The 288,358-nt window shown below is 38.3% G+C and overlaps 1 long non-coding RNA gene and 1 other non-coding gene across 3 annotated transcripts; one reads left to right on the top strand and one right to left on the bottom strand.

Annotated features, from left to right (window-relative positions):
- The first annotated feature begins 79,877 nt into the window (after positions 1–79,877).
- Positions 79,878–214,117, top strand: LOC136794338 (uncharacterized). 2 transcript variants are annotated; one of them, XR_010840948.1, is made up of 7 exons: positions 79,878–79,933; positions 154,033–154,095; positions 189,623–189,796; positions 192,053–192,153; positions 196,193–196,405; positions 201,206–201,283; positions 207,792–214,117. It is a non-coding gene; the product is annotated as an uncharacterized lncRNA (long non-coding RNA). The 2 variants fall into 2 exon arrangements; XR_010840949.1 differs by having other exon boundaries at positions 201,203–201,283.
- LOC131759056 (U6 spliceosomal RNA) lies at positions 177,745–177,851 on the bottom strand. Its single transcript, XR_009336385.1, has one exon. It is a non-coding gene; the product is annotated as a U6 spliceosomal RNA (small nuclear RNA).
- Positions 214,118–288,358: the final 74,241 nt, after the last annotated feature.

The raw sequence follows: 288,358 nt of genomic DNA, 5'->3' as shown, positions 1-288,358 counted from the left end.
TACCAGCCACCTACACCGTGTAGACAAGCATTCTATGGGAAAACTGCGAGACAGCAGCTTATTACAGTTATAAAGTAGGGAGACTTAAGGTGTCTTTTCAACTTAAGAACGACTTGAATATTTCAAGTTTAGGTGATTTGGAAGACAAAGATGTCTTTGAAAAAGCAAATGAAGAGAACAGTAGAAAGAAACAAGTTTGGGAATGAAAATTAAGATCGATTTCAAGCCATTTATTTAATTCATACTAAGTATCAAATACCATTGTACACACCAGGCTTATTAACTCACTTAATCCTCATAAAATTCCTACAGAGTACGTACTATTGTTATCTTTATTTTATGGTTGAGGAACTGCAGTTAAGATGAAGTTGGAGAGCAGAGTTCCACAAGGATGGGCGGCGTTTGGGTGATTAGAAAGGGTGGGTGGCTCAATATATACTAAGAAGGTTAATTTTAGTTTTCGCCCATAAGCATATTTAAAAATCACTTTTATTTCAGACAACGTACTGTTTAGGGTACTTTTGAAATGTTTGGAACAATTACTATTATGAAAAATTTCCTAATGTGTAGAACATTTTAACAGTGTTATAGAGATACTGATGCAAAGTACTAGCTCTGACCCATCTTCCAAAGTTTCTCCATGCAAATCATGAATTTTGCCAACAGTGGTTCAAAAACATCAAACCATTGTGAATTTAGGACAGCCAGCCAGGAGAGTCAGTAAATAACATTCTAAAATTTGTGTAGTTAGAGAATATTCTTAGACTTAAGAGAATACCCTGGTATTAAAGAGTTTGACTTTAAATATTTTAATATAGTTATTTACTTATTTTGTTTTTCACCGTCCTCACCTCATGAACGAACTGAGATCATCATACTTTAAATTATCTCATTTTTCTTTCACTTTAAACTCAACCTATAATCTTTTCTAGAAAATGCATTAGACTGTACGATTCTTCATTAAGAAAAGATATGCTATTAATAGGGCAGGTATGACTTTGGCTTTTTAATTTGACTTGTGTTGTTGCGAGTATATAGAAATATTTAGTGCAAAATATTATATATTATGTTGACCATGTACCCTGGTGCTTATTGTTTGAATTGCCACTTGTATTAATTATATTTAAAGAAAATTAATTGATTAGTTTATTTCACAACTTAATTTGAAGACAGTTTTACTAACAAAGCTAAAGATTTATAGCACCCACTGCAACCAAATTAGAGGAAGGAAGGAAGGAGGGACGGAAGGGAGGGGGGAAAGAGAAGCTGCTTAGGAAGCGAGCAAAGCAGAGCAAGCAGTTAGGAGGAAAACAGGAGGCCCAGAGGCCTCAGTGCCAGTGGAGAAGGGAGTGCATTTCACTAACATTGTGTTTGGAGAGACACTCACAGTAATTCAGTCTGGTCCCAGTCTGGTCCCAGTCTGGTCCCAGTCCGGTCCCAAGCAGTTTATCTTCAGGATGAGTGTAAAGGAACTGGAGATAACATGATAAAGAAATGGTTGAGTCAGGATTTCTTTTTCCCCAACATACTTAAAATCTGTGGAAATTCACTCAAACCCAATCATGTGTCATCAAGACCAGAAATTAAAGAAGCCTTGATTTATTATCTAATCTCAAAATACACAGTAGCTTCCAGATGAAAAGAAAGGCCTATTCATCAGTTGCAGAAGGCTAACTCAACATTTTGGGTAACAGGGCTTGGCAGGAAACTGTTGTGTTATCAGATCTGTGCAATTATCTGAACAGTTTGCAGATGCTATAGAAAATATTATTTTTTTCTGAATTGTCAAATAGGAAGAAAGTGAAAACTTTTTTTCTTGAATGTTTTTTATTGAAGTATCGGTTGATTTATGCAAGTGACAATTCTTAAGATATTTTCAAAATTCTTTACCCTCTACAAGTGTCAATCAACTGACATATCTGAGGATAGAACTTGACACTGGAAACACAAATGAAATTAAATTCAGTTGGGCTACTTTGATCTTCTTGTAATGATTTATCATTCCTTTCTATTTTTAATATAGGAATATGTATAAAGCATGGAAGAGAAATTAGACATTTAAAAATCTCACATTCAAGGCTTCCCTGGTGGCACAGTGGTTGAGAGTCCGCCTGCCGATGCAGGGGACACGGGTTCGTGCCCCGGTCCGGGAAGATACCACATGCCGCGGAGCGGCTGGGCCCGTGAGCCGTGGCCGCTGAGCCTGCGCTCCGCAACGGGAGAGGCCACAGCAGTGAGAGGCCCGCGTACCGCAAAAAAAAAAAAAAAATATTTATCCCTAACACGTGTTTGGTCTGTACAGCTGTTTACTTAGTTCTCATTTCACATTACAATCCCTGTTAGAATAAGTGAAGGAGCACTGCCCATTGAAAATTTAAAATGATTCCTCGGCAGTGCAAAAAATGAAAATCTCATTACCTTAGAAATAGTGAATACAAGGAGTAGCCAAGTTAAATAAATCCCAAGCAAAATAAAGAAACACTGAAAGGATGCATAGGAAACTGAGAGCAGTAGTTACCCAGTAGAGTGCAGGGAAGGGAACCAGACAGAAAGGTGAAAAGCTGGCAGTGATTTTTCACCACCTACCTGAATATACTATTCAAAATATTGCAAAGAAATAAAGCAAAGCGCAGACTGTCAGACAAGACATGGCCTTCTCTTTCATTATCCTGCTGTCTCTTTGAACTGCAGTATTGTGGAAACATGGGGGTGGCAGCTTCTGTGTGTTGATCAGGGCTGGAACTGCTCTAAGTCATAGCCTTAGTTACACCAGAAAAGGGTCAATTTTCCCTACAACCAGGAATAGATGTTGAATGGTCAGATGTAGCAGCCTCAAGTCAGGGCATTAACGATAATAAGTGAACAGAATAAAGAAAGTCTGTTTAATGGCTGCACATTCTAGAGAGAGTAGGGAAACAAGAAAGCTTCGTCTAATGACATTCACAGAAGTTTCTAGGACTTGCATCTTAAACGCTGGATTCCCGACAAGCTCCCACAAGGCACTAACACTCCCACTCTGTCTCCAATGCTTTAAACAAGTCTGTGCTTAATGGGCCACATCTGGCTTGCCAACTTTTTTAAAATAAATAAACATTTATCCTAACACAGCCAAGCTCACTTGTTTACCGATTATCTGTGGTTACTTTTGCACCAAAAGGTAGACTTGAGTAACTGTAATGAGACCACATGGTCTGCAAAGCCTAAAATATTTACTACCTGTCCCTTTACAGTAAAAAGTTTGCCCAACCCCTGCTAAGTTGTTTGTTTTTTTTTTTTTCCCCTAGCATAGTATCACTGAGCAGTAGATACTCATTGCTGGACATGGATGAAATATTTCCCAGTAGCGTCTAGACCACTCCTCCTGGTCTAGAGATGTTGTCCTGCACACAAGGAGGAAGGAACAAAGAAAGGAAAGAGCAGAGGGAGGGAGAAGGGAGAGATGCAGGAAGACAGGACAGAAGAGCATTGTGTTGGTCCAGGTTACCCAGGAAACAGCCTCTGAGATGGAGATGCAGTTTCAGGCCGTTCACTGAGGATGGGTCTCAGCAACACCAGTGAGGGGGTAAGAGGACCAAGGCTGGGGGGCAGGTAGAAGGTGAGCTGCAATGCACAGCTTCCATCCCCACCACCATGGCCACTCCATGAGGTGCCCACTGGGCCGGCACTGGAACTGTCATGATGCCGGCAAGGTGATGTGCACTGGCCTGGTCGTTCCGTCTCCGTGGTTGTTTCATACTGCAGTGCTGGATGCCCTCTGGGCGGTGATGCAAGGTCTTCACAGGTCCAGATCTTCATGCGTCTTCCTCACTTTTCCTTTCCTCAGTATCCTCATCTCCTCCGAGGCCCCTGTCTGATTAGTCAAGCCATTAACCACCACCTCTGAGTCAATGTATGTTTCCTGCAGTCAATGTATGTTTTTCCTGTCTACAAAGTGGAGGACGAGGTGAAACGATAAAAACCCCTTTGGTGGGTTTCTCCTCACTCTTGTCTTTCACGGCCATCGTGCAGCCACAATCCATTTCTGATTTTTACTCACATACCGAGCCAACTCATTCTCTGATCCAGCTCAGACTTTTAGGTCCCATCCTGTGGCTATAAGGATACCTACGTGGGTGAGCCGAGGGAGAAGCACTGGGGCAGTGAGTGATGGCGGAGGAAAGGGTTTGGACCAATTGCTCCTGCAGGTTCGTGTGCTTTCTAGCTCTGCCTGGCCCTTATGTACAAGTTCTATCTTCTGACAAGTGCTGCTGAGTCTGCCTGGCCTTAAAACGTTGCAGGTGTCACAGAACCCAGATCCTTGGGGCGCTGCTGGCTGCACAGTCTCTTGATGTCTCATGATCGGTTGCTCTGTTTCCATCAAGACCCAGAAGCAGGCCAAGAGCTGATTTTTAAATGATGTAAAATCCTCTGCTGTAGCTCCCTGGGCTTGCTAAAGAATCCTAAGTATCTAATTGTGATTCTCCTCGGCTCTGACCTCTACATGACATCTTTTTCCCTCACAGGCACCTGAAACCATATTTTCTTCCAGGTCCTCTGGCCAAGCAGGAGGTCAGGTGCCCCACAGCCAGGTCAAGTGAAGGGCCCCTTCTTGTTCTGAGTTCACTAAAGGACAACGGGCTTCCCTGTCACTCAGGAAATGGGTCACAAGCTGAAGATGACCACCCGGTACTGTACTTTATTTTTCAAGGTAGAAGTAGGATATGCGGTGACTGGTCCTTTACTTTGCAGTGGATGTCTGGGTGTGTCCAGACTACTGGACCCATAAAACTGCACTGATGTGTAGGTCTTTGCATCATTATATGTTTTATCTTCCATCAAGACCTTTTACCTTTGGCTACTTCTTGCTCATGCACTCTGATTGGCATGATGTCATTCATGTATCGTATGCCAATATAATGTAAGTATAGTGGATATATATGGACCATTGTATAATGGACCAATGCAGTATGTTGAAGAATGCCCAGATACATGGCAAAATCTGTATCCATATGTAGTTTTTTCACTCAGATGTTTTTATTTTTAACTTGCAAAACAGGTAAGAAATTATAAAAATGATATTTTTATAATATTTAAAAAATGTTTTAGCTTAATTTCATTAAAATAGAAAAATATTTTACATAGAGCCTATTGAATCCAATAGGAACTGTAGTTAGACAGAGACATCCTTTGACCCTGTAAGAAGGCCTCTCCCTGGGCCCCACATCTCAGACGCTCACTGGCCCCCAGAGGACTCTGCATGGTCCTGGGCTGTGCCCACACAGGTAGCCCCTTCCCCCCACCCACCAGATCCCGACTCCAGCATCTGAGATCTTGGAATTTCCTACCCCAACAGCCCGAGCACATATTCTCAGACACTGGGGCTCCTTCCCTGGATGTGTCTTCCTAGGCCTCACTCTCCTTTGTCCCTTGAAAGGATTAAAAATTAGGTATTTTTAAGAGGACCTTCAAGATGGTGGAGGAGTAAGACGTGATCACCTTCCTCCCCACAAATACATCAGAAATACATCTACACGTGGAACTGCTCCTATAGAACAACCACCGAACGCTGGCAGAAGACCTCGGACTTCCCGAAAGGCAACAAACTCCCCGCATACCTGGCGAGGGCAAAAGAAAAAAGAAAAAACAGAGACAAAAGAATAGGGACGGTACCTGCACCAGCGGGAGGGAGCCGTGAAGGAGGAAAGGTGTCCACACACTAGGAGCCCCTTCGCGGGCGGAGACTGCGGGTGGCGGAGGGGGAAGCTCCGGAGCCGCGGAGGAGAGCGCAGCAACAGGGGTGCGGAGGGAAAAGCGGAGAGATTCCCTCACAGAGGATCGGTGCCGACCGGCACTCACCAGGCCGAGAGGCTCGTCTGCTCACCCGCCAGGGCGGGCGGGGCTGGGAGCTGAGGCTCGGGCTACGGAAGCCGGGAGAGGACTGGGGTTGCCGGCGTGAACACAGCCTGAAGGGGTTAGCGCGCCACGGCTGGCCGGGAGGGAGTCCGGGAGAAGTCTGGAGCTGCCGAACAGGTAAGAGACTATTCCTCGCCTCTCTGTTTCCTGGGGTGCGAGAAGAGGGGATTCAGAGCGCCGCTTAAAGGAGCTCCAGAGACAGGCTCGAGCCGCAGCTATCAGCGCGGACCCCGGAGACGGGCTTGAGACGCTGAGGCCTCTGCTGCCGCCACCAAGAAGCCTGTGTGCGAGCACAGGTCACTAGCTGCACCTCCCCTCCCCGGAGCCCGTGCAACCCGCCACCGCCAGGGTCCCGGGATCCAGGGACAACTTCCCCTGGAGAACGCGCCGCGCGCCTCAGGCTGGTACAACGTCACGCCAGCCTCTGCCCTGCAGGCTCGCCACACATCCATGCCTCTCCCTCCCCCCGGCCTGAGTGAGCCAGAGCCCCCGAATCAGCTGCTTCTTTACCCCGTCCTGTCTGAGCGAAGAACAGATGCCCTCCGGTGACCTACACGCGGAGGTGGGGCCAAATCCAAAGCTGAACCCCGGGAGTTGTGCGAACAAAGGAGGGAAAGGGAAATCTCTCCCAGAAGCCTCAGGAGCAGTGGAATAAATCTCCACCATCAACTTGATGTACCTGCATCTGTGGAATACCTGAATAGACAGCGAATCCGCCCCAATTGAGGAGATGGACTTTGGGAGCAACTGTAGACTTGGGGTTTGTTGTCTGCAGCTGACTAGTTTCTTATTTTTATGTTTATCTTACTATACTTTTTAGCAGTTATTATCAAAGGTGCACTTGTTTATTGGTTTGGTTGCTCTCTTCTTTTTAAAATTATTTTTTAATTTTAATATTTTTAAATTTTTATTTTAAAAACGTTATTTATTTTATTTTATTATTGATTTCCTATTTTTCTCCCTTTTATTCTGAGCCATGGGGCTGAGAATGTCTTGGTACTCCAGCCAGGTGTCAGGCCTGAGGCTCTGAAGTGGGAGAGCCGAGTTCAGGACACTGGTCCACCAGAGACCTCCCAGCCCCATGTAATATCAATTCGCAAGAGCTCTCCCAGAGATCTCCATCTCAACACTAAGACCCAGCTCCACTCAATGACCAGGAAGCTCCAGTGCTGGACATCCCATGCCAAACAACTAGCAAGACAGAACCACAGCCCCACCCATTAGCAGAGAGGCTGCCTAAAATCATAATAAGGTCACAGAAACCCCCAAACAAACCACCAGATGTGGTCCTGCCCACCAGAAAGACAAGATCCTGCCTCATCCAACAGAAAACAAGCACCAGTCCCCTCCACCAGGAACCCGACACAGCCCACTGAACCAAACTTTCCCACTGGGGGCAGACACCAAAAACAACGGGAACTATGAACCTGCAGCCTGCAAAAAGGAGACCCAAACACAGTATGTTAAGCAAAATGAGAAGACAGAGTAATACATAGCAGATAAAGGAACAAAGTAATAACCCACCAGACCAAACAAATGAAGAGGAAATAGGCAGTCTACCTGAAAAAGAATTCAGAGTAATGATACTAAAGATGATACAAAATCTTGGAAATAGAATGGAGAGAATACAAGAAACATTTAACAAGGAATTAGAAGAACATAAGAGCAAACAAACAATGATGAACAACACAATAAATAAAATTAAAATGCTCTAGAAGGAATCAATAGCAGGATAACCAAGTCAGAAGAACAGATAAGTGACCTGGAAGATAAATTAGTGGAAATAACTACCACAGAGCAGAATACAGAAAAAAGAATGAAGAGAATTGAGGACAGTCTCAGAGACTTCTGGGACAACATTAAATGCACCAAAATTCGAATTATAGGGGTCCCAGAAGAAGAAGAGAAAAAGAAAGGGACTTAGAAAATATGTGAAGAGATTATAGTTGAAAACTTCACTACTATGAGAAAGGAAATAGTCATTCAAGTTCAGGAAACGCAGCGAGTCCCATACAGGATAAATCCAAGGAGAAATATGCCAAGACACATATTAATCAAACTATTCAAAAATTAAATACAAAGAAAAAACACTAAAAGCAGCAAGGGAAAAGCAAGAAATGACACACAAGGGAATCCCCATAAGGTGAACAGCTGATCTTTCAGCAGAAACTCTGCAAGCCAGAAGGGAGTGGCAGGACATATTTAAAGTGATGAAAAGGAAAAACCTAAAACTAAGATTACTCTACCTAGCAAGGATCTCATTCAGATTCAATGGAGAAATTAAAATCTTTACAGACAAGCAAAAGCTAAGAGAATTTAGCAGAACCAAACCAGCTTTACAACAAATGCTAAAGGAACTTCTCTAGGCAGGAAACACAAGAGAAGGAAAAGACCTACAAGAACAAACCTAAAACAATTAAGGAAATGGTAATAAAAACATACATATTGATAATCACCTTAAATGTAAATGGATTAAATGCTCCAAACAAAAGACATAGAGTGGCTGAACAGATACAAAAATAAGACCCATATATATGCTGTCTACAAGAGACCAATTTCAGACCTAGGGATACATACAGACTGAAAGTGAGGGGTTGGAAAAAGATATTCCATACAAATGGAAATCAAAAAAAGCTGCAGTAGCTATTCTCATATCAGACAAAATAGACTTTAAAACAAAGACTATTACAAGAGACAAAGAAAGACACTAACTAATGATCCAGAGATCAATCCAAGAAGAAGATATAACAATGGTAAATATTTATGCACCCAATATAGGAGCACCTCAATACATAAGGCAAATGCTAACAGCCAAAAAAGGGGAAATCAACAGTAACACAATAATGGTAGGGGACGTTAACACCCAACTTTCACCAATAGACAGATCATCCAAAATGAAATAAATAAGGAAACACAAGCTTTAAATGACACATTAAACAAGATGGACTTAATTGATATTTATAGGATATTCCATCAAAAACAACAGAATACACATTCTTCTCAAGTGCTCATGGAACATACTGTAGGATACATCCCATCATGGGTCACAAATCAAGTCTTGGTAAATTTTAAGAAAATAGAAATCATATCAAGTATCTTTTCTGACCATGATGCTATGAGACTAGATATCAATTACAGGAAAAAAAACTGTAAAAAATACAAACACATGGAGGCTAACAATACACTACTAAATAACTAAAAGATCACTCAAGTAATCAAAGAGGAAATTTTAAAAATACCTAGAAACAAATGACAATGAAAACATGACAACCCAAACCTATGGTATGTAGCAAAAACAGTTCTAATAGGGAAGTTTATAGCAATGCAATCATACCTCAAGAAACAAGAAACAGCTCAAATTAACAACCTAACAGTACAACTAAAGCAATTAGAGAAAGAAGAAAAAAAAAAAAAAACCACAGTTAGGAGAAGGAAAGAAATAATAAAGATCAGATCAGAAATAAATGAAAAAGAAATGAAGGAAACATGAGCAAGGATCAATAAAACTAAAAGGTGGTTCTTTGAGAAGATAAACAAAATTGATTATCAATTAGCCAGACTCATCAAGAAGAAAAGTGAGAAGACTCAAATCAATAGAATTAGAAAGGAAAAAGGAGAAGTAACAACTGGCACTGCAGAAATACGAAGGATCATGAGAGATTACTACAAGAAACTATATACCAATAAAATTGGACAACCTGGAAGAAATGGACAAATTCTTAGAAAAGCACAACCTTCTGAGACTGAACAAGAAAGAAATAGAAAATATAAACTGACCAATCACAAGCACTGAAATTGAAACTGTGATTAAAAATCTTCCAACAAACAAAAGCCCAGGACCAGATGGCTTCACAGGCGAATTCTATCAAACATTTAGAAAAGAGCTAACACCTATCCTTCTCAAACTCTTCCAAATATAGCAGACGGAGGAACACTCGCAAACCCATTCTACAAGGCCACCATCAGCCTGATACCAAAATCAGACAAAGATGTCACAAAAAAGAAAACTACAGGCCAATATCACTGATGAACATAGATGCAAAAATCTTCAACAAAATACTAGCAAACAGAATCCAACAGCACATTAAAAGGATCATACACCATGAGCAAGTGGGGTTTATCCCAGGAATGCAAGGATTCCTCAATATACTGAAATCAATCAATGTGATAAACCATATTAACAAACTGAAGAATAAAAATCATATGATAATCTCAATAGATGCAGAAAAAGCTTTTGACAAAATTCAACACTCATTTATGATTAAAACCCTCTAGAAAGTAGGCATTGAGGGAACTTACCTCAACATAATAAAGGCTGTATATGACAAACCCACAGCCAGCATTGTTATCGATGGTGAAAAACAAACCATTTCCACTAAGATCAGGAACAAGACAAGGTTGCCCACTCTCCCCATTATTATTCAACATAGTTTTGGAAGTTTTAGTCACAGCACTAAGAGAAGATAAGGAAATAAAATGGATACAAATTGAAAAGAAGATGTAAAACTGTCACTGTTTGCAGATGACATGATACTATACAGAGAGAATCCTAAAGATGCTACCAGAAAACTACTAGAGCTAATCAATGAATTTGGTAAAGTTGCAGGATACAAATTAATGCACACAAGTCTCTTGCATTCCTATACACTAATGATGAAAACTCTGAAAGAAAAATTAAGGACACACTCCCGTTTACCATTGCAACAAAAAGAATGAAATACCTAGGAATAAACCTACCTAAGGAGACCAAAGACCTGTATGCAGAGAACTATAAGACACTGATGAAAGAAATTAAAGATGATACCAACAGATTGAGAGATATACCATGTTCTTAGATTGGAAGACTCAACATTGTGAAAATGACTATACTACCCAAAGCAATTTACAGATTCAATGCAATCCCTATCAAACTACCAATGGAATTTTTCACAGAACTAGAACAAAAAATTTCACAATTTGTATGGAAACACAAAAGACCCCAAATAGCCAAAGCAATCTTGAGAAAGAAAAACAGAGCTAGAGGAATCAGGCTCCCTGACTTCAGACTATACTACAAAACTACAGTAATCAAGACAGGATGGTACTGGCACAAAAACAGAAATATACATCAAAGGAAGAGGACAGAAAGCCCAGAGATAAACCCACACACCTATGGTTACCTTATCTTTGATAAAAGAGGCAAGAATATACAATGGAGAAAAGACAGTCTCTTCAATAAGTGGTGCTGTGATAACTGGACAGCTAGATGTAAAAGAATGAAATTAGAACACTCCCTAATACCATACACAAAAATAAGCTCAAAATGGATTAAGAACTAAATGTAAGGCCAGACATGATAAGACTCTTAGAGAAAAACATAGGCAGAACACTCTATGACATAAATCACAGCAAAATCCTTTTTGACCCACCTCCTAGAGAATTGGAAATAAAAACAAAAATAAACAAATGAGACCTAATGAAACGTAATAGCTTTTGCACAGCAAAGGAAACCATAAAGCAGACGAAAAGACAATCATCAGAATGGGAGAAAATATTTACAAACAAAGTAACTGAGAAAGGAAAATCTTCAAAATATACAAGCAACTCATGCAGCTCAATATCAAAAAAAACAAACAACCCAATCCATAAATGGGCAGAAGACCTAAATAGACATTTATCCTTAGAAGATATACAGATTGCCAACAAACACATGAAAGGATGCTCAACATCATCAATCATTAGAGAAATGAAAATCAAAACTACAATGAGGTATCACCTCACATCGGTCAGAATGGCCATCATTGAAAAATCTACAAACAATAAATGCTGGAGAGGGTGTGGAGAAAAGGGAACCCTCTTGCACTGTTGGTGGGAATGTAAGTTGATACAGCCACTATGGAGAACAGTATGGATGTTCCTTACAAAACAAAAATAGAACTACCATACGACCCAGCAATCCCACTACTGGCCATATACCCTGAGAAAACCATTATTCAAAAAGAGTTATGTATCACAGTGTTCACTGCCCACTCTTTACAATAGCCAGGACATGGAAGCAACCTAAGTGTCCATCAGCAGATGAATGGATAAAGAAGATGTGGCACATATATACAACAGAATATTTCTCAGCCATAAAAAGAAGTGAAATTGAGCTGTTTATAGTGAGGTGGATGGACTTAGAGTCTGTCCTACAGAGTGAAGTAAGCCAGAAAGAAGAAAACAAATACCATATGCTAACACATATATATGGAATCTAAAAAAAAAAAAAAAAGGTTCTAATGAATCTAGGGGCAGGACAGGAATAAAAACGCAGATGTAGAGAATGGACTTGAGGACACAGGGAGGGGAAATGGTAAGCTGGGACGAAGTGAGAGAGTAACATTTATATATATACACTATCAGCTGTAAAATAGCTAGTGGAAAGCAGCCGAATCGCATGGGAGATCAGCTCGGTGCTTTGTGACCACCTAGAGGGGTGGGATAGGGAGGGTGGGAGGGAGACGCAAGAGGGAGGAGATATGGGGATATATGTATACGTATAGCTGATTCACTTTGTTATATAGAAGAAACTAACACAATATTGTAAAGCAATTATACTCTAATGAAGATGTTTTTTTTAAAAAAAGGTATTTTCTTTATAATAGAATTGTTTAAAACAGACCAAAAAATACTTAAGGGGATTTGTATTTGATTTCCAGCTGTGAAGAGAGAGATGTTTATATGAAACTGTATTGGAGAAGCCCATTCCAATTTTTCAGTTTCAGGAAAAGTTTCCCTTCTCCTTTTTGGGAGCAGAATGTCATTTACTGCTTGACTGAACATCTGGGTTCCAGACGCCCCTGCAAACGCCTCAGTGTTTTCCCAGAGAATGTAGATACCTATTCTGACCCTGTCCCTATGAAATAGACACAAAAATAGGAGAGCCAATGTGTGTTGACTGGAATGGATAATTTGCATATATATAATATATAATATGCATTATATACATATATTCTATAATTTATATATAAATTATGGTTCTTTAGAAATTTAAACATTAATTTTTATAATTGTATGGTGCTTTTTAAACACAGAAAACTCCTTTTTGGGTTGCTTTGAGTAGTTTCTCTCATAGAAACATGCACAAGGATTTTTATAGATATGCTTCAATGTTGACCATGACGATGCTGATTGCAGATGACTTGCTTCTGTGTTGTTTTTTTTTTTTTACCCAATATGATTTATTCTCTACTATACTTTGTTAAAGAGTTCAGTGATTTGCACTCAGACGTTATATAGCCAAGAGGCAACCAAGTATAATACAAAGAATTGGTGTAAAGTCTTTGCACTGAGGGCCATACAAAGTCTCTTGCTTCAGGGAAATAAGAATGAAAATAAACAAAAAAGAACAAATACCTCCCTAGGCTCCAGAATCTCAATAAAAAATAATATCAACAGTTAGTGAAATTATAGGTGTTAACAGATCTTGTGCAAATATTAAAATTAACAGCCAAGACATTTGTATAGATGATTTCTATTATGAACAATAAAATATATGTAATGTCTCAACTACAAACCTTTCATGTTGAAAGGGTCTCTAACATGAGTTGCTTTAATATCATGAAGCGAAAAAGTTTAAGAATCTCACAGTGGAAACAATCCAACACCGATGAACTCTAGTGATCAAAGACATTCTCTTTTAGCTAATGTAGAGCAAGGACAATTCGAAATTGCAGAGAGAATGTCCTAGCTGTGGGTATGAGGAGACAAGCCAACCTTCCAGACCAAAAGGCACTCACGGCTAGGGATGAAACGAACTCCCAACCAAAGCAGCCAAGGTGGGCTGGTTCCTTGAAAGCAGTGGTTACTGTTCAGCTTGAGCAGCCCAGGGACAAAGGAAGCACCGAGCAGAAAAACATTCCCTTCTCTTTAAACCCACCACTCCCCCTACGTGTACTGGCCACCTCATCACTGCTGTGGGCAAGCACGTGGAAGGCAGGTCAGTTCCAGTTCGGAGCTGTCATCTCCCTACGCGACACTGCCACGTGGATGATCCAGACTGAGTATTTTTCCTGAGAGCCACCTGCCGTACATCTTCAGGAGGTGACCTTGACCGTATACTTCCAGACCACTTGCTGACTAGGCTCCGTTCGGGACAGACACCGACAGTGCCATTCCTCGCGGGGCCAAACAGTTTTCCTCGGTCGGCTCCTGCATCCCCTCGCCAAGGGAAGAGGACCTCGAGCATCTCCACTGCTGGACTTGGATGGGAGTGTGAGGGAATGTGCAGGGAGTCAGGCTTCTTCACTCCAGGAACTACGGGGCCCACGTCAGTGGGGCGCTGGGCTTCATGAGCCCAGTTGGATTTTCTGGCACTCTTCCTGCATTGAGTCTCCCGGTGTTGAACAGAGCGCCGTGGTGCAGCCTGCAGAGCAATGGCCTGGGATGCCTGCGGGAGGTCCTGATGGCATCGCTGCGTGCCGTGTCGAGGGAGAGACCTCTTCCTTACCACTCCTCTGCTGGTGGCAGTGCCTAGAGCTGGATCTAGGTTCTCAGCGGGCAGAGATGTTCAGACAAGCACTTGAGTTGGGCTCTAGAAGGACACGTCAGCATAGGGGAGAATCCAGGGTCTCTAAGCTGTTTTTCTCTTCAGGCAAACATCCTGAGGGACTTTTAAGCAGAGGAGTTCCTCCTTCTAGTTTGCCTGGAGAAGTGGGAAAACTGTTGCTGCTACAGTCCTTACAGGACTTTAGAACAAAGCTGTGTCATTAAGCAAGGTGAATTCTTATCTTGCCTGACATGCCGGGAATCTGCACCCCACCATGGCAGGCTTCCAAATAGCTCATTTTATTCTAGGTCATGCATACTTCCATGTGGCATATTTCCCTTTCCCGTTGTTGCTGATTCCAAATACCTGTCAGCAAGTTTCTCCTCCTTCTTGCCTATTCTTCACTCATATGGTGGCAAAGTTCATAGAAGTTGGGGACTTGGAAGATGCTTTGAAAACATTGTCACAGAGGCACTGCTGAAATGATTCACAGGAAGAGGTGGCCACTTGGAAGAAAGGACCTTACGGGTGACACACTGGTTTTCAACAACATGTTTAGAGAACTCTTGACATGGATTGGGTGTCAACCCAGTGAACACAAAGTTTTGATTTAATTTAATTTTAGAGTTTATGCTTCAGTATTTTTTGCACCACTCTTCTAGAAGGTGTAATTATAGGAGACAAAGAGCTCTATTTGAAAGAATGTGATATATTCCTTACAACTTGAAAGAAAACTATGTAATTCTCAGTTAGTTAAATTTAAGGATTTGTTCCCTTGAAGCCTGAGGACCCATCTGTGCCTGAGTTGCATTTCCCTGATGTTAAATGCTGTAGCACTCAATATTGGCAACTTTGCAACTGCACAAGTTATATTCAAATTATAGCAGTTTGCATTAGCTGGAAACTTAAAGCCATCTTTACATTCCTTGGGTTTTCCTAAGCTTGGCTCCTAAATCTCACATGTGCATCCAACAAACTCACCTTGTCTGTTTTGTGAGATGGCCTATCCCCTGAGTAGTCTTGATTCCTGAGATCTAATTCCTAAAATCACCTGGAGACCAGTTCGTATGTGTCCTGAGCAGGAGGTAAACAACATCAAGATGTGATATGACAGCCATACTTGATTCATGTTCTTCATGTCAGAACAATTCTTAATATCTGGACAAAACCAAAACAAATCAAACAAAAAAATCCCAAACAGAGAAATCCTACCCGCACTCTAAGGCAACTCAGGACAGATGATTTTCGTAATGGAAACCAAGCTCTTAATTCTTCCTCTTGTCTGTTCTTTGAAGATTATCTGTCAGTAAGTTGGAGTTTAGCTACTGGTCCAAATATGTGGCTATCTGGTGGCCCAAGTGTGGTCATGGGGACAAATAAGAATGATCAACCTATGCTGCTTTTAGTTTTCTTCCTTTTCCCTATTCCTGGTATGCAAAAATATATTTTTCTATTATTGTTTGGAAAGAAAATAGCAACTACTTCACCTAGATGCTTGTAATTTCTCAAGCAAGATGTCCCATTTCCTCCTTATTCTCTTCCAGCTTTATATAATGAGATTTTTAGAATATGTTGTTGACTGGAAAAAAATGCACAACCTTAAAGTTGAGACATATTTTATTTGACCTGCAAAACTGAGGACTTAAGCCCAGGATGCAGCCTCTCAGAATAGCTCCGAGGGACCCCTCTGAAGAGGTCAGGGAGGATCCAGGATATATAGGAGTTTTTGCAACAAAGACCAGCTAGTCAGAACATCAAAAGATGACTGTTTAAAGAAAACCAGACATCTCAAGTTAAGGAACTTAGTGCTTTTCTACGTATGGGAAGATGCAAGGGTCTGGGCTCACTGAAATCATTTCTTTGATGTGCATCTCAGCTGCCTGGGGCCAGTGTCCTGTGCTTTCTCATCCTGAGTCTCCTCAGGGTGCACCCTGTGTGTGTTTGGGGGGGGGTACTTTAGTGGCTGACGGCTTGATGGTGGGCATCCTGTTACCGTCCTGAGTTCCTTCAGGGCTCACTGTGGGAGTGACTGTAATGTGATGGCTTGATGGCTGCCAACATCCTTTGTTTACTGGTATATGGCAGCAACATTTTTTCATCGACAATATTCACTTCTTACATCTCCCCTCCCTGCCTTTTCTCCTGAGATCTTTGGAAAGTTAATATATCCACTTGCATCAACTCCAGTCTTTTATTTTCTTAAATGATTCAATACTCCCAGCTCGATAATGTTATTAGGGTTTTTACTATACTATATTTCACCTGTTTCTAGGAATTTATCTATTTTCTGTTTTCTATTCCAAGATAGTCTATTTATTTTTCCTTTTAAGATTGAATTATTTGTGTTTATTCATTGTGAGAATTGTGCAAGACTTTGCAAGGTGGCAGGGGCCCAGATGAGCTCTTCCATTTGCATTGTGTCTGTTTTTATCTCTGAGTGGGCTACTTTATAACTACAGAGAGATGTTAATTTGTAGAAAACCGAGAGTAATGCAAATAATCCCTGTCCATTGAAATGCAAATGGTGTCAGATGGAATGCAAATAGTTATTGCCCTGAGAATATTGACTAGTTCTGCCAGTTGCTCATCCCTTTGTAAATTCATTTCCACATTCCTTATCTGATTATAAATGTGAGCTACTTTATCAGTTCTCTTTTTCCTTATCTGATTATAAATATGGGCTACTTTATCAGTTCTCTTTTTAACCATGTGGCAGTTTTCTATTTTCTGTATTGTTTAATTAAACAACAACAATTACTCAATGAAATTTTAGACACATGTTAAATTTTTTTTTGGTTTGAGGAAAAAAGATTTATTTTGTATTTCAAACAAATTATACTTGCTAATTTATGAAGTAAAAATTTTCCCAACAATTTAAGGTTTCTCACTTTTTATTTCTGTAGAAAACTTTATAGTTTTAGAACCACTTTCCCAGATATTTTTACATTTTAGTCTCATAGCAACCCTTGGCATAGAGAACTAGGCTGGAGTTATATTGTACTTATTTTACAATAGAGGAAACAGGGGCATTTAGAAAGTTTAAGAAAATTGCCTTGGGATGTAGAACTCTGGACTAAACCCTGAACTAGAATCCAGGGCAATTTTTTTTTTTTTTCTTTACAAAGTGGAATGTGACACATGTTAATTTTAAATTTGTATGAGATTCATGATTTTGCCTTTCTTGGAGAATTATTCCTTACGATCCTTTTCCAAGGCTTCAAGCTGGTTCTTTAGACACTTACCTAGCTCATTTGGACAAAACTCTTTCAGTCCTCCCTGCTGGAGTCCACCAGAGGCCACATCTCCTCCTGTGCTCAGCTGCTCACAGGTCCCAGGAGCAGCTTTAACCGGAGGTGGCGGATGGCTTGGAGCTGGGAGTGATGAGAAGTGAGCTGTCTTCAGGTTGCCTGTATCTCAGAACCCTTTCCTCCTTTACTGAGTTTAACAGGCTCTCCTGGGTGCTAGACTATATTTCAAAAGCAGATGACTAATAACCCCCCAAAAAAGTGTACAGTATCTGAATAATGTATAACATTATAATGTCTAATAGTTTTACAACAATAAAAACTATTGTCTAATCCTTAATTTTAAAAGAAAGTTGCATCAGTTGTGAGGCTGGGGTACTTGTGCATAGAACACAAAGCTGAAAAGACTCTTAAGAGAAGATTATAGGGTCAGATTCCATGTCTGGATATATTTCCATGTCTTGGGTGGAATGATTAAAAGTCATCATTTAAACACATCTTGTTCACTCTTTGTTTGTTTGTTTGTTTGTTTTTTGTTTTAAGGTTTAATTAAATATCACCTATTTCTGTGATAGCAACATCTATATAAATAACATGAGGCCAATAAAATTGAATAAGATTCTGAAAGTCAAACTAGTCTCCATCTCCCTGGTCTTGTCACAAAACTAAGAAGCCGAAAGGAGAAGAAACATGGTATCAGGAACAATTTGTTTTGTACATCTCACATTGTACAGTTTGTAATAGGTTTATGGAAAAGTCAGGTTGTCCTTTTTTTTGGGGGGGGGACACATTTATTTTCTTTTATCAACATAGATGTCAGTTTCTTTTTCCTTTTCTTTATACAGCAGGTTCTTATTTGTCATCAATCTTATAGACATCGGTGTATACATGTCAATCCCAATCTCCCAGTTCATCCCACCACCCTCCCACTGCTTTCCCCCCTTGGTGTCCATACGTTCATTCTCTACATCTGTGTCTCAATTTCTGCCCTGCAAACTGGTTCCTCTGTACCATTTTTCTAGGTTCCTCATATATGCGTTAATATATGATACTTGTTTGTCTCTTTCTGACTTACTTTACTCTGTGTGACAGTCTCTACATCCATCCACGTCTCAACTAATGACCTAATTTCGTTCCTTTTTATGGCTGAGTGATATTCCATTGTATATACATACCACATCTTCTTTATCCATTCATCGATTGATGGGCATTTAGGTTGCTTCCATCACCTGACTATTGTAAATAGCGCTGCAAGGAACATTGGGGTGCATGTGTCTTTTTGAATTACAGTTTTCTCTGGGTATATGTCCAGTAGTGGGATTGCTGGATCATATGGTAATTTTATTTTTAGTTTTTTAAGGAACCTCCATATTGTTTTCCATAGTGGCTGTATCAATTTACATTCCCACCAGCAATGCAAGAGGGTTCCCTTTTCTCCACACCCTCTCCAGCATTTGTTGTTTGTAGATTTTCTGATGATTGCCCATTCTAACTGGTGTGAGGTGATACCTCATTGTAGTTTTGATTTGCATTTCTCTAATAATTAGTGATGCTGAGCAGCTTTTCATGTGCTTCTTGGACATCTGTATGTCTTCTTTGGAGAAATGTCTATTTAGGTCTTCTGCCCGTTTGGGGATTGGGTTGTTTGTTTTTTTAATATTGAGCTGCATAAGCTGTTTATATATTTTGGAGATTAATCCTTTGTTGATTCGTTTGCAAATATTTTCTCCCATTCTGAGGGTTGTCTTTTCGTCTTGTTTATGGTTTGCTTTGCTGTGCAAAAGATTTTAAGTTTCATTAGGTCCCAATTGTTTATTTTTGTTTTTATTTCCATTACTCTAGGAGGTGGATCAAAAAAGATCTTGCTGTGATTTATGTCAGAGTGTTCTTCCTATGTTTTCCTCTAAGTGTTTTATAGTGTCTGGTCTTACTTTTAGGTCTTTAATCCATTTTGAGTTTATTTTTGTGTACGGTGTTAGGGAGTGTGCTAATTTCATTCTTTTACGTGTAGCTGTCCAGTTTTCCCAGAACAACTTATTGAAGAGACTGTCTCTTCTCCATTGTATATCCTTGCCTCCTTTGTCATAGATTAGTTGACCATAGGTGTGTGGGTTTATCTCTGGGCTTTCTGTCTTGTTCCATTGATCATGTTTCTGTTTTTCTGCCAGTACCATATTGTCTTGATTACTGTAGGTTTATAGTATAGTCTGAAGTCAGGGAGTCTGATTCCTCCAGCTCCGTTTTTTCCCCTTAAGACTGCTTTGGCCTTTTGGGGTCTTTTGTGTCTCCATACACATTTTAGGATGATTTGTTCTAGTTCCATAAAAAATGCCATTGGTAGTTTGATAGGGATTGCATTGAATCTGTAGATTGTTTTGGGTAGTATAGTCATTTTCACAATACTGATTCTTCCAATCCAAGAACATGGTATATATCTCCGTCTGTTGGTATCATCTTTAATTTCTTTCATCAGTGTCTTATAGTTTTCTGCATACCGGTCTTTTGTCTCCCTAGGTAGGTTTATTCTTAGGTATTTCATTCTTTTTGTTGCAATGGTAAATGGGAGTGTTTCCTTAATTTCTCTTTCAAATTTTTCATCATTAGTGTATAGGAATGCAAGAGATTTCTGTGCATTAATTTTGTATCCTGCAACTTTACCAAATTCATTGATTAGCTCTAATAGTTTTCTGGTGGCATCTTTAGGATTCTCTATGTATAGTATCATGTCACCTGCAAACAGTGACAATTTTACTTCTTTTCCAATTTGGATTCCTTTTTATTTCTTTTTCTTCTCTGATTGCCATGGCTAGGACTTCCAAAACTATGTTAAGTAAGAGTGGTGAGAGTGGACGTCCTTGTCTTGTTCCTGATCTTAGAGGATATGCTTTATGTTTTCACCATTGAGAATGACGTTTGCTGTGGGTTTGTCTTATATGGCCTTTATTATGTTGAGGTAGGTTCCCTCTATGCCCACTTTCTGGAGAGTTTTTTCATCATAAATGGGTGTTGAATTTTGTCAGAAGCTTTTTCTGCATCTATTGAGATGATCATATGGTTTTTATTCTTCAATTTGTTAATATGGTGTATCACATTGATTGATTTGCATATATTGAAGAATCCTTGCATCCCTGGGATAAATCCCACTTGATCATGGTGTATGGTCCTTTTAATGTGTTATTGGATTCTGTTTGCCAGTATTTTGTTGAGGATTTTTGCATCTATATTCATCAGTGATATTGGCCTGTTATTTTCTTTTTTTGTAGTGTCTTTGTCTGGTTTTGGTATCAGGGTGATGGTGACGTCATAGAATGAGTTTGGGAATGTTCCTTACCCTGCAGTTTTTTGGAAGAGTTTGAGAAGGATTGGTGTTAGCTGTTCTCTAAACGTTTGATAGAATTCACCTGTGGAGCCATCTGGTCCTGGACTTTTGTTTGTTGGAAGATTTTTAATCACAGTTTCAATTTCATTACTTGTGATTGGTCTGTTCATATTTTCTATTTCTTCCTGGTTCAGTCTTGGAAGGTTATACCTTTCTAAGAATTTGTCCATTTCTTCCAGTTTGTCCATTTTATTGGCATAGAGTTGCTTGTAGTAGTCTCTTAGGAGGCTTTGTATTTCTGCAGTGTTTGTTGTAACTTCTCCTTTTTCATTTCTAATTTTATTGATTTGAGTCCTCTCCCTCTTTTTCTTGATGAGTCTGGCTAATGGTTTATCAATTTTGTTTATCTTCTCAAAGAACCAGCTTTTAGTTTTATTGATATTTGCTATTGTTTTCTTTGTTTCTATTCATTTATTTCTGCTCTGATCTTTATGATTTCTTTCCTTCTGCTAACTTTGGGATTTGTTTGTTCTTTTTTCTCTAGTTCCTTTAGGTGTAAGGTTAGATTGTTTATTTGAGATTTTTCTTGTTTCTTGAGGTAGGCTTGTATAGCTATAAACTTCCTTCTTAGAACTTCTTTTGCTGCCTCCCATAGGTTTTGGATCGTCTTGTTTTCATTGTCATTTGTCTCCAGGTATTTTTTGATTTCCTCTTTGATTTCTTCAGTGATCACTCTGTTATTTAGTAACGTATTGTTTAGGCTCCACTTGTTCGTGTTTTTTACTTTTTTTCCCCCCTGTATTTCGTTTCTAATCTCATAGTGTTGTGGACAGAAAAGATGCTTGATATGATTTCAATTTTCTTAAAGTTACTGAGGCTTGATTTGTGACTCAAGATGTGATCTATCCTGGACAATATTCCGTGTGTACTTGAGAAGAAAGTGTAATCTGCTGTTTTTGGATGGAACGTCATATAAATATCAATTAAATCTATCTGGTCTATTGTGTCATTTAAACCTTGGGTTTCCTTCTTAATTTTCTGTTTGTATGATCTGTCCATTGGTGTAAGTGAGCTGTCAAAATCCCCCACGATTATTGTGTTACTGTTGATTTCCTCTTTTATAGCTGTTAGTAGTTGCCTTATGTATTGAGGTGCTCCTATGTTGGGTACGTATACATTTATAATTGAAACATCTTCTTCTTGGATTGATCCCTTGATCATTATGTAGTGTCCTTCCTTGTCTCTTGTAACATTCTTTATTTTAAAGTCTACTTTATCTGATATGAGTGTTGCTACTCCAGCTTTCTTTTGATTTCCATTTGCATGGAATATCTTTTTCCATCTCCTCACTTTCAATCTGTATGTGTCCCTAGGTCTGAAGTGGGTCTCTTGTAGACAGCATATATATGGGTCTTGTTTTTGTATACATTCAGCGAGTCTGTGTCTTTTGGTTGGAGCATTTATTCCATTCACGTTTAAGGTAATTATCAATATGTGTGTTCCTATGACCATTTTTTAAATTGTTTTGGGGTTTTTTTTTTTGGTAGGTCCTTTTCTTCTCTTGTGTTTCCCACTTAGAGAAGTTCCTTTATCATTTGTTGTAGAGCTGGTTTGGTGGTGCTGAATTCTCTTAGCTTTTGCTTGTCTCTAAAGCTTTTGATTTCTCCATCGAATCTGAATGGGATCCTTGCTGGGTAGAGTAATCTTGGTTGTAGGTTGTTCCCTGTCATCACTTTAAGTATATCATGCCACTCCCTTCTGGCTTGTAGAGTTTCTGCTGAGAAATCAGCTGTTCACCTTATGGGAGTTCCCTTGTATGTTATTTTTCATTTTGCCCTTGCTGCTTTCAGTAATTTTTCTTTGCCTTTAATTTTTGCCAGTTTGATTACTATGTATCTCAGCTTGTTTCTCCTTAAGTTTATGCTGTATGGGACTCTCTGCGCTTCCTGCACTTGGGTGGCTATTTCCTTTCCCATGTTAGGGAAATTTTTGACTATAATCTCTTCAAGTATTTTCTCAGGTCCTTTCTCTCTCTCTTCTCCATCTAGGACCTCTATAATGCAAATATTGTTGCATTTAATGTTGTCCCAGAGATCTCTTAGGCTGTCTTCATTTCTTTTCATTCCTTTTTCTTTATTCTGTTCCACAACCATGAATTCCACCATTCTGTCTTTCAGGTCACTTATCCGTTCTTCTGCCTCAGTTATTCTGCTATTGAATCCTTCTAGTGTAGTTTTCATTTCAGTTATTGTATTGTTCATCTCTGTTTGTTTGTTCTTTAATTCTTCTAAGTGTTTGTTTTTAATTCTTCTAGTTGTTTGTTAAACATTTCTTGCATCTTTTCCATCTTTGCCTCCATTCTTTTTCTGAGGTCCTGGATAATCTTCACTATCATTATTCTGAATTCTTTTTCTGGAAGGTTGCCTATCTCCACTTCATTTAGTTGTTTTTCTGGGGTTTTATCTTGTTCCTTCATCTGGCACATAGCCCTCTGCCTTTTCATCTTGTCTATCTTTCTGTGAATGTGGTTTTTATTCCATAGGCTGCAGGATTGTAGTTCTTCTTGTTTCTGCTGTGTGCCCTCTGGTGGATGAGGCTATCTAAGAGGCTTGTGCAAGTTTCCTGATGCGAGGGACTGGTGATGGGTCGAGCTGGGTGTTGCTCTGGTGGACAGAGCTCAATAAAACTTTAATCTGCTTGACTGCTGATGGGTGGGGTTGAGTTCCCGCCCTGTTGGTTGTTTGGATTGAGGCAACCAAACACTGGAGCCTACCTGGGCTCATTGGTGGGGCTAATGGCAGACTCTGGGAGGGCTCATGCCAAGCAGTACTTCCCAGAATTTCTGCTGCATGTGTCCTTGTCCTCACGGTGAGCCACTGCCACCCCCTGCCTCTGCAGGAGACCCTCCAACACTAGCAGGTAGGTCTGGTTCAGTCTCCCCGGGGGTCACTGCTCCTTTCCCTGGGTCCCAATGCACACACTACTTTCCGTGTGCCCTCCAAGATTGAAGTCTCTGTTTCCCCCAGTCCTGTCAGAGTTCTTGCAATCAAATCCTGCTAGCCTTCAACATCTGAATCTCTAGGAATTCCTCCTCCCATTGCCGGACCCCCAGGTCAGAAAGCCTGAAGTGGGGCTCAGAACCTTCACTCCAGTGGGTGGACTTCTGTGGTATAAGTGTTCTTCAGTTTGTGAGTCACCCACCCAGCAGTTATGGGATTTGATTTTACTGTGATTGTGCGCCTCCTACCGTCTCATTGCGGCATCTCCTTTGTCTTTGGATGTGGGGTATCTTTTTTGGTGAGTTCCAGGGTCTTCCTTTTGATGATTGTTTAGCAGTTAGTTGTGATTCTGGTGTTCTTGTAAGAGGGAGTGAGAACACATCCTTCTACTCCACCATCTTGGTTCAGGGTTCTCTTGTTCAGTCTTGATTTTAAACTTTCTTTGCTAGATCTCTTTTTTCTCTCATTTATTTTCTTTTTATAGACCTATATTTTTCTTTATTCCTTTAAAATGTTTGGTCATGCAGATTTAATTATTGAGTCAAACAACCCCATGAAGTTACAAACTTTCAGAAACAATAGGCTTTTAAAAACGGATTTTCAGAAATAGTATTCATTATACATGTGAGTTATCTAAAAGAAAGCCCCCTATCATCTAATGCTTATTATCATATTTTATTTTTTTATTCACTTATAAATGCTCCATATGAGATTTCTTTTGAAAACCTAAGATTACAGTAGGTTTGTATGGTCCACACTACTAGCTACATAAGCAATATCCCTTTGCCCTTACTTAGTAATAGAAACCTGATTTTGTTCAGTGTAGTAATATGTGGTGTTTAAAAAGTTTTAAAAAGCCATTTTCACTAAATATCAGTAATATGTTGCTAAAACAAAATGTTCTGTGAGCAAAGGCTATCAAATAGGACAAATTTAAATGTTTACATTTTAAAACCCAACCAGTATCTTAATGTAATTAAGACTCAGTAAAATGCCTGCATATACATAAGTATATATGAGTGTGTGAGTGTAATGAACTGTCATGTTAGGATGTAAAATGTTGGGACTATCACATGCTACTCAAAAGTTAGTGCTGTTAAGAAACACCTTTTAAAAATGTATTAACGTGGGATCTTTAGGATCAGTGATATGGGAGATACAATTTTTAGATTCTGGGATCCCTTTATTAATTTTCAGGGTGCTTATTAAAATGTCTACACATGACTCCAATGGTCCTCAAGTTGTATCTGGAACTAACTCAAAATTATTCCTACACTTTTTTGGTATATAACTTGCTTAAAAATGTAATTTAGTTTAAAGAATATATTGAGAGATGCATACATCCAGTGAAGCTTGAATATTAAAATCCAGCTTCTTAGGAGCTTTGGACTGGAAGTGTTACATGTGGAGATGTCCCTGAGCAGACATTCTGTAGTTACTTCTTTGGTCTCTGTTGCAGCTGGAGGAGCCCCATGACTCAGCCCTGCCTAATAGGGTATAAGCCGAAGCTTACCAAGTAAGTTTCCAGAAAAGTTACTTCTGTCATCTTAATAAAGGCAGAGAATCGCCTTTGCCTTTCTTTGCCCTTGTCTCTAGAATGCTTGTATCTCTGTATGTGGAGCAATCACGTGACAGTCACAAGACAAGACGGTAGAGCAGGTGGAGGGATGGCGTTTTGGTCTTCGAAGACCTCCTAGAAGAGCTGAGTTATTTGGACACATAGTTCTGAATGTCCTGATACACAAATTAATGACTGCTTTGTCTATGGGATTATGTTTTGGTTTCTGTTACGTAGAGTCCAGTGAAATTCTAGTTAACAAGGATTGCTTTCTACCATCCCAAACTATTATTTCATGTGCTTTGTAGCCTTGGAGGCTCTGACAGGGGCACTTAACTCTATATTCTTCACCAGTGACACCTTTCCCTTCTGAGAAAACATCTTCAACAGAGGAGGTTTGTGGAGGGAAAGTGTGGGGTAGTGAGCCTGCAGCAGGAGGCCTGTCTACCTTGGCAGACAGAGTAGCAAATCAATTCTATAAATTACCTGGTGACAGGGAGAGACAGTGAGTCTCTCACTGCACTGAGGAGCATCCTTCAGATGACCGCTCTTCCTAGATAGAAAACAGACACCATGTCTTGAAGTTTGCAAGTACTGTGATAAGACTGGATTACTTAGGGTAACCCTAGCTGCTGTAACAAAGAGCTTCAGACTGGGATAGGAACAATAGTGCTTTCCAGCTTGAACAAAAGAGGGATTTATTTATTGCTCACTTAACAGTCTCAAGGAGGTGTTCCTAGTTAGCAGGTGACTCTCTTCCACTTAGTGATTTACAGAGAGATGCTTCCCTCATCTCATGACCTCACTCCTCCCCAGATCTTTGATGTCATTTGCGCCCAGTGAAGAAGAGAAAGAGCATGAAGAAAGAACACTCTTTCCCAGCTTTGGACAGGAAGTGGTACTGATCGCTCCCCCTCACATTCCATGGGCAACAAGCCACGTGTGAGGATACACAGGAGCAAGGGTGCTGGGAAGTGGGGCTCCTGGCTTGACAACCAATTTCCCAGTGCACCTCGTTTTGTCATGGTTCTTTTTATTCCACTTTGCAGATACTGCATTTTTCACAAATTGAAGGTTGATGGCAACATTGACCCAAGCAAGTCTGTGGGCGCCATTTTTCCAACAGCATTTGCTCACTTCGTGTCTCTGTGTCACATTTTGGTACTTTTCACAAGATTTCAAACTTTTTCACTATTATTATATTTGTGATGGTGATCTGTGTTCAGTGGTCTTTGCTGTTACTACTCCAACTTGCTGAAGGGTCAGATGATGGTTAACGTTTTTTAGCAATAAATTATTTTTTAATTGAGGTATGTACATTGTTTTCTTAGACATAATGAGATTGCACACTTAATAGACTACAGTGTAGTGTAAACATAACTTTTATATACCTTGGGAAACCAAAAATTTTGTGTGACTTGCTTTGTTGCTTTATTGTGGTCTGGAACTGAACCCATAATATCTCCAAGGTATGTCTGTACCTTAGAAGGGAAAGAATAGGTGTTGATAAACAACTAGCAGACTGTAACTCAGTCAGAATTAACTGTGGTCAATAATACTGGACCAAAATTTTGTTGTTGTTGTTGTTTTTCTGCATACAGCAACAAGTGTTTGTTGCACCTATATCAAAGGTTAGCTCAGGGTAAGCTAGGGAGATCTTCTAATCTTACCTGAAATTGCTCAGGTGTGTAGCGTCAGCTGGTGGTTGGATGAACTAAGATGGTCCTAGCTTTACATGTCTCGACTCTGCATGTGTTTCTTCTATCAGGCTGGATCAACCATGTTCTGGTGGCAAAGACAGAGACACAAGAGAAAGGACAGAAATACTCAAGGTCTCTTTAGCCAGCGCCCAGAACTGGCACGCTTTCACTCCCACCTCATCCCGGAGAGCACGCATAATTAAGGGAAAGGGAAAATGTACCCCATTGCTTCTGTGAGAGTAACTGCTAAGTTCCATGGCAAAGGGCATGGATACAGGGAAGGTTAAGATGCTGGGGCCATCAAAGCATTTTCCACCCTCACCAAGGCTGTGGGGGAAGGAACTTAGCAAAAGGGATCCAAAGTGCCAAAAGGAGATTTAAGTTAATTCTAAGAAGCCAACAATAAAGTAAATTTTATACAAAATATAGCATGCATGTGTGTGTTTGGAAGACCAAAATCATCTTTTATAGCAGTCTTTTAAATTATGGTTATCCAGTTTTCATGTAAAATAAACACTGACAATGAGAATAGCTTCCATGTATATGACATGACTTTCTACTATAACTTTAAGTTCATAATAAATTATTGATCTACAGAATAATTATTTTCATTTGTCAATGCATGAGTGTTTTTCTCATAGCTTTTAAGCTGCAGAAACACTAAAGTTCACAGTCAAACTGATGAATAAATGACAATCAGTAAATTGACCCATTCTCTAATTAATTTTAAACATAAATGACTTTAATTTTATTCTGGGGGTGGCTGGGTATATAGATCTAAAGGCAGACTCAAACCCCAGATTCATTTTATAAAATGAAGCTTTTTCAGTAGATGTTAAGAAGACCCTAAAGGTGGAAATACTGAATGTTTGTCAATTTCTATTGATGTTGTTTTTCATGGTCAAATAAATGCCCTGCAAATATCATGATGTGAGCATATTTTACAATGTCACCTGAAGAATATCATGGGTTAATTTCAGGCAATTTTTGCATGAATGAAGTTTTGATTTTGTTAGTTCACATATTTCTTCTTTATGGAATAGCCCTTCCCAGTCCCACAGAGGATATATCTTCTTACATGTCAATTCTTCCGACCTTGATGGGATTTTAAAATGCTTGGGAAATTAAAAATTGTATTTGGAACAAACATATTTATTTTAACGCTCTAAAACTAAATAAGGAGAACATACTTCCTCTTTTTTCTCCCTAATTTCCCCTGTGATCTTTCTCTTTTGAATATTTTAAATCCATTATTTAGTTCTACTTTGCATTCTCATAAATGTTATGGTAATATTCTATATTTAGGTGCTCATCTACTTATGTTACTGTGGTGTCAATGAATTGATCGCAAGAATCCAATAGGGAAGTGCATTATTTACATATGAGAAATCAAAAGCAATCTTGATTTTTTAACACAGTTTTACATTTCTCTTATTTATGGGATCATCTTCCTATTCATCTCTAATTATAGAAGAATCCTTTTCGGCTAACAGAGATATTTTGTTGTTCTAGTAAAGGACATGCTTATGTTATGATTATTGAACTTGTGTCAAACAATAAAATGAAAATACATACAACTGAGATTTTGAAGCAGTGGAGGATTTACAGAATGCTATCCTTTGAGCATTGCTGAATTTAAGGACCCAGTGTTTACACATAAAGAGGGATGAAAACAGAGTAATCCTCAAAATATTTCATTCTCCGTGAAATCTTTATGTGGGGAAATAAAAAGCAACAACAGAAAGGTTGTATGAATGCTTTTGATGCCCTCGACATTTTGCCAAATATCAAGAGGCTCAAGAACGTTAGGACCAAGGCTGTTCTTGTTTTCAGAGTTTGAACAATACGATCGAAGCAGTAGTGTTACTCTGAAGTCTGGAAAAAAACATTTTTTTTTTTTTTTTTCCCAAATGAACTCTTCATTAGAAGGATTTACCATATAGGGCCATAACTTCTGTGGGAATTCCCTCCCACCGTGAGTCACCAAACATTGCCTTAGGCCTCTTTAACCCTAAGAAAAATATACAGCCTTGAGTTGAAACAATAGTTTTGGTCAAATACAGTAAAGGCAATATATTGGCAAGGTATATGAAACATCGACTTCACAGTGTGCTCTGTGAGAGGACAGGAGGCTTTTCCAAAATTACAGATCATTTGAAATATGCATAGAATATCAACCCAGGTTTCCTCTCCACGGGAGAATCCTTGACCTTCTAGCATCTTGTGTGGTACGAGCTTAAAAAGGTATTTAAAGTACGGGGATACTTTTTTGTTTATTCTCTAAATGAGAGATCTTTTATTAGCCTCTCTTTTTCAAATGAGAGAATGTAGGCAGGGGAGATCTTGGTCAATTGTGAAAGGTGACAGATCCTCAGGTATGACTCTATCCAAAGCCGGGGTCCTATTTGCCTCTTTGAGGTGAAGCTCTGTGTTTTAATACTTGAAAGGTTAGTTCTGGGAGCACAGGAACTGAGCAGCACTCTCTTTTCTACCCATGGTGCCAATTAAAAATTAATTTCTTTTATTGACTCCATATAAAAATGCGGATCACCTTCTCAACTTATATTTTGGAAATTGGTGCTTCAAGTGTGAATGACTTGAATCTTTGGTCATAGAGTCTTAGGGATGAATATCTTTTATCCAGAATTTTTAAAAATTTTTATTGGAGTAGAGCTGATTTACAATTGTGTTAGTTTCAGGTGTGCAGCAATGTGAATCAGTTATACATATATATATCCATTCTTTTTTCGATTCTTTTCCCATATAGGTCATTACAGAGTATTGAGTAGAGTTCCCTGGTGTTTATAGTGGGTCCTTATTAGTTTTCTATTGTCATACTGAGTGAAGTAAGTCAGACAGAGAAAGACAAATATCATATGATTTGCTTATATATGGAATCTTCCAGAAATTTTGACCATACCAAGTAGCCCTTTCTGGTCTCATTTTAGATAACAATCCCTTTCCTTGAGCTAATTTTGTTTTCTTATAAACTCTCTTGAGTTTTTATTTTTAGGTAAATCAATGAATTGTGTTATTTAAAGAACAAAGTTTTTCAGTCAGATGGCCTTGGACTCTCTTCCTAGCTTTCAAACTACTTGCGTAAAATTTCAATTAATATTTGTAAGAACAAGTCGTCCAAATGGCCCTCCTTCAAGGAGTTTGGACTGCGGATGACCAGTCATCTTTCCCACACCTCATCCATGGTCACTCTGGGGTCATCATTTTACCAGCCATTAGACATTTAGAAGATAACGGTCATAAAAGGGCACATGTGAGTCATTTATATTGGCCGTGCCTGAAAGTGAAGTGTGACACTTTCAGTAAAAGTTTATTGGCTGGAAGTTCGTCATATGGCTACACTGAATGACAGAAGAGGCTGGGAAATAAAATCTAGATGTGTGAACAAAAAGGAAGATAAAAACCCAGAATTTGGTAGTCAGCTAGCAATATCTACCATAAAGAAATATGCTTGCTTTTTCTTTTTTCTAAAACATGTCTAGTTATAAAATTAACACAAAAATATAGTCTCATGAATAATCCAAATAGTACAGATAAATGTTAAAGCTCTCTTTGATCACTCCTAAACTTTCTTCTAGTTCTCCTCCAGGCATAACTGCAGTAAAAAGTTTAATTGTCAATTCTTGCAGATTCAATTCTCTTTAATATAACAGACAGAAAGGGAATCTAGGTCAAATCATGTATGGAGAAGCTGGTGTAAAAACAGCAATCACACAATGCTCACTACCTGCATCCCCTCTTCCAAGAGCTCGGTACCTATTAACTAATTAAATCATAACAGACCATCTATTAGTAAGTATCATTGTTATCATCCTTGTTTTACAAATGAACAAAGGGAGACACAGGAAGCTTAACCCACTATTCCGGCTCAGGGATTAGTGCCCTGTAGACTGACATTGAACTGTGTGCCATTTTCCTTCAGAGTCTGTGTGCTTTACCATACACCTCACTGCCTCTGCCCGAAATGATGCAGGATGAACTCCAGTCATGAGGGGGTAATAAAGACTGGAATTACCCTCCCATTGTCAACAAATACAAAATTAGACAAAATGTGGAATAATTGTTTGCAGACCTGGGACAGTAGGCAGTGCAGGCCTGTGATCCTTCAGAGAAGAGAAATAAAGTAAGTCTTAAAACCACCTCAGGGGGCTTCCCTGGTGGCGCAGTGGTTGAGAATCCGCCTGCCGATGCAGGGGATGCGGGTTCGTGCCCCAGTCCGGGAAGATCCCACGTGCCTCAGAGCAGCTGGGCCCGTGAGCCATGGCCGCTGAGCCTGCGCTCCGCAACAGGAGAGGCCACAACAGTGAGAGGCCCGTATACCAGAAAAAAAAAAAAAAAACAAACCACCTTAGGTTACTGGCTGGAGACATTTTTGTACTGACACAGACCAGGGGGTCCAAACAGAGCGCACTGTTTTCAGGACCTCTATGAAACATAGATCAGAGTTCAGGGAGGCTGAAATAGTTAGAATCTGTGGGGCAGAGTATCAGGAAGAGGAAAGCTACTAACAGGAAGATTTCCAGAAATCTACATTAAAAAGTTCTGTTGAGTCTTTGAGTCTACACATGTGTACAGTACAACCTCAAAAAATAGTTCCAGAGAGAGAACAGTTACAGAGACCATTAAAGAGAAAATTGTCCCAACTCTCACAGGAGCAAGAATCATTCCTGTTTCCACCAGCCAGAGTGGAAAGACATTTTGGATATATGGAGGCTTTAGCACAGACCCCCCAAAAAACCTGCCTTACTGAGGCTAAAGAAGCCAAAAAGAATACTGGAGGTCTACCTCTTAAAAACACTTTTAAAAAGTGATTCAAAGAGAAAACGAATACTAACATGTGGAATAGAAGCCCGACAATATCAGGTCTTACATTAAATCTGAGTAGAATAAATACTCCAATTAAAAGAAAAAACAAACAACAACAAAAAGTAAACTTCTAAGAGACAATAGAGCTGTAAGACACTTTATCACTTGTGAGAGCAAAGTCCAAAACTCTTTAAAAGAACAAAAAAAAAATCTAGCACTCAGTAGCATAACATTTACAGGGTCAAACAGGCAATCCAAAAATTTCTAGACTGGAGGAAAATGTGACCTGTAATTATGAGAAAATATTCATTCTATAGCAACAGAAGTAGAGATGGCAGAGATGATGTAATTTGTGATGAAGAACATGAAACCTGTTGTTGTAAATGTACTCAATATGCTCAAAGACTTCCAGGAAAAAACAAGCAGTGAGAAGAAAAGGGATAAATATATAAAAAAAGAAACAGAATTTTTGAGTTGAAAGTCATCATCTGAAATAAAAATCTGACTGGATGAAATTAACAGCTAATTGAATACTGCAGGAGAAAATATTCTTAAACTTGAAGACAGCCTTAAAAACCATCCAAAATGAAGAGGCCAGGGAAAAATAAAGACTGGAAGTAGATTAACAGAGCCTCAGCACCTTCTGGGAAATATAAAACTATCTAATAAAAATGTAATTTGAGGCCCAGAAGGAAAAGTTGTGGGAAAAATTAGTTGAAGAAATAATAAATAAATGATTTCCAAATTTGATGAAAACTATAAAGCTACTAAGGCAAAAATGTAAGGAATTACAAGCAGTAGAAATACAAATCAAACAATACCAAGGAATATTAAAATCAGCTTGCCGAGTACAAATGATATAGAGAAATCTTAAAAGCCAAAGAAAAATGATATATTACTATAGAGGGATACACATAAACATAACAGATTTCCCATCAGGAGCTATGCAACCCAGAAAACAGGGAGATGGATTTTTAAAGCACTGAAAAAGAAAACCCTCAAAAAGCTGTCAATTTATATATATGCAGTGAAAATATCTTTCCCAAAATTAAGGAGAAATAAAGACTATTTCAGAGAAAATTTTCAGAAATATAAAAGCGAAGAGAATTTATTATTAACATATCTTCACTACAAGGAATGTGAAAGCAAATTCTTCAGTGACAAAGACTATGGTGCCAGATGGACATTTAGATCTACAAGAAGAAATGTAGAGGCCCAAAAATAGTTAAAGGGAAGATGAATATAAAGGGTGTTTTTTATTATCTTTATATGCTCAGGAAGATCATTGATCTTCAAAAGCAAAAATAGTAGCCATGCATTTTGAGGTTAAAACATAGATAAAAGTTAAATTTATAACTAAAATAATATAAAGTGCAAATTAAACCACATTGTCATACTATTTCACACTGATGGGAATGGTAACATTCTAAAATAGTGATATGAAAATACATCAAAGATGACGGAATATATGGGCTTCCCTATACAGGATTACAGAGTTATATTATAGAAGCTTGTAGTGCCCCCAAACCAGTCAAAGCCACGCCTGGACTTCTGACTTACAGAAACTACAAGAAAATAAATGTATGCTGCTTCAGGCTGCTAACTTTGTAGTCATATTATTACACAGTGATGGGTAACTGGTGCAGACTCGGGACCAGGTCACCAATCATGTCTGCACTCCCCTGGAGCGGTCAGACCTTGCTGGTGAGAATGCAAAATTGTACAACCATTTTGGGAAACACTCTACTCTGAGTCGTTTTCTCAAGATAAGTGAAAAAATACACCACACAATGTCTTGCACACAACCAAATGTCCATTGGCAGCTGAATGACGGTTAGACAAACCACGGCGTATCTTGTGAAATGCAACTCAGTGATAAAATGGAGCAGAGGGTCAGCACATGTAATGAAAGCGTTAGGCTGAGTGAAAGAAGCCAGTCACAAAATGCATGATTCCATTTACAGAAAGTTCTAGAATAAAGATCAGTCTTTTATACTGGAAAACAATTCGGTGGTTGCCTGGAGTCTGGAGTGGAGCGTGTAGTCTAGCAATGAACAAAAGAAAACATTCTGAGGTGATAAAATATTCTATTATCTTGATGGCTGTGGTGGTGAAACCACTGTGTCCACTTGTCAAAATATATCAAACTGTGCTCTAAAGGTAGATGTAGTTTATAGTGGAAATTATACATAAGCAAATTGAATATGAAAAAGGAGAAACTAGGTAAAAGTCAGAAGTCTTCCGTGATAGTTTTTGTGTTGCCACGTCCTCTTAGAATAACCTGGGGAAATGTCTCAACCACTAAGACTCAGTTCCCTAGACGGAGAGTAGTAAGAACTTTCTTGCCCAGAACATAGGGTTAATTAATATGCATCATCTGAGGTAACTTAAATTGTAAATTCTTGTAAAAAGACAGTTTTTAATGATTTCTTCCTCCATTTTCCTGGCCCTCAAGTCACTCTTAACAACTTCTGAACTGAGTCAAGAATGTATTCTTGGGGCTTCCCTGGTGGCGCAGTGGTTGAGAGTCCGCCTGCCGATGCAGGGGACGCGGGTTCGTGCCCCGGTCCGGGAAGATCCCACGTGCCGCAGAGCGGCTGGGCCCGTGAGCCATGGCTGCTGAGCCTGCGCGCCCGGAACCTATGCTCCAAAAAGGGAGAGGCCACAGCAGTGAGAGGCCCGTGTACCGCAAAAAAAAGAATGTATTCTATTAGAGAAAAAGTGAATTTAGATTCTCTGTATTTATTGCCAACCTCCGAGACAGTGTTACGTATACACACAAACCTGTGAGATTTGAGATTCACAATAATCAAATATATGTTTTGAGAATCAGACAAATGGACTTTGAAGTCGACTGATTTATTCAGCTTTTGAACTCTAGCATTTATACGCACAGTGATTCACAATGGCTTTAGCAGAAAGAGAATTTTTAACAGTACACTTGAGTGTTTTCCTCTTTTACTATACAATATAAGAATGGATCATCAATCATTCCAAAAAATAAGATATAAACAACGTGTTCAGATTTGCTACAATAAAAAAGTAAACATGGGGCCACCGCTGACACAATGCAAAATGTGATCAGAGGTAAACATGAACCTGCTTCTATTTCTTCACTCTGTTTTGTTCTAGGTTTGGGACCTGTGCCCTGCGCTGGTCACGAGGTGAAGCTGAGGAAGGAAGCGTCGGCAAGGCTCTGTGGGAAGAGGTGAGCACATCTACAGAAAGGGCTGGGCTCCCCTGCGAACAGTCCTGATTGTTCTGTTGCCAAAGGTTAGCCTAATACATCATTCAGAAAGGGTCACGATAGCCTTCTTACAGTTAAGGAGGGTCACGTTTGGTCAAAGGCCTCTAGGACTTCTATTAAGTTTCCACATGTCTTGGCAATAGCTTTGGCATAATGCCTATTGTAGCTAACGGTAACCCAATTTTATGAGTCTAGACATTGGGATGAAATAGCATCCACAGACTCTCTGAACTGCTTCCTCTGTCCTATCAGGTATGAGTGCACTTTCTCGGCCAGGTTTGCGTTTGATGGTTTCTAGGAACCACCCTCTAAGAGTGAGATCATCCCTGAAACAGCCACTGTCAGAGTAAGGTGGGAGACTTGTGGTGGCCTGACAATTATTCTTTGCAATTCTACGTTAGGAGATTACACAGGGCATGTCTGCATCTCTAAATATTTGTCTAGTGAAAGGAAGTTCATGAACCTCTTCTCGTTCCTCAAATGACCCATAATTAGGGTTTTGTCAGAAATCAATAAAGCCAAAAATAAATATAGAACTCAATGCATTGCATTACCCATATTAAGAGAAAGTTATTACTGCAAAGAAATTGTGAGTATAGAGATAAGAGAAGTAAAATTTGTAATATAGGGTTCAAAGTAATGGATGTTTAATGGCATTTCCTGAGACCAACAGAGCTTAAAAAGCTCATATAGTCTGTGGGACTTGGTAGCTTTCACTTTACCTACTGCTCTCTTAATATTGCACACATCAAGTCTGCTTGATAGAAAAAAGTCATGATAGAGAACAATTACAGGTTTATTATAGAGGAAGCAAACAAGAAAAATGTGTGGGGAAATACCTTGAAAGTTAGGGACGGAGATGAGTGAGCAGCATAGCGTAGTAAAAACAAAAACCTAGAGCAGAGGGGAAAATATGGCTTCTAGTTTTACGTATATGTTAACTAGCTTGTTGACATTTGGTTTGGGTTGACGTCTCCCCTACGAGATATAGGGATCATATGTAACAGCTTTGCAGCCTCTATCATAGGGGTTTGTATGTAACAAAACACATCTGTAACTCTATCTTGAAGGTATACACATATTTATATATCTCAAGGGCCCCTAGAGATAAATATTCAAAAACACCTTGCCCCATCTATGACTTATTAATACCTCTTTGCTGAATAACTGTCTCCGTCTAGTCATCTACCCAAAAATATGGGAATCCTACATAATCCCTTATCCACTTTAACACGCACTTAAATGTACTTTGACAGAGCCACAGCGCGAATCTGACGGGCCAGCATGTGCGGTTAGGCAGCAGTGTCTTCCTTTGAGGTTCTCAAGCTATTCTAGACCAACTAGTCTTTTAAGTGTTGTAGCTTATTAACCCCAATATTCATTGCAACACTATTTACAATAGCCAAGACATGGAAGCAACCTAAAAGTCCATCCACAGATGAATGGATAAAGATGATATGATACACACACACACACACACACACACACACACACACACACACACACACACTAGAATACTCCTCAGCCATAAAAATAAATGAAATCATGCCATTTGCAGCAACATGGGTGGACCTAGAGGTTATCACACTAAGTGAAGTAAGTCAGACAGAGGAAGACAAATATTATATGATATCACTTATATATGGCATCTAAAAAATAATACAAATGAACTTATTTGCCAAACAGAAACAGATGGCAGCACAGGGATATGGTGCCCCTCCCTGCCCTGCCCCAGAGCTCACCTACAGGGGGCTATAGGATCCTCTTAGTGGCAACTCAGACCCATCCTATTAATTTCTCATGTTGTATAAAATGAAAGTTAAAAGACAACCTAAGGACTAGGAGAAAATATTTGCAAATGATGCTACTGACAAGGGATTAATTTCTAAAACATACAAACAGCTCATACAGTTTAATATCTAAAAAACAAACAACCCAATCAAAAATGGGCAGAAGACCTAAATAGACATTTCTCCAAAGAAAACATACAGATGGCCAAGAGGCACATGAAAAGATGCTCAACATCACTAATTGTTAGAGAAATGCAAATCAAAACTACAATGAGGTATCACCTCACACTGGTCAGAATGGCCATCATCAAAAAATCTGGAAACAATAAATGCTGGAGAGGCTGTGGAGAAAAGGGAACCCTCTTGCACTGTTGGTGGGAATGTAAATTGATACAGCCTCTATGGAGAACAGTAATGGGGTTCCTTAAGAAACGAAAAATAGAACTACCATACGACCCAGCAATCCCACTACTGGGCATGTATCCAGGCAAAACTCTAATTTGGAAAGATACATGCACCCCAGTGTTCACTGCAGCACTATTTACAATAGCCAAGACATGAAAACAACCTAAATGTCCATTGACAGAGGAATGGATATAGAAGATGTGGTCCATATATACAATAGAATATTACTCAGCCATGAAAAGAATGAAGTAATGCCATTTGCAGCAACATGGATGGACCTAGAGATGATCATACTCAGTGAAGTAAGTCATATGGAGGAAGACCAATATTATATGATATCACTTACATGTGGCATCTAAAAAATAATACAACTGAACTTGTTTACAAAACAGAAATGGACCCACAAACATAGAAAACAAACTTATGGTTACCAAAGGGGAAAGGAGGGAAGAGAGATAATTTAGGAATTTGGGATTAACAGATTTACATGACTATATATAAAATAGATAACCAGCAAGGACCTACTGTACAGCACAGGGAACTCTACTCAATATCTTGTAATAACCTATAATGGAAAAGAATTTGAAAAAGTTATCTATGTATGTATAACTGAGTCACTCTGCTGTACACCTGACACTGACACAACATTGCAAATCGACTGTACTTCAATTAAGAAAAAGAGTAAATTACAAGCTGAGCCCATTCATGAATGCATCTGGGACTCAGAGCCTACCGCAGAAGGATCAGAATATGGTACACTTGGGATTTCAGACGCATTTGATTGACGGGGGCGCCTAATGGAAGCTGAACTGAAGGGAGAAAGAAGAGGATGGGTGAAAGTTAACTCGAATAAGTGAAAATCTTGATGATGTGTGTCATAGTGAGAGGTGGGACCAGAAGGTTCCAAGGAGTTTTGGTCCCAGATTTAATACACTCGTGGCCCAGCCAACCTGCCCACTCCTGCAGGGGGCAGAGTGTGGGCTGAGCGGGACCTCGGTGACCCACAGGGGCTGAGGCAGGGGCAGCAAAAGACAGGAGCTGCGATCTCACTGGGATGCTCTCATCTTTGAGTCTCACAAGGGAAGGGCCCTCCTTCAGACTCTAGGTTGACAGGCTCCATTGAATTCACGTATTTAATCACCATTTGTTCTCCTGATGAACCTCCGGATTAGGGTTGGCTGCACTTGGGGACACAACTTACTTCCTTTGAGCGGACAGAACCGCACACCTTGGTGCTTCCTGGCAAGTGAGGACTAGGGAACAGCAACTGCACTTCAGCGTCTCTTGAGTACTGGCTCTCAGTTTTATTTCTACCGACTCAGCAGTTTAGACCCTTAACTCAAATGGATTGTTTTCACAAGACCTCTAACGGATATAATGTCCTTCAGTGTTGCCCGGTCCAAACCATTCTCAACTCTGCTGCCAGAGTGCTTTATAACCGGAAAATCTCATCACTTTACTTCCGTGCTTTAATTTCTTTAATGGCACTCCCAGACTTATGAAATACAATGAAATCTCTTTCCAAAAGCCATAGAACCTGTCTAGCAATGACTCTTGCAATTCTTTTTCATAAATTTAATATATTTATACTTGAATATGTATATACATGTATGTAGGTGTATATATATGAATACATATACAGTATTATACATAAAGAGTCAAATATATATACACATAAATACATAGTCATTTTACAAATACATTCTGAGTAGCTATTGTATTTTTCATTAAAGAAACTTACATTTCCAAGGGCAAGAATGAATAATAAACAAACCATTCCCTACAAAATAGCAAATGAATAAAATAAATAGTGTATGTTCTGAGGAAAATTAAAGGGGGTACGGAATAGAGTGACTGAAGTGTGGAGAGGGAATAAGGGCTGCTTCAGGTAGGGCGGTGAGGGGGCACCTTCCAGATGAAGTGATATCTGAGCTAAGACTTGAATGGATCAATTTACACAAACAGCTGGGGTAAGAGAAGTCCCAGCAGACAAGAACAAGTGTAAAGACTGCGCCTCCTTCTCAAGACAGCAAAGGCCAGAGTAGCCGGAACATTGCTGGGAGTGAGTAGAGAGGACTGGTTTAAGGTAAAATTTAAAAAGTCAACAGAGACAGAGTGTATAATAACAACTATTCTATTAGCAAGAAGGGCTATAACATAATAATAACATATAACACACACAATGGACCAAACATTCTTTCAAGCAAACATTAACTAGTTTATTTCTAATCCTATGTCTATGACAAAGGTACTATTATTAATCACTATTTTGCAAATTAGGACACTGAACAAGGAGAAAATAAATGGCTCAGCCAAGATCATATAGAAAAATGTATAGCTGGTAAGTGGCGGAATCTGTTACCAACACAAGTGGTCTGGCTTTAGAATCTAATCACCATTACTATTATATATGGAGGAATCTGTCAGATTGAATAAGTATTTTAATTGCTTCTAAGTGCAATGAGGAGATAACACAGAGTACTAAGTAAGGGAGGTAAGATTTACCCTTTAAAAAGATTCCTCTAGACACTTGTGGGTTTTTTTGAAAGGCAGTACTTACAGCAAAAGAGGCAAAAAAGATCAGTTAAAGTACAAATGCAGTCATCTGGCCAAGACATTATCGTGATTTGGGCAAAGTGGTAGCAGATGAGCTAATAAGAATTCCACCAGTTCCAATGGATCTTAAAGATGGAGGCAAAAGATTTATTGATCAATAACAAGTAGAGATTATGAAACAAGGCTCTCAAGGAAGACTTAACTTTGGCTCATTGACTGTGTGGATGGTGATTCCGTTGATGTCAGATGGGAGGGAAGTAAGATGGGAAGAGTAGGATATAGAGGATTTTTCTCGGGAAATGTTAAGTGTAGCTTGAGTATTGGGTATCCAAGTGGAGATTTAAGGAGACAGCTGAAAATAAGTATTGGGTGATCAGGGCGAGGTTGGAGCCGAAGGTGTAAATCTGGGCATCATCAGTATATGGGTAACACATAAAGCTAAGGGGCCAAATGAGTTCATTGCCTTGAAAAAGAACACGGTCGGCATTCTGGTTTATTTGTTATATCCCGACATTCCTTGACCTCTCAAGGCTTTGGTCCTTTCTAGGCAGTTAGGTAATAATTTTCTCGGAAAAAAATACATCTCGGGCTTCTCTGGTGGCGCAGTGGTTGAGAATCTGCCTGCCAAAGCAGGGGACACGGGTTCGAGCCCTGGTCTGGGAAGATCCCACATGCCGCGGAGCAACTAGGCCCGTGAACCACAACTACTGAGCCCGCGCGTCTGGAGCCTGTGCTCCGCAACAAGAGAGGCCGCGATAGTGAGAGGCCCGCGCACCGCGATGAAGAGTGGCCCCCGCTCGCCACAACTAGAGAAAGCCCTCGCACAGAAACAACGACCCAACACAGCCAAAATCAATAAAATAAATTAATAAACTCCTACCCCCAACATCTAAAAAAAATACATCTCATCTCAAGTCCTCGATCTCTAGTACAGCTTTCTTCTGATTATGTACAGACTACTGATTATTTAGGGACTACTGGAAATGTTTATTCCTTCTTTTCTTCCATCCATCCATCCATCCATCCATCCATCCATCCATCCATCCATCCATCCAACAGGCTTATGTTGGGTTTTGTTAGCTCACCTGTGCTATGGAGTTTGAAAAGCATTTGGGGCTGCATAGTAAATACAAAGTACTAGGTCCCTGTCCTTTGGAATTTTGTTGTCTGCATACACTGTTTAAGGCCATATTTTTCCAGCTTTGATCTGAAACATAGTGGATCATTAAAACAATTTAATAGATCGGCATGAAAAAAGTAACAGGAAAAAATAAAATAGAAAATATCAGAGTGTATCATGCATAACAATAATTACTGCTCTGTGAATCATTTCCCCCTCAATGTATGTGTCTACTAGGTTGAAAAATAATGTGTATTTTTTTATTATGGAGAATTTAAAACATTCTTTCAAATATTTGAAAGCCACTGCATATGTGTCTCTCCCCGCTCGACTTAACTGTGGAGGGGGGAACCAGATCTTTCATGAATCTGTTTACCTGTGAATCATCAGAACGCAGCTCCTGATGCGGGCTGAGCAATAATATCTGTGAGAAAGGCAGTAGGAGGGAGATAAGTCACAGAAAGGGGGCATCTGAAGGAGGCAGCACAAATGCTTCGGTGGAAGTGGGTTTCTGCTGTCACGAGTGGTTAGCCAAGCCCTGGGATTCCCTGCATTTCACTGGGAAGACAAGTGCCGAGTGACTCCAGAAGCAGCTGTGTCATAGTCACTAGTTGAACCCCAGAATGAAGGAACAGCAGGGTCTCAATTTAAAGGAAAGGCGTTTTAATGTCCTGTCCTGTGTTCGTTGTTATCAAAGACTGAATTTTTGATTAACACCAATTCCCCTTCTGCATTGAAAAATAAATAAATATTAAATGGTTGTGCCTTGGTTTATCTCTAAGGAATTGATGTGAAATTTTCTCCTCTGGACCAATGTGCACCTCCGATCTCTCTGATCTGTAGATATCTTCTACACCCTTGGTAATAATTCATATTCTTAGGAGAAAGAAGTCTACCTGTGAATGGAATGCTTGATCTCAGAAAATGGAAAAGAATTCAAGCTCTGGTTAGTTTATGATAAGGACATTCCTTTGCTGGGAAGAATGGTAAAAGCTTTTATCTTGATTCAGTCCTTGCTTTCCATTCTTTCATTAAATCCAAATTTCAAGTAAGAGGCCATAAATATGCATTTTTAAAATTTAATCTTTTTCTGCATACAATATTTCCTAGGTCTTTTGAACTGGAACGGCGTTTGTTCACATGCACTTAAATTTAAAACACCAAATTGAAGATGCAGAAAAATATGTGGAACTGCTTTGTTTTGCCTAGTGACTATTTTCTAAAGAACTTTTATGGCAAAATGTACTTATTATTTTCACAGTGTTTATAGAAAAGAAGGCTAGAGGGGAAAAAATTCTGAATATATGAGTGTGTTGACAATGTTTTGTTTGAAGGAGGGAAGGAGGAAAGAAGGAGAGGGAGGAAGAGAGTGTGAGAGAAGAGGAGTTAGTGTGAGAGCTATGAAGGAGGCTTCTAACATCTATGTGTTGCCATGGGAACAGCATCCCACTTCTTCCAAAGCAGCAGCAATAATGATGAAGTTTACCTCGAAACAGAAATAGAAAGCCCCCTAAAGAAGCTTGGTCCTACTTCAGCACAATATATTCCTGGAAGAGTATTCATAGTAACTTCCAGAATTTAAAATACTTTTTATCTAATTAGAGAAAAACATAATTTTTCATTAAAAATCGAATTATCAGCTTCCGCAAGCACAGCAGCAGTGACGACGCGGCATATGCACGCAGTGGGGAAGAAACCGTATTTCCAGAGATTCTTTCCCAGAAGAAGAAATATTTTCTTTGGGCTAAAAATCCATAGGGCAGGAGGAGGACTCGGTGAACTGCACGTCTGAGATGAAGTAGGGGTGGGAGGTTTCAGATACACAGAAATTAAAGTGAACGCCCCTACCCTCCTTGCCCGCCCGCACGTGGTTCCTGTGTGGTTAGGTCACATGCCTGGCATCGAGGCAGCGCGCAATAAGTGTTAGGTGCTATGTTGAATGGACTGAAATGGATACCCTGGAGCAACAGCCTAGAAGGGGACGCAGGGGTGTGCTGGGCACAGAGAAGAGCTCCCAAAGACATCCACATCCTCATCCCAGGACCCAGGATAGGCTTCGTTGTACATCAAAGGGGGATTCAGGTTTGTCATGGGATTACGTTGCTAATCAGCTGATTTTAAAATAGAGACATTAGGGCTTCCCTGGTGGCGCAGTGGTTGAGAGTCCGCCTGCCGATGCAGGGGACGCGGGTTCGCGCCCCGGTCCGGGAGGATCCCACGTGCCGCGGAGCGGCTGGGCCCGTGAGCCGTGGCCGCTGCGCCTGAGCGTCCGGAGCCTGTGCTCCGCAACGGGAGAGGCCACAACAGTGAGGCCCGCATACCACAAAAAAAATAAATAAATAAATAAAATAATTAAAAAAATAAAATAAAAAATAAAATAGAGACATTACCCTGGGTTAATTTGGGCGCCCAGTACTTCATCCCAAGGCTCCTTAAAACCAGAGGAAGAGTTAGGGGAGGGAGTTAGTGGTGCGGTGTGACAGTGCACCGTTACTCACTTTTTAGGTGGAGGAAGGACCAGGAGTGGTCCAGGGCCAGCAGACTCTCTCAGAGTCTCCAGAAAATGACACAGCTCAGTGACATATTGATTTTAGCCCAGTGAGACCTGCTTCAGACTTTTGACCTACAGAACTGTAAGATAACACACTTTGTGTGCATCTAAGACAGTAAAGCTGTGGTGAATTGTTATAGCAAAATAGAAAACTATTAGTGAGTAAGATTATAGAAATCTGCAGAAATGATTTTGCTAGTGATGTTCAGGCAAAATTTAAACAGATCTCGGGACTGGAGACACCTCACCGAAAATTTCTCATTCTTAAAGGTACAGGAAAACTTTAAAAATTCAGGTCATATGTGTTCATTTACTGTCAGGGTTAAAAATCTGTATTTAAATCAGTGCACCCTGTCATCAGCTCCTACTCTGTCCCCTCCTCCACTGTCTGTCCTCACTGCCACCCCACAGCTATGTGTGCATATGCACATGTGTGTACTTCATCACACACATGCACACACACACACATTTATGGCATTTCAATTGTATGTCTGTTAGGCACTTTTCAATTTTTTCATACTTGACGATACTTGTGACACATCACAGCACTAAAAAATTATTTATTTCTTGAAATTCCCTGTTTCCTTCACATCCAAAATACCATGCTTTCCATTTTTCTCTTTCTCTCTCAGCACTCCTTCTTATTTTTTCTTTCATCTTCCTTAACATTTTTATTGTTGCAGGGAATAGAGACTCTCAGTAATTCAAGCGCTAGTGACAGGGTAAGCTTTAAATATATGAGAAGCAATAAGAGAAGTTGGAAAGCATAGAGATCTTAGCAACCAAGGTAGGAACTTCAGGCCTGATAGACCCTCACACTGAAAGATATAGGACCTTAGAAGGAAGAGTTTGTGGGTCTTCATTTTACGGTTCCTCCATTTACAAGGCCCGGTACGTCAGTCTCTGAATCTTTTGGTGTATCTTCTAACTTCTCTCATGACCACATGTTTAAAAATAGACTTTATTTTTAGAGCAGTTTGAGATTCTCAGCAAACTTGACCAGAAGGTACAGAGATTTCCATATTCCCCTTCCCCTCGCAAGGATAACCTCCCCTGTTATCAGTATCTCCCATCAGAGTGGGACGGCTTGTTACAAGGGATGAACCTACATATACATCATTATTACTCAGAGACTGTAGTTGACAGCTGAATTCAGTCTCGGTGTTCTACACGTCTCGGGTTTGGAAAATTCATAACGGCCTGTACCCACCATTGTAGTAGAATACAGTGTCTTTCCCAGAGCAGAAATGTTTAATTTCTGTTTAAAATGAAGATCCTGAGTAGTGATGTGTCCCCAGGTGGCTGACTGCTTGACCTGGGGCTCCTGGAACTGCTGCTGACTGGCTGGCAGGCAGGTGAGCCCATGATGCCGTTGGGCTAGAGGGATGACTCCAGAATGGCACTTTCCAGCACTGGTGTCCTTGTGGTAGGTCAAGATCCCCGGATAGGCTGTCATAAATGGCTATTCCCCAGGGGGAGCCCCCGTCGCATCCTGCCTCTTTGGGAGGCTCTCCAAGATCACCAGATGGGTCTGACCCAGGTTCCTGTCAGATTACTGCCTCTGCACTGGGGCTTGGCACCTGTGAGAGCTTGTGTGTGCCTTTTAGACAGGGGCTCTCTTCCCTGCAGCCTGCTTGTCCTCTTGTGTTCAAGCCCTACCCTCAACCAGACATGCTGGCAGCTCATCTTCCCACTGCAGGATCCTCTTGCGAGTCCAACGTGGGGCTTGGGCCCTTTGCTCCTTGGGGAGAATTTCTGCAATTGTGATTATCCTCCCATCTGTGGGTCACCTACCTGGGGGTATGGGTCTTGACTCTACCATGTCTTTTTGTCCCTCCTATCCATCTCATTGTGGTTCCTTCTTTGTATCTTTAGTTGTGAACAATCTTTTCTGCTAGTCTTTAGGTCACTCTCATCAATAGTTTCTCCATAATAGCTGTAATTTGGGTGCGCCCTTGGGAGGAGGTTAGCTCAGGGTCTTCCTAATCTGTCATCTTGGCCACTCCCCTTCATACAAACTTTAGAATTGGTTTGTTGATATTCACAAACTATCTTGCTGGGATTTTGATTGGGATGGCATTGAATCTATAGATCATTTTGGGAAGAACTGATATCTTGAAAATACGGACTCTTTCTATTCCAGAACATGGAATATCTCTCCATTTATTTAGTTTTTCTTTATCTTTGTTCATCAGAGTTCTGGAGTTTTATTCATATAAATTCAATACATACTTTGTTAGATTTATACCTAAATATTTCATTTTTGATGGTGTTAATGTATACAGTGCTGTGTATGAATTTCAATTTCCACTTGTTCACTACTGGTATATAGAAATATGATTGACTTTTGTATATTAACACTGGAACTTGTAATCGTACTATAATCATTTATTAGTTCCAGGAGATTATTTTGTTAATTCTTTTAGATTTTCTACATAGATGATCATGCCATCTGCATACGAAGACAGTTTTATTTCTTCCTTCCCTATATATATGCCCTTTATTTCTGTTTCTTGTCTTATTACATTAGCTAGGACTTCCAGCACTGCTTTCACTGCATCCCAATAATTTGATATGTTATGTTTTTATATTCATTAAGTTCAAAATATTTGTTATTTCTCTTGAGATTTCTTCTTTCACCCATGTGTTATTTAGAAGTATGTTTTTTAATATCCAACTATTTGGGGATTTTTCCAGCTATTGTTCTGATACCAATTTTACCTTAATTGCATGGTTGACTGAGAACAGACATTGTTTGATTTCTATTCTTTTAAGTTTGTTAAGGTAACTCTGTGGCCCAGAATGTGGTACACCCTGGTGAATGTTCCATGTGAGCCTGAGACAAGTGTGCTTTTTGCTGTTACTGAATAAACTAGTCTATAGATGTCCCTTATATCCAGTTGATTGTACATATGTCCAGTTGAACGTATATCCCATCAATTTTAATGTTCTATTTGCTTAGTAGTTGTCTGCTTGCTCTCCAAATGGATCTATCCATTTCTGATAAAGAGGGGTGTTGAAGTCTCCAACTACAGTAGTGGATACATCTATTTCAACTTGCATTTCTATCAGCTTTTGTCTTATGTCTTTTGATGCTCTGTCGTGAGTCGCATACATGTCAAGCATCATTAAGACTTCTTGGAGAACTGACCCCTTTATCATTTATGCAATACCTCTCTTTATCCCTGATACCTTTCCTTGGTCTGAAGTCTGTTCTATCAGAAATTAACATAGCTACTCTGCTTTCTTTTGATGGATGTTATTATAATTTATCTTTCTGCATCCATTTACTTTTAATATTTATGTGTGTTTATATTTAAAGAAGATTTCTTGTAGACAATATATAGTTGGGTCCTGTTTTTTAATCTACTCTGACAATATTTTTAAACTGATATGTTTAGACCGTTGAGTTCACTGTGATTGTTGATATATTAAAATCTGTCAGATTTGTTATAGTTTTCTATTTGTTGCCTTTGTTCTTTAATTCTGTTTTTGCCTTCCACTTATTTTCTGCTTTTTTTGTGGTTTTTATTGAGCATTTTATATAATTCACTTCTCTTTCTTATACATTACTTTTTTTGGTTTTGTTTTGTTTTTTAATTTTTTATTGGCTGCCCTAGAGTTTGCAGTGTACAACTAATCCAAGTCCACTTTCAAATAACACTGTACTACATCACGGGTTGTGTGAGGACCTTATAATAACAAAATAATGCTAATTCGTTCCTCCCATCCCTTGTACCATTGCTGTAACTCATTTCACTTGTACATAAGCATACATATATACAAGCATATATAATTGAACATATTGTTGTTATTATTATTTTGAACACATTTTTATCTGTTGGTTCAATTAAGAAATCAAAAAAGGAGAGGAGTCAAGATGGCGGAATAGGATGCAGAATTTGTCACTCCCCACAAGTTCATCAAAAACACATCTACAAATGGATCAATTCCCACAGAGCACCTGCTCAGCATTAACGGTACACTTCAGACACCTAAAAGAATGAAAGAAAGAAGAAAAAAGGAAAAAAGAAAAGAGGAATCAAAAAAGAGACCAGCGACCCTGGTGGGAAACGAAGGTGCAGAGAGATCCCCACATTAAGAAAGACTCCCTCACGGAGGGGAAATCAGCTGGGACAGAAAAGGAACTTCAGGGCCTCAAGGGAGAATGCAGCAGATGGTCTGTGGAAGGCACAGGACCGAGTAAGAACCGCATGCGTGATTTACACTGCAGCTCTGCACATTCCAGCTTGAATCGTGAGTCGCCCGTTGTGAAGGGGAGCTGGGGGTTGGAAAGAGGGGTTTGGAGTGCAGACCCAGGGAGAGGACAGCTCTTGGCTGTGAAAAGACAGCCTGAAGGGACAGGAGCAAGGGGTGCCACAACCTGTGGAAAAAGCCTGAGACACCATAGCTAGGCATCATTGTTGAGCAGTGTACAAGGGGCGGAGCCACTATTATAACCCCCTTCCCCATACACCAGCTTCTTTTGCCTCTGCAGGCATTGGGAGGGGCTCCTACCTAAGCGAGCCCACCCGGCCCTTGAGCCGGGGTCTCCTCCACCTGCATAGGCTCCAGGGGCCTGAGTGCTGCCCACTGCAAAACCTCCTTGGGAATCAGCCCTGGGTGCCCCTGCCTGGGAGGAGAGTCTGCCGAAGCTGGCAGGGTTGGAAGGCCAAAACATAGGGTTGGAAGAAGAGACCCGGGGAGAGAAACACAGTTGGCTGCACAGATACAGTAGAAGGGATGGGAGTGAGGGGACGCATGGAATGCCCCTAGAGGAAGCAGAGTCTGCCTGGAAAGCAAGGCACCATCGTTGAGAGGTGTGCAGTTGGCGGGGCCATCGATGCTCCCGTATGCCAGCTTCCGCCACTGCAGGTACTGGGAGTACCCGAGTGTACTCCGAGCAGCTGCTGCTTTTGCTCCCGCTCACCTGGGCAAGGACCAGATGGCTGAGGGCGGCACACATGCAGAGGTGGGGTTAAAACCAAAACTGAACCTGAGGGGCAGTGCAATTAAGGAAGAGAAAGGCAAATCTTTCCACGTAGCAGCACAAGCTGTGAATCAAATCCCCAAGATCAGCTGGGTAAACCCTGCATTTGTGGAATACCTGAATAGACAATGAGTGTTTCAACATCTGAGACCAGTCTGGCCGCCGCAACACTGGACTTTGTGGGCAAGTACACACGGGAATCAGACCAGGTCAGAGTCTGAGCTGGGCCCACAGTGTCCACAGCAGGTCTAGAGGCCTCCCTAGAGGTACTGGAAGGCCTCCTGGGGAGGCGGCCCCAGGAAAATATTCTTACTACTATTATTCTTTGTTGGTTTGTTTCGTTTTGTTCAGTTGTTGGTGGTGTTGCTTTTATTATTTTTTATCTTTTATTTTCTACTTTTATTTAAAAATTTTTTAATCTTATGTTATTTTCTTTATACATGTAATTTTTTATTTTTATATTTTTCCTTTACTTTTTTGTTGCTTTGTGGTTTTTGTCTTGTCTTGTTCTTCATTTTATATATATATATATATATATATATATATATATATATATATTTCCTTTTATCTTTTTTAAAAAATTGTTTTTATGTGTCTATTTTATCTTTTATTTGCTTTTTTGTTGTTGCTGTTGGTGTTGATGTTGTTTGCTCGTCCCTGTTTCTATGCTGTCTCTATGCTCAGGCATAGAGAAAGGGAAGGGTGCTTTAGGAATCTATGAATACAAACTAGAGGTTGTGCTGGGATTGTCTCCTCTGGCCTGTGATCTGAGTGGGGAAGGAGTCAGGAGAACTCTGCCTATCTTAAAGTATTTGGGGAAACAGTATCTGCTGAGAAGTGAGAACTAGATTTCCCTCATTCAAGTTTATCTATTAATAGATCTTCTCCCTCTACCTTTATTCTCAGAGGTTCTTTGCTTGAGGACAGGTGGGTTTACTTCTTTTTTGTATGACAACCCTGTCTTCCCTCTGCCTCAAGGTATATATTTTGAATTTTCACGTGCATTTGACTTCATTTTCATTGGGGTTAAATGCTTTTTTATACCGTAACTCCAGTTATCAATGTAACATTCTGTTGCACCTGTATTACTTCAATCTCTAGCTATGATATTTTTGACCCAGAAAACATTTTTCTTTTAATAGTAGAAAATGTCCCTCACTACTTTTGTAAAGTACATAGGGTATTATAACAGAGTGCCATGGCATACAGTATGCTCAGTTGCAAAGAAAATTCCAATTAACTTTAAGGAAATTCTGTTTAGGTTTTTTCCCCCCAGAAGATGTCTTTTATTCATTTATAAGATTGAGGAACTGGTAGACCCTCTCCATCATGTAGTTGGAGTAAAAATTCACAGTAATTTTAAAGGTTATTTTTCTTTAGGAAAATTTCAAACTCAAGATGTGTCTTTCTGAGAACTTCTAGACAGGCTAATTTTTTAAAAATATATTTTGTTGAAGTATAGTTGATTTACAATGTTGTGCTAATTTCTGTTGTACAGCAAAGTGATTCAGTTACACATGTATATATTCTTTTTCATATTCTTTTCCATCATGGTTTATCACAAGATATTGAATATAGTTCCCTGTGCTATAGAGTAGGATCTTGTTGTTTATCCATTCTCTATATAATAGTTTACATCTGCTAATCCCAAACTCCCAATCATACCCTCCCCTGCCCTTGGCAACCACAAGTCTGTTCTCTATGTCTGTGACTCTGTTTCAGTTTCTTAGATAAGTTCATTTGTGTCATATTTTAGATTCCACATATAAGTGATATCATAAGGTATTCGTTTCTCTCTTTCTGACTTACTTCACTTAGTATGACAATCTCTAGATTCAGCCATGTTGCTGCAAAAGATATTATTTCATTCTTTTTTATGGCTGAGTAATATTCTATTGTATATATGTACCACATCTTCTTTATCCATTCCTCTTCTTTTTTTTTTTTTTTTTTTTTTTTGCGGTACGTGAGTCTCTCACTGTTGCGGCCTCTCCCGTTGCGGAGCACAGGCTCCGGACGTGCAGGCTCAGTGGCCATGGCTCACGGGCCCAGCCTCTCTGCAGCATGTGGGATCCTCCCAGACCGGGGCATGAACCCATGTCCCCTGCATCGGCAGGCGGACTCTCAACCACTGCGCCACCAGGGAAGCCCCCATTCCTCTTCCTGATGGACATTTAGGTTGTTTCCATGTGTTGGCTATTGTAAAAATAGTGCTGCAATGAACATTGGGGTGCATGTATCTTTTCAAATTATAGTTTTCTCCAGATATATGCCCAGGAGTGGGATGGCAGGATCATATGGTAGCTCTATTTTTAGTTTTTGGAGGAACCTCCATACTGTTTTCCACAGTAGCTGCACCAACTTACATTCCCGGAGAGGTTAATGTTAATAACATACTTTATGATATTTTGCATTATAAAATATAGAACTCTAAAACTTAACAAATAGCCCCAGGAACCATTTCCCTCATATTTAGCAGGAGGAATTTTCCAACTTCCTCCTCACATGCACTGGCAGAAGACGAAACTGAAAGTGATTTAACTACAGGGGCATATATTTGGCCTAAAATCTCTTGCTTTGAACATGACAGAATCTAGCAAAACCTAGCACTAATGTAATTGTGTGTCTGGAATTTTGAATGCTATTCTTTCAAATAAAAATTATATAATGAAAACTGAGCCAGGAATCTTTAAAAACCCATGTCAGCTTCTACAATTCCATGTAGAGCTTTCTGAAGCCTGCATGACACCTTTTTTTTTTTGGTGATACACAGGTAAAATTATGCTATTTGGAGCCTGAAAAGATTATATCAGAAGATAACTGCAGAGAGTCAGCAGTTTGAGATAGGTAGGAGATTAATTGTATTCAGAAAGAAAAGCTTGGTAGAGATTTTTTGCAGTGTTGTATAGAACTGTTTCAGAGAAATATTATCTTTTGTTTGCTATTAAGATTTGTCAGACCTGAATCCACAAGGCATATTGCTTTGTTGTCAGTAAATTGCATATGCTGGATGGATCTGTTTATACGACTATTGTATGAAGCTTATTTCATTCTGCTTGCTTGGGGCTCAGAAAAGAAGCTCAGATTTACCACATCACTGTTAGCAAGTAATTCCTTCATCCATTTTGAATTTGATTCCTACAGGACAGAGGAAATTATCTCATAAATATGGCCCCCGACTTTAGCAATTTTGCTGTGATATACCCTGAAAATTATTTTCTTTCTTAACTTCCACTACTGATGCTTACCTGTTTGAGTACACTCTTCGATCTGTCTTAGGAGATGAGATATGGGTCATGTTTAATTTCTTAGCTGCTAATTTTACTTTCTTTACACTGTATTTGATTATCTAAAAGGCCCAGAATAGAAGCTACACATGGTATCTCTGCAGTAATGGCTGAACATCTGCAACAGCTCATGCGGTATTTCACATGTACCGAGTAAATTGCTTCCGTAAGTAGGATAATGTATCGTTTTCCCATTAGGTTGAGTTGATTATTTATGCTTTTGTATTATAAGTTGCACAGCATGTTCTGTGGTATGGGAAACAAGAAGAGCAAGAGGATGACAAAAATGTTTTCTTGAGTTTTGACCTCGGATGGAAATACTGACAGGGAAATCAGGGTACTTATTACAGAGGAAAAGAAGTGCTCCAGTGGAGAGAGAAAGAGAGGAAAAAGAAATTCAGGGATGCAACCCTGAGTCTGCAGAAGTGTGTACCTACTAGGAGGGCAGCAACAGTGCTTTCTTTCCCTCTTCTTCTTCCTTCTCCTCCTCCACCTCCTCCACAGAGGACAGAAGGTTACTTTGAGCATTTTCTTGGGTAATTAGTCATATGTGCTCACATATGTCTATTCAATTCAGGAATTGCATTTACATATGAATAGCTTACCTGGAATTGTATGGCTTTCCCTTATTTCACTCATTGTGAATTTCTCCAAGGACCTGAGTTCTTCAGTAAGACCTAGATGTCTAAAATTCTCCTTTGTAACAAGGTATCCAACTCTGATTGATTCTCCTCATGGACAATATGAAATTCTTCTGAACCATTTTTTCCTCATCAAAATTTTCTTATGACTTCTTTTACAGATAACATGAATTCTGATAGGTAATACACTCAAATACAATCCCAAACTATTTTGCTCACACTCTGTGTTTGAGAGTTTTGGGGCTGCCAAATGTCCCTTTTAAAAAATGATGGCATCATTAAGCCAGTTCTTCTGAGCTATCTCCCGTGGAATAATTTTTATTCTACCTATCTGGCTTACATCCCTGCAAATAATAAGTATTGAAATTTTTTGTCAAATAGATATTAAATTTGTTAGTTTTTCTTTTGCTTTAAAAACTTCTTTGAGATTTACATCTTATTCACAGAGGGCCTTCCTATGTGCTAGGCTCTGTTCTAGGCAGTGGAATATAGAAATGGACGAAATCTGAACTCTTTAACTTTCTCTGTGTGTGTGTGTGTGTGTGTGTGTGTGTGTGTGTGTGTACTCAGTGGGAGGGCAGGCAGTACTAAGTCAACGAATCAAAAATAAGATAGTTTCCAAGAATGCTAAGTGTCAAGAAAGAAAGCTGGGCAATTTCCCAGAGCATGACTGGGTTGGAGGAAGGTTAATTCAATGGGGACAGTCAAGGAAGGCTTGTTTGAGGAGCTATTACCTGAGCTAAGACCTGACTGATACAAAGGAGTTGGGGATGTGAATATCTGTGGGAGGATCATTCATGTTGAATGAAGGGCAAGTGCAGGAACCCTACAGAAGGAGGATGAAGAGGCCAGTGTGCAGAGTGGCAGGAAGTGGGTTATATGGCACACGGGCCAGCGTGCTCACTGGTTATCTCATACTCATTGTGAATTTTCTGATTCTGATGTTTTTCATTGTTGCTATTCTCCCAACTTAGAAACATTATAGTAGAATGTTCAAGAGAACTCTGCAGCATGACACCCAGAAGTGGCTCTGAGGTTCCCCAGTTACTGTCTACCTGATCTAGGATGCATTAAAAGTCTGCAGTTCTCATCTGTGATGGGAAGACCAGATTCCATGGGGATAAGAAGATAATATTTATTCCTTGGGGCTGTGGTGAGAACGAAGTGAGAGCCTGTTTATAAATACTTGACCCACGCTGCAGATACTCAGTAGATGATAACTTATTATTAGTATGGTTCATCTTTCCCTTCCATTTCCAAGTGCAAAAAATTCAGCCTTCAAGAAAGAAATCCGTCCTTCAAGGACAAGCTCAGGAAGCTTCTTGCAGGGCAGGGCTCCTCAGCCTACTCAAGGCCGTCATGGAAAGCAATGCGTACAAAGATTTATTGAGCAAAGGGTATCCTGAATATCCAAAGCACAAACCACAGAGTCAGCTCCCGGAGGCTGGGACCAGGTCTAAGCGGATTCCTCTGTAGCTCCATCGACTGAGGTCTGAAAGCTCGTTCCCACTCCCCTCTGCATCTGAGCCACTTTCCTAGCTTCTCCGTGCTTACGCAAGTCCTGTGCTCACGGAGGATATCCCTGCGCCCCAGAACTTGTGACTGCATATGCCCCTGGCTTGTTCTGATTTATGACCACCCTAGCTCCACAGGAGTTTGTAGGTCACATGAATTGTGACCCTTAATTTGTACCTCTTCAACTTAATTTAAATTCTCTAGAACGAGAATGTTTGGCCTAACCTTTATGATTTCCCTCGGGTTGGCTGTCCAGAGGCAGCCGGGATGCAAAATGAGGCTGCTTAGTATATTAGGCTTGCACCTTCCTGGAAGTTAGAGGCAGGACAATTTAAGCTAGAAGGGTTTGGGGGCACAGCGAGCAAAGTAATTTGTTGTCCAGGGTACTTTATACGGAGGAGAAGGCCAGTGAAGCTAACTCAGGTAGTAAGGGATTTAACTGAAAGGATACGAAGGAAACATAAAGGTGCAGGCCATAAAATACTGGGTCACATAGGAGCTGGAAAACCATCAGGCCAATCTCATCGCTGTCTCAAGCTGATTCTGCAGGTCTCTGTTTTCCTCTCCGCAGGCTGGTTTATTTACACATTCAAGAATATGAACTGCTCACTCAACAACATAGGCAGATATGTCATCCACGGGGCTGTGCTAGGTTTTCTCTGCTTATGCAAGGGATCAGGTGTCCATAATGTTGTCTGTCCTCGGTTTCTCTCCACTGACTTGACATCGTGACACGGCAGTTTTCTCACGTCTCCTGATCCCACCATACTCGTTGCCCTGGTGACCTCACCCAGCCCGGGTATGTTCTGACATCTCTCAGCTTATATCTCCTATGGGCCCCAGGCCATAAACTCAGTGGCCTACTTGATGTCTTGACTTGAGTTTCGTTTTTATTCTTCTTTCTTCAGTAAAGTGGGTAAACTTGTACATATACATATTTTTTGTTTCTTTTTAATTTTTATAGACTTGTAAAGGTGACTTTCCATTTATGGCTATGACAAAATACCGGCTCTATTCCCGGTGCTGTACAATACACCCCTGAGCCCATCTTACACCCAATAGTTTGTGCCTCTCCCTCCCCGACCTCGTTATTACCCCTCCGCCCTCCTCACGGATGACCATCAGTTCGTTCTCTATATCTGTGAGTCCCCCCGTCTTTTGTTGTGTCCACTAGTTTGTTGTATTTGTTTAGATTCCACATGTAAGTGATATCAGACAGTATTTGTCTTTCTCCAAGTCCATCTATGTTGCTTCAGATGATAAAATTTCATTCTTTCTTATAGCTGGGTAATATTCCATTGTATATATGTGCCTTACCTTCTTTATCCATTCCTCTGATTTGGGGCAGTTAGGTTGCTTCCATGTCTTGACTATCATAAATAGTGCTGCTATGAACATTGGGGTGCATTATCTTTTCAAATTCGTGTTTTTGTTTCTTCAGTTATATGCCCAGGAGGGAATTGCTGGGTCATATGGTAGCTATATTTTTAGTGTTTTGAGGAATCTCCACACTGTTTTCCACAGTGGCTGCACCAGTTCACATTCCCACCTACAGTGTATTGACTTGGATTGTAATTCTCAACTCAAACTGGACACGTCTCAAATGTTAGTCCTGATCTCACCTCCCTTTCCAAACCTCTTCTGACCACAGTCTGTCTAGTCTCAGTTGATAGCAACTTTTTTTTCTACTTCCTCAGGCCAGAAGACTTGACGCTACCTTCCAGTCCTTCCTCTGCCTCATACCTTGTGAGAGACATAAACACTTGTCACCTCACCGTTAAAATATGTCCAGGATCCGATTACCTCTCCCCCAGCAGACCATCTCATTTTCAGCAGAGTTACTTCACCCGACTTCTCACTAGTGTTCCAGCTTCATCTCTGGATCCTCTATAATCTCCCGTCAGTAGATTTTCCAGAGTGGTCCTGTAACACATCACTCAGACTGCAAAACCCTCTGCTCAAAAGCCTCCTTCGGCTTCTCCTGCAAAATAGAAGCAAAGTCTTTACAATCTTCTGTAAGAATCACAAGCCAGCCCTCTGTCCTTTACCTCCGAATTTCTGTCTTACTGTTCACCCTCCTTTCTTCTTGCTCTTCTCTCTTTTTTTTAAACATCTTTATTGGAGTATAATTGCTTTACAATGGTGTGTTAGTTTCTGCTTTACAACAAAGTGAATCAGCTATACATGTACAGATGTTCCCATATCCCCTCCCTCTTACATCTCCCTCCCACTCTCCCTATCCCACCCCTCTAGATGGTCACAAAACACCGAGCTGATCTCCTTGTGCTATGCGCCACTTGCCACTAGTTGTCTATTTTACGTTTGGTAGTGTATATATGTCATTACCACTCTCCCACTTCGTCCCAGCTTACCCTTCTGCCTCCCCGTGTCCTCAAGTCCATGCTCTAGTAGGTCTGCGTTTTATTCCCATCCTACCCCTAGGCTCTTCATGACATTTTTTTTCTTACATTCCATATATATGTGTTAGCATACTGTATTTGTTTTTCTCTTTCTGACTTACTTCACTCTGTATGACAGACTCCAAGTCCATCCACCTCACTACAAATAACTCATTTTTGTTTCTTTTTATGGCTGAGTAATATTCCATTGTATACATGGGCCACATCTTTATCCATTCATCTGTAGATGGACAGTTAGGTTGCTTTCATGTCCTGGCTATTGTAAATAGAGCTGCAATGAATATTGTGTTACATGACTTTTTTTGAATTTTGGTTTTCTCAGGGTATATGGCCAGTAGTGGGATTGCTGGGTTATATGGTAGTTCTATTTGTAGTTTTTTAAGGAACCTCCATACTGTTCTCCATAGTGGCTGTATCAATTTACATTCCCACCAACAGTGCAAGAGGGTTCCCTTTTCTCCACCCCTTCTCCAGCATTTATTGTTTGTAGATTTTTGATGATGGCCATTCTGACTGGTGTGAGATGATATCTCATTGTAGTTTTGATTTGCATTTCTCTAATGATTAATGATGTTGAGTATTCTTTCATGTGTTTGTTGGCAATTTGTATATCCTCTTTGGAGAAATGTCTATTTAGGTCTTCTGCCCATTTTTGGATTGGGTTGTTTGTTTTTTTGTTATTGAGCTGCATGAGTTGCTTATAAATTTTGGAGATTAATCCTTTGTCAGTTGCTTCATTTGCAAATATTTTCTCCCATTCTGAGGGTTGTCTTTTGGTCTTGTTTATGGTATCCTTTGCTGTACAAAAGCTTTTAAGTTTCATTAGATCCCATTTGTATATTTTTGTTTTTATTTCCATTTCTCTAGGAGATGGGTCAAAAAGGATCTTGCTGTGATTTATGTCATAGAGTGTTCTGCCTATGTTTTCCTCTAAGAGTTTGATAGTGTCTGGATTTATATTTAGGTATTTAATCCATTTGGAGTTTATTTTTGTATACGGTGTTAGGGAGTGTTCTAATTTCATACTTTTACATGTAGCTGTCCAGTTTTCCAAATACTATGTTGAATAAGAGTGGTGAGAGTGGACAACCTTGTCTTGTTCCTGATCTTAGTGGAAATGGTTTCAGTTTTTCACCATTGAGGACGATGTTGGCTGTGGGTTTGTCATATATGGCCTTTATTATGTTGAGGAAAGTTCCCTCCATGCCTACTTTCTGCAGGTTTTATTAATCATAAATGGGTGTTGAATTTTGTCAAAAGCTTTCTCTGCATCTATTGAGATGATCATATGGTTTTTCTCCTTCATTTTGTTGATATGGTGTATTACGTTGATTGATTTGCATATATTGATGAATCCTTGCATTCCTGGGATAAACCCCACTTGATCATGGTGTATGATCCTTTCCATGTGCTGCTGGATTCTGTTTGCTAGTATTTTGTTGACGATTTTTGCATCTATGTTCATCAGTGATATTGGCCTGTAGTTTTCTTTCTTTTTGATGTTAGCAGAGGGAGGAACACTCCCAAACTCATTCTATGAGGCCACCATCACCCTGATACCAAAACCAGACAAAGACATCTTGCTCTTCTCTTGTCTTACTGGCCTCTTTGCTGTCCTCTGACAAGCGGGACAAGACCTCGCCTCAGGGCATCTGCATTCACTCTTCCTTCTGCCTGAAAGTTCCTTTCCCACAATATCTACATCCTTCTCCGTTCAATCTTTTACTGAAGGTCACCCTCTCAGCCTGCACCCACTCCCTACTTTATTATATTCCAAAGCACTTATCAGGGTTTCACATGCTATGTGTCATTCTTATTGATTGATTGATTCTGCCCCCTTCAGTAGAAGGTAAACTCAACAGAGGCAGGTTTCCGATTGATCCATTCATCACCATGTCCTCAACACCTAGAAAAACGCCTGGTAGTTGGTAGGCACTGGATAACATATGCGGAGTATGTTATAAGATAACATAAGTGAATGCATTTATGAACGAAGGGGGAGGGGGGAAATTCATCATGTTCTTGTTTGGTTGTTCTATGGGGTGTTCATGGAAGAGAATCTTTCTCATGCACCTGGAATATGTGAAGCATTTTGTATTTTCTGATTATTTTGCATCATCTGCTCCATGTTGTACATGATATTCTCCCCATCTTCTCAATAAGGACACTGGAATTCAGAGAGTGAAAGGAACACACCCAACGTAGGCTTGCTTGTGACATGCACCCTGCTGCTGGCATTAGGATTTCTGTCTACAGCCTTAGAGAGAACATTTCTGTTTCTCAGGAATAACCAGCACTTCCCTCCGCTTGTCCTTGCAAAAACAGCAGCAGGACAAATACCTATGGAATTTACTTCCTTTTGCAGTAAACAATTGAAAATAAACATTCTCACAATAGATAATAGATTTGAAGTAGAGAATCCCCTGCTGCTATTGCATTCTTTCTCTAAGGGCCATTTGTGGCCTTTTACCCTTTTCTCTAAATATTTCTCATCAGGCCCTGCCAATCTCTTCTCTCCAAGCCTGCCTCTCTTCCTGGACTAGCCATTTCCTGCATAAAACTCCATCTATTCTTGGGTTCTTAGGCCACAAAAACAATATTTTTCTCTAATGTTTCTGAGAATATTAATGTAGGTTTTCTCAAAATTTCTTCTGCCCCGCACCGTACACTGTTTCTCTTTCCTCTGAGATTGTTCCTTTTTCTTTCCTGTTTGGTTTCTATCTTTAATGTCACCAAGTTTTCTTGGTTCTTCACTGGCTGTACCTTCATGTTACAGAGTAAATAGCTCTGGGGGCATGAGTGGGGCTTAACGGAGAAGCACACCAAAGGACGACCCACTTCCACCTGTGGATGGGTCTTTCCTCTGATCCCTCCATTCTCCCTGAAGCCTTCTGCCTGGTGGGGGCACTGGGCAAACAAGAGCGTGGAGGAGACTGGGGCTCTTGTCCTACAGTTTGTAGACTTCCCTTAATCCCTGGTTGTTGGCTCATCACCTTAGCCCTCCTTGGCCTGTGCCCCTAGGTCTGCAGGAGTAATTGCTTGCCGTACAGACAGGGCTGTGGTCCTGACCAACCCTCCAGCCTCCAGCTTGCCCCAAACTTCAACTTCACGAACTCCTCTCCTCACCCTTTTCAAAAGTACATCTCCAAGGTCTGAGTCTTTCTGAGGTTCTGTGGCCCAAATCAGGTTAAATTCTTGCAGCTTTCTTCCCAGGTAGGAAAAGGGCAGAATGTTCTGTATTCTCCCAATCCATTTACCTTGGGTAAATTCTTCAACCTTTCAGGGCCTTCTTCCCTGTAACTTGTGGATAATATAGTATCTATTGCATGGGGCTATTACAACAATGAAGGCATTGATGAAAGCACCTGGCATATGATGGATGCTAGATCAATGTTCGGGTTCATTATGTACGTTCCATCTTTCCAAAATCTGCTGGTATCTGCCAGCTACTGTCCTCCCCTCTTCCATTCTTTTGGCCTTATGGATTTAAATATTTGTCCTTACTCCTTATAAACAATTTGATAATGTTTTGAAAGCAAGTTGATATAAATGCACATGTTTAATAATTTATAATTAACTCAATCTCACCAATGGAACCTCCTAAATCTCTACCCCTTTTACCTATGACACTGAATCCCTGTTCTGATGCTCTGCCTGCTACTCGCCAGCCTCTGGGATGTGGCGTGCTCTCAGTCCCCTTCCTAGGGACCAGGGTCCTGTTACTGAACCCCAGCCAGACTCTACTGGTGGAGTTGCGTCTCTGATCGCAGCCACTTGCTTCTTAGACTCTGCAAGTCCCCTGTGCTTCAGGTCACCTTCTCTGTGTCCAACCGAAAGAGACACCTCTACTTTTACATGGAATTTTCAGCACTCGGGGGTCCTCCTCAGATCTACTAATCACTACAGTGTTGCTTGTTTTAGCACCTTTTGGATCCTTCCCAGTTTTGGAGTCAGCCATGCCTAGGTGTGACCTAAGATATGATACCCCTTCCTCTGTGACCTTTCCTTTCTTCATATTTATGCATTCTCACTTCCCATTTTCACTTTTCTACTTTTTCTCTTATTCATTTTCTTCTCAGAAATTTGAAATAGCACTTTTAATAACTTTTAAAAATACGACTTGATAGCATAGGTTGACAGATGTATTTATATTATATGCACTAGAAATAACTTTGAGTGGCTAAGTACACAGGAAATAATCAGCAGTGCATTATTGTTGAGGGAGATGTGAATGTTTTCTCATTACTATAAGAAGAGACATTTTAACTTTTTATTGTCTATTAGCAAAACACTCCTATTTCACCCTAGCTGCACATTAAGCTTCTATTCCAGACAGCGAAACAGTAATAGGATTTTATTCATAGTTTACTACGACGAAAGTGAGTCTGTGAAAATGTCATTTTCATAATTACTCTCTCCCCTACTGCCATGAGTGTTAAATTAAGAAATACACAAATATTTATTTAAAAATCTTGTGAATATGAGGACTTTAAGATTGTACTATATTTGCTCTTCCCTCCTATGGGCTTTTGGGAAACATGGCCATTTTGAAATGGTCAAAAACGACCTGAAATTTACTAAATGCACATAAAATATTTAGTAATGTAAGCTCCTGAGTGCTAGAGAGGAGCAGAAATTAGCTTGTGCTGATATTAACCATGGAGCCTACTAGGTCTGCAATGGGAAGGCCACTTGCTAAACTGTCTTCTACTAATTAGAATACAGTGGCGGTCGTTTTTTGGCTGTTCACGCTTGCTTACACGAGTGTATACAATTGTGCAGGTTCTGCTGTCTGTGGTGGGCAAGGTAGCTTGGTCACCGTGCAGAGGTCAACAGGCTTTCCTTTGCAGAGCTTGGATAAAGCAGAAACCAACTTCTAAGAACATATGTCATGGGGAGGGAAGAAGTGACGGAAGGAAGAAGGAAAGAAGGAAGGGAGGGAGGGAGGGAGGGAAATTTGCCAGAACTAGTTCTCATGCCAACCTCTGCTCCCACCTCAAGCACTGAGTTCTGCTGAGTGCAAACAGTCAGTTTGCTAACATCATGTCTACTCATGCAGACTACGGAGGTAAAGACTGCCATCTAAACGTGACGATCATGTAGGAAGTCAAATAGATCAAGCACTGCTTCTAATTTGAGTTTATACTAATCATTGGCCTTGTACATGCATGCACCATCAAAATGACAGGAATAGTTTGTAGCGATTTAGTATTTTCTAATAATTTAAACTTAAATCGTTTTTAGAGATTTAGTATTTTATAATACTTTAAATGTAATTTAAAATGTAAAAGACATATTAAAATGAAGGTAGGGACCCATTATGCTCTAATTTTATTATCTGCCTGATCTTGGAGAGACAGATACATTTTATCATGTCTAACCCAGTTACCTTTTGAATTCACATATTATACTCCATTCTACTATAGCAACTCAACAGTTTTATAAATTCATTGCTATATTAATCATTTTTTTGAGAAAACTAAGTGCTCAAGAGTATAAAATTCAAATATTCTTATTTTTTTCTCCTATATATTTTTGTTTGCTGCTTCAGGAACTCTTCTTTTTCTGCTCTAGAGAAAAATATAACTTCTTTAATAAATAATTCTTTGCAAAGCATTTGATAGGAGACCATTTTGAGTTAGTGAACCCTGTAAAAGTACAGGTTTATGGATGTTTTCCATCCTGTTAATGAAATTCAAGGCTCCTTGAAAAATGACACTTTTCAAAATTAAAAAATAAATCTTACATCAAAATATTCTATCAGTCTCTCTCTTTCAAACACGCCAGGTTTAGGAGTCGTACAGCTCAAGGTAAAGATGCCGCTCTGTGAGCCAGTTAGAGATTACAGGGAAGTGAGTTAGTTCTGGCATTTCGTCAAAATGACTATAGCTTCCCTGCAAATGTGTAAAGTGTGGTCGATGGAAAGAGACACATTTAATTTGTTTTTATCCTCTAAGACTCAGAAGAGACAAGCCAAAAAGCCATAAACGCTTTTCCTATTTTGAAGATTGATTTGAATGCCGTAAAATATGTAGAGTTCAGAGCTGTTTAGAGCACGGTGACGTTGGAGGCAAGTGAGGCTCTGAGACCCATCCCTAGATGAGGGTTATTGTTTTGCTCTTTGAAACTGTGCACCCAACGGTACCCTAAACTCTAGCTCAGTTTGCCAATCGGTGGTCCACAGGTGAGCTCTCACTTTTAGATGTGTCTCTTTGGGTCCACATTTTAAAATATGTATTGTTGCTCACATGCAACAGAAAAGTCTCAATTTTTAATTTTTCTTAAAAAAAAATCAGAAGCTCTGTCTGAACACAGATGCATGTGCCCCACCTGGACTAACTGGCTGGAGCGGAGGAGGGCTGCTGCCTTTGGATGCTCTTCATGCAAAGTTTTGTTTCCATTACCCTGCCTGGGCCCGTTGCCATTTAAGTTTTCAAAACTTGCTTTGGATCTGCGGCAGCTGCTACGCTATGCAGCACCAGATTATGATGTAGGAGAGGTGATTCCTTATGGAGAGCATAAACTGGATTTCAGTCTCCTCTCGTCCCATCAGCCGAATGGCCTTGTGCAGTAGCCAAGCTGCCCAAGCTTCTCCGGAATATACACACAGAGCCAGCGGTATCGAGATAAAATGGGAGTTCTGCACTGATTTGGAGGTTGAGTGAGCAAAAGAGCATAGCTGGATCAGCACAAGTCAATCATCATTATTTGGAAGAAAAGATAAAGAAACAAGACCTGGGAGGCCACTGCTTTGCTTTAAAGGGACAGCAGCATAGCTGACCCATACAAGGCACCTCTGATTCCTGTCTTATAAGTGAAGCTTTCATAGATTCTCCTCAATGTTACCTTTGTCAAAAGCTCAAATCCAGGAGCTTCCCTGGTGGCTCAGTGGTTAAGAATCCTCCTGCCAATGCAGGGGACACGGGTTCCAGCCCCTGTCTGGGAAGATCCCACATGCCGCGGAGCAACTAAGACCGTGCGCCACAACTACTGAGCCCGCTTGCCACAACTACTGAGCCCACGCGTCACAACTACTGAAGCCCGCGCGCCTAGAGCCCGTGCTCCGCAACAAGAGAAGCCACTGCAGCGAGAAGCCCACGCACGGCAACAAAGAGTAGCCCCAGCTTGGCACAACTAGAGAAAGCCTGCGTGCAGCAACGAAGACTCAGTGCAGCCAAAAATAAAAAATAAAATAAATTTATATATATTTTAAAAAGCTCAAATCCGGTTCCTTAATTTACAATTTGAATCTTTTTATGAGTGCTTGAGCCTCACGATGCCGGGAGTGGCGTGCTGATGGATTATGCTCCGTTTTTAAAGCCAGCGCTGAGTGGAGACATTTGAAAACCAAATTCAAAAAACAAAGTTCATCTCGGCATGTGTAGGCATTTATAAATGTCATAGCTAGGGAAGGAGAGGACAGGCCTTTCCTTTTGCGATTGTGAGGCGCAGCTGAGGAGTCCCCCCCGTGTGATGGCATCGTGGTGAAACCTCACAGCCTTCCCAGCTCTTCCCTAGTGGCTGCTTTCATGGAGAGCTTTGAGACGGGCTTGCAGGAGCAAACTTTGCCTGTGCTTTGCTTACTGACTGCGCTACACAAAAGCCTGGCATTGATCTAGCAAACGAAGGGGCCCCTGTAAATGTGGAGATGATGTCCTGTGAAGGATAAACTGGCAGGGTTATTTAGGAAGAAAAAAAAGAATTAAGCTGAGTTTTCTATGGTGACTAATCCATAAATGCTTTTAGAGAGAAAAGCTTAGTATTCAGGTGCCTGTAGAGAGGCACTGGGCAAAGTTCCTCATGTTCTACAGGCAGGGGATCTAGGCCAGTTATTTACAAGAACCTTTAGCTTGTCAGCTACAGAGCGTGAGAAATGTTTGTAAGCCAGAGTTCCTCTTGCAGCAGACACGCAAGACTGGGCGGAAGGAGCGGTCTGCATTTTGCTGAGGGTGTGTTATTCTCAGTAACCCTGGGTTGGCTTTGCCTAAGATCATTGGCAAGGAGAAGGGAGAAAATGTAGGCAGAAGACAATCCGTCAGGTCTATGACGGTTCTGAACTGAGCCCAAGGTCAGAGAATCAGAGAGATGAATGCCGTTCAAATGTTTGCCGTTGTTGGTTTTCCGTAGTGTTATTACCCCCAGACTACTCGGAAGTAAAGCCAACAAACTGGCAGTGCAGCCACCCAGGCCGGCCTCCCAGTGAGCCGTGCCAGGGGCTTGCTGAGACTCTGGGATGCAGGATGCAGCCTGGGGAAGATGGACTGCATCGTTTTCCATTTTAACACCCCTCCTCCACCCCCCGTCCAAGATTTCATGGATGGGGTTGAGAAGCACAGTTGTCTGAAGAAGGCAGTCAGATAGTCACCGAGCATCTATCGAGGTGATAACTCCCTTATAGGAGTTTTTGGGAAAAGAATATTTCAAACGTGACATTGAACAACACTGTTGGTTTCAGCCTGTCTACCATCTTCCGCGTCGCAGAGGCCAGGATCCAAATGCTATGCCATATGCTAAAATCCCACAGATACAAGAGAGAATTGAGATGCATGTGACACTGTTGGAGCTCCCTCTTCAAACAGTCCTGGACGTCGCAGGCAGGGGAAAAGAGAGCTCATTTGCTGTTAAATCAAGCATCCTCATCGAACCATCTTGACCTACATTGCGTCAACGTGTCAGGAGTGATGGAGCGTTCTGCAATAGTCAGGAGATACGTAACTACCCAGGGAAAACTCACCGCTTGGTGTCTGCCTGCCATGTAACATTTTTCCATTTTAAGCATTTCCTGAGTTTGGCTATGTTTGGATGCTAACTTATGGTTAGAATATATCTTTTAAAAACGTACCTTTCCCCCTAGTGAAAATAATGGCTATTCCTGGAGAAGTAAATAGGTACATCACTCCTACAGAGGGTGAAGCTATGAATTAAATGTGTTTCTTGGTTCTCATGCACCCTTAATGTAACTTACATTCAGTAGGGAGCATCCTCTTTCTCTGCTCTCACATCATATCAGGAGGGAAATTCTGAGGTTCAGCATCAAAACAATAGGTATCTCAGTGTCTCCATCTTGGTCCTCTCCCTTTGCTTGATTCATGTAGTTTTAGCACCATCCTTGTTAGGATTTCCCCAATCCATTTTTTGCCTCTTGACTATCAAAGTCTTTACTCTCCTGTAATATATCCTGTAACTTTACCTGCATGATTTTTTCATACACTTCTCTTTTCTATGACTTCATTCAGCTTCTGTGAACTCACGATTGGATTACTCAGCTTTGTCTTTTTAAAATTTTTATTGAAATACAATTGGTTTACAATGTTGTGTTAGTTTCAGGTATACAGCAAAGTGTTCAGTTACATATAATTGTGTGTATATTATATATGTTCTTTTTTTACATTATCTTCCCTTATAGGTTATTACAAGATCTTGAGTAGAGTTCCCTGTGCTGTACAGTAGGTCCTGTTGGTTATCTATTTTATATATAGTAGTGTGTATATTTTAATCCCAAACTCCTAATTCATTCCTCCACCCCCTTCCCTTTGGTAACCGTAAGTTTGTTTTTTATGTCTGTGAGTCTATTTCTATTTTGTAAATAAGTTCATCTGTATCATTTTTCTAGATTCCACATATATGATATCATATGGTATTTGTCTTTCTCTGTCTGACTTACTTCACTTAGTATGATAATCTCTAGGTCCACCCATGTTGCTATAAATGGCATTGTTTCATTCCTTTTTATGGCTGTGTAATATTCCATTGTATATATATGTGCCCCATCTTCTTTATCCATTCATCTGTCCATGGACATTTAGGTTCCTTCCATGTCTTGGCTATCGTGAATAGAGCTGCTACGAACATTAGGGTGCATGTCTCTTTTCAAATTATGGCTTTCTCCAGATATGTGCCCAGGAGTGGGATTGTTGGATAATGTGGTAGCTCTAATTTTAGTGTTTTAAGGAACCTCCATACTGTTCTCCATAGTGGCTGCATCAACTTACATTCCCACCAACAGTGTAGGAGGGTTCCCTTTTCTCCACACCCTCTCCAGCATTTGTTGTTTGTAGATTTTTTGATGATGGCCATTCTGACCAGTGTGAGGTGGTCATGGCATTTTGATTTGCATTTCTCTAATGATTAGTGCTGTGGAGCAGATTTCCATCTTTTCATGTGCCCGTTGGCCATCTGTATGTCTTCTTTGGAAAAATACCTGTTTAGATCGTCTGCCCATTTTTGATTGGGTTGTTTGGGTTTTTTTGATACTGAGTTGTATGAGCAGTTTGTATATTTTATAGATTAAACCTTTGTTGGTCACATTGTTTGCAGATATTTTCTCCCATTCTGTGTGTTGTCCTTTTGTTTTGTTTATGGTCAGCTCTTTTAAAGGTATTCTTTACGTTCAAGGTTTTTACCTTTACTAGTCTATTTTTATTGGAGCCTAAGGTGTACAACCGCTGTACTGATTCAAGGTACCATAGCACTTGACTATTGGACACTTGTCATTGATCAGATCAATTAGAAATGCCTATTTGCAGACATCAAGTCATTTTAGCTTACTACTTTACTTTCTAGCTCCATGTGTTAGCTTTTGTATTGGTTGTCAGGATGTCCCCTTCAGGAAAGCCAACACTTCTGTTTTTTTCATGTGCCACTCCTGCTGATACTACACTCAAGTTTTCTTTTGTGTCTCAGAAAGCCTAGGAACTATTTCTGTTCTTCCATTTTTCTATCTCTCATTCTCCTTCCTTCCCTCTCCCACCAGCTCTCTCAATGCATATTTAAAGGTGGTGCTTTACAAAGAAATCATTAAGGACAAGCTTGCAGTGGGTGAATAAAGAAAGGTCTCAAGAAGCTTATGTACCAAAACACTTTGAGGCTACCTCTTGTCAGAAAGTGTGCGATCTGCACTTGGATCCCTCCACACCATCTGCCACAGTAGACTCCGTTTGCTAATTTAAGATTTCACTCTTTTGTAGTTTCTTTTAAGAATCCATGGTCAAAACAAGGTTCTCGATTCAAAATCAAGCTGTTATTACAGTGGATGACGTAGTTTCAGAAAATGGCACCACATACCTAATCATTTTTAGTGGAAAGATAATTAAAGGAAGATGGTGTTTTAGGATAGAAGTTGAAAGATTGATATTTCATATAATTTCTCTGGGTCGGTGAACGGAGAGAGACCCAGCTGCCGCCTGAATGGGAGTAACTTCCAGCTGAGGGGTGCCTGTGTATTTGGGGACAGGGTTAGAATTCAGGCAATATTCAGGGGGGTTATCCAGAGGCACATGCGAAGAATGCATTTGCAAGGGATGCATGAAAAAACCAGGAGGGAACACGCACCTCAAAGGATTCAGAGGGGACCTGGGAGGGGGGCGTGTGCTGTGCTTAAGGGGATACTTGGTCAGGTGGGGTGGTGGGCTTTTCCAGGAAGCGAGTGGTGCATATGAAGCATAGGAACAGGGACAAGTGGGGGAGGGCATTTGGGAACTGCATGAGACAGGATGTCAGGACCAATGATTTTAAGGAGGACAGTGACTTGATCAGACTAGAGTTTCAGAAAAATCAATCTGGCAGCAGAGTAGACTGGATTAGTGAGTCTCTGACTATGTACCTGAAGAATATAGTGTAATCGAAGCTGCTCAAACCAAATAACAGTGGTTTCCTTAGTGGGAAAATTGGTAGTTTTCTCAACTATAAGATTTTCTTCCATATTTTCTCCTCTTTTCAAAATAGAGCAAAAAACTCTATTTTTTCTTGCCTACAAAACCCACAGATAACAAAAATGAGTAGGACAAGTGGTATTGATTTGACAAAAATAAATAACTATATTAACTGAAACATCCATTTATGCTCAGTTTTAACTTAAGTTTTTACAAACATACTGTCAGTTTTTAAAAATTTTATTTATTTGCTTGTTTAATGGAAAGCAATTTTATTTTAAATAGTGTTTTTTTTAATTGAGGTATAATTGACATATAACATTATACTATATAATATAATGTACAGGTGTACAACATAATGATTCAGTATTTGTATCTATTGCCAAGTGATCTGTTGTTGTGTTTTCATATTTTATGCGTTAAAATAGTATACTTTTTGTTATAAAAAATTTCCTAGTTTATATGCTGAAATAAATCTCTGTTTCATGAGATCCATGAAATAAGAAATAGCATCCAATGTTGTGTTAATTTCTGCTGCACAGCAAAGTGATTCAGTTATGCATATATATATTATTTTTCATAGGCTTTTCCATGATGGTTTATCACAGGATGTTGAATATAGTTCCCTGTCTGTACAGTCAGACCTTGGTGGCTATCCATCCTATACGTACTAGTCTGCAGAATCCCAAACTCTCAATCCTTCCCTCCCCCACCCCTCCCCCTTGGCAGCCACAAGTCTGTTCTCTATGTCTGTGAGTCTGTTTCTGTTTCGTAGATAAGTTCCTTTGTGTCCTGTTTTAGATTCCACCTATAAGTGATATCATATGGTATTTGTCTTTCAACTCTACTTCAATGAAATCTATTAGAAATGGAAACAAAAGCGCCTCCAGATTCCCTCGGCCCAGATGAGGTTCTCCTGGTCTCTCGGCGTCTCCCTCACTTTGCTCCCAGCTCCCGTTCCAGGAGGTGGAGTCTTCAAGTCACCTCGCACGTGTCTCAGCTCCAAGCTCACGTGTCCCCTGCCTTGCCCCTCTTGGAGGCACCAGCGCAGATAAGAGCAGCGCTCAGGAAGAGGAAGGCGTGGAGTGAGTCTGCTTCCTACCCACTCGGAGGGTTGGAGGCCGAGGGCGCCGGCGGCTTCCACGGCGGGTCCCGGGTGGATCCAGCACTCCCCTTAATAACTCTGCATGGCTCTGACCCTCCTGCCCTCACTCCTGCTCCCCAATAAACTACCTGAACACAAATTTTGTCTCAGCCTCCACTCGTGAGGGTAAACCCTCTCCCTTAAGGATGATCTCTCTTCTTCACTGAGTATGAGAACCCTTGGGAGAAGGAAACAGTCCTAGCCGGGCCAGGCGACCTTTCAGGAGGAGGTTGCCATGATCAGGACACGTATGACGAGGGTACTGGTCTTACCTAACGTAACGCCAGCTGGGATGGAGGACATGCACTGGTCACAGCAAGACCAATACTGTCATGTTTGTGCTTTTTCATATTCACGCATCGTGAACATTTTAGGGTTTTTGTTGTTGCTGTTGTTTGACAATTCTCTCTCTTTTTTCTTTGTCTATGATTCCATTTTTTAATGTCTAAAACACATCAAAGTAAGTTCTGGTGTTGGCATTCTGGTTATCGGTGACCTTTAGTGAGCAGTGGGTGGTTTAGTGATGGGAGGAGGCAGGACCCCAATCGCATTTTAATATCTCTGTATTTACGCAAAGTAAGGAGGGCGGGGATTCTTTTCATCTTAGATGTGAGGAAACTGAGACATGCAAAGTGTGAGTGGTTTTTTAAGGTCAAATAGCAAGCCAGGGGTAGACCCGACAAAGACTTTGCCACAGATCCTAAAAAAGAAATATATATTTTTCTATGAACCTACCCAAACTAAGCTACTTTCTAATTGCTTAGCTGAAGTTTGTGTGTGGTAGACTCTGAAAGAGGTCACTAAATAATACCAGCTTCCCTGCTGGAGTTCTGAACCAAATAAGAACCACAGATGTAGAGAATGGACTTGAGGACACGGCGAGGGGGAAGGGTAAGCTGGGATGAAGTGAGAGAGTGACATGGACATATAAACACTACCAAATGTAAAATAGATAGCTAGTCGGAAGCAGCCGTATAGCACAGGGAGATCAGCTCGGTGCTCTGTGACCACCTAGAGGGGTGGGATAGGGAGGGTGGGAGGGAGACGCAAGAGGGAGGGGATATGGGGATATATGTATACGTATAGCTGGCTCACTTTGTTATACAGCAGAAACCAGCACAACAATGTAAAGCAATGATACTCCATGTTACAAAGAAAAAAGGAAAAGAAATAGGCTAGAGAATTGGAAGATGCAAGCCAGAATATCTCTATTTCTGATGAAGCTGAAATTCATAAGTGTAGGTTTATTCATTTAACTCCAGAAGTAGAAAGACCTGCCCACGTAATAGCCCTAGCTGAACGCCAGCTGGTCCGTGTGGAAAAGAAAGAGGTAGGGTCTGAGCATCACACCCCAAGATTCTCTTTCAAAGCTCATTAATAAGATTAAGACAGAATGTTTCCTGCCCCCTACTACTGGCTAGATTCTTAGAAAGTAAAGTATTTCTTATATAAAATCTAGTATTTTTCATTTTTTGATAAATCATAATATATGATGGTAAAGTGTGAATCATCTAATAGGAAAGAATTAAAAACTTCAGGCTGTGAGTTGCATGAAGGTGTATATGTGCTGCTTTTTATTGCCTTATGCTATTAGAAGAGGTAATCTAATATCTGGCTCTAATATCAGATAACCTAATATCTGTGTGACTCTCTCTTTTGCCTACACAGAAATATTTACCTCCTACTTCAAACCTCTGCATTCCTACAATTCCTGTTTCCAAGAGGAGCAGATATCTCTCTTATCGTAACCTGAATCTCATTCTCTCCCAGTGGTAGAAGCCTTGTTCATCAATTGTTGGTTTTTGACAAAAAGACACATTTAAAGTTTTCCCATCTTAAATAAACAAGCAACACACACACACACACACACACACACACACACAATTATTCACCAACATGCTTATCTATCCATCCTCTTTCTTGTTTCGTTTGCGGGAAAGCTGCTAAAAAGACAGGTCAGTCTAAAGTTACACATTCCTACTTAATTCTGGCTTTTTTCACTACCCAACAAGTACACACTTTACTTCTTAATCTAACCCCTGCCTGTTCTCCTTATTGTTTCTTAGCTTTGCTTCACAGCTCCGAGTAAGGACTGACTTCCCAGATGTTCCTTGCTGGGTCAGGCCTTCGTACTTTTGCACATGGAGGTCCTTCTCTGCCTAGTGTAGGCTCACCTTTTAAAAAAAGAGTCAGCCTAAGCTTCACATACTGGTTTACATTCCTTTCTCAGCCAAGTAACTGACTCATATGTGTGCCCCTTTAGAGCTCTCTCTGTGATTTCTATACTTTTACATTTGTTGATTCTGCCTTGTTGAATCTGCCACGTGAACTTGGGGAAAATGTGTATTCTGCTGTCCTGGAATGAAGCAGTCCATGCATGTCCAGTTGATGGATGGTGCTGCTGAGGTCAGCTGTGTCCTCACTATTTTCTCCCTGCTGAATCTGTCCATTGCTGACAGAGGGGTGCTGGAAATTCTTCAACTATATAGTGGATTCATCTATTTCAGCCTGCATTTCTATCAGTTTTTGCTTCATGTATTTTGATGCTCTGTTGTGAGGCACATGTACGTTAAGGATTTTTATGTCCTGTTGGAGAACTAACCCCTTTATCGCTACCTAATGCCACTCTTTACCCCTGACAACTTTCCGTGCTTTGAAGCCTCTTCAGTTTTCTTTTGATTAATATTATCATGGTATATTTTCCTCCAGCCATTTACTTTTAGTCTCTATGTGTCTTTATATATAAATCGGTTTCTTAGAGCAACTTAAAGTTGGTTCTCACGTTTTGACTCTGATAATCTCTGTCTTTTAACTGGTTCATTTAGACCACTGACATTCAAAGTGATTATTGTTATAGTTGGATTTACACCTACCATATTTGTTGCTGCTTTCTATTTGTTGCCCTTATTCTTTGTTTCTACTTTTGTCTACCTTGTTTTCTTCTTTTTGAGCATTTTATATGACTACATTTTCTCTTCTTTCTTATAGTTCTTATAAAAAGAACTTATAGTTCTCTTTCAGTGGTTGCCCTAGAGTGCAATATACATTTATAACTAATCCAAGTCCATTTTTAAATAACACTGTATCAAGTGTTGCTATGAATAACACTATGCTAAGTTCTCTGTAGTCTGAAAATTGCATGTCCAGGTATAGTTTTGTTTTGATATTTGTCCTGTTTGGCATTCTCTGAGCTTCCTGGATCTGCGGTTTGGTTCCTGACTTTATTTTGGGGAAAATCTGTCATTATTTTTCAAACATTTCTTCACTTCCTTTCTCTCTTCTTTTGGAAGATCCTTTATGCTTATGATATACCTTTTGTACTTGTCCCATAGTTCTCAGACATTCTGGGTTTTTTTTTTTTTTTTTTTTTTGAGTCATTTTTCTCTTTGTTAGTTTTGAGGATTCCTTTGACATATCTTCGAGCTCAGAGATTCTTTCCTCAGCCATGCCCAGTGTCCTAATGAGCCCATTGGAGGCATTGAACATTTTTGTCACAGTGTTTTTGATCTCTAGAATTTCTTACTGGTTCCTTCTTAGTATTTCCATCTCTCTCCCTACAGCACGTGTATCTTCTTGCATGCTGTCTACTTTACCCATTAGCATCTTTAGCATATTAATCGCTGTTATTTTAATGACCTGGTCCAATAATTCCAACATCCCTGCCATATCTGAGTCTGGTTCTGATGCTTACTCTTCAAAAATGGATTTGAAAAAACTGGGTAAATTTGACGTATGTAAAGAGATATGGTTTAAGGGATAAAGAAAATTATGAAGCAAGGGGGAAAATGTCTTAGGGTCTCTATTAAAATGATGAAGTGCTGATGGAATGTTATGATTGTCTTGTGGGAAAATGAAGAAAAATAAACACACAGTTTTCTACAATAACTTCATCAGTTTGATAAGCAAACATTTTTTCCCATAATATAGTTAAGAATTCTCTTCTAAAAATATTTTGAAGATTTTTTTGAGAGATACTTTGCTATAGGGAAATGAACACAGATTTTTGAGGAGACTTTCATTCAGCCCCATCACTTACTAATTGTATCAGTTCGGGCAAACTATATTTTTCTCCCTAGACTTCAGTTATTATATATTCAAGGAAGATAGTTCCTACCTTGAAAAGTGATTTCTAGATGTAGCAATACATGTGTTAGTTGGTAATCAGTAAATTGCAGTTACTTTAGAACATTGTATACTACAAGTACTCATGATAGCATTAACACACACACACACACACAGACACACACACACACACACACACACACACACACACTTCTGAATGCTTCCCATTTGTGTCTCCAGCTTGTTCCTCTCCCTGAGGTCCAAGACTATAGTACCAACTCCCTAACGATTCCAGTCATCAGGAAATGAGCATGCCTAGAGGCAAACTCTGTTGCCCTCTGCAATTTGAAGCATCAAGTTCATAGCTGGATACATTTTATCAGTGAATCAGGTCTGAGCATCTGTGAGTTTGAGACTAAAAACTAGCACGAAAATAGAGGACCAGCATTGTGTGAACAATGAATAATGCAGGTGTAAGTCGAGCTGGAGAACGAAGGTGTCGAATTTTTGGCTGTGGAAGAGTTGGGAGAGTCGACACTTGCATGTGACGTGTGCGTTGGCAAGTTAGCCGAAGCACACGCACGGTGACAACCGTTAGCTGAAGCCTGGCTTTTACTAACCCGAGGTGCTATGTAAGCAAATTACTGTTTGCAGTGCTCTTTATTTAAGAACATCTTAATATCAAGCATTAAGTGTTTTGAGTGTTAGTATAAAAGGAACACCGGGTAACCCTCTGTGGACCACTCTTGCTTGTGTCAGTTGGCTGGCTGGGTCTCAGTGCAATGGTGATTGGGGTGATGATAGTAGCGTTCTTGTCCTACTTCTTATTCAAAAGGGAGTAGTTTTAATATCAACATTTAGAAGATATTTATTGCAGTGATTTTTTATGTGTCTATTACCTTTATCAAGTCAACCATTATCTTTGTAAAAAACTACTTATTTATCAAAAATTCACCTACCTACAGTGGAAAAATGTAGCAGATAAAGCAATTATTTTCAATAACACAAGTTTTTTTCAATAACAGAAAATGGAATGAATATTTTTCTTATTGAAACACTTATGTAATCATTGCCTGAGAGACTAAAATGAGATGAATTCATGATTCATCTGCAACACAGAAACTAGTAAGAAAAATGCCTTTGGTTTAAAAAGGCTGAACATTTTTGATGAGAAAAGGCATAAGCCCCTGAAATAAAATATTTTGCAATTTTAATTCGAGTCCTATCACAGTAAATCTTTTAGTTGCCATTTTCATAATTGCATATATACTTCAGGCTTATGAATATATGCAGAATAATCCCACAAGGAATCTTACAGTCTGAATAAGGCTTTCATATTTGCAACCCCAAATTACTTAAATATTAATTAACCTTAAGATTAAATATAGCAACATTATACTGTTATTCTTGACAAAACACTAAATTCAGTTAAATTCAAGTTTATGTTGTTAATTCGTCTGAAATTTATCCTCCCTCTTAGAAAAACTTTATATTATACAAATATAATTTAGTTTTTAATTTATTTAAATTATTTACATAACTAAAGTAATTTAAAGTATTTTAAATTTAAATTGAGATTTAATAGTATCATAAGAAAATTAAAACGAATATATCTGACACTTCTTTACTCTGTCACCTTGGATAAATTAATTGACCTCTTTGTGCTTCAGTTTTCTTTTCTGTAAAATGGAGATAATAATGCCCCACTCAAGGAAAGGTATTATGAGGATTTTAAAGTGTTAGTATAGCAGAAAGTCCTGGAACCACGCAAGGCATATGGCAGACACTCTGTACACCTTGATTCTCATAGCTGTCATCATCGTTGCCATAATGTCTTGAAATAGGTAATAAATCATGATTTTTCTAGTATCTCAACTATAGTTTCTCTTAAAGTTTTAATGAAACATCATATACGGTTGTCATAGAAACAACAATTTGAATTTGTTGCCTTCAATGAGGAAAATTTCAAGCATTATTATTATGTATTACAGTTAAAAATAAAACAAGGGAGCCCCATGGGACAAGAGATTTCCTAACAAGACTAGAATGGCATCTGGTGTCTTTACCAGCCGTGACTCCATAGTACCTAAGGTAGGCACACTCGCGTTCCTAAATGCTTCATGACTGGCAGCCCCGTTATTCATCCTGTGCTGGTCTTCTTGTGGGAAAAATGCTCAAGTTCTCATTGCCATAACAACGGGCTAGTCTCCCTAAAACAAGATATGCTCTGAGTCAAAGTAAAATTGTTTCCATGGTAACTGCTACATATTTAAGTATATGGCAGCCTGGTTTTTAATCAGTAAAATTGTCCTTTGTCAAAGAGCAAGCACATATTGTTACTAAAATAATTACATATATTTTGGGGGGGTATGGTTAATGAATAAAGTAAACTAGATTCTCTCAAAAATAAAAAACAAAATTGATTAACCCTTTTCAATAGTTACAGTTCTTGTTCATGAAATAAAAATCTGTACCATATATACATGAGCCAATCCATAGTATATCTGTATATCGAATATAAAATGCTTCTATTTCTTACATTTTGAGCACATTTAAATAAAATAAAATCCTCATCACTGAAAACGAAAACATCCATGATCCAAATCTGTTTCATCCTTTACTTCTCTTTCATAAATATTAATGCCCAATCAAGTTAAATATGCCTTAAGTCTCATACTGATTTCTTTTATCCTATTTTGTTTCAGATAATTTCTTAATCCAGTAATGGAAATAATTATTACTTTCCCATCAAATAAAGCAGATCCACTGGTTATTCCCTTCATTCTCATGTACTTCCTTTCCTTTTCTTTCTTCCTTCCTTCCTTCCTTCCTTCCTTTCTTTCTTTCCCTTTCTTCTTTCCTCCCTTCCCTCCTCCCTTCCTTCCCCACTTCCTTCTTTGCTTCCTTCCCCCTTTCCTCCTTCCTCCCTTCCCTCCTTCCTTCCTTCCTTCCTTCTTTCCCTCCCTCCCTCCTTTCCTTCCTCTCTCCCTTCCTTCCCTCCCTCCCTTCTTCCCTTCCTTCCTCCCTCCTTCCCTCCCTTCCTTCCTTCCTTCCTCTCCTTTTTCTTTATTTCTTTCTTCCCTCTCCCTCCCCGCTCCCTCTTTTTCTTCTTCTTCTTCATCTTCTCCTTCACTTGCTTTCTGATGGTTCTTAATGTGGGAGTGGAAAGGGTGAAGCTGTGGTTAACCTTCTGGGAATTGAGATTGGGGGTGGTTGCCGTAGTTACATCATCTGTCAGGTAGAAAACAAATGGAAGACAGTTTCATTTAAATGATCTTCTAGAGAACTCTAATTTCTCGTGTATCATTGTGGCCATGGCCAGATTCTTTGTATTTAGATAGACTGGATTAAAATCTTGCTCTGTGGTTTTTTAGCTGTGTGATTTGGGGCTTAAATTTCTTCATTCCTAAAATGAAGTTAAAATGCTTGCATCATGGGTTATTGCAGGAATTAGATGCAACAGTGCATGCAGAAGCCTTAACACACACACCACGCCAAGTGCGTAGAATGCACTGCATTGCTAATAGCAGCTGTTATTTTTATCATTATCTTCAGTCTGACCCAAATACTAACAGAGAGTGGAAAAGGTACCAGTATTAGCATATGTACAGCTTCTCAACAGTAAGTTTTGTTTCATGTTTTAATATTATTTTAAAAATATAAAGATTTATATAACATATAATTATATAATATACATTCTATGGTAATATAATAAAAACATTTCAGCAGTCTGAGATCAGAATTAAAATACTCGATGTAATTTAAGTTTATCTTAATGACTCATGCTTTTTCATTTTAAGACAAACTGAGTCCACATTTAACTTTTCTTTCACAACACCAAAGGCACCCAGAAGCTCAGGTACCTTCAGACTGAGATATGTCTCAGGGTTTCTAGGGCAGCCTTGAATTTAAACATCCTGTCTCATTGTTCCCATAGGTACAGCTGTACCTGTCAGGCAGTGTGTCCTGATTTGGGGGTAAAATATATTGTCAGTATAAATGCAAGACTTGAACTCTCCCTGACTTTGACAGGTAATCGCAGTCAAGATTCCAGGGCTCAGAGAGCAGACGGCATCTCAGCAGGGTCACTGTGCTGCCACAGAACCCACTGGCATAGTCCCATGACGCCCGCTTAGCTGAGAAGAAGCTTCAGAGGACAGCGGGAGACTCTGTTCACCTTTTCGTTAGTTTCTATGAAAAGGGCAACAAGGTAGGTCACCAATAACTTAAGGAATTGGAAGCCCAACCTCGGTTATATGGTTCAGTATTTTTAAATTACATTAAGTATAGTTGGAGAATAGTTGATTCACAATGTTGTGTTAGTTTCAGGTGTACAGCAAAGTGATTCAGATATATATATATATGTGCATGTGTTCGTGTGTGTATTCTTTTCAGATTTTTTTCCATGTAGTGGTTATTACATTAAAAGATTATACAAGATATTGAATATAGTTCCCTGTGTTATACAGTAGGTCCTTGTTGTTTATCTATTTTATATTATATATAGTAGTGTGTGTTTAACACACACTGTATGTGTATGGTTCAATTTTAACACCTACTCTTAGGTCTGGAATTGCAAATCATTTCAGCGATTGCAGTATAAAATAGCGTAAAGGATGGCCCTCTCTCTGTGATTTGCTGCCTATCCTGAGAGAAGAATGAAAAATCAGAACCATCAGTCCTTTGTGATCTACTGGTTGAAATCCAAATCTCTCATTTCACTGCCCGTGTAAGAAATATGCCAAGGAGAGATGAGACCACATTCCTCCTTCTTCTGGAATCCTGAGCTTCTCACTTTCAAGGAGTCTTCCATTTCTCACCTCTCTTCCAACTCTGTTTTTGGAAAATTATTTGAGATTTATCTGTATGTCAAGGTTTTCAAGAGGTTTGCAGGACGACGAGGTAAAGAACAGATAAGATCAAAGGTGCTTGACATTTTAGCATAGAAAAGAAAGCATTTGGACAGAGAAAGACTTTGTGACCTGGAAGGAAAGTCAGAGTTCTTGGGTATGCATAGATAGATTACAGGAGACCATGTGAAATAAGTCTTCAGTCAGTAAAACCAGTTACCTGGTGTATTCGTTTAGGGCCGCAGTAACAGCTTACCACAAACTTCAAGGCTTAAAACAATAGAAATCTACCATCTCACAGTGCTGGAAGCTAAAATTCTGAAATCGAGGCAGTCGCAGGACCACGCCCTCTATGAAGCTTCTATGGGAGGACCTTTCCTGGCCTCCTCTTAGCCTCTGATGATGATGGTGATGCTTGGCCTTTTCCTGGCTTGAGGAGACATCATTCCAGTCTCTGCCTGTGTGTTCATATGGACTTGTCTGTGCTTCTCCTTTTCTTATAAGGACACCGAGCGCATTGGATTAGGGCCACCATAATCCAGTCTGACTTCATCTAAATTAGTTACCTCTGCAAACAGCCCTATTTCCAAATGAGGTTGCATTCTGAGGTTCTGGGACGGTAAAGAATTTTGTGCGGGGGAGCTATACAGCTCAGGATATCTGATTTTCTTTTCCCTATCCCCACATCTTACCCCCATGGTAAAATTTTGCGAAGACCTGGAGATACTTGCAGAGTACAAGTCGAAGACCGGGGCTTGGCCTGCATCAGAGAGCGACGTGCAGAGAGGAGGACAGCTCCCATTGTTTTCTTACTCTTTTAAGATGAATTTGGACTGCAAACATATATAACCACGGCGTGATTGTGTAACTGTGGACTGGCTGTCAGACTTGGAAGGTGATCAGAAATAAATACGGTTACCTCCAATAAGCTCGATTCTATTTCACAAGACACGGCAGCACGGGCTTGAAGTAGAGACTCAGCTTAGGGTTCTGGTTGGCAAGTTGCTTGTCTAAGAATCTTCACGGATAAATAAGGGTAAGATTTACCTCATTTAATTATTGTGAATATGAAATAGATAATATTCAGGCAAGGCATCCAGTCCAGCAATCTTTTCCCCTTCTTTTTATATGAGTGAATTGATGCACTGGTGGGGTCCAATGTCCGAGTCTCTGCCTCTTGCTAAGTAGGCTTTTACATGAATTCAGTCCAGCTCAGAACCTAGACCTGCCTCTTCTAACCACGTGGGAAGACTGGGAGAGAAAGAATCTACCTTATACTCTTTCATGCTCTTTTTCTTCATAGAAACAGCTCTTCATTTAGAAAAGAAAAATGTATAAACTACGCTTTTAAGATTAATTTGGACTCAACTGGCTTGATCAAGCCTGAATCGAACGTGTTATACCAACCAAGTAGCTCCCTGCCTTGTAAGGCTCTAAATAGCTGTTCTGCTAGATTGAGCAGAGAGTGTTCTTTACATCTGCTTGTATATGAGCAAGTGTTTCTACTGAGGGTCTGCCCCAAGCCTTAGCATTTAGCTGCATTAAAGTGCAGCTTCTTCACCTATCCTTTGTGTCCTGTTACTCACACTGAATTCCAGAAGCCAAGGGTGGAACAGCTCTGCTATAATCACGCTGCTTAGTGGGAGGCTAAAGCAGTACATGTAAGTAAATCTGGTAAACAGTGTTTAAAATTAGTATGTGACAACTCCCATTGTTTTCTTTTTCGTGGCGTCCCTTAGGCATCAATTAAATACAGCATTTTCCAGCATTTTCTCTTGCAGAATCACTTCCTCCTCTGTATTAAAATATTCAGACTGTGAATGCAACAGACTGCAATATTAAATTCTAATGACTATTTCTGACATAGCAGGGAGTTGGGTCAAACACAGTCTGTAATAGAAGCTGGCAAAATGGAAATATTTTTCCATTAACATGCAGATGAGTTAAGTTTGTGGGAAAGTTTCTTTTTCCCAAATGAGGAGTTAAATTAGGGTGTGTTGCTACTACCCCTGGAAATTTCTTTTTTCTCTCTTTCCTTCCTTCCTTCCTTCTTTCCTTCCTTCCTTTTTTCTTCCTCTCTCCCTTTCCTTTCCTTTCTTTCTTTCTTTTTTCTTTTCTTTTCTTTGATTTCTTTCACCCTTTCCACCCTCCCTCCTTTCCCCTCTCTCTGTTCTTGAATGGAAATAGTTGAGTTCTGCAGCTATGTTCATGGTTTGTGCCTTATCCTTCTATCATGTATAGAATAAATAGCAATAGCTAAAATTATCTAATGCATATTAGACTGGGAATGAAAAGTCTGCCTCATTTTTGTTACTATAAAGAACATTTTGTTTTATAAAAAGACACTGTTATTAATAGAAACAACGAACTATTTCTATGGATTGATTTTCAAATCTGCCTGAAAATGTTGGTTAATTAATGTTTACTTCACGAGTCACATTTTTTATGTGAACAACTTTTATGGCAGTCAGTCCTTGACCTAAAATCTCTCTGAGACCCTTCTGTCTAGAAATAATTACTAAATGGTTGGTTTTACCTATTCATCCACTTATTCTTTTAGAAAATATTTTCTGTCTGCCATGCGAGAAACACCCTGACACGCTGCTTCATGCTGTAGAGGCTGCAAAGACAGCTCCTTGTTTTCATGGATTTTAAATCGTCTAGTGGAAAGAATGTGCTAGCATATACGCTCTATAATTCAGATATGAAAGCGTCCACGATTAGAAGATGTGAACACATTAGCAGCTTTAAAAAGTGCAGAGGAGGCTTCTAAAATACGAGTATTTACAAATATTAAATATTAATTAATCTAGGATACAAATATTAAGAAAGGGAACTTTTGAAAAAAATCTATAAGGCAAATTATAGATTTGTAGCAATAAAAAGAGCCACAAATCTGCGTGACCTCAACATAGAGAAATATTAGTAGACTGAGTTTCAATTGAATGGCTGGCTGCGTGTGTATTGCCTGTACCTCTGCGTTGTTCTGGGCAGTGGAAACAGGTACCGGGTTACTGAAGTATGTTCTTTCACACTGATTATGAATTTATCTTTCGAAAAGAAATGAAGTGGGACTGAAACCGAAATAGTGTTTAGTCCGTCATAGTAGTTTAGTCTACCACTCTAAAGAGATTTATTCGCCAGATAATAACTCTCTCAGCAAGAATCCATTTAACTAAAAAAAAAAACCACTCTTCCTTCCGGTGTCATTCCTGTGTCTGTAGGAAATTGGTTCTGGTAACCAGAGTTGTCTAGTATAGAAAGTGTTCCAAAAACCTAGAGGGTACTCTGACTGTCTTGGGATCCACACTGGAGTATAATTCTAACGATTCTACGTGGACCAAGATGAAGTGACACCTCTCCGGAAAGAGTCACGCACAAACCCACCAACTCCTAGAGCCACCAACAAATCAGGACTGGTGATTTCTTATGCTATGAGAATTGCAGGTGAAAAATATTAATAACTTTTCTATCCTATCCCTTTCCTGTTACCATCCTCACATATGCCTTTCTTGAACCATATTTGTCCTCCTGGAGGGGACACTCACTGATGCCATGTTCCATATGTTGGCTATAATAAAAGCAGTCCCTAGAGTGAGAAGGAATCCTTAGTTTAAGCATAGCTGGACCGTGTTACCTTTAGTAATGATATGAGGTGATAATAGTGGCAACGTAAGTTTAAAGAGTGGTTTGCTATTGATAGATATTTGCTCACTGAATTCTCTTAGCCATAAGATGTGGGTTAGGAGCATTGTTTTGATGTATCACACCTGTAAAGACAGGAAAACAAGGTCTTGTATAAGCTGCCCAGTCATCAAACCAGTAATAGAACTGGATTTGAAAGAAGATCTCACCTCTCCGAGTACTGAACTTTCTCCATGACACTCTTAGGTATGCTTTTCTTCTGACCCATGACATACTGTAATTATATTTTTAAATATTTTTAAATGTTTTGAGTCAGTACAAGAATTAGACCAATACAGATGAATAAAAAGTAACTTAGATTTTTTTAAGGACCCTCCATACTGCTCTCCATAGTGGCTGTATCAATTTACATTCCTACCACCAGTGCCAGAGAGTTCCCTTCTCTCCACACCCTCTCCAGCATTTATTGTTTGTAGATTTTTTTTGATGATGGCCATTCTGACCGGTGTGAGGTGATACCTCATTGTAGTTTTTTTTTTTTTTTTTTTTTTTTTTTTTTTTTTTTTTTTTTTTTTTTGCGGTATTCGGGCCTCTCACTGTTGTGGCCTCTCCCACCGCGGAGCACAGGCTCCGGACGCGCAGGCGCAGCGGCCATGGCTCACGAGCCTAGCTGCTCCGCGGCATGTGGGATCCTCCCGGACCGGGGCACGAACCCGTGTCTCCTGCATCGGCAGGCGGACTCCCAACCACTGCGCCACCAGGGAAGCCCCCTCATTGTAGTTTTGATTCACGTTTCTCTAATAATTAGTGATGTTGAGCATCTGTTCAGTGGTGACCTAAATGGGAAGGAAATCCAAAAAGAAGGGGATATATGTATATATATAGCTGATTCACTTTGCTGTGCAGCAGAAACTAACACGACATTGTAAAACAACTATACTCCAATAAAAATTAATTTAAAAAAATAACCAAAATAAGAGCAGTAACAAAAAAAGCAACTTAGAGCTACAATTATCTCATTGGAAAAGCTGCATTGTTCTTTTGGTTATAAAATAGTGATATTTCAGAAAGAAGAGGAAAAAATTTCCTTAACCTTTTCCTGATTGCAAGGCTGTAGCTGGATACATATAGTTCTTGCTCTGTGCTCTCATGCTCTTTGCACAGGGGGACTTTATATCGTGTACTTTTCTATTCCTCACAGCACTTATACAAGGACATTTATAAGTGCACAATATATACTCGTTAAATGAAATGGGACCCGTTTATTTCTATGTTATGTGTGCTGAACACTCGACATGGCCTCAATTTCTCCCATTTTTCCTGTCTGTCTCATTATTAGGCATAATTTTCATAATTTTGGATGCTTTTGTTAAAAAAGGTGATATTTCTGTTATTGATGAAAATCATATGGTGGTTTTATTTTGCGTAGTCTTAGCATTCATTTCCAACAGTCGTGACCAGACTTAACACCTGCTTCTTCTGCACAATGTATACTTTCGAAAGCTTTCCCATTTTACAGCTATGTTCCAGTAATAAAGCTTGAGAAATTAACTAGTGTTAGGTGACTTGTCCAAGCTTATTCTACATGTAAGATATGATTTTAAAAAGCACTGGAGCTTCTACTACATTACATAAGTCCCGGGACCATATAACATTTCTCTGATGCTTAATTCTTTAACTGGTCAAAGAGCTGTGCTTTAGAATGAAAGATCATGCTGTTTTGTGAGGCTCGGCATTTGTAGTTAATGCACATATTGTCGCCAGCATATCTTTGGATAAACATTATTTTAATTGGATCAAGGTGAACAATTACACCTTGATTTTACTAAGGGCTGGGTATACACTGGCTGTTTAAAAGTTAATGTAAAAAGAAATCACCAGTACTGTAGTTTCTAATTTTCCACATGAATAGTTATAATATTTTGAACTAAGCTACTTGGCAAAATATTTCATTGGAAACATTTCTTCTTCTTAATCATGATATGAAGGCAGATTATGTTCTTAGTGAGAAACAGGTTGATATGTTTGGATGACATTCACTAAACTATATAATTTAGACAATCTTACCTTGTATGATCTACTTAAACATTAGAAGAAATTTTATGCTATGTTACAGGACTCAATATAATAAAAAGCTTCCGGATGCCAATTACTTGCAGCATCTTGTAAATGTGTTAGGATCATTAAGTATAAATATATTTGCTTGAGTAGCATCTGGATTTATTTTATTTCAATTAAAAAGACATCTCTAATTAATTTTTTAGTACAAGAGAAAAAATTGTGGTGGGGGATTCATTTCAAGCATACAACTATTATTTAATGTGTTCTATACAAAAAATAGTATGTATATTTTTTCTTCTAACATGTGAAAACTGTAATGTTTGACTGGCCCATTTTCTCCTAAATATCAGTAAATATTTCTCAGGTATATCCAGGAAATATTTAATCCACATCATCTCACTTTCAGTGGATAATCAACAAATAAAAAGTATCACTATTTTTTAATGAAATGTCATGGAAAAAAAAGGACTGACATTCTTGAAAAGCATAACTATCTGAATCTTACTGGGGGCATTCCTGGGAATCTGGGTGGACCACAATGCTTTTTGTCTTAGACTCAGGGCACAGTCTTGGAGAAGGAAAATGAATAAAGGTCAAGGAGAAGGAAAATGAGTAAAGGTCAAGGAGTTTAAGTCAGACTTAAAGTGCAAAACTGGAAATATACCACGGTGAAAATCACATTGAAATCTCCCAAGATGTGCAGCATAATAATCAAAATTATGAATCAAGATCTATTTAAATTTTTTTAAACTTCTGTTAGCCCCTGTAATTGCCTTACATGTGTTAGCATGGAAATATTAACCAAGGTTTGGTTCCTGGAGAATTCCCAGTGTGATATGAATATATATTGGGAAACAATGGGCAGGGCGTAATGCCTGTAGTTGTGTCAGAGTTTTACTTATATAAGTAAAGACCCGAATAAGCATCAGAGAATAAATGTTCATTATATTAAATAGAAAATCTATCACCTTGGAGGCCACTATCTCTGGTTTGGTTGTAATTAAATATATTCTTGAACTGGGCTTAACAACTCTTGCTGAGTTTTCTAATCAATCCAAACAATAGATTAAACAAATGCATAGGGAAAAAGCCTAATTTGTTTCTAGCATTTAATGAACAAGGATATGGGTGATTAAATAAATTTCTCACATTTTAGTGAGTTGCTTGGTTACATTCTGATGCCCTTTCCATGTCCTAAATATTATCGTGGGCCAATCACAGATGAGCAGGTCTATACCTTCTGGTTCCACACAGGGCATCTTACAGCCCATAGAAAAGAGTTTCCTTTGTATGTGTGTATACAGTTGCTCATAAAAGAGTGACTCTTTTAAGAAATTATGGAATTACTATTTCAAAGGATTCCTAAAACCAATTTATTGACAACCTGCTACATGAAAGACAATGTGGTAGATCCTGGGTTCTATGGAAACAAATGAGATAAATACAGTTTTTACCTTTAAAGAGTTTTCAATATATTTAAAAGGATGAACAGTGAAGAAGTATAGGAAACTCAGGATAGGGTCCTATGAGATTATATAGCAACTAAAAATAGACCTTATTCTTGGTTGGGAAATCAGGAAATAATTCTACAAATTGACACTTGGAAGATGACTAGGAAATTACTATGGGAAATATGGGAAAAGATTTCTAAGCAGAGAGAAAAACAAGATGCATAGTGTGATGTGAATTCCAAGCATTAAATAGGCGAGTGTGATTGGTTGGTACCAAGAATGAGGGATAGAACGAAATGAAGAGCTAAGATGTTTACAATGTAAAGAAAATAGAGTGAAAGAAAATGCAGTAACTGAGGATTTCTTATACATCATAGGATGAATATGTAATAAATAACAAACATAGATATACTAGTTGACTACAATGGTTATGCATTATTATTTAATTGACACTTTGAAATATGAGACTACCAGTAACTTAAAGTGTTAGATCTCAGATCTTCATGGTTTCAATTCCTAGTCCCTACAACTGAAAACAATCCTTTACTGAAAAGAATTTACTTTGATCATATTTTCTAATATCCTTCCAGCTATTTCCATCCAGTCAGAATTTCTGTTGCACGTTTTGAAAGTGTAACTGAAAACTTCAACAAGTAGCTAAATAAATATGTAGTGATGCAGCGAGCGGGGAAGAAATACATGGAAGCCACTTTCACCCATCCAGTCACCCACTGGAATATGAATTATAGGTAGAAAAGCAGAAGAAATATAGGTTGCACCATTGGGTGTTAAAAAAGAAATATGGGGCTTCCCTGGTGGCGCAGTGGTTGAGAGTCCGCCTGCCGATGCAGGGGACACGGGTTCGTGCCCCGGTCCGGGAGGATCCCACGTGCCGCGGAGCGGCTGGGCCCGTGAGCCATGGCCGCTGCGCCTGCGCGTCCGGAGCCTGTGCTCCGCAACGGGAGAGGCCACGACAGTGAGAGGCCCGCATACCGAAAAAAAAAAAGAAAAAAGAAAAAGAAATATGAAGGCAACAGAATAACTGGTCTTAGGACTCTTTTATAACGGCTGCGTTTCCTCTTCCAATTTTTCCCTTTCCTTCTCCCTGTCAATCCTGCAGGGCAACCACATTACAGTCACAAATAAACACGTAACCAAAGGCAGGCTAAGTAGAATTGCAGGTAAGATCAAGGAGTAATACATTATGTAAGTTCCAGAAAGGCATTATCCCCCCTTATCTCAGGGGCCAACCGTTTTCCTTTGGAATAATTATAAGTTAGAGTTCGTCATCATGCGCACTGTTTGCGGGGGCAGCACCCTTATTCTGTGGACCAGGAGAGGTAGCAGAGTGTAAATGAGGCAGAAGAGGCCACTTTGGGGAGGGAGGGACCATGGGGATTAGAGCTGAAAGAAGATTACAGTGGAAAGCAGAATCTTTTTCACTCAAGTGGGGTGACAGGTCTGGGACAAACTGCTAAATGTGAGACAACGGAATTGTATGATTTATAAGTGCTTTGGAAAAGTGTGTTGAACTAACTATCACCAAGGAAAGTATTATAGTTACGCTTCCACAGTCAGCAACTGTAAAACTTGATAACATTTATGAAGCACCTTCTTTTAAGCATTAGAAACTGACTGGTATACAGATCATATCGTAAGGATATGGTCTTTCAGAGAAGGAAAATATAAAAGGTGTGTGCTCTACAGTCACCCCAGCTTTTTGCCTGGAGTACTTTTCAAAGGTTGACACAGTGAAGTGGAGCTGGAACAGAGAGCAGCAGACTTTCTGGGAAGAGGAAGCAGGGATCAGATGTCAGGGTTGCTGAGGTGTTTGGGTTTATGGGACAAGGTACTGAAGTTGAGCTAGCTCTGCAAGAAAAAGCCTGGGAGTCTGCAAAGGTGTTTCCTTGAGTCTTTGGCCAAATACTAAGCTGTATATACGGAGAGTGAGACTCCATGAGGCCTGGAAGGAAGAAAACAAAAATCAAAAGCCCACAAGAACTCTTCAGACGGCTCTGAGCTGAATAAAGAGTTCATAAGACAAACCATGCTGGGAAGCCAGAATGGAGAGATCTTGGGGAACATTTCAAATATTCAAATGAGATTCCAGAAAGACCGTATTTTGTGAGTAGGCTACTTCAGTCTTAGGGTAAGAGTTACTTTAGACTTGCCCTTACAAGGCTTAAAACAAAAGCCTGTTTGTTTAAAAATTATCTATAAGACAATTTTATCTTGACAAAAAAGTTATAAATAGTTTGCATATATTTCTCACTAGATAAATCACGTTACAGTTAATTAGCTAATGTAGATAGTCCTTTCCTGTATGATTTCACTAAAAAACAAAATAAATGCCTTATTTTCAATAGATAAAAGGCAATTTATATCACATCATAGACAACCATCTTAGTAAAAATGAAAATCAATCACATCTTTTGTTGAGCTCTTCAACAAAATTATCCTTCAATCCTGATTTCTCTATATGATTAAATAATACATGTTCAATTTTTTCAGTTTCCATATAAACCATTAAAAAGTCATCAGTAAATATATTAACTGCTAGATTAAAACTCAACATTCTCTAATAGGAGAAACAGACTCTCAACAAAGTAGCATCCACAAGTCAATCATATGATGAAAAATAACAGACATACAAAGAAGCAAGAAAATGTGATCTATAGCTAAAAGAAAAATACAGTTGATAGAAACAAACACAGAGATGACAAAGATGTTGAAATAGCTATTATAACAATTTCAATAATTTAAAGGAAATTATGTACATAATGGACAAAGAATTGGGGGATGCCGTTAGACATATAGACACAATAACAAAGAACGAAATGCAAATTTTAAAACGACAAGCAATGTATGAATTCAAAAATTACTATGTAGGCTTAACAGAAGTTTGGACATTGAAGAAGGAAAGATCAGGAAACTTGAAGACTGATCAATAGACACTACTGAAATTGCAACACTGAGTGACATTAAAAAGAAAAACTTCAGTAACTTGTGAAACAATGTCAAGTAGTGGTCCACCATTATGTAACTGGAGTCCCAGAAGGAGATGAGAGGGAAGTTGAGAAACAAAAATTATGTGAAGATATGATTTCCAAAATGTCTCCAAACTTAATGAAAAATATGCTCAATATCTCCTGAACAGGATTGAAGAAAAAAGAGCACTCTTGTGCATCAAAATCAAATTGCTGGAGATCAGAAGTAAAGGGAATTGCTTCAAAAATAATAAAATATCTAGGATACATTTAACCAAGGAGGTGAAAGATCTGTACATGGACAACTATAAAATACTGATGAAAGAGATTGAAGACAAACATAAATGGAAAGATAGACCATGTTTATGAATTGGAGGAACTCATATTATTAAAATGTTTATACTACTGAAAGTAATCTACAAATGCAATGCAATCCCTATGAAAATTCCAGTGACAGTTTTCACAGAAATACAACAAACAATCCTAAAATTCATAAAGAACCACAAAAGATCTGAAAAGCTAAAGTAATTCTGAGCAAAAAGCAGAAAGCTGGAGGCAACATGCTCTCTGATTTCAATTTATATTACAAAGCAATAGTAATCAAAATAGTATGGTACTGGCATAAAAACAGACACATAGGTCAATGGAACAGAATAGACAGCCCAGAAAAGGACACATACATATATATGGTCAGTTAACTTACAATGAAGGAGTCAAGAATATATAATGGGGAAAGGACATACTCTTCAGTAAATAGTGTTGGGAAAACTGGACGGCCACATGCAAAAGAGTAAAAATGTACTACTGTCTTACACCATACACAAAAATCAACTCAAAATGTGTTAAGGACTTGAATATAAAACCTGAAACCATAAAACTCCTAGAAGGAAACATAGGGAAAAAAACTCCTTGACATTGGTCTTGGTGATTTCTTTGTTTTTGATTTGACAACACAAGCAAAAGCAACAAAAACAAAAATAAACAAGTGGGACTACATCAAAGCAAAAGGTTTCTGCAAAAGAAACCATCAACCAAATGCAAAGACAACCTACAGAATGTGAGGCAATTTGAAAATTATATATCTGGTTAGCGACTACTATCCAAAATACATAAACTCATACAACTCAATAGCACAAGGCGTAATAACTTCATTAAAACATGGTTAAAAAACGCAAGTGCACATTTTTCCAAAGAAGACATGCAAATGACCAACAGGTACATGAAAAGGTGCTCAGCATCACTAATCATCAGGGAAATGCAAATCAAAACCATACTGAGATATCACCTCATACCTGTTATGATGGCTTTTAGCCTAAAGTCAGACTGTAACAAAGATATGGAAAAAATGGAACACTTGCATGGTTGATGTGAATTGGTAAGTTGGTGCAGCCATTATGGAAGACAGTATGGAGGTTCCTCAAATAGTTAAAAATGAAACAATTACGTGGTCCAACAATCTCACATCTGAAATGAAATGAAAGAAATGAAATCTGGATCTTAAAGAGATATATCTGCACTCCCATGTTTATTGCAGCATTATTTACAATATCCAATCTATGGAAACAATCTAAATAGTTATCACAAATGAATGAAGAAAATGTGGTGTATGTGTAGAATGGAATACTATTCAGCCATACAAAAGAAGGGAATTTTGCCACTTACCACAACAGAGGTGAACCTGGAAGAAATTGTGCTAGGTGAAATAAGCCAGAAACAGAAGTACTGCATGATTTTAGTTGTATTTGGAATCTAAAAGAATTGAACTTATAATAATGAGAAGAGTAGAATGGTGTTATCAGGAGCTGAACCATGGGAGAAATGGGGAGATATTGGCCAAAGAGTACAAACTTTCTGTTATAAGACAAATTGTTCTGTTGACCTAGTGTACAGATGATGGCTATAGTCAACAGCAATTTATTATATACTTGAAGTTTAATAAGAGAGTAGACGTAATATGTTCTCACCAGAAACACAAACAAAGGTAACTATGTGAGGTGATGAATATGCTAATTAAATTGATTGTGATAATCATCTCACATTTAATATGTGTACCAAAACATCACCTTGTACATGTTAAATATATACAATTTTCCTTTGTCAATCATACCACAATAAAGCTGGAAGACATTACATATAAAGACACTGATTAAAAATAAAAGGATGGAAAAGATACATAACATGTACCCTAGTAATAAAACAACTGGAGTAGCTTTAGTAATATCAGATAAAATCGAGTTCAAGAAAATAACTATTACCAGATACAAAGAGTGACATTGTATAGAGGTAAAATTTTATTATGAAGTCATAAAGTACATCGAAGAGAGGCTAAGAAGTACTTCAATGATACAAGAGAAAATAGAACATTTTGTTTCTTTTTTTATTTCAGTAACCACAATCATTTCTTAAAGTGCCTATATCTATAATTGCATATCAGCTGTAGTAACTACCGTGGCTTTCTTCTGGATTTTTATGATTATGGCAAGCATCTTGGTTATCTGCATAAAATCATTCTCTGTTCTTCCTTGCTTCAGAACTCTGATTTTGTTTGCAGAGTAATATGGCTCATCCCAGAGGACAGATTACGATTAGTCTGTGTCAATCACAGCAATACCTTTCCATTTTTCTCACGATGGGAAGAGATATGGGCGTTGTGTTTAATGTGATTAATGAAATCACCTCAGTGTCTACACATATATCATAGTTTATTTTTATGAAGTAAACACAGAAAACAAATTAAAGCAGTTATAATTTATAAGTTAGTAAGTTAATTTACTTGTTAGTTATTTAGTAAGTTATTTCAGCTGGTAATTTAAATGCTGTAAAATAGATATATGCCTGTGTTATAGTAACACTGAGGAGAGGCATCTGATTTAGTCTGTCTGAGACTGAGGGGGGAAATCTTTAAAGTATTGTTTCCAGTGACACTTTATCAATACCGTCATTTTGTAGAAAATTATTTAGTGGAAAATGGCCAAAATTTGCACTGGATCGTTACTATCCCATAGAACAGTGTCTGTGATGATGAAAATGTTCTACATTTACACACGAGGCTAATAAGCATTTTAATTGTGGCTAGTGTGACTGAAAAACTAAAATTTGAACTCGAATTAATGTAATTTATATAGCAGTGTGAGGCTAGTAACGTCCATGCTAACGGTGAGGCTCTAGAAGAGGAAAAAAGCATGGAAAAGGACATAGAAGCTTGAACTTTATTGATCTAAATGTATGCAATAAGATGCTTTGGGAAAAGAGGGTCATTCTTCAAGTTATAGAAGATCATAAAGCTAAGCAAGAGTTTGAACTTTCAAATTCGAAAGGCAATTGGCTCATCAAAGTCTTCTGAGAAAGGAAGGCTAAAGGCTATTTTACATTTCAAAAACCATTATGACAGCAGATGTGACAGGGATTGAAGGGAGGACCAGAGACAGTCACCACTTAGAAGGTTGACCCATGTGATGCCTTAGGAGGGTGGAGACCAAAGCAGAGGTAGAGAAAGAGAGATGGAGAGACGGAAACATATCCCCCGCTGCACACACACATGGAAAGAAAGAGAGAGAGAGAGAGAGAGAGAGAGAGAGAGAGAGAGAGAGAGAGAGGGAGAGAGGAGGATCAGCATATATTCAGTTGTGTGAAAGGCAAAATTGATCAGAGTACGAAAGATACTGAACGTGATTTGTCATGGAGGACATTATTCAGCGTGACCTGGTTTGGTTCAGAGGAAGATGCGTTTAATTTTGCCTAGTTGAGGTTGGGATGGATCTGAGCGGTGAAAGAGCTGGCCTCTTACAACATTGATGAGCACGGCTCGGTCTTCTTGGCTCCGAGAAGGGCTGGAGCACCCTAGGCTTATTCTCACTCTTCTCCCCACACTTTCCAATCTGCGATCTTAGCTCCCTCATGGCTTCGCAGGTTACCTCCATCCTGATAACTCCACTGATCTTCAAACTCACATGTTTGCTGCCTACTTGACATTCTAACTGGATGTATAATATGCTATCTTCTTGCTGATACATGCAAATTCCAAGAAACATCAGGTCTTTTTTCTTTTTCTCCAAATTTATTTTATTGACATTTAGCTGATTTACAATGTTGTGTTGATTTCCACTGTACAGCAAAGCAATTCAGTTATACTTGTATATATATTCTTTTTCATATCCTTTTCCATTACGGTTTATCACAAGACATTTAATATAGTTTCCCTGTGCTATACAGTGGGTCCTTGTTTTTTTAAATCTATTTTATATACAGTAGTGTGCATCTGCTAATCCCAAACTCCTAATTTATATCTCCCCCTTTCCCCTTTAATAGCCATAAGTTTGGTCTCTGTGTCTGTCTATTTCTGATTTGTAGATAAGTTCATTTGTATCATGTTTTAGATTCCACATATAAGTGATATCATGGGATATTTGTCTTTGACTTACTTCACTTAGCATGATCATCTCTAGGTCCACTCATGTTGCTGCAAATGGCATTATTTCATTCCTTTGTATGGCTGAGTAATATTCCATTATATATATGTATCACATCTTCTTTATCCATTCCTCTGTCGATGGACATTTAGGTGGCTTCCATGTCTTGGCGATTGTAAATAGTGCTGCAGTGAACATTGAGATGCACGTATCATTTTGAATTAGAGTTTTCTCCAGATATATGCCCAGGAGTGGGATTACTGAATCATATGGTAACTCTATTTTTAGTTTTTTAAGGAACCTCCATGCTGTTCTCCATAGTGGCTGTACAAATTTACATTCCCACCTACAGTGTAGGAGAGTACCCTTTTCTCCACACCCTCTCCAGCATTTGTTATTTGTAGACCTTTTGATGATGGCCATTCTGACCAGTGTGAGGTGGTATCTCACTGTAATTTTACATTTCTCTAATAATTAGTGAGAAACATCAGTTCGTAATGAACTGTCATCATATCCTCCTACCTGGACGTCTAGCTCTTATTCTTGCCTGTATACATTCTGTTCTTCAGGAAGCAGGCAGTGTGTTACTGTCAAAACAAATCTAACCATGGACCTTTACATGGACTAAAATTGCAACTTCCTTCAGCTTCCCATGACATACGCAGAATGAGCTCCCATCTTTACATAGTTCACCGACCCCTCTCCTGCCTTTATCTACCAGCTGCAGCTTCTTTAGCTTTCTCTGTTTCTCAACATGTCAAGTTCACTGATCCCTTAGGCCCTTGTACTTGCTGATCCCTTCACCTGGAATGCTTTGCCTCCCATTATTTCCTTGGTCAGCAACTACTTACCGTCAAAGTATCAGCTCAGTGTGGCCTTGGCTGATAGAGTAACTAGTCAGCTCTAGTTACTGTAACATAATTGTGTGTCGCTTTATTTACTTCACAGCACTTATACTATGAAGTCATCATATTTATTTATTTACTCTCTCCTCACACTAACAGGTAATAGCTGTGCGATAAAGGACCTTGTCTCTCTTGTTTACCACTATTTCCAGCAGGCAGAATAATTCCTGGTACCTGATGAATGTGGAATAAGAAATTTCTGAGTGAAATAATGAAGTCCTGTATAACGAGTGAGAAGAAAAGACACACAGAGCCATAACACAAGGGTATTTCAACACTGAAGTAGAGACTAGAGAAAAGTCAAGAGAAGGCAAAAGAAAGACAATCCGTCTTTATGTCCCAATATGTGTAGCAGGATTTGGCACATGGTATGATGCATTTATGAGCGCATATATAGAAAGGAGTTCAGCACAATAGCATTTGGTGTCGGGTGCCACTATTCGAGTGTCATACCTCCACAACAACCTATGAGGAAAGCAAGCTCAGAAATGTAAGTTACTTTCTCAAAGCTGTATACCTAATGAGGGGCAGAACCAGAATTTTCACCTAAGTTCACTGACTTGAAAGGCTTTAATCTTTTCACTATTGGCCCTTTCTGACATTTTCCGTAAAGTTAAGGACTTACTAATAGACTTCAGATTTGATGATTGTGAGGTGTAGGTGTCTTCAGAGAAGGTGGTTTTTTTTTTTTTTTTTTTTTTTTTTTGAGCTGGTGGTAACATCTTCCTTATTATGGTTGATTGAGAAGTGAAGAAGGATCAGCTGGGAAAAGCTAGCCATGAAGGATGGAACCCCAGCGCTGTCACCAGGGAGGTAGGCAAGTTGTTATAATTGTTGATTTTATTTGGTTTTTTTTTTTTTGAGATCAGAAGAACATGGCATGTTAATTCTAAGGAAGATGTCAGAATGAAGGGGAAGGAGGGAAAGTTTAAAAGTACACAAGAGGGGAGACAACAGGTGGATCATGGTCATATACGTGTATAGAGGGGACATTAATAAGAGAGGTGGATAATTTGTCTTTGGTGGAAAGAAAGACGCAAGAGAAGGATGTAAGGATAGGTGTAGTGCAGTCAACAACTCATTGAAACCTGAAGATAATGAGGTCAAAGTCAAGACAAAAAAGTGATGGAGGTGATGCTTTGCGAGGAAGAGATAACAGTGGGGAAAACGTCTAGGAGTCTCAGAGGTAGATTAATGATTGGAGTAATCAAATTCTCCAAGGGCTGGAAACCACAGAGGCCAGTACAGTGAGGGAACTTTAGGAAGAAAATGAGTTTAGTGAATATGAATATGAGTTTAGTGTAGTGAGATGGGTTCAGATAAAGATTTTTGCCTTTTTGGATTGAAATAATCTGAAGTTATTTCCAGGAAAATTCTAGCTGGTTCTTGTGATCAATAATTCAGTAGTATGATTTTGATAAATTTTCAAAATTTATGGCTTTGGCCTTCTAGGTATAGAAACTGGTCTTTATCAATATAACCAAAGACGATAAGCCAACTATGGGGCATCAGTACAGAGGGAGGTACCTTTCTTACACCCGGAATGCTCATATATATTATCTTTCTCAGAGCCAAATTTGTAGGTATCTGGAAAACCATTATGGTAATTAGATTTTTTAATGAACATGGAATTAGAACAAATGAGGTCCAAAGTCTTCAGTATCATTTCATACAGATCATAGCGATGTACATGCAAGCACTCCACCCTATAAGAGAAAAGATAACTGCGGTAATTAGTACTCATATACCAAGATGCTGCCTCTCTTTTCACTGGTCATGACCCAAAATGGCAATTGTGTTTCTCTGAACTGTGTTCCCATGTATTGTCAATGTTCCCTTCTTTCAAATATATTTATTTATTTATTTTTGGCTGCGTTGGGTCTTTGTTCCAGCTCGCGGGCTTTCGCTAGTTGCAGCGAGCAGGGGCTACTCTGTTGTGGTGCACGGGTTTCTCATTGCGGAGCACAGGCTCTAGGCGCGCAGGCTTCAGTAGTTGTGGCTCGCGGGCTCTAGAGCGCAGGCTCAGTAGTTGTGGCGCACGGACTTAGTTGCTCCGCGGCATGTGGGATCTTCCCGGACCGGGGCTCGAACCCGTGTCCCCTGCATCGGCAGGCGGATTCTTAACCACTGCGCCACCAGGGAAGCCCCTCAATGTTCCCTTCTTCATCATCTTTCTTTTAAATATCATTACATTAGGTGGTAGTGATCTTTCAAGTACCTATTTTTCTGTTCCAGGAAATAGCAAGTCTTGTCCCAGTGTAAATCAGAGCAACTAATTTAGCTCTTGGAGGTCAGTCCTCTTTCCCTTGTTTTAAAGTCTTAAGGAAGCTTTACTATCAACTCTATGAGCTACAAATACTGATCTAGAGGGCCATTGAAGAGATAGATTTGGAATTCAGGACAGGGAAGTAATGAAAAGAAGGCTTTGGGAATTATTGATATACCTAGGTCAGTTGGTCCCAAACTTGTGCCATTACCAGAATCATCTGAGTAGTTTTTAAAAATATAAAGATCCCAGAATCCTTTCACCAGATACTGTAATTCGGTGGATCTGGGTCAGGAACTGAGAATTTATATTTTTATGTAATCCATAGGGGTTTCTAATAAAATAATACAGGTGTGGAAACCATTTTTAGTCATGGTATTGGAACTCGTGAACGTGTACTGAGTGAGGACCGAATTCAGAATCGTGTAGAATTCAAATATTTGTCAGAAGATGAATCAATGTTGTCCAAATGTGCAGACCTGGGTGTGAAGGCAAAGAGAGAAAATTGACGGTGGACAAAGCGATATTTCAACATCCAGGGACAGCCGGCTCTTATTATTTACGACTGGGAGGGGGATGTTTACACATTAAGGGGATTTGGGTCTGGAGAGAGAGAGAGAGAGAGCAGGGGAGAGAGATTCACTGGACAGGAGAAAGAATGAACAGTTGATACAAAAGTCTGGAGGTAGTTGAAGACTAACTGAGGCATAACTGTATTTAGTCAGGGGCTACCATGTGGCAGCAAATATAGATGCTACTATTTTCCTTTACAGAAACTCTGCAACGTGTTATTATTCCCATTAACTAACGAGAAGCTGGATATTTTAAATCCTTAAATAAATTACCCATGTTCAAGCAACTAATCAATAGTATGGATAGGAATTAGATGTGGATTTGCCTCACTTTTCCTTTTCCTGCCCTTTCACTGCTGAACAATGTTTAGGATTAAGAGCATGAGGGCAGTTAATGAAAATTTAGGAAGAGGGACACTTCTTCAGAAACTCAAGAGAAAGAAGAATGCATAAGAATGAGGAAAACTCTACGGGGTAGGGTCAGGGAGGTTGAGGATTTAAGGAAAACAGCGAAGCTTTTGCATAGCCGCCAGGGAGAAATGAGCAAGAGACTTGGCCAAATGTAAGTAAAGGCATAGTTTGTCAGTATTTTGAGGCACATTTCTAGGAAAACCCTCCAAATTTTGAATGATTTTTCAAGTACTTCTGGAGTTGAATATGAATACACATTTCTAAATGCAATTAGTCCCATCTTTTCCATTATTTGAAAATACAGTCCTTGAACAGTAAGCCCAAAGAGACACACATCATCTTAAAAAGTAGATTCTTGCCTTAAAATGGAATAAATTTAAGTAAGCCAAATCATGCTTTACAATCATTGGAGAAGCTGGTTATGTAGCAATATTTTCTTGAGCATCACTTCGTAAAGCAAAAGAAAAAATGTCTTATAATCTAAACAATCACCATTTTATGCATTTTTATAAATATGGATTTTTCTATAGTGAGCATGTATTTTTTTTTAAGCAGGTCATACCTGCCATGGAAAATGTTACCTAAAAGGAAGCTTTTTAACTATAGATTATTGAGTGTGTTTACATATTGATTTTTCATTCATATTTGTAGCATACAGAAGCAAAGAAAATAATATAAATTATATATGTATATATTTGACCTCTGAAATGTCATGAAAAATGGCATTTTTGATAGAAAAATTGCAGCACATATTTTTGGATATAATTTTCATTCAACCACATGAAAGCTGTAGAAATCTATTCCACTTGAAAATTAATTATTCTTGTCTTCAATATTGCTTTTGACAAGGTAAGAAACAGTTGGATTCATTCTAATTTGCTTCAAGTAGTGATAATTAGAGAGGGTGTGAGGAACAGCTCTCCATTTAATTCTCTCCAATTACTATTAGGCATATAATAAACCTCTTAGAAAAGCAAATTCTCTGAGTTCATTAACCCTATCCCCCTCTGGACCTATAATGTAACATGTTTCTCTCTCTGTCTCTCTCTCTCTCTCTCTCTTCCAGTTTCATTTAAAGAGAAATATATTACTGAGGAGCCATTACAGATTTTCATGGGAGACCATTTTTGAAGGATTTTTAAGGTTAAAATGTGGAGCTAACTAGAATTCTCCGAAGATTTTCACAAGTTTTGTTATCATGCATATCTACCACATCTTGTGTTATTAGAGTGGCATTCTGTAAACATATTCATTCTTGAGGAACTTAATTTGGTTTCTGTTCAGTGGTCAAGCCTATTGAGATGAGCTTGAACTGGATTATTCTCCCTACCACTTTGGTGCCCAGTTTTGAGCTGTGTGCATATGTGAGGGGTGTGTCTTGAACACCTACTTCCTCTTCACCACACCTGCCCAGGAGCAGTCCAAGCTCTGTGATGCTTTACTAGACTTCTCCAAACGCTGACCAGGTGTCAGTAGCCAATCCTTACTGAGTTTTAGTTTCACATTACAGCAGTGTGATGGTTCACTATTTTATCCAAACTTAGGTGTTAGGAGAGTCACAGTGTGTTTCCACAGTCTTCTTGTGGCTAACTAATCTCTAGAATTGGCAAAAGTCCACAAGTAAGAACTGAAGAGGCAGAGAATAGGGCTGGGTTTTGGAGAGGCTGGGAACCAGGCTTCAGACTCCAATATGTATGATCTTACACAACAGTAGAGTTTTGGAAGGGCTCTTACATTCCTTTCTGTAATCAGATAATCATAGTTGGCAGAATAGCGGTCTCCAAAGATGTCGGTGCCCTAGTTCCTGGTACCTGGGAGTATGTTAACTTACACAGCAAAAGGGAATTTGAAGATGTAATTAAAGTTGTGTACCTTAAAGCACGGAAATTAACCTGGATTATTGGCATGGGCTCAATCTAATCACACGAGCCTTTAAAAGCAGAGGACACTCTTCAGCTGGCAGAAGAAGGCAAAGGAGAGATACAGCAGAGAGGGGTTCTAAGCATAAAAGGGATTATTTGTTTATGTATTTGTTTATTTATTTAGGCTGCACCGAGTTTTAGTTGTGGCAGGCAGGATCCTTTAGTTGTGGCATGTGGGATCTAGTTCTCTGACCAGGGATCGAACCTAGGTCTGCTACTTTGGGAGTGCAGAGTCTTACTCACTGGACCACCAGGGAAGTCCCATTTTTTTTTCTTTTTTAAAAAAATTTTATTGAAGTACAGTTGGCTTACAATGTTGCGTTAGTTTCAATTGTATAGCAAAGTTAATCAGTTATACATATACATATATAAACTCTTTTTCTTTTTTAGATTCTTTTCCCATATAGGCCATTACAGAGTATTGAGTAGAGTTCCCTGTGCTATACAGTAGGTCCTTATTAGTTATCTATTTTATATACAGTAGTGTGTATATGTCAATTCCAATCTCCCAATTTATCCCTCCCCCCCATATCCCCTGATAACCGTAAGTTTGTTTTCTACATCTGTGACTCTACTTCTATTTCATAAATAAGTTCATTTGTACCCTTTTCTTTAGATTACACATATGAGCAATATCATATGATATTTGTACTTCTGTGTTTGACTTTACTCAGTATGACAATCTCTAGGTCCATCCATGTTGCTGCAAATGACATTATTTTGTTCTTTTTTATGGCTGAGTAATATTACATTGTATATATGTACCACATCTTCTTTATCCATCCTCTGTTGATGGACATTTAGGTTGCTTCCATGTCCTAGCTCTTGTAAATAGTACTGCTATGAACATTGGGGTGCATGTATATTTTCAAATTATGGTTTTCTCTGGATATATGCCCAGGAGTGGGTTTATTGGATTATATGGTAGCTCTATTTTTAGTTTTTTAAGGAACCTCCATACTGTTCTCTATAGTGGCTGCACCAACTTACATTCCCACCAACGGTGTAGGAGGGTTCCCTTTTCTCCACACCCTCTTCAGCATTTATTGTTTGTAGATTTTTTGATGATGGCCATTCTGACTGGTCTGAGGTGTACCTCACTGTAGTTTTGATTTGCATTCCTCTAATAATTAGTGATGTTGAGCATGTTTTCACATGCTTTCTGGCCATCTGTATGTCTTCTTTGGAAAAAAATGTCTATTTAGAGTTTCTGCCCATTTTTTATTGGGTTCTTGTTTTTTTGATATTGAGTTGTGTGAGCTGTTTGTATATTTTGGAGATTAATCCCTTGTCGATTGCTTCATTTGTAAATATTTTCTACCATTCTGAGGGGTGTCTTTTTGTTTTGTTTATGGTTTCCATTGCTGTGCAAAAGCTTTTAAGTTTAATTACATCCCATTTGTTTATTTTTGTTTTTATTTTCATTACTCTAGGAGGTGGATCAAAAAATATCTTGATGCAATTTATGTCAAAGAGTGTTCTGCCTATGTATTTGACACATTGTTGCTGGCTCACTTGTGGGAAAAGATGGGGGGAGAAGTGTCTTCCAGGAGCTGAGGCGGGCCTTGAACTGAAAGTCAGAAATAAACTAGGACCTCAGTCCCACAACCACAAGAATTGGATTTTGCCAACAACCTGAAGGATCCAGGGAAGGGATTCTCCTGTGAAGCCTCTCCATAAGAACCCAGCTGGAAAACACTCTGATTCTAGACTGGTGAACCCAAAGCAGGGGAACCCACTGAGACAACCTAGACCCTGACCTACACGTTGTGAGAAAATCAACGTGTGGTGTTTAAAGCTACTTAATCAGTGCAATCTGTGTAGCAAAAATAGAAAATTAATACAGTAGTTAATATCCTTAATAATTTTGAAGTCAAGTTTGGCTGATTTTATATAAACAAAATGATGATAGTGATTCCTTGAAGCAAAACTTTCCATTAACCACATCAAAATTTGATTTTGATTTTCTGTTACATGTTTACTAAACTCATCTAAATGTTTACCTGTGATCAACGTTAGCTATGAGCTACATCTGCCAGTCTTCAGTTTATGGGGAAGTAATCTCACTTGTATTATGTCAAGTTGTTATAGAAATTGAGGAATGGGGATGGAGTACCTTGCTTTCTCATGATCAGAACAGGTTTCATAACTAAATACCAAAATGTGGTTAAACGTGTACTTTGTTTAATGTTGGGACATCTGGGTTCTTCAGTGACTGACTCACAACAGCTAGTGTCCTTGAGCAAATTCCTGATCTCTCAGGATGTCAGTGGCATTATCTGTAAAAGAGATTGAGAATTCATGAAAACGCTCTGCATGACCTTTGCCAGCCCTGAGAGTCCATGGTTTGTTCTGGGAACAAGGGAATGAGGGACAGCTGGGGGCTGGCAATGGGACATGGAAAGGGGGTGACTGTCCCGAACTCACCTTTCTCAGAGAGCTATCAAAGGATGAAAAGAATAACGAGTGTTTTCCCCTTCTACCTCCAGGTGTTTTCTATCTGGGATTAAGTTTTACTTCCCTTGGACTAGCCAGGTACTCATCAACTATCCCGTCGTCTGTCCTGGACTACACATCCCTCCATATGCTGTTTATTCCACCTTTGTGATTTGAAAAATGCTTAACATTTGCTTAAAAGAACCAAAGCAGATGCAAGTTTGGTATTTTCTTCTGTTAGTCATACTTTATTCCCAAATCAGTGAAATTTGTCCTTTATTTTTCTATCTCAACATTGTTTTTAAAATCTTTGGAACATTTTTACATTTCTAAAAACTTCTTTGTTTTACTCTGGGGATAACCTAGCCAAACCAGGCACAGTAGTCAATCATATTTTTAAAAATTGAACTGTAATTGGTTTACAATATTTCAGGTATACAGCAAAGTGATTCAGATTCTTATTCAGATTCTTTTCCATTATAGGTAATTACAAGATATTGAGTATAGTTCCCTTTACTATACAGTAGATCCTGTTGGTTATATATTTTATATATAATACTGTGTATCTTTTAATCCCCAAATCTTAATTTATCCCTCCCCTCCCCCCACTCTCCCCCTTGGCAACCACAAGTCTGTTCTCTATGTCTGTGAGTCTGTTTCTGTTTCATAGATAAGTTCATTTGTGTCATATTTTAGATTCCACATATAAGTGATATCATATGATATTTGTCTTTCTCTGTCTGACTTACTTCACTTAATATGATAATCTCTAGGTCCATCCTTGTTGCTGCAAATGGCATTATTTCGTTCTTTTTTATGGTTGAGTAATATTCCATTGTATATATGTACCACATCTTCTTTATCCATTCATGTTTCAATGGACGTTCAGGTTGCTTCCATGTCTTTGCTATTGTGAATAGTGCTGCTATGAACATTGGGGTGCATGTATTTTTTCAAATTAGAGTTTTCATCTTTTCCCAATATATATCCAGAAGTGGGATTGCTGGATCATATGGTAACTCTATTTTTAGTTTTAAGGAACCTCCATACTGTTGTGCTGTGGGGTATGGGGAGGACCTTCTCCGTGTTTCAGAAGGAGCAGCTTACAGGACACCAGGCTGCAGTGAGGTTCCCAGGACTGCATACACCTCCTTGATCATTCTTGGCAGCTGACCTGGACTTTTTATTTGACATAACCTTCCTTAACTTCCTGCTAGCAAACCTTACATGAGCAGTAAAAACTCTTATCTGTGTGAGGAAAGCATCCCTTCAACACATAGCAAATCCTCCCACCTTCTCCCCTCTCACACCCTCTCAATAATAATTCTCTACCCCTTGCCCAGGTTTTCCCTTTCAAGGTCTCATCTGGATTTTTTTCAGACGTTTAAACATGCTCAGATTTCTCACATCTTGAACAGTTCTTTCACTCCAGCTATATTCTGTTTCCTCCTCATACCCCCAAATTCCCCCAATCGCTCAGCGTGTGCAGTTTCTAATTCCCCATATCCTACCACCTCCTCGACCCACTTCCTTATGACATCCACTTCCTTATGAAGTCCCGATATCCTACCAGTTCCTTATGATGTACTTTTAAGAGGCTGGAAGCAATGAAAATTTTCCAGAACTTATTTTATCTGACCTCTCAGTGGCATGGGACATCTTGACTGCTCATTGCTATTGAAAATCTCTTTATCTCTAACGCTATATTCTCTGATTTTCCTTCCATCCAAGGGCTGCTTTGTCTCCTTTGATAGTAATCAAATAGTGGTATGTCTGGTAATTTGATGGTAATCCAAGCTAGTAATCAAATATTGGGATTTCTCAAGGCTGTGTTCTAAACTCTCTGTTCTCTTCTTCCTGTGTACCCTCTCCACCTAAAACTTCAGCGAAGTTTACAGGATGTCCACATGGGTGCTTTAGAGGTATGACACACCTGACCTGTCCACGACCAGAACCATAATTTTCCCTCCCAGGGTCTGGGGCTTGACTGTGGTTTTCTACCTCAGATCATCACAATACAAGCCATCCAGTTAGGCATGCCATAAACAGGAATTATTTTTGGTATATAACTTTGTCCCACCCCCTCACACCTCTCCTGTGCAAATCTATCACCAATCCTGTGTTTTTCTCTCTCCTAAATATTTTTTTTGAACCTGCCACTTTCTATATTTCTACACAATGTAACCTGGTCCAATCTCTATCCTCTACCTCCTGGACAACTACTACTGCAGATGCCCCTGCATCCCTCCTGCCCACCTCCCAATTCTTTGGCACGTTTCCGCCAAGGGCACATTTTCAAAATACACACCTTTGCCACCTTAGATTGTAAAGCCCTTGAATCACTCTTCACTGCAGGGTAAAAAAACCCAAACAATTTTATATGTAGTTAAAAACAAAACAACACATCTCTGTATGGCCTGGCCGTTGCTTACTTTTGAGGTCTTAGCTCACAGGGTCCTACTTACTCCTTCTCTTGGCACCATTTCTACTGTCCATCACTGAATGTGAAAACGCCAACTTTTGTCTACAATCCCAACAGTATTTCTGAGCACATTGTTTTCTCTGACTGTTGCCTTCTTTCCTGTGATAGGTAACTCCTACTTGCCCTTCAGCTCTGGGGTCAAAATATCGTCCTCATTATGCTTCTATAGAACAATACTTTTTGTACTTTTGTGTTTTTCCCCTCATTTGGTGTGGTACCTATCTCGGTTTGTACTCATATATTTATTAATTTGATACTGGAATAACTTCCCCATCCTGCTGGATTGACAAGGCCATAACTGTTGGAAATATATCAATTTTTACTTTTAACTGAATCTGTTGTTCCTAGGTGCTCTGTGTTTCTTTTATATTGAATGGATGATTCTTGTCATCCTTAAGCTACAACCAAAATGCAAGCTTCTCCACACCTGTGCAGGACTCTCCTTTACATTTCTAAACTTTCTTACTCACCATACTTCCAGCACCAGCCCTCATATTCACTGTTGTCGATTCTCCCTCATTATTCTGCATTTCCAGTAAATATTCCAGTACTCACCTTCTTTGACAACAGTTATTTTACCTATTTGCCTGATTGCTACTTCTCCTGTTTCTAAGGCTGACATCTGCTAAGATAATTTTCGTAGAGTTAAGATAGTCAGTTCTAGTGTTGATTTTCAAGGCCTCTGTAGAATTCTCTGGTCTTTTGATTAAAGATTACCAGCTCCATCACCTTCTGTCCTTCCCATTGCTGTCTTCTGTTGCTTCCAGGTCACTCACTCCCCAACACCTTCCAAAGAATTTGTATCCCATTAATTTATACATTCATTTAAAATAATAATGAGTTCTAGGAATTCCCTGGTGGTCCAGTGGTTAGGACTCAGTGCTTTCACTGCCAAGACCTTGGGTTCAATCCCTGGTCAGGGAACTAAGATCCCTCAAGCTGCACCCGTGGCCAAAAAATAATTATAATAATAAAATAAAATAAAAATAAAGGACTGGGGGAGTCACTATTCATGACACTGCAGCATAAATTAATGAACAACAGAAGAAGAGAGTAACCTGTCTTCCAAGAAATGTTGAACCAATGGATAATCAGACTGAAATCTTAAAACAATAAAATATGTCCATGGGGGTTTATAGTGAACTCCTTAAAAATGGCTAATATTGGAGAAGAGGACTAAGAACTGCTTTGGTATTCTGTTGTATTAAATAAAATCTGTTTTGAAATAAAGTAAAATAAAATACGCAGGAAGTTCTTACTATGCCCGGACTCTGTGAAGCATGGGAGAGGGAACCAAATGGTCAAAAAGCAAAAAAAAAAAAATCAATGCATGGGAGATTTTCAGATAGTCAAAGAGACTAAGGGGAAAATAATGCAAGGCGATTTGGCAGAGACTGAGAGAGGGACGTTGTAGAGACTCTTTGACTGGTCTGAGAAGTCCTGTGAAGAGGTGCCTGCCTGTGGGCAGAATATCCCGGAGGCTAACAACTTTCCCGAGCTGTTCCTGGAGGTGGTGAGGTGTGAAAGCCTGAGGCTCCAGATAACTTGAAAGAATAGGACCAGGGCTATGCCAAGGACCCCTCAAGACACACAGCTTCTGGTGGAACCCGTTTGTCCCGTATTTCTTGGAAATGATCGAACCCAGGGGAAGAGTCGACCAGGAGGAAGGTTCAGATGCTCTTCTATTCTAAGCTCTAGAGTCCCAGGACAGACTGGAGGAATGTGGGACTCTGGAAACCTTTCCCTAACTATCTCCCTTCCAGCATGCCTGACTTTCTTCTGTTTCTGGTGCCGCGTTGGCCTCCCGTACACAACAGCAACACCGCCATCTTCTACGTCCTCAAGACTTTTGTATCATTTAGTGTGTGTGTGTGTTGGCGGGGGTGTGTGTGTGTGGAGGGGGTGGGTGTGGGTATGTGTTGTGTATGTGTACACAGGAGAGAAAGAAAGAGAGAGAGCTCTCTGGTCAATTACTCCTTGTTTCGTTTCTCTGACGTCACTAGGACTGACTCAGAGTGGAATCTACCAGCTGGCATCTAGGTCACGTTCTACTTGTGGAAGATAGTCCACTAGTTACCTAATTGCAAATGGGAAAAGCTCAGTTCTCCTTTCACGTGACCTCTGTGTAAGGTTTGCTGCTATTGACCCCTCAGGCTACCACTTAGAACACTCCCTTTGTACAGATCCTGCTGCACCGTTATCCTCTGACCCATCTCTGACCAAGAGTCCTTCCTATGTGTCTCAAGATAAAATTCAGTGCCTCAACTATAGTGCACGGGACCCTATTGGCCCCTCTTCACCAGGGTGAACTCACCACTCACCACTGCACTGGTACCCCTGGTGCAGCCCTGCCCAAGTCATCAGTCACCCCTAGGTGCCTGTGTCAGACTCTCGGTGTCTATTTGCTTATACACATGCTGTTCACTCTGCTTGGAAGATCCCTTTTCCCCACCTTCCTCTCCCTTTCAATCCCCTCAGGACATTCCTTTCTCTTCTAAAAATAAAGAGAAAAAAAAGAAAGGAAAAAGAGCAAACAAAAGAGCATTTGCATTTACTGGCCCCTCCAGCATGCCGGAACCCCTCATCCTTTTTCATGCTGCTCAAGTGTTCCTTTGACATCTGTCCTCCTGTCTCCATGACTAAACTGTGAGCTCATTGTGTGGCAAAGGCTTTTCCTTCAACAATTTGGGGTATACACTAGTTAGTTAAATATTCATTACATACCTAAATGTGAAACCCAGTAAATATTTGCAATAAACAAGGTTCTCATAAAAACACACAATTGGTATATTGACAACATAATTTTCATAGAAAAATCAACGTGGTTTCTTTCTTTCTTTCTTTTTTTTTTTTGTTGAAGTTCCACTTTGTAGACAACAATATTGCCAGCTTTCTACTGGATTGGAGCAATAAATTGGGATTTTCCAAAGGCATAGATCAAGAAAATTATGTATCATTGCAGACCATTTATTTGTATGGAAAATATTCACTACACACATGGATTTTATATTAGTATATTTTAGCTACTACTTGAGTAGTTTGAAATTAGATGAAGATTGAGCATATTTGTATAACTGGATGAAACAGAAGAAGCAAGATAAAAATGAACACATCTGAAATTCACCTACCTCTTATCCTCTGTGAAATCTCAAAAGTCATTTAGAGGAAGATAATCAGGATGTCCATGACACCACAAAGGAGATCATCCATTTCAACACAATCAAACTACTCTTTGTGTTTGAAAAATAGAGTTGATGAAAAGAAAGGCTTTCCTGCAAGTAAACTATAAAACCAGAATGAGCCTTCTCCCACTTCCAAGGTCAATGAGATACTACAGCTGTAGGGGACTATAAAGAGACTTAAAGTCAAAACAATCAAAAGAATGGCTTATGGTTAATTTAATTCCTTTCCCTGTAGCTACTTGGCATAATAATATTTTTCATATTTTTCTTAAAATGTGTGAAATGTTTTTGCCTAACAGTATCATTCTTATGAGGCTCTGCACACTTTTCTTTTTAATAAGGAGCAATTTCCCTTTAATTTGTGCTAAGAAGAATTACCAACATTTTAGAATTGATTCATGATGAATCAGTCATATTTTCTAAAGACTTTTATTTTAATTAAAAGGTAAAAAAAAAGTATGAAGCTCAGATAAGTCCAACTTCATCTGATATGCACGCTCATCAAGTTAGTGAACCTAGCTCTTTTGAATCCATAAAACTACTCCCACTTCAGATTCTATTACTTTTCTGCATATGTGACAATCAGTACCTTTTTTTAATGGCTACCTACTGCTGAACTAATTTTCTCGCCAATTATGTTTGTCAATTTCCTTCTATTTCTATCCCACTGGAGAGTGACTCGTTGGTCTGCCATTTCGCAAGCTTCATGTCCTTCAGCGCAGCCCCAGCGTGGCTATGTGAACACCGATACAAAAGCACACCCATCTTAAATCTGTATCGTGTTGCAAAGCAATGGTTATTTCTAGAATTTTGAAAGTTTGTCACTTTCAAATGCTTGCCCCAGGTGGATTTTGAACGACTAGGCATATTACTAAAAAGGTTGTAGTTTTTGCATTAGAAATGAAGTCTCCCTATTTGTCTAATTTATCTGTGGTCCTTTTCTGCTCAGCTTCAGTTAATATCGTTATATTCTTATATAATTATAATGCAAGCAATCTGACTGCCAGAACTGTGTCAGCATTTTCATTATAAACATTTAGTCTCAAAGGCATGTAATAAATCAACCAAAAAATGAGATTCAGTGATATACCTTAGAATGCAAATTCTCACACCTAAAGAAAGTTGCCTGGCTATTCATATACAGAAATATAAATAGCCCTTTACTATGGGTGTTTTAAATACCTCAGGTAAGCTTATGTTTAAAAAAGACAATGACTTTTTTTTTTTTTTTTTTTTTTTTTGGTGGTACGCGGGCCTCTCACCGTTGTGGCCTCTCCCGTTGCGGAGCGCAGGCTCCGGACGCACAGGCTCAGCGGCCATGGCTCACGGGCCCAGCCACTCCGCGGCATGTGGGATCTTCCCGGACCGGGGCACGAACCCGTATCCCCTGCATCGGCAGGCGGATTCTCAACCACTGCGCCACCAGGGAAGCCCAAGACAATGACTTTTATACTGAGTGTTTCTCATAGGAGACTGTTTTCTTTTTTATTTCTAAAAGGCATCATCAGGTATTTTTGTTATCATAATATATAACTTTCTTTATGGGGGGCACCCTGAGTCCCATTCATAGCTTTCATGTCTTTTCAATAGAAATTCACTTGCAAATATTTGGGGAGCATTCTAACTGTAATATATAAAACTACAACTAAAATGTGCTGTAAACCAAAAGTGCAGGTTTGTTTTATGAACTGGGCTTCATGTCACTCATGCAAAAGTTTGAACAGATTGTGAGTGATATAAATTGCCCCCATTTAAACTTCATATGAAATGTTTAAAATTCTCTGATTTTTTTTTTTTTTTTTGCGGTACGCGGGCCTCTCACTGTTGCGGCCTCTCCCGTTGCGGAGCACAGGCTCCGGACGCGCAGGCGCAGCGGCCACGGCTCACGGGCCCAGACGCATGTGGGATCTTCCCGGAGCGGGGCGCGAACCCACGTCCCCTGCATCGGCAGGCGGAATCCCGACCGCTGCGCCACCAGGGAAGCCCTCCAGTAAATTTTTTAAATTGAAAATATTGTATTTCATCTCTAGTGTTGGTATTTTTGCTATGCCTCTTTGTATTAGTTTCTCGTGATTGCTCTAGTACACAATCTAAAGACTTTATACAATTCCATTTACTTTGCCAGCTAACAGCCCCGTGTTAATGTCGGCATATATTTTACTACTGTATATGCTAAAATTCCACAACTGTTATTTTTATTTTTGTTAGAATAGTCAATAGTCTCAACTGTTTTTAAAGACATCTAAGAGAAAAGTATCATACAAATATATATACATATACATGATATATGTATATATAATATATCTATATTTATGCATATATATTTGTATGTGTATATAAAACCTTTACATTTACTCTATTTGATATAGTTTTTGACACTGTTAGTTGACTTTTAACAACTTTATTAAAATAATAAACATTTGTTTGGGGTAAAAGCTTTTAAGAGAGGGTTGTTTAACACTAACCTGCTTTTCAAAGATTAAAAATGGCGGCATCTTTATAAACAAATACACTTGTGAGCATCTCTACTTTCATTTTTATTGCGTAATCATCTGTGACTCCATGTGGTGTTCTGCCTGTGCTGTGCTTGTGAGGCCATTGTTGTTGGTTGGGTGTTTCAATATGCACTCGAAACCCCTTCAACCTAAGTCCCAAACCCTCTTCCTGCAGAGACTGGAAAGCTTAAAATTGCGTTTCTTAGGCCCCCTTGCAGCTAGAATTCCCACTGAGACTTAGATTCTGCTACTGGAATCCAAGGTACACTTGGGTTTGGAACCGAGTCATGTGTGGAGAGACGCCGGGTGTGAGGAACTAGTTTGCTGCTGGGAAACAGTAGAAGTGTTACTGTTCTGGACTAGACAAGCATAAAGCCAGCTTCCAAATTTAGCAAGCAGCTTCCTGATCCAGTGGTTCTGAAGCCAATAGTTTCTTAATTCAATAGCTGTCACAGGTGGCTGCTTTCTTGGCAGCAAACTTTGACATTGCAAATTACTCTTGATAAATCATTTTAGTGTCTATAATATCTTTAGCCCTTCTAAAGAATCTGTGACATTTTACTATTTTTAAAAATAAGCAGAATGGATTCTATTCTATTTAACAAGGTCCTGACCATTCTGGCAGTTTAGAATTTCTTTTCTATGCAACCAGTTAGTACTTAAATAATACTAACAAAATTATACTGAACTAGAATGCTTTGGAGACATTTCTAAAATGCTGACCAGGAGAGGAATAAAAGTGAAAAAGAAAATGAGGGATCTTAAGTTTCATGGAAATGATATGAATTCAACACATTGGTTTGTATATCAATAGATTTATATAGCATTCTATAACAAAGGTAGGAAAAATAGGAAAAGTCAGGAAAGGTGAAATACTACCCTGTTTTAATTGATGAAACATCTTCCCTTCATTGGGTATCTGAAACAGCTATTGTATGCCTGAGAGACAAAATAACATATTTTACCTGCTAAAATGATACAGAATAAAAACAGAAGGGAGATGTTAAAAGTTAAGGAACTCAAACACAGTTATGGACCAAACAAGCCTGAAGACCAGGCCTGCTGAGTGATTCTCCTGGGAAACTGATGTTCTTTTTACCCAGCATGACTGTAAACCCCAGAAATGTGCTACGGTTATTTTTCACGTTTGTTTGCTGGTAGAATCTAGGGCACTAAGAGATGCACAGATTGTTAGAAAATGGGAAGCCGTTCCTCTGTGTTTCCTCTTACTTTGTGGAATACTCTCCATGAATTGCCATGTCCCGTGTATGTTGCTCTCTTTTCACCACTCGTGTTACTATCTCATTATGTCAGCCCAGCAGATGGATATACAGTAAGTCCCCTACATACAAACAAGTTCTATTCCGAGGGCGTGCTCGTAAGTCCAATTTGTTTGAAGTCCAACCAAGTTAGCCTAGCTACCCAACTAACACAATCAGCTATATAGTACTGTGCTGTAATAGGTTTATAACACTTTTCACACAAAAAATACATGACAAACACAAAAATAACACATTTTTAATCTTACAGTACAGCACCTTGAAAAGTACAGTAGTCCAGCACAACAGCTGGCACACAGGGGCTGGCATGGAGTGAGCAGGTAGGAAGAGCTACTGACTGGAGGAGGAGAGGAGGTAAGAGATGGTAGAGCTGAAGGGTCGTCAGCAACAGGAGACGGAGGGCAGGCTGCAACTTCACTCATACCTTAAGTGATCGGACGTGTGAACTCACGTTCGCATCTTTGAAATTTCACAACTTGAATGTTCGCACGTAGGGGAATCACTGACTTCAAATGGGCAAACTATTAAAATTCTTTCCCAGTTGTAAGATAACAAATTTGAATTTGATATTTCTCAAAATTTATCAGTGTTCTCTATGGACTGCCATATTTTCTATATTATTAACTTCTATTAAATATCAGCATTCTATTTGCACTTTCTGCTTCCTTCTTTGAATAAATTTGTACTCAACCTAAATCATGTTTTGTTGGGGTCATTAACATTTATGATTACCTTTAATGTTCTAGATTTCTATATAGTCTACAGTTTCTTGAGCTGGCCTCGGTATTTTGCATTTTTCTGTACAACCTCTATGAATTTTTTAAATCTCCAATTCATTGTATTGAGACTATTCAGAATAATCTCATGATATTTAAATTCTCTACAATTGAGTGTCATTGTGCATACCTTATTTTATTTATCACTTTGTCTTTTTTTCCTTAACAGTTTTGGTTTTATATTTGTCTTTTAAATAAACTTTATTGATCTCTTCTATTGATCTCTGTTACATAATGGATCCTTGATGATCTCTATTCTCAGGAATAGATTCTATAGGGGAGGAAGCTTTGTTGTATTAGGGGTAAAACCACATAACCCACAATTCTTTTAAGGAGGCAAGTCATTGATAACTTGCCCTATTTCCTTTGTAATTATTAGACTTCAGTTTCCCACAGCTGTGGTTTGGGTCACTGATTCATTTTCAAAAAAAAAAAATTAGAATTTTATATCTATTAACTATAATTATGAACATTATTAACTTATTATAAAGTCCTCTGTATTGTTATAGTCCCATTCTCATTTCCAATTTTGTTTATATTTTTATTGTGTATCCTAGAGAGTTGTCTGTGCTTCTGGTTTTCAAAATTTAGTTCTAGGGCTTCCCTGGTGGCGCAGTGGTTGAGAGTCCGCCTGCCGATGCGGGGGACGCGGGTTCGTGCCCCGGTCCGGGAAGATCCCACATGCCAGAGAGTGGCTGGGCCCGTGAGCCGTGGCAGCTGCGCCTGCGCGTCCGGAGCCTGTGCTCCGCAATGGGAGGGGCCACAGCAGTGAGAGGCCTGCATACCACAAAAAAAAAAAAAAAAAAAAAATTAGTTCTAGCTTTTATTTACACATTATATTATTTTTTGAATACCCCCTCATTAGTTTTTGAGTTAGTTTATAACCTTTTATTTCTCTTTTGTCCTGTTTGTTATTATTATTGTTGTCATTATTATCATATAACCCATTCAAAGATTGTTTGAAACATTTCCAAAGTATTTAGATGTTTAGAAGAGTTTAGACTTTAGCAGAGGAATGGGAGGATTTTCCATGGATTCTCTCAGAAAGGTAAGTTTTCATCATGTCCTTTCTTCAGTAGCTATTTAAATGGCTTTTACGGAATGTTTGGGTACTACTTCTGTAAACACACTCCTCTATATGTCTCTGATGAGATAAAAATCCTGTGATTTTACCAAAAGATCTGCCTGGAGGACAGATTGCAATCATATTCAATTACTGATGAATGTGTTAGATGCATTGGGTCCCTGACCCTATGAGAGATGATAGGGAATCACAATCTTGCAGGGAAACCCTGAGTATTTTATCACATTTCCCCAGGTGATTTGGATACACAGCCAGACACCCTTCCCACTGCCTTGAAACAGCAAAGTGTTTTGCTTATAATGTGTAGACATTTTTGTGGGATGAATGGAGCTTAACTACTTGCTAATCATATGCAAAATTGAGTTTTGAAAAAAGTTTCATTGCTAATCTAAGGCATTGGATGAAGCCCCAAAATGTTCAGAGTTTTGCTTCATTACATCTTCTGGTAACAAGGATCTGGTGAGTCCTTGTCTAATCACAGAAGGAAAAAATGGAGGCTGCGATTAATGCATACACACTACTATATAAAAAATAGTCAACAAGGACCTACTGTATAACAAAGGGAACTCTACTCGATACTCTGTAATAAGCAATATGGGAAAAGAACCCGAAGAAGAATACATATATGTATATGTACAACTGAATCACCTTGCTCTACACCTGAAACTAACACAATATTGTAAATCAACTCTACTCCAATACAAAATAAAAATTAAAAAAACAAAACAACAGTGCGGCAAGGAACACGTTTGTAACTAAAAAAGAATTATAATAATAAACAAATAAATAAGAAAAATGGGTTTTGAACATGTTAGCCTGAAAACAAAATGCATTTTAAATTTGTGAAGAGAACACTCTTTCTTTATGTGTTGAATTTTAAATGTCTCCACTTTCAAGTCCTTTTTTAGAAATGATTTTGGCTTTGTTAGCAGTGCGGCGGTTGTAACTATAGGAGTTTAAGATTTGAAAGACATTTGAGAGAATCATTCATTTTCTGCCAAACTCTTAATAACCCGTGCTATTTTCAGCGGTAGTGATCTCCATCTGAGTCCTAGGGAAGTGATGGGTTTATTCTTGAGGGATGGGTGCCACTTTCTGTTGATGTTACTGATGAGATTTGACCCAGTGGCCAGTGGCCCTGCTCCTGCTGGCAGAAGTGACACTGCTGATTAAATGTCCTTCAGAGGCAGCCGTGAATTAAGCCACATTCTGGGACCGCTGATCATTGCAACTCTCCTTCTTTCACACTGCATCTGCGATGCTAGGGAGCTCAAACGCATTTTGTAGTTTTCAATTTCTTTGATGCAGAATTTGGGGAAGTGTATGAGAATCATATATAACACCAATCATACTCACATTTAAAAATCTCCGCTTTCCTCTGTGATCTGGTGGGCATTTATCACATGTTCGATGAGCTGGCGCCTTTTGAACACCCTTCCGATGGGACACCATGAGTCCTGCGCCCCCAAGTCAGAAGGTAGAATACTCTCTCCCAGCCTTCCTGTGGCCAGCGTGACCTGGGCTCTGTCCATCACAAGTGCCGTGAGACTTTCAATTTGGAAGTAAGTGGTAGGGGGAGGTGGGTACCTCCCGTGTAGAATCTATCCTTTGGTGGGGATCGTAGTAGAGTTTGGGGAACACTGTACTCGTCTCAAAGGCGTGAGCTGCAATACTTGTGCTCAGCAGCAGTGGAGGGGATGATGCTTTCCCTGAAGCAACCCTCACCCTGTGGGTGGTTTGCTGGTCGACAGCTGGGCTTGACTCTCAGCCTCCTTCCTGATACCCTTCAGTCACTTATTAAATGTTATTTGGGATGGATTCTCATCTCTGCAGCAAAGGACTCTGAACTTGCACCTTCTCTCACACTTGCTGACCACATTCCAGATATTTTGGTTTTCTTTCTGTCATTTCAAAAACCACCATTTTGTCCCCATCTCAGGCTCTTCATTTTATGTTCCTTCTGACTCAAATATGGATATGCTCTCAGAGTCAGCTCTTCCCGTCCTTAGGACTCTGATCTAACACCAACCTTTCAAAGACGTCAGCCTCACCACTCTTTCTTCTCCCATCCTGTGATTCCCATTACCTTGTTTGTTTGTATTTTTAAAACCTCCCTTGTTTAGCTGGTTGGTTTGTGGGTGTTTTTTTCATGTCTTCCTCGCAGCTTGAGGACAAGACCCTTTTCAGTTTTGTTTACTGAAGTATTTTCAGAATCTGGAGTAGAGCTTGGCAAAGAGTTGACATTCACTCGTTATGAACAAATGAATGAATGAATGAATGAATGAATGACTATGCCTAATGTATTATTTCACTTTCAAGAGCTTGTTGAGGACAGTATTAAGAATCCTAGATTTGTATTTTGGCCTGGTAGAAGAAAGAATTGAGAAACTCAAGGAGAATTGAGCTGGAGGTAGGAAGAGAGAATATCGGGTATACATTCCTAGTTGCTATGTACTCAGAGCCTCGTAAGGAACTGCAAGGGATAAAAGAAAAATCTAAGAAATTTAAGATATTCCTGCCATTTTAATGTTCTGGAATAGTTAGGGAAAAGGGGTTTGTGGAAATGGAAAAGGAAAAGAGAGAATAATGTGAGTGATGTCATCCTGAAGTGGCTGGAAATAAGTTTCCCTAAGAGCTTACACTGCTCTGAGTGAAAAATTTGAAACCATTCTTTGGGGATAACTTCTTCATGAAGTGAAGAAATAATGGTTTAGGATTTATGTTCTAAAGTTCATTCCTCTCAAACAGGTGATGAAACACTAATCTTTTTTGAGAGACTATTGGTCGCTGTAAGCTTTAATGTGTAAGAACAGACTCCTAGTTAATTCCTAATACTGACCAACTTCCAAATTATACCTCTTCAGTCACTTTTCTAATTAGTGAGTAGACACCGGGCAGCACATGATCATCCAGATTTTAATTGTCAGGCAGTGCTCTCTCCGCTTCCTCCATATGTTCAAACCAAAAAAAAAAAAAAGAGCAATTATGCCAAGATAGCAACTATAGTTTTGACGATTGAGGCTAATTGGGTAACTGAGCATGATTCAGTTCTATTGCTTATCCAGTCGGAACATAATTAGGGTTACATTTTCCACTATCCCATAAGCATATTTATTTCTCTTCTCTCCAAAAAATTGTAGTGCGTAATGTAAATAAGTAAATAAAAGAATAAGTAAACAAAGTTTCTCTCCCCCAGGGATGCACAGATGACATTTTAATTCCCTGAAAAGATAGTCAGAAACTATTATGACATGCTGAGTGAATAAGTACTCGTATACATACATAATAGGATACATACAGGATCTCATCATAATAACAAGGGGCATTTATTGAGCTCGTATGACACTCAGGGAACTCTTACCAGGGCTTTACATGTACAAACACACTTAATCCTCACAGCTATCTTATGAGAATACCTTCATTATTATTCCCATGTTATTTGTGAGAAAAGTAATTTTTTGGAAGGTCAAATGAGTTGCTCAAGTTTAAACAATGAATAAGTAACAGGGCCAGGATTTTCACCCAGAAATACCGCCACCAAGTCTGTGTCCTTAACCACTGGGAGATACTGCCTTGACAGTGGGAAAAGTGGGTATTTTGAGTTTGTCCCATTCCGATTTGGGACTTGGAGAATATTCCTCAACCTCTCTCAATTTAAAATCTTCATCCATAATAAATAAGTAAAAAATAAATCAGTAAATAAACGCCAATCACAAAACCAGTCCGTGATAATACCTACTGAAAAGGGTTGTCATGTTGTTTGAGAGTATCAATAATATAGCATGTCAAAGCACCCAGCATCCTGATCAGGACATACTGTACCCCAGTCCTCGGTCCCTGCTCATCTTCCTGGGTTAGAAAAATTTATGCCTAAACCAGGGGTACCTTGTCTTGCTCTTTTCCCCATTTTGCAGCTTGAACGGGGAGGCTTCTGTGGGGCACATCCCACCCCCCCTGTTCCCGACACACCCCAGAGTGGGTGTGATTGCTGGGCCAGCACAAGCAGTGGGAACTGCTTCCTCCTAGTCTAGAAACCTTCACCGCATCACTGCCAACGTTGTGCTTGGCCTCTGTTACCGTGAATGTTGCCTTCTTTTCCCATTGGCTGATTTCTAAGTGTAATATTTTTAAAAAGAACTCCTCCTGCCTGGTGTAGCTGCTTCTTAATGTTATTGGATGGAATTATCTGTCTCCAAAAGGCCAAGTTTGGGTCTTTCCTTCTTTTTTTCCCCCTCCCCCATCCTCCCTCCTCCTTTTCTTCCTTCTTTCCTTCCTTCCTTCTTTCCTTCTCTCCTTTTTCTTTCTTTTATTTTTTTCTTGGTGCACAATTTTCTTTTAACTTTTCAGTTTCGGGCTTTTAAATGATAATGCATTTCAAGTATAAAAGCAGACTTCTTAAAGTACTATCATTTTATAATTTTCATGAATGTACAAAAAGCCTTCCCTTGAAGGTCCCTTTAGTTTAACAAATAAAATCATCTGAAACCTCCCCATAGGGATCTTTTTCCTCTTTGATTCATATTATTGGAAGCAATCTGCAGAACTGAAAATATTTCTCCAAATCAAGGTTCATAATATTCTGAGAAGTGATTCCAAAGCATTTGATTAGAAAACCCTGTAGTCTTGGATTATCATTCTTTCCCAGTTATTGGAATTACTACTGATCGCTGTGACTTACTCCCATTCTTAATACTTAAGTTTAGATCACGTCATTAAAAGTACTATTAATAGCTGACCACACCAAGTTACCGGGGAGACCAGAAACTGAGGCCATTTCAATAAACCTAACACTGATAAAGACTGGCCGGTATGGGTTCTAGTGGGAGATAAAGTAGTGTGTCTCCTATCTGCGATCATTTCTGGTGAGATGTCTGAGGCTTGAATTGTCTAGAAAGAGCAAATTTTTTGTATACAGGTGGAGCCAGCGTGACCAAAGCCACTAATATTATGTTTATGTTTTGGTCTTTTGGCCGCCAGGCATGTGGCCTCCTAGCTCCCCTACAAGGGATCAAAGCCCCATCCCCAGCATTGGAAGGCCAAGTCTTAACCACTGGACCACCAGGGAAGTCCCCAATACCGTCTCCTTAACCAACCGAGACAAATATACTTGGATTAATAAATACATTTTAGATCTCCAAATGGGATTAAATAAGTTACTAGTCGAAGATGGCATGCCGTGGGTTATTTTGTCGAGAAAACATTATTTCTTAGTAGAAGGCTGACAACGTATACTCTAGTGAGGAGTGACATTAGAAGCAAGTGAAGCTTTTGGAGCCAAGATACGTACTATGAGAGGAGACGGCAGAAACAGAAGAGTACAGGTGGTACTGGGGTACCGAAGACGCAGTGGGGCAGCAAGAGGTAGGGGAATGTGTTAAAAGGAGAATTAGTTACATCGATGTCGGAGGTTATTCCTGGACCATCTATGCTCTTTCATACTTTTATTTTTGTAGCCTTTGGCCAATATCACACTATCGGAAGACTGTAGGGTAAAATAAGTACTGAAATGAGGTAATTCAAGTCCTCTAACATATCTATCTTGTCATTTGTCTGGTCAAATGTTTTGACTGGTCCTTTGTCTTTTTGCTGTTGATTTGTGTACATATTCTGGAAAACAATATTTTGTTACACACATTACAAATATTTCATTCTTACCCTTGACCTGCCTATTCATTTTTTAAATGACACCTTCAGAGAAGGAGAATATTTACCTTTGAGAAAGTCCAGTTTATCAATTTTGTTCTTTTCTGGTTCTTTTGTTTTTAAAATTATTTTTTACAGTTGGTCCTTTTGGGTTATCCATTTTAAATACAGCAGTGTGTACATGTCAATCCCAAACTCCCTGACTATCCCTCCCCCCAACCCTTCCCCCCACCGGAACCATACGTTCATTCTCTAAGGCTGTGAGTTTGTTTCTGTTTTGTAAATAAGTTCTTTTATATCTTTTTTTTTTTTTTAGATTCCACATATATGCAATGTCATATGATATTTGCCTTTGTGTGGCTTACTTCACTTAGTGTGATAATCTCTAGGTCCATCCATGTTGCTGCAAATGGCATTATTTTGTTCTTTTTCTATGCCTGGGTAATATTCCATTGTATATATGTACCACATCTTCTTTATCCATTCGTCTGTCGATGGGCATTTAGGTTGCTTCCATGTCCTGGCTATTGTAAATAGTGCTGCAATGAACATTGGGGTGCACGTATCTTTTTGAATTATGATTTTCTCCAGATATATACCCAGTAGTGGGATTGCTGGGTCATATGGTGGCTCTATTTTTATTTTTTTAAGGACCCTCCACACTGTTCTCCATAGTGGCTGCACCAATTTACATAGTGGCCATAAAGTTCGTTCGGGCTTTTGCATAACATCTTATGGAAAAACTCGAACAGACTTTTTGGCCAGCCCAATACATTCCCACCAACAGTGTAGGAGGGTTCTCTTTTCTGGTTCTTTGGTGCTTTTTGTGTCTACCTAAGAAATCTTTGCTTCCCTTAATGGCTTAAATATACTCTCTGTGACGTCTTTTTGACATTTTTTAGTTTTAGCTTTTGCATTTAAGCCCACAATCCAAACTGAATCAGGTACTTACTGAAGAAATAAGAAACCATATGTCAACATAACGCTTTTTACAAGAATATGCATCGCAACCTTATTCATAATGACCCTACAATGGAAATGAAATTACTATGAAAAGAAATGGATAGACAAATCATATTAGATTCACACAATACAATTCTACCAGGCAATAAAAAACAATAAACTCCTCACAACTGGGATGAATCTCATAACCATTGTCTTGCATGAAAGGAGCAAAAGAATACATTTCTATGATTCCATGGGTATGAAGCCCAAGAACAAACAGAATCATTGTACGGTAATAGAAATGACAACATGGTTAACTCTGATCTTGCGGTGGTGATAGTCAGGTTTCTACTGGCTCGTAATGAGCAGGAGTTATATCTTGTTTTGGATGGTGGTTACATGGTGCACATAATTGTGAAAACCCATCAAAATGACGCTTGAAGTCTGTACATTTCATTTTACCTACCTGTACATCAATAATTATTAAAAATAGTTAGAAGGATGTTCAAAGGGATCGTGGAATTTTATCTTTCATAAATAATGTGGCTGTGCCCCTCAGAGTCGGATTGTCTGCAAACTGTAGCTACGTTCAGTAGCCATAGCAACCTACATACAAATCACTGGAGCAGCGCTACCTTAACTTGAACTAACACACAAGTAACCACTTAACAACCACCAATATTGCTTGTTTTGTTTAATACACTTTTCAGATATTATTTCAATTAACTGATCATTAGAGGTGAGCAGTAATTTTCATTATCCAGCAAGCATGCTGCTTTTTTTCCCACCTCTGGCTAATGAGGTCAGTAATGTGAATCTATGAGTTTAAAAAGGTGAAAATTCATCAAAGTTGATATGTGTATGGAGAGATGGTAAAAGAGAAAAATATCTCTAAACTAGTAAAATGTTAACACTAGATTGTTGTAATGCCCAAGACTAGCTCTAGGCGAAAGTTTTAATGAAGGAGTTTATCTTTGGCATCCCATGAATACTTCTTATTATTTTTCTTAATAGAAATCACATCACTTTCACTGTTGTCTGAAACACTGCGTTTCACCACATGGGACTGACTCTCCCTGAAGCTCCTTGAGTCTCCTTCTGTGTCCAGCTAGCTTACTGTGTTTTTACGCACGTTACTTGCACTAAATCATTTCTTCATTTAACGTCAGAGGGGCTGAGATACAGATGCTTATTAACTTCTCTGAAACCAGACAGTTTATAAAGAAAAGATTCAGCTTTAGAGTCAATGCACTGCGGTGCCCTAGCCTACCCCCTTGTGAAACCGCACAGCTCAGATTGGGATTCAAACCCACTGGTTTTTAATGGAGATCCTACACCCGGTCTCAGGACTAACTGAAGCTCAGGTTCTCGATGTCTCATAGCAGAAGGAATTCAGCAAGAGGTAAAGTGATAGGTAAGAAATGGGTGTATTTCAAGAGATACACATTCCATAGACAGAATGTGGGCTGTCACAAAAGGCAAGAGCAGCCCTGGGAGAAACACACTCCACAGTCATAGTGTGGGTCACCTCAGAAAGTGAGAGGCCCAGAAATATAGCGTGGCTCGTTGTTATGGGCTGGGTATTTTCACGGGCTAGTGAGTGGGACGGTTATTCTCACTATTTTGGAGAAGGGGAGGAGATTTCCAGGAATTGGGCCACTGCCCTCTTTTTGTGCTTTTATGGTCAGAACTGTCCTGGCACCTGTGGACGTGTCATTTAACTAATGTATTACAGTGAACGTATAGTGAGGCTCAAAGACCACTGGAAATTCAATCTTCCACCATATTGGACCTAGGAGGTTGTAGCCAGTTTATGTCTTATCCTCAAAAACTATGTCATTCTTTTAAAGGTTGTGCCCAGCCTTCTTCCATCCTGTTTCACTTGGTCACAACACCCTGTGCCTTTTCCTTACCTCCCTTGGTTGCTATATTTTTTGCCTCTACAACGTAGGGACTTAATATGTAAATTGGTCCTTATTACACTTGCATTTCTACCAAAGTGTGCTCTATCTTAACAGGAATCCGATGTGACACTGAAACACCAACCAGCTGGCAGAGAAGGTGGTTTTATTCATCATCCATGCTCTTTAATACAAATTCATAGCCAACCTTTTTCCCTAACCATTCACTCGACAAGTTTACTAAGCACATACTCTAGACTTGAAACCCAGGTTGACCCTGTCTGTGAGTTGAGATCCTACAGAAGGACACACCTGTAAAATAGTCCCAAATTTCAGACATCTCAGGAGGGGTACGATTCTCTAATGTCCCTTTGGTAGTATTGCAGCTCTCCCAAAATATCTCGGTCTTGTTCTCTTAAATATTGGTGCAGTCAGCTCTATTCTCCACAAATTAGAATTCCAAGCCATGAAGATTAAAACACAGAGTCACCTATGGATCAGAATAGGATGTGAAATAAAAGTGCCAAAGTACTTTCTGCATCTATTCTTATGTGTACTGGTTTCAGCCATAAGCTGCTGTAACAAGCTACCGCAAAATTACTGGCTTAAAAAAAATTATTATCATACAGTTTTGGAGAGCCAAAATCTGAAACGGGTTTCACTAAGTGAAAACACAGGCGTTGGCAGAACTGCCTTCTTTCTGGAGGCGCTAGGGGAGAATTGATACCTCACATTCTCCAGCTTCTGGAAGCTGCCTGCACTCTGGGCTCATGGGCTCTTCTCCATTTAAAAGCCAGTAGAACAGAGCATCTTCAGACTCCTCTCTGACTCTGAGCCTCTGCGTCACTGACTTCATTGGGCCCACGTGGATAATTCAGAATTATCTTTCCATTTTCAGATCCTTCATTGAATCACATCTGCAGAGTCCTTTTTGCCATGGAAGGTAACAGTCCTAGGGTCTAGGGATTAGGACATGGCCATCTTGAAAGGGTAGACACTTCCTGGTGACCACATAGGAAAATGTTCTTACAGTTTTGCATTCCATAAATCTGTACTGGAAACGTAGCTCTCCATAAAACTGTGTATTCAATAGCCAAGATATGTGTTAGTTTCTGAAGTCAGTTACTTTTAGACTCCCCAGAATGTCTTAGGAGGAAAAAAACATTCTTAGCTGGCACAGAAATCACTCCCCAGAATGTCTAGATAATAGATACATATTTTTAATAGTCTCTTAGTGTCTTCTTTCCCTCTTTCCCGCTCCCTTTCCAGCCCTTGTTTTCCTCTCTTTTCCAATCCCATGTCTCTTTCACACATGCATGCACACATAGCTAAATCTTCTCTACTTATTATTGCCAGCAAATGCACAATGATAAAGAAAAAAATCTAGTTCAGAAATATATTTCACGTGGCCTTAAATAGAAAGCACTCAAACAAGAAGAAAAACTATTTAAAATGCCCAAGGGATTGTTTGAGGGGTGTGAAACCTTCCCAGGAGAAATAATCTCATGGTTGAAGCTAAATTTATGGCAGGAATTTGATGGGTTGGCCCATTCTTCCACTGCCTTTGGGGCAAAATTCGATGTGCTGGACTTGGCAGGTGACTCATAAGGCAGGAATTCACATGGAACTTGCTCCTGAGAGGGGAGAAAAAAACCTCTCATTAACTGGTGCTTTGGAAAGTTTCCTTGAGCTATAAACTTGGTAGATGTTGCATTTAGGATCATTAACTACCTAAGGTAAACACAGTCCATGCCAGGTACCGGTTTCCTCCATATGTGGGTTGCAAATGAACTAGCTGTTTACAATGGCTGCATTTGCATGAGAACAAAGTTACGTAGTGATGAGTCAACTATGGAAGCCTCTTTCTCTAAAAGTTCAGGACAATTAGAATAACATCAATTTCCAAATTTGAAAATCGCTCAAAATATACATTTATCTAATGCAACAAATTTCCAGGTGTATTATTTAGAAGGATTAGCAGACAAAATGATAAATTTAAATTTCCAAACTTAATCCTTAGAAGCTATGTGACTTTGCTTAATAAGTTATTTAACCTCACTGCATTTCGGTTTCTTTACTTTTCAAATGGGGATAAAAACTGCCTAGCCTATATTTCAGTGACGTAATGAGGATTACTATAACCTGTAAGCATACCTTGCAAAGCACCTGGTATCAACTCAGTAATAAAATTCTATATCAGCTTTATTAAATATTCATACTTGTGAAGTGTTTTTCACCATGCCTGGCACACGTTTGTTAATTATTACCAAATATTTATACAAGATATGAAATTGTAACAAACGCAGCTGCAGATTTTTAGTCTTTTTTGTCAACTTTGGAATAATCAATATCCATTTACAGTGGACCATTCAATGAGTTATGCCTCTTAGCAGAGATTATTTTGAAAGTTTAGAATTTTATATATATGAAACTGGAAAGTATATATTCTCTTGTATCCAGCTCCTTTTACTCAGCATCATATTTCTGACTTTTTTCATCCAGCAGAATGTTGATGATGTTTCATTAGTTTGTCCCTTTTTATAGCTGAGTAGTATTCCATTGCGTCACATTTATATTATGCTTACCCACTTCCCTGTTGATCAACATTTGACTTTCTTTCAGTTTTTAGCTATTATAAATAAAGTTGCTATGAGCATTTGTATATAAGTCTTTGTGTGGCCACAAGTTTTCCTTTCTCTTGGATAAATACCTAGGAGTGAAATTTATGTGTCATACACAAATGTATGTTTACATCTATGAGAAACTGCCCAATTGTTTTGTAAAGTGGCTGTATCATATTTCCCCACCGGAAATGTAGGTGTTCTGTATAATTGACAACTTTCGTACTCTCAATTTTTAATTGTAGCCATCTGTGTAAGTGTACAATTGTATTTCATTGAAGGTTTATCTTACTTTTCCAACTAAGGATGTTAAACATCTTTTCTATGATTATTGACATTTCATGTATCTTAAGAAGTGTCCTTAAAAGTTTACTAATTTTTTAAATTGCATTACTCATTATTATTGAATTGTGAACATTCTTTTTATATTCTAGATACAAGTGCTTTCTCATATGTACATATATAAATATATATATATTCTATTTTGTGGTTTGCATTTTTATTTCATTAATCATGTCTTTAGAAGGTTTTTTTTTTTTTATAAAGTTCTGTTTATTTATTTATTTTCTCCTGTTTTGGTTCATACTTCTCGTATCACATCTAAGAAATCTTTAGTTACCTATTGCTTAATTTTTTTTTCATTTTTTTCTAGAGATTTCATAAGTTTAACTTTTACACTTAGTTCTACGGCTTATTTCAAGAAAATTTTCAGGCATGATATGAATGAACATTAGGTTTATATTTTCAGTAGAGATATCCTGTTGTTGAAGCCTCATTTCTTGAAACAATTTCCCTTTCCCTTTGAATTATCTTGATCCACTAGTCAGAATTCAACTGGCCATATTTATGTTTATTAATGAACTTTCAGTTCTGTTGATCTATATGTCTCTTTGTCAAATTTATACCCATCAGGGAATGATGGGGTCATAAACTCAGTTGACCAACATATGGGAGGGCTTAATATCAGAGTTCACAGAAAGGAGTTACTATGGATTTCTAAGCTTTCTCTGGAGCGGTGCTTCATGTTTGCCTTCTTTTTATTTGTAATGAACACTTAGAAAGTCATTTTTATCTTTTTAAGTGTAGTGTATTAACACATTCCATATTCAGGTAAAAGTGATATTTTAAAAAATGTCAGGACTTTTGATTACACCTGTATCTTCTGTGGCATGAATAATTTATTTGCAAGTGATGCCTAGAATAAGTTCCCACCCTCAGGACGAGTCTATTAGACTATGTGGAAAGTGGAGCATTGTACTTTTCAATCCATTAGTGTGACTTCTCAAGGGAAAATAAAATACTGCAGTAAAAATGGCTGTTATGTTTCTGTTTCTTAATCCGTTACTTGCCTTCAGCACTGTCACCTAGATTCTAATTAGGTCTTTGTGGAGGGTACTGTTCCTTCGAGACAGATCATTTTATTTTCTCTGGCCTGTTAACTATCACCAAGCAGACATGAAGCATGACTTTGTCCTCCTTCTCTCAGACCTACTTTCCTTTCACATCTTAGAAAATAATATTTTTGTTTTTGTCATTTGTTATCTGGTACTGCTGGTAGTCATAGGCCTTGGGAGGCCTGTGTTATTAATGGGTGTGGTTCACCCTGCTTTCTCACTGTATCCTGTTAACATCACAAATTATTCCTTTAAAAAGAGGAAAGCAATTTCTCCTGTCATGCAGTTTTCTCAGAGTGGCTGGTTTGAGTGTACAGTACTGAAAAAGAGAAATAAATATACATTAATGTAAAAGTTTGTGGGTCTGTTTGAGCAGGTGAAATTGTACACTGAGGCAGAAGTTCATGCAACCATGACCAGTGTTTTCAGAGGTGGTGATATGTAAGTGTAATATTGTTGACTCTAGTCCTAGCTCAAACCACTTACTCGATTTCCAAGAGTAACTAAAAAGCTATTTATACAGCTTTATGCAACTGTATTAAATATAATAATACCTAAGGTAATGAATAATACTGAGTTCAACTTTCATACTCAAAGTACACTTGGTTGTAAAGAAGAAAACCTATAGATTTGAAAGATAAATAACAAAAAAAAATTCACTTGGGTAATTTTATCCGTCATCAATAACATGTGTAGTATGAAAAAACTAGGTTTATACTGCCCAGCTACGTTCCCTTACCTCCACCATAACCAAATCAGAATAAAGGATGTTATTACACTTAAAATATTTTATGACATTTTTTATATCATAAAAGGTGAGGCACATTTTCAAATGGGGAAGTTTCCAGTGAGAGAGTCTTGCAGACTTCCTCTAATATTAATACTTATCAATACTTGTTTTTAGAAATGATACATGTTTCTTGATAAATAATCATCTCACTGGGTTTCTGAGGTTACCACTTGCTACGTTTGACTTAGGCTACAATTTACTGTATAGGCTCCCTTTATGTTAAGCCACATGGAACTGGTAGCTATAATTAAAATTTATTCTGGACGCATCGTCACATAGCAGGCCAGAGCAGTGGATGTTGTAGAGTCTGCTGCTATCTCTTTTGCCTCTAGGACTTCTGGACCCTAATGTTTTGTCATGGTCGATACGGAATGTTGTTTTCCAAAGTCAAGCCCTGGGAAAAATAATTTTACTTCCACTTTCTTTCTTTTTTTTTTCCTGCTTGCCTTTCTGGATTGAGATCCCCTTTGCAAACTATTTTTATAACTTTCAAAACATGCAGTCCCCTGTGCTGTCAAAATTTTCAAAACCTGGGATGATAATTTGTATAGTCTTCAGAAATCTCTGAAACGTTCCCTGAGAAATATGTCACTTGCTCAATCCTGAAACAAAACTCATCTCAAAACAAGTCCCTTGTTAGAGGAATTTGAAAATAAAAGTGATTCACTCCCCTTGACTATCCACAGCTCTTCCATCCTACAAAATGCCTCAAAAATGTTAAAATTTTAAAAATATGTTAAGATTGGAGCCTCCTTAAAAGTAAGATATTGAAAACTGAATGGAAATTATGTATGTCAGATTATAATGTACTTTCTCAGTATGAATTTGAGTAATTTTTAAAAATATTAATTAAATAGTTTATGTCATTTTCCTCTGAAAAAATGTTCCAATCAATCAATCAATTGAATGTTGTTTCATTTTAAGGAGACAGGATCCTATGACTCACAGGTATTTTATTCTGTCTATCCAGAATGTTAAATATATCCTTAGTCTATATTGGAATGAAACGCTTCTAGTTTATCTATTTGTTTCTATGACTGAGTCAAAGCAAGAACATTTCTGGTAAGATGAGTGCCAGTCTGCTCCCACAAGCTTCAAAATTTCCACAGCTAGCATCCAATTACAGGAAAGTTCCAGTGAAAAAGAAAAGTGACCCACTCTAAGGGGTAGGAAATACTCTTGGTCACTGACACTTTCTTTCTTAAACTTAAAATTAAAATAACACTGTCTTGCACAGAAAATAAAAATTTTAAAATTTACTAAAAGGCAAAAAAGGGAGTGTCATTCCATTTCACGTAGAACAGAAATAATATCCTGCTGATTCATTTCATACACTACCTAACCCAATGAAACATGCAAGTTGCTGACACTTTATTGATCTTGGCAATGGTATTCTAACAATTAAACCTTTTTCCATTAGTTGAAAATATTTGCATTTTGTTTCTCTCTGAGAAAATGCTATTGCATCACGGCAGTAATGAAAAGAGGGGAGCACTGGTTATCATTAGAAATAGCTATGCGCCCATTTAGCTATAAATTTTTAGTTCAAGTAGCTAAGAGATAAATGACTAAGTGCCTCAGACAAGTGATCCTGACAAGCCAATGACCAGGGCAGCCTGTGACTTAGGCCGTCTCTGAGATCCACCCCTTTAGGTAGGACATTTCCCAAGACTGAGATATTTTAGTGGCAGGTTAAGGCTAAGCATCTCCCTAATCTGAACCGGAGAATCACTAACAGTGAAATACTAACTTCGTAATATTGCAAATCCAGTATTCCTCCTTGGGGTGTATTAGCTTGAACAAAACACATCCTGTGCTTCTATTTCACCTCCTCCCATTTTTCTTTAAGAATAAGTGGATTGTGAACCCAGAGAGCTGAGCTTTTTTTGTGTGTGTGATTCTACTACTAGAAAAATGATAGTTGATAATAGTATTAAATAAATACCTATCAGGGGCTAGCCACTGTGCTAAGTTATTTAAATACACTGTTATATTTAATCCCCCAAACCATCCTGGTGTGTCCTCGGTGCCCAGAACAGTGCCTGTCATGAGGTAGGGACTCAATAAACGCTCAGTGATGAGCATGCAACTGTGTGAAGCAGAGATGATCACCCTAGTGTACAGATGAAGGCACTGGGTTGAGAAAATGGAGTGACTTGCCCAGTATCACCAGTATCACCAGCAAGAAGCGGAGGCAGACTATGGCAAACAGTATGGAGGCTCCTCAAAAAACTAAAAATGGCATTGCCATATGATCCGGCAATTCCGCTCTTGGGTAGATGTCCAGAGAAAACTATAATTCAAAGATACATGCACCCCAGTGTTCACTGCAGCACTATTCACAGTGGCCAAGACATGGAAGCAACATAAGTGTCCATCAGTAGATGAATGGATAAAGATGTGGTGTATATATACAATGGAATATTACTCAGCCATAAAAAGAATGAAATATGCCATTTGCAGAAACATGGATGGACCTGGAGATTCATCATACAGAGTGAAGTAAATCAGACAAAGACCAATACTATATGATATCACTGACAGGTAGAATCTAAAATATGACACAAACGAACTTATCTACGAAACAGAAACAGACTCACAGACATAGAGAACAGACTTGCGGTTGCCAAGGGGGAGGGTTGGGGGGGATGGAGTGGGAGTCTGGGGTCAGCAGACGCAAACTATTCTATAAAGAATGGATAAACAACAAGGTCCTACTGTACAGCACAGGGAACTATATGCAATATCCCGTGATAAAGCATCATGGAAAAGAATATGAAAAGGGATATATACGTAAAGTGAATCACTTTGCTGGATAGCAGAAATGAACACAACATTGTAAATCAACTCTACTTCCATAAAATGAAAAAAAAAAGAAACAAGCAGAGGCAGGGTTGGAAGGCAGGTCTATCTGATTGACTCCAGAGTTCCTATTCTGGTCCCCCATACACATATCTTGACCTCAGTTCTCGGAACCTCAGTTTATTATTAGGAAAATAAAAATAACTACACAGTGACCTTTAAGGTCCTTTCCAAATTAAATGTAAACATATTTAAGAAATCCATGACTAACCTTTGAAAATGTAACATCAAACACAGCCTTGAGAAGTAGAAACAGAGACTGAGAGTTGATCTGATGCTTTTCACCTTGAAAGGTTGGCAGTTCTGCTGGATTTAGGGCTGTGTGTGACAAGGGAGCCTCGGGTATTTCCTGCCATCGATTTATATACTCTCTTATCTGCACTGCTGATATCTAAGCAGTCTGAAAACCAGAACTTCTTAAACCCATTGGGCTGCGAATTCTGGCCGGACGTGAACTGATTTGGCCGGGGGTACTAACCTGAACGGATGTGAGACGGTGTCTGGTGTTTATTTGCCACAGTTGTGGACATTCACTTGCTTCGGTGCCAAAATATGAATGTATTTGGCCATGAGGTGCTGCTCCTGTTCCTTGAGGTGAAGGGAGACTAAGACATTAGCACCTTATACCACTTATGCAACGTATGCTTGTCATGTCTGGACAAGAGGTTTGGGAAGGAGGGACGGTGAGCTTGTTCACGCCCCAGCCACTAAAGCTGTGCTCTGTAAGGGAAGAGAGAGCCGGCGACAAGCACGGTTTAAGTTTTAAGAAGGTTCTGGTTTTAGGACATCAAGGCACCCCCAGTAGAAATGGGCGTCCTTATGTGTGTAAAGAAAGACCATGAGAAATCACAGAATACTTCAGACAGAAGTACTACCAGACGCCCTTCGTGATAAAGTCTGGCATTTTGGAGGCAGAGTTCACAGTGGAATCCTGGGAGGGACAAGGTCATGTACCACCTGCTACAACAGTGCACCTGTAGCGACCCAGACCATTCCATACATGCCCAGCTTCTCTTTGACATGGCTACATTCTGTTTCTAACTTCTATCTGTAGGTTTCCCCATTCCTGTCCCAGTTTTAGAGCGATAGGAACATTTCAAGGTAGCAGAAGAAGAAGAGAGAGAAAAACCACAACCTTGAACCTATATGCGATCTCCTGGTTTTAACAGTTTTCTTCCTGACATTATCCTATTGAGTGTTCACAGAGAAGAAAGGAGAGAAGGAGGGAAAGGGGTTCCCATGGCTCCATTTAACAGATGGCAAGACCTATGGTCCCAGAGGCTAAGTGACTGGTCACTGTCACACAGCTGTTTAGGGAAAGTTGACAGAGTAGACTCCAGGTTCTTAGCAAAGTCAATTTTCCACTGATATGACAATGCCTCTGCAGTTTATCTTTCGTCATTTGACTAAGCTACCCCTAGGATATTTTTCTTTTCTAATAGATGTTATATAAACACCATGCCCAGTGTTCCACAAATATCATGGCAACAAATAAGAGAAAATTATATAAAACATTGCCGTATGACTCACAAGATTTCCTGATTGCATCTCCAAATGTTTTCCCTAGTCTATTCAAGATACAAGACAAAGTTCCTAAAATGACACTTAAAATTCCTATATATCTTTGAGAATTTGGAGACTGGCCAGACATTCATTTTTATATGGCTGGAACCAATGCTGGCCTTGTAAAGTGGGTCACAGCATGCTCCTGAGATGTCTTAAAGACGCTGTGGACTTTGACGTCCGTGAGCCGAGCTGGTTCCTGTACAGTGGCTGACTTCAGCGGGCCCTTGCCAGCCTTTGCTGGCGGATTCGCACGGCAGTCCAGAGTCTTAGGCAAGTACTTGCCTATGCTTCAGGGGCCCTCATGGTTAGCTCCTTTTAATCTTCCTTTATAAATCATTATCCTTCCTCCTTGTTTGTCTTTAACTGACAATACAGAAATGCAGCAATTTCTGTATCTTTTTGATCAAGAATTATGTCCTCCCCAAATTCCTGTGTTGAAACCCCTAACCCCCAATGTGATGGCGTTTGGAGATGGGTCTTCTGGTAGGTAATTAGGTTTGCATGGGGTTATGGGGGAGGGGGTCTTCATGATGGGCTTAATGACCCAAGAAGAAGCAGCACTACAGAGCTTGCTGTCTTTTTTCTCTGCACCATGTGAGGACACAGCAGGAGGGTGGCTGTCTACAAGCCGGGAAGAGGTCTTCCCCAGAGACCAACAATGCTGTCACCCTGATCTTGGACTCCCAGCCGCCAGAACTGTGAGAAAGGAATTGTCTGTTGTTTAAGCTGCCCATTCTGTGGCATTTTATTATAGCAGCTCAAGCTCACTGAGACAGGATAGTTACAGCATTGTAACTCCCATCTCACTGGAGACATCGGCCATAATTAATGCCTCTATATGCTTCAAAACTGGAGATATGTTAGACTAAGTTATTTGTTAAGCACTTAACTCTAGTTTAATAGCATGCATTTCCTAGATATAAGAAAACAATAACACGTGGTGGGTGGAAAATGAGCATATTACCGAGTTGGACATGCAAGAGATTTAGCTAAGAGTCCACAGTCTTTAGTGAGTGTCAAGTTGTAGAAGGAAAACTAGCTTTCCTCTAAAAATGTTTTGGATGTTTCCAAGTTATGTGTTCTCTCTTGGGATAGATGTTCAGTCAGTTAAAGTCCAACTTCCTCTCCAGCTGTTTTCCTCCTCCTGTGCTTCCTAAGATGGCATCTGAACCTGGGTAGCTTGCTATATCTCATTGCCATTGAGGGAGAGGGTCCTTCAGGCTGCTTCGGAGGAGGTGTATGCCCTGGTTTTGCGTCATCACTGAGTGCCTTGTGTACCTTTGTTGCTGATGTCTCGGCAGGTGGACTGTTGCCTCTACTCTGAGCACAGTCAGGGTCTGTCGGTGAGTCCTTCCTGACTTTGTCCCTCTTCAGTTTTCCCTGAGGCTTTACCACCTGCATCGTGGCCCATGGCCCTCACAGACAATCCCACTACAGGCATCTGTCTCTCAATTCCACAAAAGTCCTCCTAGAGGGCATAGGCTAAGCTTGCCTTCATTCTGCTTGGTGTGATGGGATACTGATTAAACCCTTGCAAAGAAGTACGAAGAAAGGGGAGACAGTCTGAAATGGTGTGGCTACGAATATTGAAAACACAGTTCGATGATAGCCACACGTAGTTTTCATGATGCTGAAATGCACAATGTAGACTCTAGTGCAATGAAGTAAATAGTATGTAAAACTTAGGACTTTCCTTGTGGGTGCGTGTTTTATTAGATATTAATGAATATTTTCCTTTTACCAAATGACTGTTACAACAAACCTCAAAACTAAAATAGCATCAGAAACATATGTTTTGGTGTCCCCTTGTCAACTGTGTTTCATAAGCCCTAAGCAATTCTAAGGAGGCTCAAACAATCCTTGTCTTTAAAACATCATAAGCTGAAGGCTTTCATTTTGAGTTATATTGTTCCACTGGATCTACTTTGCCCTGAAAATTATAAATAAAAATGTCTAGTCTTAAAATAATTCTTTATTTAGGAGTTTTCCCTAAATATGAAAATAATGATTATAATTGAAATGATATCTACTCTGTTAACATGAGGCCACTGTCTTCAGTTGTGCTTGTGTTCTGATTTTCTTCATTTTCTTTTCTTGGTTTCCAGTTCCTTAGATAAACATTACATAAGTTCCTTATCCTAATTATATTTTAAGAGTAATCTTCATTTTTCCTATATCTTTTAATCTGATTTTGATCAATATGATACCCATTAAAAGTATCTGTTTTTAATAACGACAACAGGAGCAGCAAAAAACTTTGCCTCAACAGGAAAATACTAGAGCTGAGGCACAACTCCTGAGACTCTCCTGTCAATCTTTGGAGATGAGCAAGCTACCACTCTGAGATATTAAGTGAACGATCCATTGTCAATCAGATACTAGAAGAAATGGGATTCTTAATTCTAGGTTTCGTAACTCTTGGCCCAGTTCTGTTGCTTTATAATCCTAAGATCAATTTTAAATGTAAACTTAGAGATATTAATAAATCCTTTTCAGAAGGATAGTGCAATGTTTCTAGACTTGGAAATTCTTATACATTACAATGAATCCCATTCATTGTGTGTTGAGTATGTGTTGTATGTCAGGACCTGTGCAAAGCACTTGTCATAGAAGAGCTCATTTATTTCTAAGAGCAACCTGGTAATAGTATCATTGCTGTTATGATCTCTATTCGATAAACAAGAGGAGGCTCAGATAGGTAAAGTCACGTGTCCACAGTTGCATTGTTGGTGAGTGACAGGGCAGAATTTGAGCCCAGACTGCTGGCTTCCGGAGCACAGGGACTAGTGAATTTCCCTTGGGAGAGGCTGAAATTAGCCACAGCTGGCCCACTTGTTTGTTTGGATGCTAGAAAACGGGGAACTTTGTCATTTACCCCGTTCCTTTTCTATACTGCTTATTAAATAAACAGCGCCATAATTGTGACTCATCTCTACCAAATCAAATGATTTTCTGGAATGATTTTTCCATGCCAAACTTCGGCTCTATACTGCTTTCCTGCTTTTACTTTCACTGCCTCCTTTTTCTACCATTCTCTTGTTTTAATATATTTTATCTTGTGCTATATGTATCGTTACACACATTTTTATGTGTTCATATATATGTACCGTATGCACCCTTGCAAATCTCCTTATACCCTTTTGTGAAACAAAGTAGGGCACAAACAAATAGAAAACATAAATAAATGACTCAACCTCAAATCGCTTTACTGAAAAGCTAGAATAAATGCAGGCTAATTTTTCATGAATGTGGGGCAAACTGTGAGCAATCCAGAAGCAAATATTGGAAGAGCCCCAGTATATCCCGTCACAAGCTCTGCAAGATGGAAAGTGTAAGCAGGGTTTATTGGAACAGGAACTGGGCAGTCCAGGGGCACTCCAGCAGGATGAGCTGCATAATTACTGTCTCACAACAGCATACATTAGTTAGACATGACTTTTTGATGACTTCTCTGTTTTTTCTTTCATATCATTCCAATAAGAAGTTTATGTTTTTAATTGAAGTATAGATAATTTACAATGTTGTGTTAGTTTCAAGTGTACAGCAAAGCGATTTGGTTTTATCCCTTTTCAGACTCTTTTCCATCATTGGTTATTATAAGATACTGAGTCTAATTCCCTCTGCTATACAGTAGGTCTTTGTTGGTTATCTATTATATATATAGTAGTGTGTATGTGTTAATCCCAAACTTCTAATTTATTTCCCCCTGCTCCCCTGTTTTTTGGACTACAGCAAGTTTTATATCAGAAACCCAGATAAAAAACACTGGTTGACTCAAGTAAAAAAATGCATTTAAACTGTTCACTGTGTCGTATACAAAGAACTATGCCCAATAAACATTGCATTTTCTTGTTGTGAGAGATCTTGTGTGGGCACTGTCTCAATTTCTGATCTTAATAATTTGGAACCACTGGCAAATATCCTTATAAATATAGCATGGCAGATTAAATTATTACATGGGTGTAGCTATGCCAGAATCATAAAAACACATCCCATGTTTTATTATAAAGAAACAGCCCATGAAATCTATTTTACTGCCACCTGCAGATGTTTAAGAAGAAAATACTTTCCAATATTTTATTTACCAAATGATGCTACAAATGGATTTCATAAACTGTATTATTCTATTTAATTTTTTTCTTGCTAAGATCCTATCTAAAACAACAAGGTGAATAATAAACTCTTCATGGTGAAATTAACCTCTCTAGGTTCCCATGATGAGATATCCAAACGTAATTTTATTCTTCATCTGAATAATTGATATATTTTTAGAACATCTGGGTAAATTTGGAAATTCAGCGGTATTCATTAGGCTAAACTACTTTATTGCTGTTTGTTTCTTAACTTCTCTAAACCAAAAAGCAAATTTAAGCCCTACCATCCTAGGTTTCTGTGTAGAAATTGCTTTAGTTCAAATTCTATTAAAAATATGTATAAAGGATGATTTTATAACTTTGAAAACATATATTTCAGTTTGACAATGACCTGCTAATTAAATTGAAATTGACTAAGTCAGACAACATTGTATATTTGCTAGGACTTCGATTTTTGTCAGGAGAAGAATGAATACGCTTTATTATTCAAATGCCTCCACCATGTTTAAACCCATCGCTGTGGAAAGAGAAACAACCAAAGCAGTTGTCTGTTCCCTCTAAATTTAGCAGAGAATTCAGTAACTTCCAGAGTAGGCAGGATTAGATACTCATTGTCAAATGAGTTGCCCAAAATCTGTAACACAATTGCCCAATTCTGTGCTACAGATTTTTTTAAATGTTCTACTTCAGAATACTAAAATGCAGAAATATATAAAGTATGCAAACATTTTCATTTGCAAGTCACAGTAAGAACATAGGAGATAAACAGATTCTATTTAATATTGTAGCATTACCAGTTGAACTCAACACACTAAAGACACAATCTTTAATCAGTGAGAAAATTTTGCTAACCTTTTCTCCTTTACTAATTGGACACTCTGCCTTCTCATTTAGATTATGCCAAAAGACCCCACTAGTCGGTGAGTAAAAACCAATTCTGCAGTTAAACCTTTAGCAGTGCTGGGCCAGGAGCATGCTTTAAAAAAATATTGCATTAGAACTATCTTGACAGTCATAACTTCAGGGCAATTTAGGAACTACCTTCAGCTCAGCTCCAATCTGAAAATTAGGCTTCTTGCCAAAAAGTTAAATTTTAGAAATGTTACCCACCAGCAGAAAATGGGTCAGAAAATGGAGGCAACAGAGAGACAAAACACGTATCCACACAAAAGGGAGGTTCCTATAGGCTGTTGACTACAGCCCGATACAAATACCCTTTGCAAATATCATGACACACAGAGTGTGATTTTTTTTCCTGACACTCATCACTCTTTTCTTTACTCATTTTTAAAGGGACACAAAACAAAATTTTAAAGTACTATAAAATGCCTAATTTTGAATCTTTCCAGTCAAAATATGTGAAATATATTTTGAGAAGCCTTAACGAATATAGCTTGGTGGGTCTGAATTAACTCTGTACTTTTTAGAACTTTTTGCCCGGGATTAGCCTGAGTTCTAGTTAGGGGAAGAAGTTGTAAATATGCCATTTTTATTCTTTAATCAGTTTCTTAGTAGTAACTATCCCTCCTCCTGCATATGCAGTAGGCTGTATTTGTGCAGACACCACACCTGCATCTAGAGGGGCAGTAGCCTTGTGCGGTGAGCAGGTGGAAATCAGAGTAAGTAGATGGTCTCCTGGAATGGATGTTCATTTGCAGAAACAGAGGGAACATGTCTATCCTCTCCTCACAGCCTCGGGAGGGAACGAGGGGAAAGAGGGCAGTAAATGTGCCCCTGGACACAAGGGCAAGGAGCAAATAAATGCGAAAGGAACTTGTACTCTTCTTGCTTAATTAGTTTCAAATCCCTAGGACATTGATCACATCCCTCGCCATGTGATAAATATAGGACAGTAAAAAGAAAATGCTGGAAAGTTTAGCAGAGCACAGCATCAGCTATTATTAATCTGATGAACTTTTCACTTGTAACCTTTGAAAGTACAGTTACCATAAAGTGAAGCATTCATGGGAAAAAAATTCCTGTAGAAGACATTTCTAGGATTTTAAAATGTATAAGGTTGGGCAACATTAAGCAAAAATTTAAAGCCCTATTAAATTTTTCATGGTTAAGAATTGTTAATGAACTGGATAACAGTTAGACTGACACACATCGGGTCACTTTTTAAAACACATCAAATATGTGCTCCAGAACATGTTTTGAAAGTTATATTTTCAGGATACTTTGCTACATTGAGGAACTCTATAGAAATCACTTTTTTAAGGTACTGGTATTCCTATTCACTTAGTTTCTTTTCAATCTCTAACTCTAATTTTATTATTTGTTTACATAAGGTAAGTGCTTATAACATTTGTATGAGCAAAATATATTCTAACTATCTTAGTGTTTACGGAAAAATAAAACTTGTTAAAAATCCCTGGAAGATTTCTGCTTCTGGATGAGGCGAAGTATTTGGGACCAGATTTGCCATTCTCCCATGAATAGGTACAAAAATAAACATGATAGACGACACATCTGTGCCCAAATAATGCACAACAGACAGCATAACTGTGACCCCTGAGATAAGGGACACAAACGAGGCAGGGCTAGAGTTGCCCCAGCTTTCTTCCTGGACCACAGGCCGGAGGAGAAAGCAAAGTGCAACGTAATGGTCTCACTGAGCGAAAGAGACAGAGGACGGAGCTCAGGGAGGGTGATGTGGCTGTAATTGGAGGACATCGTCTCAGAGAGATTGGAGCTCTGCAGAGATAGAGATCCCCCAAATCTGTGCAAGGGTCCCCTTGAGCTAGTTGCTAAATACCAAGCAAAACTGTGGGAGCTCAGGTAGAGTGTTCGGGGAACTGTAAAGTGAACAGTTCCCAGAGCTCGTTCAGGTCTGTGAGATGCTCAAGTCTGACACAGACTTTGGAGTCCTAATCAAACATCAGGGACGTTCTGAGTACACCTAACAAGAGTTACCCCTTACTAGCGTGGGAATCCCACTCTTCTAAGAGGCCCCCAATGGTCCGCACCTCCTGGGACTCAGGCTCTCTTCTCCTTAAGTGTGAGCAGACCATAGTGACTTGCTTATAATTAGTAAAATACAGCAAAAGTGATGAGCTCTAATGTCTGAGATTAGATTAAAAGAAGATACTGGTTTACGTCTTAATGCCTTCTCTCTTGACGGCTTGCACTGGTGGAAGCCAGCTGACATTGTGAGCTGCACTATGGACAGGACCGTGTGGCAAGGAACTAGGGACATCTCCAGCCTGCAGCTCATGAACCACTAAGCCTTGTGAACAACCACGCAAGTGTTCCAGGAAGAGAGTCAGCATTGCAGTGACTGCAAACCTGGGTGACACCTGATTACAGCCTCAGGAGAGACTAGGGGAACTCATGCCCGGATTGCTGTCCAACAGACACTGTGGGATACTAGATGCATGTTTTGTTTTTGTTTTTAACTTTTGTGCTTTGGGATAATTTGTTATATAGCATTAGATAACTACCTGGAAGTGGGAAGCGACCATAATAAATATCTGCATAAAGATAATTAACACAAGGGCTAAACTAGCCTTAGAGTAAAAGCTATTACAGACTGTTAGCAGAGCTTAAAACAAGCCTTCAAAATCTCAAGCTGATTAGCAATAATGTATACGTTAGCAGATTAAAGTCCAACTTTCTAAAAGGAAGGCAACGGAAGGTGGCATTCAACAATGTAAAATTCACAGTATCCAACTTCCAATGAAGAATTACTATTGATATATGAGAACAAAGGAAACTGTGGCTTGTTAAAGGGCGAAACAGATCCCTAAATAATAACGATGGAATTAATAGACCGGACTTTAAAACAACTATGACAAATATTCTTAAGGATTTAAAGGAAAACATGAACACCCTGAGAGAAATTAAATCTATGTATGAAAGAACTAAATAGAACATTTAGAGCTTTACGTAGTTCATGCACTATATAAACTTAAAATTTTACTGAATGCTTTTAACAGCAGATTGGTTACTGTAGAAAAGCTCTATGAATCTGAAGACACGGAAATAAGATTCTTCTGTGACTATACTAAGGAAAAATATAGAAAGGCTAAAAAACTATATAAATAGTGCCTCTGAGACCTGTGATCCTTCCTCAATGTTTTAATTAGGTGTCAGCAAAACAAAAATAGTCTCACATCTGTGTAATTCGAGTCCCAGAAAGGGTAGATAAAAGTTAAATAAATAATGGCCAAAATTTTTCCAAATTTGATAAATACTAAATATATTCACTTCCCAAAACTCAATGAGTCCCAACTGGCTAAACATCAATAAAATAAAAATATCTAGGCACATCATAACCAAATTGTTAAATAACAGCAATGAATGAAAAACCTCTTATACAAGTCAGAGCAAAAGGTAAATTATTTAGAGAGAGACAAAGGTAACACAAGCTGAAAATAATGGAATATCATTGTCAAAATGCAAAAAGAAAAATCTACCATCCTAAAATTCTATACTCAGCAAACATGTGTATTAAAAATAAAGGCAAAATACAGATTTTTCAAACAAACCAAAGCAGAGAGAATTTGTCACCAGCTGACTTGCACTACGGGCCGTATTAAAGAAAGTCCTTCAGTTGGCAGGACAGTGGTACCAGATGGAAACTTGGATTTCCTGAAAGTAATGGTGTCGGGAATGGTAAATAGGTGAGTAAATATAAGGCTGCATCAACGCAATTCTCTCATTTTTAATTTCTATAAAAGATAAATAACAGAAAATGTACTGTGGAGCTGGTAACATATGTTATAAATCCTATATATGAAAACCAAAGCACAAAGGATTGGTGGGGAATGCAATTCTATTGTTGTTAAGATGGTTTTTTACATTTTACCTGAAGTGACATAACATTAACTGAAGGCAGAGTGTGATAAGATGCATACAGAAAACCTTAGAACAACCATTAAAAATGAAATATAAAGCTACTGCTGTAAGACAATAGAGAAAATAGGAGGAAAAAAAAAACAATAAGAAGTCAAGGAAAGAAGAAAAGAGGCAAAATAGCAGAGGTACAAATGCAAAATGAATAATGAAGGAATAGATTTTAACTCAATGATATTCTTAATTAAATTAAAGGAAATGAAATAAAGACTGTAATTAAAAGGGAGATATTCTTCCACTGAACAAAACAGGTAGACCCAATTACATGACCTACAAGAAATGCATTTCAAATGTTAACACAGGTAGGTGTCATAATAAATACAAAATAAATATAAATACGTTTTCTTACATAATATACCACCGCTAATAAGAAAATAGGCGTAACTACATAAATATTGGAGAAAGTAAACTTTAGGAAATGGAATTATACTTGAAAAAAAGATTACAAAATAATAAAGTGGAAAATTCATTAAGAAGATGTTACAGCCTCAAATGTATATGCCCATAGTAACAAAAGCTCAAGCTGCAGGAAGCAGCTGCTAACCGAACTAAAAAGCAAATAGAAAAATCCACAATCATACGTGGACAATTCAACACTTCTCTCACAGTAGTTGATAAAGACTTGATCAAGAGTATTAAGCAATATAAGTTACTTGACATTTGTGAAATTTTTTATTCAGCACCGGCAGAATAAACATTCTTCCCACTAGCATATGGACCATTCACCAAAGCAGACCTTATGCTGGGTTATAAGTCATGTCTTAATATATTAAAAGGACTGAAACTATAAAGACTGTAATTTGCATGTAACAGAACTAAATTTTAAATTGACAGCAGAAATGCATCTAGAAAATTTCCAGATACTTGAATATTAATCAGAACATTTCTACAAAACCATGATCAAGGAAAATTCACAAAGCTTTAAAAAATATTCCTATTTGAATAAAAATAACTATAATGTGTCAAAATTTGTGAGATACAGCTCATACAATGCGTAGAAATTTAAGGCTTTAAATAATTATATTAGAACAAAGAAAGATCTAAAGTAATTTGTATTAACACCTAAAGAAGTGAGGAAAAGAAAAGAAAACACATTCAAGGCTAATAGAACACAAGTAAATAATAAGAGAAATCAATATAATCAAAGGATTTTCCCAAAGGTCAGGAAATAATAAACTTCTGTCTAGACTGATAGAAAACAAGAGTGAAGACACAAATTATCAAAAGGAGGAATGAAAGAGAGAGCTCCAGATTTTACAGCTATTAAGACAATAAGGGGATACTACGAACAATTTTGTGCCCATAAATTTGACAATTACATAAAATTTAAAAATTATTAGAAAGACACAAATTACCAGAAATGATTCATCTCTAAATACAAGGTAATTAATATATTGTGTATTATATTGCACCACGGAAAAATAGTGAAAAAATAGTGGAAATCGTTTTTGGTATCAGTATCTATGGTTGATTACCATACCCCTGAGTTAATATTTTTTTTTTTATTTTATTTATTTTTTTTTTTTGTGATATGCGGGCCTCTCACTGTTGTGGCCTCTCCCGTCGCGGGGCACAGGCTCCGGACGCGCAGGCTCAGCGGCCACGGCTCACGGGCCCAGCCGCTCCGCAGCATGTGGGATCTTCCCGGACCGGGGCACGAACCCGTGTCCCCTGCATCGGCAGGCGGATTCTCAACCACTGCGCCACCAGGGAAGCCCCTGAGTTAATATTTTAAGACTGTATTTATTACTAACTTTCTAGGAAGAATAATGGGTATGCTGTTGTGTGCACAGCTGGTGCTTAACATCGTTACTGATTAGGGATAATAGGATACAACCATTATGGGGTTCCAATACACGGCCAGTAGAATGGTGCCAATGAGAAGCCTACATGCCATGCGCTGGAATTCCAGGCAGGGAAGAACTGCAGCTCCCACACGTAGCTGGTGGAAGGTGCGAGCACAGCCACTCTGGAAAACACCGGGCAACATACGCTCACCACACAAGCCAGCCACTCCACCCCTAGGTATTTACCCAGTTGAAATGACACACATGCGCTTGCACATATGTTGCAGCCCAGAATTGGAAACCAGCAGGTGAATAGATGAACTGTTTTATTCATATTAACCCCCAAATGGAAACAAGCCACGTACCCATGAGTCATGCACGGGTAAACAAACTATGGTACACGCAGAGGGATACTGCTCCTGCATAAAAAGAAGATAAACTACTGATACACACAGCAAGCACAAACCTCAAAAACATGCTGAGACGCAGCAGGATGACACAAAAGAGGCGTAAGTGTGTTTATGTGAAATTCTACCACATGTAAAACTAATCGACAGTGACAGAAAGAAGGTCATGCTTACCCGGAGCCAGGGTGGCGGGGCAGGGGGGGGACATTTACTACCTAAAGGCGTGAGGGAAGTGATTTGCATCTTGATTGTGGTGTATCTAGTGTCAAAACCTGTAAATCTGTACACTCAAAATACACGCATTTTATAAAGATTTCCTCAATGGAATGGAGTAAAACAGTTTTTTTAAAAAAGAAACACACTCGGCTTCCCTGGTGGCGCAGTGGTTGAGAGTCCGCCCGCCGATGCAGGGGACGCGGGTTCGCGCCCCGGTCCGGGAGGATCCCACGTGCCGCGGAGCAACTAAGCCCGTGAGCCGTGGCCGCTGAGCCTGCGCGTCCGGAGCCTGTGCTCTGCAACGGGAGGGGCCGCAGCAGTGAGAGGCCCGCATACCGCAAAAAAAAAAAAAAAAAAAAGAAACACACTCTTGGAAGATTTTTCTCAGTATTCAAATGTTTTGATATAACAAAAAAATAAGTTATAAGCTTTAATACTATGAAATGTACACTCTAGAACTAAATTCCCCAAACCGAAATCCACTGGAGTTTACACTATATCAGAGGCCAGGGCCAGTATGTTTCCTTCGCCACAGTCAAACATCATACAGAAAATTGCCATTTTGATAAATACGCACTTCTGCCCAAAAAGAAGCAAGGAAAAAGAGAGGGAAAGGAGTGAGAGAAAAGGAGCGAAGAAAAGAAATAAAGTTGTATTATATGGTTACAGTATCTGCCGTAGATAATACACTGCTCAAACATTCCCGAACTGAGAGATAAGAAAAGAGATCATTGCGCAGGTCAGTGGCCTGAAGGAAAATATTGATTTTCAGACTGCCTGGGACCCATACTTGAAAATACCTGTATCGGGCTCATATATCCCTTTGGGGTAGAGTCTGCAAAGATAGAATCGCTTACTCAGAGGGAGAGGAAGTCACACATAGCATACTTATTCAGCCTAATAGGGAAATTTGGAGCAGAGCTCTCCAAGTGGCTTACACATGTGAGGCAGAGATGGAGGTGATCCACGGAGATTTGAAAATAAATAAGGAAACTTCTGTTTCTGTTGTTTTACTGAAATTTTTGAGTTAAGCTTTTTAACAATTAACATGTTGATTGGAGATTCTCATTTTTCCCAATTTCAGTACGACTGCTGTTAAGTGGGTCGCCATGGTAACCACCACTTCCAGAAGGATTATACTTTCCTGTTTCTTGTTTTTTTTTTTTTTTTTTTTTTTTTTCCAGCCTGGGCTCTGTAAGCACTTACCTTTCACTGTGGGGAAACAGTCAATGATGCTGCCATTGCATTATGAGGGGGATAGTTTTTCTAGCCTTAAAAAAAAAAGGAAGGGGATTTTTTTTTCAGATGCAAAGATTTTCCTTAATACAGCACATCCTCAAAAGTCAAACACAGCCCTTTGAGCCAGTATGCCAGATGCAGGCACACACACACGGTGGTGATTGTTTGGTGGAAGTGCCTCCCCCCACCCCCCACCCCCGGTGATTTCTAAGTATTTCCCCGGGGCTTGCTCTGTCCTTTGGCATCCCAGTGAGGGACTCTATCTTTTCACCCCCGATGAACAAGGAATGGCCTGTACAGGGACTTACTGCACAAGAAAAGAAGAATGAACTCATTCTAAAGAATTACTAACTTTTCAGCAAGTCCAAATCTATTTTTTAAATGGCAGTGAATTATTAGGTTATTACCTGTACAAATCTCCACAAAATTCCACTTGCTACCTTTGTTTACTTTGAATAGCAATTAGAGCTCTTCAGTGTGTCAGCACACTGACTTTGGAGTTTCTAGAAAGAAATCAGTTAGTAGAATCAGAAACGCACATTTTTGTGTTCCATAGCTGTTTACATAAATGCACATTGCAGTTTTCAGAAGTGTTTTTACCCTCATTGCCTGTATTTGCATAATGTTTATTGCCAAAAAGCTTATTCAAGAGTCACGAGAGTTTGAAGTTTGGAGTGTGTGCTTTAATCAAAGCTGTGGTTTCTACATCTGGAATTATGTGGTTATTCTGAAAAGTCTAATTTGGTGTATGGTTTTCTATAACTTTTTACCAGTAAGTTATTTCCCCCAAAAATAAAGAACACAGGTTGTGGAATAACACTACTTTCAATTTGTAGTGTATATGCATTCAGGGACTATTTGTTTATCTGAACTGATGTATCCAATTATGTATATGATGATTACATAATTGGGATATGATTTTCTGCAGAAGGCTGATGTCATCTTTTCAAGCAGAGGAAGTAAGATATTTGGAACTATGAATAAAAGACATTTTATTCCTGGCTCTGCATTTATTCTTTGGAAATTCTTAGACTCACATACTGTTTCCATTTCCATCTGTAATCTAAAATGCTGGTAGAGCAGTCAGATCTGAAAGAGGTTTATCTCACATTATTTTGAATCTCTGAAAATGAAAACACCATTCAGGGTTTTAAATACCCCCTTCTGATTTCCAACCCATCTATTCTTACATATATAGAGAACTCAACTGTTGTTTCCTTTTAAAATATTTTCATTTAAAAAGATACAAATTTTACATTACAGTGTATTGATAATCAATGTATAAAATGAGAATTATATACATTTGCCTAAATATACGTCATCGTTTTCTTCCTGAATCTGGAGAATGGAGCAATGCACTCCACGGTTCTCACAATTTTTCATCAAATTCTCTCCTCTCCACAAGGGAATGGATCTTCTGTTGGTTATGCAGCATTTGAGCTGGCGCCAGGTCTGCACAGTCTGTCAGAAAGAAAGCTGATTGACCATATTTTAAGAAGAAATTTTCCTTTTTATAAATGATGCAAAGATTAGTGATTGTAAGTAACAATTTTAACCTTTATTTTTACTTTTAGAATCCTCAGGTCAATATCTGGTAAATTTTCTTTACTTTCCCTGTTGACTATAGCCCTAAGGAAATATTTCAGTGGAGCTCGTAGTCATATTCTATGAGGTTTTCATTCTGTATCTGTTTACTTTGTTCAAAATGACCTGGAAAATTAAAAGAAAATTATCATCTATATGATTTCTTACTTCCAAAAGTAATAACTATTTTTGAATCCAAAATCCATGAAAACACACACAAACACACAGTTTCCACAATTTTTTTCTCATATGGAATTATATTCTGGAGTTACCAAGCCATCCCAAATTTCAACTGCCATATAATGTCCTTCTCATTCTTCATCTAAATCAGTCAATCACCAAATATTTATTCTGTGCACATATATATTCAAAGTTTTAAGCTAGGCTTTGAGAATATACTTAGTTTGACTTTAAGTGAACAAATACAAATTTCTACCAATATATACTTTTCTGTAAAAAATGTAATCTCAAAGCAGCAAGTAAAGAGTCTAGGGTGGGAGATTCCTAAAAGATATCTGTAAATTACAGTAATTTTATTTTCTTTTGGAAAAGAGACCAAATCAGAAACTCAACTTTGCAATGACTAGATGCAGTATAAATACAGTTTTTACTTAAATTTTACAATAAGAGGTAAGGAGATATTTCTAACCTCTCTTTACAAATAGAGGATAATGGCAACTTTAATGCTTTGCAGTCACTACCGACAACTTTTTTTTAACCTAAATGCTCTCATTCATTACGTTTGCAAATTGAAGCCCATGTTTTTAATTAAAGTATTAACTAAAGTTTTATTCATCTATTTTTTTTTTAATTTCCAAAATTATCCTCGATGGGTAGAAAGGGTTTTGATAAGCAGATAATGGAGGACAATAATCTGTCGAACAAACATACCGCTCTGAACCCTAACACCTTCTCCCAACTTGCCCTTCATGTTTGCTGCTAATTCTCATGGCTCTCTAGGTGCTCAGTCCTCTTCAATCGTGACGCTAAAACAGCTGTTTTATATAAAATAAACAGGAAAACTGCTTCACAGAACCCGAGAGAGGGTGTGGCTGGTAGTAGGCGTCGTACAGCAGTGACAGCAGTTATCGGCAAGTACGGTTATTGTTCGAATATCAGCTCCACACTTAACGCGTACCTTCCCTTCCCTTCTGCTAATGCCCTGTGCGAAACCCAGTTCTTGGGACCAAACTCCCTCTGTTTCTTTCTCAAGAGTGATTTTCCTCTTGGGACCCACATTCTCTGCCATTGTCACCTAGTGATTCCCAGGTTTTCAGGCACATCTGTGGAAACGTGAGGCCCTGATGAGGATAGAATTCATTGATTTTGTCTGGGATGGTCTTTTGCTTCATTGTTTTAAAAATTACTAGGGCTTTATCTTCCTGTTTTTAGTAGTGACATGTGTTTTCATTAGCGGCTCCAGTCGTCTTTGGCATATTCTTAGGTAATAGATTACAGTCTTATCTTACAAGGCTTATCTTGACTCTGAAATATATCTGAACTTCATCTTATTACCATCATTTACGAAATAAATCATCTGCCCCAGAATCACCTGGGGAGCTTTTAAAGCTACTGATGCCCTGGCCCCCGCTGGAGTTAGGGCTGGATATTTTTTACGTTTCCCAGGGGATCCCAATATAAAGCCAGCATCAACTGCCATTGAACTAATACACTCACTAGTCAGTCTGTCGTGGGCAACATGCCAATCCCTGGTCTGACATTCACCTTCCTTAGAGCAATCACTTAAGGTCAATAAATCCATATCACATTGATTGGTCATTCACCAAATTGGAATCCCTGTGCTGACTGAAGAGCCAAAGATAAACAAGGCATGGCTTTTAGCGACAAGAAGAATATTCTCTGTTTCCGCAGGAATAAAGGGTTCTGCTGTCATCCCCACCCCCCAAATATACACTCTCACCCAAATTTATTTTTCTGTATTTAATTTTGTGCCTTCTAAGGGCAAGCAACATCATTTCAGATGATTTGTTTATCATTCGCTGCTTTAATAATACTGTTTGCATACGAACTATTTTATGGCTGACAAATACAGTTTAAAGGTTTGGGAGGATGAAACCCAGATACCACTGGACTCTGGCCCCATGTGTACTGATTAGATGGTGAAAGCAACTATAGTTGACGGCAGCCTCTTTCCAGAGATAATGTCAGAAATCATTTCTCTAACAGATGAGTAATAAAACAGAGAGCTTCGATTAGATTCTCTGCCAAATGTTTGCAACACTAAAGCTCTGTGAGTCTAATTTAAGTCAAATGCAGTCCAGACCTGACTGTCCCGTGTGGCCGTCGCTAGCCACATGTCGATGTTTACGTCAATTAAAATTAAATGTAACTTAAAAACTCATTTCTCAGTTGCAATTGCCAGACTTCAAAGGCTCATTAGGCACGTGTGGCTGGTGGCCCAATATTGGACTATGCAGAATTACAAAACTTTATAAAACTTTTCCGTCATTATAAAACGCTCTATGAGACAGTGCTCGTCTAGATAGCTTTTTTAAAGCGCTAAGTAAAATGAGTAGGAGAGCAAGAGGAAGGTTCACGCGGAAGACCCGATCATCCATTTCACGTTACACTACGTGCAAGAAATATGGAGGCCGTGGTGATTCCTGACCTTTTTAATGGCAGTCACTCATATTCCTTCTGATGGAATTTCCTAGAACATATCTGCTACATGTACTGCATTTAACCATGAAAGAATCACTGAAAAATAGCAAAATCTGCTAATAGGAAGGAGGTACATACCTTTTAAATTGACCTGTGTTATCTACAACTTACTGTTGTTGATTTCAATATTGTTAAAATCATCTGCTCTCAAGTTGGCAGAAGGCATAACTCAGGAGGTGACAAACCACTTCTGCCAGATCTGACTCATAAGGAAGAGGCGACAGTAAACATTTCAAATCTATTTACATTGTGCCTGAGTGTCCAATTAGTCTGTGTGAAGGCATTTGAAATATGGCTGCTCTTTGCACAGAAGCAGCACCATTGTCTACAAAGTTGCTCACAGCCGGACGCTGGTCAGGGCTTGGACAGTGGTAAATAGCAGGGCAGTCTGATAAAGACTGAGCAATGACTGTCCAATTAGAGCTTCAATAAGTCACTTCCCATACACCTAAGTGGCTGCCCATGAGAGATTCATGGTTGTTTATCTTGTTTTTTAACAAATTTCAACCAAAACAAAATCCATGGACATAGGCTGAGCCAGAGGAGACTGAATTTAAAGTAAGATGACAGTGACGTCTATCAGGTAATCCTTCCAAGTAAAGCACATGCCCACCCTTAGGTCTGTAGGTAGCAGAGGGTTTTGGCTTGCCTCTCCCTTTTTATTCAACCACCTTGTTGGGAAGCTGCTGACTGGCGTTGCAAAAATGTACTAAATGCAAAAGCAATGGATCATTTTCACCCCTAACTTCTGTGATTCTACCAGCCCACTGAAAAGTCCAAGAGACTAAACACTAGATGAGTCACTCTTTCGTCTTTGCTCTACAATCAAAGAATGCAGGCAGCAGTGGGCCTCAGTACCATTTTAAAGAAAGGAGGGTGAATGCGAGGCTCATAGCTCATGAGGGTGAAGCAGTCTTCGGAGCTGCACCTGTCAACAGAATCCGTTTTGAACTGTACCTGCAGACACTATATAGGTGGTGTAGCCAGTACCAAGGGAGGTGTGATTAACAGGGGGTGATGGAAAATCATCTCTAAAAAGTACCAATTCTTCTCTTTGATTTGCATTTTGTGCAGGATCCAGCCAGAGTGGGCATTTTATAATTGTCATGCACTCATTAATTAATTATGTTGTGTATTTACGGAGTTTACCAAAGGACTTTAGGATGTATTCAGAAAATAGAACTCCCTAACACCATACACAAAGATGAACTCAAAATAGATTAAATACCTAAATGTAAGGCCAGAGACTATCAAACTCTTAGAGGAAGACATAGGCAGAACACTCTATGACATAAATCACAGCAAGATCCTTTTTGACCCACCTCCTAGAGAGATGGAAATAAAAACAAACAAACAAAATAATGGGACCTAATGAAACTTAAAAGCTTTTGCACAGCAAAGGAAACCATAAACAAGACGAAAGACAACCCATAGAATGGGAGGAAATATTTGCAAATGAAGCAAGTGACAAAGGATTAATCTCCAAAAATTACAAGCAGCTCATGCAGCTCAATATCAAAAAAACAAACAATCCAATACAAAAATGGGCAGAAGACCTAAATAGACATTTCTCCAAAGAAGATCTACAGATTGCCTACAAACACATGAAAGGATGCTCAACATCACTGACCGTTAGAGAAATGCAAATCAAAACTCCAATGCGGGGGCTTCCCTGGTGGCGCAGTGGTTGAGAGTCTGCCTGCCGATGCAGGAGACACGGGTTCGTGCCCTGGTCCGGGAAGATCCCACATGCCGCGGGGCGGCTGGGCCCGTGAGCCATGGCCGCTGAGCCTGTGCGTCCGGAGCCTGTGCTCCGCAACGGGAGAGGCCACAACAGTGAGAGGCCCGCATACCGAAAAAAAAAAAAAAAAAAAACTCCAATGCGATATCATCTCTCAGCAGTCAGAATGGCCATCATCAAAAAATGTACAAACAATAAATGCTGGAGAGGGTGTGGAGAAAAGGGAACCCTCTTGCAATGTTGGTGGGAATGTAAATTGATACAGCCACTATGGAGAACAGTATGGAGGTTCCTTAAAAAAGTACAGATAGAACTACCATACGACCCAGCAATCCCACTACTGGGCATATACCCTGAGAAAACCGTAATTTAAAAAGAGTCATGTACCAAAATGTTCATTGCAGCTCTATTTACAATAGCCAGGACATGGAAGCAATCTAAGTGTTCATCAATAAATGAATGGGTAAAGAAGATGTGGCACATATATAAAATGGAGTATTACTCAGCCATGAAAGGAAACGAGATTGTGTTATTTGTACTGAGGTGGATGGACCTATAGTCTGTCATACAGAGTGAATTAAGTCAGAAAGAGAAAAACAAATACCGTATGCTAACACATATATGGAATCTAAAAAAAAAAAAAAAAAAAGGTTATGAAGAACCTACGAGCAAGATGGGAATAAAGACGCAGACCTACTAGAGAATGAGCTTGAAGACATGGGGAGGGGGAAGGGTCAGCTGGGACGAAGTGAGAGAGTGGCACGGACATATATACACTACCAAACGTAAAATAGCTAGCTAGCGGGAAGCAGCCACATAGCACAGGGAGATCAGCTCGGTGCTCTGTGACCAGCTAGAAGGGTGGGATAGGGAGGGTGGGAGGGAGGGAGACGCAAGAGGGAAGAGATATGGGGATATATGTATATGTATAACTGATTTACTTTGTTATACAGCAGAAACTAACACACCATTGTAAAGCAGTTATACTCCAATAAAGATGTTTAAAAAAATAAAGTTCTGGCGATATCAATGGCATGTAACAGTGAACACCTAGTTGCATGTACATCACTGTCTGGGGTCATTGTTCGGTGTCACCATCACCTGAAACCCACGCTGGCTGAACAGCGCCGTGGGGAGACACTGCTAGGCTGAAGGAAAGGGTAACTGAGCACGGGGGACCACGTGATGGCTTGTAAATCTCCCGTTTGGAAACATGTCAGTTTCTATCACCCGTTTGCCGCAGTCTGTCTTGTGACCAAGCCTGAGGGCAGTGAGGTTGGCAAGTCTTCACAGCAAGGGGCCCTGTAAGAGAGCAGAGGTATTTGAACAGATAACATCACACTGGTCAGGGCACAGCTGCTGGAGCCAGACAAACTCGAATTCAAATCCCGGATCAGCAGCTTGCTGTGGGAGAGTACGTGGAGCTCTCTGCATCTCAGTTTTTATTCTGTTTATGGTACTTATTTCATAGTCATTATAATATTTAAACAAGACAATGCCTGTAAGATACTTAGCACAGCGTCCGACACTTTATACACACTCAGAATTAGCCATTTCTACAGTCAAGTTCTGTTTAAAGGTGTTTTAGCGATTTTGGTTTCTGTAGCATTGTAATAGAAGTCTTTAATATATTTGAAAAACAATTCCCTACTGGCTAATGGAAACTAATAGAAGCTATTCATTTCAAATTCTCAATAGCAATTCACATAATACTTTGCTCTTCATATTTTAGCAGAGACAAAGGAACCGGTTTGGAAAGAGATACTATGCAATGTCATTTTTTAAAACAAAATCAAGAGATAAAGTCTAATTAATTAATTGTAATAAATTCTAATTCTAAAGTAACTGTGGTCACACAACTTTATTTCAAACCTCTGTAAGAATTTTGTGATTAAGGCTCCTCTTTCTATTCATCTATTCCTACAAATTTGCGATAACATTGTTTTAAATCTAGATTTTAGTTCCCAATTCATATTCAGTCCGTATAGCACCATATTAATAGTTCTGACTTTTAATAAAACAATATTGAAAAAAATAATTCCAAAAGAGAGCATATAATAAAAGAATACAGAGCGCACCTAGATGTTTTATTCAAAATCATAGAAGTAGTTCTAGAAATTACTTCAGTTTTGGCAAATGGTAAATTTTCATGATCAATATTCATAAGGTCTCTGACTTTAACTAATTCAAACAACTGAAAAGTCTTTGTCTGAAATATTAAAGTTTAGAATAATAATAAAGACAATGGAGAATGAGCTATTTTTAAAATCCAAAGAACATTATTCTCACATTTAAAATTCATAAGCAAAATTTTCATAAAACCTGGCATTTCTTTCTGCTGACATTTGAGTTGGAATTTGGTCTCATGTCAAGATTACTGGCTAAATGTTTACTGTGAACAAAACTTTATGGGTCACAATAAGGCATATACAAAGCTAATGAATAAAACGATCTTTCTTAAAACAAGTTTCGATGTCCCTTGAACCTTTTTGCAAACAAAATAGCAATCAAACAGAAAAGAAAGTTTTAGCTTACCTCTTAGAAAAGCAGAACTTTCAAAACAGAGCTAATTAGTGCACAGAAACTAACCGACAAAAACCAATGTGACAGTCTTATTCGAACCAAGGCCATTCAGTCACTCAAGCTTTGAGAAAGATATACAAAACTTTACACCTCTTGCTTGGTATTTAGGGTGTTGTGAAGTATCCCTCTTCTCTATGGCAACATGTCTCTCTTCAATTCTTTCCAGCGCCTCAGTTTGGATGTGATCACCTTCCAGAGTTCACTTCTGACGCTGATTTTCTCGCATCAACACAGTTGTGTGATGCAGACCCCTATGCAAATGTCCCACAGACTAGGTTTTCCTGCTCCTATGCCCTGTACTTCCTTCTCTTTACCTTTCTCCTGACTTCATCCCTGTTCTGTTTTTCCCTCTTCTTTTTTTTTTTTTTTTTTTTTGCGGTATGCGGGCCTCTCACTGCTGTGGCCTCTCCCGTTGCGGAGCACAGGCTCCGGACACGCAGGCTCAGCGGCCACGGCTCACGGGCCCAGCCGCTCCGCGGCACGTGGGATCCTCCCGGACCAGGGCACGAACCCGCGTCCCCTGCATCGGCAGGCGGATTCTCAACCACTGCGCCACCAGGGAAGCCCCTTCCCTCTTCTTCTTAACTGCATGTCTCTTTTCTATTTATTTTTGATATGAGAAATGGAGTGAAGGCAGAAAGGCCTATTGGGAGAGGAATAGTGAGATGGGAGAATTAACTGAAACAGTCACAGGAACACGTGGGAAGAAAGAATAAAATGATCTTTTCACCCAGCAGACTGTGTAATCAGCACAGCACCGTTTACTCATTACTTTATTCAGCTTTCCTATACCTCATGGTGGTGGGGAATCTCTAACATTTACTTTTTAATGTTACTTTCTCCCCCGCAAGGTAAAAATAAACAAAATCACAAAAGAGGGTTCAAACATCCATGTGTCTGAGTTATTGACTATCAAGTTCTATGGTAGGATCTGGCCACACAAATGTGAATAAAGTAAAGCCTATAAGAGACCTCTTATTAGCACAAGATAGGTAAATAGGAACACAGCTACTGTAATGAAAGCATTGACTGTTATAAGGGGGACACAGAAAAGATAATGAGAACACAGAATAGGAATGACTCATTCATTTCTGGAGTATTTATATGGCTTTTTGTAATAGTAGATGCAAGGCTTATTGTGCCCTTCTTTGGATGATCTGGTCTTGAAAGCCATTCATTAGTTGTAAAAGTAGTTTTCAATTCAGAAATAGAATGATTTCTATCCTCATAGATCCAATATTTTAGTGGAAAAATACAGTCAATAAGACAGAGAACTACTTAGATATACAGCAAACTAGTTGGTGCTAAGTGCTACAGAGAAAAATAAAACCAGGAGAGTGGCTAAGGAAGCATATGTGTGTACAAGGGGGATTCCACTCCAAGCAGAGGAAAGAGCAAGCCTGACCTAGACCAGAGCAGCAAGGCCGGGTACCTGGAGCAGAGCTGATGACAGCAGAGCAGTAAGAGACGAGGTCAGAGAGCTCATGGGAACCAGACTGGAAAGAGCTTTGGTGGCCATGGTGAAGAATTTGGCTCTCCCTTTAAGCAAGATGGAAAGTCATGAGAGCATTTGAGCATAGGTTGACATAATCTGACAACTCTCAACAGGATACTTCAGTTTGCTCTGTGGAGGACAGGCTGAAGGGTGGTCCATGGAGGGAGCACGCAGAGAGCCAGAGGTCACTGCAATAATCCTGATAGGAGATGATGGAGTTACAAGAGGTAGGTTCTTGTCTCCTCCCAGAAAGAAGTCAGAGATGAGATACGGAGGCCAAGAAAGCAAAGTGAGGATTTATTAAGCAATAGTACCCTCTCAGGAGGGAGAGTGGGCAACTACCCAGGGTTCCTTTGGGGAGCTGGTTATGTGGGGTATGAAAATGATTGGGGGGAATCTGCATTGAGGAGGGAGGGGTTTGAGGTTGCATTTCCTGATTTTCATCCCAGCTCCACCTTCCCAAGGGGAGGAGGGGTCTTTGCTCTTGTTTGGTCTTGATGGGAAGTGTCATGGCATCCGTGCTTGATGGGTACTTCTTTTTTGCAAGGCTGATTTTATTGTAATGAGGGCGTGAGCAAAAGGTTACATTTGGATGCTGGAGATTCCCGCCTTTTGCTGCCTTTCTTTGTCTTCCCTGAGGACCACTGTTGTCTCAAGATGTATGGTTTCCTACCACCTGACCCATGCCTCCCTCCTCTGCTTCTATCTAGCTACCTGCCTGCTCGAACAGTGGTGTCTGGGATCATGGTGGAAACAGTGCAAGTGCTGAGCAGATCATGTGTTCTGAATATACACTAAAGCAATTGATGTTCAATTAAATTACTATTTTGATGATATATTTTTTTCTGTTTGACACATAAATGTAGTGATAGTTGATCTAATTAAGTCAATAAACACCGTCAATTTTAGCATTTAGATATTTGAATATTTTTAATGACCAAGCTGGACAGATAATATCTTATAAATCAACCCTATTTGATCTATTCTAGGTATTCATAGGAAGACTGTAATATTCTGACCTCAGAGAGCAGGCACGAGTAGCCAGTAGAGAGGTGAGTGTATCTCATGAGAATTAAATCATCTATACTTATAACAGATTGCAGTCTACTTTTCTTTTTCAACTTTACTATTTGACTGTATCTTTGTATAGGCTGCCTGCACTTGCCACTATTTTCATCAACATGACTGCTCTTCCAGAAAATAATTGCCCAGGAAAATAAATGTTGCACAAACAGACAACATCAAGCTATTTGTTCACCAAGACTCTCCATAAAACTCCTCCCTTAAATTTTCATCTGGCTATGCTTACCAATCCTACACTGTTACATCATGATCCTTGCCATTCTAATTAAATGCCCACATTCAAAGACCTACTTTAAACACAAAAGCCTCATCAATATCCCAGTTTTTTTCACATCTTCCTGAGATACAATATATCTCAATTGTATCCTCTGAATACAATGTTCTACCTTATTGCAAGAAGCAATAATATCCACTTTGCCTTACTAACAAGTTATTTTGGTGGTACTTTCAGGGGGCCAGCATTCAATAATGTTTTCTCTGGTTTTAGTGGGAGTGGTACAAAGAAAATCTTTTGAACTTTTTGATTTTCTGACAGACTTTTACAAATAAAACCCATTGTAAAATTTTTTTTAAAGATGAGAACAGCACTGAGCTAGTTGGGCCATGGGTGTCATATAATCTAATAGCTTTCTATAGGGTCACCTTAGCTGCTCTTTGGAGAGTAGACTGAAGGATGGCATGTAGAAGAAAGAGACTAACAGTAAGATGTGTGTGGTCTAATCAAGTGGAAGAAAGGAGTTGCCACACACTAAGATGGGGAAGGGGGAAGATGGGCAGGTTTGGGGGAAATAGTGGAAGCTCCATCTTAGACCTGTGACACATAAGACACTGACTTGACACCCAAGTGGAGAAGCTGAGTAGGCAGCTGGATATTGGCATCTGAGGAAAGATACTGGGGTGAATCCAAGCTTTGATGTTTTGAGCATTTGGTGCTGCTGCTTCTTTTTCTTTTCCTTTCCCCCCCCAGTATTTAGATGACTTTATTTTCTTAATTTTTTCCCTCTATTTTATACCTATTATACTTGCTTATTATACACCCCAATGTTCATAGCAGCAATATTCATAATAGCCAAGACATGGAAGCAACCTAAGTGCTCACTGACAGATGAATGGATAAAGAAGATGTGGTATATACACAATGGAATACTACGCAGCCATAAAGAAGAGTGAAATAATGCCATTTGCAGCCACATGGATGGACCTGGGGATTATCATGCTAAGTGAAGTAAGTCAGACAGAGAAAGACAAATACCATGTGATATCATTTATATGTGGAAACTAAAAAAATGACACCAATGAGCTTATTCACAAAGCAAAAATAGACTCACAGACATAGAAAACAAACATGGTTATCAAACGGGAAACTGGGGTGGGGGGAATAAATTAGGAGTTTGGGATTAACATATACACACTACTATGTATAAAATAAACAACAAGGACTTACTGTATAGCACAGGGAACTATATTCAATATTTTGTAATCACTATAGCAGAAAAGAAACTGAAAAAGGATATATATGTATATAAATAAAGTTGAATCACTTTGCTGCACACCTGAAACTATCACAAGGTGGTAAATCAATTATACTTCTATAAAAATTAAATTAATTAAAAAATTAAAAATACTCATCCTTAAAAAATAAGAATGCTATTTCTACAATAAAAACATATGACTTGGGACTTCACTTGTGGTGCCATGGTTAAGAATCCACCTGCCAATGCAGATGACACGGGTTTGAGCCCCGGTCTGGGAAGATCCCACATGCCGCAGAGCAACTAAGCCCCTGGACCACAACTACTGAGCCTGAGCTCTAGAGCCCATGAGCCACAACTACCGAGCCCACGTGCCACAACTACTGAAGCCTGTGTGCCTAAAGCCCGTGCTCCACAACAAGAGAAGCCACCACAATGAGGAGCCCATGCACTACAACGAAGAGTAGCCCCTGCTCGCCGCAAATAGAGAAAGCCCATGCGCAGCAATGAAGACCCAATGCAGCCAAAAATAAATAAATAAATGTATATATTAAAAAATATGACTTTTTATTTTGAAAAAGACTTGAAATAAATACTGCAAAAATTATAAATAATTATTGTTAGGTTGGTGGGATTACATGAATTGTTTCCTCTTTTCCTTGTTTCCTAAATATTCTGTAATAATGCTACATATATGGATGCTCTTTAGTAGATGACATCATCAAGTTACTACGAATTTGTAGAAAACAGAAGAGAGAATTCTAAGGAACTCCAATGTTTAAGAGCCAGATAGGCGATAACAAAGGAGAAAAAGAAAAATGACCAGGAGGAAGAAGGAAAACCAGAAGAGTGTGTCTCCTGGGAAGTACAGAAAGTTTCATAAGGATAGGGTAATCAATTAGGACAGAGTTTCTTACAGATCAAGGGAAATGAGGTCTGGAGAACTGAACACTGGATTTGGCAGTAGAAAGGTCATTGGTCACGTTGATAACAGTTTCCTAGTGGAAGTAGAAGTAAAACACTGATTGAGTGTGTTCAAAGGGAATGGATGGATTCAGCAAATAAAGACAAACATCTGGGGAAATCTTCCCTTGAAGCCTGAGGAAATCAAATGGTGGAGTTGGAGGGCAAAGTGGACTCACTTTTTAAGGCGAGAGAAATCAGACATGGTTAGTATGCTAATGAGGAGGTGAACTGCAGAGGGAAACTTTGATGATGTGGGAGAGATAATGGATCATCCTGAGAGCTAACTCTTTGAGCAGATGAGACAAGTGATGATCTAGTTCAGGTAAAGAGTTGACCTAGGCCATTGATTCCCAGCAGCAGTAGCAAAGGAGGTCATAGATTCAGGAACGGGAGTAGATGCACCGATTAGAACTTGTTCTGAAGAGTTTTTCTGATTGCTTCAGGAAATAGAAAGCAAGAGCATCTGCTGTGAGCAAGAATAAACCAAAAGGTTTTGGAGGTGGACGAAAATGAAACTACAAAATCGTCATAAGGGAAAGTAGGAGAATGAAAGGACCAAGGAAATGTATCATAGTCTATTTGAGATCAGTGTCACTGAATGCAATGTGAGGTCAGCCACCTGGGCGACTAGCTCCTCTTAGCCATGTTCAGTTATGCAGGTTAAGCTGGGTTTATCCAAGACCTATTTACACCAAGTGAAAATGGAAAAAGAAGAGAAAACTACCGTAAAACACAAGGATTGACTCCAAAGAACAGGCAAAATAATTGGGGTGGCAACATATATGCTTATAAAAAATAGCAAATATGAAAATATACAAATGTGAAATTAAGGACCTTAAAGAGTAACTACATAATGAGTTTTGAGAGGAATTCAGTGAAGGGAAAAACTTTGCAATTCAGGTTCAGAAAGTCTTCCTAGTGGAGGACAGACTTGATTTGGATCTTGGTTTTACTAGTACCCCAAAGCGTTTTTCCCCTTATTTGAAATTATGTCTCCGTTCACAAGATTGACTTATTACAGCTGTAAAAGCAGGAATATCTTGCTTTAAGAAGTTTTCATTAGGAAATTTCAAATATGCACAAAAAGAGAAAATAGCAAAGTAAAACTCCAAGTATAGACGCAACAGCTACAAATTCAGGACTACTCATTTTTCTTTAACTCTCCTTCACTAAAGCTGATATTTCCAAAATATTTGGATCCCGTTTCCCTGACAATTAAAATAAAAATGAATGCCTGCAAATATAGGTAAATATAAATGCATAATATATTTATATAATAACACTATTTACAGAATATAATTACATGTAAATCATGAATACACAGTCATATTTATTACATTATTACATAACATATAAATATATTCTTTATATTTTATATATATTTTTAAAATATGTCTTTAAAAGAATATATAATATCCATAAAATAAGCTATCTTATGTAATTATATAATTCATTAATAAATCAGATACCTGTACTACTTGAGTAATATATTTATATGTTTTATAGTCTATGTAAATGAGAAAAAGTTAAGAATAAGGTGAAAATAAATAAATAACATTTAACAATTAAAATTATCACATTTATTTTTATTAGTCTTACCTAAACTTCTTTGATCTTACTAAATATTATTGAAAATGGTTCAGTATATTGAAAAATAAAGTTTAACCCTTTGTTTTTAATAATATTTTGAAGTTGTGGTTCTAAGTTCAGTGTATTTTAATATTTCACTTTGAAGGGAGGCTGACTTGGTGAGGAAAGATATGTAGATCTGGCTGTCAAAGTTCAAAATTGGCCATGTTTGTTGATTATGATATGTATTTTTCTATTTTAATTATGAAAGATGTTGAGATTAGCTATAAATTTTCTATCCTAACTGATCTTGAAAGATTATTCTTGAATTGTTTAGAAGGCACTGCATTTTTATATTTTAAGCAAATGGCTCAAAGGTCATTAAGACTCTCCATTTGGAGAATTTGGAACCGATTGGGGACTTTTCTTTTTTGTCTGCACCCCGTGGCATGTGGGATCTTAGCTCCCCAACTGTTGCAGGAAGGGGGACCCCTTCCAGGGGCCAAGAGTGAGCTCTTGTCTAACACTCAGAAATGAATGATCCGAGGAGACACACGTGCTGACAAAGCAAGAGACTTTCCTGGGAAGGGGCGCCCGGGTGGACGGTAAGGGAAGCCAGGAGAACTGCTCTGCCACGTGGCTCGCGGTCTCGGCTCATATACTGATGGGGTTCGTTTGGGGGTTATCTCTGGCCAATCGTTCTGACTCGGGGTCCTTCCTGGTGGTGCACGCATCACTCAGCCAAGCTGGATTCCAGCAAAGGTTATTCTGCGAGGTTGTTAGGATATGTGGACTGGTGTCTTCTCTCTCCTTTTGACCTTTCCCGAATTCTACTGGGTGGCAGCTGGTTAGTTCTGCATTCCTTACCAGGACCTCCTGTTGTAAGATAACTCATGCAAGTGGTTACTATCGGGCCTGGCCAGGGTGGACGGTTTCAGTCAGCGGTTCCCCTAAAATGACCACATGTGGAATCTTAGTTCCCCAACCAGGGATCGAACCCACAGCCCCTGCACTGAGAGCACAGAGTCTTAACCACTGGGCCACCAGGGAATTCCCTGATTAGGTATTTCTGTTTTCATGTTTTAATGTAAAATATTAAAGTTTATATAAATGACAGATTTTTGCAATAAAATCTCATATCGAGAGAAACTATAACAAATACCCAAATTCATGGAGTTTCTTTCAAAATGAAGTTACTTTCTCTTGTACTATTAAAACACCATTTTTATCTTAAGCGCACAGGAAAGGTCGCATTTAAAAGAAAGTCTGCTAGCTAGTAACACCGCTGACAACAACTTCTTATCAATAAAACTTCAGTATATTTGGAACACTTACCTCTTTAAAAGAAACTGCTAACTTATCTTTCGACAGCTCTCTTAAGTACTTTGCCTTGACATAAACCGTGAACCTCTGAAGGGTACAAAAGTCATTTCCCTTCTCAGGTCATTGTCTTGTAAACTTTCAGCATTCAGGCTGTTATTTAAACTGACCGAACAAGGTACACAAGCTATTATCATTTAATTTTGCTAAAAGTAAAGCTGAAAATACCACTGTGAGCCACTCTACCTTATAAAACTGCCACTCTCCCCTCAGCATCCCTGGCCCTTGAGGACTATAGCCTGCAGGCTGCTGAGGACACAGATGTTATTCTGCATATTAAATATGAACATAGCCTGAGCTTTAAATCAGTGAAAAGTATTTTGATAGGAAATAAATATCCCAGTATTTTTTCCACACTAACTAGTCATCTTATGCACCCTCTGGGGCGTGCAGCCGACTTTGGAGACCATTGCTTTAAGTATATGAGGCTTGCTGCTATTCCAAGAAAGAGAAATGTTGAAGGCTTAGCATATTAGTGATGGCCCCACTGTTTTTCATTTAAAGAAATCAAATTTAGGTATCATAAAATAACTTATTAGAGAAGATATCCTAGTGGCTCATAGAAATCATGGAAAAGTTTTCAAATAAAAGCTCAAGAAGGATGGGGCCCAGGATGGGTGATTATGGACCTTCTTTTGTCACAGTCCGATTAACGTGACTCCACTAGCCACACGATCTAGTCCCAATAACTCTGGTCAGAAATCCAACTTCCTGAGAATAGGAGTGTGACTGCCCAGCTTGGATCTTGTACGTGAGCCTGGCCCAGTCTTTTATGGACGGAGAAGAGCATCGTATAGAAGAAATGCAACTGTTACTAGTTTCATAGGGGATGGGACAGCAGGTCTCAGAGACAAGCGGCTGGTTGGTAACACCAGATTACATCCTCTGTATCAAAGAATGGACATGGGAATGCGTGGGACACGTGAGGGAAAGAGTGAGGGGTGTGGGCTGACCAGAGACTGGTGTTCCTGGAGCTCAACAATAGAACATAACCAAGACGGATAGATTAGGGCAAATTAGTGGGGTTGAACATCAGATCTGGAAAAGTGGAATTTATGTTAAAGGCATAAGAAGACATTTGGAAGGGCCTGTTTGGGAAGTAGCGTGATTCGAGCAGTTAGAATCTTAGTAGGATACAACTGAAGGAATAATTGAAGAGAGGGGAGTGAAGAGACTATTTATAAAAGCGTGATCAAGAGTAAGGGACCTGGGCTTCCCTGGTGGCGCAGCGGTTGAGAGTCCGCCTGCCGATGCAGGGGACGCGGGTTCGTGCCCCGGTCCGGGAGGATCCCACGTGCCGCGGAGCAACCAAGCCCGTGAGCCGTGGCCGCTGAGCCTGCGCGTCCGGAGCCTGCGCTCCGCAACGGGAGAGGCCACAACAGCAGTGAGAGGCCCGCGTACCGCAAAAAAAAAGAAGAAGAAGATAATGCTTTAACCCTGACTAAGGAGCACTGCAGAAGAGAAATTCCAGTTGGAGAGAAATTAAGTATTAAGGTTGACCCGCCCCATCGTGCTCAAGGACTAGAAAGCATAAGGTTAATGGGGCTTTGTGTTGATGCTGTACATTTAGAGTAGAGCTGAGCTGTGTAAGCAGTGCCTTACAGGTTCTCCAGTGATTTTAAAGTGTTCACGAGCTTACAACAGGGCTTAAGGAGAAAGGGTCTAATCTGGATAGAAGTATTACCCCTGAGGAGAATGTGCTTTTTATATTCAAACTTTTCATGCTATCAATCATTAACTGTGGTTAGTCCACAGAAATGATCCCTCCGGATTTCCCAAGGTGGAGCCAACCAATCCAGCTTCAAGTTGTCCGTGACCCCTAAAGGGATGTCCAGGATGTAAGAAAGTACTGGGTTTGGGGAGACTGGGTGTCTCGGGTGCTCTGCTAGGAGTGTGGCACATTCTTTCATTTAGACTCACATAAACATTCTAATTTTGTGATTCTCAGCCCTGCCTGCATGGGCATCAAAATCATATGGTTAGCTTGTTTTAAAATTGCAAATATCTGGATCTCGTTCTTTGAGATTCAGCAGGTCCAGGTATCTGTGACATTGGTATAATAGTTTGTATTCTATTGATGAAAAAAATAATGCTCATAAAGGTGCATTGAGGTGTTTAAGCCACATGACTAGGGAAAGAGTTATAATTCATCCCAAGCCTGCACGGTTCCAAAGCCCACGTGGGCCCATTACACACTGTTTCTCTCCTCTGCTACCAACTTCTTCTGACCTGTGCAAGTTCAAGGGAAGTTCAACTGGCTTTGGATCAGAGGTCTAAGTTTAAAAGGTACATCGATTTTAAATAATGATTGTAAATAAGTGTATGGCTTTTTAAATTGCACATTTCCAAGTTAACAGCATCCGCATGCCTCCACGGCCACCCCAGCAGTAGTGACGACCAAGCCGCCAGCAGTAGTCAGCGCTAAGGAGAACCTTCGTTAAGGGCCCCCTACTTCTGGGCACTCTTCCAGGTTCTCTACCTGTTTTACTGCTACCGAACTGAGGCTCGGCTACTCGCTGTTCCAAAGCCAATATTCGAGAGGCAAGTGTGGTAGGCGCGGAAAGGTTGAGGACACGGGAGGGGGAAGGGTAAGCTGGGACGAAGGGAGAGAGCGGCGTGGACATATATGCACTACAAAATGTACAATAGGTAGCTAGTGCGAAGCAACTGCACAGCACAGGGAGGTCAGCTGGGTGCTTTGTGACCACCTAGAGGGGTGGGATAGGGAGGGTGGGAGGGAGACGCAAGAGGGAGGGGATATGGGGACATATGTATACGTATAGCTGATTCACTTTGTTACACAGCAGAAACTAACACACCATTGTAAAGCAATTATACTCCAATAAAGATGTTAAAAAAAAGAAAGAAAGAAAGCCAGCATCCTGGGGAGTAAGGCTAACTCACGTCCCCAAACCAACTCTGAAGAATCTGCTCAGCCATGAAAGTTTTTAAAGGGAAAAAGGGGAAGTAATCTCAGTTAATCAATCATGGAGATAGGGGGTCCGATTCATCGCTATCTCCCACTGCATATAAAGGCTTGTTGACTCCTCATGATTTTTCTTTCGATGTTGTCCTGTTCACACCATTTGTTCACAAGATGACTGAAGGGGAAGCTGGGGAAAATGTCTAGTCATCTATCTGTTCATTACTTATTCTTCATTTCTATTTCTTTGATCTAAGGAAAGAACCAAGAGGTTAGGCAAAGTACTTTGTGATCAAAAGATTTGAAAGGTGTGCTTGGGCCAAAGGTTAGTTTAAATATAGCTCTGCTAAAGCTACGAGACAAAAGAGCCTCCTGCAGAGAGCTCTTTTCCTGCAAAAAGCTGCTTACATTACATATTAACTTTTTGCAGCCACCCTGTGAGGTAGTCTAGTAGGGGCAGAGCCAGCATTCAAAGCCAATCTGTCTTGTTCTGGAGCTTATCTCGGGTACCACAAAGATTGGCAAACTTTCTGTGGAGGACCATACAGTGAATATCTTAGGCTTTGTCAGCATATGGGCTCCGTCACAGCCAGCTAACTCTGCCATTACAGTGCAGAATCAGAGACAACGTGTAAATGAATTAGCGTCGTGGTGTTCCAATAGCACACTGAATGACACACCTATGGACACTGACATTTGATCTTCATATAATTTACATGTCACAAGATACTATTCTTATTTTGATTTTTGAAAGTTAAACTGTGATAACCATTGCTAGCTTGCAGGCTATACAGACAGGAGGCAGGTAAGATTTGATTTGTGGGCAGTAGTTTGTGAACGCCTTGACTAGACTACACGCCACTTCCCATCAGTAGAGTGTGTGGAAAAGAACACTCATCTCTGCTTTTCCTTTGTTTAACACTCAATTTATTAAACTTTAAACGATTAGGCAAATTACCTATACATTTACATAATACTTACATTTCTAAAGAGTATAAATACACACATTTATAAATCCAATATTCTAGCAATTTAAAAGTTGATTAAAACCAAGGTGAGTTCTGAATGTCAACAAAACTAAGAATCTAATCTAAGGGATCTTTTAAATGATTCCACCTCTTAAAATAAATCAAATATACACAAAAAGGCTCCGTGATTACAAATCTTATTGTGATACTGACACTTAAGCCATTTCAATGATTCTGAGACTCTGGATTTGAAGGGTTAAAACATTCACATTTGTATTCATCCTCTTGGATAGTATAATTGACCTCTGAGCGGTGGCTTGAAGCGAGATCTTAATTCCCTGCCCAGGAAATGAACTTGGGTAACCTGTGTGAAAACTAGGAATCCTAGCCACTAGATCACCGGGGGCGAGAGGCTAGAAGCAAAGTTCCCCTGGCTCTTGCCCTGTTTGAAAGCAAGAATGTTTCAAGGAGACAATAACTGTAAAAACAGGTACAAAGTTTACTATTAGAGGCACAGCACGAGTTGAAGAGCTCCCAGAGAAACAGTTTGTTTATTTAAGACAGAAGCAAGTCAGAGATACACACCTGGGGAGAAAGTGTGTTGGTGTCCTCCCTAATGAGAAGGAGTGCAGAAAAGAAGCAATGTCACTTATATAACAGGGCAGTTCTTCCAGGCCTTTGTTTACTTTTGGCCAATCATCTCACTTCTTTTTCCACACCGGACCTGTCCTAGGTCCCTCCCCTGTGTGCGTGTGCATCTTTTAGCCAAGATGGACTCCAAAGCGGAGGCCTGTGGGAGGTTTGGAATCACCCATTATGGGGTGGTGCCCTCTCATTTTGACCCCCAAGGAGCCTTTCTGCGCATGTGTAGTCAGGGAGGTCTACTTGACCTCGAGAATGAGAAACATGTGGTCTCTTTACCTCTTATCTGGGCAAGGCTCAGCTCCGCCTTCTTCCTGTATTGTCTGCATCTTGGAGTCTCTGTCCACAGGGGACAGATTCCAGCCGCTCAGCCTGGGGCCCATCTATCTCCTGCCTCATAATCTTATAGAACTCCCTAGATCACAGTGTTCTCTCAAGCCAAGATATCAAGTTCCAGTTTATAAATTAATTTATTCTTGGTCTGAAGGTAAGACCTGGTTTTCCCCTGGGGGTAAAATTCAATTCCAAGGCTACCTTAGTGGGTGTGGCTCCTTCTTCTGTTGCAGGTTCATATGTTACTTTATAAGACTTGCTAAACCCATTTCTTCCTAGTGATTTACATTATGCCTTGTTAATACCTCATTGTAATAGTAGAGTCATACAGAAATGTCCCCTCCTAGGGCGGCTGATTCTGTACAGTCAAATCCCTCTTATGGACGTATGGTTAAAGTACTGACTTGGGCTTCCCTGGTGGCGCAGTGGTTGGGAGTCCGCCTGCCGATGCAGGGGACGCGGGTTCGTGCCCCGGTCCGGGAGGATCCCACGTGCCGCGGAGCTGCTGGGCCCGTGAGCCGTGGCCGCTGCGCCTGCGCGTCCGGAGCCTGCGCTCCGCAACGGGAGAGGCCACGGCAGTGAGAGGCCCGCGTACCACAAAAAAAATAAAAAATAAAAAAATAAAAATAAAGTACTGACTTGCGATCCATCATTAAAAGCTGTTTCTACCTGACTTTTCAGTGTGACCATTTCTGCTGCCCACTCCTCTTGTTTGCAATGCAGCCCTTGGTTTCCGGGCTCAGCGTGACTCACTCATGACTCTCCTGTCTCTCCTTCCCAGTCATGCAGCTAAGACACAATAAATATCTATTGTTGTGCATATTCTTTTTTTTTTTTTTTTTTTTTTTTTTTTTTTGCGGTACGCGGGCCTCTCACTGTCGTGGCCTCTCCCGTTGCGGAGCACAGGCTCCGGACGCGCAGGCGCAGCGGCCACGGCTCACGGGCCCAGCCGCTCCGCGGCACGTGGGATCCTCCCGGACCGGGGCACGAACCCGTGTCCCCTGCATCGGCAGGCGGATTCCCAACCACTGCGCCACCAGGGAAGCCCTGTGCATATTCTTAATAAAAACAAGAAGACCTTGAGAGTAGCATACTCATATTTGCAAATCCACTCACACATTAAAACTAATTTTAAAACATGCATCGGACTTAAACTTCTTTTGTGTGCAACTCCCTGTCTTTACATTTATGTTGCCTTTCCCCTTCGAAGCGTGTTTATGGACTGAATTTGATCCCTTTGATCAGGGTTTCTCGATCGCAGCACTAATGACATTTTGGACTTTAAGTTCTTTTTTGTCGGGGGCTGTTCTGTGCTCTGTAGAAGGTTTAGCAGCACCCCTGGCTTCTACCCATTAGACGCCAGTAGCACAGCTTCCAGCTGTGACAACCAAAAAATGTCTTCAGACATTCCCAATCTCTCCTGGGGTAAATTCGCCATTGGTTAAGAACCGTTAGAATTGATTATCATTTTTTTTTCTGATGCTCTCTATGTTAGAAAATGGCCAATAGTAGTCCTTTTATTTGGTCCCATGGTTCTTTTACTCCTATGGCAGGCATTTTTGAAATTGTACCTGCTTTATGGAAACAAGATATTCCACCCTCATATTTCCCCTCTCCCTTAGTGAGTCTCACATCTGAGTGCCAAAGTGCATGTCACATTTTCGGAAGGAGGAGATTGACCCTACTGACAGCAAGGTCATTTGGATGACCGAGCTGGAAAATATGTTTAAAATCATCACTGCATACCGATGTTTACAAAATAAGCTTAAAAATCAGTACATCCTTTAGCGTTTTATTACAACAAAATTTCTAATTTACTTTTCTTCTGTGTACGCAGCTATATTTAACCCCTCCCAAAGCATAATTTTCTCATACGCTTCCATTCTTCACGCACCCGGCAGACAGCAAGAGTAGCTGGTTACCAGATGGTCTACCGTCCAACTATGAAGCACACCGTGAACGTAGCAAGGTTTCTTAACCCTGACTCTATTTCGGGAGGGCAGGTGGTAGAAGCACAGGCTTCTGTATTTAAAATATGACGCCAGTCTCTCGACCAAAGTTATTTCTGAATTGCAAATAACCAGTAACTTATTTAGCACGAGTTGCCTTTGGAACCAAACTTGCTGATTGATGTTCTGCATAACCTTATCACCTTCAGCTTCAGTGTAAGTAAAATATAGAAAAAAATAACTGTCTACAGGCAAGGTTTTCAATCTGGCTCATAATTGTGAGCATATCATTCTTTTATAAAAAAAAAAAAATCTTTCGTGATACCACATTGCTCATTGCAGTTGAGCCAAACTTGTTTGTGTATAAATATTAGATGGAATGCTTTTAAAATATACATATTTGCCTGGGTCCCCACCTTCAAAAATTCAAACTGAGCTGATTTGGAGAGTAAGTGTCTGGTAAATGCTTCAGGCATATTTAATGTAGGAAGTCTGAGAAACACAGAAAAATAGAAACCCTGACTTACAGAATGACATAAATAACTTAACTTGGCATTTGAAAAGCTCCACAATCTGCATCCTGCCTGTCTGTCTAATTCCATCAGAAACAAATGACAGGTTGACTGAGGTCTTCCTGTATCTGTAAGCTCTAGAAGCAAGGTGACAGCCTTCCCTTAAAAAAAGATGGTGATATTAAATGGAAAAACCATACCTAGCATGTCAGAACCCAGGAATAACTAGTATCATTGTTTTCTTTCTTTAGTTAACATTTAAAGCATGCAAATGTTAACATGTAAAGAGAAAAGTGCACAGAAAATCAATGTGTGACACAATGAATTATCACCAGGGAAATACCAGTGTGACATCTGGTCAGTTCAAGATGTTGACATATGACATCACCTTGCCCACACCTCTCAATCAGCGCTGTGCCCCTTCCCCTCAAACGTAACCTCTACTCCTGCTGTCATATGCGTGTCCTTGTTGTTCTGTATGGTTTTACCACATAATCATGCATCCCTAGGTACTGTAGTTTAGTTTCTTTATTTTTTTTTTGAAGTTCACATAAATCAAGTTACACAGTATATATGTGTTCAGGCTTTTCTCAACATTATGTTCATAAGATTCATTTATATCTTTGCTATAGTTCATTTATTTTTAATGCTATATGGTATTCTGTGATACAAATATTCCACAATTCACTTATGCCTCTTATTGATAATGAACAATAGATTTGGGGGTATTAGCAATAAAAGTGCCGTGGACATTCCTATACGTGTGTCTTGCTGTACAACTGCACGTGTTTCTTGAGGTGGAAATGCTGAATCATGATTTCCAACATCAGTAGATAATTTCAAACTATTTTTAAGAGGTTTTACTAACATACACTCCTACTAGCAGTTCATTAGATTTTTCCATCGCTCTGAATCCTCACTAAATTTCATGCTGAGAGCCATAGTTTATTTTCGTCACCCTGGGTTCTGATTTGCCTCTCCTTCATGACTAATGAACTTGAGGGTCTTTCATACATTTGTGGCCGTTTGAATATGGCCCTGATCCAAGAGTATTATAATATGAGAGATATTCTTTTGCCCATTTTTCTTGGGTTTTGGTCTTCATATCATTTGAATTTCAGCACTTTGTGAGTTGTATGTTATAACCATTTTTGTCTAGTTACCTTTTCACTCACTTAATGATGTCATTTGAAAAATGGAGTTTCTTAACTGTAATGGAGTCCCTTTCGGCACCATTTTCTTCCTTTATGGCTAATGCTTTTTGTGCCTTGTTTAACACATCTTTCCCTGTACCAGATCATGAATATATTGCCCTACAATAGCTTCCAGAAGCTTTATCATCTTGTCTTTCAAATTTAAATTCATAATATATCTGGAATTCCTTTGCATATGGCGTATGTCATTTCCATGTTTTTCCTAATGGATTTCCACTTACCCCACCACCATTTCTGTACTTTTTTCAGTCATATCTTTCCTTAAATCAGTGTCCCTAAATATGTGTTTCTTTTTCTGGACTCTTCCATCCATTGGCCTAATTTTTTTTCATCCTTGCACCAACACTGACCTTCCTTTATTACAGTAGTTTTAGGATAAGACTTTATTTCCAAGGGAGCAAGTTATTAAAAGTTTTCTCCATTAAAAGTCTCTTGACTATTCTCTATAATTTTGGATAAATTTTAGAGCCTGCTTATTAATTTTTACCAATAACAATTGCTGAGATTTTGATTGGTATTACATAGAATCATAGATCAGTGATGGGAAAATTGAAACCTTTATAATTTTGTCTTCCAACTGACGAACATGGAATACTTGTGAATTTACTTAGGTCTTTCTTTAATTTATCTCAATAATGCCTTATTGTTTTCTATGTAGAGATCTTCCATATCATCCATAGCGTTTTTGTTTGTTTCTTTGGTTTTTGGCATTTAATAATTTTGAGGTTAATTTTTAAATATTTTAAGATTACATTTATTTCTAAAAGTATAATATATTTAATTTTTGCTTCTCTAATATAGAAATAAAACTGACTTTTGCATTGTAAGATGATAGCTAGTGAATTTGCTAATAAATTCACTTATTGTAATCACTTATATGGATTTTATTTTTGTTTTTCTTAAAAGCAGTTATATCAGTGAATCATGAGAATTTTCTTTGTTTATGATTCTTACATTTTTATTTCTTTTTCTTGTGATATCACAAAGGAATGCAGGATAGAAGTAATGAGAGCAGGTATCCTTTCTCCTGTCTTATTGCAGATGGAGAGTTTTCAATATCACCATTAAGTATGAAGAATGTAGCAGGTTTTGTGGCAGAAACCTCCAATGAGATAAACAGATTTACCTTCTCCTCCTGGTTTACAAAACCTTATCATGGATGAATGCCAGCGGTCAACTTAGTTCCTTCTTCTTTAAGATTCCCCTTTTGAAATCTACAATTCTTTTATCTTGCCCCTCATTATTTATACCTATGTATTTATCTATATTTTCTATCTTATTCTCCTGTTTAAAGTGTGTAAGTCCTCTCTCACTATTAAACATTCAAGTGTTTTAACACTTGAAATCATGTCTTATTTTTTAAGAGTACACTGAATCTTTTAGCAGAGAGTTTAATATGTATCAGGTACCCATTAATTACTGATAGAATCCCCTAAAGTAGCTTTTAATATATTCTAAGTTAATGACTGAAATTCCGTATATTTATTTTAGATAGTCCCCATTTTAAAGTGGTAAACAAGCAATATAAACATAGTTCTGATTCCATATTACTTGCTTCAACAATATGAATATTTTTTCTTCCAGATTGCTGTTATCAGGGTAGAAATGACAATTTTATAAAACATGTTTCTCTAAATTGGAAGGTATATTGCTGTCATAATCAAAGGTTTTGGACAGACTCAGTCTTGTTTGATAACCTGTGGGTCTTTTAAAGAAGCCAAGGAGAGACAACGGGACTCCTGCGGTTACAGACACCAGGGAAGAAGCAGAATTCTGGGCAGATGGGGTTAGGACAAGTACGACGCTCAGGTCTTAGGGGAGTTGATGGCTCCTGGCACAGGAGCACGAGGTGGGGTTTATCCTTAACCCCTGAAACTGTGTTTTCCAAAAGCCCGATTAGCAAAATCTCCTGAGAGGCTCTACTTTGAGGAGATAGTTGTGTTCTAGAAGATGAATCGGGTCGTTAACATCTCAGCAGCTCTATCTGGGGAGCCCCAAACAGTCTTGAGAAGCAGAACCGATTTATCTTCGGCCAGAGATGGGGAAACTTATCGGCGAGCTGCAGATGTGCACGTGGTAACCACAGGCAGGGAAGAGAGGCCCCCGGCACTCAGACATCGGCTGTGACTATAGAGAGACGAGAGCTCCCTTCCCTTCAGGGACTTCTGGAGGGGGAACAGGGGTGTGCCTCAAAGGGAAACCCGGCTCTGCGCTGATTAGTCAGGTGGGTCAGAGCACTGGAGTCTGAAGCACTCTGCGAAAGAGACACACATAGGAAATGCAGAGGAATCTTCACTTAGCCCTAGTACATGCTGTAGAGCATTTTTATCGTTACTACCCTGTTTGATTTTCTCCACTAACTGGAGAAACAGGAAGGGACACACAGTGTTATTCCCATTTTACAGGTGAGGAAACAAGCCCAGAAACTTAATTAGCTTTCTTTAGGTAACACAGCTATCTTGAATGAGAATCTAGGTTTTGTTGATTCTTAGGATAGTGTTTTTTCCCTTTGTTTAAATGGTCTGCCTTCTTGGAGAATTACTTTGCAACTCTGTGCTTTAATTTCTATTTGGTATTACGGGCATTACAGTAATACTTGGATGGTGAAAAAAATCAAATGAGATTTTATGTATATAGATGTGTGTTTGTGTGAGTGTACGATGGCTCATCTTGAATCAGTTGTAATAACTATCACATAATAATAAAAAAAACTGATCCTTTGAGAGAACAGAGAAAAATGAATCTTTATTAAAGCCAGGTGCCCAAATAATAGTCAACATTTACTGAGGGTTTAAAATATGTCAGAGATTTTTTTCTAAGAACTTCATATTTAGAGCAAACTTCGAAGTTATCACTATTTCAGTATTCACAGTACAGTTGAGGAAATGAGGTAGAGAGTAGCTTAGTCAAGGTTGCTTGCCCTAGGTCAGGGGTGAAGCTGGGGGTCACCCCAGGCAGGCTACTTCCAAAGTCTGTGCACTTGACCTGTTCTGTCCCTTCTTGTTTGATATGAGCAGGTATACATGATTTTTAACTAATGTATGCAGCTTAAAACAATTAGATAAACAATTTTATTTGTTTATATTTTGATGGACTATAGCTCAACGTTTTATGTATATTTTAGAGCTATAAATCTCTAAATGATAAAAATTCTGAGGACTATCATTTACAAGCATAATATTCAAGACTTCCTTAGAGTGAATAATCAAGTATCAGTATGATATCTACTTACTACGTTTTACATCTTGGTCAAAGCTACCTTAAATATGTGACAATACATGGCAAGTTATTATCCCGTCTCATTGTATCATAAAACCTGGTCAAGCTCTAGGTCTGTGATTCTCGGGTACATTGCATTGTGATCTAGGTATTTGTCCACTTTACTCAACACTTTTACAAGCTAATATCAGGTTTAAACATACAGCAGGAACCTACTGGATTAGGAAAATTAATCACTAAAGGGTAACTTAAAATTTAAGGGCTAGCCATAGAGAATACTTTTTAAAAAATGTGTGACTATATAAATAGTGATGATTAAAATGATAATGTTTCCATAGGACACCCATGAAAATAGATACCGTTGTTTTAATTCTCTTATATTGTTGCACCAGCTGTTAGAACCCCTATGTGTCTCTCCTGATTGGGAGAATTACAGAACACTCTCAAAACACCAGGGCTGAGACAGAGGTCCACTTAGCCCTAGCACAGGAAGAGCTGTGTTCTACCTCTTCTGACCTGGTGGAAGCAGCCTTCAATCTCTCTTCCCTTTGCTTGTTTTTAAAAACCCCATGACTCACTAAGAAAGTCTAAAAGAGGAAGTCCATCTCCCCCAGGGGACAAGGGTCCATCTATAGTTTGCAGTTTATCAGATTTTCCCTGGAGGCAGCAGAGAGGAATAACCGGATGGGAGTGTAGACATATGGTGCCGAGCTTGTGGAAATGGTCCAGTTACCCTGTGGCTTGTGTAGTTTATGTTTTAAATGCTGATGATGAAAAGAAAAGGGAGTAGGAGAAAGTACAGAGACATGTTTGAGATGACGATTGAATTTAGACTCCTTATTAACTGGAAATGTTTAAGGATCTATTCCCCTAACATGCTAAATTTAATTTAGAAGCATGAAGCCATATATAAACTTTGCAACTATCAGAGTAGTTGTTACACCTGAAGATTTGAAATGAGGTATGAATAATGCCTTCACGTCTGGCAACCCAGCAAACAGTATAGTGCTTAGAACATGATAAGTAATGTCAATTCATATTGTGAGGAAAAGAAAACTCCTTTCTCTGAATTCAACTGATAGTTCAGCTATAAGATTCCATGCATCTAAAACTGGCTGCCAGAGTCTTCTACCACATCCTCTAGATGAAACCATTTCTATATCGGGTGACAAAACATGTTTCAGTGATGGGCTTCCTCACAGCCTGGTCTCCCTTTTCTGAGTCCTTACAGGTGAGCAAAGCTCTTTCTACTCTGCACTTATCTATCTAAGTGATCTAAATCTCCCATTCCACTATCCCATTCCATCCTCGAGAGAACAGCATCTCTAGATCAATCAGGAATTAGTTTCTGTCTACAAAAGATGCACTGTGAGGTAGAAATACAAGATGCATGTGGTATTTTATGGTGACATTTGGAAAACTTGTAAAGATGTTAACTTTTACCATAGTCCTCTGAACCTGGAAAACAGCGAAGAGTAAGAAATCCCTCCAGCTCTCCATGCTCTAGGGAACTGCTTCCTGCAAAGAACAGTTCTTCCCCATATAACTCAGATAAAACTCATGGATGGCCCTTGTCTACCTCAGACCCTCCAATTTCCCATTTCTTGCCTTGTATGTAATTAGAAGAACTGCTGCCCCACTGACCCTTTGGAACAAATACTTATTGATCAAACAAACCTAACAACCAGGCTTTCTTCCCTCCTGCCCACACCCTGCTCCCTCTACCTTACTCTTTCTTCTCTGTAAGAGAAGAACACTTTGGATAAACCCTGAGATGTTTGCTGAACTTACGTTCAAGCTTTCTCTCTACTGCAATAGTCATCCTGTGTTTCAATAGCCCTTTTCCCCTGCCTTGGTAATTGTCCTTTCAAATACAATCTCCTCTTATTAAGTCCAGATTTGTTCTTTATTTGATATATGCTTAGTTCCCAGGACTATGGTTAGAGGCTGGCCCTTTCTTTCTTTCTTTCTTTCTTTCTTTCTTCCTTTCTTTCTTCCTTCCTTTCTTTCTTTCTTTCTTTCTTTCTTCCTTCCTTCCTTCCTTCTTTCCTTCCTTCCTTCCTTCCTCTCTTTCTTCCTTTCTTTCTTTCTTCCTTTCTTTCTCTTTCTTTCTTTCTTCCTTCCTTTCTTTCTTTCTTTCTTTCTTTCTTTCTTTCTTTCTTTCTTTCTTTCTTTCTTTCTTTCTTTCTTTCTTTCTCTCTTTCTCTCTTTCTCTCTTTCTCTCTTTCTCTCTTTCTCTCTTTCTCTCTTTCTTTCTTTTTCTTTCTTGTCCTAATTCACCACATCTTCTTATAAAGGGCTGTCTGAGAACCTTTCTTGTTTGTTAAATCTCTCATTTTTCCACCTGGTAGTAGATTTAACAAGTAAATTCGATTAATTTTCTATTGTGTTATAGTTTTTCCCTTAGCTTTTAGTAATGCCCTCATCTGGACAAGATAAATATTTTCATTTATTATCAGTAATAATTAGAAATAGATCCAGTTTTGTCATGGCCCCTGAAAATTCTCCAGGATACTTCATTGACAGTAATGGAATAAAGAAATTTAAAAGTAATGGCTTTGATTCCATAGTGACTTGGTGGTTTTTAGGGTTACTTTATTATTATTTTTTATTGAGCTATAGTGATTTACAATATTGTGTTAGTTTCAGGTGTACAGCAAAGTGACTCAGTTACATATATATATATAAAGCTGTAACTTCTCCTGCCTTCTTGTTTCCCCATACACATCTCTTTGATATGAGTTTGTTCAGGCTCCTGTTAACTCATGATTGGATTACTCAGCTGCTTTTTAAAAAATTTTATTAAAGTATAGTTGGTTTACAATGTTGTGTTAGTTTAAGGTGTACAACAAAGTGATTCATTTATGTGTATATATATATATATATATATATATATTTTTTTTTTTTTTTTTTTTTTTTTTTAGTTTTCTAAGGACCCTGCATACTGTTCTCCATAGTGGCTGCACCAACTTACATTCCCACCCACAGTGCAGGAGGGCTCCCTTTTCTCCACACCCTCACCAGCATCTATAATTTGTAGACTTTTGATGACAGTCATTCTGACCGATGTTAGGTGATACCTCTCGAGTTATTTTAATGTATAAATCCCTGTAGAATTAAAAGCAATGCAGAAAAATTGTCCCTTTGTAAGAAAAAAGTTAGGTGCAGTTTAGTGTAAAACAAAGGAATAGAGCTAGCACAAACACTTTAAATCCACGGGGGTAGGGTTGTGTGTGTGTGTGGAACTCAAATCCTATTTTAGCTAATGGTGTCTCTCTCCTATGTATTTAACCTTTTATCAGACATTCTGCACTGACTTGATGCTACTCAGTTGAGCTTCACCTCCATTCCTTTCCCTGATGGGAAAGCACAGAAAGCAGGGTGAACAGTACTGGGACTCAGCATATCCACAGAGAAAACTTAAGAGGCTTGGATTCTCAGGAAACTAGTGATGCTAATCAACACAGACTACGGAATCACATTCTGTTTCATCATTCTAGAGAGCTCTGGACAACTTTTTGGTTAACGCATCTTTAATTATGATGGGCCCAGTGGCATAAGCAGTGTTTCTTGTATAGACTTGACCCCAGCCCCAGTGAGCTCGTGTGTTCCGATGACCCATATTTTAAACAGCCTTCATAGATTATGCACTCAATTTCGTAAACCACTGGCCAGCCATCACAGCATTACTAGACTGTTAGAGAGGCAAATGAACACTCAGTATGCTTTGCCTAGAATCTGATGAAATTTATTGATCCCCTCTCAGAACAATGAACACAGGAACACGTACATAATTTTTCATAAAATTCTGGGACATTCAGAGATCTCATCAAGTCTGGAGCCCACCTATGGTTTCTTAACGAGAGATTCACTGTCTCCACTGAAAGAGCTTATTTTAGTCAATCTTACATTCATTTTATAGATGAAGAAACTGTAGCCTTAATATTTTGATTAAGATCACACATACAGGGAATTCCCTGGTGGTCCAGTGGCTAAGACTCTGTGCTTTCACTGCTCGAGGATCTGGGTTCAATCCCCGGTTGGGTAACTAAGATCCCACAAGCCACAGAGCACAGCCAAAAAAAAAAAAAAAGAAGAAGAAATCACACATACAGACCACACATCCTTTCAGTTTTCAACAATTTAAAGGTCAAATTGAACTAATTTTGACTAATTTTTAACTAAATTTAACTGATTTTCAAGTAATTTATTCTAAGATAATTTTTTCTCTAATGCAAACATTAAAATCACAGTCAATAAATTCAGTTTGTGAATTCAATTTGAGGATAAATTAACTTTTCCCTAGAAATTATTGTTATTTATGGAGCTACTTACTCCTGACTTTGAAGACATTGAATTAATGCTGGTAGTTACATGCCATTTTAGTATCAATGTAAAATGCATTGACTCATACTGATGAAAATTTTATTTTGTATTCTGGGTATGAGAGGTGGTAACCTGTATCATGCTAACTTAAGTTGTCTGGTATTAGAAAGCAAAAATGGGAATTATAATTCGAGGCATTTTTGTAAGCATACTTTTTGCCCTATCATCTTCAAAGAACGATTCCTCTTATTTTTCTCTCTTTACAGAATTCATTTTATTAAAAGCATCTTCACTTTGAGAAATGTATTGGTGAATATCCTCTTTAGTCACGTTAATGAAACTTGGTTCTAGAAATCCAGGAGGAAGAACAAATGTAATGACTTCTGTAAATGAGGAGATCGTGTGGACAGATATGGAATCGTTTCAGAGAAGAAGGGCCAGTGAGTCTCGGAAAGCACTGGGTAGTTTCTAATGGGAAGAAGGAAATGGAGGAGAGAGAGAGAGACAGAGAGAGACAGACAGAGAGAGAGAGAAGGGGCAGAGAAAAGGCAAACTGGACGAAGAGAACACAGCACAAAGCAGAGGTTTCCACCTCAAACTGCAGTCAGTTTCTTCCATCATTATTTGGTTGGGAAATACTCACATGCCTGAATTTCCCCATACATTACCTTAAATTATGTTCCAAATTTAAATTATGCTAAATATTGGTGACAGCTGTGTACACCTGTGCTTCCCTGTTGGATGTTCCTGCTCGGATGTACTTTATGAGCATTTACAGCTTTAATGAGGCTGTTTATTTGTAATTGATCCCTATAGGAACCCACTGCTGCATTGCATGCAATCTGAGTTATTTTCAGTCATCTCTGAAGATGTCATTTGAAATAAAATTTGTGAAGTTGCTTACGATCTGGGAGACAGATAGAAGACATTTTAGAAGGACAATCGATGACCACCACACTCTCACCCTGCCTTCAAGATTTCACACTTACTGTTTCCCACACGAGTGATCTTTCTTTTAATTGGCCATCACCTATGCATGTTCCAGAACAAAAGCGGGAGTGTGGGCTCAAGTCAAGAACATCTACGTTATTGCCTTCTCTCCTCAACTTCCTTGACGTTTGGTCTCGGTCAAGTCAATTTCTCTGTGCTCACTTTAGTTCACTATTAAACAGGGAAAAGTTAGACCTTCTAACATCACCTTCTAAGTGACTATTCTGAGGGTGCAAAGAGATAAGAGAGGCTAAAGAAGCTTTGTATTTTAAAAATGGACACACATATTCTGAACTCCAAGCATACTTTGGGTCTTCAAAGGTGTTCAGTGTAAAACATTAATAAACAGAAAGCTCAGTTAAAGAGAGTTAGGAGACCAGAAGGGAAGTTTTCATGCCCTGTGATAATGGCAGAGCCCAGCAAGAAGAAGAAAATCCCCTCTTCTTTTTTAAAAAAATTAATTAATTATTTTTTGGCTGCATTGGGTCTTCATTGCTACGCACGGGCTTTCTCTAGAGCAGGGCTACTCTTCGTTGCGGCGCGCGGGCTTCTCATTGCAGTGGCTTCTCTTGTTGTGGAGTGTGGACTCTAGGCACGTGGGCTTCAGCAGTTGTGGCATGTGGGCTCAGTAGTTGTGGCACATGGGCTCAGTAGTTGTGGCTCGCGGGCCTGGAGCGCAGGCTCAGTAGTTGTGGCACACGGGCTTAGTTGCTCTGCGGCATGTGGGCTCTTCCAGGACCAGGGTTTGAACCTGTGTCCTCTGCGTTGGCAGGTGGATTCCTAACCACTGCGCCACCAGGAAAGTCCCCCCTCTTCCTTTTTTGACAAAGACTCAGCCACCGAACGGCCATGGACTCTTCGTTTACTGTAACCCTCCGAACTTACTTTTTCTCTGTATAAAAGCATCCTCCTTCCCTTGCCATGGGGGGCCTTGCATGTGGCTCGCCGTGGTTGTAAACTCTGAATTGTAATTCTCCGCTGATCCCAATCAATGCATCTTTGCTGGAGAAAAAGCTGGCTGTCTATTTGTTTCAGGTCAAGGTATTTCCTTTCTTCTTCTTTTTTTTTTTTAACATCTTTATTTGAGTATAACTGTTTTACAATAGTGTGTTAGTTTCTCCTTTACAACAAAGTGAATCAGTTATACATATACATAAAAATATGGAACGCTTCACGAATTTGCGTGTCATCCTTGCGCAGGGGCCATGCTAATCTTCTCTGTATCGTTCCAATTTTAGTATATGTGCTGCCGAAGCGAGCACTTCCTTTCTTCTTTTGAGGGCACAGTACCTCCTGCTCCATAAGGTGAAAGCTATGGGCTCTGATTTGTCTCGTCTTTGTCTTTCTCTTTGGGTTCACTCTGATCAGCACAAGTCCTTCTTTGAGGCCCGTGATCAGATTTTCATCCGTGTTAGCTCACGGATGAATGTTAACAAACGCTAACAACTTTTGTTGTCCTCTCAAACCGCTGTTTTGATTCTTATTTTTATTTCCTCGGCGCTCCCTTTTTAGGTAATAATACTTCGCAACCTCATCGTTGTGGCCTTACATTATTGAATTTGTGTTCTAATTTTATTGTCTTTTTATTTCTTCTGATCATTCCATCATGTTTTCTTCCAAAATAAGCGCCCTATTCTATTACTTTCTTTTTGTGTACTACACGGCTTGCTTTCTTCTTCCATTAATCTTTATCATAAATTCTTCCCTCCTTTCTTTCTTATGAGCGATTGCCTTTATTACCCGTACCGCAATGCGGTGCTATGCTACTTGTCGCTTGCTCGTGGTCAAGGGAGCCGCCCCTTCCAATTACTCGGTCTCGAAAGCAATTTTCCTTTACATCAAGTAACTCCCCACTGACGTAACTGGAACTGTCTGTCTTCCTCCAGAGCTCCAGGTGGAGGCATGTTTTATCCTGTGTGTGCAGTCTGCATATGTGGGAGAATTTCCGTTGGGTCTTCTATTCTTTCTTCTAAGATTCTGGCAAATATCCTCTACCAGCATTTAAGACACCTATTTTTATGAGGAGATTAACTCTGGGCGTCTACTCATTACAACATTTCTGCAGAGGCACTGAGAAGTGTCAAAATTTGATACTTTGTGCTTCTGCTGAAACCCTGCCTGTTATGTAAAAGCTCCTACACTTTCTCTCTGTTTTTCTCTGTCTCTCTCTCTCTCCTGTTTCTTTTGCTTTTGCCCGGAGTGCCTACCTGTTTTCTTCACCCACTTTTTGCCAAATTCGAGTGTGGAATTCTCACAATACTGTCACTCAGTCACTCATCTGCTTTCTTGGTATTAATTCTGAGAGTGGTGTGTGTGTGTGTGTGTGTGTGTGTGTGTGTGTGTGTGTGTGTGTGTGTGAATGACTGGGTATTTGGGGCATAGTATGGAGGCTGGGTTAGGGTACCAAAATCTTTATTTTTTTTCTGAAATGAGGTGGTGTCCTTTTCTTCTTGGTTACCACTCTGAATTCTCCTCTTTTATGATTTGTTGTTTGAACTTCCTTTCATCAAGCATTGGGAGCAATAATTCTGATTTGAATTCTCTCCATGGTCTTTCTTACCCTCCACGGTATTTCTTAAGTCTTTTGTACATAAACTCAGTGATGCCAAGAATGGCATCTCTATTCCTTTTATAAGCTCTCTAGTAGAATTCTGTGGCTTCACCGGACCCCGCGTGGAGCTACTGAGCTACAGAAACAAGGAGGCTCAGCTTCGTGCACGCACCTTCTTCCTTTCATCTTTTCAGTCCTGGCACCGGGGTAATATATTTCACAAAGGCAGAAGCGCTGAGATTGACGGGAGTTTAGTAAGGAATATTCTTTGGCATCCTGAGATATAAACTAGGTGAGAACGGAAGGCAATGATAAGGAAATGCGAATCTCTTCCCCTTTAAAATCGGGAGAGATTAATTATTAAGACCTCATCTGAGACAGAAAGACACACTAAGCTTTTCAGTAAATCAAGCACCTTCTTTCATTTATTAATCTGACTAAAACAGAGATAAAATCCTCTAGGTAAATATGTAAAAAAGATGCAGGCAGTTTAGAAAGAATGATCTTTGGGCATCTGGAATCTGCTTCTACTTCACATTTTATTTGCAGTATCACTTAAGGTCAAGTGAACCAAACTCTCTGAAATTTAAAGTAAACAGTAAAAGAAAATTGTCACTATTCCAGCATCGAATGGTGTCCAGCCACAGCGCTCACGTTTACTTACCTTCCGATTAGACACCCTCAGACACGATTAGACACCTTCACTGTATTCTTTGCAATCTGCATCTTCTTTGGATTCACTAAGAAATGTTGATTCTGTAAGAGAAAAACATAATTTCGTCTAAACAAAAGTTCCTTGCAGGTGTTAAAAAAAAAAAAAAAAAAGTGTCAGGTTGACAAGTGCTATAAAATAAATTCCTTCTCTTTCCCTGCAAAGCAATAGATCGATGTAGTGGGGGGGGTTGAATAATGGACCCAGAGCAAATGTGTTCAACGTTGTTCTCTGAAAAATGACTACATAGTGGAGAATAACCACAATTCTCGCTCCAAAACTATGGTTGAGGAGGGCGAGCCTGTTACCCGGAGGGCAATTAAGCAGCAAGAATGATTCTCAAGTGACTTTCTTTGTACTTAGATGAATCCTTTAGTTCTTTTCACCAAATCTATTTATTGATAAAATCTCCGTAACATCGTTCCATTTTGTGAAATGTTTCAACTGTAGTTTTTGTTGTTGTTGTTTGCGGTACGCGGGCCTCTCACTGTTGTGGCCTCTCCCTTAGCGGAGCACAGGCTCCGGACGCGCAGGCGCAGCGGCCATGGCTCACGGGCCCAGCCGCTCCGCGGCACGTGGGATCCTCCCGGACCGGGGCACGAACCCGTGTCCCCTGCATCTGCAGGCGGACTCTCAACCGCTGCGCCACCAGGGAAGCCCCCCACCGTAGTTTTTTAATATGCTATAATGCATACATAGAGGGGCAATTCATGTCTCTGGGTGACAGCCAAACATGATTGAAAAAAACAGTTTGAAAATGGAAGAAATGTATTTTAATAATAGTTTTAAGTATCCAAAGTACTGAGGAAAAAAGACTTGGGGAGGTTTTGTCGTCGTTGTTATCTAGCCTTCGCCCCACTGTCAACCAATCCCTTACACACAGACACTGAAACCTTATTAAACGTTCTTTTTGTCTAAAAGTGTGATAAAATATATTTTGCCTATTTATATAATTTAGCGTGAAACTATTTTCCTTCACAATAAAAATAATACATTTCATTATACTTTTGAGAAAAAAGAGGTTTTAGGAGAGCAATTTTATGGAATATTTAAAGAAAGGGCCTATTAGAAAAGAATAACTCAATAGTTCCTGGGAGTTTTTTTCTTGTGTTAAGGATAGAGACTACTTAAAAGGATATTCAGAACTGTATTATTGTTCTGGAAATTTTTATTTCTTATTCCATATGTGTATATATATATATATATATATATATATATATATATATATATATATCTGAGTCCATCCTGTCTAATTTTTTAAAACTTAGTCCTCACTTGCTCTTTAATTGTTAACAATATACAAAATGCTCATTACGTGCGAGGCACTGTTCTAAGTAGTTTACAATTGATAGCTCACTTAATCCTTTATCAGATGAGATAGGTATTATTACTGCTGCTCAAATCCACAGGTCCTGCATCCATAAATTCATTCAGCCAGGGATTGAAATATTTGGAAGAAAGTTCCAGAAATTTGCAAAAAGCAAAACTTGAATTGGTTGCATGCCGGCCACTAGTCACATACCATTTACATTGTATTAGGTGTTATAAGTAATCTAGAGGTGATTCAAAGTATACAGGAAGATATGCATAAGTTATATGCAAATACTTTGCCGTTTTACATAAGAGACTTGAGCATCCACGGATTTTGGTATCTGCCAAGATCCTCGAACCAGTCCCCCTGGGCTGCCGAGAGAAGACTGTGTATTCATGTGAATCAACTCTTCTTCCACAGCGGAAGGCCGATGCAGGATGCTTGTCAGTGGCCTTAAGGGAAATGTCGCAGGTGTGTTACTCCCCTGTTCCCTCAGGAAACGGGCTGCTAGAATCGGGATTCATAGGAAACTATACTGATGTCTCCTTCCATTCTCCACTTTCGACTCAGCCTAAGGAAGGAGGGATGTATCTATTTATGTATGTATGTATGTATCTATCTATCTATCTACCTATAATGGTAATCAGAAAACTTTATTTTTAAAGTCTTTGCCTTGGTTGTGTTTAGTAAATACTGCTCAGATTTTGTTATCAAGAGCACCTTTGACTTGTTCACTTGGGCATTCTCTTATTATTATGACATTATCATATCTATTATATTATATAATCTATCATTATTCCTAGTGGACAGTTTTCATCATGTAATATTTTCTGGGGTCTTACATTACCATCATAAATACACTATGTGAGTAGAGTCAAAATATAAAATTAATTCTTATGTCATAAAAGTGGGAAAGGTTTGGGAATTGAAGGCAGTACAAATGAGAAAATGATATATGGTTCTCCAAAATTATATTTCTTATATATATTCTGTATTTATATCATACATAATATATATTCTAGAACATAATATATATTCTCTATATAATATAATATTAGAATATATAGAGAATCTTTATTAGACTATATAGAAAATATACATATTCTATGAGGCCATCCTGCCTAACCTTTTAAAACTTTATCCTCACCACTCTTTAACTGTTAACCACATACAAAATGTCTATTATGTTCCAGGCACTGATCTAAGTAATGCGTAACTGGTAACACTTTCATCCTATGACTTATCAGCTGAGATGGGTGTTTTCACGGGACGAAGACAGACAGTCCCAGAGAAGTCAAGTTTCTTGCTTGTATGGCATGGAAACCTCCAGAAAGCACAACCTGAGACACAGACTCGCATGCGCACAGTTTAGGAGGCAAACTTAGGAAGCAAGAGTAAGGAATGAGGAGAACGGAACAAGGAGGGGGAAGCCAGCATAAAGGGGCATCGCTGAGCTGTGGGCCGCCGTGGGCTCCTCCGGGACCTCACGAGGAGCAGCGTCTGCCTGAGGGACCAAGTGCAGGGTCTATCCGGTAGCTCTCTTCCCCCGTTCCTCGAGATTTGGCCTTAAGAGCATGCACTCCCCGCACTCGTGCGGGGTTTGCCTGGAGGTCGGCTGGCTTTGCCCCGTGTCCCATCCCGCTGCGGCGAAGTACCTGTGCTCGCGTATGGTGCACACTTCACTTCGGCCACCACGAGTGTGAAGGAAGTGGCGGCTGCTCACAACTGTTCCCCATGGCGTGGCTGGAACCAGAGGATGTGCGTTGGTACAAAGGGAATAGCCACATGGTCCATCCTTGCTTCACTTGGACGCACTCACAACATGCATAAGTCAGTCTTTCACACTCGATGCGGGAGGCTTAGCGGAACAAGCTCTTGCCCTTGTTACTTAGCGAGTTCCAAGGTCAAACCCAATATTCCTTATTTCCTTCTTCTATCACCATTCATTCTATATTTTCCTCACGTTTGGGCAACACGTCACCTGGGCTGACGTTTGCCTGATTGATTGACCTATACCTCAAAACAAGGCTTTTATGGCATTTATAATCTTGCTCTTCCTGGGCTAAGTTTGAATGCAATTGACCAATCACTGTGATAACGTGGTGTGGGAGCATCAAAACATAGCTTAGTGGACCCCAGAATTCGAGACATGGGGACTTCCCTGGTGGTCCAGTGGTTAAGAATCCTCCTTCCGATGCCGGGGACGCAGGTTCGATCCCGGTCGGGAAACTAACATCCCACATGCCGCAGGGCAACTAAGCCCACGCGCCAAGACTAGAGAGAAGTCCCACGTGCAGCAACAAAGAGTCCATGTGCTGCAACAAAAGATCCTGCCTGCCGCAACTAAGACCCCACGCAGCCAAAAAAAAAAAGACCATAGATCTAAATTTAAAAAAAAAGAAAAAAAGAATTGGAGCCACATTCTTCTCTGTCCCTTTCACTGTCAGCATTCGGAGCTCTTTATGGTAATAAGGGTTGATTACCTGCCTCCTAGTATAATAATTCTCTTTTTATTCTTTCTGCGAGCAATGTGAAAATATTTATTAACTATTTTAAATGTTTTATTAAATTTAAAAAATATATTTGTTCTCTTAAACTGAAATAAGTTCTCTTTGGGGGCTTGAAGGCATGTCAAATAGTCAACATTGAAACTGCAAACACTGGTATATGCTAAATGTACAAACATCCTGTCACTGAATTTAGGCCCCATATAGATGAAAAATTAATTTAGATAATTTCTAAGTGCCCATATATATTTTTTCATATGATTAGCTATTTAACTTGTTTTTTTCGGCCAACTGGGAAATTTGGATTTGGAAGTGTAAGTAATTATGCTGCCAAAGTTATTGATTTCTCTTTTTTTATTAAACTGTATACTTTTTGAGGAAGAAATTAGGTTAGATAGACACTACTATGTTTTATTTAAGACTTTCACATCCATGCTTAAATATTCAAGAGTTTTCATCATTAAATATTCCTAGTATGAAATGATGTCTGGACCCATAAAATGAACTTTTTTGGATGATACAGTTTTCAGTAGTAAATCTAAACCACACATAATAAATTAAGGCATCCTTCTGAGAAATACGTTTTTAAAGTAATAATCCTGTCAAAAGCACACAGTTCCTTTGACCTGAGGCTATGCTTCTATCGTAGCAACTTTTGAACTGGTGACCTTGTTTTCAGGATAAAAATGTTTAAAGGAAAGCACATAGACCTTCTTTTTAAAAAATAAATACTTTCAGCATAGAGAATAACATGAAATAATGTATCCTCCGCCAAATTTTGCAAAATAGTAGCTTCAGATTTCGTGTGTATAAATTCATAAGCTCAATAAAGCATTCTTTTGAGATTTTTAGGTTTTAACTGAATACTATCATATTATATATATTTTTTGAACAACTTGTTTTGTTTTCTTTATGTGTTTTTAGAATAAGTCATGTTGACATATGCCAGTGCATGTCATTCATTTAAACCTCAGGGTAGTATCACTATGGATTACTTTTCTCTGTCCTTCAATTTCATGTAACTGGAACCACACCATGTGCTAGTCTATGTCTATCTTCTTCCACTGTACGGTCTGTGAGATTCATCAGTTGTAGATTTTATTGATAGTAGCTGTAGCTGCCAGGGTTTTTATGGATATGTGGCTGTAGTGCTTACTGATAGGACAGCTAAGGAGTCAGGCAATGACTTGAGGTGTGTCTTGGCTCCAGATCTTGGGGGTCCCATCTGTGCAGTCCTCTTGTGTCCTGTACCTTGCCCCTCGCTCCGCAGTGGCTTTGCCTCCTGGTTCTCTGACCTCTGTCTTCCCTGCCCAGTGAGAACACAGGCTTCTCGGGTTCTAAACTCCTGCAGGAAGAACGTGGAAATGGCTTCAAGGAAAAGAGAGGGCTTATGTGGATTTTACCTCCGCTGCTTCTCTTTTCTCAAGAACAGTACTCTTAGGACTTCCCTGGTGATGCGGTGGTTAAGAATCTGCCTGCCAGTGCAGGGGACACGGGTTCGAGCCCTGGTCCGGGAAGGTCCCACAGGCCACAGAGCAACTAAGCCTGTGCACCACAACTACTGAGCCTGCATGCCACAACTACTGGAGCCCATGTACCTAGAGCCCATGCTCTGCAACAAGAGAAGCCACAGCAATGAGAAGCCCGCGAGCAGCAATGAAGACCCAACACAGCCAAAAATAAATAAATAAATAAATTTTAAAACATACTATTAAAAAAAAGAATAGTACTCTTAGACATTTCTTTTATTTTTTCAATACCTTCAGACAATTTTCTCCTATATTGTCCCATCTTACTAATTGTTTTTGACAAACAAGATATTCTGGTACCAGCTATTCTATTTGCCTGAATTACAGAAAATTCTTTCTATATAGATGTTTGAAAATGTACTATGAGTAAATTTATCTTTTCCTCTCAGATTTTTTTGTCTTTTTAAGAACATTTAATCTAATTATGCTGTCACAAATACAGTTTACCATTTTTCTTGTACAACTTTTTTAGCCTTGCTTTTTGATTTTCAAATCTACGATTGACCTGGAATTGATTTTTGTACATTTTCTGTTTGGATATATATTTTTTTCTCACATAGACTGACAGTTTTTTGAGCAAACTATTTCTTAAATAATGTACAGAAATATTTATTTATACATTCTGCTTAAATATGCATAGGGAGTATTATATATTTAATAGGGTTAGTCTTTTAAAATATTCATTTAGGTTACATTTGATGAGATGCTCATTATACAACAGCCACTGTGCAGACCACAGCAGAGAATACAGTTGCATTTGGGGGATGGATGGTGCTAATTCAGAATGCTCACATTCTAAAGCAGTGCCGTGTGGCTGAGATTCACCTCTTCAAAGACATTCTTAATTAATCAAAAAGTCACTTTGGCTGTAGTCACATAATGCCTCTGTATTAGTCAGAATTCTCCAGAGAAACAGAACCAATGGGTGGATATATCTCCACCCCTAGCCCCGCCTCCATCTCCATCTATCCATCTAGAAAGAGAGAAATGTATTACAAGGAATTGGCTCATGTGACTATGGAGATGGGGAATTCCCAAGGTCTGCAAGGTAAGTTAGCAAAAGCTGGAGACCCACGATAGCCAGTGGTTTAGTTCCAATCCAAGTCCACAGGCCTGAGACCTATCGGAGCAGATGGTGTAGTTCCCACTGGAAGGCTGGCAGGCTCACGACCTAATAAGAGATGCTGTCTTAGTTTGAGTCTGAATGTAGAAAAAATGCCAATGTCTCAGTCTGAAGACAGTCAGGCAGGAAAGAATTCTCTTACTCAGGCGAGGGTCAGCCTTTTGTTCCATCAGATGAGGTCCACCCACATTAGGAATAGAAATCTGCTTTACTCAGCCTATCAATTTAAATGTTAATCACCTTAAAAAATACCTTCACAGAAACATCCAGAATACTGTTCGACCCGATAACTGGGTACCCTGTGGCCCAGTCAAGTTGAAAAAACAAAGTTACACAAAAGAAACCATCTTAACCTTTTAGTAGAAGTGTACCTTAACCACCAGTCTCAGTAATTTGTTTTCTGCCCATTTTTATTTGTCATAATAAGCAGCAAAGAGTCATTACATAAATGCCATTCATTCATTTGAAAACATATTTTGAGCCCCATTGAGGCCTAAGCTTTGCAACAGACACTGGAAAGTTACAAAATACATTGTGACATTAAAGAAGTACTTAAGGGATATGAGTAAACACGACTAGGCCAGGAAGAATCTTGCAAGCAGAAGAAAAGGCTCACAAGCATCTCTCAGGCAAAGAATCTGATCAAGAAACAGAAAGCAAGTCAATGTGGGAAATCATAGTATAGATCAAAGTCAAGATTTGAGTGTACAATCTCAGGAAAATGACATGCAATCAACAGCTCCTCAGCAGAAGAATAACCTATCCACTTTTTATTTTTGAAAAGATCATTCTGTCCTCTATGCGGAAAACAAACAAGATAGAGACAGAGGCAAAATCGGAGGAATTAAGTACCGTTATAAGAGATCTAGACTAGACAGCAGAGATAGAGAGAATGAAATACACGTACAAATAGAGGAAGAATGGATAGCACTTAGCAACTGATTGGATGCAGGGTAGGAGAAAGAAAGGTGTCAATAATGGTTCTTGGGCTTTTGATCTAAAGAATTGCTCAAGGAATTCTACCTGAATTACCATTTTGTTGAGATGTGGAGTCCTTCCGGATAAACAGGTGAGGAAGAAAGAGATCATGAATGTGATAGGATGGGGGAAACCCCTGCTCACTGTGAGATGCACATATAAGCTCCTTGGAGTAGATGTAAATAGATGAGTCTAGTCCTCAATAGAGGGGTGTTGGCAGTGTACATGTATATGGAGTGAGTCATATTCTATGTTATGGGAATAAATGAGGTTACCTAGGAAGGAAGCGTAGAGCGATGAAAAGGGGAGATGGTGATCTGAACCTGAGAAGTATCACCATGTAATTTCAGATCACATAGAATAAACCCTATAGGAGCTGAGAAAAAGCAATCAGGTCCTAGGAAAACCACCTGAATGTGGAACAAAAATGGTAAAATGAAGAGAGTGTTTGAAGCAGGATGGAAAAACAACGGTGGTCGTAATGACCACACAATGTTAGCCAAAATGTTTTATTTACTGTGTTCCACACCTGCTTTTATGAACTTCATAGGCATTATCTTATTTAATCCTCACAGTATCCTGTGAGATTAGGTTCACTATTCCCACTGCTTTACATATGGTGTGACTGAGCTTCAAGATGTGAATCATCTTAGCCGAAGTCACACAGGAAGCCTGGCTTTGCAATTCTCATAACTATGTACTTAGCGGTGCTACCTCTCAAATGTGAGGAATGGTTACAATATGGAGGAAATTTTCATTTGTTACTGACAAAAACAGTAACTGAAGAAAATGGGAGTTAACTATAGAGTATGTGGTAAAAGTATGTTTCGTTTTGCAAGAAAGCGTCACACTTGCAAAGCAGTTGCAGCATTCACGCTAGCAAGCTTTGCGCTCTTGTGGCTCCGCGCACAAGCCGGGATCTGCTGTCGTCAGGGTTCTGAATTTTTGCCCCTTTAATAGGTGTGTGTGTAGTGGTTTCTTATTGTTGTTTTAATTTGCATTTTCCTGAAGACATGCAATGTGGAGTATCTTTTCAAATGCTTATTTTCCATTTGGTGAGGTGTCTCTTAAGGTCTTTGGCCTAATTTTTTTTTTTTTGACATCTTTATTGGAGTATAGTTGCTTTACGATGCTGTGTTAGTTTCTGCTGTATAACAAAGTAAATCAGCTATACTTATGCATATACCCCATATCCCCTCCCTCTTGCGTCTCCCTCCCACCCTCCCTATCCCACCCCTCTAGGTGGTCACAAAGCACCAAGCTGATCTCCCTGTGCTATGCGGCTGCTTCCCACTAGCTGTCTATTTTACATTTGCTAGTGTATATATGTCCATGTCACTCTCTCACTTCGTCCCAGCTGACCCTTCCCCCTCCCCGTGTCCTCAAGTCCATTCTCTACGTCTGCATCTTTATTCTTGTCCTGCCCTTAGGTTCATCAGAACCACTTTTTTTTAGATTCCATATATATGTGTTAGCATATGGTATTTGTTTTTCTCTTTCTGACTTACTTCACTCAGTATGACAGACTCTAGGTCCATCCACCTTGCTGCAAATAACTCAATTTATTATTTTTTTTGGCTGAGTAATATTCCATTGTATGTATGTGTCATGTCGGCCAGAGTTAAGAACCTCTGCTCTGTGTTATGCAACACTGTGGTTTCAGCTGTGTACGTTTTCAGACACTCAAGAACATAAAAATCTAGAATCAAGAATAGAAAGTTTTGGGCTTCCCTGGTGGTGCAGCGGTTGAGAGTCCGCCTGAGGGGACGTGGGTCTGTGCCCTGGCCCGGGAAGATCCCACGTGCCGCGGAGCAGCTGGGCCCGTGAGCCATGGCCACTGAACCTGCGCGTCCGGAGCCTGTGCTCCACGACAGGAGAGGACACAACAGTGAGAGGCCCGCATACTGAAAAAAAAAAAAAAAAAAAAAAAAGAATAGAAAGTTTGGAAATAAGCTCAGAATATATTAACGTATTCTTCTCAGACAGGAATCTGTCCTATTACATTTCTGATGGGTAATGATCCAGGGTTGGTAAAGTTTCAGTGCCATTACATTTCTGACAACTCCAAACTTTTTTCTTAGTCTAAGCCAAAATATATTTTCTTTTCACTCAGAATTTCCTCTGTATTTCTGTTTTTGAAGAAGCTTTAGGACTGGACAATTTTACTGAGTGTTATTCTTATAGCTTCATAATTTCCCTGTGAATACTAGTGGATTTGTCCACTGAACATCAGTATTAAATATTTCTAGTGGATACACACTTTGAATTATGTTGTTGTCTTTTTATAACAAATCTGCCTGTCCCTTTTTGCATTTAAACAGGTCTGAGTGTTCTGGTCTTCAAACTCTTGAGGACAGAAAGCTTCCTTTTACCAGGCTTCTGGTTCCAAAGGCTTATAGCTGGTTGTAAGTTGCAGTTTCATTCAACTGAATTGGAAAATCAAAAGCCTATGTTTACGTCACAACTCTGCCATTAATAACTGAACATGGATCCCAGTGAGTACCCATTATATGCTCACTACACTGGTATCAGCAGAGTATACAGAAGTATAACAATAGAAATAATAATGACAACTTACATTTATATAGTATATTACATAGAACTACAGTTCCTTGCTTTGAAAGAGCTCTAAATGAGTTATAGAAATACGAATACAAGAAAAAATTGTGAATGACCCAGGGCAACATGTATAATAATTTCTATGGTAAACTATGGGTTCTGTTGGAGTTGAAAGCATAAGGAAATTAGTAATGGTAAGTATTTATGAGAGCTTTCAGAAAAGAGGAGAACTTGAAAATGACTTGAACTTTGTCTTGAAATGTTTAGCTAGAGAATATGAAGGATAAGTAATGTGTTCTATGTAAGGAAGACCGCGTAAGGAAGTGTGTGTGTGTGTGTGTGTGTGTGTGTGGGTGTGGGTGTGTGTGTGTGTGATTATGTGTATGTGTAGAGGCAGGAAGGGAAGAGGATGGGGGTAGAGGGACAGAGAAACAGAGATAGATGAGAGGCAAGTACAGACTCTGGATGGAAGGTAGGTGTGTTGACGTTAGAAGGAAGTAAAGCTAGGGTGGTGTGGAAGCAAATCACAGAGTGATAAAGAGCACGAGCTTTGAAGTCAGGTGGCTACGGGTTTATTTATTGTGTTGTCATTTTTTAACTGAAATATAATGGACATATAATATAGTGTACCTTGAAAGTGTACAATGTGTTAATTTGATACATTAAAAAATTGTAACATGATGACCACCATAGCATGAACTTGTACCTTTCTCATGTCACATAATTGTCATTTCTTTTCTTATTGGTTCATATCCCTACTGTACTCTTACTAGCTATGACTGACTGTAGGTAAGTTATTTAATCTCTGCAAACATTAGTTTCCATATCATTAAAATAAGAACATTACGACCCCTACCATATTCTGCATGGTAACTGAGATAATCCCTGTTAGGTACTCAGCTCAGTGTCTGTGTCAATAAATATTAGCTAAAACTTTAATGAAGATGAACAAAGAAATCATACATTTCATATGGTGGGAAGTTAGCTGTCCCTAAGGGTGGCAAATCAGAGAACCATATTTGAGTTCGCTTAGTCCAGCAGAATAAAGGCAGAGAGAATTTAGCGTTTGAGAGACCATGGAATTGAATATTTCAGTGATTCAGACTTGACGACATAGAGCACAACACTGGTGGCAGCAGAATTAAAAATGATAAGGGTGATAAAAGAGGTTTTGAAGAAAATTTTGCACCACTATGATAATAAACGTTCAAGTCATAAAATAGGATAAAGTCTCTGAGTAAGAAAGCGTAGTGGCTGGGCCTTTAGTAAGGGCTTTTGATGGACCACACTCAGTCTGACCGATGGTTAATGGGTTCCTCTCTGTTACAGGTCCTCAAAAATCACTTACCAGGGCATCACTGATTATTGCTATACTGCTTTCTCCATCTTTCTGTCTTCTGGTTGGCCTTCACTCCTTCTTTCCATTTTCAGTTTCACATTGGCTGAAAGCTATTATCTTTACATTTTTTGTGGGTATTTTTTTTTGCATTTTTCTCATTTCATCACTTAATCGAGTGATCTTTCAGAGTGAAAATTAACATGAGTCAAGCTCAGACAGAATTAGACATTTCACTGCTGCTTTTGGCATTTGATTCTAGAAGTACATTATCAGACTCGTATTGAAATTCTAAATGGCTTAGTTCTTTTTTAAATTTAACATCTTTATTGGAGTCTAATTGCTTTACAATGGCGTGTTAGTTTCTGCTGTGTAACAAAGTGAATCAGCTGTACGTATACATATATCCCCATATCTCCTCCCTCTTGTGTCTCCCTCCCACTCTCCCTATCTCATAACTAATGGCTTAGTTCTTACATAAACATATAAATGCCAATTATATGTTCATTTCTTTTCTTTGACTTAAATTTTCTTCTTTGGATAGATATTATCACATTAGTTTCCCCTATAATGGGAAACATGCAGGGAAAACATTTACATGCATAGCTTTTTTCCTCCATGTTCAATAAAATAACTTGCACTCCGGTGATGATTCAGAGAATAGTTGTCCTTTTTTGGAATGCCGTAACTAATGGAGAGAGGTTCTGTCTTTATCTTCAAGCTTTAAGTTTGTGGTTGTGTTTGGAAAATATGGCCACTGGAGTTCTAGGCTGCAAATGATATTTTCCAGGTGAGCAGAGCCTCCAAAGATATCTAACTTCCCCTCACAATTTTATTGTTTGCCTTTTCTATTCAGCATAAGCAAATGTGATCCATGCCTTTATTCCTTTTGCTCAGAAGATATTGGTGACAGAAGTGGGAAGCAGTGAGAGGATCTGCCTTTTCACCGTGTCCTAGGTGAGCCTTCTGGAAGGATATACCTGATGGTAAATGACTGTTTATGTGGTTACAAGGAGGAGCAAGTAGCAACAAAGAGGCCTAGCAGATGGTGTGCTGCAAAGGCTTAGGCGTTGTGGAGCCAATGCGATGGTCGCTCTTGGGCTCTGGGCCGGGTGGAAAGACCGTGTGGTCATTTTATTACTGGAGTGGTGAGAGTCGCAGCCTGTCGGATTCACAGCTGACTTTTGCCAGCTGGCACCACGCAAGCCTTGCACAGATGCGAATACGGAGTCGTTATGGAAATGAACCTTCACTCTCGTGAACTCACACGAGGTGTTTATGAGGGCCATCGGCCCTTCCTTTGGCACCTAGGTGAGGTCTGCTCCTTCAGGGATGGTGCTAATTCATTTTCAGCCGGGATTTTTCCTTTATTCACAGACTGGTCTTCTGAAACCTCCCCATGTGAGAATGTGAGAAAGCAGACACAGTTTTTTAAAGAGTTAGTAAATGACCGATGGCAACCGAATCATTCTCCTATGCGTATATACTGTATATATACACTCTCCATTGTATATATATGCTCTCCTTGTTATTCAGGATGACTATTATAATGTTATTTACGTAATTTAGTAGCCAACACATGTATATAGATATAAACCCATTGCGTTTATATTTATAACTAGCATTTAAATTTTTTATACTTTGGAGGAAAATACAGTTTGGCTTGACCTATGTCTGCTTCAGATAGGGATAAACTAACAATCTAATCCTGCTTCAAGTGAAAATACATGTCTAGAGGCTTTAAAACCGAAACCATAATTAAATAAACTAAATTGATTAATCGGAATAAATAATCAGCAGTTGACTACCTGCTCATAACTGGTAGAGATTAATTTGTAAAGTTCAAAGGGTATGGAAACAGGACATCTTCAAAAATCAGAAGAAAACTAGGCTACTTTATTTTGAGCAAATACATTTTGAAGGCATATCTTTCCTTTTGAATTAGGTATTCTTGGAAAGGCATGAAAAAAGTTAGGAGCTGTAAGCACAGTAATAAGTAAGTAAATATGAATTTAAGCTCTGCTAACAATGGTGAAGGAAAGTTTGGCTTTGCCAGTATCAGTTAAAATGCTGCTTTCACAAATTTTATTCTCAGGCATTAACTTTGATATTTACGAGTGAGAAAATGATAAACAACTTTCATTAGTTTCACAAGGCTGCCAGGAAGAAAAAGGAGTGTTTTTATTACAGTATTCTTTCCTGCAGATAATAAATTCTTACTTCTTGTAAGATGAAGTGCCACAGTTTCTATCTTTAAGAGAAAGAAATGTGTATGATTCATTGTCTTTTGGTAAAAACCAAAACAGCCCCATCAAATGTTATTTCAGATCCCTGAAAACACTGTATTCTCATCTTTTTTGTGTTCATCGTCCTATACTTATTTGTTAACATTTACTTCCATCATTTTCACAGTGTATGATGTCGGTTATAAATCATTTATTTATAGTATTGATTAGGGGAGTGTGGAAAGATGGAGTGGTGGGAGTGGGAATGGTAGAATTGATCAGAGTTATGTACAAGAGCTCACCTGAGTCAATCATTAGTCAGTAGTTTAAGATAAAAGTGGATTAATAAAAAGCCTAAAAATCATAAAATAGTTTCAAAAGATTCAACAGTGAACATTTCAAAGAGTTTAAAATTTGTGTAGACTTTATAAGGTTGTTCATATTTTATTTATGATGTAGACAAATAAAACATTTGTTTTATGATCTAAACAAATAAAACATTTGTTTTATTTGTGTAGACTTTATAAGGTTGTTCATATTTTAGTAAGTTCAAAATATATTTGCCAATTTCAACACCTACTAATTATGAATTTTTTGATCACTAGAAAAATATACAAATACAGCTTATTTTTCTCTTAAAAGATAGAAATTAAATAGATGTGGTTCATTTCTATGAAAGTTATCCTTGTAGGAAAACACTTTGTATACTTCTGGACATAGAAGTTGGTATTTTCTATCTAACTCTCCTTCACTAACTAATTCATTCTAGAAGCATATTTTTGGTTCCCTACCATGTACCAGCTTTCGAAAAGGCATCATAGCTACCCAGGACACCACGAACCAGTCTTGGGTGGGTCTCATTTATAAAATGCAACGGTATCATTTTACCTGCACTAATATGGATTAACTATTTCCACATCTGAAAATACAGTATATTTTACAACTTAGTCTATTTTTTAAGAGTTTACAAAGAAATCCCACTGTTTAAAGTTAGACACTAACAGCATACATCAGAGATTTTTATTTTTTAGGGTAAAATATTTGGGATTATAATCAATGACCTAAAACCACGGGGCTTCACTACCCATTTGTCCGAGCGCTCAGGGAACTAAAACCAATTTTCTGAGTTAGACGGGAGTCGGTCTCACATTTGTGCTCTTGGGCCACTTCCATGTGACATTTGAGCAACCACGTATCTTGTCAAAGAGTCTTCTCAGCCTTCTGCATCTATATCAGGTAATAACAACTTTTCCCCAGAATCTAGACTTTTGCCAAACTGATAAAGCGTTTCTCTTTAATCATTAAACTACACTGTTTATGTTCTGTCTACTATTTTAGGGAAGAAGAACTCAAATTTACTTCTATTCAATATCTATCACGTTTTATTTTCAGAAACATAACAGGTAATGTGAGATTCAAATTCGCTCCAGATCAGTACTTTTCAATCCGTAGGTCACAAGCCATTTGTGGGTCAGGAAATTAATTTAATAGTTCCTGGCCAACTTTTAAATAGTGAACGATATTAAAATAAAATAGAAATGTCAGAGTACATCTCATAAGTGTATAGACTGTTTCATTATGTGTGTGTTTACATGTACTAATATTTCTTTTACTATAATTCATAAAATACTTTGTTTTATCTTTATACTTTAATCCATAACAACATTGAATCATGTGCCTGGACTCTGTAATTCTGGTGTCATATAGAAATTATTATTGAATTCTGCTTTGGAACAAAGGGCATCATAAAACAACAACTACATGAATTCTGTTGTTTATTTATTTAATGAAGGAAATAGTAGATGCTCTTATTTCCTGAGTACTTGGACCATAATCACTACTTGACAAGAATCCATAAGAATCCACAGAATCCATAGATAAATAGAATTTATCTATTTTCTCAATGCCAGCAATGATTCTTTTGACAAGTTAACTAATTTTTTTTTTTTTTTTGGTATAGACAGGCAGGAGTCTTGGAACAAAATCTGTAGACTCTTTTCTAACAAGTAGACAGGATCTTATGGCTTATATATTATGCATTAACTTAATAATTTTATTTATATTTTGAACATTTAATTTTTCTCTGCTTTATTCATTTATTTTTTAAAATGTTGACATACAGTTAGAATTTTACGAATTAAACATGGAATAAATATAACCATACATAGATACGTTCATAAATCAATCATGAGGAATGAAAATGATGTTTGATTTGTACTCATGGAGTCATTATAATAACCAGCTAACAATGGAACTGTTGCTTTCAGGCATGGCCTTGAATACAAGTTATGACAAACTAGATGATCTAAATGTTTTGGCCAGGAACTTATGTTTAGACCCTTAGATTCAATCTTTAAAGGCTTAATAAATATCTGATTGTGTAGAATATATTCAACATACAAAAGTACAATCATTTAGTGTTTACAATATGTTTAGTGTAAATATCAAGACTATAGATTTTGGAGCCTGAATCTATGGCTTTCCATTGTTTTCTGTCACTTCCTAGCTATGTCACCTAGAGCAAGGTATTAACCCCACTGATGCTGCTTTCTATTCCTAATGCGAGGACCAGAGTAGAATCTCTATTTTAGGGTCACTTAAAGGATTAAACTATTGCATGTTGGCTGTGCTGAGACCACTAAATGGGTGACTGAAATTGTGTACAAGTTTGATCATCATTTCCGTCCTGTCCCTGTCCCTGTCCGCGGCCAAAGCTCCTTTCATAAGAACAATCCCTTTAATGCCTTTCTCTTGTCTTTTTCCTTTGCAAGACTCAGTTCCTCCTACTTTTCAAAGATATGCCTTTCAAGAAGTTCAGAAAACCCTGCCACTTCGTTCAGTAAATTGACTTCCTTACACATTCCTTCTGGTTTGGGGAAATTCACGGGAGCATTCTATACGTTAGAGAAAAGAGAGCACCTCGGGGAGTGGGATAAGGAAATGAAAAGAAAGATTTCCCGACGGGAAGAATACGAACTTGTTCTGTGAGTTCTGGCATCACTTTGATTTATGTACTTGTCTTTATCTTTTGCTTTTAAACCAAGGAAATGTTTTATACTTCATAATTCTATTGCTGAGTCTATTTGTTTGCCCGAGATAGTACTCAGAGTGCAGTGAAGAGGTTTATGTGTGTTTTTCAGTTTTCACTAACACCTATTGAATACTAGAGTTCATGCTTTTATGGCATTTCATAGAACGAATATGATTTCTTCTTTAAAAACATACTGTTTCTCCTACACATCTACTGTCACTTTCTCTTCCAATTTTCTCACTCTTCCAATTTTCTTATTGCATTTTCCCTTATATTCAATATCACAAAAAGAAAGAAGTGTTGGTCCTCTCACACATCCCCCCTCTACAACACCGTGAGTGCAGAATCCAGCCAGTGAGCACAGCACGCTTCTCACTCCCTGAGAAGGAGAAATCAGGAACCCACGAGAGCAAGTTAATACACTAGCGAGAGACTGAAGGCACAGTTCATGCAAGGAGCCATGCGGTAAGGAGGTGCAGGAGAGGCTGGTCTTTTCCTCACACTGTTCCCTTCAGAAGAGCAGAGCTATTTGTATTCCCCTGGATGTGATGCTTTCTTTCATTGCAAGCCCACTATCTACTTGTCTGCCTACTTGCCCGTCAAGTACCACCTCCAACACTACCTTGCCTAAGAAGACTTTCTTTCTATTTTGCATACAATCCTTAAACATTACACTCCGTTGACAGTTATCACCAACACTTGGCTGTCTTCCCCGTGTTGTACGTACATCTTTGTAGCTTCCCTCACACCCAGTTACTTGTACCTCTTAATCCCCTCCCCCTGCACCGCCCCTCCCCCTCTCCTCTCCCCACTGGTGACCACTAATTTGGCCTCTGTACCCGTGAGTCCGCTTCTTTTTGGTTATATTCACTAGTTCGTTGTATTTTGCAGATTCCACCTGTAAGTGATATCAGGCAGTATTTGTCTTCTCTGTCTGACACACTTCACTTGGCAGAATGCCCTCCACGTGCACGAGAAGACTTTTTGATGCCCTGAGGCAGTTAGGCTCCCCTCTTCCTCTGGGCTCCCAGGCAGCCCCCACTGCAGCAATGTGCCCCCGTCTCTAAGGGGTCCTTGGCCTGAAGCCCCAGAAGAACGAGTTTCTGTCTTTTCATCACTGTATTCCCAGATCCTGTTGAAGTACATATAATAGAGTGGGTGCTGTTGCATTGGCTGAATCAAGGATTTAAAGACGAGGTGAAAAATGTGGAGCTTCTTCCCTTTCTGATTAAAGGCAATAAATATTATCGACTGATGTGGGAAAAAAACTATCATTGGTTTTTTTCGTGGCCTTTTTACGCATGATTCACTCTTTGGAGCAACATATAACTATAAATAAAATTAAGACATTCACTTCTATGTATCAAATTTGAATATAAACTTTGTGACATTCAAATGGAAAATGAACTGGCTTGCACTGAATAAAGCTCATGGGTACTTACTATGCACGCACTAATTTACTACTGGTTTGTGCCTGATTTAATTAAAAACCAGATAAAGCTGAAAAGTTACTGTATGGATGCCACAATATTTAGTGCAGTCTTTTCTAGTAAATATTCCACAAACTGTTCAGAGACAGGACCTGAAACAAAGTAGCAAATACATTTGGGGGATGTTGTATACATTTTCTTGTCTTAGAGACTCATAACTTACATTAGCTTATTAAAGCCTCTGAAAAGACTTTTTTCTTTTTTGAAGTGTAGTTGATTTACAATGATGTGTTAATTTCAGGTGTACAGAAACATGATTCAGTTATACATTTATATATAAATACATATATAGTATATATATATATTTTTCAGATTATTTTCCATATAAGTTATTACAGGATATTGAATATAGTTCCTTGTACTATACAGTAGGTCCTTGTTGTTTATTTACTTTACATATAGTAGTGTGTATCTGTTAATCCCATACTCCTAGTTTATCCCTCCCCCCCTTTCCTTTTTGGTAACCATAAGTTTGTTTTCTATGTCTGTGAGTCTATATCTGTTTTGTAAATAAGTTCCTTTTTATCATTTTAGCCTCTGGGAAGTCTCAAGAAAAGGGACATATAACTTAAAAAATATATTTTCTAAATGTGTTTGACCATGATAACCTCCCAAGGGTTAGTGTTTCTAGGAAAACACTTTGAAGAACAATGAGATAGTGAATTACTTGTATTATATTTATGAACACGCTGAGAAAGAAAAATAGAAGGTACTTAAGCAGAATATGGTGCTCTCTTGAAAGTTCTATTATAATTATATATAATTATATTATATATTTTAATATATTATAATTATATATAATATATACAATATATTATATATATAATTATTATATATATATAATCTATATAATAATAATTATAACCTTTAGAAAATATTGAAATTGCACTTTTAACACAAAAACTACCCGTAGGAGCTGTTGCCCTAGAGTTAGGCATCTGGGAAAGTAAATATAGAAACAGGTCTGAAACTATGAGACCAATAAACGGAGAAATAGGGAGGATGAATCTAACAGTGGTTGCTTTCAAGGGGGTAACCAATAAATAAAATGGAGCAGAACTCCAGGAAAAAAGAACCCAGCTAAAAGGGCGCAATCAGCTTGAAGTGAAAAATATACATGCCCTTTGCTCAAAGCAAAACTAACAAAAAAGTTGGATTCTGCAACTCTTGCTCCTCACTTGTTTTTCCAACCAGCAGATTCATTTCTTTACACCTGAATGATAGGAAGTCGGGAAAGCATATTAGATCACCAAATTAGAGATGTTTTTAGAGGTTAGAGTCAAAGTATCAAGCTATTTTTGAGAACAGATTGATGACCTCTGTCAGGTCCGCCAGGTGGAAGTCATAACTATTGAATTTTCTCACTGTAGTGTATATTAAAAAACATAGCATCTCAGCTACCATGGGAGGTTTGCAGTCTCAGTGTGTAGTATTCTAAAGTTACATATTGTCTTGACTGCATTCTACATCATATACTAAACCTCTCTAAAGCACAAATGGGAATATATTTCCCTGCAGATATTTTCTAAAAAAATAAAGAACAATTTTGCTTTTATAGATGCTAATACTATATTTTCCAAAAATCTAAAGAGGAACTTTGCTTTTACAGATGCTAATACTAATTGTTGGAAAAGTATTGTTAAATTCTAACATTTATAAAAAGTAATCACAATGCAACGAATAGAATGGAATTCGGAAACAATATCAGAGATCTATAGATTATTATTTGGGGATTCTAGTATTGAAAACAAAACAAACAAACTTCTAGCACCTTCCAAGAAGAGGAACCAAGATGTCTGGATGTCCTGGAAACTATAACGAATAATCTATCGTCACTTACTAATAGCTTATCAGGAATAGATAGATTAGGAATTCATTCATTCAGAAACTATTTCTTGAGTACCTATGTAATGGTCTTCACGCTAAACAATGAGAATGTAATAGTCAACCTGACAGATATGGTTCCGGAAATCAAGAATCTTACAGTCTAATGGGGAATATAGAGAAGAAGGCAGGAAGGTACATTTTGTAGAATATATTCAATGATAAGTGTATAAAATATCTTCTATTGGAAGAGGTTATGGTCAGAAAGGGATTCTCAGAGAAATTGATACCTAATTTGCCAACAAAGGTATGAGTAGGTGCCAGAAAGATTCAGACAAGAAGAGAAGATGGATAAAAACAGAGAAAAGAAAATTGTGTATGAAGCCTTAAAGGAAAGGGGAATCACAAAGTATAAGAGATGAGAGCATTCAAGACTGAAAACAGGAGATAGTGTACTAAGTTACTGCAGTATTCTGGTAGAAAGTTGAGCTAGAATAAACTACGAGAGAGGCAGAAAATACAGAATGAGTAAATGTGTTGGAAACGTACTAGGTATGAAATAGATAACCTCTATTGAGCACTGTCTGTAGTAAATGCTTTTTATTTTGGTATTTATTCCTGCCAAATGTCTGTCAAGTAGATACATTTCTTACAAAGAAAATTTGTTTAGAATCGTTTAAGTTTCACAGCAAAATTGAGGGGAAAGTACAGAGGTTACCCCCTGCCCTCACCCATGCATGGCCTCCCCCCATATCAGCATCCCTCACCAGATGGTACATTTGTTACAAGTGATGAACCTGCATTGGCACATCATTATCACCCAAAGTCCAAAGTTTACATTAGAGTTCACTTTCGGCATTGTACATTCTTTGGGTTTGGACAAATGTATCATGACATGCATCCATCACTAAAGTATCATACAGAGTATTTTCACTGCCCGAAAAATCCTCTGTGCTCTGCCGACTCACTCCTCCTTCCACGCCAGTCCCTGGCAACCACTGACCTTCTTACTGTCTCCATGGTTTTTCCTTTTCAAAAATGTCATATGGCATAATGATACAATACGTATCCTTTTCAGATTTGCTCTTTTCACTCAGTCATATGCATTTCAACTTTCTCCATGTTTTTCTGTGGCTTGGTAGCTCATTTCTTTTCAGTGCTGAATAATATTCCATTTATTGGACCACTGAATGGACCAATACTTACCCATTCACCTACGGAAGGACATCTTCCTTGCTCTCCCCAAGTCTTGGCAATTATTAATAAACTCCAATCAATATCTATATGTAGGTTTTTTTGTGGATGTAAGTTTTCATCTCTTTTGGGTAGATAGCAAAGGGCATAATTGCTGGATTTTATATTAAGAGCATGTTTTGTTTTGTAAGAAATTGCCCAGTTGTCTTCTAAAGTATCTGCACCATTTGCGTTCCCACCAGCAGCGATGAGAGTTCCTGTTGCTCCTCATCCTCACCAGCATTTGGTGCTGTCGGTGCTCTGGGTTTTGGCCAGTATAATAGGTATGTGGTGTTATTGTGTTTTAACTTTCATTTATCTGATGGCTTATGATATGGAGCATCTTTTCACACGCTTACTTGCCGTGTGTATGTCTTCTTTGGTGAGGTGTCTGTTAAGGTCTTTGGCTCATTTTCTGTATGGGTTGTTTGTTTTCCTTAGACTTCTTTGTACACTTTGAGTAATAGTCCTTTTTCAGATGTGTCTTTTGCAAATACTTTCTCACAGACATGGCTTGTCTTCTCATTCCCTTGACATTGTCTTTTGAGGAGTGTACGTTTTTTAAATTTTAATGAAGACCAGCTTATTTCTTTCATGGGTCATGGCTTTGGTGTTGTATCTAAAAGGTCATGACCATACCCATTTTCATTTTGTTTTCTTCTACGTTATGTTTTAGGAGTTTTATAATTTAGTATTTTACATTTAGGTCTGTGATCAATTTTGGGTTAGTTTTTGTGAAGGGTGTAATGTCTGTGTTTAGATTAATTTTTTTTTTTTTTACACGTAGGTGCCCAGTTGTTCCAGCACCATTTGTTGAAAAGACTACTTTGCTCCATTGTATTACCTTTGCTCCTTTGTCAAAGAGCAGTTGGCTACTTTCGTGTGGCTTTGTTTCTGGGCTCTCCATTCTGTCTCATTGATCTATTTGCCTGTTCTTTCACCATGCCATGTTGTCTTGGTTACTGTAGCTTTATCAGAGGTCTGGACATTGGGTAGCAACAGTGTTTCAATTTTGTTCTTCTCCTTCCAAATTGAATTGGGTATTCTGAGTCTTTTGCCTCTCCACGTAAACTTTAAAACAACTTTGATATTATCCAAAAAATAATTTGCAGGGATTTTGCATCAAATCTATAAATTAAGTACGGAAGAACCTACATTTTGATATTATTGAGTCTTGCTATGCATGAATATGGAACATTTCTCCATTTATTTAGTTTTTCTTTAATTAAGGTATATATTTTTAAATGAAAAATTTTATTTTAAAATTATTTTTCGAAGAAATTAAAAAATAAGATATCTAATGCTTGGAGAAACTCAAGGTCACGCAACTCTAAGAAGAAGAGGAGAGATTTAAATCCGGACTACCTGATTCTAAAGCCCACTCATTTCTCCACTTTTTTTAGGAGAGAAGGAATTCATTTGATGTAGGGAGTGGCGGAGGATAAGGCCTAAAGTACTGTGCTTAGTTTTCTTGTTTGTGTCGCTGGGTAGGTAATGAATGTTCCCCATTCAATGAGATGGGGAACAGGGGGAGAAGAGTAGGTTGGGGGAACACAGTGAGTTTAAGGACAGGTTTTTCATGCATGAAATATTCTTGGGATATACAAGTGTAGATATAATATCTATGCTATATAGATAGAAGTGTACAAGTATAAATTTTCATTAGAGAGTTGAAATATACTTCTGGAGTTCAGAAGGAATGGATCTGTAAGTGTAGATACGGGGACTGTTATTGTAAATAGCAGACAAAAGTCAGAATTTACATCCATTGGTGAGGTCAGAATACTGGCATCATATTAAAACAGTGACGAGATCAGAAATGTGTCTTGACTGATCATGGCTAGAAGGAATTGACCTATGTAGCACCTCCAACGGTCAGTCATTCAAAAGCGTGCTTTGCAAAACCCAAGAGATGTCCATTCGTACATTCATTAATCGATTTATTCATTCATCCATCTGTGATATGAACTAGTGTAATAAGCTAAATGCACAATTCATTCAGAAATCCTAGAAGAGAGGATAGTATGGTACAAGAAGGTATTTACAGTATTCTCTGCTTTCAGATCCCAAACACGTGAGTTTAAGTCTCTTATGAGACTAGCTCCTTGACAATAATTTGGGGAGCAAACTGACTCAGTGAATCATTATACACTGACACAGAGGCTAGCATGTTTCAAAAGGAAACTACAGCTGGTCCATATTGTAGAGGACCAGTTGATGTGGTAACCATAAGCAAAAAACACTTTCCCAAAAAGGGCCATCTCTGAAGGATACAGATAGACTCTTCAAAATGCCACACACCCACAAATATCATGCCAGAGGTAGGCTCTCAGAAAATGCCTGAGCTTCTGTTAAGACAGAGGGAATAAATATGCTACATTTTGGTTGTTTGTGTATTTAGACCTTGTTGTTATTGTAGAATTTTCCTATGGCTATTTTCCAAGGCTCTCATTTATTTGTCTTTAATCCTTTGTATGCCCAAAATAAAACAAGAATTTAAGAATATCCTAAATTACAAAGACATCAACCAACTTTCCTGCTACTTGAATGACCATTTTACTCTACTGACAATTGTTTCTTTTGCACATTTAAACTTCATATCATTGAATTACAGAAGAATCTGAATATGCTGTTTGACTGCTCTTATCCATCAACAATACTGATGTAATTACTTTTCTTGCTGATATAGATGAAGATTTTACTCAGACTGTGACCACTGTTAACTGCATGCTTAATGTTACTATGCAAACACATATATCACATGTCTTACATGAGGGCTGAACATATTCATAAGATTTTTCTTGGATAAGGTAACCAGACCAAATGGGGATTTCCTGCACATTGTGGACTTGCTCTTCCAAACTGGCTGGAACCAAATATATTTGTTTACTGAAAGCTACCAAGAATATTTCCTTGGATTAAAAAACAAAAACCTCTAAACTGTTCAACCATAACCTTAAATCACTGCAGTTAGTATGAACACATTATTCTGTTTGCTTTGGTCATAGTGTTGGAAAAGATCCCTTACTCAATAGTGCTTCCATGTGGAGGGTGAGCTATTAAAGGGAACCTTCTGGACTCTCTTTACCCTCCCACCCTCTCATCTGTTAGCTGACTGGCTAACAGGCTGGAAAGAGGAATAGGTTCTGAGGAGCTTAATTCCTCCCTCTTTCTTCTTTCACCTTAAAAACATGCATACAAGAAGCATCCTTCTGTGCTGCGTCTCTATGCTTTATGCTTTATAAGAAAAACAGAACAGAAAGCGTATCTCTTGAGTGCAGATGCCCAAGAAGAAAAAAACAGGAAGTAGCTGGCTACCCATGACCAGAGTAATAATGGGATACAATCAGGATACAGGGAGAAGATGCTTCCCTGCCAATCAGAAGAGGGCTCTCAGCAGAGCCTGACCGTGCTGACACATTGATCTCAAACTTCCAGCCTCCAGAACTGTGAAGGAAACTAGTCTGTGGTGTTTTTGTTATAGCAGCCTGAGGTGACTAAGAGAATTGTATACAATGCTCATAGCAGCATTGTGTATTAAAGTCCCCAATTGGAACAACTCAGATATGTATTAATATTAGAGCAAATAAGATTGTCATGTAGGCATAAATGGAATACCACAGTGCAAAGAATAAGAACAACATCTATATGCAACGACTGAATGAATTTCACAAGCAATATTGACTACAAAGAAGCTGATCATAGAAGAATAAGAACTATGTAATTCCATTTACGTAAGATTCAAAAACAGACAAAGCCACACACATACATTGTATATTTATGCTAGTTTGTATGCATGTATGTATGTATGTATATACCTGTATATATATATGTGAAGAAGGGGGTGTATAAAGTAAAACTGTGTGAAGCAGTAACAGAATGATATTTCCTAAGTATGTGTATAGATGTATGTGTATATATGTTTATGTAGTGCATTTATATGTATATATGTGTATGTATGCATTTATTTTAAAAATTTTTTTATTTACAAGTTTTAACAAATGTACAATTTTTTACATGGGTTGCTGTGTGAAGTTTCATTTAGAAGAATGATAAGTGCACAACAGGTGACAATGAAACATTAGACCAAACATCTACAAGCCTCCTTCTATGCTGCTACTTACAGGTACTGATTGTCTAAAAGTAAAAATATCCAAGGAAAAATTGCAAACGTTGACTTTAAGATTTTTATAAAACTGAAAGGAAATAAAAAACGAAAGCATGCAGCATTAACACAGGATTTGAGTGGAAAAGAGTTTACCATAGATATGCTCCCTTCCATGAGTTGATTAAAACTCTAAAACAAGATGTGGGATTGTAAATTTTTTTCTTTTCTGGAGTAGTGCCGCCCTTTCAAAAATGATCTCCAACCTTCCCTAGCCTCAAAGCTAGTGATTTTTTCCATTCTTCTGCTCTCACACATCTTAAAAAAAAAAAAAAAAAAAAAAGCAGAAACCCAGGAAACGTCAATATTCTGAAACTTACGATGAGTGTGTCCAGCGGACATCTTGCAAGGAGAGGATATGTCAGTTACCGCAATTGCTGCACCCCTTTGGCTGGGCGCTGTAGTTTTTTCCTTCCTACCAATAAAAACCATCTTGTGATGGATATTGGTTAGATCTTAGGATCAGAGCATGTTGAGCTTCCATTGCTCTTTCAGAATGGATGTTTATATGGATTTGTGTCCCTGCTTTTTATAAGCCACATTTAATCTAAATCCAACACAAATGAAGGACCGGTATGTGTATGTGTGTGTATATATATATATTGTTACCTTTAGAGAAAGAGACCTGTGATTAGGAGGTATACAAATTGCACTTTTAAGCCACTAACAGTGTTTTATTTCTTAAAAATAATTTCTCAATACATTAAGCATTAACTTTGTTTTTATTCATTAAAACGATTATATATTTTTTGTGGTGGTATAAATTGCATGCATTTAACTGTATGTATATTACACTGAGTCTGTGTGTTTGTTTTTAAGAAAGAAACCTCCAGGCCTTAGATTGGAGCTTATCTATTTTCTGTTTTCAGCATAGTTCTAAAGGTCTTCATTTTATTCCATCCCTGCCTATGACAAAAAAGAAACCTTTTGTTTTTTTTAAATTTCCAGCATAAGGACCAGATGATTACATTGTAAAAGTTACAGATGAAGGTACAGAGCTACAGAAATTAAGCAGACAGAAGTATACACATGGTACAGTCTGGGAGTATTTAGTATAGACACAAATAGCCTTATAACATTCAACATTTCCTTCCAGAGCAAGTCTTTACACCTGTAAAAATATTAATAATGATCTGTAGTCTTTTAGCAAGGGTTCCATGGCGTGGATCATACAGTGTTTAAGAAGGTCAGGAAACATAATGTATTCTAATAAAACAGCCACGAATATTGTATAATGAAAAGAAAAACCACGAGAGATTTATAAAGGACACGGGTTATTTGAACAATGTAGACTCATGAATATACAAGTTTGGATACCTTAGTACTACTCTCTCTACAGAAAAGGAAATTAAAACCCAGAGTTGAGTACTGATTTCCTCAAGGTCCTTGTGCAAATTACTGCAAAGCTACTTTTAGCTATCACGTCTCAGTTCCCTAAATTTGCACCACCCCTTACCTTATTCCCTCAAATTATGGATAAAGAGTGTGCTATTACATTCATACTTATCATCCTTAAGATACGTAGTAAAGTCAGGAGTAAGAAAATTATGGTAATATTAAGAGGTAATATTAATGAGTTCTTATGCTGCGCTAGCTTCTGTTACAAGCATGGTAGGAATTAATATTTAATATTTGTAAATATTGATTTAAATTATGAATTTAAATGTAAATTAAATTCATTTAAATTATTTAATATTCATTAAATATTATTAAATATTGATTTAATATTTGTAAAAACTCTGTGAATTAGTTCATCAGTTATCTATTGCTCCAAAACCAACCAGCTGCCAAACCTCTGAAGCTTAGAACTGACATCATTTTTCTCTGCCAGCGATCTGTTTTGTTTTTAACATCTTTATTGGAGTATAATTGCTTCACAATGGTGTGTTAGTTTCTGCTGTATAACAAAGTGAATCAGCTATATGTATACATATATCCCCATATCTCCTCCCTCTTGCATCTCCCTCCCACCTTCCCTATCCCATCCCTCTAGGTGACCTCCCTGTGCCTTCCCTGTGTTATGTGGCGGGGCAGGACAAGAATAAAGACGCAGACGGACTTGAGGACATGGGGAGGGGGAAGGGTAAGCTGGGACGAAATGAGAGAGTGGCATGGACTTATATACTCTGCCAGCGATCTTGTGATGTAACAACTTGAGCTGCTCTCTTGGGACTGCGGTGATTACTTTCATTTGTGGTTTGACTGAGGCTGTTTCGGTTAAAACGTCCTCACCTGTGTACCTGGTGGCTGGTGCTGGTTGTGAGCAGAACTTTGTGAGTCCAGGAGGCAACGTGGGACCCCTCACACAGCAGCCGTGTCCCCCAAAGGCAGGCTCCAAGGCACAAGAGCTTTTTATTCATGGTTGGATGCTGTGGATAATGAAAGCAATGGGGTCCCTAACACAGGATTCAGCTTTCCTAGAATGCTACGGGCCAGAACCCTGTTCTTTAGAAAATCAGCTTTCTTTAACCTGTTCATTTCTGTGTGTTATAACTATGTCCTTTCGCTCTTTGACTCTAACAAGCGCAATGTTGAATTTATCAAACTGTCTCAGTTTTGTTGAGTGAAAAGTCTTTAAAAATGTTTTGTTTATAATTTAAAACATTGCTTTGTTTATATTCTTTCAGAGAGAAGAAGGAGCTAGCCTATTTCTGTGGCTGTTACGCTGGGCTGACAGTAAAGAGCACATGAGACTTGAGGGAATGAGGAAACCCCAGGCAAACAGGAATCAGGGTAAGGGGCTTCACATCCAGAGCCTTCACGTTCAGAATCTCCTCTCCACCCAAAATTAGTGTCCAAATCATAGAGGTATTTTGCTTTATTTTGCTGAGGATAATTGTCCTCATTTGGTCAAGAAACCCTTCCTTTCTTTTGTAAAGATTTCTGGCACAGTTTAATCCAGTCTATAAGATCAAGATAATTCTCAGCAGAGCTTTTAGTCATTGGACTGAATGAGTGATATGTCAGCTTGATAGATTGATTGTAATCGATCAAGCCACTGTGTTTAGGTCATTTTTAGTCCGATTGTCTTTTCAACTCTAATGAACATGGACAGAGCTATAGGGAGACAGAAGTTGTTTCTGGGGTTCAAGAGGGTGGCTTAGAGGGATATGCACTCCCTCCCTCTTGCAACAGCACTGGAATCACAACTGCTGACCACTCATTGACAGGAAGACACTGGAACTCACCCAAAAAGAGACCCCACATCCAAAGACAAAGGAGAAGCCACAGTGAGATGGTAGAAGGGGCACAATCACAATAAAATCAAATCCCATAACTGCTGGGTGGGTGACTCACAAACAGGAGAACACTTAGACCACAGAAGTCCATGCACTGGAGTGAAGGTTCTGAGCCCCACGTCAGGCTTCCCAACTTTGGGGTCTGGCAATGGGAGGAGGAATTCCTAGAGAATCAGACTTTAAAGGCTAACAGATTTGATTGTAAGACTTTGACAGGACTGGGGGAAACAGAGACTCCACTCTTGGAGGGCACACACAAAGTAGTATGTGCATCGGGACCCAGGGGAAGGAGCAGTGACCCAGGCCTACCTGAGAGACCTACCATAGGAGACTGAACCAGACCTACCTGCTAATGTTGGAGGGTCTCCTGCAGAGGCGGGGGGTGGCTGTGGCTCAACATGAGGACAAGGACATTGGCAGCAGAAGTTCTGGGAAGTACTCCTTGACATGAGCCCTCCCAGAGTCCACCATTAGCCCCACCAAAGAACTGGGTAGGCTCCAGTGTTGGGTGGCCTCAGGCCAAACAACCAACAGGGAGGGAACCCAACCCCACGCATCAGCAGAGAAGCGGATTAGTTTTACTGAGCTCTGCCCACCACAGCAACAACAAGATCTACCCACCACCAGTCCCTCCCATCAGGAAACTTTCACAAGCCTCATAGATAGCCTAATCCACCAGAGGGCAGCCAGCAGAAGCAAGAAGAACTATGATCCTGCAGCCTGTGGAATGAAAACAACATTCACAGAAAGATAGACAAAATGAAAAGGCAGAGGACTATGTACCAGATAAAGGAACAAGATAAAGCCCCAGAAAAACAATTAAATGCAGTGGAGATAGGCAACCTTCCAGAAAAGGAATTCAGAATAATGACAGTGAAGATGATCCAGGACCTCAGAAAAAGAATGGAGGCAAAGGACGAGAAGATGCAAGAAATATTTTAAAAAGACCTAGAAAAGTTAAAGAACAAACACCTAGAAGAATTAAAGAACAAACAAACAGAGACGAACAATACAATAACTGAAATGAAAAATACACTAGAAGGAAAAAATAGCAAAATAGCTGTGGCAGAAGAACAGATAAGTGACCTGGAACAAAAGGTGGAATTTACTGTTACAGAACAGAATAAAGAAAAAAATGGAAAGAAATGAAGACAGCCTAAGAGAACTCTGGGACAACAATAAATACACCAAAATTCGCATTATAGGGTTCCCAGAAGAAGAAGAGAGAGAGAAAGGACCAGAGAAAATATTTGAAGAGATTATAGTCGAAAACTTCCCTAACATGACAAAGGAAACAGTCACCCAAGTCCAGAAAGTGCAGAGAATCTCAGGCAGGAGAAAACCAAGGACAAACATGCTGATACACATAGTAATCAAATTGACAAAAATTAAAGACAAAGAAAAAATTATTAAAAGCAATAAGGGAAAAACGAAAAGTAACATACAAGGGAACTCCCATAAGGTGAATAGCTGATTTCTCAGCAGAAACTCTACAAGCCAGCAGGGAGTGGCATGATATATTTAAAGTGATTAAACAGAAGAATCTCTAATGAAGATTACTCTACCTAGCAGGGATCTCATTCAGATTCAATGGAGAAATCATACAGACAGGCAAAAGCTAAGAGAATTCAACACCACCAAACCAGCTCTACAACAAATGCTTAAGGAACTCCTCTAAGTGGGAAACACAAGAGAAGGAAAGGACTTCCAAAAAAAAAAAAAAAACTCAAAAGAATTAGGAAAATGGTAATAGGAACATACATATCAATAATTACCTTAAATGTGAATGTATTAAATGCTCCAACCAAAAGACACAAGCTTGCTGAATGGATACAAAAACAAGACCCATATATATGCTGTCTACAAGAGACCCACTTCAGACCTAGGGACACATACAGACTGAAGTGAGGGGATGGAAAAAGATATTCCATGCAAATGGAAAACAAAAGAAAGCTGGAGTAACAATACTCATATCAGATGAAATAGAGACTGTTACAAGAGACAAGTAAGGACACTATATAATGATCAAGGGATAAATCTAAGAACATATAACAATTATAAATATATATGCAACCAACGTAGGAGCACCTCAATATATAAGGCAAATACTAACAGCTATAAAAGAGGAAATCAACATTAACAGAATAATAGTGGGGGACCTCACTTACACTTGACACCTCACTTACACCAATGGATAGATTATCAAGACAGACAATTAATAAGGAAACATAAACATTAAATAACACAATAGACCAGAGAGATTTAAATGATATTTATAGGACATTCCATCCAAAAACAGCAGATTACACTTTCTTCCCAAGTGCACACAAAACATTCTCCAGGATAGATCACATCTTGGTTCACAAATCAAGCCTTGGTAAATTTAAGAAAACTGAAATCATATCAAGCATCATTTCTGTACACAACACTATGAGATTAGAAATCAATTACAGGGAAAAAAACGTAAAAAACACAAACACATGGAGGCCAAACAATACGTTACTAAATAACCAAGAGGTCACTCAAAAAATCAAAGAGGAAATCAAAAAATACGTAGAGACAAATGACAATGAAAACATGAAGATCCAAAACCTATGGGGTGCAGCAAAAGCAGTTCTAAGAGGAAAGTTTATAGCAATAAAATCCTACCTCAAGAAACAAGGGAAATCTTGAATAAACAATCTAACCTTACACCTAAAGGAACCAGAGAAATAAGAAGAAACAAAATCCAAAGTTAGTAGAAGGAAAGAAATCATAAATATCAGAGTAGAAATAAATGAAATAGAAACAAGAAAACAGTAACAAAGATCAATAAAACTAAAAGCTGGTTCTTTGAGAAGATAAAAAAAATTGATAAACCTTTAGCCAGACTCATCAAGAAAAAGAGGGAGAGGACTCAAATCAATATAATTAGACATGAAAAAGTAGTAGTTACAATAGACACTGCAGAAATACAAAGCCACATGAGAGACTATAGCAAGCAACTCTATGCCACTAAAATAAACAACCTAGAAGAAATGGACAAATCCTTAGAAAGGTGTAAACTTCCAAGGCTAAACCAGGAAGAAATAGAAAATATGTACAGACAAATCACAAGTAATGAAATTGAAACCATGATTAAAAATCTTCCAACAAACAAAAGTCCAGGACAAATGGCTTTACAGGTCAATCTTATCAAACTTTTAGAGAAGAGCCAACATGCATCCTTCTCAAACTCTTCATAAAACTGCAGAGGAAGGAACACCCTCAAACTCATTCTACAAGGCCACCATCACCTGATACCAAAACAAGACAAAGATACTACAAAAAAAGAAAATTACACACCAATATAACTGATGAATATAGATGCAAAAATCCTCAACAAAATACTAGCAAACAGAATCAAGCAACACATTAAAAGGATCATACACCATGATCAAATAAGATTTATCCCAGAGATGCAAGGATTCTTCAATATATGCAAATCAATCAATGTGATACACCATATTAACAAATTGAAGAATAAAAATCATATGATCATCTCAATAGATACAGAGAAATCTTCTGACAAAATTCAACACCGATTTATGATAAAAACTCTCCAGAAAGTGGGCATAGAGGGAACCTACCTCAACATAATGAAGGCCATATATGACAAATGCACAGTAAACATCATTCTCAATGGTGAAAAACTGAAAGCATTTCCTCTAAGATCAGGATCAAGACAAGGATGTCCACTCTCACCACTATTATTCAACATAGTTTTGGAAGTCCTAGCCGTGGCTATCAGAGAAGAAAAAGAAATAAAGTCAATACAAATTGGAAAAGAATAAGTAAAACTGTCACTGCTTGCAGATGATATGATATTATACATAGATAATCCTAAAGATGTTACCAGAAATCTACTAGAGGTAATCAATGTATTTCATAAAGTAGCAGGATACAAGGTTAATGCACAGAAATCTCTGGCATTCCTATACACTAATGAAGAAAACTCTGCAACAGAAATTAAGGAAACACTCCCCTTTACTATTGCCAGAAAAGAATAAAATACCTAGGAATAAACCTACCTAAGGAGACAAAAGACCTGTATGCAGAAAACTATAAGACACTGATGAAAGAAATTAAAGATGATACAAACAGATGGAGAGATATACCATGTTCTTGGGTTGGAAGAATCAGCATTGTGAAAATGACTATATTACCCAAAGCAATCTACAGATTCAATGCAATCTCCATCAAACTACCAATGGCATTTTTCACAGAACTAGAACAAAAAAATTTACAATTTGTGTGGAGACACAAAAGACCCCGAATAGCCAAAGCAATCTTGAGAAAGAAAAACGGAACTAGAGAATCAGGCTCCCCGACTTCAGTATACTACAAAGCTACAGTAATCAAGACAGTATGGTACTGGCACAAAAACAGAAATATAGATCAATGGAACAGGATAGAAAGCCCAGAGGTAAACCCATGCACATATGGTCACCTTATCTTTGATAAAGGAGGCAAGAATATACAATGGAGAAAAGACAGCATCTTCAATAAACAGTGCTGGGAAAACTGGACAGCGACATGTAAAAGAATGAAATTGGAACACTCCCTAACACCATACAGAAAAATAAACTCAAAATACATTAAAGACCTAAACGTAAGACCAAACACTATAAAACTTTTAGAGGAACCACAGGAAGAACATTCTTTGACATAAATCACAGCAAGATCTTTTTCGACCCACCTCTTAGAGTAATGAAAATAAAACCAAAAATGAACAAATGAGACCTAATGAACCTTAAAAGCTTTTGCACAGCAAAGAAACTGTAAACAAGATGAAAAGACAACCCCCAGAATGGGAGAAAATATATGCAAAGAAATCAATGGACAAGGGATTAATCTCCAAAGTATACAAGCAGCAAATAACTCATGCAACTCAATATTTTAAAATGAAAAACCCATCAAAAAATGGACAGAAGACCTATACAGACATCTATCCAAAGAAGACATACAGATGACAAGAGGCACATGAAAATCTTGGCCAAATCACTAATTATTAGAGAAATGCAAATCAAAACTACAATGAGGTATCACCTCGCACCAGTTAGAATGGGCCTCATCAGAAAATCTACAAACAACAAAATGCTGGAGACGGTGTGGAGAAAAGGGAACCCTCTTGCACTGTTGGTAGGAATGTAAATAGATACAGCCACGATGGAGTACAGTACGGAGGTTCCTTAAAAAACTAAAAATAGAACTACCATATGATCCAGCAATCCCACTACTGGGCGTATACTCAGAGGAAACTATAATTCAAAAAGACACAGGCACCCCAATGTTCATTGCAGCACTATTTACAATACCCAGGTCATGGAAGCAACCTAAATACCCATCGATTGACGAATGGATAAAGAAGATATGGTATATATATATATACAATGGAATATTACTCAGCCATAAAAGGGAATGAAATCAGGTCATTTGTAGAGATGTGGATGGACCTAGAGACTGTCATACAGAGTGAAGTAAGTCAAAAAGAGAAAAACAAATATCGTATATTAACACATATATGTGGAATCTAGAAAAATGTTACAGATGAACCACTTTGCAAGGCAGAAATAGAGACACAGATGTAGAGAACAAACATATGAACAGCAATGGGGATAGCGGTGGGGTGGTGGTGGTGGGATGCATGGGGAGATTGGGGTTGACATATATACACTAATATGTATAAAATAGATAACTAATAATAATCTGCTGTATAAAAAAATAAAATAAAATTCAAAAAGAAAAATTTTTTTCTGAATTTTGTCTTTATCATCAACGAAAGATCAGAAATAGAAAATATGAACAGACCAATCACAAGTAATGAAATTGAAACTGTGATTAAAAATCTTCCTTAATAAGGAAACACAGCATTCAATGACACAATAGACAAGATAGATTTAATTGATATTTATAGGACATTCCATCCAAAAACAGCAGATCACACTTTCTTCTCAAGTGCACACCCAGGATAGATCACATCTTGAGTCACAAATCAGGAAAACTGAAATAATAAAATTGTTTAGTAATTATGTGAGGATGATGTAAAGATTAATTTGTTTTTGATAGTAATAAAAGTGAAGCAGAACTTTAAAGTGCATTTTAAGTGAGTGTGGAGACTTAGTGATATGTAATCATTTATACTGTTATGCTTAAAATGCATGAACTAGAATAATGAATTTTAGTAAATAGTCTAGAATAATGAATGATGATATAAAATTTTCTATTTCGGTCACAAATTGAGTGTTCAGTTCTTCCCAATTTATCTTTTGCTTTTTGCTTTTGTAATTTTCTCATACCTTATCTCAACAATATGATGGATGACCTCCTTTCTCTTTGTCTGTCCTTCTGAATTTTTTTTCACGTATGTAAAATCTCCTAGAATGACTAGACTTTGTGATGAGGTTTTCTCTTCCTGAGTGTATTGCGTTCAGGGATATTTTTGCTATTCCAAACTCTTATGTAACTTACACCCAAGGCCAAATAGGGATCACAGTATCAGCTTTATTAATAAGAAAGATTACTGATTTGGAAATGCAGGTTGAACCTAGTGAGGGGCTTTCTACAGCCGTCCCTGAATTGAACTTGTGCACCCAGATGTAGGTGCCACCAGTGGGGACCTTGGGGTGTAGTTTAAGGAGGAGACTAACTAGTCTGCTTGTCCCTTCGGGGACAGGAGGTAGTGAAGAGTTCTGGTCCTCATCAGAGCAAAACAAGCAGCCACAGAGAAAACAATCCCAGAAACCAGGCACGCACCACACACACCTGGGGTTTTCTCCCAATCTCCCATTCATCCAGCCCTACACTTGGCAACAAATAAACATGGAGTATCTTCTGTGTGCCTGGCACTGTGGTATGAACCTGGGATACAGCAGTGAACAGACAGACTAGGTTCTTGCACTCATACATTTTACAGCATAGTGTGGGTCTGGGCCATAAATAAAGAAATGTAGAAGTCATCAGAAGGATGGTTAGAAGAGAGCTGTAAAAAGTAAATTACAATGGGGAGTTAGCCTGATTGGAGGAATGATCCAGCCTAGGTGTTCATGGCAGACCTTCCTGAAGACGTGACCTTTCAGCTGAAGTCTCAAGGACACCTCGGAGCCCACCATGCAGAGATCAGAAGAAAGAGAACTTCAAAGTTAGGAAAAAGCCAGTTCAAAAATCCTAGAGTGGGAACAACAGTATATGTTAATATTACCGACAGATGACTTCCGGTGCTGGGCATGAAAGATTTACTCAACCTGGGTAAGGGATTTGGATTTTTTATACATGTGAGAGGAAGATGTGGGAGAGTTTTTATTAGGAGGTTGATTTCATATTATTTACATACTAAAAAAATCATTCAGGCTGCCTTGAGAAGAATAGATTTTAGGGGGGCTCTAGCACGCAGAGACATGAATTAGGTGCTATTGCAATATTCGAGAGTACGCATGATCGTGACCGGTCTATAGTGGCGTGCTTGGAAATGGAGAGATGGCCCGATCCGAGTGCAAAAAGCTCTTCAGAAGATGGAGAAAAGGGCAAAAGTTTCTCCCTTGCACTCGCTAAAAGGATGGACACTTTGTTGCTGCTTAATAAAATTTAAAAAATTATTGCTGGTCAATTGATACACAGTGGCTGAGGGAAAAAAATGTGTCCATTTCCTCTTTAGCCTCAAATTGTATTTAAATTAAAAATATAAATCTCAAGGAAATATATATAGATATAGATATATGAAAAGTCCAGAACAATGATATGAACAGCATGATGAGATAACTTTCCATTGGTGTATTAGAAATTTTGAAGAATTTCCAAAATATAGGAAAAGTGGAATAAGATCGAAGAAGAAAGCACAGCAGAAAACTTCAGTCAAGGATCCTTGAAATTTAAATCCAATGCTGAAGTAAGAACTTTTCCACTACAAATATCTCAGGGGAATGTCAAGTACAAAGAAAAAAATTCAGGAAATGTGTAGAGTCATTAGGCAATTATCAGAGCAATTAACTGAAAGACTCTATTTTGAATAGCTGAGTCCAATGGGGCATTTTTTATTTTTAAATAGTATGAGATTTTGCAGGGACACTTTCTCCTAGGCTCCAGACCTAAGAACAACTTTGTCACTAAAACTATCTGTTCAGGTAGAACTACAGCCATGCAGTTGGTACCTGCAAAAGGTGCCAGCAGAGCCTGGGATGATCAGAAATCTTTATGGAAGAAAAGTAAGTAAATGTCAGGAGCAGTAGATTCTGGCAATTGGCCCCAAACCAAATCTTCTGTAAGTCCAACTTTTGAAGTGGGAGTTCCAACCCAGGAGTTGCCGTGGCTTGGGAAGTGAACATAAACCAGGTGGCTTGAGTTTTAACACCTAGACAGCAAGTTACCTGTGCACCCTCCCCAGCCCGTTTCTATCTATAAAAATATCCCTTGCAAACACCCTCACATACTCACACGGGAGGGATACGATTTTAAAGACAGGACCTTCTCTTATGTTCAAGAGAACAGGGATTCTCATTTGAATCGGGGAAATATTTAAACTTTTCACAATTTTTAGGAAGCTCAGAATTTCCAAAGATTTGAAAAAAATCACCACAAGGAAGGAGGCTCCTAGCATAAAATTATGTTGGTAATCGTTTTATTTCTTGGTAAAAACTCTTACTGTATCAATGTATTTAGACAACCATTGGTCTTAAAAGTAGTAAATATTTTCCTCATATGTCATTTATATTTTGACTTTGTTGATCGTGTGTACTATGTTTTTATATTTATGTACCTACATATTTCCTTTTCATTGACGGTTTATGGATATAGCATCATCTTCAGAAAGCCTTTTTTCATATAGTCATATACAAATTATCATATTCCTATATTGAGGTTTTATCCCTCTCATTTTAATCCATACTCCACACAAAGCTAAATTTTTTTGTGTGTTTTGTGAAATAATCTACCATTCTTGAAAAGATTAGCATATTAGTGTGATGAAATTTTTTGATTGATTTTTTTTCACCAATTTGTAGTGTCTCATAACATGTAATAAGCTCTGTTTCCTGAACCTACATATATAATGCTTTGTTCTGTTCATTTATCCGTCAGACTCCTTTTTTAGAACCATTTTGGTATCCGAATGATTATCTATATTAACACTTCATTAATCTGTATTACTGAACGCTGTCATTTGTGTTACTATTTTGTTTTTGTTGTTGCTTGATTTCTTGGATTTACTATGTAGACAAACATGTTATTTGCAAATAATAATATCTTTCTAATTCCATCTCTCAGTGTGTTGACATGATTCACAAAATGTTTGATAATATATACTTTTAAGATGTAGTTTTTTCCCTTGATATTAATGCACATTTTTCTAACAGTAGATATGATACGTTGTGTGTTTTATATAAAGAAAACTTTTCTGTTATAGTATATTAAGAGTTGCATTTTATTAATTTATTTTTGAGCAGTAAAATTTCTCTTCATCATTTGTGAATGTTGAATTTTATCAGAAGACACTTTGGATTCTATTGAAGTTATAATACATTTTTTTCTCTTTAATTAATTATTGTAATGAATTGTGTAAATGAATTTCCTAATATGAAATCACTCTTGCATGCTAAACTTAACCCAGTTTGGTCATGGTATATTAGTTTTTAATAACACAGATGGATTTCATTTGCTAATATTTTATTGAGGATTTCTGTGTCTACAACTAAAGTTGACCTTCAGTGCTGCGGCAAATATATACTCCTTGGAACATTGGTTTTCTCTGGTAGCTCTTAAACTTTAAAAAGTTATCTTTTTTCAGTTTAGTTCAGGAAATTCGAAGATTATTATAGGAAAGAATAAATAGTATATTACAGATGTGTGATTAGGGCAAGGCAGTAAGGGAAAAGAATCTGAAGATTCTTCATGTGCATGTTAGAGGTGCAAACACCTCTAACAGATGAATAAAATAAAATCATAACTTAAAAATAACTAAGTCTATGCTTTAAAAAGCAAAGCAATAGTGAGAGATTTACCCTAAAAAAATTAAGATGTGTTATAAAGCCAGAGAAATGACAATCGTGTGGGACAGAGAAGAATATGACAGATACATAAATGCAGTGCCCCAAATCAGACCCACGTATTTATGTGAATAAAAAACCCCTGCACGTATGGTTTTAAATTGTAAAGAAGAACAGCAAAATTTATAGAAAAGACATTATTTAGTAAATGATGTGAAAAAAACCCTGCTACACTATAATATGAAAAATTATTGAGATCATCTTCAAATAAATTATAGGACTACATGTGAAAGTTAAAATAAAAATAATAGAAGAAATAGCAAATAAAATCTTTATAAGCTATGTATGCCAAAAGACAATGTAAACATGCCTTCAAATCGTATAAAAATGTAGATTTTAGAAACACTGAAAGTAATGTAATAGAAATATATATGAGAAAAATATTAATAAAAAATAAATATTTTAATATTAATCAATCAAAATTGACTTTAAGGCAAATCGGGTTATTTGGAATAAAGAGAATGATGGTCCAGAGGAGAAAGCACACTACAAACAGCTAATAGTTTTGAACTCGCTTTGCAGCAACAGTGCTTAGGCAATAGACAACAAAACATGCAGTCAACGATATGAGCAGCATATTTAATATAGTGAACTTATATCTCTTCACATAATGTTTAATACTAAATCCCAAGGAGAGTTATTAAAGCTGTACTTGGGATTAAGAGATGCCAAAAGAAATGGGTAGAAATACCACAATAGGAGACTTTACTATAACTCTCAGTAAAAGGCAGATTTAACAGATAAAAACCAAATATGGATACAGAAGACCTACATAATGCAATCAACAAGATAAATCTTTTGAATAAAAAATAAAAACAGTACCACTCTAATAATAGAGAATACAACTTTTTCTCCCATCCACAGGGAAAATCACAACACTGATTATATTTTAGGTGTAGAAATATTACAAGCAATACCTGCCACCACAATGCAGTCTAAGTAGAAAATATAAACAAATTTTAAAAAGGCCTTCAACCTGGAAATTACAAAACCTTCTATTAAACAAATCTTGAGTGAAGGGGGAAATACAAATTGGAATTGCAGAATCTCTGAAAACTAATGAATGAAAATTACATATCAGAAACTGTAGGCTATTTTAAAGCATTGAAGAAAGAAAGGAAAGTTCATAGCTATAAACAAGTATATCAATAAGTGTGAATGAATGAAAATACTTGAATTAATTTTCCAATTCCATATGCTAGGGAAAAAAAAAACAAGGTAATGCAGTAGAAAGTCTAAAGAAAGAAATAAGGCTTAAAACAGACATGATGTAGATATTAGGTAAAGAGTATATCTAATTATTACATTAGAATCCATTTATTTGAAAACAAGTAGCAAAACCTATGCATTAATTAGGGTTTTCCAGAGAAACAGAAACAAGGATATATATATATATATATATATACATATATATATATGTTTATTTATATTTATGTATATAGGCTATATCTCTTTATAGACAGAGGTTTATTTTAAGGAATCGGATCAAGCAAGTCTGAAATCTCAGGGCAGGCTTGCAGGCTGGACATTCAGGCAGGAGCTGACGCTGTAGTGTGAAAACCAAAGGCTGAAAACAAAGCAGAATTCCTTCTTCTTCAGGTGCCTCAATCTTTGATCCTAAGGCCTTCAATGGATGAGATGAAGCCCAACTGTGTTACGGTAATATACCTTACCGATTTAAATATCAATCACATCTGAAAACTAACTTCACAGCAACATCTAAACCGGCGGTTAGCCCCACAACTAGGCACCATATTCTGACCCAATTGACAGATAAAATTAACCATCATAATAGTCACACAATTGACTTGTTCAAGTAAAAAATATGCAAAATAATAAATCACAAGGCAGGTAACCAAGAGAAGGAATTAGACAACAGCAAAAAAAGATGACTGCAGACTTGATAAAAGGGATATTGCAAATTATGAAAATAATTGTGGAAAGCTAGATTAAATGAATAATTTCCTAATAAAATACAAATTTCCAAAACTGATCCCATGAGAGAGAAAAAGGTTAGGCTAAAAATGTCCTGAAGAAAATTTGGAGTGAGAAACTCTGCCTTAAGAAAGCAGCAGGCTCAGTGGATTCACAAAGGAGCTATAGGAAACCTTCAAAGACGAAATGACCCAATGCTTCATAAATTATTCCACAACATAAAAAAATAGAAAGTTGTCCAAACTCTTTTGTTGAAGCCAGTATCATATTTATACTTAAACTGGATAAAAACAGTACAAACAATTTTTTAAAAGATGGTATAACTGACTCACTTTGCTGTATAGCAGAAACACAACTATACTCCAATAAAAAATTAAGTAAAAAGTAAAAATAAAAAACAAAAAAACGCTTAGTTCCTCTATAAAATACACAAGTGATGTCTGATGCTATGATTGTCATGTGAGAAAACATTTCATATTTTAAAATTAAATGTTGATGCTTTTTTTAAAAAAAAATCTCACTATTGCCAAAAAGATTAGGACAATGAAAATAAACTTATTAAAATGAAAAAAAAAGACAATCAATACAAAAACACTAAATACAACAGAATCTAAAGCCATCTTAAGCAAAAAGTATACCATGACAAAACAGGATTTATGACTCTAAAAATGTTGATTTAATAGAAGGAAATTCATAAATACAGAACACGTTAATAGATCTAAAAAGAAAATCACATGCTATTCTCACAGATACTGAAAAAATATTCAATAGAATTCAGCAAATGTTCCCGTAAAAATTCTCAAGCTATTGGAGTTACCTACTACTTCATTAACATTATATATGTATGGTGCTTACATATACCTAAGTCCTAAAGTCCTACAGTCAGTATCTTACTTAATAGAACACGAGTAAATTGCCATCCACATTAAGAAAAAGGCAAGTAAGCCTGCTTTCTCCAATAATATTTTACATTGTACTGAAGTTATTGGCAATGTCATTAGATAAGAAAAATCAGTTAACCAATTAGAGGCAATAAATTGGTAATAAAACAGTAAAATGACTTTTATTTGGAAATGAGATAACAATGTGTTTAGAAAACCGTATAAAATCAATACTTATGATGATAATGATGGTGGTAATGATAACAATTGGGTTTTTTTAACATCTTTATTGGAATATAATTGCTTTACAATGGTGTGTTAGTTTCTGTATACATATATCCCCATATCTCCTCCTTCTTGTGTCTCCCTCCCACCCTCCCTATTCCAACCCTCTAGGTGGTCACAAAGCACTGAGCTGAGCTCCGTGTGCTATGAGGCTGCTTCCCACTAGCTATCTATTTTACATTTGGTAGTGCATATATGTCCATGCTACTCTCTCACTTCATCCCAGATTACACTTGCCCCTCCCTATGTCCTCAAGTCCATTCTCTATGTCTGCATCTTTATTCCTGAACTGCCCCTAGGTTCTTCAGAGCCTTTTTTTTTAGATTCCATATATATGTGTTAGCATACGGTATTTGTTTTTCTCTTTCTGACTTACTTCACTCTGTATGACAGTCTCTAGGTCCATCCACCTCACTACAAATAACTCAATTTCATTTATTTTCATGGCTGAGTAATATTCCATTGTATATATGTGCCACATCTTCTTTATCCATTCATCTGTCAATGGACACTTAGGTTGCTTCCATGTCCTGGCTATTGTAAATAGAGCTGCAATGAACATTGCAGTACATGACTCTTTTTGAATTATGGTTTTCTCAGGGTATATACCAGGAGTGGGATTGCTGGGTCATATGGTAGTTCTATCTTTAGTTTTTTAAGGAACCTCCATACTGCTCTCCATAGTGACTGTATCAATTTATATTCTCACCAACAGTGCAAGAGGGTTCCCTTTTCTCCACACCCTCTCCAGCATTTATTGTTTGTAGATTTTTTGATGATGGACTTTCTGACAGATGTGAGGTGATACCTCATTGTAGTTTTGATTTGCATTTCTCTAATGATTAGTGATGTTGAGCATCCTTTCATGTGTTTGCTGGCAATCTGTATATATTCTTTGGAGAAATGTCTATTTAGGTCTTCTGCCCATTTTTGGTTTGGGTTGTTTGTTTTTTTGAAATTGAGCTGCTTGTATATTTGGAGATTAATCCTTTGTCAGTTGCTTTATTTGCAAATATTTTCTCCCATTCTGAGGGTTGTCTTTTCCTCTTGTTTATGGTTTCCTTTGCTGTGCAAAAGCTTTTAAGTTTCATTAGCTCCTATTTGTTTATTTTTGTTTTTATTTCCAAGTCTATTTTGTCTGATATGAGAATTGCTACTCCAGCTTTCTTTTGATTTCCATTTGCATGGAATATCTTTTTCCATCCCCTCACTTTCAGTTTGTATGTGTCCCTAGGTCTGAAGTAGGTCTCTTGTAGACAGCATGTATACGGATCTTGTTTTTGTTTCCATTCAACCAGTCTATGTCTTTTGGTTGGAGCATTTAATACATTCACATTTAAGGTGATTATTGATATGTATGTTCCTATTACCATTTTCTTAATTGTTTGGGGTTTGTTATTGTAGGTCTTTTCCTTCTCTTGTGTTTCCTGCCTAGAGAAGTTCCTTTAGCATTTGTTGTAAAGCTGGTTTGGTAGTGCTGAATTCTCTTAACTTTTGCTTGTCTGTAAAGGTTTTAACTTCTCCGTTGAATATGAATGAGATCCTTGCTGAGTAGAGTAATCTTGGCTGTAGGTTTTTCCCTTTCATCACTTTAAATATATCCTGCCACCCACTTCTGGCTTGCAGAGTTTCTGCTGAAATATCAGCTGTTAATGTCATTGGGATTCTCTTGTGTGTTATTTGTTGCTTTTCCCTTGCTGCTTTTAGTGTTTTTTCTTTGTATTTTATTTTTGGTAGTTTAATTAATATGTGTCTTGGCGTGTTTCTTCTTGGATTTATCCTCTATGGGACTCTCTGTGCTTCCTGTACTTGATAGACTATTTCCTTTCCCATATTAGGGGAATTTTCAACTATAAACTCTTCAAATATTTTCTCAGTCCCTTTCTTTTTCTCTTCTTTCTGGGACCCCTATAATTTGAATGTTGGTGCATTTAATGTTGTCCCAGAGGTCTCTGAGACTGTCCTCAATTCTCTTCATTCTTTTTTCTTTATTCTGCTCTGTGGTAGTTGTTTTCACTTTTTAATCTTCCAAGTCACTTATCCGTTCTTCTGCCTCAGTTATTCTGCTATTGTTTCCTTCTAGAGAATCTTTAATTTCATTAATTGTGTTGTTCATCATTGTGTGTTTGCTCTTAAGTTCTTTTAGGTTCTTGTTAAATGTTTTTTGTATTCTCTCCATTCTATTTCCAAGATTTTGGATCACCTTTACTATCATTACTCTGAATTCTTTTTCAAGTAGACTGCCTATTTCCTCTTCATTTGTTTGGTCTGGTGGGGTTTTACCTTGCTCCTTCATATGCTGCATATTCTTCTGTCTTCTCATTTTGCTTAACTTACTGTGTTTGAGTCTCCTTTTTTCAGGCTGCAGGTTAATAGTACCTGTTGTTTTTGGTGTCTGCTCTCAGTGGGTAAGGTTTGTTCAGTGAGTTACGTAGGCTTCCTGGTGGAGAGGACTGGTGCCTGTGTCCTGGTGGATGAGGCTGGATCTTCTCCTTCTGATGTGCAGGACCACATCCAGTGGTGTGTTTGGGGATGTCTGTGAACTTATTATTATTTTAGGCAGCCTGTCTGATAATGGGTGAGGTTTTGTTCCTGTCTTGCTAGTTGTTTGGCTTGGGGCATCCAGCACTGGAGCCTGCTAGTGTTGAGTGGAGCTGGGTCTAAGTGTTGAGACGGCAATCTCTAGGAAATCTCTCGCCGATTGATATTACATGGAGCCACGAGGTCTCTGGTGGTCCAGTGTTCTTAACTTGGCTCTCCCACCTCAGAAGCTCAGGCCTGACACCCGGTTGGAGCACCAAGACCCTGTCAACCACACGGCTTTTGGGAAGTCTGAGGTCTTCTGCCAGTGTTCAGTAGGTGTCCTGTAGGAGTTGGTCCACATGTAGAGATATATTTGGTGTTTGTAGGGAGGAAGGTGATCTCCACGTCTTACTCCTCCACCATCTTGAAGGTCCTCCAATGATAATCATTTAAGCAACAAAATAATTTAGTGGATGGCAGCATGTAAAATTTATGTTCAGAAATAAACAACTCATATACTCAAAAATAAAAAATTAGAGATTATAATTTTAAAGAACACCCTATCTACAATAGTAAAAAAGAAGACTGAAAGGATTTAAAAGTTGTCAAGGAATGTGAGGAAAGTTTAAAAACACCTCCAAAGACACAAAAAATTGGTATGAACAAATGGAAAATTTTTCTTTTCTGATCAGATGACAAAACATCATGAAAATGAGAGTTTTTACTAAGTTCATTTATATATTTAACAGTATTCCAACACACATAGCAATCAGCTTATTATAGAGCTGACCAATTTTCTATTAAAGTGAATATAAAAACAAACAGAAGACGTAAGTAAATCACAGCAATATTTTTTTGGATCTATCTCCTAAAGTAAAGGAAATAAAAGCAAAAATAAACAAATGGAGCCTGATTAAACTTAAAAGCTTTTGCACTGCAAAGGAAACCATCCACAAAATGAAAAGACAATCTACTGAATGGGAGAAAATATTTGCAAATAATATAACTAAATTTTAAATTTTTAAAAAATATAAATTTTAAAATAAAATAAAATAAGGTAAATTATACAATACTAAAAGAAATGAGTGGTGACTTCCTTGTGAAGGTGATCTAACTTTGACTTTAAATCCAGATTAAATAGAAGAAAAGCTGTATATATTGACTTTGTAAAAATACAAAAGCAGTGTTGCAAACAAACAAACAAACAAAACACTGCAAAGTCAAAAGATAAATGCACAATGGGAGGTAATATTTTCAACTTATGTCACAACCAAAGGCGAGAAATCATGACCTAAAAAATTTGGGGAAAATTCAAATAAATAATTCACAAAACATGAAAATGACTCAAACATATCAAATGTAACCCATAAGAATGACTGAATTAAAATCCCACTGATTATTTACGATTACACTAAGTGAGATGAAGTATTTGTTCTTCTGAGCCTAGCTTATTTCACTTAACATAATGTCCTCCAGGTTCACTGACTGTTGCAAACGACAGAATTTCTTTCAGTATCGTCTGAATAGTATGTAGGTATATATATCCATTCATCCATCGATGGACATTTAGGTGGTTTCTGTAGCTTGGCTATTGTGTTGCAATAGTGCTACAATGAGATTGTCAAACTCAGAGAAGCAGAGAATAGAGTGGTGGCTGCCAGGGGCTGGGATGAGCGGAAATGGGGTAATGTTGGTCAAAAAATGCCAGGTTTAATTATGCGAGCTAAGTTCTTGAGATCTAAAGTACTGTACTTTACAGTACTGTACTATCTACTTGAGCTTTGCTAAGAGGATAGATCTTAAAGTAAGTCTTTTCACCGAAAGGAAAAGAAAAAAAAACATGACAGGACAGGACTAGAGAGGAAAGGAAAATGGTAACCATGTGAGGTGAAGAATATATTAATTAGTTTAATTGTGGCAATAATTTCACTATGTACACATATTAAAACATCAAGTTGTATAGCTTAAACATATATGAGGTTTATATGTCAATTTTACCTCAGTAAAGCTGTTACTAAAACTCTCTGAAATAAAATGCTCACCTATTAGACTGGCAAAAATTTTAAAGGTTGATAACATTCTGCTAGTGTGGCTTTGGGGATCTCGAATGCGTTGCTACTGGGAATGTACATTTGTGCAACCTTCTTAAAGCGATATAGATTGATTCTGAAATTGTTTTCTGTGTATTCTAGCATTAAGCAAATTAGTCAATGCTTTAAGGCTAATGGGGGCCCTTTTTTTTTTTCTGTTGGAAAAGAGTTACATATATGGAAAGAAAGACTACAGTCAACGCTTTGCTGTTCGACTGACATTGGAAGTTTCAATAGGAACTCACTGTTTTATTTAGATAGATAAATATAGAAATAGATGCAAAATGTATGTGTACACACAAGTCTACACTAATATAAATAAATAAAAAATTAAATGATTAACTAAGTTGGTGGGAAGTAAAATTTTTCCTTAAAGAAGAAGGCCAAGTAATAAATGAGAATGATAGAGTTAAAAAAAAAATCAGCATTTGGCAACACCTCGTAATAACTGGTCAGGCAAGAATACCAATGTGTGCTAAAATAAGCAATTGAAAAGTTGATGGTAACCTGATATTTGCCTAACATTAACTGTATACCTCTAAAAATTACTTCTTAATTACAAAGGGAAAATTGTACCTTTACATTGGAAAAGTCTCATACAGTCCACCTACACCCAGTGATAACACCAATATCACCCACATTGTGACAGAACAACATTGTGGGCCTCCAGATATGAAGGCCTGACCAAGACCCAGCATCTCTTCTGCATCAGTCCTGCCTGTAACACATAACCTGAATCTAATAAAGAGGAAGCAGCAGACACAGGGCAATTGAAGGAAAGTCTGCAAAAGCTGGTCTATGCTTCACAAAAACATCAACGTTCAGAATGACAAAGACAGGTAATATTTGCCATTAAAAGAGGTTTAAGAGACCTGGAAACTAAATGCAACTCACATTTCTGCACTGGATTCTAGAATAGAAAATAAATTCTATAAAGCAGATTATTGGAACAGTTTTTGAATATAAAATAAGAACTGTAATTGGAAAATAATATTGTATCAGTGTTAATATACAGATTTTGATCATTTCATTGTGGTTAAATAAGATATGTCCTTTTTCTTAGAAAACACACCTTGACATATTAAGGGGCAAAAGACAACTTACTCTCAAATGGACAGATAGAGAAAGTGATAGAGCAAATTGCTAAAATATTAACAGTTGGGGAACCTGGTCTATTCTTGCAAGTTTTCTGTAAGAAATAAGTTTTGAAATTATTAAAAAATGTTTGGAAATTATTTTAGATAAGAAGGAACTGATTAAAAATTTTAAAATTTGTATGGATTAAATCTCTAAAAACATTGCTATAAACCTTTTTTAAAAAGATTAAAATATCAGAATAAATAATATTTTGTACATAAGTCAAAACAATAAAAAATAAAATCGAAATACTGATTAATTTATAATAAAATTTGAAATTCCCCCCAAAAAACAGAAAAGCAAATTATAAGCCACAAAGATTTAAAGGATGTTAATATATGTAAAATTTGCTTCATACCTGTCTTATTGTTAAGAAAAGAAAAATAACAATACAGAAGTTAGCAAAACGTCTTCCCAACTCCTATATAATTTCTATCCTGAGGTTAGTATAAATAAATCTCACATGTTTTTGTATAGTAATCATATTTCTACACATGTATAGAAGTGTACTTATTATCAATTTTCATCATTAAATTTTATATTAATGGTAACATACTGATCTTATCATTTTGCAACGACTATAACTGACTGAGGATTAATATCCAGAATATAAAAGCTCCCTTAACTGATTAATAAATAGATAAGCAACTCAATTTAAAAAGCAGACAAAAGATGTAAACTGGCAATTCGCCAGATGAATTATAAGCATATCAAAACATGCTCAGTCTCATTAGTAAACAAATAAATTAAGACTGCAGATAAGATACCATCTGTCAACCCTCAGATGGGCAATAATTAATATTTGGGTTCCCCAAGGCCTGGTATAGATGTGAGAAAGTAGAAACTCTTGTGCATAGTTAGTGAGAGTGCAAAGTGGAACACATATTTTGGAGAGCATTAAAAAAAATACATCTAATAGACTCAGTATATGCATTTCCTAGCAATTTTACTTAAAAATTTTTACCTTTGAAATACTCATTCTTATGCATGAGATACTTATAAGTCTTTTAATTTTATCACAGGTTGTAACAGTGAAAAAATAGAATAAATGTAACTTTCCCTTAGTAAATAAATGGGTAAATAGTATTTTTTCATACTAACAATACTGCAGTTAAAACAAATAAAAAATTTTGCTTGTATCAATGTGAATGATTCTTAAAAATGTAATATTGAGTCCTAAAAACAATTTGTCAAAGGATAATTTGCCATTAATACAAAACGTAATGGTAAAAAAATAATAGTATGTGCCTTTCTATGTATACCTATATATGCAATAAATATATAAAAACGTATGAGATTTATTTAGACACCAACTCCAGGATAGTATTTATACAGAAATTGGTAAAAAAATTATGCTGGCAGTGTATCAAGTTTACTTTCTTAATATTTTTTTTTAAAAAAGAAAGTGGTGTGAAACAAACATTGAAAAATATCAACACCTTTTAAATTTTTCTAACAAGTGCAAAAGGTTAGGTTTATCAATATTTGTACTTTTCTGTACACTTGAAATACTCCATAATTAAAACAGGCAAATTGTGTACTTTAGTGTTTTCCTCAAATCTTCATATTTAGAGATATATTATTAAGGCTATTTTATTGTGAAGTTATTTGAAAATTAGTTCTCATTTAGCTGCTGTCTAAAGTTCACATACATATAATGCTATAAACCTAAAATACAAAATACTCCCACTTCTCTGTCTCCCAAGAAACTTTTCTTTTTTTTAAATCAAATCTTGACAGGAGATTTTCAAAGTGTCTTCTCTTCAGGCTCTGGTGTTAAAGTTCATCTTGGTACAGGAATTCCCAACATGACAGAACTTTCTTAGTTATAATTTGTGAGGCAGGGTGTGAGAAGAGAAGTGATGGCTTGATTCTTAAAAGTGTCAATATGAGAAAACGAAAAAGGTGATTACAGAAGTAAGTTACAACTCCAGAGCGCCAAACACAATGTAATTTGGGGGGAAAATAGACTCTATAAAACTCATGTTTTCCACTATAGTCAGAAAACTTTCCAAATACTGTTTTCTCTTATGAACAGTAGATCAAAATAAATTGTTTCAATTTTAACTTTTACCAGAAATGTAATGCAGTTCTGTCTGAAGGTAAGATTTACAGTTTTTTTTTTTAATACTGTGTAAATTTCCCCTTTAATTTGGCAATTCAGACTTGCCTTTTAGGCAAAGGGCCACTTTTACCAGGGGATGGGAGTAGGTATGGTACAAACTACTTCAGTGAACCCCTTAAATTTAACTATGAGTCAGGTTCTAGAAAATGTTAAGTGAAAAAAATCCTAACAATGAGGAAGAGACATAAAAACTGAAATCATAACTGTTTTAGAACCCACCGTGAACCAAAGATTGTGAGGCAACCAAGAATTCTGAGTTCCAAGAAAGGACAGGCATCTCTAGGAGAGGTGGCATGTGCGGATCAGCTCACTTTTGTAATAAACAACAGAAACAAGAGATGCCAGCCACCGTCAAATGACTAAGAAGAAATCAGCTAAAATTCAATGTCTCGCTAAAGGCCTGGTGTAGCCTATCATGACAGTGGAAACCCACTCAGAGCTGGGGTAGCTATTCTTTTTCAGACAAATTAGATTTCAGAGGAAAATTAGAAGGATATAATGACAAAGGTTTAAATTCACCAAGAGGACATAACAATCTTAAATGTGTATATACCTAACAATAGAGCTTCAAAATCAGAAAGCAAAAACTGACAGAACTGGGAGGAAAAATAGATAAATCCAAAATTTGATTTAGAGAATTTAACTGTCTATTCTCATACATGATAGAACAAGTAGGCGGAAAATCAGTAAGAGGACACGATGTAGGTGATATGTATGGGCTACTCCACTCAGCCATGATAGAGTATACATTCCTCCCACATATACTGGAATATTCATCAGGATAGACCATAATCTAGGCCATTATAAAACATCAACAAATTAAAACAGTTGAACCATGCAAGAGATATTTTCTCATCACAATACAATTACAGTAGAAATCTAGAACAAAAAGACATCCTCAAATATTTGTCAACGAAGAAACTTAATTCTTTGTAAATCATGGTGTCTAACTGCTTGATCAAATAGGAAAAGTAGAAAATGTTTTGAATTGAATAAAATTGAAAACACGGCATATCAAAATTTGTGGGATAAACTAAGGAAATGATTAGAGGGAAATCTGAGAATCGAATGTTTTTATTAAAAAATATTGAAGGACTCAAACCAATGATCTAATTTCCCACTAAATAATAAGAAAAGCAGAACAAATTAAAGATAAAACAAGCAGAAGAGAGAAAATAATAAATATAGAAATCAAAATGAAAAACAGAAGCAATAGAGAAAAAGAAAAGAAATGCAAGATGGCTCCTTGATAAGACAATTAGAACTAGTAATTCTCTTGCCATTCTGGTCAAGAAAAAAAGAGAAAACAAATATCTAATATTAATTAATATAAATAACTACAAATCCTGAAGATAAGAGAAAAATATACTAATAATTTTGACAATTAGTTGAAATGGAACAATTTCTTGAAAGATACAAAGTTTCAGAAAAAAATGATCTGAATACGTAGTACTACATCTATTCAAAAAATTGAATTTATAGTTTAAAACTTTCCTGCAAAGAAAACTCCAAGGGCACACAGCTTGACTGGTATATTCTACCAAACATTTAAGGAGGAAATACTACCAACACTAAACATACAGAAAATGGAAGAAGAAGAAACACTTTCCCACTTATTTTATGATGTGAAAATTACCCTGATGCCAAAAAGCAGACAAAAACATTACAAGAAAAGAAAACTACCCAACAATATCCATTCTGAATCTAACTGATAAAATACTACTTTATTAAATCCAGCAATATATATCCATCATGACTAAGTGGAGTTTACCTTAAAGCAAGTTTGTCTCTACATTAAAAACAATCAATTATATTCACTATATCATAGACTAAAGAAGAAAAATCACAGACCACCATGATATGTATATATAAATTCAAAATTCTACCATGATTAAAAATAGTCATAACAACCTCAACAAACTAGAAACTAAAGCAAACTTCCTTGACCTAATAAAGGGCATCTACAAAAAGAAAACATACAGCTAACATTATATTTTATGGTGAAAGAATGAATGATCTCTCTCTATGATCAATAATAAGGCAAGGATGCCTGCTTTCACCACTCTTATTCAATATTGTACTGAAAATCTTAGCCAGTGCATTAAGGCAAGAAAGATAAATAAAATACATATGCACTGTAAAGGAAGAAATAAAACTCCTTCTATTTGCACATGACATGATTGTATATATCATATCCCAATAAAATTATTAAAAACATATGAGAAGTTAGCAATATGCAATAATCAGTCAATGCAATTTCTATCAAAATATCAACAAGATTTTTTTAAAGATATAGACAAAATTTATATGAATAGCTAAAAATCTGCAATGATCAATAGTTTTAAAAAATGCTAAAATAGTATTAAAAAAACTTTAAAAGAAGAGTAAATTTGGAGGACTCATGTTTCTTGATTTTAAGGCAATATCACTACAGTAATCATAACAGTGAAGTATTGGCAAAGGATACACACATAGACGGATAGAAGAAAAAAGAGAACCAAGAAATAGAGCCACACAAATATACCCAACTGATTTTTCACAGAGGTACAAATGCAATTCATTAAAGAAAGAATAGCCCCTTCAACAAATGGTGCTAGAAAAATTGGACATCATTAGCCAAAAAGGAGGAGGAAGAGGAGGAGGACCTTGTTCTTACACAAATATTGACTCAAAGTGGATCATAGATTTAATATAAAATGTAAAACTTGTAGAAGAGAACATAAAAGAGAAAATCTTAATGAGTTCTCACAGGTGTCACCAAAGGCATGATCCATTAAAAAAAAAAGATAAATTGGACTTTATCAGAATTGAAAACTTTTTCACAACTTACTATGGGTCTCTATTTCAAGGAAAACTTTAAAAAATATAACCATATTTCTATAAATCAGCAATGAACAAGTGGAATGTGAAATTCAGGAAAAAATACCATTTGTGATTTGTATTATATAGGTCTGTATAGCGATAAACACTAATGAAAAACACCAAAAAGGATCTAAATAAATGGAGATCAAGCTAGGTCTTGACAAGATAATTCCTAAATTTATGTGAAATAACGGAGGAACTAGAATAGCCGAAATGATTTGGAAAAGAACAGATCTGAAGGATGCACCCTACATAATTCCAAGACTTACAGCTAAAATAAACCAGAGGGTTTCTTATTTGTGGACAGAAAGTAAGTCAATGAAAGATGCTCAACATCTTAATGATTGGAGAAATGCAGACTAAAACTACAATGACAAGTCATACCAAACCAAAGCAAACAGAGAGTACCATGTGCTGATAAGTATGTTTATAGCAGCTTTATTCATAAGTGCCCCAAACAAGAAAGAGCTAAAAGGTTCACCAACTTAGATGTAGATAAACTGATTGTAGAACATCCATTAAATGGAATACTAGTGAAAAATTAAAAATAATAAAAATTGATGTATTCAATAACATGGGTGACTCTAAAATGGATCGTGCTAAATGAAGTACTCCAGACTCAAAAACTAGTCACTGAGTGACTCCATGTATTTGATATTCTGGAAAAGACTAACTATTTAGACAGTTTGACACTTGTTACCAGGGGCTGGAGGTGGGAAGATTGGATTTATCACAACGGGGCCAAGGGAACTCTCTAGGGGGTAGTGAACTGTTTTCCTATATCTTGATTGTGGGGGTGGTTATAGGTTGCACGACTGTTACGAATGACCCGAGAGTTGTGAACGGCAGCCCAGCGTGTCATCAGAGGCTGATGCAGGGCACCTGAGAGCTCTCCACATCCTGTCTCTCCCTGACACAGTAATTGTGTGGGCAGGTGACGAGATGACCAAGCCACGGCATGGCCAAGGTCTGGATTGCTGGTGCCACGTGGAGAAGGTGCCTGGAGATCAACGTGACTGAAACTGTCCACGTACGATGAGTGAGAAATAGGCCTTTGTGGTGTTGCACCACTGAGACTGTGAGTCTGTTACCCATCTCACTCATCGTTTATGTGTCTGGTTTATAGCGCTGAACTCTGGGGTCTGCCCATTACACAACCGCCACGTGCCAATTCTACTTGGACACATGCACTTGTCCTGCTAGAAACACCCCTGAAGAGTCACGACATGCTCCACCCACCGCATCCCCACGGCACTAAATCAAGCTGTAGAGTAGAATTAACTGGTTTTCAGCCGCAAATTTCCCCCATCCACTATACTCATTCACTTCCCTCAGGAGAGACTTCGTGTGTAATGTGATGACTTGAGTTGTATTTTTATTACAATCATCTAAGAAATTTTTAATAAAGAATTGAAGCTCTGCCTATTGAAATTCTGATATTAATGCATAAGGAGGCCATTTGGAGATTTCATTCATTCTGTCCTACGCCTTATCGTGGTGAATATTTCTCACCACCAGCTCTCCCTGGTATTGATCTAAAAGGGAAAAATGAAATCTAAGTTAATGAGGGAAAGTACCAGCCTGAGACTTCCAAAATGCCAAAGAATGGGATTCAGTCCTCTAAAATTGAGGAAAGTGGCTTCATTTTTAATCTTTCGCTTTAAATCCTGTAATATATATAAAATTAAATTGCTGGGCTGGAGGAGAATGTCTACCTTTTCATATATATCCACATATGATAAACCATTTACAGAGGCTTCAAACTCCACTGCTTATATGCATTTTTCAGAGATAAATACTTGCTACAAAATACACTGAGGAATTTAATAAGAAAATTCCCATCAATGCTTGCTCTCACTTGAGCATTTTGCTCAATAAAGACAAACGTTTATAAACTAGTTTGTAGTTTATTTGCAAAACGGAAATATAAAAATAATTCTCTATTTTTATTGGATGGTAGTCTAAAGTGTCCAGTGGATTTTTCCCCAGTTCTCTGGCATGGGATACCTGTATTGATGTTCCAAGAGGCTAATAAAATCTCTAATTATATGGCATATCTGTGATTTAGTTTTTAATCGTATTGCAATACTCAAATATCACTAAATAATAAAGCTGCAAAAGACATTATTTTCCTCCTCTGATCATTTATATATAGAATATTTCTTGGCCTCAAACTGTTCCCTTTGAGACAAGCTTAATTGAGAAATAAAGTGTGATAATGAAGAATCTGTAGAGACCTGTGGAACTTTATAGTCCATAGAATTATAGCAAGAGTAAGCTAATTGATCTCTAAAACCTGCCTATTTTATAGTTTAAATGCCTGTCAGCCTTCACTTTTCATCCATCTTCAGCCCCACCACAGGAGTTCAGTTATCTAACTATTCAGCTGAAATTATTCAGCCTTTAGACTGACACTAACTTTTTTCTGCCTCTTTTATCTCCACACGTCAACTAGAGTAGACACTTTAAAATGTAACTCTGATCATGCCACCCCTCCTGGCTGTTGTCTGTTGGTCCTCACCTCACCCTTTTCCTCACCTGTCCGACTGAAGATCCCTGGGTGCCCTCGCCAGCAAGGTTCCAGGTACTGCATCCGATCTGATGCAGTCTTGCAGGTTGAGCAAGGCAAAGCGAGCGTAGACATATTTTTTATGGCAGAGGCAAAAGATACACGGGTCTTAGCGTGCATGAGTGTCTGTGGTGATTGCGCAGACACTCTTTTCCTGGCTTAGGGCCAGAAAGCAGATGTGACATTGGCACAAGCTTCCTAAATTTTACTAACCTCTATGTTGTGGTGCAAGGTTTACGTTTGTAGTGTAGCTGGAGAAGGGCAACTGAAAACTAGTGGTTTGCGGATTTTACTCTTTCAGGTTTTGCAACAGATTTATTAGTGTCTCTTCCCCTCTATGAAATCTCTTTGGCTTGAAATACATAGACTGTTTTCTATTTTCTGACTTAACTCTGACTAATACGTCTACTACTTAAATTTTTCAGTGGCTTTCTAGTGCTATACGAGTGAAGGAAAAAGTCCTCTACGTGGTTCTGGACCAGCCTCATCTTGTACCAGCCACCCATGTTTTGGGATTTTATAGCTGCTTATGTCTTCAAAAAGGCCATGAACTCAGTTCTAGTTTTCTGATATCTGGTAATGATCAGCCTACCTAATCCTTCTAAATGCTGAAATAAATCACTGCTTTTTAACATCCTCATTTACAGCTTACCCTTTACAAATGCCTCTAATGATGCTGCCAGAATTTTCTTTTTTTTTTTTTTGCGGTACGCGGGCCTCTCTCTGCTGTGGCCTCTCCCATTGCGGAGCACAGGCTCCGGACGCGCAGGCGCAGCGGCCACGGCTCACGGGCCCAGCCGCTCCGCGGCACGTGGGATCCTCCCGGACCGGGGCACGAATCCGTGTCCCCTGCATCGGCAGGCGGATTCTCAACCACTGCGCCACCAGGGAAGCCCAGAACTTTCTTTTTAATAGCTCTCTGATCAGAACATCTTAATGATTTCCTAATCTCAAAGTACAAACCTGGTCTTCAAGGTCAAATAGCTGCTGGAAGTTTTCTCCTACATATACTGTGGACATATGTTTAGGATGCTTGTTGCTTTCATAAAACACCACTCTCACAAGCTCTTATGCATCTAAGTTATCTCTTCCCCTCTAAACTGCCTCCAGACATTACCTGTCACAATCTTATCCCCTGAGAGTTCTTAAAGGTGATTTAAACTTTGCACCCTGGTATTGAGGTTTCTAGGTGGATTCGTCTTGTCAAAAAACCCAGTACAAGGGAAGCTAGCATTCTTTGTCCTGAGAAAATATTCTGATGCAATAGCAAAAAGGTATAATCTAAAAAAAAAATAAGATGGAAAGTAACTTCACTAATCAGATATTTTCAAGACTGTCAAAGGTAAAAATTGGTGGAGAAAATATACCCCAGTCCTTGCAAAAGAACCACCTCCACAATATATTGGGATCCATGCCTCTCATTTATAAATATTTAATATCTTATCAAGAAAAATCATATGCAGGACTTCTCTGGAGGTCCAGTGCTTAAGACTCTGCTTTCCCAATGCCAGGGGCGTGGTTTAGATCCCTGGTCAGGGAACTAAGATCCCTCATGCCACACAGAGCAAAAAAAAAAAAAAAAATTATATGAAAAGCAATCATTAGTTGAAGGTGCAGCAGGGTACCGGTCTTAAGTAAAGTTCATTATTATCCCAATGTACTTGACTGACATAATGTTTTGCATAAGACATTAACACTGGACTTGCCTGGTGGCGCAGTGGTTAAGAATCCACCTGCCAATGCAGGGGACACAGGTTCAAGCCCTGGTCCAGAAAGATTCCACATGCTGCGGAGCAACTAAGCTCGTGTGCTGCAACTACTGAGCCTGCACTCTAGAGCCCACGAGCCACAACTACTGAAGCCCGTGTGCCTAGAGCCTCTGCTCTGCAACAAGAGAAGCCACCACAATGAGAAGCCCGGGCACCGCAAGGAAGAGTAGCCCCCGCTCGCCGCAACTAGAGAAAGCCCACACGCAGCAACGAAGACCCAACGCAGCCTAAATAAATAATAAATAATTTTTTTTTTTTTTTTTTTGCGGTACGCGGGCCTCTCACTGTTGTGGCCTCTCCCGCTGCGAAGCACAGGCTCCGGACGCACGGGCTCAGCGGCCACGGCTCACGGGCCCAGCCGCTCCGCGGCACGTGGGATCCTCCCGGACCGGGGCACGAACCCGCGTCCCCTGCATCGGCGGGTGGACTCTCAACCACTGTGCCACCAGGGAAGCCCTATTTTTAAAAAGATATTAATACTTGTAAATTGAATTATAAAAGTTTTCAGGTTATATGACATTGTTTTATTCTGAAAATAGCTCTATAAACTATACATTATAATATACATATGAATGTAGTATTATATTGTATACAGTGTTATTATACTGTAGATAGTATTATTATGTTATATACAATATACATAATATATAGGAAAAATACCTGAGGTCTAGAATATTTAAATGACTTAAGGTCAAACATTTTTGGGGATTAAGTCAAGTTCTTCTCATTCATATTTGGTTCACAATGTAGTGTTAAAATTGGTTGACTGAAGATAATTCCACTGGATAAAGTATTATACAATTTGAAGTTTTAAACAATTTCCTTTATGCTTTCTCTATGGCAATGAGAATGGTCCAAATGGCCCATTTCCTAGGAAGACAAATTTGCTACCATAGAGGAATGTAGTCATTGCGATTCAAACATATGGGTTGGGCTTCCCTGGTGGCGCAGTGGCTGAGAGTCCGTCGGGGGACGCGGGTTCGCGCCCCGGTCCGGGAGGATCCCACGTGCCGCGGAGCGGCTGGGCCCGTGAGCCGTGGCCGCTGAGCCTGCGCGTCCGGAGCCTGTGCTCCGCAACGGGAGAGGCCACAGCAGTGAGAGGCCCGCGTACCGCAAAAAAAAAAAAAAAAAAAAAAAAAAAAAAAAATATGGGTTGAAGCTCTATCAACAGTAAGCATCTACTCTTCATTTATAAAATGAAATATTTGAGATCCAGATAGATTCAAACATAAGAGCTTTTACGAGTGAAAAAAATATCTATTTCTTGGACTACCAGGGAAGTAATGCAGCTAAACTCACTAAAATTTCAGTAATGGAATCCAATTCTAGTTGTTCCATATAATCAGACTCATAAACCAAGTGAAGTACTGTTACAAAATTAATAAGTGAATAAACTATGGAATGAATAAGCGACACGTTCTTGAAATTTTCCTACAGTTGGAAAACGACGCTTGAACCTTTTCGATTTTGTAGTTTACCAGCGAGGTGGCTGCTTTATTATGCCCTTTGCTTCTGGCTGAGTGCGGAAGGGAAAGGAGAGTGGTAGCGGGACAGCTTGTATTTCTGCAGAGACGTTGGCAAAAAGAGAAAGCGGGCGATGGAAAATGACCAGTTAGGTACCGTCCATCCTCTTTGTGAAAAAGTTCTCTTTTTCAAATGAATAGCAGTGAGACTTCTTTTTTTCCCCCTAAATTTTCTAGCAGGTAGTTTCAATGTATTCTGACATTTATTTTAACAAATGTTAAATGTATAAGAGTTTTATACAAAATCCTTCTGTGTACTAGTCCCTCTAAATACTGTGTTTATTTCTTTTGCTATGCTGCTCGTGTTGGCATTCTGCTCTGCTCTAGTTTGCATTATTTCCCTTGTGTGAGGCCCCTAGAGTCATTTGTCTTTTTTCTGATACACATCATTCTTTTAGGTGACTAACTCATTTTCTTAATAAAATACCCTTTGTTTTACCACTTCCATTATATTTGATATGCTCCAAGAAGAATGGGCTTATACAGTATACAGATGTACAGAATATACAATAATTAGTACAATAAATAATAAAATAGTTTTCCTTTACAGCTGACCTAACACCCTTTAAAGAGCTAGCCTTATTGATCTCCGGTGGTTGTAGCGAGTAATGCCTGTATCCTCAGTTAACTGACAACAAGTGGTTAAAAAGAGACTGTAGAGTGATGAAAGATCACGATGGAAAATCGATAGCTGTTTCATGCATTACGCAGAAAGACACACAGAGTTAATTAAAAAGTAAGATGTACCTTTGTACCTATTGTAGAAGGCAGTTAAACCATCAAACAATGTAAAATATCTACAAAGCCTAAACACATTATTTTTAAAATTATCAGTCATCACGTTTTACTGTTTTATTTCCCTACAAACATGGAGTTAATGTTGGCTTTCAAAGATGGTCTTCAAAGTAAGTATTAGTCTTACGCCTAATACACACAGTTCTTAAATAAGAACACACAGACACACACACACACCAAACCACGTGATACAGAGTTCATCCCAAGGAAAATGCCATTTATTCTCTGGAAGTCCTCATTTGGCACAATCAAAAATGATATAAGCAGAGAGACATTTCCAGAAATATTGGCTGTTAGGGAAATAGTATTATTTAGAAATGCAAAAATGTACTTTCCCCAGAAGTGCTTTCTGAGTATTCAAATGAAAATGTCAAGTACTAAAATAAGAGGGATAGAAGTGTCACATAGCCAAATGCAGGGAGTAGACACTGAAACCAAGCGGGACTCTGCTGGGCCTTCCCGGTGACAGCCTCCCTGTCCCCTACCTCTTGTTCGTAGAAAAGCTTTAGCTTCCCAGGCTTTCCCCAAGTTCCAAAGCGCAAACGTAACCAGAGAAGTGAGAAAACGGAAACAAAGGAAAACAGTCGAGCAGACAAAATAATAAGAGTTTAGCCATAAAACGAAGTCAAGGACCTTTCAGACAAAATAATAAGCGTTTAGCCATAAAACAAAGTCAAGGGCCTTTAGTTCTTCCTGCAGGGTTGTAGATAACATCCTGAGCCGTGTCCTTGAGCTGTTCTGCAGATACTGAAACCGCCAGCAGGTGGAGGAAGTTAACTGCATGCTGCCCACCAGCTCGGAGACCCCAGACCGGTTGGAACCAGAAGGCTGATGTTGCGGACCCCGAAATGACACTCAGCTACCTCACCACCAACCTGCCAGAAAACGTGCACGAGCTGAGCCTCTCCCTCTCACTGTCTGCAAAACCCCTTCCCTGAAAGCCACCGGGGAGTTCAGGTCTTTTGAGAATGAGCTGCCTGTTCTCGCTTGCTTGGGCCCACACTTCTCTTTGGCTGTGTGCTTATTCCACGCACTGTCACGCATTTCTTTTGCCTACGTAACGAGAAGTGGAAAGAAGGGAGACAGACATCAGGGCAGAGCGAGGTGGCCGCGTGCAGCCTTCTGCCTGCCCACCACCCGGTTTGGCGAGGGTTGATGGTTCCCCGCGGGCTCAGCGGTCACCGACAGTAGGTGAGGCTGGGATGTCTAGCTGCTACCCCGCCTGGAAGCACCAGGCAGCAAGAGACGGCGTGCTGGGCTGCCAAGGGCAGGGGCTGGCAAAGGGGCGAGAGCTTCCCCTGGAGTGAATTTCCACGTTAAGGAGCTGTGCCGTGCGGAGGCTTCTTACGGTTCATCCGGAAAGAATCCGTATTTGGCCTTATAGGGAGCTGTCACGTGGACGCCTGACATGCGTGGGGCCACGTGAGGCCGCCCGCGCCGCCAGGAGCACAGGAAACGCACGCCGTCTATGCAGTGGCACCTGTCCCCTCTATGGCTTCTGTCCCCCTGGCTTCTTCTGAACCACGGCAGCTAAGAACGTCTTCTACATGAAGGGTTTCAGTGTACATTTCTGTTCTGAGAAGGGGTGCCATAATACATTTTCAAAAATATATTGAAAATCACAGAATTCATTTTCGTTAAGCAACCCAGTCCACAATTATACAATTCCGTACGGCTGGAAGTCACGCAGAGTTGGGAGAGATGTGTAAGAACTCAACAATTTATATAGAGAAAGGTGTGGTTGTTAGAGGGACAGACTCACCTCCAGCTTTTTGCCCTGTCATAGCCACACGTATGTGGGTTTGTGTGTATACACACACACACACACACACACACACGTATATATATGTATATATATATATGCAGCATATATCTGCAATATTATATAAACATACAATCTATGTTGGGTTATGATTCAGAGAAGGGATGAATGTTTAGCAAGAATACCAGTTTTATTTTTTTTGCAAAAAATTTTTTTTATGAAGGTTATTGCTTTAAGTGGCGGTGTCAGCTACAAAAGGATAACTGTCTCTATTGCATGAAATGTACAACTTATAAGTATTATAGACATGAATGAAACAATAGCTTTCATTTACTAACAAATATATTTTGGCCACATCTTAGTCTTGTCATGGCTCCTTACATTTACATTTTTATCGTAGCTCTGTCACAGTATTCTGTGTGTATATTTTGCATATATTGATAATATAAGTAGGGACAGAGATTCATCCTAAAGTAGACAAAATATGTCTACAATCAGAGATATAAAATATGAAATTTTACAGTTTGATTAGAGATGGGTCATTGCTGCTTTTGTTTTTAAAAAAATATGACACAAATGTATTCTATTTTTGTATTTGTGCATCTTATTTGAATTGATTTTTGTTCCATATAATATTATAGCAATATGTCAAACATGTGTTGATGTAGTCACTTTAAAAGTGTCTAGGTATAGCACAGGGCACTCTACTCCGTGCTCTGTGGTGACCTAAATGGGAAGGAAATCCAAAAAAGAGGGAATATATGTATGCATATAGCTGATTCACTTTGTTGTACAGCAGGAACTAACACAATGTTGTAAAACAACTACAGTCCAATAAAAATTAATTTTAAGTGTCTAGAAAGTTAACCTCTAGATAGAAGAAAATATTTGCAAACCATACATCAGATAAGGAGTGAATTTCCAATATATATAAGGAACTCCTATAACATGAGAAAAATCTAATAACCTGATTCAAAATTGGGCTAACAGAAACTGACAAAACAGTGTAAAGCAAGTATACACCAATAAAAAAATAAGTATTTAAATTTTAATTGACTTTTACAGTGGTTTGAGCACAGGGGTATGTCCTCACTAACTAAAAAATAAAAATACATGTTCTCATAGAAAAAAAAAATTGGGCTAAGAACTTCACTAGACATTCTATACAGAAGGCATACACACGTCCAAAGGTATATGAAAATATTTTGACTATCGCTAACATTGGAGAGACCATAAATCAAAACCACAATAAGATATCACCTCACACATGTTAGTATGGTTATTATTAAAAAAATGAAAGAAAAGAAAAAATAATTAGTGTTGAAAAGAACATGAAGAAATTAAAACCCTTGTGGACTGTTAACGGGGATAAAAAATTGTGCTATTGCTACGAAAAACAGTATGGAGATACCCTGAAAAGTTAAAAATAGAACTACCAAATGATTTAGTAATTCCATCAGGATCTCAAAGAGATATTAGCTCTCCAGTGTTCATTGCAGTAGCGGTCACAATAGCCAGGATGTAGAAATAATCAAAGTGTCCATTGATGTATGAATAGATAAAAAAAACTGTGTTGTATACTAATACATACCATGGACTGTTATTCAGCATTAAAGAAAGAAGGAAAGTCTGACATGTGCAACGACATGGATGAACAGGAGGACATTATGCTAAATGAGATGAGACAGTCACAGAAAGACAAAGGACGCACGACTCCAGTTATACGAGGAATCTAAGCCAAACACATCTAATCAGAGTTCGATAATGGTTACCAAGGGCTCGGGAGGGGAAAATGGAGAGTTTCTATCAACCGGTGTAACATCTCAATTATGCAGGATGAATAAGTCTTAGATATAAAATTAACACGCAGAAATAAATAGCCTTCACATAATAACTGGTTAGAAGGTACAACAGAAGAAAAAATCTGGTTGAAAAATCAACAGAAATACAAAATGATTCGTCGTAATCCTAACCAGAACTGATCAAAACCACTTCCACTCACAGAAAGGTACTTTACACTTACAGAAAATTGTAAAAGTAATACACTTATCTTTCCCTCAGCCCCTCCCCATGTTACCTATTGCCTGACTATAATACAATAATCAGAACTAGAAAATTAACATTGGAACAATATCGTCAGCTCGAGATTCTATTCAAATCTCGCCAGCTTCTCCACTGATGTCCTTCTATGTTCCCAAGTCATCACTCAGGAGCCTCCTCTGGGTTTAATCTTTATTTCCCGTCTCCTGCATTCTGATGTCCCCAAGGCTTTCTTGTCTTTCACAGTCTTGATAGCTTTGAAGAGTGTTGGTCAGCTATTGTGCTAAACATGCCTCAATTTGTGTTTGTCTCGTGTTTTCTCATGATTGGAGGTTATACATTTTTGACAGCAGTATATGGAATTGGGATTGTATCCTCGGTGTATCATATTTTCAGTTTCATTATATCAATGTCTTATTTTTGCTGATGTTGACCTGGATTACCTGACTTTCCCCGCTGTCAAGTTTCTGCCACCTGTAGGAAAAGTCTCTTTTTCACCGTCAAGTTTTTATCTTTTCCCCTGAACTTCCTGGATATCTTGGAGGAGATTCTGGTTCTTCTCAAAAGAGCACTCACTGCTTCTAGCCTTGTTAATGGTGTTGGGAACCTCAATAACCGTGTTGAAAAATACAAAAATTGAGAAAAACACCAAAAACCTTTAGAAAAATAGGCACCAAGCATGAATGAACAATTCACATAAAAATATTAAAATGGCCTAACTTCAACCGAAATAAAAGATATGCAAATTAAATCTTCTCTGATATATCATTTATTGGCCATCTTGTTGGCAAAAAACTTAAAAGCTTAACAGTATACTCTGTTGACGAGGCTCTGGGGAAATAGTCACTTTCAGTCACTGACGGTGAAAACTTCAAGGTGTTACCACACCTGAGTCACGTTTACACCACAGAGTAGAGTAGTTCGCAGCCATAAAGGAGATCGAGGCAATTATTTGCAGGAGTAGTTTGAAGCATAAAAATAATGCAAATGAAGTGCAAAGATATGTAGTATGCTATATTTCATGTGAAGAAAAAGGAGAAATAAAAACAACCTGGAATGTATTTACCTTTATCTAAGAAGCATTGGGAGGACGAGCATAAGAACAGTAAAACTGATCGCTTTCAGAGCATTCTGGAGAGAGAAGGGTTAAGGTATGGGAGACGAAGTGGCACCGCTTTGGGTATACTTTGTTGTAGAAAGATGTGAGATACTTTTAATATTATAAAATTTTATACTTTATAGTTTTTCTTTAAGATTTTGATGTTTGAAATCATGTTTATATTTTACATGTTAGAAACCCAGTAAAAAATAAAGGGTGAGGGAGAATACCTATGACGGAAAAGCCAACACAAACCAAGGAAACAAACAGCGTTTCCCAAGCTAGAGAAACTCAGATAGCTAATGAGAGTCACTTCGAAAACAATACTTTCACTATGTACTCTAAGTCCAGGGAGAAATATGAAACAGAACTATGAACAAATCATGACCCCTTTTTCATGGGCTGGTTTTACATAGTGATATGAAAATAGAAGTTCTGAAACTATTTTATGTGTGTTATGAGATTAAGCAGGTAAATAAGTGTATTGATATTGTTGGGAACCAGACACTTCACTACATAGAAAAGGAAAAATGAAGAAAGAAGGTAGCTAAAGAACAACCCTGGTGGCACAGTGGTTAAGAGTCTGCCTTCCAATGCAGGGGACACGGGTTCGAGCCCTAGTCCAGGAAGATCTCACATGCCATGGAGCAACTAAGCCCGTGCACCACAACTACTGAGCCTGCTCTCTAGAGCCCCAGAGCCACAACTACTGACCCCGTGAGCCACAACTACTGAGCCCGCGTGCCTAGAGCCCGTGTTCCACAACGAAGAGTAGCCCCTGCTCGCTGCAACTAGAGAAAGCCAGCGTGTAGAACAAAGACCCAACACAGACTAAAATAAATTAATTAACTAACTAATTAATTAAAAAAAAGAAAAACCCTAAAACACTTGGATTTGGGTTTGGGGGGGATCAATGTGAGCTTATGATTTCTATTATCATATATTTATATATATTTCTAATTCTTTCTCTGTATAGAGAAGAGCAGAGTGTTAAAGTTAACCAAAAAACAAAGAAGGGTCAAAATACCTAATGTCTCATTACTATCATTGACTTTTTTTTTTAATTAACTTTTAAAAAATTTATTTATTTATTTATTGAAGTATAGTTGATTCACAAGGCTGTGTTAGTTTCAGGTATACAGCACAGTGATTGACATACATCTATATTCATATATATGTATATATCTATTCTTTTTCATATTCTTTTCCCTTATAGGTTATTACAGAGTATTGAGTAGAGTTCCCTGTGCTCTACAGTAGGTCCTTGCTGATTACCTATTTTATACGTAGTTGTGTGCATATGTCAATCCCAAACTCCTAGTTTATCCCTCCCACCTTTCCACTTTGGTAACCATAGCTAGGAGTTCTCTATGTCTGTTCCTTAACTATTAGTAAGCCACTAATTTCTCAGAGCCTTATTTTGTCATCTGTAAAACTGTTAAGTCACAAGTCTTTGGAAACAAGTGGGCATTCCAATGCAGTAACATGCAAAGGTGAACTTTCTTAGAGACATTAAGGCCATATGATTACACAGTAAAGAGATCACATTAAATGGAGGATGCATCTCTTCCAGAACTTTCACTAGAGTGTGTGGGCTCTGGCTTCAGGCCCCTCTGGAATAAGCTGGGGAGTGGTCCATATACTGAATCACCTTTGCACCCGTGGAGCCCACCATACCTGATATGGTAACTGTATAATGAGCAAAACCGTACAATTCTCAGAGCAGAATGGTAAATAAACAACCCTAGGGAAAGTCCATACCAGTTTCAAATTTACATTTTTAAATTCTTTGCCTGGGTTTCTACTGTTATAGACTAAATGTGTGGGTCCCCTCAGAATTCATATGTTGAATCTCTAGCCCCCCAATGTGATGGCGTTAGGAGGTGGAGCTCAGTTACCTAGAAATCCCTGAGATAATTCGATTTCAGTGAGGTCACCGTGGGATTCGTGCTTTTACAGGGAAAGATGAGAGAGTTTGCTCTCTGTCTGCCTTGTGTGGTTCTATCTGCAAGCCAAGCAAAGAGCCCTCACCAAACTCAACCATACCGGCTTCCTGGACTCAACTTCCCAGCCTTCAGAACCGTCAGAAAGAAATTTCTGTGGTGTAAGCCCCCTAGTCTATGGTATTTTTTTATAATAGCATGAGCTGACTAAAACACCTCCTAAAGAATTGATATACAGTTTGTTTTATCTGCATTTTTCATAAACTTGAAATCATGTCTTAAGCATATTAATTACATGCACTTTATAAAATCATATCTGGATAGTTTTTTTTGAAAGGATAAACCATAGAAGTAAAAGATAACTTTAAACCAATCATTTCTTTTTAAATAATGCCTTCTTTATACTCCCCAAATCACCATTGAATATTAAATATAATATTGAATTGAATAGAATCTCTTCCATTATATAGGTAAAAAATAATGAGGTCTCAACAAATTAATGGCACTTAGGAAACTTTACAATTTATTAAGTCAAAAGATTTTCATATAAATGAAATTGATCCTCTTTGAAATATTGATGTCTCTTAGAGCCTGCACTTATAAAATACTGATACAGTTCTTCCTCCACAAAAGGAACTGTGCTAATATCCAGAAATCAACAAGATGCTACAGTTCTGGATCTCCTGTGGCTTTTGAGACATGAATTCTTAGTCACTGTCTTAGCAAACTGCCTTTTCAGTACTGTGTCAGGTCACCCACCTGAGAAATATTGTGATAACTATGATAGTCACCCCATCATCTTCAAATGTAGAAAGTGGAATTCCACTTTATTAGCACAAGTCTTCTGACACTGAGGTGTAAAGTTTCATTTTAAATTTCTTGCTACTGAAGCTGCCAACTACAGCTCATAGTGAGGCCAGGGTTTTTTTTTTCAGTAGAAGTGAAGAGAGGTGTGTGTGTGTTTGTGTGTGCGTGTGTTTCTTAGAGCAGATGCTTTAGATTTACAATAAACTAATTTCAAAAACACTTAGAATAATAACACTAATTCTATATTTACTTGATCATAAACATTTATTTCATGATATCCAATTGTAGTGGGCTGAAAATGTTTGAACATGTGATTGTTGCGATATTATGAAGGAAATTCATTCTATTTATTAAGTAGGAATGTCTCTTAAAGTATTTGTATTTGACCATACAGTGATTTAGAGAATTTCTCTGATATCTAATATTCTATTTCTTTTTCAATCTGAAGTTCAGAGAGAAGTTCCCTATTTCACCACCTGCATACGGCCAGGTAGCCATGAAGGAGAAGAGAGCCTTGTTCTCTGGAGAGAAACCATCATAAGAAAGGAGGGCGCATGGGGCTGAAAGAGGGTATTAAGAGAAAAATTGTACAATAACCCATGGGACCACGTGGTCCTCCCCTGCCCTCATGGTTGAAATTAAATAAGATCCTGGCCTTTTCCGGGGAGTGGTCAGTATCCAATAGCTAATTTAGAGATACAAAGACTAGACTGCTTACAGCCAAATCAAGATGAATCTGAAGGCCACCTTAGCCTCGGTTCAGACTATGAATTGCCAGCCCAAGGGATTCTCTGAAAGACAGAGGGCCCATATGGAGAGTTTTTAAAAGCTTCTCTTCTACTGCAGTCACAGCATAGTTTGAGCTGAAAATTAGTTCCAGAATGTTTCATTCTATGTCCTCTTTAAAAAGGAATGCCTAATCCAATGTCATAAAAATATCCTCCTGTTTTTATTTTATTTTATTTTATTTTCTGTCATAAAAATATCCTCCTGTTTTTATTTTTATTTTATCCTCCTGTTTTATTTATTTTATTGTTTTACTTATCACATTTACATCTCTGATCCATTTTAAATTAACATGGTAAGAGGTAAGGGTCCTGTTTCATTTCTGTTCCTATGGATTTTCTATTTGACTAGCGCCATTTATCGAAGAGATCATTACTAAGTGTTTTATTTATGCTTATTAAAAAGTATTAAACACATCTATAAGCCAAGTATCAATATTATCATTTTTTTCCTAAATGCACAAGCTGTGGATCAGGAAGGTGAAGAGCACACATAACCCGTGAGGAGAAAAGAAACCACTCCAAGACCTTTTGGCTGCTGAATCGATATTTTTCTACCTTGACTGATTTCTGGGATATTCTATTACCTCGACATAAATGTATTTGTGAAACAAATAAATGACTGCATCAGTGAATATGCTATAGATACAAGGAAACTCCTGGATGAAATGAAAAGAAATAGTGTCTCTCACAACTTGTTTCTGCCACAAAATGGGAGCATGTCTTAGAATTGTGTACGCCAGAGGGGTGTGTATTTGTGTGTGTGTGTGTGTGTGTGTGTGTGTGTGTGTGTGTCAGAGGACACCGGGAATGAGCTTTTCAAGATAGCCTGGGGAGGTTCTCTTGAGAATAAAGTACTATTTCATGGCAAATGTTTTATAGAAGTAGAGGCATTGTTCTAGATGACAAGAAAGTAAGAGTATGGGAAAAATATATCTTACAATGAATTGTTCAGAGTACATAAGGAAAAGTTAATGACCTTTCAATTGCAGCACAAACACACAGAAAGGTAAAGTCTAGTTAATACATCATTCTGTAACATACAGCCCATGGCGTCACAAAAACTAGATGGACTCTTTAATACAGAACTTAAGATCAGAAAAATATTTCTTAAAAATGTTTGAACATACATTGAAAACAAACACTCACTGTACATATTTTAGTAACTAAAAATTTAATAATACCAAGATTTTTTTTAAGAAGCCCTATCATTTCAGTTCTTTGTGTTCTCATACCGGTACATTGATGAGACTTTATACCCAGAGCTGCTAAGGAATCACTTACACTGGATCCCTCAGGAATTGCTAATCTTCATCCCAGGCTTCCTTTGTTCTTGTTTCAAAACCATAACAATGTTTTTTCTGGCATCTCTTAGTGCTTTCAGACTTTTCATGTTATGCACTGAACAGATTTTTTCAAAATTCACCTCCAAACCAAGTCTTTAATCCTTTGTCTTTCCTATTTTTTAATTTTCTATACCCTTCACTGAATGTGGGGCTCCCGGGTGAGGTGTGAACCTCAAGAACACATCATCAGTTTGTGTAGCACTATGGCAGCCTTCTCGCTAACTGAGACGCTGACTCTACACCCAGGGCCTTTGGTAGTATCAGCATTGTTCTCTGCTGTTCTCATCAGAGGTCACATTCCACTCTCTCAGAAAGAATCCCCTCTGACTGGATTCCAAGTTGAAAGCGCATTCCCTGTCGTACAACTCAACAGCACTGTCTGTGTGACACTGTATTTGTTATGAGACTCAGATATATATATTTGACATTAATTAATGTTTATTGCCCAGCAGAAAGATTTTAAAATTTACAAGCTGCGTGCATTAACTTGTTTTTATATTTCCAAACCTCCCATCTCAGTAAAGCTATTAACAGCAACAATAATAAAAAAATATGTTCTTTGTAATGTCTCCAAGTCCAGTGGGATGGTGTATTTCTGAGGTTGTATGTTATTAAAGCAATGCACGGCGACAGTGATGATTAGGTGTGAGCTCACTTCGACGCCCTAGCTTTTCATTGACCTCTTCTCTGAAGAACCCTAAGCACTAAAGCAGAAATGACCGGGGAGCTACCCAGTCTAGCCAGCGGGCTTGTAAAGCACACACTCCGGTAAGAATGTTAGTGGTAAAGCGAATGAAAGTGTCAGAGAGATTATATGCAGGCAAGTCATTGTCAGCCGGTGTGTGATACGAATGGGAACAGTTAAAAGAGCAAAGGACCGTTCAAGTGAGAATACACCTAAGTATTCCAAATAAAAATCCAACGAAAGAAGTACTTACTAGAGATAAAACACATTTGGTAGCAAGATGACTATACTTCCTGTTCATTCTGAATAAAAAGATGCTAATTGATAAAGCTTACACCTCGGGGCGAGTGACTAGGAGAATTCCCAGAATAAACACCCAGAGAGAAGGATAAAGTGCTGCGTTATATTAAGAAAGTTCCCAGAGCATCTGGTTTACCCTTCAAAGTCCGTGCAACCACAGGCTGGCCTCCTAGTAACTCCAGACAATAGCCGAGATTAACACAGAGCCGAGGGAAGAACTTAAAGTCATCCTTTGCGTATTGGGGCACTCAAAATTAGCACCCAAATCTGGGCAGCTTCTTTCTCTCTTTCTTGTTTTCTTCAGAGTGATCAAATATATTCGATGTCCATCCACAATTACAACTTAAAAATTCAGATTTGACTTTAGTTCAAATTGTCTAAAAACATGTATCTAGATCTTGCTATATCTAAACATATTTTAGGCCAAAATTAAAGATAATTTGAAGGGAAATTAGGGCTATGGAAGATAAAGGAAAGTGGTTTAGCTTGAGAACACCTGAAAACATGTGTTGAAGCATCTCTATGGCTATGTAGAAATTTTTCTTCCTAAGAAGGGAGAAGTGTCAGAAGAAAGACGATTTTTCTAGGGAATAATTTGGTTCAAATATAAGAAATAACCTAGAAGAATGTTTTCTGGGAATAAAAAGCCTACCTATGAAGGAGTATTTGTTATTTAGTGAGACAGAACCAGGAAACATCGTAGAGGTGTTCACAATTGCCAGAAATTGGCTTTTATATATTTGTCTCCAGAAGTAGATATTTTCTTCTTCTGTGACTTTGTGTAGGTCCCACTCCCCCATCTGAAGTAGAGCATTTCTATGAAACCTTTTGTAAACCAAAATGGTGTAAAGTGAGGTCGAAATTACCTTAGGACGGCTCTTGCTAACGGATACACAAAATAGATGGAGTTAAACTCAGGGGCTCACAGACACAGTTCAAAGCTAAGATGGCTGGATGCTGAGAGGAGCTCTTGGGGAAGGGGTTTGGTGATGTCACTGTCACAGCTTCGGGGCTGTGCTACCTCTGTAACGGCTTAGCTGGCCACGAAACAAATGCTATTATTTTCACTTTCCATCACTTTTTTTTTTTTGGAAAATCAAAAATCCTCTTTGGATTTCTTTCAGTTAGCAAAATAAAAACTAATGTAGGATCTTCATAAAAGTGAAGTGGTGTAAAGCGAACTTTCGAAAAATGGGGGATACCTGTATTTAGAAATGCCAGGTGGCTTGCTCTAAGAAGTTATAGCGAATAATGATAACATGGAGAAGGACAGGGAGAAATTCCACAACACTCTCTTGAAGCGGAGCAAAACCCTATGGGGCGTTTGCAGTACAGGTCCCACCAAGTCCTCTGCCCACCTCTTCTCCATGGAATAACTTTAGTCAAAGAATAAGCTTAACCAGAGAACTGAGAAAGTGCAGGAAGAGGGAAATAGTCAACAAGACAAAATAATAATAGTTGAGTCATTCAACAAAGTCCAGGACCTTCAGTTCCCCCTCAATCTTCTGAGCTGTATCCTGTGAGCCGTCTTATAGCTACTGAAACCCGCCAGCTGGAAGAAGTTAACTCCATGATGACCAGACTGTAGCCATGACATAAGCTGCCGCAATTCCAAGAACTGGCCTCAAAGAAATGGGAACAAACCGACCCTGGAACTGAAGACTAACTACTTAAAACAATCAAGAGGACACTGATGAGACCGCTGCGGGACCCATTGCAAGATGACGGCCAGAGCTGACTGTGCTGTTTCTGCATGGAGCCCCCTCCTTCCACCTATACACCCCTGAGACTCCACTTTCAGAGCTCTTGCCCACCGATCAGCAGTGGGGAAATTGGCCTTTGGACGTGAATCCACCCTCTCCCCCAGGTGCTGGCCTCTCGAATTCAGCAACTTTCCTTTCTACCAACACCCGTCTCTCGAGGAGTCCTGGCTTTCGAGGGGCCAGCTTCCAGGCCTGAGTTTCGGTATCACTTTAACTCAGTATCCAACTCTATGGCATCTGGATACAAATCCCTACAACTGACCACCGGGGTTCATATAGCTATATACCTAAAAATATGTTAAAACTCTACGAAAGAAAATAATAAATAAAGAGAGAGGCAATAAGACCAATGACTGAAATCGACCGTTCACTGTTCACCATTTCATTGGACAATGGGTGACTTACGGAGGAAGCTGCACCTGCACATGAGGTGTCACTTGCTCCTCTCCCAACACACCTTCAAGGCTCTTACTTCTCACAAGCAGGTTGGGCTCCAGACTGTTTCTCCACAAAGTTGTTGAGAAATTAATGAAATCTAGGAAAGAAAATTTACTCTAATCCTCCTTTGCCACCAATGAGGACATATGAGTTGCATGTAGCACATTTCACCTGTAGAAAGTTACACAGCTTGCTACTGGCCAAACATATACCAGAACATTGAAGTTTTGCAAATATGTTGCCTTTTTTATACCTTTGCTTTGAAAATGTGTATAAATGATTCTCAGCTCCTTGTTCTTATCACCTTGTCTATTCTGTCTCTCCCTTTTAACAACCCTTATGTATTTATTCACGACAAACCCTTTCTTGGGGCCTTCTGCATGGCGGGAAAAGAATGAGAAATCATGTCTATAATTAATCATCTTTTCTCTTTACTTATCGAAAAACATAAACTTTAATTGTACGTAGTTGTTTTACTGGAGAAGCTCTTATGGTTTAGATTGCTTAAGATTTGGTGCGTATATAAGGACAGCATTTGAAGTTGAAACAGGAAGGTTTCTAAAGTCAAATGCAGCTTGTAAAATCACTTTGAATTTCCTTATGTTTATTTTCATACATTTGTGTGCTTATGTTAATTGGTTCTCGATAGTTTTTATTTATGTCAGGAACCATAACCTGTATGTATAGAATTGCGAAATATCTATATTGAATTGTGAAATGTTGTCTAGAGACTCTTAATAGCTCTCAGCGGCTCTGAGATCCTGGATGGGTTGACTTTACCTCTTAGATTTTGCATTTGAAAAACGGGAAAATCATACCTCCCTTATCAGATTGTGTTAAGTATTAAAAATCTTGATATATAGATATAGATATAGATAGCGCTTAAAATAGGAGCAGGCACAGTAAGCTCTACAAAGTGTTTGCTCTTGATATTATTATCATCATTAATAACTTTTTAGGCTTTAAGACTGATATTCCAGATTTATTAAAGGTTATATTTTCCATTATTACATTTATTTCCTGTTTCTCTCTCACAGTTAACTTATATTATTTTGGTCTATCATATTCATAATGTAAGTAATTTTATACCCCATTAGAATAGGGCAAATTCTACATAAAAATGAAATAAATTTCCTAAAAACACAAATATAGAAGATAGTGGGCCAGAGATTAGCATGGCACTTGGCATATGCAAAAATGAGGAAGCTTAACTGGGGAGATGGGCTGTAGTCTAAAACACATCAAGGCATAACACATAAAATCTACAATAATAATGTTGTCTAAAGTAGCATAAGTAAGCACTAAAACACAGGAATCTTTTTGGAAAATCTTAGTTCTTCCTTGGAAATTCAGGAATTTATATTAAGGACTAACAACCTTTCTTATATCATTGTACTTAAGACAAATATCCATATTGAAATGAGCAATTTACTTCAGGCTGAGAGGAAAGTACTATTCTTAAATTTTACTCTTGTCTCTCATTTATTTTATTGTATATTTTAGTTTTACTGTTGGCTTTAATGTATACTTAGAGTCAAAAATGATTGGCTCAATTTCCATGCATCTTAAAGATAAATGTAAATATGTGAATTAAGGAGTGGTACGACCACAAGGATAAGTTGGCACACGTTCTATTACGCAGGAGATTCTAACACAATTGTTTCAGTAAATAAGTCAAGCAGACGAAAAGGACTAAAAATTGTATACAATTTGATAAACATAATAATAAACTCAATTTACTACATAGTGGATGCATATTTTATATATAATACATATTTTTCTTCAACAAAGACAAAATATTTTTTCGACATTACATGAACCAAGATAGAGAGAAAATTCTAAGAACTTAATATAAAAGAACCATGGACTTGGATCACAATGAAATTAAGTTCCTAATAAATAACAATAACAACGACAAAACTAAAATTCCAATGTATTTAACACTATAAAGAACACAATAACATATGAGTCAAATAAGACATGATAGATGAATAATGATGAATATGCAACATATCAAATATTTTGTGATTCAGATAAATTAGCAATTGAAGGAAATATGTAACCTTAAGTGTCAGAAAAGAATAAAGGCTAAAATTAGGGCTTCCCTGGTGGCGCAGTGGTTGAGAATCCGCCTGCCGATGCAGGAGACACGGGTTCGTGCCCTGGTCCGGGAAGATCCCACATGCCGTGGAGCAACTAAGCCCGTGAGCCATGGCCGCTAGGCCTGTGCGTCCGGAGCCTGTGCCCCGCAACAGGAGAGGCCACAACAGCGAGAGGCCCGCATACCGCAAAAAAAAAATAAAAATAAAAATAAAATAAAATTAAATTGAGCAAGCACTTACCTGAATATGAATCCAAGAAAAGTAGGATAGAGACAATAATTATAATAGTAGAAATTAGTAAGATAAAAAGCAAAGAACAAGCAGAAATCATTAACCACGACCAAAATTAAGATTTTTTTTTTTTTTTTTTTTTGCGGTACGCAGGCCTCTCACTGTTGTGGCCTCTCCTGTTGTGGAGCACAGGCTCCGGACGTGCAGGCTCAGCAGCCTGCATGTCTGGATTTTAAAAGATACTTATTATACGCTAATAATAATATTAAAAACAATGATAGCTAAATTTTACTGTGTGCTTTTTATTTAACCAACATTGACCTGATAATTTTACATATATTTTACATAATTGTACATAACTATTGCATATATGTTAACAGGACTTTTCCCATCTAATAAAATGAGATTTAATAGACCATCAAACCGTGAACATAATTTAAGGATGAAGAAATACACCCTGCTCCCGCTTTCTGGAATCAAGATAGAGAAACACAAATGAAAATGGATGGTGGCAGAAATCAGCTTGGTGGGTTTCAAAGACGCTTCTCCACACACATTATTCACTGTGCGTCAAATGTCCACGCGTGGGCACATTCACGACCTGAGTGCGTTACGATGGTGGGGCTTCTGCACACCGATAATCATTTCCTCCCGCCTCCTGACTCCTCGTTGTTTTGGTGTTCATTCATTAACAAGGAAATGAATTCTCCGAATTCAGCAACGTGGAAGAACTGGCCACAGTCATTCATTTGTCCATTCATTATTGAATGTCTACAAAGGACCAGAATCTGTTTAAAAACATAACAAGCTCTCCAGGAGCTTACACTTAATTACACTGAGCAATTATTTATTTTTTTACATGTTACCAAGATATCATTCCCCATCCAATATTTCTTCCTATAATGAATTTTGTTGGGGTCAATTTTAGACACTGTACAAACATTCCAAGAAGTAAAACTGCAGGGCAAAAATAATTAGGTCAAAAGAGCTGCATTTCCACGGCTCCTTTGCCTCGCCAGACCTCCGGGCGCCGCAGCGCTTTTTCACTTCCGAGGCCCTGGAAATCCACTCCTGCACATCAGTGCTCTTTCCTGGTCATCTCACATCACACAGGTGTTCTGTCAGTCGCTTCCCTAGCCCTTCTGTAGACACTTCTGCCTGTGTCACACAGTCACGTTTTTTGCTTCCATCACATTTCAGTCTAGATTATTGACCATGTTTCGGTTCTCGCTTAACTTTGTCACTGCCGAATACCGTAAAGTCTGTAATAATGGCAGTTTAAATGTTTCCAGTTAGGGAGCCCATCAGCCAGCAGGGTCAATGAGGTGAATGCCAAAGTCTGTTGCTAGGCAGGTTGAATCCATGCTTTCCGCCTACGAACCCCACTCACAGCCCCTCTGAGCTAGTGTCCCCACTTCCGGGACCCTGCAAACCAGACATGCTGAACAGTTGATGTGCACTCTGTATTCTTCCTAACAGATGGCTGGCTGGCTGTTTTGACGTACGAGAAGTAAGTGGAAGTAGCACCCCGAAAGCTCTATAGACAACAGCACATTGCGCGTGCTCCTGCCAAGCACTGTACTGAGCCTTTTAATGCTAATATGGGAGGAGATCCTGTCCCAGGTTTTCTGTGATGAATGCAAACGCAAAGCATAATTATCTTCACAGTAAAAATAGGATGATTTGCACAAGAGCTGACGCCTGCTCTTTCATCTTCCGCACTCAGCCGCCTCTGCGTCCTTTGTTGGAGGAATGAGACTTGCTCGGCTGGGAGGAGTGAACCTCACAAGGTCGTTTTGTTAACTTCTCCAACCGGAACTATCAGAGCCGTAGGAATAAATAACAGGTGTCATTCTCACACGCTGGCAAACGTCACCGATCATCTGTTACAGTGACTCACTGGCCTTAGTCAATGTGCAAACTTCCCAGATTGATGAAAGACTTTCCTATGAAACGCTGGGATGGGAGGGAGGTCAAAAGGTCAGAAATGCAGACAGTAAGTTATAACCATAAATGTTCCTTGAAATGAGATTTTTGTTTGGTCTCTTGGGGAACAACAACAGAAGCTAGTCTATTCATTGAATTGATTTAAGGGTTACAACACACCTTTCCCCCTGCAATAATGCCTTGTTTGTTACTAATTCTGATAACGGTGATACGTATTGAGAAATCCTCTTATAAGCATGTGGTACCCACATTTTCCACAGGCTTCTACTATTTTTAAGATAGCACATATTTAGAATGGCTTCCTAAGCAGAGTTTAATGCTCAAGCTATAGGCAACGTTCATATATACAGGTAGATCTTGGCATCAGTGTGTTTGAGTGTGTGTTCTCTGCATTCTCCGTGGGCTGTTTAGTCACGTTCTAAGATGTAAAACTGCAAGCTAATAAATAAAAAGTGAAAGTGAGTGAGCTGTTGGCTCTAGTGGTGACGTCTGTAAAGAAGGCAAGTACTTTTGAAATAATGTCATATCGTAAGGTTGATTTGAAGGGTAGCAAACCGTGCCATTGCTAACTGTGTCAGTCTGTGACTTAGCTGGTGAGGAAATCTGCCACTAGTTATTCTTTTAATAGAATATATTATAAATTAATATTTTGGAGGGACAAAATAAAAGAAAACATAGCAGATGCAAGAAATACTGTGATTACACCTCAGTGATTTTTTTTCTTTTTTCATCCACAAAGCTCATTTCGTTTTGTGTATTTTCTTGCTGACATAAATTGTTGGAGATGGAGGACAGTTTATTAATGAAGAATGATTCTACTAAACAGTTAAAGTGCCAGCCAATCAAGATTTTCCCCCACTAATGATGTGTCAGTGTAAGTAGCAATTGTCAAGAGCCTTCATCAGCCAAGAAGACGCCACACCCGTTGTGAGAACTGGGGACACATGAATAAAACTTCCCATAATGCATGTGAAAATGTGAGCATTGGAGCTTCCCATGCCATATCATAGACAAAACAAGCCTTTGGGGTGGGAGGGCTATATTTGACAGTGTTTCTATTTAGTTTAGGCTCCTGTTTTTGTGCCTAATCTCCTCCATGTACCTCTCCGTATATCCCCACCCCAGGGCGTTTGCACATCCTTTTCTTTCTGCCCCCAGCACTCCCCTCTGCCTGTACCACTTCACTCAGCTCAGAGACTTCACCAGGGGCTCTGGCTGCAAATCGTTGTATCCTCACTGCCAACTGCATATTAAAGTCTTTGTACAGATCTTTTTAAATGAACAAGCACACTCTAATTACAGGGGATCTCAAATAATTAAATTAGGAGCTTCTGCCTTGAGAAACTTAGGAAATGAGACATTTGAAATGAACTTCCAGTAAGGGTGACTATTCCAGGCTGTTGAAACAATCTTCTCTCTTATGCAGATTTTTGGCTTGCCAGTTTGATTAAAGCACTTTAAAAGGATTCTTCATGTGCAGGGCACCCTCCCAGGCATAAAAGAAAAAGTAGTTAGTCTATTTTCCCAGCCAAAGCCATTACATCATCTCCACTGGAAGCTTCTCTGGAGGAAGAGGGCAAATCAGAGCAGCCATGGCATCTTGTACAATCTCCCCGTGGGGGGACAGAGGGCAGCACACGGATATGGTGCCCCTCCCTGCCCCGCCCCAGAGCTCACCTACAGGAGCCTATAGGATCCTCTAGTGGCAACTCACACCCATCCTGTTAATTCCTCATGTTGTATAAAATGAAAGTTAAAAGACAACCTAAGGACTGAGAGAAAATATTTGCAAACCATGCTACCGACAAGGGATTAATTTCCAAAATATACAAACAGCGCATACAGCTTAATATCTAAAAAACAAACAACCCAATCAAAAATGGGCAGAAGACCTAAATAGCCATTTCTCCAAAGAAGACCTAGAGATGGCCAAGAGGCACATGAAAAGCTGCTCAACATGACTAATCATTAGAGAAATGCAAATCAAAACTACAATGAGGTATCACCTCACACCGGTCAGAAGGGCCATCATCAAAAAATCTACAAACAATAAATACTGGAGAAGATGTGGAGAAAAAGGGAACCCTCCTACACTGTTGGTGGGAATGTAAATTGGTGCAGCCACTATGGAGAACAGTATGGAGGTTCCTCAAAAAACTAAAAATAGAACTACCATATGATCTAGCAATCCCACTCCTGGGCATATATACAGAGAAAACTCTAATTTGGAAACATACATGCACCCCAGTGTTCACTGCAGCACTATTTACAATAGCCAAGACATGAAAACAACCTAAATATCCATTGACAGATGAATGGATAAAGAAAATATGGTCCATATATACAATAGAATATTACTCAGCCATATAAAGAAAAAATAATGCCATTTGCAGCAACATGGATGGACCTAGAGATTATCATACTAAGTGAAGTAAGTCAGACAAAGACACATATGATACCGCCTATAAGTAGAATCTAAATAAAAAGGTACAAATGAACTTATTTACAAAACAGAAACAGACATAGAAAATTTATGGTTACCAAAGGGAATAGCAGGGGAGGGGGAGGGTTAAATTAGGAGTTTGGGATTAACAGATACACACTACTATATTTAAAATAGGTAAACAAAGAGGTTCTATTGTATAACACAGGGAACTATACTCAATATCTTGTAATAGCCTATAGTGGAAAAGAATCTGAAAATTATATGTATATATAACTTTCTTGTACACCTGAAACTAGCACAACATTGTAAATTAACTATACTTCAGTTACGAAATGGTTAAAAAAAGAAAATTAAATAAAATTGACCCGTGATAAAGAATGAAACATGATGGAGGAAAGAACATAATTTTGTCATCAAAATCTACTACCCATTTTTCCAGGAAAAAAAAAAACCCTAATATTAACAGGATTCTGGACAGTAAAAACTCCATTTCTGTCTGTTCACTGTGAAGAGGAAAAAATTAAATGGTGATAATAAATTAATTTAAAATAAATATTTCAAAGAAATGAGAATATTATAACTAATTTAACTTTTAAAATCCTATTTCCTGATATATAAATTGTAAATAATATTTGCTATATAATATTAATATTTATAGATCAATAAATGAATTATAATGAAAGTGCTTTGGTAAAATAAAATCACAAAGTGGAATTAAAAAAATGTGGGTCATGATTAGCATAGTATTGATAATTAATTGCAGACTCTGGAGTCAGATTCCTGATTTAAATCCTGGCTCTCTTACTTACTGTGTGATTTTTGGCAGTCACTTAATTTCCCTATGCTTCTGTTTCCTCATCTGTAAAAATAGGAAAATATTAAATGAGCTAATTCATGAAATTTGGTTTGAAGGATATTTGACCTCATTAAAGGCAAGCTATCACTGCTATTAAAAGTGTGTAAATGACCACTACTATTATTAATCTTGGCATAATAAAATAGTCATCAGGATAACACTGTCTGATTTGTCACTGGATTTCATGTCCTTGCAGTCAAGAACATGTAATGGTACCTATTGCTTCCTGGATAATGTCGGTGCTCCTGCTTCACCTTGAAGTTCTGAAATGACCGAGTCATGACCTTTCTCGCTCCAGGTCTTTGCTCATCTTAGTTTCTTACCTGGATGCCCTTTTTCCCCACCGTCCTCACCCCTCTTTACCTCCTGGGTCCCCTGGGGCACTATGTTAACCCTATCCTAGCACTACAGTCAGGGCCCTGTGTCTACAGGTTCCACAGCTGCAGACCCAACCAGCTGCTGGCAGAAAATATTCAGAAAAATCATTTCCAGGAAGTTACTAAAAGCAAAACTTGAATTCGCCGTACACTGGCAACTACAGCTCTTGACCTAGCATTGACATTGCATTCGACGTTGTAAGTAATCTAGACATGGTTTAAAGTAAATGGAGGCTGTGTGTAGGGTACATGCAAATACTACACCATTCTACAACCTTGAGCATCTGGGGATTTTGGTGTCCACAGGGAGCCCTGGAACCAACCCTTCCCAGATACCAAGGGACTGTATGTTGAAATCAGTTCTTTGTTAGGTTGCGGCTTCCACTAGACCATTAAAAGCTTCAGGGCAGGAATGATGTTTCATTTTTTGCTCTTGTGTCCTCTGAATTTACCTCAATAACTTCATATTTTTATTAAGTTTTATTGGAATATAGTGACTTTACGATGTTGTGTTAGTTTCTGCTGTACAGCGAAGTGAATCAGCTCTACGTATACACATCTCCCCTCTTTTTTGGATTTCCTTCCCATTTAGGCCACCACAGAGCACTGAGCAGAGTTCCCTGAGCTCTGCAGCAGGTTCTCAGTAGTTCTCTATTTTATACACAGTACAGTGTATACATGTCAACCCCAATTCCCCAGTTCTTCCCACACCCCCTTCCCCTCTTGGTATCCATACATGTATTCTCTACAGCTGTGAATCTATTTCTGCTTTGCCAATAATAACTTCATATTTTAGATGTTCAATAAATGTTAGGTAAATGAATAATTAGGATTATCAACCGATATTAAGCACTGCTGTCTTTTCTGAGAGAGATACTCTCTTCCATGTCTAGACCATTGGTTCTCAAGTGTGGCTGTGCAGGAGAACATTTAGGGAGACTTTAAAAAAGACCGATGCTTGGAACCCACCATTCTAATTATCGGAATTCCCGAGAAGTGGTGCCCAGACATAAATATTGTTTTGCACATATATTTTTTTCAGTCATAAATATTTTTAAAACGTTCCAGGTGATTCTATTGAAATGCCTTAATTGAGAACCCTGGTCTAGAATAATATATTTACTATTCGGTTCATAAGATTACTTGCAAACAAAAATCTAAAACCCTCTAAATCTAAATCCCTACCCCTGGTGGTATACCTTTAAGAGGTTCTAACTAATAAGCATTTAAAAGCTTGGGAAGGTTCAGATGTTATTCATCAATTTTCCAGTAATTCTAAGCGGCTTTATTACGCTACCACGGTGGAGGTGATTTTTTTGTTTCCGTCAGGTAACCTGGAAGAGTTGAACACACTGTGCCTGCAGGATTTTATTTAGCTGCAGAATTAGGCTCTGAAGATGTCAGTCCTTAAATGTACTAACTTCCATTTGGGTCATGGTAAAAAAAAGTCCTGGGTGAATAATAAATTTTAAAATTTATGTAAAAATGTCCTCTCTTGAATGTCCTGTATGCATCCAAAGTTCCCAAATAAGACTCTAGTCACTGAAACTTCTTACTGGTATTTCTAAGTTCAAATATGTGCTCTTTTTTAGTACTGTTTATTATTTAAGTTTTAGTCTGTATTTGAAGAGTCATTGAAAATGTTACAGCTGGTTATATTCTTTCCACTAATCAGAGTGATAACAATACAGGTAAAGTTGGAGTTTCTTATGCATATAGTTCATGGTTTATAAGAGTCTAAGTCAGAAAGCTCAGATAGAACATTAGTTGTGTTTATGTTATAACAATATTTTATGTTATACAAATATTTAATTCAACATAGCTCATTTTCCATCCTTGAGATTAAAAACTATTAGAGCTATAGATCTTGATTTTATTCTAAAATAGTGTACCCATTTTAAAAGGGATAATTCTCCATGTCATTATTTTGATAGGAAAATATTACTATTAGTATAAATTATTATCATGAATTTTTGAATCTTCATGTCAGTGCTATTTATAAAAACTTGCATATACTAAGAAATTAAACCAATGAAGGTATTTTAGTAGCTTGAATTTCCTTTGTATTTGGAATTTCCTCATTTATTGATCAGTAACACATTTTCCTGTGTTTTCCATACTCAATTGAAAAGTTGAAACTAAATTTAATTTTTTACATGTCACAAAACTTGGAAGGATAATGTAAATATTTAGTTGTGATAATCTAGTTTATATTGTCAAAATAAACTCTTCTAAAGGTAGAACAGAAAAATCTTCTAAAATTGAAAGACAAAATGTAACTTTGGGACCAATGTCCTGAGAAAACTGGAAAAGTGAAAAGAAACATTAAATGATTTCCACCGGTTTCAGAGCTAAAACTGAATACTTGCTTCCAACTTACATACCACTATTTTATTTATATACGTTTAAAGCATTAAAGAAAGAGAGAAAGAAAAATTATGGGGCTTTCAATCAGCCCATATGTCAGCTGTATAAGCTTCTTTTTTTTCAATGTTGTCTTCTGGGTTTGAGTACTATTGCTATTGTTGGAAGGTAATATCTAGGTTTCAGACTGTGCTTGAGCTCAGAGGAAGTGAGTACTGACAATCCTATTCATATTTATGTTTCATCCACACTACATAGTCTCTGAATGAATTGCTAGCAAAGGCTGATTGACCAGACAAGAGTTTGAACAAAAAATTGACAGTTTGAAAAATTACTTTAATTTCCTTCACCTTCTGTATTAGACAATTTTTCTCTATGTAAGTTTAACAGCTAACAGCGGGTGAAGGCCAGCCGTCACACATTTGCTCCAAGGCTCCGCAATCTGTTCTTGGTACCAGAACCACATGACTGAGTTCAGAAAACCTCGAGCACAAGTCAAGGTGTGACTTTTCAGTGTCCTCTAAATATGACATGCATTCCAGCCACCTGGGTACATTGTTAGAATGCAGATTCTGACTCGGTCAGTCTGGAGTGTAGAGGAGATTCTTCAAGTCTAACAAGCTCAAGTAATGTCAGTGCTGCAGGTCCATGGACCACCTCTTCAGTAGCAATGAGTAGACTATTGCGAGTTCTGCAATTCCCTAGGTCTTTTAGTCCCAGTGCTTCATTACACAGATGAACAGGTCTTTTTTTTTTTTAAGATGGCAAATTTGTGGGATAGGCAGACAATACTCAACCTCTGTGTACACTTTGTTAAAGACATCCATACTTAAGGAGACATCTTGAGAAAATCTTTGAAGTAATGGAGAACTCAGAAGACCATTACTATTTACATATAATTGATGAACTGTTAATTCAAAACATAATACGATTACACTCCTTTTAACAAAGACTATAGCTCTGGCTCTCCCATCGCAATCTTCAAGACTTTTAGCAATCAGCAAGTTCCAAGTTGTAGTTAAGAAAAGCAAGAGGATGCGCCCAGGAGGTATTAGAGACGTGATTTGGCCTTTGCAGTTTTTTCTTTCAATCATTTCAATAATTGTGCATTTCAGAATAAAGATATTTCAAATGTGGAAATATATCCATGACACAGGGGACGTTTTGCTATATGAATAAAAAAGTAAATACGTTTAAAAAAGAACCAAATTATTTTTAATGTTTTGAAAAAGGGTCAAAACTCTAATATTTGGAAGGTAGACGTGTCTCCCCATAATAACAATTAATAATTCCTTTATTAGTTATTTTACAATGTGTGTTCTTCCCTCTGCTTTAACAGACTCGGAATACGCAGCTCAGATGAGTCACCTGAGGGTCACAAGTCCAGTGTCAAAACAGAGACTGAACGGAGTTCTCAGTGTCTCTAATACCTGCCCGTAATTCCTTCCCCATAAATCAGAAAAGACGGAGTTACTGATATAAAGAAACAGAGGAGCAATGAAATTCATTGAGTAGCCTGTCATGCTGTAGCCTCTGTGAGAGCAGAAGCCTTTTACACAGTTAGTTCTTTTATTGCAGCTTCATATATTATAAACTATCGATAGAGGCAGTTGTTATCTGATGAAAAATTATTTAACATTTGCAACTTTTTTTGCTCTAAGCTTCTTAACCTATAAAATAGGTTTTAAAATATCTACACATAAAGTTCTTTGAGAATTCAATTATTTAAAATATTTATCAAAGAATCTGGCACATCATAACCCTTTAATCACTTTGACTATAAAATTACAGTCCTGTTGTTATTATTATTACTATCTAATTCTCACAGCAGTAAATCTGGGCTCTGCTAGAATGCCTGTTTTGGTTAATGAGGAGCTGAGGCTCATATTTTACGTAAACTTTCCAGGGTTCCCAGAGCATAGTGGGAAAACCGGGTCCAAACTGCCATTCACCTGATTCCAGGCAGGTCCCTGTCATGTGCTGCGCATAAAGCTTAATGACATACAACTCCAAACTCTACAACTTGTATGACCTTGATTTAGACCATTTTTCTTTTTTGTTTTTTTTTTCCAAAAAACTTTACATGAAACACAGTATTTCCTTTTTACTTTTTCATTTTTAGGACCTAAATATTTACACAGGTATATGTACTTGATTAGAAACGCAAAGTGCATCCAGAGATAGATTATAAGTGGGGGTTGTTGCAATCTTCTGTGTGGTAGAGATATATATATGTTGCCATTTTGGGGGACTTGTAGGTATTCTAAAAATGCATTGGGAATCAATCTCAAAATTTTAGAAGTAAATGTTTTTGAAGATTTTGTTTTGATCTAGGAAACAATTTCTAAATGATTTTGTGTATTCTACAGATTCATTTTTGGAAAGTCAGTAATTTTTTAAAACTACTTGTGCCCTCCTTGAAAATAGGAAGTACTGGAAATTATATGATAACAAAGGTTTCATGTGATTTCTATGTTTATTTTCTATATCAATGATATTAAAGTTGATGAAAATATTTTTATTTGAGTTATTCATTCATCTTTGCTTTGGCTTTCTATAACTTTTAGGTAGTACCCAACAAATAGGTACATCTCTGACCGTGTAATTTCATCCTTTGCAATTTTGCCAGTGACTATTAAGACAGAGTAATACTAACATAGCGAGAAATCGATGTATAATAGGATGAATATGTTCTAAATTTATATTTGTAAGCCACGATTATATGGCTGACCCTACATCACCCAGAAAGACTGAGGCATGTGTATACCAATCTCAACAATCCGAAGCAAAAGAAATCTTTGAAATCATTAAGCTCTGTCTCTATGAGCCAGGAGGTGCTGAAAATATCTTCATAATGAATATATAATGAATATATTCAAAATATATTCCTAATTTGAAAATATATTCAAATAATCCTACATAATGTCATGGAGAATGGACGAATTCTACGTGGCCAGGGCTAAAAGTACATTTTATGATCTTTCCACACATTTTGTTTTCTATGCTTACGTTCAGTTCTTTGTTTTGTTTTATGCTGTTTCGTTTTGCCTTTATTTCTCATTTACGTTTGTTGGACAGAGAAACCTCCTCCTAAATTGAGCTATGGCGGGACTGGCCTGGGTTTGTACTTGAAGCATAAATATGACTGTTTTTAAGTGCCAAGGAAGGAAACACGTAATTCAGCATGACATTCCCATTGGACAGTATTCCCATGATTTGAGCAAAGTCTGTGGCTCTGAAGAGTTATGATGAATCTTCATTTGAATTTTTATCAGCTCCAACTGCATTGGATCTGCGTCTGTCAGCTGAGCGCCCGCTACAGACGCGGTGGCGGCGGCAGCCCGCCCAGAGGACACTGCACTGTTCCCGCTGAAAACATTTTTCAACATAAATAGACACTGAGGGGCCTTTTACCTGACAAATGCTTCCTGAATTATCAACCTTTTACAAAGACCCTTTCCTGTAGCGCCCTATGGGGAAAATACTTCTCGGTGGGATTATTTTATGAGGATGCTGATGTTGAACTTCACCCAAGCAGGGTACGTAGCCTAATCTATTTCCGGGTTCGTGTTCCGCAGAGGAAAGAGAACTGATGACAGAGCTGGGTCTGAATATCTGAAGGGAGTGGCACCCCCGGCAGCAAGTAGGCAGAAGATGGGAAGAGGTAAAGAGCAGGGAGGAAGGGGAGAGCTGGGATGCTTACCGCCTCCTTCCCCGTTTGGCTTCCTCCCCGCGGCCGCGGGGGCGTATGGGCAATGGCCACGAGAGGAGCGAAGTAACTTTCTGCTGAGTAATAATTCTGCACCAGGACTTGTGCTAAGTGCTTCACATTGATTATATCGCTTGATTTTAATGGAATGTCTTTTGAGGGAGAGGGTAGTTTTAACCAGGTTGCTCAGGACAGAATCATTAATTTGGAGAAAGGAAGGCAGATGGAAGACAGAGATCGATTGCCCTGAAGGAGGGCACAGTGTGTGATTCCATCCAATTAGAATCACAGGTTCCATGATATAACCTGTGCGGCCACATGTGTTTCAGGTTGGTAGCTCTGAGCCTCAGGAGCTCGGCCTGCAGGAGGGAACAGGTATCACGCCATTCTATTCCTGCCTCTGTTGCACCTTCTCTCACTTATGCCGTCTCTCCTCAGTATTGCATCTCCCCTGCCCTGCCCTGCTCTGCTGCCCTGAGAATCCATACTTGATGTGTGGGTTGGGTACTTTATGTTTACCCTAAAATTTGTCTGTAGCGTTAAGTACTAGTTATGTACTAAAGTATTAACTAAAAGCTTTCAGTATTTTTTTTTTTTTAGTTAATTCTTATAAAATATGCATTCTGCTATCAAGTCCTCTCAGAAGTGAGAAAGCAAACCAAAGCACATGGTTCAAGAATTCTAATAAGGGGCTTCCCTGGTGGCGTGGTGGTGGAGAGTCTGCCTGCTGATGCAGGGGACACGGGTTCGAGCCCTGGTCTGGGAGGATCCCACATGCCGCGGAGCAACTGGGCCCGTGAGCCACAACTACTGAGCCTGCGCTTTGCAACAAGAGAGGCCGCGACAGTGAGAGGCCCGCGCACCGCGATGAAGGGTGGTCCCCGCTCGCCGCAACTAGAGAAAGCCCTCGCACGGAAACGAAGACCCAACACAGAAAAAATAAATTAATTAATAAACTCCTACCCCCAATATCTTCTTAATAAAAAAAAGAATCCTAATAAAACATTAGCTGCAGTGTTCAAATAGATCAAACCAGCAATTCACAAATCCCAAACTTTGAATAACAGTATAGAATAATGAAACTTAATGTCATTTGTTTGTCTCACTAAAGATTTTTTTAGATTAAAAATATAAATGTCATACTTTCTAAAAGTACAAGTATTAAAATAAGAAAATTTGAAAGGGACTTAAATCCTTGGGAAATACTGACAGTGTGTCTACCTGCCACAGAAGCTTATTCATTAAAATTATCACCGTGACAGCGTGAATGTAATGGGTTCTGACATCTGGTGCATTGCAGTGAAAAAATATGACTAAGCAGAATGTCTGAACAATCACTCTCAACTATGAGCTTTGCATTATAAAAGTGTCATATAAGATAGCAGAAAAGAAAATTATTGTGTTCTTCTTCTAGACATGTAAACAATTAAATTCTCAGGGTTTTTTTTTTTCCAGTTCATTTCTTAGGCACTCAAAAACCTTTATTGAATGGCAACTGTTTAGTATTCAGAATTAACAGAACAAGGACTTCAAAATTCTTAGGATTTTATTTCTATCATTAGCAAAATATAAGGTTTTGAGATGCTCCTTTTTATCTGATAGCATTTCTAAACTTGGTACCCAAATGTACAAAACGTTCTAAGAATGTCTGCTCTGAATACATAGGATTCCATTGTCAGCAATGATAGTAACTATCATTGCTACCGAGGAAAACGAAACTGGTTTCAAGGAGAGATAATTAAATTTGATTATGTTAGCAAATTATTCCTTCAGCATTTTGTGTATCCGAAATGCAGTTATTTTAAGTCAAATCTACAATGTCACTGAAAAGTGAAACGTTTGGAAAACTGACATTTACTCTCTATAGAAATCAGGCCTTGATACTACAGATTAGCTGCAGAAGATGTGTGGAGTTTCTTACAAATGATTGCATGAATAAAGTATCTATACAAAGGTACCCTCAAAGCTAGGGTGAAATATTTTCTTAACCTCTTTAATAATCTTGTGCTAATATTTAATTCTTCAAATGATTTTGTCCAAGCAGAAAAAAATGGAAGTATATTTGTATGTATGCATTTATATTCCTACGAACTCTCTCTTCATACACATACGCACAAATGCATACACACACACACACACACACACACACAAACTTACGTATCGTGTTGAATGCATGACAGGTACTATATTAGCTAGAGGGAACATAAAAAAATACAAATATGACCTGTATTGTTTTTAGGTATAACTTCAATTTAAGAAATATCAGATTTATTAAAATGCATGACAACGGTCTTTGGATGCAACTGAGACAGAGTGGCTGGATCGGTTTTACCTCCCCGAAGTAAGGAGCTATTTAAGCTGAACAAGGTTTAAAAACAATGTTCGTAATGTTAGGACAGCAGCCAGTATTGACCTGTAATACTTGAGAAAAGAACACATAAAATGAGTCCTGTGTTTACACAGACTTTATCCCTGATGGCACTTTCCAAATCATGGCACAAGGAATGGGACCGAGAGTCTCCCCGAGTGGAAGAACGAGTGCCCAGAGTGTGTGGACTCCAGGGCAGCTGGGACGTGGCGGCATGATGCCAGCAAGAAAGGACCCCTAAATAAGCCCCGAAAAACGATGCAAAAGTCCTCCTTGAGCCTTTGGATAACTTCTACACTGTACTGACGCATGGTGAGATTCTAAAAGATCTAGCTAAGAAAGCCTGGAAGCAGAGATTTCAAGGAAATTTTAGATTTTAGGCACAGCCAGAAAACACCTTTCTTTCAGATGAGACATGTGAATTGTGTAGTTAGCAATGCGTGATATGGTGGCCACAAGCCACATGTGGCTATAGAGATTTTGAAATCAGTATTTTTAACATTTTCTTTCTGACTGAAAAGTGTGTATCACCTACAGTTTTTACCTACAGTGATATAAGAAAATATTTATCTGTTTGTTATATCAAATATTCTACAAATTTTATATCAAATAGTATATCAAATATTCTACAAAGATTTGTCCATTGTCTCTTATAATTGTGACCATATTTGCCTTACATATTTTGACACCATCATATTAATTGCATATACATTTAGCACTCATGTATTCTTGTTAAATAAAAACTTTTTTCCCCATGAAGTGACACTTTGATAACTACTAATGTTTTTATAACAACTAATGCAAATGTTTTGTTTTGCCTTGAAGTCTATTTTGTATGCTAAAAATTTAGTGACACTACCTTCCTTTTAGTTGTATTTTAATGGTATACTTTTATCTATTCTTTAACATTTTTGTAAACTCATGTTTTCGGTGTGTCTCTTGCAACCAGTCAAGTGTTATTGTTTTTCAATATAACAATCTTTGTCTTTAACTAGATATCTAGTTCATGAATATTTAATGTAAGTGCTAATTTTTTGAGATTCAAATTGTTTGGAATTATTTTTTATGACTATTTTTAATGTTTATCTGTAATCTAATTTTTTACCTTTGCAAAAGCTTAACATCTTTGCTAATATTTCCTAATATATTAATGAATATATTATAGAGGTTATAACATGCCTCCTCGACTATATCACAGCGTAACATGAATAGGTACTTTTACTGGTCAATGACCTTAGAATACTTTAATTCCATCTAGTCCTCTCCTTTTTTATGTGGTATTTTATAAGATATTTTTATCATGTCACTTCACAAGATATTATACTTTATTTATTGTTTCATTCATTTGATCTCCCTTCGTTACTTTGGATATTTCCTTCTGATTGCTATTCCAAGTCATTCATTTTCTTTTGAATTGTGTCTTAAACCATCAATATGATACATAATTTTTATATTTTCCAGTTCTATTATTTCTAAATAAGGTCTTTTTTTAACTCTAAAAATACCTTATACTTTCTGTTTCTTTGCTGAAAAAGAAAATTTAATATTTTAATATCCATGAGTTTTTTAGTCTGCATCTGGTGATTCTATTATTTGGAGGGAATGTAGTCTGTTTCTGCTACTTATTATTTACTTTGACTCCCTTTCATGTCATCATATATCATCACATACCTAGATTACTCTAGATTGTGTTCTAGATTTTACATTAAAAAGTCATTATTTAAAAAAAAAATTGAGGCCTAGGACGCGAGGATTTATGTTTGTTTCTGCCAGATGCCCAAAGAGCCTCTAAATTGGCATTATTGTAGTCCAGCATTAGCCTTGAGATTTACTGGGTCGCTCAGATGACTTAAATCTGGGGGACTGTGTGGCCAAGGAGGGTGCATTTCTAGTTTACCCATTTACCCTCCAGAGAGAAGCTCTGGAGGTTTCCAGTATACACGCTGAGAAGTTTACCAGGACTGCACTCTGGGAAGAATCTGGACCTCAGTCTGCTTTTCCTCTACCAAAGTGAGACTGTGAAAAGTGTGGTTCAGCCTCTCAACCACCTCTTCTGGTTCAGCCAACAGACCCAGAGCAAAAATTGTACTTGTGGTCAGTTTACTCCACCTCTTCCTGTCTCAATTTTCTCTTATGCAAAATGAGATCAACATTAGGACATATTCCTAAGACTGTGATAAAGATTAAATGAGTCAACAGTGTAAAACATGTAGTGTCTGGCACATGGCAAGAGCTAAATTACTATCTATCAATATTATTTATAATGTTAGCTCCTCCAAAGTAATTTTGGTAATCCAGCTTACCATTGTTGCCTGGGCAGCTACCAATATAAATCAGACTGGTTTATCAGTTTTATTCCACAAGTATTTATTGAATAATTTTATGGATTGCAGTGCTTGTCAGTATATGGGAAGCAACTATCTCCGTGGATTTTATAGAATAACAATAAAGATTAATATACACAGTAATGAGGGGCAGTTGTGGAATTATCAGCTGCGACATTCAAGTGTTTCTTGAGTGAGGGATTTCTGAGAGGCTTGTTTCCTTGATGCCATCTAAATAAATGTGAACTTTATATTTTAAATCCCAGATGTTTCTGGGGGGAAAAGTTACTATTTACAATGAAATAGTGACATTTTGGTGGTAAGGCCTAAATCCGCTGCAATTGACTATCATGCACAAGCGAAAATAACCAATGCTGGAATAGTGGAGTTTTTGCTTTGTGTTATTTTGTTTTGCATTTCTTTTTTGCACCATTTTGCTAAGCAATAAATGTTCTTCAATAAACATAACATTAAGTTAGATGAAAGAGTAAATACCAACTCAATCATTAGTTCAGATAACTAGTCATGTTTTAAAGCCTTATATTAATTCATTGTCACATTAAAATAAAGAGTAGTCCTGAAGGAACAGAAAATCATAACAATTAAGGGTAACCTGGATAAAATGTTAACTGATTAGAAACAGATCCTCTTATATCCTGGTATTAGTCCTGGTACAATTTTTCAGTCTGAGATGTTTTATTCTTTAGAACTGTTATCCACTGAATATTTTGATTCTCCTCTACATGCTGTATCACCAACATGATGAATATTCCAATTGTGTCTATGCAGATTGCCTCTTCAATACCTGGAGTGAGGAAATCAGCATTCTTTGTTAGCAGAGCTCTGAGTATCCACTTCTATTTTACAGTTAAATGAACTAACATGAATGTTTATGTCACCTGTATGATAATCAGGAAAAATTTATTCATGTATTCTTTTGAACTTTACATTTCTTAAGGTTCCTGAAACTGTTCTGGACTTTTAAGCAGTTAACTTGTGAGATGTAGGACACTCAAGGTCGTCTGCAATGCAGTCCCTCCTTATCTTGGAAACTGAGTGCATACATTCCACCTCCAAGGAGCCTGAATCGCCAGCCAATAAGATCTCACTTTTGTTAATCACACCAGCAGGAACATAACAATGTGGAGGTGATAGAAGCTCCTCCACCCAGAAGGTGGGCAATGAGGAGGGAAACTGTCTAAAGAGAATTACAAAACAAAATAACATCAGCCAAAATCAGCCTAATTTTTATCATCACTATGCACTGGCAATTCTAAATAGTGTCAATAATAGTATTCTCCAGCCCAAAATGTTTTTGTTACAATAAACTCTAAACAACTGCAGTTATTACTGTATTGTATTGTATATAGCATAGCATTCTTGCATGTTGTTTATAACCAGCCATGTTAATTAGATACATACAAGTTCAAGTGAATGAAATATTTTCTCCACATCTCCCAAGTACTCTTTTTCTTTTTTTAATTTTTAATGGAGTATAGTAGACTTACAATGCTGTGTTAGTTTCAGGTGTACAGCAAAGTGAATCAGGTACACATATACATGTGTTCTTTATACTAGAAAACATGCAAAATAACAAGAATTCTATTGAAAGGAGAAACAGACTCTAGAGGCAGGAAATCCTGCTCAGTTAATCAAAGTACTATTATTATTATTATTTTGTTTGTTTTCTGTACGTGGGCCTCTCACTGTTGTGGCCTCTCCCGTTGTGGAGCACAGGCTCCGGACGCACAGGTTCAGCGGCCACGGCTCACGGGCCCAGCCTCTCCGCGGCACGTGGGATCCTCCCGGACCAGGGCACGAACCCGTGTCCCCTGCATCGGCAGGCGGGCTCTCAACCACTGCACCACCAGGGAAGCCCGCATCTACATTTTAAATCAATGCTACTCATCACCCCACACACAAATAGTAGTGATTTTTAAGTTTATAAGCCTTAAGTTAATGAAAATTATAACAGTTATTTAACAGCACTGGCTAATCAGAGTAATTAAAGGAGTAAAATTAGGCTCTGAGACTATAAGGAATAAAATCATATTAAGTACCAGTATTTTTAAATGGTAAATAACTGGCATCTTAAGTGAGAAAAATTATATTGATGTAGAAATGAAGACATATTTTCCAATGTGCTTCCAATATCAGTAAGAAGGGTTAACTTTTGTGAACAATGATTTTATGTCAGAGATGGTTTTAATTGATTTATTTGCATTATCTTCTTTATGCCATGTTAACAACCTGTGAAGATGGGAACATTACTGCTCTCATTTTATTGAGCAAATGAAAATGATAAAAAGTGAAGAGCTACCCTAAGGCAGCACAGTGCTAAGTAGCTGATATGAAATCAGTCCACTGACTCCAGAGCTAAATATGTTCTGAAATCATTCTGTACCAAATATGACCTCCAAGTTGAACTGCTGCGATTTCTCAGCGTTAATAGAAATTTAGTTTGTTAGTATTTGTATTATAGTTATTTATCATGGGAAAAACAGCCATCCCCCAAATTGGATGGAAATCATTAATTATATTTCAATACTTCTAACTGTGACACACTGAAATTAGAAATCAAGTTATGTTGGGCTTCCAAGTAGCTGAAGGCAAAGGCAGTTGCTTAGGTCCACATCTCCCAATATTCTCTCCAAAAACCAAACCAAACAACAACAACAAGAAAGCAACAAGTAAAACACACACACACTCTCTCACACACACACTCACGTGCAAGCCCTCAGCAAAATGTGAAAACAAAGAATGCACAAACTTCAAAAAACTGTGATTAAAAAAAAATAAATCACACCAAATATCAAGCAACCTCTCATGTACCTATCTTGCCCCACGCCTTTGCATAAAACAAGGACAGGATAAGAAAAATGGCAGAAAAGAAGAGGAAGCTAACAACAGGCCAAGGGTTGATATATCACCACAGATGGAAAGAAAAAGTCTACCTTAAGTGTGAAAACACAAAAGTAAGTCCCAGCAGAGCACAGAGGACCAAGAAGAAACTGAAAGGCACCTGTGATTTGAAACACTGGTCTTTGAACCGCATAGCTTCTCATAGGGAAGAAAGAAAGACGTGAGAGGAACTCATTGGCAACTTGGTAGTAAAGGGATGATGAAGCAAACGATGACAAAAAGAGATTAAAAAATCAGATGACACAAGTTTCATCATCGCCCACAAAACTATCAAACTAAAGAAGCTGACTCTACCACTCTGACAGAAGAGGGCTTCCCTGGATAGAGTCTTGGAACTCATATCAAATTGTAAAAATAAACAGAAAAGAAATTAAATCTCTGCAAAGGTGTAACACATTTTTGAAAAATGAGATACAACACTCTTCAGTTAAGGGATCCTCCCTTCCTTGCCCCCAAGAAAATAAACATGAAGCAGAATTTTAAAAAGGATAATAAAACAGAATAATTTTAAAAGTTAAAAAAACAGCAAAAAAATACAGGACACTGAATTAAATACAATCAAGCAAACATCTGAAGATTAAAAAACAAAACAAACAAAAAAACTTGAGCTAGAAATGCAAAACATAAAAAAAGAAATGAGTAAGAATTAAGATATGAAAAAGAACAAAGCGGAATAAAAGACAAAATTATCTCAGAAATAATTGCTAAAGTACATAGTGACCAAGGGATGTTTAACTCAAATGGAAACATAAAAAGATTGTTGAAATAAGTCAAGAAAATGATGAAGAGAATGAAATTGAGATACGGGAAGGACTAAACTGGGTCAGAGAAAAAGTGGTGGAAATGTTAAGACAAGCAAAGAAGGAATAATATTTGTATAACACCAGCCCATGAAGAAAAGTAAAACAACGTAATGTTTTAAAACTGTAATCCAAGAAAACTTTGCAATAATAAAGGAAGACCTGAATATACTTATTGAAGGGCTGCATTGAGTAAATAACTAAATTAACCCAAAACTTCAATTTTGACACTTATTCTAGAAAAACGACTTGACTCCAACAGTGAAGAATAAATCTTCAGTGCCTCCGGGCATATGTGTGTGTACATGTGTGTAATTATAAAACTAGAGAAAGATGAGAAAAGTGTAGAATACTATTAGATGAGTATTATATGTGGCCACATTATAGAAACATTGCAATTAAAAATGGGAAAGGGGAGAAGAAAACAACAGAGTAGAAGAATCTCATTGATTGTTGTTCTACAGGCAATTGGTGTGAATAAAGGATAAAAAAACCTGACAAACTAAATTGTAAAACATTGAATAATAAAACAGGGGTCTAAAAGCGTTAAAATTATGTACATACTACAGTAAAAATACTAGAGTAAAAAACTACTAGTAAAAACCATGTAAATACAGCACAATAAGAACCTTCTTAATTATCAAAAATTAGGTAAGTTAAAAAAATACACGTATTAAAAGGAACATAGAAAATATAACACAGATAATTATAAAATACCTTGACAGAGTTGAGAACATAGTAACTCACCTACTAAACGAAAAGTGTTTTCAATTTAGTTCACAATGTGACACTCAGTATTACTCTGTGCACTAAAAACGTACTTAAAACAAATGGATTCTGAAGGGATAACATTAGAAAAGGACAAAGGTAAATGGAGACATAAGAAAGGAGGTATAGTGACCCTGACTAGAAATCAAGCCAAAAAATACATTAAACCTGACAAAGGGGCTTCCCTGGTGGCGCAGTGGTTGAGAGTCCGCCTGCCGATGCGGGGGACACGGGTTCGTGCCCCGGTCCGGGAGGATCCCACGTGCTGCGGAGCTGCTGGGCCCGTGAGCTGTGGCCACTGAGCCTGCGCGTCCGGAGCCTGTGCTCCGCAGCGGGAGAGGCCACAGCAGTGGGAGGCCCACGTACCACACACACACACACACACACACACACACACACACAAAACCCTGACAAAGAAAGGCATATTTTAATGTTAAAAGTCACCATTCAGAAGGAAGATATAACAGAGACATTACAGGAGAAGTAAAGAGGAAGATAAGAACACATTAGTAATAGGTGATTTTCATATGTCTTTCTCAGAATAAGACAAGTTGGGTGAACAAAAATAAATAAGTATATAGAATACTCAATACAGTGGATTTTACTGACGTCTACCAAACTTTACACCCTGATAATTGAAAAGATACCTTCTTCTTAAGCACTCATGAGACATTTACGAAATTCATCATATATTGTCATGCACAGAAAATATCTGGATTCCATAAAGTAGTCTTATTAAATAGCAATATCTCATCAAAATAGAATAAAACTAGAAAGTATTAACCAATCTGGAAACCATCAACTGAATCAAAAGCAAAAAGGAAATTAAATTGCCTAATGCTGAATGACTAAGGTAAAAAGGAAAGTAAAATAAATTACCTGTATTTATGATATACGTCAAGGCAATGATCAGAAGAAAATTCATAGTACTAAAAACGTTTTTAGTAAAAATTAAGCCATTAAGTTAACAATAAAATGATAGTGTTTTATAAAATTTTTAATTAAAATTTTAATTTGTAATAAATTGAATATAATTGTGAGCTTAAAAATAAGGAAAGGAATAAGTTAATCAAACAAAAGCAAAATGGAAGAAGTAATTTAAAAAAGAATTTAAAACACTAATGAAATAGAGAAAGAAATATAATAGACCTATTTAATATATTAAAATCCTGTTTTGGGTTTAGCTCTTTTTGGGTTTTTTGGGTTTTTTTGTTTTTTAAGTAACCAGTGAAACAGATTACTGTATAATTTGCTCAGGAAAGAAAATGAGAAAGTACAAACACGAAAATGAGTAATGTCAAAGGGGAAATAGTCATTTAAAGAGAAAATATTTTTAAAAATCAGAAGAGACTACTTTGCAATACACTGTGCAAATAACTTTGAACGAATGATTAAATAAGCATCACCATTTGGCAAACACAATAATAATTTTTTCAGGCAAGAACCATGGTTGCACACTGAACTTTGTGGGTTAAGTAGGATGAAAAAAGGATATTTACATAGTTTCAAATATTTCCCCAGTACATCCTTTCTAATTACAAAGGGGATAGATAGTGTAACTTCATAGTGGAGAAACTTGGACCACACTCCTTATACAAAGTGATAAAAATTAAATTAATGCCCCAAATGAAACAAATCAACATCATCTTGATATGATACACTGAGAAATGAGAAATGTGAAATGTGGGTCATCACTTTCGTTGTAATCTTGTTAAAAGTACATAACTCGAATTTAGTCATAAGGAAACATCAAACAAGACAGATTGATGGACATTCTCCAAAATGACTGTTCAGAACTTAGAAAACTAAGATGGCCCTGAAAGACAAAGGTAAGAAACTATCCTAGATTGGAAGGAGACATAACAACTAAATACACTATTATCCTAGAGTATATTCTGATCCAGAAAAATAACAATTGGAAGGACAGTTGGTGAATTTTTAATAAATTCTGTAAAAGTAGTTTATAGAGTTGTGTCATTGTTAACTTTCTGGTTTTGATAACTGAATTATGATTATGGAAGACATTAGTATTTGAGGACTGGTGGCGAGCATATGGAGATCCCTTGTAATAGCTTTTGCAAATTAACTGTGCCTGATTTTATTTCAGAACAAAAAGCCAAAAACTAAAAACATAATGAAAGCTGAACTTAAGCAAAGAAAATCTTTGTTAAACTTTAAAAATCTAGAATCTCATAAAAACAGTAAATTAATTTTGGATTTGGGCAAGCTGTTTTTTTCTAGATAAACTAAAGAACTGAACAACTTCACTACCAGGTAAACATAAATATTGATAGGGCAAAGAACCTACTTTTATTTCTGGAATATAAGTCAAGGGGAAAAATAATTTAAGAATGAGAATTTGTTAATATAAAGATAAATAGAGTGTAATAGCTTGACATAAGCATAGCATTGTGTCAGAAGATATAAAAGTAATTCACTTGAGAAAAAAATGAAGAAACTTGCTAAGTATATTTTAAGTAGCTTTAAATAAAGATTGGATGTTTTGGTTGGTTAACCAGTGGGAGTTTAGATCATCCATTTTCATCTACTTATTTTACATTATTATTTTAAAACACATACGTATATGATTTAAATATATCTACATATATAATAGTTTTGCATTATAAAGGACTAAAGTCTTCAGTTCTTACCGAAATATCGCTTCAGGGTTGTTTTTTTGGTAATTTATGGGGAAAAAAATAGATAAATTGAGGGCCTGATAAAAAGTTTTAATTACTCAGTTGCCTATACAAGAAACAGTATAAAGATGGGAAGGAATATTTTCTTGGGGGCAGCTTTATTTATTTTATCAGTCATTGCAGATTTAAGAAAACTATATAGTTCTAAAACAACAAACAAATTGAACTACTGATTTAAGTAGCCAACATCTTAAATTTACATATGAAATCTATATTTTAAAAAAGGTTAAGAAAGGGTTATCTCTAGCTGACAAATTACTGTATGCCAGCTTCAAGCTAGTTAATTATACCAGGGGAAAAAAAAAAAAAAAAAAACAGGCTTTCTTTTATTTTAGTGACAGCCCACCTGCAGGTGATTGAGTTTGGCTTCTACCGTTTCTCTTATGAGTCAAAGAATTTTAAAACCATGCATTATAGTGTGATATTAAAGTTGCCGTACAGCAATTCCACACACATAAAATTTAGTCAGAGGATTTAAAAGTAAATCACTTGAGATAAAAGGAAGATGATTTTTAAACAAATCTTGTTTAAGATTTGAACTTATAGTAAAATCCTCGGTGTCCAACGCAAAATATGAGCACTCAAGTTTGTCTATAAGGCCAAGCTCTTAAAATTGGCAGAATGTAGATCAATATTTATTGTGCAATTAAGAGATATCCCCTAGACGGGGCCGACTTCCTGTGCAGAACCAATGATGACGAGCCATAAAATGCATTAAACACATTAGTGATGTTAATCGCATGACCAGGACCCCGTCTACCTGCCTGCGCAAAAACACAACAGCGGGTCGCCGTCATCTGAGGCAATTACCTTCGGGATTAAGGCTGAACAACACTTGCCAATGGTGCATCAAAACGCGTCATATTTTAGCTTGAACATGGCAAACAATATTCATATTTGTCTTAGTGAATGTAGGGCAATGTCAACCCAAATCTTCCGGAAAATTACCATTTCAATCGACTATTATACAAGCTGAAATAATCTCATGCTAATAAGCCCAATAAAGCCTTGGCCAAATCATATATTTCACGTGTTTTCAGAAAGACGGGTTTATAAAGGGATGTATATTTTAAAATCCCTTTCTATCTGAGGAGACATTTATAAAAATATATGAGGAAAGAAAGCAGCAATGTTCATAAGCTGTTCTGGGAAAGAACGGTAGTTACAAGGGTCATTTTTAACCTCGATTCTCTGTATGGTAAAGCCGAAACAAATCACCCAGAGTTCTGTAGCCTTTGTTGCTCTTAGCAGGGTGAGCTATCTGTATTTTCCGCGTCGCTTCGAGTCTCAGCATCGTTATTAAAAGTGCTTCCTTTTGTTCTCAAAATGCCCCCGTTCAGTTATATGATGTCTGAACTATAACCCCCACAAAGCGGCACACAGTGACCCATCAGGGTCGGAAAATTACCGACTGATTGACAGACATCCTGATACCGTCCTCCTTAGCCCACCTGTATGTTTAAGGCAAATGCACGACTGTTCACTTCACATCACTTACGGAAAAGAAGCTCATTTATTGGAGAAACACAAAGAAGTTATCTGGAGTCCATTGAGAACCTTGGTACTTACATTATGTCAACAAACCAGCAGCCCTGGCATCGCCTGGAAGCTTGTTGGAAATGCAGGTGAGGCCCCATCTCAGACTTGCTGGTCCCGCATTCTTAACAATATTCAAAGCGATTCCTGTGCCCAGGTTAATTTAAGAAGCACTGGTTTATGGGGTCCCTGGACAGAAAGCTGCTTGAAGCCAAGCTTGCTTCCCCTCTGGATGCGTACGGGCTGCTGACAAGGCCAGGTTAACGGCTCCTTCTGGAGCCTGTCGGGGCAGTGTTGGTACACCTGTCTCCAAGGCAAAGATGACCAATGGAGGAGGACTTCTTTTCCAAGTGACTTCCTAACGAGGACAACATCAAACACCCAACTGCTCGCAACAGCCGCAGAGCAGCTCCCAGCTCCTGCGATCAAGTCACATCACCCGCAAAGCAAGTACACAAGAAACCAGGATGAGGAGGTGTATTGGGGTGTATCCCACTGACTTCTTTCCTGGGAAGACCCACCCACTAGTGAGAGTGCTCTAACTTACACTGGATCCGAGACTTTCTTACTTAGGAAAACATATTTTATGAACCAGATTACACTTTTGGAGGGGTAGATTAACTGCAAAGCCTGTTTTACTATTGTTCATGATACCATTTGAGCTAGAACCATAATTTAAGTGTGCCATTGGTGTCTATTTCCATCGTCCTCCCCTAGGCTGGGTCAGGGAAGGGGTTCTAGGTGTCAAGTTCAGTAGATGAGGCATGAAAATTGTTATTGGCAAAGGAAGATTTGCATAAAAAGCCTTAAACTGGATTCAGACTTTCCTTTCCAATTCTCTAAAATAGGTGATCAGAATAAGAGATTTAAGAAATCCTCTTAATAACAGTAAATTTGCAAGTTGCTGCTGTTGCCAACTTACTCTTTGGATCTCTCCTGTTTTTCAAGCTTCCAAGATAGAGAAGCTATCCACCAAAGAGTCTTTAAAATGCGTCTTATGATCACCACATGGGGAGAAATCATTCAAAAGACTCTGGCAGGTCAAACTAAAGGAATTCATGGTCAGAGAGGACAAAAAAATTCTAATCCAATGAGCATGGAAAAGCAGATAACAGAGGATGTCGACCTAGCATTTGCAGAAACATTAGAAAGAAGCAATGCTTTTCTTTGTTTGCTACAAACTCAAAACACGTTAGGAAAAAGTTTAAGCAAAGAGCTCAAGGTAAAACGTAGAAGTTCTACAAAGATGATTCATTTGTTTCAGTGGTAAGAATCATTCTGGTTCCTTAATAAAGAGGACTTGCCGCTATTATATAAGTTGTATATGTGTGTAAAATTGTATGGTTCCAGTAATCTTTTTCAATCTTGTTATTATAGTCATCAAGTCCTGACTTAGTTATCAATCATTCCCGTATTTAAATATTTGTTTATCATCAAAAGGAAAAAAAGAACTCTAAGTAACTTGCCTTTGTGAATCCAGATGAATAAAGCTTACTTCCTTCTGAGGGCTCCATATATTACATTAAATTATTGGAAGCATTTTATTGTGCAAATTCGAACATTCTACCAATATCAAAGTCTATATTATAGTGCATTATTTCCCAATTAAAACATTATTATTCAGGCTCTTTTGTCAGTTTTTCAAAAGGAAGGTAAAAAGGTACAATCCATGTAAGAACAAGAAGAGGAAGACATAAATGATGTGAGGATATTGGGAATGAGAAAAGAGACATTTAATGTTTAAAATAATATAAATATCAACTATCATAACTATAATATATCTAAATAATGGGCTAAGAGGCTGATTTGTTTTCAAGCCAAAACATTGTCCTAAACTTCTGGTTTCTCATCCTGTCTACTTTGATTCTTTGAAAGGAAGGGTTGATTTCTCTAGTAAAATTCTGGGCTTTAAGGTCCAGCCATGCGTTGAAGCGGTGTAGGGTCCCTCTTGTAGAATAGGAGGGGTTATGTTTTGATTAAAGAAAAAAAAAAAAGCAGAAGAACTTAGATTCTAGGTCAACTTGTACTCTGAAGTAGGTTACTAACATTTTTTGCCAGCAGCATGAGACATAAATAGCAAGCTTGGAAGTGAGGGTCAGAGCCTCGGAGTTAAGAAAACCCTCTTTTGCTGTACTCCTTTTGTCTTCCTCCATTCTTTTAGAGTGTCAGACGTTCTGTCCCACTTCCATTCCCTTTCCCGTGTCTTTACTTACAACCATTGATCCCCTGTACGTCTCTTTCTTCTCACAGTCATTACCTCTGTCTCCTCTTACGCTTCACGTTTGAGGCCAGCCACACACTGGCATCTGCCCTCCAGTCCCAGCTTGTACGACACTTAGTCAAAAGTCCATCTTTACAGCCCCCATAGGGAACTGTATACAGAAATGCAAAGAATCAATAGGTCCTACACTCATCAAAGTTTAACCCGCTCTTTGGTTTCTACAACATGGACTGAAGTCTATGGAGGGCTAATTAGAAATATGATATAATAGGAAAAGGTCACAGGCAACAGAGATAATGATTTCGGTATCGGTTGATGAAACTGCATTCAAACTCTCATTTTAGGGAGATGTAATGAGTCAATGAAGTTATCAAACAGCATTTAATAAGACAGCTTTTTCTAAACACTGCAATATATCCCTGCATAGCTAAACTGTGAATAACCTTAAAAATGAAATTAAACACTATTTCTCTCCTTTTCTTCATAAAAATTTTTTAAAATCTTTTAAAATTTCTTTAATCCCAATTATTGTACACTAAACTTGTTGTTTAGTGATTCAAAGGATGCCCCTACTTTTAAAATCCCTTTTTTCCAAATGTATAATCAAGTATATCAATACATTGATATACTTGTTTTAAAATTCAATATCTTTGGGATTTAATGTGATAAAATGAATGTCAATTTGCTATTTTACAAATATGAAAAGATACAGCTCTGGCTTACGGTCACTCCTCCAACAGTTTTTGAGATTTCATCACCCTATAGATGATTTTTCTAATATCCTGGTTCTCAGCCCCAGGGACTGTTCTACTCCAAAGCCCATGTCCCTCATAACACCTCTACCACTTAGACCCATGTCAAGGTCATTACCAATAACTGCAATAATCTCAGTTTCACAAACCTGACTCCGCACAGCTCACTCAATATAGTGTACAAATTCCAGTAACATCTGTCCCACCAGAACATCCAGTCCACCGATCCTATTATCTTTTCACATTCACTCACCCAATTTGCATCCTTCTTCTTACTTTCTTAACTTAAACTCATGACCACTAATTCAAATCAATCTTTTGCATTCACCCTCAAATATCCTGGCGTTCTCTCTATTCATTAACATTTCCTTGGCAAAACCTCAAATCTAAGTCCAAATTTCCACCTAGACTCTGCTGAATCTGAATATGTGTGTGTGTATATATACACACGAAAAAAAACGACCACGCCTGCTCTTCTCATTTTGATTTCATGATTATAATGCGGCAATTTTCTCCTAAAGGTGACTATCAGTCATACATTTCCCTAACCCATGTCCTTTCGCATGCTCTTAAATATCTGTTTCACATCTCTTCCTGTTCCCTAGATCCTCTAAAACCTCCTCTCCATTATCATTCTCAAAAAATGATCTTGCTTCCTATTTCACTGAGAAAATTGAAGCAGTCAGAAGAAACTACCAAATGGTAGAAGGAACCACCAAATCTGTATCTATTTGCATGTCTGTATCCTGACTTCCCACCTTATTTCACCCAACGAAGCATAAATGTGATATTGTGATTTATAGGAAATATATATTTGGTCTTCCTCCCAGTTTCTGACTCAGAGGGCCTAAAATCCCGGGGATTTCCTAAATGTATGAGCATAATAAATCTGCGTTTTATTTTTTGAATGAGGTGACTTGTGGAGGTACCCAGGGATGGGGGCCGGTTTCCAGGAGAACCAGCCATGTGATTAGAGGGTTGGAGCTTTCAGTCCCGTCCCAACTTCTGTGGAGGTTGGATCAATCACCAAGAGCTAATGATCTAATCAACCAAGCCTGTGTGGTGAAGCCACCACAAAAACGCAAAAGTTCAGTCATCAGAATGTAATGTACAGCAACAAACAAAGAAACACACAAATAAAAAGGGCCAGAGCTTCCAGTTTAGTGAACACCTGGAGGTGCATGGAGAGAGGCACACCAGGAGATGGTGCAGAAAACCTACACCCTCTTCCCTTACCTTGTCTGCACATGCCTTCCATCTGACTGTTGCTGAGTTAAATTTTTTTATAGTAAGCACGGGATCCGGAGAGTAAAATGCTACTCGGAGCTCTGTGAGCTGCTCTAGCAAATAACTGTAACAGGATGAGGGGGTCATGGAAACCTCCAATCTATAGCTGGTCAGTCAGAAGTACAGGTGACAACCTCGGCAACAGCGGCCGACATTTGAAGTGGGGGGCCGGGGATCGGGGCGAATCTTGTTGGACTGAACCCTTTACCTGGGGAATCTAGTACGATCTCCACATAGATACTGTCAGGATGGAGTGAAACTGAGTTGAACCGTAGGACACCCAGTAAAGAGGCTGGAGATTCACTTGACGTCGGCAGGAAAACCTTCCCAAAACATGTTGGAAATTGGGTCCCAGAACACAATTAATAATCTACTCCTCCATCCCCTCTTACACTGAGCTTACAAGACCGATGCTTCAGCTAACTTCTCCTATCACTCCTACATCAACAGTTATTTTCAGTGTTCTTGCCCTGCTCCACAGGCACGATGTTATTTTTCCTATTGTTTTTCTCTTGAACCAACTTGTCCGGCCTTCTCTCTCCTTTACCAAACAAAACACAAAAATCTTGAAAACATACTTATGCTTAATCTCCCTAATTCCTCCTCTTTTATTCTCACTCAAGCCCACTTCCACTGGATTTTGATTCCTTTTCCTTCAACCAAAAGTGTTATTGTTTGCCCCACCTGTCACTGTCAGTGCCTGAGTGATAGGTTATATTCTACTGATGACCAGCTTTCGGCGCAGTTAATCACTTCCTTCTCCCTCATATGCCTTCTGGCCATTGCTTCTAGGACACCAAATGCTATCGGCTTTTATATTACCCCACTGGAAAACTCTCTCCATAGTTCTTTGCTGGTCTCTTTATTCTCCCTTACCTCTTAATGTAGGAATAACCTGGCCTTCCAGATCTCATTATATCAAATGGCTCTAACTACCATTTTTTTGCTAGTGATCACCAGACAGCACCAAGCCCACTCAGACATGTATTTATAACTGCCTGTGTGGCTCTCTGGTGGATGTTTCAAAACCATCCTAAACTTCACATGCAATCTCCTGAACTCCTCAACCTCCTTCCCACCAAGTTTGTTTCACCTGAAATCTGCTCCAGCCTAGTCTCAGGCTCCAATATATTTTGCCTGAATTCATGCAATTCTTTCTTAAATTGCCTCTTCGCTTTCACCCTCATCACCTAGAGTCTACTCACAATACTGCAGCCAGAGGCATTTAAAGTCAAAATCAGGTCCTCTTACTCCTCTAATCAAAGGCCTGCAAAAACTCCCTTTCCCACTGAGTAAGCAATAAAGATCTTGGGATGGCTGACAGGACCTTATACCATTTGCCCCTTAATTATTTTTTCTGTTAATAGTCCTTATATTGTTTAGTATTTCTGTGTGCATTGGCCTTCTTGCTGTTCTTAGAACATAACAAACATTCTCCCATCTTCGTGTTTGTGCAATTTCTGTTCTCATTACCTAGATGCTCTTCCCACAGACGTCCGTGTGGTCACCTCCCTGATCATCCCCAAGAGTTTGTTCAAGTATCACATCCTCACTGAGACTTAACCTAACAATCCTTACTAAAACTGCGTCTTCTACTTCAAACCAGTATTCCTAATTCCCTTTGTTCTGCATTTTATTTTGTTTTTCAAAGCATATATTGCCTTCTAACACACCACTGATTTATTACAATTATGTTATTGGTTAATTTCTGTCTTTTCTTCCTTAGAATGTAAGCCTCATAAGAGCAGGATATTTTTATTGTTAACTGATGTAGCCTAAGTACTTATAAAAGCAGCAACAACAAAAGCCTTAGCACTTAGCAATTGCTCAAAAAACACTACTTGAATGAATAGACGTGTTTTAATACAAACATTTAAGATTTTCTATGTAAAACAATATGACAAAACTATTTCTTTGAATTATAATTAAGTCTTTTCTATTGAAATATAAACCTGGAAATATTTCTTGATATTTTAGAATCATTTTTGGTAATGCTGTAACTAAATTAAGAATAGTTTCTGGTACCTATTTTTAAAGCAACATGAAAGAATATGTATAAATCTTTGGCTGCAATATTAAGGTCTAAATAAAAACATTCCAAAAGTAAGTGAACATATGTTGTACAATTTTAGTCTTTGAATTACATACATGGCATTAAAAATGTGTTAAAGTTAATAAAGGCCATTTATGACAAACCCACAGCTAATATCATACTCAATGGTTAAAAGCCAAAAAGTTTTCCTCTAAGGTTAGGAACAAGACAAGGATGCCCATTCTCACCACTTCTTTTAATACAGTATTGGAAGCCCTAGCTACAGCAATCAGACAATAAAACAATTTTTTCCAAATTGGAAAGGAAGAAATAAAACTCTTATTAGTTGTATATGACATCATGTTATATATAGAAATCCCTAAAAACTCCACAAAAAATTATCAGAATGAATAAATAAATTCAGAATAGTTTCAGGATACAAAATTAATATACAGAAATCTGTTGCATTCTATACAATAATAATGAACTATCAGAAAGAGAAATCAAGAGAACAATACCATTTACAATTTTATCAATAGGAAGAAATCTAACCACAGAAGTGAAAGACCTGAACTCTGAAAACTATAAGACATTGATTAAGGAAATTGAAAACAATATGAATAAATGGAAAGATATTCCATGTTCATGGATTGGAAGAATTAATATTGTTAAAATGTTCATACTACCGAAATCAATCTACAGATTCAGTGCAATCCATATCAAAATAGCAATGGCATTTTTCACAGAGTTAGAACAAATAATCCTAAATTTTGTATGGAACCACCAAAACAATCTTGAGATAGAAAAAAAAAAAAAAAGCTGGAGGAATCACACTCCATGACTGCAGGCTATACTACAAAGCTACAGTATTCAAAATAGTAAGGTACTGACACAAAAACAGACATATAGATCATCGGAACAGAATAGAGAGTCCAGAAATAAACCCATATACTTATGGTCAATTAATCTGCATCAAGGAAACAAGAATATACAATGGGAAAAAGACAGTCTCTATAATAAATAGTGTTGAGTAAACTGGACAGCCACACGCAAAAGAATACAACTGGACTATTTTCCCACACCATATACAAAAGTAAACTCAAGATGGATTAAAGACTCAAATGTAAGATCTGAAACCATAAAACTCCTACAAGAAAATATAGACAGTACACTCTTTGGCACTGGTCTTAGAAATCTGGGGGATCTGTCTCATCAGGCAATGGCCACAAAAGCAAAAACAAACAACTGGGAACTAATCAAACTTGAGAGCTTTTGCACAGTGAAGGAAACCATCAACAACAAAAAGGCAATCTACTGAATGGGAGAAACTTTTGCAATTGATATATTCAAAAAGGGGTTAATATCCACAATATATAAAGAAGCCGTATAACTCAATATCAAAAAACAAACAAACAACCTGATTTTAAAATGGGCAGAGGACCTGAATAGGCTTTTTTTTTTCCAAAGAAGACATACTGATGTCTTGTGCCAAGAGGCACAAGAAAAGATGCACAAGATCACTAATCTTCAGGGAAATGAAAATTAAAACTACAGTGAGATATCACCTTACACCTGTCAGAATGACTACATCAAAAAGACAAGAAATAACAAGTGTTGGTGAGGATGTGGAGAAAAAGAAACCCTCCTGCACTGCTGGTGGGAATGTAAATGGGTGCAGACACTATGGAAAACAGTATGGAGTTTCCTCAAAAAATTAAAAAATAGAGCTACCATCATACCAGCAGATCCACTCCTGGGTATTTGTCCAAAGAAACTGAAAACATTACTTCAAAAAGATATTCACCCCAGTGTTCATAACACCATTATTTACAATAGCCACAATATGGAAGCAACCTAAGTGTCAACAGATGAATAGATAAAGAAATACGAGTTTTTATCACAATAACATCACATAGATTTACTGATGCAGAAAGGCCAAAGCCATCTGTTAAAATTTATGTTATGCTGCATCACAGAGTTCTGATCCTCTTGCTATATTAAACCAGAATTGAATTGGGGAAGGATGCAGTTTGATGTGATAACACAATGAAATATTACTCACCCGTAAAAAATGGAATTTTGCCATTTGCAACAATATAGATGGATCTGGAGGGTATATACTTAGTAAAATAAGCCAGACAGAGAAAGACAAATACCATATGATTTCACTTGTATGTAGAATATCAAAATAAAACAAATGAAAAAAGCATAAGAAAAAAGAAGCAGACTCACAGATACAGAGTACAAACTAGAGGTTACCAGAGGGGAGAATGGTAGGTGGAAAGAACAAAATAGGTAAAAGTGAATAAGAGGTACAAACTACCAGTTATAAAATAAATAAGTTACAAGGCTGTAATGTACACCACAGGGAATATAGTCAATATTTTACAATAACTTTGTATTATACCGAATACCAAATTACTATGTTGTACATCTGACACTAATATAATACTGCAAGCCAACTGTAGTTTAATAAAAAGTTAAATAATTACAATGCATATGTTAAGTGCTGTAACAGAGAAACGGACCAGTGCTACAGGGGCACAGAGGGCAGCCAGAGAAGACCTGACCACTGCCAGCCAGAGAGTGGGTTCAGTGAGGGGGTGACACCTAAACTAGAATGTAAAGGAAAAGTAGAGTTAGGCCAGGTGGAGAAAATGGGAAGACCATGTAGTGAGAAAATCATAGAGGAAGACA

This window comes from Kogia breviceps, chromosome 6 (assembly GCF_026419965.1).
Source record: "Kogia breviceps isolate mKogBre1 chromosome 6, mKogBre1 haplotype 1, whole genome shotgun sequence".
NCBI lineage: Eukaryota > Metazoa > Chordata > Mammalia > Artiodactyla > Physeteridae > Kogia > Kogia breviceps.
This window is presented reverse-complemented; position numbering and strand designations above follow the sequence as displayed.